Source organism: Neospora caninum, chromosome Ia (assembly GCF_000208865.1).
Source record: "Neospora caninum Liverpool complete genome, chromosome Ia".
In the NCBI taxonomy this organism is placed as follows: Eukaryota; Apicomplexa; class Conoidasida; order Eucoccidiorida; family Sarcocystidae; genus Neospora; species Neospora caninum.
The window spans coordinates 605,087-862,297 of NC_018385.1; the positions used below are offsets into that span (position 1 = coordinate 605,087).

The window sequence follows — 257,211 nt, forward strand, 5'->3', positions numbered from 1 at the left end:
TTTAAGCTGCTTCACATTTAAACGCTTCACAAGGTGTTTGGAACAACCCGCCGAATTTCCATCCCGCAGGGTTTCCTCAGTGATGTTTCCTTCGAGTGCCGCTTTGAATTGTTCTTCTCCAAGGACTTCGCGTAAGGCCTCTTCGACACAGCCTGTACGCTTCCCCGACCTTGGGTTCCCGCTTTGGTAGTGTCCTACCGATCCTCTTGATTTGCCTGTACGTTGGGTTGCTTCATCTTTTCCCGTGTTCGCGTTAGAGTCGTCAGAGCCCCAACTGCAACTCGACTGCCTTATCCGCCTTGTATCGAATTCGGTTGTTGCAGGGATCTTTCTTGGACCATGGGGCGGGTCCCGTCCTCCATTGTTCCAAGAAATATGCCCGGGGCTATTCGCACGGCCGACGTCCCTACAACTGGTACGTTTCGTCTTCTCTGTGCCCTCTGGGTCTGCAGGAGTTTTTGCGTTTCCAGGGGAGGAAAAGCTGTAACTCTGTCGTCTCGGCGCTTCACCCCGAAGTCTTTTTAAAAAGTCATCTTTCGATAAGAAATTGCTGTCTCCAGAGGAGATATCTTCCCGTTTCCGTCCCTCATGATGACTCGTGTTACGAGGTTCTCGAACAAAACCTTCAGCCTCGGTGGAATGCCGCCGTCTATGGCTTGAGAAAGCGGTATTGCCACCTTCAGAACAAGGCTTTCCAAAGAGGCCAACGCGTAACCCATCTGTAGAACCAGTTCGGATGAGACTCCGGTCGTACGCACGCCGACGTGTTTCATCGCCTAAGACTTCCCATGCAGCTGTAAGGGCCTGGAATCTCTGTACGTCTCCACCTTTGTCAGGATGCCACAGAAGTGCAAATTGCCGATACGTCTTTTTTACTGTTTCATGCGAAGCGTCTCTGGAGAGCTGAAGGAGATCGTAAAAGCGATCTGTGGCAACGATGGGGCCTGAGCGGTCTTCAGTTCTAGGCTCATCAGAAAAGCTCTGTCCCTCGCGCGTTCGGCTGTCAGACATGGTGAAATTGAACCTAGCGTGCGAGCAGCTATGCAGGGTGAAGTTCCCTTCTCCTGCCTCCCCAGTCCTTTAGAACTGAAATGGGCCCCGCGTTTAAACGATATGACTACAGATGAAAGGCGTCACTCCCGTTGTTGGCAGTTTTGTGGCTTTGTGTTGCAGTCGTGTATACTCCTTGCCAGAAAAGCGCTGTTCTACCGGACATTCAACCTCTTCGAGGTAACGAGCAGATTGTCCATTACCATTCATCGCAAAACTCTTAGACTCTCTTGTGTGCCTGAGATCCCCAGGGCAGAAGTTATCCTGCGGCAGCCCATCGTACGATGTGATTAAAACTCATGGTAGTCGGAGTTTGTCAGCCGCATACAACACAGACGAATTCGAGAAAACATACGTACGAGAGAGAAAAGCTGAGTATGTACGCAAATGGGTCGCTGCGAAAATGAACAGGGCAGAATAAGACACAGGTGGCGTTTGCCGTAACCGCCTTCCTGTAGGGGAATACACGTCGTCATACTGGTTCAAGCACTTCTGTTTTACAGCGCAGTCGGTATGAACGGGGGTTCAGGTAAAAAGCACCATCGCAATTGAACCGACGGAAGCAGTCACTGACATATCGTATCAACAGAATACCCATGGACTTCAGCAGAACAGCTCCGTGATGTGTTTGGTAAAAGACGACCGGTGCCCGGTAGACAATCTACAGAGAGCATTTGGTTGTGTGGTTGTGCCACCGAATTCGAAACGGGTACAACTGGAGGCGCGTGGTTTGAAAGGAATCTGCTCTACAGGCTGCTGTCGACTGAGAAACGAAAAAGTCTGATGCAGTTTCTGAACGCCGTTCTTTGTTTCAGTTCAGGTTGACCATCAAGTTCGGTACCATAACGTTGCCTGTTTTTCGGGCAACCAAAGCTCGACGTACAGAAAAACGGTGACCAGAATCAGTGACAACACAATGTACGCGATTTATTACAAGTGCCACTGGAAAGAACTGGTGAACGGACTAAATCTGGTAGGCTTGACTAGAGGAAACGCCGTTTCCGACCAGTAAACTTATATCTGGTTGAAACAGTTTTCTGGTGACCGAGAAAGGAAGCCCTGGTGCATCTCACTGCAAAGAATTTCATCCAGAAAGGCTGGAACCACAAATCATTACCGATCCTGTGGCAACGAAGAGGGCAGAAGTCATGTTTTGATGTTTCGTGCTGCTTGGGCCTGTAGTGTGCGTCTCGATTGCCTACAGAACAGCCGCTCACGACAACTGATGGATTACGGGCTGGATGTGGGGTCCCACAAAAAAGCAGACGGACATTGGTTATCGATTTCTCTAGTGGAAACGTTTGAGAAAACGTCGGCGCTCTTCGGAGCTGAGATGAAAAAAGACTGGAGAAAGACGGGGTGTCTAAGAACTTGTCTACCAAGATAGCTGTTTCACCGTAAACTGACGCGTCAACTAGGTTCGAACACAACACGACGACATATATCTTCTTCGCACCCCCGCCCCCCGGCTGCTGTAATACCCCACTTAAACTGCAACGTTGGTTCGACGTTGTAGAGCTAAATATCTCTCCATTTAACTTCTATTGGTAGCAAAGTGGTCTTTAAACCTTGGCAATATGCGATATGTTCTGTTGCTGTGTTTGTGTGTGCTTGTCTGTGGACCACCCTCAAATTCTGAAGTTGAAAATAGGAGACGAAACTCATCTGTCACCTTACACTAAAACGTTAAGGCGGTCTAGAACACAAACAAGGAAGCCTAGATGCCAAATTCAGTGCTGGCCACATGCAAATCTCATTTCCTTCGTTAAAGTTCCGCTGTTCGGAGAAAAAAAGAACCGGCACAAAACGAAGTCTGACAGTGTCGGCGTAGGCCTGTGGACCCCCGTATGCATGAACAGACTCTCCACGTGCAGCTAAGGAAACGACAGTGGGACTATTATCTCTGTAAAAGAATAACAAATCACAGAAAAAGTACTTCCGTTCGCCTGGAGAAGCCTTCTTTCCTTTATCAGTTGAACACCAAACAAACAGTTGACAAATGAAGGGAACTCTCTCGACACGAGGAGTAGGTCGCCACAACCACCATTCTAATGATGTCGTCTCCTGCCTGTGTGGAATGCGGCTGAGTTCACAGCAGGAAAGGATATCGTTTTGAGAGCAGAAGTGCCGCCCGATGTTAACACCCTGGTCTTGTCTGCTGCTGCGCGATACCCAATTTTCAACTGTACGCTTAAAGATTTCACAGTACGTGCAGTTCTGTATGGTTGTAGATACCTGTTGAAGTTTGTATTTTTCTCGCCGGTTTTATACACGGCGGAGAGGATACAGCCTTTGCCAAGCAGAAACCGATTACCAACGGAACAATGCATTCCAAACAGAACTAGAACAACGGTGAACGCGAACGAGCTGGGAAGCCTTCTGCCTTTGTTTGGATACAAGACAGCTCGCTGCAGGTGGTGGAGCTCCGCAGGACGACGGGAAAAGAAAGGGTTTCCCCATTTACCGAAGAGATTTCTTTCACCACAGTGTCCAACATGCATGACTTGAGCTCAGAAACTATCTGCGGAGAAATTCGATATCAGTGACCGGAAGCCTGCACCGTTTGAGTGACACTGCCCTCAAGAGCTCATCAAGGAAACCGTTCTTTATCAATCTCGTATTGTTTGTACGTTCAAGCAATGGGGCACCCTGAAAGTTGGATTTGGGAAGGCAGGAAAAGCCATCCGACTGTCCTCCTCTTACAAAGCAGCGTACTCTGTAGAAGCTCCGAAAACACCACTCTCGCTGTCACTAGGGCCTCCTTTGGCGTTTCTTTTTCCGTTTAACTTTTTCTGCTGCAGCTGGGCACTCATCCGCTCATTCAGCTTAGATTGCAATCGTAGCATGTGAAAAAGTGACCCCTTGCAAGTGCCGATACCGGTGCTAAGTCGAAATTTCTCTGAGTTGCTTCGTTCAAAGCGGAGAGCTAGATCCGCCTGAAAGTGACGCAGGAAGCTTTTCATGCTACCAACTTGATCTCGCAGGGGAGGCTGCGCAAGGCTAAACTCTTGCGCGTCCTCATGTCGCTCGGACCGTACTAGGACAAAGAACGGAACCACGCAAAGGGTCCAGCACAAACTGGCTTTTTGCCGAACTCTGGAAGAAGACCTTCAACAATTTGCCGTAGCTTTCGCCCTTTTCGCCGTACACCTTGCGCATTCCCCGTACCGTTCCTGTTACCTCCCGCAGAGTCGCTCCCGGTCGCTAGTGCTCGTTTTTGTCTGTGACAATGCTTCTTGAGAGTTTTTCCATCCTTCGAAGGACTGGCACATGCCTACTTCGCAGGGGTGCTCGCACGAGCGCGAGGGGCCGTGGCAGATCTGCCGAGGTGTGAGGTCCTGGGGAGGGCTGATCGAGAGGAAAGAGCAGGGAAGAGCGAGCACAGTCAGCAATGTGCGAGTCACCGGCGCTGAGAGTGTCTTCCCGTGAACCCGCTGTTTTACATAGGCCGCTTGCGCTGCTCCCTCGTTATTGTCCGTTTTCGAGCGAGCTTTCCAAACTGCCCCTTGGTACGGCAAACCTCCCGGTAACTTTAGGTATTTCCTTGTGTCCGACCCCTCCAAACAATCCGCCCAGATTCCCCTTTCGAGCCAAACCTTGATTATGCAACCGCGCAGGATGGGGATAACCTTCCCACCCGACTCCCCCTCCTGTCTTGCGCTTTCGTAATGACTCAGCATCTCGCTGCGCATCTACTACGCGCTTTACCTCTCGTTCTGCTTGAGGATTTACCTTTCTTGGCGGAGTCAGGATCTCCGCTGTGTGTGTTCGCTTCTGCGTTCTTCGGATCGTTTCGGTTTTTCTTCTGTCGTAAAAAAAAGGGGCTGCAAAGTGGATGAGCACTACAATAGACTCCGGGAGTTACGTCCTGCTCAGACCTCCGTCTCCCCCTCAGAGAGCCGCCACGCATCAAACCGTCTCACGTTCCGTGTCCCACTTTCCCTCTCGGTTTCCCGGTGATTGAGGCTCTAAAGGAAAACCGAATCCTCGAGTTTTCCCTCTTCTGCTTTAGCCCTGTGAAATCCGTGGCCACGCGCAGGTGACCATACAGCACAGAGGGCCACGAACGAGCCGACTCTCCTCACCGGGGCCCACCAGAGTTCTCGGTTTCGCGCGACAAAGATTTCAATCTCCTGCATTTCCATTCTTTCTCGCTGTCAAACCGATCATTTTTCTCGATTTTTCCCCTCGCTGTCGATTCGTTCACTTACTCCATTTGCGCCCCAGTGTATGCCCGCGTCCCTCCTGTCGTCTGGCGTCCTTGAGTTCTCCGGACATCCGCAGGCCGCGCTGCCCGGCCGCTCCTCGAGTTTCTGTCTTGACCGTCCTTAACGTTCTCCCGCTTGGTTTCTCCAATTTACGAGCTTGTTAAAGGTTCTTTCCCTGTCTCAACTCGTCCTTGTGCGCCTTTCTCGCTGGCTGCCGGGGTCCCCCCCTCGAGCGCTCAACCAGCTGTCCGCTGTGTGGCGGCGCGGCGCCAGATACTTTTTGGCCTCCGTCGTTTTTTCTCCTCCGCCAAACCACCCCCTTGACTTCTCTTCGCATTCCCCCCTCACTTTCGTCCTTGCGGGATGGCTTCCGCCGTTGCGCAGCCGCTTTTACAGCCGAGCCCGGTGCACTCGCCGGATGCTTCACCCCCCTCGGGTCCCAGCAGTGCCGCATACACGGCAACCTACGCACCCCTGACTTCTGCCATGCCCCATGGTTCCGCTGTTCCCGCCGCTCTTCCAAGGTATTCGCCGGAGACAGTCTCTGCCTCCAATGCACAGACTGGATTCCCTTCGTCGGCGTTCCTCGCTGGCGCCTCAGACCCCCGCGCAGCACAGCTGCTGAGTCGGAAGGGGAGCACCGAAGCGGCGGCAAACCAGGCAACAAACAAGCTGAACGAATCGGGCATGCTCCCTGCAGTCGATGCGGCCACGCCTATCGGCGCGTTTGAGGTGAGAGGAACGTTCTGTCTTTTTTGATGCAGTCGGCCTCGCCCTGTGTCGACCAGAGGTGGACATGACTCCAGTCAGGAAGTAGCGATATCCGACTTCTTTTTGTGGATGCCGCTGCAAGCTTCCGTGCTGCTGCCTTTGAGAAGTCACTTCTTGTCTTGATGGTGACGAGTTTCCTTTTCAAAACGGTCGCGTCTCCTGGCCACTGCACCACTCGCTGTTTTTTCCTTCTGCAGGCCCTGTTTGTCGAGGCAGCCCGCCGCCGGCAGCCCGAGCATTTCATGGGGCTCGTACGCCAGCTGATCGTCGTGTCCAAAGCGCAGACTAACGCTGCTGTCACTTCCGTTCTAACGGAGCTTACCGTTCTCCACTATGCATGCTTTCTCGGAGACGTCTCCGTCATTAAACAACTCATTTCGGAGTACCACATGGACCCAGAAGCACGGGTAAGTGCATCCGCGCAGAAAACGCAATCCTTCGTGGAAGACCTCTGGTGTGCTTTCGAATCCGGATAGTGGCAGAGAGAGTCAGCTGTGGTCCTTGAAAGAAATTTGCGTGTTACGGGTCGTCGTTCGTCTTGCAGCAAGCCGAGGTGGCGACTGCCTGACTGCATGCGCACGTCTCTCTCCACAGGAATAGTTTCCCGCCTTGCTTCGTGCGAGGGAAAAATGCGTCTTTCTGCGATGCATTGACTGCGTGCCATCTCGAAACCAGGTAGCACTGCATTTTCTTCATAGGCCTTTCTGCCCAAACTTCGATCTGTCTCTACGCGCTCGGGAGTCTGCTGCCACCGCTATCAGGAGGTGGTGGTGCATTACGTTCAAACGTCGCACTGGAAACGTTTCAATGTTAATTTACTACAGGCCATGGGGAGCGAAGTTAATATAATATATAACCCCGTTCATGGAAATCCAAAGAACTTTTTCGGCATGTGCGTTTTTGCTTGTGGGTGTTTAGCACCCTCTCAACGACGACACACCGATTTTCTTCGCTGTGAGGAACGCACACTTCGAAGTTGTGCGTTTCCTCGTGAGCCTTCTGGGCCCTCGGTGCCTCGCTGCCCAGGTAGGCTGATGAGAGAGTTCGAGCTACAAAGCTCGTCGAACAGAGAGAGAGAGCATCGGGTCGGGGCGTGTCCTCGATCTGGCCCAGAAGACACAGAGGGGAGGAGCTCTGCAATAGGACGCTGGAGTGAAGGGACAGAAAAAGACGCCTTTGTTCGTAGCTCCCTCAACGCGCCTCTGGTTTCCGGTTTTTTTTTCTCTCACAGTCTCGAACGTGCATGACCCCCTTCCTGGCAACAGCCGCCGCCACCCATGATGAGCGGCCCCATGAACTCCTCAAGATTCTCGAGTTCATGTATCTCCAAGTAAGCTGGCAGATGCGTATGGCGGGGGCTGAACGGGCTTGCCCACATCCGGGTTTTTGCTAGCAAGAAGTTGCGATTAGGAGGGTACCTCCAGGCACGCGTAGAAACGTTCACGTGGGTCGTATCTGCAGGTGACTTCTCGAAGTGCCTATCCACTTGTACGTATTTGCCTCAGCATATGCATTTTATTGGGAACTGACAAGTTCATTCACCATGGCGTGGCCTGCCGTCTTTTCTCTCTCTCAGGGTGTCTCTCTGGAGGAGCAGAACTCGATGGGATATACAGCGCTCTTCTTAGCTGCAAAGCACGGAAACCCGCACATCGTGCAGTGGCTGGTGGCCCGGGTGAGACCAGCTCTTCACAGCTAGAGCTAAAGTGTACATTTTCTTGGATTGTTGCGGCGTTTGCTCTTTCCGAACTCCCTCGCCTCCCTGATGAGTCGAAGGCGCCCGTATGCGGTGCGCTTGAACCGCGTCGGTTGAGGCTTCCCTGTCTCGAAAGACAGCCGCCCCACCGTCGACTAGCCATTTCGCTCCTAGACGAACACAAGGAAGGCAGAATCACGTCCGTAACTCTGTCTGTTATATCGCTTGGATCCGGCGCATGCACGGCATGTCACATGCACTCTTGGTCGGGCGTCGTCCCTGTTGGCTCCTCATGCATCTCGAAAAAAAGGACACTTTGGAATGTTTCAAAGTCTCTTTGATCATCGCCTCTCGTTTTTACTCCGAAAACTCGGGCACAGGCTTCCACCTGACGCGGTCCTTCCGCGGGTCTTCCGCGTTACGTTTTCTCCTCTCTGCGCGTCTCTCTGCCTGTCTAGCTTTCTCTGTCTGGCTTTCCCCGTCTCTTGCCGAGGACGCGCGTCCCCCTGCTCTTTGAGTCGTCTCCGTTCCGTTTTGTTTTTCGGCCTTGGCCGAGTCCGTCTCGCCTCTGCAAGTCTTCCGCCTCGCCCCGTCTGCATGCTTTCTGCAGGGCGCGAGCATGAACCACCGAGACCACACCGGCGGCACGGTGCTGCATGCAGCAGTGGCGAAGACGGGCGGGTTTTCCGCGGAGGACGATCCCCTGCAGTTTCTGTGCGAACGCGGAGCCGTGAAGTTGATCGACACGAGCGCAGACATTGGCATCCAGTTTGAGACGATGCGCGAACGGCCCTGGACGGGGCCGGTCAAGAAGTGCCCGGGAATGACGGTGTTGCAGCGGTGCCTGGTGAAGCGCCAGTGGTTCTCGTACCTTCTCCTGCTGACCTGGCGACTCCAGTACCAACTGTGCGGCTACACGCGCGCTCTCCGCAGCAGCTACGCGAGTCTCTACTGGGCGATCACGCTCTTCAACGTCCCCATTTTCGTGAACGCGCTGTCCCAGCTCCAGGCTCTCGGCGTGGCGTCTTTCTGGGACGTAGGCACGATCTGGATCGTCCTCTGGGGACTCACGCAGTTCTGCTGGTGGACCACGTACTCGCGCGACGCCGGGGTGGCTGAGGGCAGTAAGAACCTCATCAAAGACCAGTATGACTCGATCTACCCGTAAGTGTCGCCACGGGGAGAGGGGGTGCTCCTTTTGCTGCATGCAGGTGTTTCACGGAGCCGTTCTGCGCGCGTGAGTGCGCTTTCCTGTGCTCTGAACAAACAGGTGATGCGAGCACGCACACCCGTCAGGCCGCAACCTTCAATTTGAGCTAGGCAGCTCTCGATCGCGCGTCATTTGTCCAAAGACAGTATCTGTGTGTAGAGTGTCGGAACGCTACAGGGTCTAGGCGTGATCTGTGCGTTCGTGATGCTGGCTTGGCACGGAAGATTTCGATGGAGATATAGTGAGGTTACCCTCAGGTTCATCGCAAACGGCGAAACGAGACTTACGGTTGTTTTACGCACCCGCACGCACGTGGCAGGGAAAGGGGAACAGAAAGAGAGGGAGGGCAAGCGAGAAAGGGAGCCGAGGGAAAGTGCTTGCGTTTCAAGGTCGAGAAGGGGAGAAGTCGGGTGCGGTGTGCAGAGGCGCGCTCTCTCGTGTTCACAGCGAGGGATCCTCCCCCACGGGCCAACGCACTATAACTTCTATGCACAGAGGAGGGCCTCCTGCAGACACTTGGTAGACGCTACAGTCGAGAGCTTGCCTTTTCGCTCTTGTTTGCCCGCGCGCGCTCTCCAGGGTCATGACTCCGAACGTCCTCGACCAAATCCCCCCGCCTTCCACAGTGTCGGCGTTTGGCCCGAACCACTACCGTCTTCTCCAGCTCGAAAGGTGACTAACAAATTCCGACACCGGCCCATGTCCTGGCTAACGCATGCATTCACAGCTGGCCAGAGGTCCTGTTGCATGCGCAGACATACGCCCCGTGATGTGTGTGTCACCGCGGACGTGCCGTGCACACGCGTATCCAGATACTCAGAGGGATTCAGAGACACACCCAGAGAGAGATTCGTACGTCGATAGCTGCGCCCGTAGATCCAGAAACCGGCATCTTCGCGTGGCTTTGGGCGCAGTCATGCGTGGGAGAGCGCGTATGAATGCCTCTGTATTTCTGGTGTATCTGCGTTTCAGACGCGTTGCTTTTCTTTGTGCTGTCCCTTGTTCTCCAGAGAGCAACTTCGCCTAAACTTGGAACTACAGGAGCTGCGGCGAACGCCGCTGCCTTGTCTGAGTCAAGACGGTCTCGCGACTGCGGAGCTCGTGGCCGGGCGAGAAGAAGACACGCGCGTCCTCGTCACGGCCCTCAAGTCCCTCCGAGCAGACGTCGTGGCGCTCATGCCCGGAGTGGCGACTGAAAGGAGAAAGCGCGTTTCCCAGGAGTACCTGGAGGCTGTCCTCACTGGCCCTCCGACCCTGAAAGTGAGGCCTTCGGCAGCTCGTGGAGAAGGACAGCAACCCCGAAAACAGAAAAAAGATCGAGAAACGCCGGAAAGGGAAACACGGATGTCCTCAAAACAGTGCCTTTCAAGATCTCTGTGGCTGTGGTTTTCATATGCCCATTCATATACATGTAGATGCAGGTGGAAACGTATGAAAAAAGAGGTCTGGTGGGTCTGTTTTTTTTTTCTACAGCGATTCGTGCGTGGTCGTGCACCCGTAGATTTTCGTTTTGAAGGGCGACAGGCTGAGGAGCTGTAGCCCTCCATCGCAGTTCGAAACGCCCAGAGAGAAGATACTTCGACGAGGCCGCGCTCTCGACTTTGTCTGTCTTTGCAGAGTGTCTGCGTCACTTGCGCTATCACGAAAACGCCTCGCATCCATCACTGCGCGGACTGCGGCCACTGTCTCGAGTAAGTCCCCGCGTTGTCTCACCTCGCGCGAAACTGTCGTTTCCGTTGCGCTTCTCACGCCTTACCGTCCTTTCCTTCTCTTCACCCACTCAGAAACGCGCACGCGTCTTCTCTCTCCCAGATGCATTTCATCCGTAGCTTGTCTCTAAACGCATTTATATTATGCATATATATATATATATGTATATGACTGTATATGTTTGAATATGTATATGTATCTATGTATGTAGATATGTGTCGATGCGCGTAAATACGGAGCAGAGCGCATCCACGTCTGTGGAGATGTACTTGAGGGTTTTTCCTGCTCTTTGCATGCGCCTGCGTCGGCGGTTTCAGGCGGCAAGACCATCACTGCGTCTGGGTGGACACATGCATTGCACGCAACAACGTCCAGCCTTTCTGGTTCTTCTTGCTCTCCTTGGCGAGTCTGCTTACGTGGCACGAGCACTTGTTGCTTCGCTACTGCGCCCACGTTTTCCTGCACTTAAACCAACTGGTGAGCTTTTGAGAAAGAACGCGGCAGCTCAACGTCGCGCGTGTTACGCCAGCAGGCGAGGCTTTTGATGCCACTAACTGCATGCGGCAGACGTCAGATAAACTCCGCCAAGGCCACATCACACAACCTGGGGCGCGCGAGAACGCGGGTTGGTCTCCTCTCTCTGGTCTCTCCTCTTACCTTCAATATTCAGAAGGCAGGGGACGCATCTGCATACAACCAGATATATACACAGCGCAGCGTGATATAACTGTGAATATATCGATATATCGATATTCATATATATATATATATATATTTCTGTGCCGCGTGGTGCTGGGTAGTTCGTGCGCACAGCTCCGCGCATGCAGATCGACGTGGTGTGCATTGCCTGGAATTCCCTCGACGGTCTGAGTATTCTCTTCTATGCATTTCTCCACGTGGACTCAGTTCATGATGGTGTGAGATCCCCTGTGTTCCTGGAGAAGAGAATCTAAAAGAGGACCGGATTTGCTTGGTTTCCGTCTTCCACTGTCTCTGCAGCTCTGGATGGCAGCTTCTCTCTGTGCAGTCGTGATGAATTCCATGGCTCTCGTCTTCGTCGTGTACCTTCTCGTCCGAACCACTCGGGTCATGTTCACCAACGTCACCTATTACGAGTACCTTAAGAAGTAAGTTTTCCGTTCACATTCCTGTGTCGCAAAACCTCTGATTTTTCATTCTTTCGGCGAGTCTTCCACGGCGTCTTGCCGACTTCCAGAGCAGCGCATCAGTTCATGACCGGTCAAACTTCGGCCCTGTGAGAATGCGAGGTTCTTTTCTTTGCCTCTTTCTTAGCTGCCTGCGCCGTTCTCCCCAGACAACGCCTAGAAAGCATTTTTAGAGCGCCTGTTGCAATTGGCAGGCACTACACATTCTCTTGCTTCTCTTCCTTTCAAGATGTGTCGGATTCACCGGTGGAACGGCCAAAAGCTGTCGTGCCGGCATGGAGACATTCAATAGCGCAAGGGAACTGGATGCGGCTTACGAAACGGTGCCTTCAGCTTTCTCCCTCAGTGCCGTCAAACACGCGTCGATTGCGTTGAAGCCAAGCGAAACTTGTGGCGTGGGGAGGTTATAGGAAATGTGGGCTGGGAGCTGGAATCGTGGCAAAAACCTGCGGAGCGAGAGGACGCGAAATCCTAGTCGCTTTTTTTCCGCGACGGGCCGCGCGAGAAGGGTTCGCGTGTTCGCGCACGTTTGAGGGGGCCTGTGGAGGCCAGCGAGTGGACATACACCGCAGAGGCGTTTGAGTGGCGTCTCCTCCGTGAGCTTGTGTCTCTGCTTCTAGACCCGAGCACATTCGACGCCGTTTCATGGACCGAACCAGCGGCTGGCTGTGGGACTTTCGTGGTTTGTCGTTTGTCGGCATGATAAGGTAGGTTTTTCGGGCCGTTTGAAAGCAGTCAAGGTCCGGTGGCCGCAGGTATGTGTTCCAGGCGGCTGGCGGATGCGGTGAGCATTTCAGTGACGAAAACCCCAGCGTAGATGACGGACTGCGTCAACCAGCCGGGATGCTTTTCGCACACGCGCAGAAGTCTCCAAGAGCAGAGGCACGGGTGACAAGCGCTCACTAGAGAGAGAAATACATGCCCGCTTCCGAGACACACCGTGCGTCTCTCTGTCTTCTACGTTTGCTGGACGTGTCCATGCACGCAAGAACACGCACGTGGAAGGTCGTTCATACGCGTGGGGACAGTTTGCTCGTGCGCCGTGGGAATCCCGTTTTCCCTTTGCATTTTCCTGCCGAAAGGAACGGCACAGCAGTCGGTCTGGGGTCGCGTGTGTCTGCACACGGTTTCTCCACAGGAACGCGATTTTGTTTTGGCGCAACTCGGACTTGCTGGACGAGGAATACACCCGACCCGCGAGTGGCGGCAACTGCCACGCGTCTCTCCCCCCATTGCCTCGGCCTAGCTCCGGCTCGTACCTCCCGCTGACGGCCTCGCCGTCGCCAGCATCGGCCATCCGAGACGGCACTCTCGAGGCGTCGCTGGTGAAACACCAGGCGCAGTCGCTCGAGCGCTACGCGAAGCCTCCGTCTTTCTACGCAGATCCGGCCAACTACCCTCTCGCTTCTTTCTCTGCGCCTGGAACGCCTCTGACCGAAAGCACCACGATGGCCCCGCCCTCCCGCGTGCCGTCTGCAGTGCATTTCCCTTCGCATGCGCCGGCTGCGCCCGGCGCTGGTTCCCATGGTTACCAGATCCTCCCGGTAAGTGGACTGGACGGGAAACAGAGGCAGGGACGAACCAGAAGACAGCCAGAACGGTTTGTGGGAGAGTCTGCGTCGAAGGACCTTTTCCGGTTGCAGGTGTCGTTGGAGTCTCAAATTTTCCAAAATTCGGTTTCACTGCATGGGCGCCTTCGAGATACACCGGGGCTTGTCGACGCACACGTTCTGGTGCACCTGATCCTTTTTGGTCTCGCCTCTCGGCCGAGCATGCTTGGTTCCGTTCGTGCCTCCATCTCTCAGTGTCGGCCTCTCTTTGGTTCACCCTTTTCCAGTCACAGCCCCTGTACCTGACTTCCGACGCTTCCACGACGGCGTCCCACCCGAACGCGTACGGACCGGGCATGCACTTCGCCTCGCCGGTCAACTCGGCCACGTGCCCCCCCTCCCCGGCGGAGTTTTCCGCTCCGCATTGTATGAAGCCCGGAGAGTTGCAGCCGCCTCTACGATCGTATCCTGGGAACGCTCAGGCTTTTTCAGACCAGAAAGCGGTCAACGGACAGCAGATCTTCTCGTATCCTATATCCGCGGCCACCCAGCCGGTGTATGTACAGAGTGCTGGCCTCAACGGTGGTTTGTAGACAAGTCCCTCGGACACGGACGAGAGGAACCGGAGGGCGAGACGAGGAGAGAGGATAAGGACTGGCGCTTGCGAAGAAACAAGGAAGAAAGAAAAAGGGAAGAATCAAAAAGGCCGAAGCGTCTCCTTCACTCTCTCAGATGATGCTCAGTTCCTGCAGTTCTGTGATGCGGAGAAGGGGTTTCCGTTGGGGCCGAGGGAAGCGGCATGTGCAGTGGCGATGCGTGTGCGGTGAGAGATGATGCAGGTTAAACAGCAAAGGAGGCAAGTGTGCTTTTTCTCTGCTGTCGACTTGTTCTCTCGATTTTAGAGGGAAAAATACGCCGCTGTCACGCAGAAGAACGATACGGCTTTTTTCGTCGATGAACAAAACGGACAATTCGTTTTAGCGGTCTCTGGTGACAGAGAGTTGCCAGCTTTCTGTGTGTGCCTTTCGAGGCTCGTCTAAAGATGGGGTGGGCGTTCGTCGTGTGAATGGCCTTCAGTGTCAGAAGTATCCTCGCCGCCTGAGGAGCGTTGTGTCTGCATGCTTCAGTTTGCTCTAGCTTCATTTCCCTCTATATCTTCCTCTTCTGTGAAGGGACGACGCTAGGCGAATTCCCACAGACAGGACGCAAACGACCAAGCGGAGGCAACGCCGCTGCATCCTGGTCGAGCAAAGCGGTGGCACTCCCACTTTCCTGTGGCCATTTCTGTCCGTAGTAGAAACCAGGGCTTTCCGCTTACCTTAAAAGTACGAGAGAGAATTTGACGAACTTTGTTTCTTCAGCAGCCAGAGATCCCCGCTGTCAATATTTCACTTCGCTGACTTCTCACGTCGGATCCATGCACGCCAAGTTTTTTCTTCTTCGTTGTCTCCCGAGAAAATCCAAAGGGAGTCTTGTTTGCCATCTGTCTGTGCTACGTCTGGTCTTTGAGACTTCTTCGAAAAAAGCAGAAGCGCTATTCCTTGCGCGTTGTGTTTCCAGTGACCCGCTTCTGAAAACTCTGATGGGAAAGATCCTGTCGTACCTTTTTCTGACAAGAACCATTCCCTCCTACCGTTGTCTTTGGCGGTTAAACTAGAGCATCTTTGCAGAGACTGTCCCATCATTGCGACCCAACCTTCACTGCAGTCTCACACCTGCCGGCTGTATATGCATGCGTATTTTAGCCTGAAGCAAATGAGACTTGCACCCGTGCAGTTGCAATGGCATCCAGGGACAAACAGAAGCATTGTCAACAGTTCTATATTCGACATGTTACCGCAGAGTAGTGGGTGACGGTACCTCGCTCGGATAGCCTATCTGGCTGAAAACGTATGATTATATCTGTGTTGCGCCACAGAGGCTGTGGTATGTGTGACGTATTTAGGCAGCTCACGCTACTTGCGTGTTGCGTGATTCCGAGAACACTGGAACGCGTGCCGTCGGAAACGAGCAACAGGTACTCGCAATGAAATCGTGCTAGTAGTGCCGTGTAGTCGCCTGAGCATCACTCGGCTAAAACGACTTCACGTGCGCAACACGTCACCGCAAGCGGTCTTAGCAAGCAGCAGTAGCGGGTGGTCTTTAGACAATCTGCCACATTAAGAAAAATGACATTTGCGGGTCGTGGAGGCAGCCTATACGACGACCGCTCTAGACTCTTCAGCAGATTGTGGTGTTTTTGTTTCCTTGCCGCGAGCCTGCGGGGGGCCGTTTGCGCGACCAGCAGCAGACAGTTCGCCGACACACACGCAAGTTTATTCAGTGTATGCTCCACCCCTCGCTCAGAAGGGCGGCCGGTCTCAGTTTGAAGAGATACTGAAGCCATCTCTGCAGTGTCGAGGAGGAAGGCATCGCGTACGATGGAATTTCGACAGCCTTTTAGGGAAGGCGGTATCCACTGCATCGCCAGCAAAGCCCAGAGTGCACAACAGACCGACTTCAATCGCCTCTACTTTCGCAGAAGTCACGTCATCTATCTGACGGATATCGCCTATCATGTACCACGGGTCAGCCTTATCACTGTTTTGGTCGGAACCGCAGGCCCTCCCACCCGACTCCGCAACTCAGTGGATCGGTGCCAAAAAACTCGCTCAGAGATATGGCCGAAACCCTGTACACGTTGAGCACCGAAAAGGCTTCTTTCCCATAAGCGTTTCGCGGGAGCTTCGCGTTTAACAAAATAGAAGTGATTGTGGGCTAACGGACGCGTGGGGAAGAGGGACAGTTCTTGCCACGGGCATGCGTACCACTACACAAAGTAAGGACTGCCAAGAATGGAAGACCCTACGCTGCCTTACTTTTCCAGCTCGTACGCGTGGTGTGCTTCAGGTCATCAACTCTGCTTTTCCGATCCGCGTTAAAATCCACTGATGCCGAGTCTCCCGACAGGAGTCTTGTCGGGGCCTGTGGCCGCAACGGTTGCACTCGACCAGCTGCTAGCTGTCGATCTCACTGTGGGTGGTGGACGCGCGAGGGAGTCTGACCCCGGATACTTTTTTCCATGTGAGTTGCCGAAATCCGTACGCCCTAGTGACTTCGCACGAGAAACGGGCTGTTCGCTCGCGAATGCAGCGTATTTCTCTCGCGAACGGCTTCAAACAGTAGACCATTCGAGAAGTGTACACAGCTTTCAACATCGCCGCGGCGACGATCGGGGAATTGCGGCGACTCTAAGCAAACTTTGCGGGTGAGTTGTTGTGCCATGCGTGCGTCGCAACCGAGAGGTCGGGAGAGTCGTGGTGGGGTGAATCGGATTCATGGCCCGGAGAAAGTCTTTCCCTTTTCCTTTCTGAGCAGCTTGATTGCCAGAGGACAAGAGTTCTGATGCACTTTAAGGAACCGCTTGTTTTGGAAGTTCGTAGTGGAAGCCGGTTTGGGCATTAGAGTCGGTTGTGGCTGCTCGCCCGCCCCAAATACCTCCGCATTACTCCGCTTGTGCACATACCTTCGACGAGCGTCTCTCCTCAGAAGGTTTTGCCACACTTTATTTTTTGACTCTTTCCATTGTGAGCAAATCTAGTTTGACTAACATCGGTGAAGCTGTAGGTTTTCTCTCTCCAGATCTGGCCATTTCAGCAGCATTCAAGGGGAGTGCAACCATGGCAGAGTAAGGATTTATCTGACCTGCAGTTTCCCAGTCGCTATGTGCCACCGCCCAAGTTCCTCCCGAGGGCCATTGCGTCTGTTGGAAAGTATCCCACCACTGTCTGTTTTTTCCATCACGAACGTATGTGCAGAAGCTACAGTTCTTGACAATCGCGTATTGTGTCTCGCGCAGCGGGAGCTGTTGCGTGTTGGCTTCCGTGTGCGCCCGGGTTTTCTGCTGGTCCAGCGTTCCCGTTTATTTGGCGTTCGTACGCGACGTTGGCGGGAAGCATCTTAAGTTTAACATGCGCTTTACGTGACATTCCATCTGCATTGACATGGACATTGACGTCGGCTGTAACCAGTAATCGTCATTTTCTTAGAGTTGTATGATGTTGTCCCGTGCATCTTTCTGGTAAAAACTTTCAGATTGGGAGCTGATGTCAAAACGGTTTCTTTGGCCTGTCTCGTATTCACTGCTCTTCTCAGAACTGAGCGAGGATATACAATGGACTTGCCGGAGGAGCCCCAGGTCCAGGTCGCCACCGATAGGCTGGCGGACCCCAGCCTACATCATTTAGTAGGGTGAGCCTGACGAACTGCAAAAATGCGTTGCTAGCGTCGTGAACGTCGGAACCTGTCACCACAGAAATGTGATGTCGTGGCTGCCGTGTTTCCTGCGCCTTATGCGGTGCTCAGACAAAAGCGGAGTGTTTGGAGTAAGATATTCAATGAGGGAATGTGGGTGGTGTGTTTTCCGTCCCGCCTTGTGTGCAGAGAGTCGAAACTGAACCCTGAAGACAAGCATGACCATGAAGGTGATTCCAAGGAGGGCGAAGCACATCTGGACAAGAAAAAGTGAGCTGCGAGATATGTCAACTTTTCAGACGGAGTATTCTTTTATGAAGATTTAGGCAGCCCCTAACAATGAACGCCACACTAGTAGGTGGTTGGTCTCGAGCGTTCCACGGGCACGCCGGAAGTCAGCAGAGTGATGCGGTTCCCGGGCATTTTTGTGTACACGGTGGCTGGCGTGTGCATATGTATAATCGGACGGTTCCATCCCGCTTGTGGATGAGTGGAAGCTATTTTCCTCTTTCGTGTCTGCATCGGAGCTGCGACCCCCCCGCGGCAACAGTTCGTCAGGGAACATACATAGCCCTGTCCACTGCGTGTGAGATGCTCCTCACATGATCGTATTCGAAGAGCGGCGGTTTGGGGCATATGTGTGTAGCAGGCGGTTTCCCTCAGCACCGGGTACACCAAGCGAGTTGCGTACAATCATTTGTGTTTTTTTCTCAGGATTCCGATGCCTGGAGCGGTGAGGTTAATAGGAGACCAGACGCTGGACGCCGAATTTCAGCAGAAAGTGTAAGTACATTTCGTATCCGTGCCGAATTCGGTTGCGTTAGTTAGCTAGAAACACACTAGTGAAAGTAGCAGGCTGTCGGAACGCTTGCCATCTCATGCGCTTACAGGGAACGGGTTTTTTATGATATAAGGAAAAGTAAAGCAGACAGCTTCGGCCTGTTGTAGGAATTGGTATACATATGCCACGACTGTGGCTTCCTGAACTGTTAAACCGTCGATACAGCAACTCAGGTGCACGACACGTGGCACGGCATCATGATTCTTCTCCGTTGATGTGTTCGCAGTTTTACGAAGAGCATGCCGTGTAGCCGCTGGACCGTGTAAGACCCATTTGTCGCGGACTGTGTTGTTTGCTATTCGCAGAGCTGAACGTGAGCAACGGCGGGCGTCTCAGATGTCTGCATGTTAATCTCCCGGCCGACCCCCCATCCAGGCTCGCCAGGGTGCTCTGTGTTTTTTCTCTTCTTTACTGATTTCTGTTCTCAAACGCTTGGTTAGTTGCGGTCGTTGTTGCAGAAGCTACGTTGCATGTTTCTGTAACCGAAAATCGGTACAAGGTGGTGCATACAGGAGGAGATCCGTGAGCAGTGAAGGGAATTTGAATCTCGAGTTGCTTCGTGGACGTCATATATTGACCATTATTGAGTAAATGTGTACCTTTTAATTAGTATTTTTCTTGTCATTTGCATGGAGGCACGTCTCCATGACATACGCAAACTCAGTTCGGATTTTCCACGTTCTGGTAGCACGGGCTTGGTCACGACCCCCCCGTTTCGAATGTTACCCTAGATGAAACACTGACCTTAAGTAATTACGTTGATGAAGGAGCAGACGATGATGGTGATTTAGGTTTCAGCAAACAGATTTCGAACACTGGAACTTGACACTGGGAGAAGCCGTCGATAGATTAGCCTTGCAATTATAAGAGCTGCGCAGGAGAATCGGACTTGTTCGCGTCACCAATATCTACACCCAACGACACAATATCTTCTACCGAAACGTAGGCACTTAAGATGCGGGAACAGGGTGCCTGTCTTCCTTAGTTGTTTGGAGAAGAAGGGTCAAGGCACACTGACTGACGTTTGACATCTGAGCACTACGAAGCATAGGCGTCTCCGGCGCGTACTTTCCTGCCATCACAGATGCTATACTGGTGCGGACCATGAATCGATCTCCTTCATTGTACCGATTCCGAGGCCACCATTGGGCATTCGGACCCATCACCTGCTGCCGTTGTGCGCGGAAACAGATCATAAACACACTGGCAGGCACAAATGTATTGCCACGCTTCCCTTTGTGGAGAATTTCAGTAACCTCAAACGGGGGGCCAGCCGGCCTCCACACAAGCCTTCGTTTACGGGAAATATCGGTGTTCTACCTACAGATCTTCGTTTACGAAAAATATCTGTATTCTATCTACAGAAAATTCTGAACGTCATAAGCGATACAAGATAGATGCAAATAATGGTGGTGCGTAAATCTGTGCTGTCCCGTTACAGTAGTACACTCGAAATGACAACCCATGGATGGCCCCGTTCTCATCTTGGTGTAAACTGAATACTCACTGACTGCGTATCAACACTTGAATATTGTGTCGATCAGTTAGAGTCCATGTCTCCGTCCAATTAGCCAAAACGACTACTGCGGAGTGATGCCTCACCATTTCTTGTCTGTGTGGATCGCTCCATATCTCACGGTCCCTTTATCCTGCTTCACATTAGCGTGATCAACGGTGGAGAGAAACCAGGGAGCAGTTTTGGACAGAGAACGACGCTGCACGGAATGCGTAACCACATCCCATTGCTCTGGCTGTTAGTGAAGAGCTAACAGTTCACTCGTGTGCTGGTTCAAATCTCTCGTATTAGGGGCATAACAGGACCTTGTTGAATGAAGCACACCGTTGACGGAGATGACGAAACTGAGGGTCGGAGCGTTCGTTGTTCTCTTTTCTGCACGTACATGAACTGGTGCTACGGCGGGCAATACACCATGGTTCCGTAGCTCAGCCGGTTAGAGCGTGTGGCTGTTAACCGCAAGGTCGCTGGTACGATCCCAGCCGGTACCGTACTGATGAAACGACGAAGTTTGGCATGTGGTTCTTTCGCTGTTCTGCCCATACGACTGAAGCCGCTACTTCATTGAATTTTTGGGCATGGTTCCGTAGCTCAGCCGGTTAGAGCGTGTGGCTGTTAACCACAAGGTCGCTGGTTCAATCCCAGCCGGTACCGAAATTATGTTAAAAATTAGAAAAATCCAGCAAATGTGCAATTCGCATTTCAGCACGTACATGAACTGGCGCTACGGCGGAGCAAAACACCATGGTTCCGTAGCTCAGCCGGTTAGAGCGTGTGGCTGTTAACCACAAGGTCGCTGGTTCGATCCCAGCCGGTACCGCAGCTTATTTCTTATCCCGCGAAATTTTTTTCCCATTCCTATTGTGGTTGTTCTTTCGATATTCTCTAGAATTCGTGTAGATGCAGAGTTTCTCCTGTGGCAACTTTATCGACACCCGCTAATTGGAGAATTGACGTTGCGGTGACAATGCTTCCATTGATGGCCTGCATGTCATTCGCTTACCGTTTGTACTCGTGCACACCAAAAAAATATCTATTGCCTCTATCGCTACCAGAGAGGGGGAAGGGGGGGGGGGGGTACTTTACGCTCTTGTTTCTTCGTTGACAGAGATAATTGGATGCCACAGCGCTTTCCTGTTGCCGCGTGTTAATGACCGTTTTCATTGAATCTATCTATATTTGGGAGATTTTGCGTGATGTCACACTGGCTGCCCCTGCCACCCATAAAGATCTGTCAGTTATTTTCACCATTATCACTGCTGTGGACAGAACTGCAATCTAATCGCGAATAACATTGATTCGTAGTGCCGAAACAAGACTTCCATGTTCCGTCTTCTTGCTCTGAGTCACCAGAAATACATTAGGGGTTGAAGACGGCCCGGGAGTGTACCTAAACCACACCAAGCAAGCGTCCTTAGTTGAGTTAAATCCCCGCATTTCCCTGTCCTTTATGAATTGTTCTGAGAGCATGAACAGCGACTCGATATGTAAAGGCGCCTGCGCGGAGGTACAGACAGGCTCGTAGCTTCGCCAGTTTGACGAACTACGCTTTCGAGCTGCAGATGTCACTTACGGTCCCGTTATTCGGCTGGATCGACTGCAGGGCAATATCTATGTCGTGCCGCCTGTAGCCAGAGGGTGAGCTAGTGACAATTCGTAGAGTCACACGCGCAAGTACGGCTTCTCTCCAGGGATACGGGGACACACCATTCTTGACCTCGGTTGTCTATCGACTTCCTGCACTGTGTGTCCAAGCATACCCACTGCCGGCATTATGAACATAAAGATTATAGCTAGACACCACGGGGAATTAGAACAGAATATCGAGTTCTTTGTCTGGAGGTTTGTTATGTTCCGTACAGTTGTAGGTAAAACGTACGTTAGAGGCTTAGACTAGCGATGGAGAACATTGTTTCATGCAATACCAATCAGGTAACCACTGAAGCTAATGTTCGCTACACATCTGCATCTGAGCGTTGAGTGCATCTGGGGCAGCACCTGTCAACAGGTATACCGCGAAAAGCATGCTGCGCGTGTTGATACCAAATGAGGCTCGTATACTTCATGGATCTTCTTTGCCTTGAATCGAGGCAGTGTGACGACTGCCTGGCGAGGAAAGGTGGGCAAAGTCGAAGGCGCGTGACCTGCGATAGGGATTACTCTATCTTATTGCTAGGTCTTGTAATATACACAGGGGACAGCCTTGGAATCCATTGATAATAATGCTTTGCATTTTCCCAGAGGTTCAAAACTACGTTTACATGACGGTGGATGGATGAATGAAAGAGGACTAAACATCCTCGACGGCAGTCGCCACAGGGCGAAGTCACGACAAAAAAATTACGCTTCTTCCTTGCTTGAAGAAAATGGTGCAAGCGTTTACCGAAGCCACAGTTGGCAAAAATGGACACACAAGTAAAGTAGAATGTTCCATAAACTACTCTTTTGGGAAATGGTTGAAAAGAACAAAGGTCGGATTGTGGCACGTTCACACTGCCGCTCCTAGCGTAGGAAGGCGAAACGACGGAGTTACAAACGCTCTCCGTTACATTTTCCCTGATCTGGACATAGACATAAACTAATCCCGAAAGCCGTCCTTGTCTCTCGATTCCCGTTTTGGTCAACGATAGCAGTCGCTGCAGTCCTGCATCTCCTATTTTCGCGTTAGCAAGCAATTTAGACGAAACATAGATACTCGCTGAACTTCTTGTATCATCCCGCAGATGAAGACTTTATTCCGTGCCGCATTCGCAAGGGAAGACGTGTGTGTATACACCCCTGCACGTCAGAATAAGCCCGCGGGGCAACGCGGAATAGAGGCATCGCTGCACATTCGGCATCGTGAGGTTGCCGGCACAGCTTCTGAATCGCAGGTATCCCACGGAAGCTTTTCTTGTCCCGCGCGCCTTCGCTGTGTTGCTCACTAAGGCTGAAGATCTTCAACTTTCCCTGTTAGAAGCCATCACTACATTGCAGCCGCCGTGAAATGGGCACGCGGCAGTACGCGAAGGTACACCACAAAACCTGCCTGATCAACCCTGGTTGTACCTCCTCAGGAAAAAAAGGAGGAATTTCGGTACCATGACACATAGAGTCCCAAATCACATGCTTCCTGGCCGGCTGCAGATACCCTTTATATTAAAACTGAACGACATCCCTATCACGTTTAAGCATTGCGCGGAGCCCAAGAGCGACAATGTCCTCATTATGAACGAAAAAAGAAAATTCGTCGAAGGTAACAAACTGATCTTTGTTTGCATCCAGAATCCAACAGAGCGTACAAATGTCGTCGGGTTTTACGCTCCACTGGGTATCCGGATCTGTCCTATAATACCGCGACTTCTCTCCCACTGCAGGCAACCCAATGCCTGTGCTGACGGCTCTTCCACGATCATCAGAGACTGTCCACACGGTCGCTTCCTCTGCTATGGTACGTGCCTCCGCCATAGACAGTCGACCGTCCCCATCCCGATCGAAATAGGCAAACATCCAAGACGCTCCAAGGTGGTGCAATTCGGATTCCAGGACTCCTATCAGCTCCAAAAGATCATAGAGCTCGTCACCGTCCTTATCGCCCCTAGAAATCCGAGCGTCAAACCCTTTTTCGCTTAAAGCACGGAACGTAAATAGTTCTTGTATCCTCCTTCGCCGTGCTTCATCGGTGGCCACAGAGGGGCCGTTTGCGCGCTCCACACGCTCAAGTCTTTCCAGATGCTCCGCCACTTCGTGTTCGGCCTCGGCATACTGCTGCTGCAACACAGAACGTATCGCCAGCTTTACCTCGTGGCGACTCAACCTGCCAGGTGTAGTCCTCGAAGAGGGATTTTTGTACGTCCGTTTTCCATGTGCAGACGGGAAACCAGCTGTGAAAATATCCGAAAAATTAGCAGTCGCCCGATCATCTCCGTCACGATGCTTCATGCTCATTGCAAGAAGCGCCGCTTGGCCAAGACTTTTAGCGTGGACAGAAAGGAGGAGCGCGGCAAACTCACCCAAATGGAGAACGCCATCGCCATCCTCGTCAAACAGTCCAACGATTTCGGCCACAAATGCGCGATCGTAAGACGATGCTACCGACAACCAGTGGCCCGACGAAAGAGTAGAGATATTGTCCTCTGGAGAGGATATCTCTTTGAGGAGCGCGTTCAGCATGCGAACGGCTTCGCGCACATCAATTACACCATCCTGGTTCTTGTCCACTTTGCCAAAGAAAAAGAAAACTGGGCTCGCTTCCTGGTGGTGATCTGTGCCGGGACCATCGCTGCCTACCAGAACTGACGCAAGCGAAACGCCACATTCTCCAGCGAGTGAACGCCCGGCGAATTCACAGCTTCCCTGACCAAGAAACAGTCCGGAAGAGGCTGTACTTCCCTGTCTTCCGAGCGTTGCACGAGCTGAATGGCTCTGCGTCTCTGACGATCCTTCCTGGGGAGAGAGCTTCTCGTTCATAGTGAAGTGAGGGAAACAGGGCCCTCCGAAACCACAGCTTTCGATGGAACCGCCTTTCTCCACTCGCTTTGGTTTTTCGGAAAGTTTTTCAACTCCCTGGGAAGGAGTTGAAAGATGAACCAGGTTCTCCCGACCAAGAACCGGGGTGTTCACTGAAGTTGAGCAAAGCGCCACCTGTTCGAAGCCGGGAGAGCCGAAGAAACAAGAGGAAAAAAGGAGAAGTGGCGTGAACAGGAGACGTGACAAGGATGGCGTTGCCTTCATGGTGAAACGGGACGAGGAATTGAGTGAAGAGGAGGACGAAGAACAACGTCGACACTTGAACGTCGCAGGGCGGCCAGTTACTGTGCAACGGCAAAAACGACGCAGAAGAGCTTTGGAATGCCGCATTCCGCGCACTTTCGGACGACGACGGAAAACGGTGGTTGAAGGCAAACAAGAACGCTTCTCAAGCTCAGAAGCCGTTTTGCACGGGTAGTAAGGCGTCAAGTGGCAAGACAGGAGCCACTCAACATCTGAAGTATCCACTGGAGAACACTGCAGGGGACCCACTTTGAGGGAAGTAAACTCTGCGAAATCGAAAAACCGAGTGAACCGCACGATGGGGAAACCGCGTGCAACGGCATGAGTACACATATCAGAGAGTTAGTCTGGAGGCGCTGCCATAGCCTCTCTGCAATTTGCTGTGCACAAGAGTCAGAAGCACACGTGTCCTGTCGCTGCCCGTAAATCCAAATTTTGTCTCTTTGCCCCAGGAATCGTACTTTCTGAAGGAAAACCGAGCTCTTTACCCATTACTTGCGCTTGTTCCCAGGGGGGGCGGCGATTCGTGCTGCCGTATGGCCCGACGAGGTTACACCGCACACTCAACCCTGAAGCCAGCCAGAAAAAATGAATGGCATTCGCGACAGCGCGTCACGATTTACATCCCACCGACGCTCGACAGCGCAGACCTCCAGAGCAGTCGAATCGCACGGGGACTTGTTTGGTATAGTTTAGCGTGCAGACGGCGTCCACGTCGCGACCAGCGACGCTGACGCAGCTCGGAGCACTTGTGGCGGCACACAGGCTGCAAAACGGCGAAGCCTGCACGTGTGTTGACACAGGTTTCACAGCTCATGGAAAACACTCCGCTAAGTGTGACACGTGGGAAAAATCCAGGACAGGTAAAACACAGCTTTGTGTGCGTCGTGGACGTGTCCGGTAGGTGTGCCACGTACCACGCGCACGTGAGCGAGGAAGGAGCATCGGCCAAGTACAACTACACAGATTGCCCAAGCCGGCTCGGGTTTCTTGAGCAAATTCTGGCTAAAAAGTTTGGGGACCTACGTTTCTAGTGGAAAATGTCACAAACGCTTGACGTTCTCTTCGCCGAAGAATTGGGAGGCAAGATGACGGAAGTGACTACAGCAATCCGCTCTGCCATTCCGCGATATACCCCTGGACGAGTCTGCGGCGTGTATGAGACGAAGATCCTGCGAGAGCGGAATCAGGGTCGCTGTGTGCGGGCGAGCATCGAAAACACGTTGGCGCCAAAAGCTGTGTGGCGGGAAGGGGTAGCTAGCGCCGCATGGTAGAGCCTCCAGCGCAAAACGGCGCGCCACAGGAGATAGCTATCGACGTTAAGCTGCTGGAAGCTCTAGGCGGGGAGGCATCGGCGAGTCTAGAGCGCAGGACGGCCGGAGAAGAGCTCTCTGCCTCTGTGCGGAAATGGCGACCCTCGTGCACCTTTCCAAACCGGAACATTCGGCCTACACAAGGAAAGGCGATATTTGCAGCTCCTCCCAAGCACACCGGATGTGTCCTTTGTGTGGCATTGTTTCCTGATTCCCCGGACAGGCGTTCGGCCCGTCCTTCCCATTTACCCCTTTTTTGCGCGGTTCTGCCGCCTTTTTTCATCGATGCGTCGATATACCGAGGCCGGTCACCGGGGCTACGTTACTCTGTTTCGATTCTCACGGTAGAGCAGGCCTCGACGTTCTCTTTTGTTCGTGTCATCTCCTCTAACTCCCAGTGAACGATATGATTTGACATGGCCATATGCTGTTTCCGGGGGCGGCGTTAGAAGCGTTTTCCCCCTTTTCTGTGCCACCTCTATTTTCTCTCGTGGTGCTCTTCTACGCATGCAAGGTCCGCTGACCCCCTAGTCATTCTGCCTTAGCCCCGAAATAAGGCCTTTTCCCTCTCTGTGAACGTTGTTTTCTGTGGTCAATCGTCGGAACCGACGGTATCTCTCGGTCGTCCAAGCAGGCGTTACTGCCCAGATTGGTCGTCTCTGAACCGGGGGTGAACTGCGAGCCTTGTGTCGCCGTTGGAAACTCGAATCCGGCGCTAGTGTGTCTTGTACGACATAAAACGCCACCGACATTTACATGCTTTCCGTGAATGTCGGTATATTTCAGAGTCCAGCACACAAACGCGCCTGTCCGCATGCCAGGCCCAAGCACTAGGTTTCCGTGATTCCTGAGAGTCTCGGAGACTCTGACCACTCCCATCGGAACACGACCTATGCGGCACGGGCTAGTCCATACCGAGCCTCTCACCTCCTGGGTTCGCTCCGCTTCTCCCACATCCTTCGCTCAGTCAACCTCATCCTCTCCCTACCAACTTCCGCAGTTTCCAGCACAATGCGGCCTCGAGTGTCGGCAAATACAGCTACGGTCCTCGGGACCGGTTTGCTGCTTTGCCTGGAGGGAACATCCTTCTTTTCCATGTCTCCTCTTTCTAGCCTTCCCTCCGTCTTACCTGCGCAAGGCTTAAACGCAAACCAAAGGCTCCAGCAAGGTGTGATGACTCAAGCAGGGAACGGGATTCAAAGCGCTGATGACGACGTAGTTGCTCCCATCTTCCCTGTTAGCGAATGCACGTATCCAGCAGAAAACAACTTCGAAAAAGTAAGAACGGCTTTGCGGAAAAGCGACACCACATACGTAACAGCACTTTTTTGTAACCGTGCAATGTTTTTTATCTATATCTATCTATCTACCTGCGTATCTATCTGTCTATCTATATCTATATCTATATATATGTGTATACGCATATCTGCGCCTATCCGTCTGTCTGTCCTCGTAAGTTCTTCTACTTGATTCGCCGTGTACGGCACTGAACGTAGTGATATAGGTCATTTCTGATACCTTATCTCTGTGCTCCTTAATTCACTACCCGGAGGGTTCCCTGTGTGTATTTGCACTTCTGCACAAGTGTACCTGCGTGCAAAGATAGACACGTGCACGTTGGGTGCATGTGCCTGTATCAGCGGTTCGTCTCCCGAGTCACGGAGGATTCCCTGCACTGTGTACACGTTGCCGCTCCTTCGGATGGTGACCGTGGGTAGCTCGGCGTTTCCCCCCATCAGGGCGGCTCTTCATGCGTGTTTTTCCACAGATAATCACAACAGCCCGTCTCACAGCTTTCCTAGAGAAAGCCGCACCTGGCTTTTCGTACAGAGGAGTGACTCATCCCAGTGAAGCCGCAGCGCAGATCCACAAGGACATCTCTTGCGCAGTTCAGGCAGACAGCAGATTCGCGAGCTTCTGCAATTCCAACGGTAACAATCCGACAAAGGAGGGAACGAAGGTTGGAAGCAGCGAAGAAAACGAAGAGGGAGAGGGAAGCGGAAAATGATCATCGGGAAAGAAGTAGATAACAGAGGGAGACAGGAAAGGCCGCTGGCAACGCGAAGCATTGCATTTTTTTCGGCAGTGCGGCTGTAATCTGGTAGTTAAGCGGGAACGACGACACTGAGAAAACCAGATTGTACCCTGCTGCGTGTCTGAGTTAAGAGACCGTGAAGCACAAGTGGGTGAAAAAAGAACGGCATGCGTGTCTGATGCAGTATCGGAGCAGTGCTTCGCACCCTTTACAGCGGTTCTGCGTGCTGTGGGGCTTTCCACAGAATACACGGCAGGGCGGTTTAGAGAAGAACCTGTATTTGGCTCAGACTTTGCGTTTTTCTGGAACTATTGGGAACTCGTCAGCCGAACAATACCTCGTGTTGAGAATGGTAGTTACTGTCCCCACTCCTCTTTCAGACATCTGGGTGATGTAGTGCTTGCGGTTGGGCGACGTCTGCGTGTACGCCTCAGAAAAATACTCGAACGAAGAGAACGCGTTTGTCAACGCTTCCGAGTGTGCGGCGTTTCTGGCCCACGTCTTTGTGCATACGAACTCCTTTCTGCAGTTCGAGGAAGCTTCGAACAGCAGGTAAGCGTTTTGCTTTTCCCCGACAGAGAGTGTCATCCCCGTCTTTCATCTTCCATTTCTGGTGTGTGTCTCCACATCCTGTCTTTGCGTGGAATCGTCGCATGAATTGTGAGAGACGGCAACACGGCTCGTGGGAAACCTTTTTTATCGGAAAAACGAAAAGCCCACGCACACGCTCTTTTCGTGCTGGTGATGTCTCTGCTGTACACACATGGCGTGTCCTCCCGAGAGTCACAACTCTGCCTGTCGTGGGGTACGCTCTCTCGTAGTCCGTCTTATGATCCTGAACGAGAATAGCAAGCGGTGTCGAAAAGCAGGCGCCGCAGGCTACGAACTGCATGCATGCCCATCTTTTCTGGCGTACAGATTCACCACTCTTGCGGGATGTAGTGGCTCGTAGAGAGGATAGGTTTTCTTCAGTTGCTGTGCCCGTGTGAACTCTGTTGCACATGTCGGGGCGTTCTTTTCGTGACTCGTATGATGCACGTTTCAACTGGGCGTTTTTGGTGGATGGCCGTCGCCGAGTCCTGATGCCGGCATTGCTCTGGGTGGGTCCGGATCATTCTTTGTGAAGTGCGGTTCCCTTACAATTTTCTTCAGGGAATGCCGCGACTCTGACAAATACCCCTGTGGGCCCTCTACCGCTTCGTACCATGGCCGAGGAGCGCTCAAGGTGCGCCTCTAAATTACGCTTGTCTAACCATTCGCCATTCCCCGGGGTTTTGTGACCTGCCGGGCGAGTACAATGAAGCTTCGGCTTGTGTATCTGCGTCACATGTGTATCTCACGTGTAACGTAAACAGTCGCGCGTGCCTCTGCTGGAAAGGTTGCAAGGATTAGCACACTACGGCGATACAGTCGGTGCATCACTTTTTGGAAATGAAGAGTTCCGGTTTGGTGTCGAGGCAGTGATATGTGTGATGACGCCTGGATGGTGGATTGTGAGACCGGAATACAGCGGTCCTCTCCCTTGCGTGGCTGTGTTCTTTAGGGTCTTTTGTTTTTCTCGTTTAAAGTGGGGACCATCCAGGAAGGGTGAGGTGGGTGAAGTTTGCGTTTCGTTTGGCGCTTTGCGTGCCAGGTCCGCGGCAACGAGGAATACGGCCGACTGAGTGATTATTTGTTCGAAGATTCCGCAAAGCTTCTGATGCATCCGAGTCTCATTGAGCCCCAAGGCGTCAGCGGCTGGGTTGCCGCTCTGTGGAAGTGGATGGAGCAACGTCCGTAAGTGTCATGCGGTGCCTCTGCACGTGAAGCGAGGGGGGTCTGTGGCAATCGGGAACTTAGCGTCGAGACCGGTCCGTGCTTTACATTGTGTGCCTTTGTGTTTTCCGTCTTCGTCGCCTGGGGCGGTCTCTTTCGGAAAGTAAGCTGGTTGCTCTTCCTCGCGGCTGTCTGCGACCCGCTCAGATCGCGTTACCAGTGACGCGTCGTTATGTGTTCCTCTTTTGTTTGTACGAAGTGGCCAGTTCTCTGGTCTTTTGTGCTTCGCTCAGCTACGGTCTGAACTGCCCGGAAACTCTCTTGGGATCAGGCAAGGCGTCGTGCCACGATGCCATGCTGAATCAAGACGTGTCTCCGGAGTTTACCATGGAAGCGTTGAAGGATAACGATGGGGAGAAGCTAACAAAAGGACTGAGTGGATTCGGTCTCACGATCAACATCCTGGCGGGAGAGTCCGTCGCGTGCTGTCCGTCTGCTCTCAAGTCGGCGGTGGGAACCGTTCCCAAGCCGGTTCTTGTCGCGGCTGGTGCATCGCCCGCTGAGCGCGCGAGAGAAGAAGCCTCGCAAGATCTTTTATTGAAGCTTGCAGTGCGAGGCAGCGGGTTGGATGCAGGTGCATTGACACCCGAGGAGTTGAAGCAGCTTCTTACTCACCAGGGAACGGGCCAAGGTAGTGCCGGCCCGCAGACAACTGAACATTCAGAAGAGTCCGGGTTGCAGGATTCGGAAGCAGGACAGGAAGGCACACACGAGAAACAGAAGATGCAAAATCCTCAAGGTGAACCGGGTACGACGCCTTTCAAAAGGGCTTTTCTCTGTCGTGGCGCTTGAATGCTTCTCGCCAAAGGGAAGGTGCATGGCGTTCGAGGCTGCGACACTGCACTGCGTATCTGGGCGTTTTGCGGGGTAGCACTTCAGCTGACCTTCCGCAAATCTTCAGACGGGCCGTCGCTAGACGTAACTGTTGTACACCGCGTTCACAGTTGACGCTCTTTCCAATTCAAGTAACCTGCGGTGGTGTGCGACGCTCCTTGAGCCCGTATGGAGTTGTGTTTATGTACCCAGGAGACAATAAACACTAGGAACAGTGACATGGGTGCGACGCTGCTTGCATATGCTCATGGCGTTTACCTCGTAGATCATGTGGTGCGCGTATTTAGCTCGTCGAGGGGGGATGGCAACTTCCCGTCGTAGGTAGGGAAGAAACAAATGACGCAGGGACTGTAAAAGTCCGTGGCGTTTGGGTTTCTCCACTCTGGATTGTCCCTTCTGGACTTCCGCGTTTATGGAATGCTCGAACTACGTCGCTTTCCTTGTTTTTTCCTTCAGCTCCACTTGGGACTCAACAACGTGAGCAGCAACTGTTTGATCAGATCATGAGTGCCCCCGCTCCGCCTCCGGCTGCTAACGAAGTTCCCACGCGACCTAAGAGCGACGTCTTTCTCCAGACGACAGACTCGCTCTCGCTTCCATCTGCTCCATCGGCTGTTGCTCGCTTTGTCATGCCCCCAAAAAACATATTTCCCGGTGGCAACTCCGCAGCGCAAAGCCCTCTGTCTGCGGCGGCGGCCACGTCGGCCTTCCTTGACTTCCTTGCCCATGTTTTGTATCCTCATCCCACTCCCAATGGCACAGGCGAGGCTGTTCCGCTGCCCAGCAGCACTGTACCCCCAACTCCCTTTCCCTTGCCAGGGGACGGGAGTCGGCTCTGCACAGCGCGAGGCGTCCTCTCAGCCAGGGCGGCAGAGTCGAGTGCGGCAGATACTGACGCCGCCGGAGCAGCCACAGCGACTGACACGTTTTGCCTGTCAGTTATTCGTGGATGTCCCGTGATGTTCCCGCCGAGCGCCGCAGAAATAAGCGCAGATCAGGTTGATGAAGAGACGGCGAATGTAGTGAAGGCAGCTGCTGCGAGAAATGCAGCTGCGACGATGGGTGCCGATGGAGAAAAATGCAGTTTCACGTGTGTCGAGGCTTCCAATAACGCCGTCGAGAATGCAACAAACAGCGGAGCTGTTGGCAGCGGCAAAGATGCGACGGAAAACGACGCATTGTCCGCCAAGGCACATGCAGAGGCAGTTGCAGCCATGAAGAAGGAAGAATTTGAATCAAAGAGCTTTGAATATCTGCCAAAAGCTGGTGTTCTCTGTGGTTACACGTGTGTTTCCGTTTCGTAGAGAGGGAACGGACTGGTGCACAGTTTTCCGTACGCATGAACTGGCGGGAGTCTTCGTTCCTGGAAAGGCGAAGCGTCTACCCTTGACGATATGGTAGAAAGAAAGAAAGCAGGAAGTCCTCTGTGATTGGACGATAACGTGAGAGACATCACAGCAACCATGGGATGCAGGTCTGCGGCCGGAAAAGGGTGATGCACTGGAGGGTTAAGGGCGTGCTTGCGATAAGATTATGCAGGGACATGATTTTGCGCGACGGGACATGAAACAAGCAGTGGCAGACTTTGGGCCCCGGTGCTCGGATCAAGGGAACAATGCTTCTGTTTCGTGCAGCTCTCTGGGCTCTTCACGAAGACGACGTGTCGGATAATGGTCAACATAGAAGCTTGGCACCACCGATGCGGTCCGGGATGTAGGAAGTCGCTTAACGAAAGAGCGGCCAACCGAACAAGAGGAGTTTGTGTTTGTGGCGGGCTGTGAGACGGTTACTGTACATGGACTACCATCCCACTTATACGGAACAGAATTCAAATGAAAAGGCGATGACGCCGTCACCACCTTTTATTTATCGAGAGATGCTCTTGTTTTGAACAGAGAGAGGGAGTGTTTCCTTGCCTTAATTGCGTTGTACGGGAGTACCAACTGCCCGCTTAGCGTACGTGGGTTAACTGCGCTCTCAGCAGAAAGTTGCACAGGATGTAGCCATAGCCTATGTGTTCGTATTCAAATTGTGTATCCTGGCTACGCTGAGAAGGTCGTGCTGTTATCGCGGCAGATTCAGGGGAGGCCAACTCATGTGACACTCCCCATGTTGCTGTGAAGAACGGGGCTTCGGATATGGGTGATCTGGTGTCCATGTGTGGTGTCATTCTTGCTTGTTGGGTGCAACGTCGTTTCTGAGTATGACAAAAGTGCCTGGGGGCCCTCGGAGACGTTTACCGTTGCCCCGGTATACGAATCTTCAACTGTTGGCCTGCTAAGAAAACGCGCGGCAAAATGCTTGTGGGGGAAACACGTGGGTTCCCTGTTGGGGGACACCTCGACGGCAGCACCCACAGGACTACGCTGATGTCTCGACTAGAAACTGCCGTAATTTGCGTCTCCACAGTAGTGTTAATGGCTACCTCCTGGTCGCAGCTTACGTTGCTCTATTCTGTAGCGGTACACCATAGCCATTTTCATGTAGCGCCGATATGCCGTGGAAGTGACCAGTGCTGCCAAGATATTGGTGGAAGGTGAGACAGGTAATCAAACAGAAGCTGTAGGAACCCTGTCCAGGCATTCTGACGTCACAATGAGGATTTTTGAAACCCACGTGCATCGGTGACTTGTGTCGGGCAAAGTAGGTACTGTACTCGTCTTGTCGTCATAAAGGCTTTACCGAGTAGTGTTCGCAAACAAGCCTTCAATCATTATGGTTGCTCTAGTCAGAGTATAGTCAAAACAAGATCAAGACCGGCGCGTATTGGGGTATAGGCTAGTCAGCTACGAAGAGGAATATCTTCTCTGTTTGCGTTAAGGGGTCGTGTCGTTCTAGTCCCCCGAAGAAACTACATATCGCAGTAGCTTCGCTTAGGAAGAGAAAAAAGAGCCCTTCCCTTAGCATCGCATATTCTACACGACTCTTCTATGGAACTTCCATAAACCTGAATACTGTAGTGCATGTTTCGAGGATAATTCCGCATAAAAGTCAGCCTACCATGCGCGGCAAATAGGCTCGCGACACGCGCTCGTTCCACTGGTTTCGCTGGACACGTAGTCAAGGGAACACCAGTGGATCCGGGCACCTCTGGCGCGTCGCCGCGGGGTACGAGAGTATTGAGTTTCCTACATCGACAGTGGTTTCGAGCTTTTATTTGGCTGCATGCTGGCTTGGGAGTTTTCCTGGATGCCCGTATGGCAAGCGTCTACGCTGTTTTCCTTCATGCATCCCAGCGACGCAAGCTTGCAAAACATGACCGAGCCACGGTCCGTGTGTGTGTCATTTCTGCACCCGCTTGAGTGGTCACTGAATGTGTTGCCGGATGATTAACAGGAACCAGTGATGTGAGGAGCTAGCTTGCATGTGAACGCTTCTGATCCGATTTCTGCACAGCTATCTCTGGTGGTAGGTGGGTACTGGGTATCCATCCAGATCACGCATTGCTGGTATTCTGGTACTAGCACATCCACTATATAGCTGTTGCTCGTGAAGTAGCGCGTATTCTGTCCCCCCCTTGCATCTTTTTCAAGAACCATGGTGGATGTGGGCCGGGAACTCGTCCAAGTGGAGGAGACGCGGAGGAAAGTGGAGAAGGAATTGGAGGAGATTAGGGATCTGGAGAAACGTATTCGAAATAGGCAGTTACAGTATTCAGCCCGACGAAGGAAGTCAGAAGATGAAAAAAGTATGGACGAGACGGGGACGAATCGTGGTAGGCTGCTGACTGAGGCTTTAAGTCTGTACGAAGGCGGCGACGTGCGTTTTGATCAAAGCCTGTTGGCTGATGTATTCAGAGATTCCGAGATACCAATTTCACAAAGTGCCATCAGTGCCCTTTTCCGGTGGCTAGACACGACAGGTGACAACAACGATGGAGACGCTAGGCATTTTCATACACAGACATTGAAAGCGACCTTAGCGGTCATGAGTAGCCTCCGAAAGCAAAAATGGGTGGAACTGGTGAAGCTGCAGAAACATGTCCGTGATTCGTTACCTTCCCGAGACGACAACGGGGATGAACCCATCGAGAAACGAAATCGGCTCCTGAACCATATTGACGAGTACCTCGTTATCCTGGAGAGATTACGACGCCTGCATTGGAAGGAAATTGAATACCTGGACAATTTAGGCCTGCAGTTGCAGAGTGGAACTTTCTCTCATGACAAGCCGCTCCAGGACTACATGCATAAGACTCTCCTCAACCGTGGAAAGACGTACAGTGGTAGATACGGATTCCACAATCGGAGTATTTCAGTCGTGGATCAGCTCCGTCGGTACTACGTCGATCTTCGAGCGAGTCAGCATACTAAAAACAATGTGAGACTCTGGGAGGACCTGAGACTTGCGGTTTCAGCGTACGACGGGTATAAAGCCTTCACCAACACTGAAGAGCTGGAAAATGGCGTAGCCGCCGGGCTGTGGCCCGTACACGCACTACCGCTCTTTTTATACTGAAGCCATTTGGGTGTGATGAAAAGTTCATTTGGCTGGGCAAATGAGCGGCGCTGTGACGCTGCTACGTTTGACTTCATGTGGCAGTGCATCCGCCATTCCGCAGCATCTATACAGTATTTGTGCGGCATATGCTGATTATGCGTATCGACAACCGTCTTGCGTTGTAGGCGGCAGAAGTGAATGACGTGCCAGCGTCCACCGAAAACTTGGAAGTGGCTGCAAACCTTATAACGGATATATATATATATATATATATATATATAAGAAGCTTGGGGATGTCGGCACACACGGTTGATCGACGGGAGGAGGGTGGAGAAAGCGGAAGGAGTTATAGCTCGCGTGTCCTTTCCGTGATTTTGCATAGTACAACCTGATAATGTAGTTGCGCCTGTAGCGCGTACATAGAAACACTTACAACGAAAGCGCGTAATACCGACCGCTGAGGCATAACGTAACCCTCTCTCCGCAGGCTTTGAGAGTTTACCTGCACGGCAGTAGCAGCTGCCTTCGCGCATAATGGTATGTTGCAGAGAAATAATCCGGTGTGCCATATAGATACTGAGCTGCTGACAACGATATAGACACCGGCAGTGTACAAAAGGCGCTGTAGAGTCATTTGATTCTAGTCAGCATGTGTGAACAGTAGCGCACCCGGATGTTGAGGCGACGTCTGGGGACACATAGGACCCACACGGTCCCCTCTAGCTGTTGTGCAACGCCCGCCAAATATGCGACAACCAAACGCTACAAAACAGTAGCACGTAAGCCGCAACCGAGAAGCACTTTCAGCCGCGATGGCAAGTCCATATCTGACTGTATACGCCTCAGCTAGTGCGCCTGCTGTTAGATATAACTTTTATCCCCTCGCCTCCACCACGGCTCGAAAGGGAGACAAATATCTCCTTTCCAGTCGGTCCGTTCAGTTCGCGGACATACGGGGTCTAAAAACGAGGCTTTTGTCGCATAGCTAAAATGATGTACCCTAAAAACCCAGATACCGCTCTGGACCCCGGCAGTTCGCATCGAGGGTCATGCCGGTCACGAGGCGACGACAAATAGTGAACAACGGACAATCGCTTGACTACCTTCGGCGGACGTATTGGTAGTACGCTCTGGCTCCCGCGCACACTTCCGATTTTCTCTGAAAAACACTATTGGGGACAGTACCAACAGGATCTACGACGAGGGTTGTGATACTACAGGTCATCTGTAGTACCGTGACCAACATCCCAGCATGCGATGAGCGGTGCGCTCGAAAGACACTGGCCTGTTAACTGGCCGTTTTTTATCGCCTTCATCTGTGCGTCGCCGGATCGCTCAAGCCATGGGAACGTTTCTCCCAGGTTAGCCTGTATAACACAGAGAAAGGTACAACTTTGGTCGGGTGCTGAATGCTTTGTCGTGGCTTTCGAGACTTTCCTCGCTAATTCGACGACTCGAACCCAAAGTACCAAGGACGGCAAGCAGCCGGCGAATTGAATGTTTATGTCATACTCTCTGTGTGGCGTGTGCGAAGCCAGTACAAAAAGTATCGCTCCATGGTTGAACGGTGAGCATATACGATTGGAAGCTTCAGGCGAGAATCAATACTTTCGAAGGACACGAAGCTCCATGCAACTGTTCTGTGAGGGATCTTGATGTGTGTGGGATCCGTGTGCGTGTTTGTGTGCAGCAGTAGCGCCCGCAAGCAGGTGTCTGTGGCTGACTGAAATCTCGCGGCTGCGTTGTAGAATGCACATGTGTCTGAGTCATACATTGTGATTCTTGCCTCAGCATCGCGTACAGTGGTTTTCCGGAGAAAGGGGTGCCCGAACCGAGCCGCAGGTTCAAGGATTGTGATGCGTGATGGGGGATTCATCAGAGGAGCTAGCGAAGGTGGAAAAGGAGAGAAGAAAGGTGGAAAAAGAATTGGCAGATATCAGGAGGATAGAAGATAGCATTCGAGAAAGGCAGATAGAGTATCTGGCACCCCGCAGTAAATCAGACGATGAGAAGAGAATAGAAGAGGTAGTACTGAACAGTGGCCGACTTCTCACGGACGCACTAAGTTTATACGGGGGTGAAAAGGTGAATTTTGACCAAAACCGTGTCACTGGAGAATTCAAACACTCCGAAAGGGCCATAACGAAGGAGGCCATCAATACCCTTTTCCGATGGTTAGACAAAGCGGACAAGGAAGGAGTTAAGGAGACTTCTAAAAATCTGAATAATATACGGGGAACCTTGGCTGTCATGAGCGGCCTCAGGAAACACAAATGGGTCGAGTTGGCGGAGCATCAGCAGCAAATTCGCGATTCGCGTCCGGAGAAAGGCGAACTCGAAGTACCCATCGAGGAGAGAAACAAATTCCTTAAACACGTTGACGATTACCTCGTCATCCTTGAGAGACTGCGGCGCCTGCATTGGAAGGAAGTTGAATATCTGGATGACTTCGGTCTCCAGCTACAGGATGGCGGGTTCCCTGATGATGATGCCTTGCAGGACTACATGTATACAACACTACTCGACCGCATAAAGACATACAATGGCCGTTACGGATTCCATAACCGAAGTATCGCGTTGCTTGACCATTATCGACGGTATTATATCGACTTGCGTGCTGCCCCTCGCTCTGACGCCAATGAAAAAGCATGGGAAGAGCTGCGCCTCATGACTTCCGCATTTGATGAATACAAATCCTTCATCTTCAACGAAGAGCTGGAGAAGGGCGTGACGGCAGGCATGTGGCCAGAGCATGCGGTCCCGTTATTCCTGTACTAGCCACGTGAACAACAGATACTTCGTCACAGTCCATGGAGGTTGGTGCCAAGCGTTGCTCTTTCATGAGCGGCCGTCACGTATGATGAACAAACGTGCTAGTAGCCCCTACTTCATTTACGGTGACTACATGGCCGTCACAGGGGCGCTTCTTTTCTCCCTCATGTGACTGCTCCCGTCAGCAACCACCCGACTCAGTGAATGCATGCCTTGTTGAAAGACGTCAGTTGTGTCTTACAACACAACGGTCGCATTTCATTACTGGCGTGAATAGTACGAGACAAATACAAGTACGTGCCTAAGTGGATACACCGGAGCCGTGGCATAGTGCTTCCGGTCTTCTCTCCCCTCACGGGCGACCTGCTGACAGGACTGATCACTGCTTTGGCACCTCGGAGAGTTTCACCGGAAACAGGTTCAGCTTATGCCACTAGAAAGAGCGTGTCACAGCGATGGTGTATGGATACACGAATACCTCCGTTTCTAACGGATGGTGCATGCCTCACATAGAAACGACGCCATGGTTTGTGTCATACAGAACACAGATTTATACAGGATCAGCATTTTTACCCCAAACGCATAGCTAAGCCGGCTATTTTCCGGCAGGTATGGGAGGATACAAGAGAACACACTACCGTCTGTCGTCAGTTGAGTTATCGATCAACATGCCTGGTCAAAGTGAGCGTGCTCGACATTTATTATATCAGCAGAGTAATCAAATTGCCAGACGGCGGTTTCGGATTATTGTTGAGAACTTTTCTCCAAATAACAGGCCCCAACACCTACGTTCCTACTCCCCCGATACGCAACTTCATTTTCACATCGCACAGCTGGGTAGATCAAGGGGCTGTTCACCGTCATTGCTTATACAATTCATCTTGATTAGCCATGGACAGTGATTGAAAGTATTCATGCGAACACGAAGTCATGTATGCTGTTTTGGAAGCTTTTTTTTCATACGTAGTTGAATGCAAGAGATACGCTCACCTTGGTTTGGATAGAGACCCCAGGACATGCTTACAAATACACCGCTAATCTAAAGTCCTGCGGACTGTCACCATCACGTTTCAACCATACAGCCATCAACAGGATACTCACACTATCGTATGCGGTTATTATCAATCTCTGTTTCTCGGTTCATGGATCGTGCGGTGCCTGGACAGCTAATATTTTCATATGTCTATTTCCACGTTTTCCTGGCACTTTTGATTCGTAGCTGCCATGTGTTTGAGACGGGGACTGCGTTAAATTGTCAACTGCTTGCGAACGTTTCGCTTTTGCCAGTGCGCCTGGGGTGTCGAGCGGCTTCCTTCCTTCCTTCATTTTCAACAGACGAGAACGCCTGAATTGTGTTTTTGACCACAGACTGAAAAAAAGCAGTTTCATTAAATCACCGCACACCCTCGATGCTACTTTTCAGATGTAAACGGACTTGGCCCTTTGAAACAGCTGCGAGCTACAATGTGTGCTTCCCGGGGGATCACTTAGAAAGGCAGCAGAGTACCCCGATCTTTTCCCTTTGCCACAGTCTTCCATTTTGAAACCGATGGCTCCAAATTCGAGCATCTTTTTCCATGCAGAGCTTTGCCTACACCAGTTTGCAAAAACGCCGAATTCGCGCGCATTGCAGCTGTCGTGCTCTTCATCATCGTCCCGCTCTGGGCGGGGCATGCCCCTCCCGTTTCTGCACTACGCGATTAGACGTGCTTCTCTGCCTATGTCTTCAGCGGTTGTCAGATGCACGCGAAAGACACTATCGTCCTCTTTGTCGTGTTCTTCTTGTGTCACTTTTACGATCCACACTCGCTCATACTCATCCTGTAGAGTCCTGCCTATCTGCAAATTGTCAGGCCTAAGGACAAACCAGGACACTCTGCCCAACAAACAACAGGCTGTCCGCGACTTGGCTTCCTGTTCTTGTGCCCCCAAGGAATCCATCACTGGTTTCACGCCAGTTTTCAGCCTTCATACAAAGAAGACTTGCTCGAGGCCCACGCAAATTCTCACATTCGGTGGCTGCTCCTTGACGTGCCCGTCTACGGGCCTGAATCCTCGAAGTGCTCAACGGCGGGCAAACCAAAACCTCTGCGTGGGGTCTGATGAAGCGTCTACCAGGACAAGCTTCCAAAAGAGAGGAGGAATGCCTGGGGGGTTGATGTTTTTTCGGTGTAGCGTAGCGCGGCGGGGGGTATTTGCCAACTTTCTTCGATCGACAGGAAAGAAGGATGATGAGTGTCCCAGTGAAAAAGAACAGACGAGACAACCGTTTTCCTTCCTCAAGCCTCTGCTTCACACGACACAGGTCCTGCCTCCCTGTTTTCCGCCTCCACAGGAGTCACCTCTCCCCGCCATCTTGTTGCCAGCGGAACCATCACCAAATGAGCGGCTACGGGGTTGTCACGGTAATCCTGGGCACAAAAATGCAGATGCAGTCTTCAGACACATTGACGCAAACAACGATGGATTCGTCTCCAAGGAAGAATTTCAGATTTGGTACAGCGCTCACACCCTTCCACACCTTCCTGGGGATTTCCCCAAGTCGCCAGAGTTTCCACCAGATGAAAAAGACAACCCACGTGTCACGCTTGATGATTACAAGAGCCCGCCAGGTACAACAGCGAAAATTCCCAGACAAGGAGACTCACGTGTGGACAATCGTACCGCCATGCTAGTCGCTCTCTGGTCAGGTGCGCCTTTTCTGGGTTTTGGCTTTATGGACAACTGGTAAGAACTGACGAGCGATGCACTGAACCCTGAATAATCAATGTGAGCAAAACGAATTACTGGCCGCGAGCTGTTCGAGCTGCAGCCGAGCTGTACTGCCGCCCTCTCACATGACAATGCACCGATAAAAGTACATAGGATATATGAATAAATCGAACTTCCAATGTACGCTGCCGTGCAAGGTGATTGCTGTCATCCACAATGATATATACATATATATATATATATATATATATACCTGTAAAAAAAACGTATACAGCAGTGTCCACACGTGGGTGATTTGGTGCACTGGCAGCACATCCATCCAGTTGCATTGAGCGGTTGTGTTCAACCGATCTGTCGAACTTACAGTGACTGTTTGTGAGAAAGAAGTCGGAACTGAGGAGGTCAGCGTCGGATTCTGGATAATAATGGAGCGCGCGCCTTTCGGGTTCATCACAAGGGGAGTGGGACTCGATGCCTTGTTGACAAAGAGCAAATCGCTTTTGTCGCTTCTCGTGTATTACCCTTCAGCTTGATGCTCCTCTGTGGTGACATTATCGATTCGTATTTGGGCGCCTTTCTCGGCGTGACGACGCTGACAGTAAGGACCCCTTCTACCTCTGTGCTTCAAGCCATTTTCAGAACGGAGAACACATCTTCCTATTGTTGACGGTTCACCTGTCCTTTTGACATCCTCTGAAGAACCATCGGTATCAACGTGAACTCTTCGTCATTGCTGCGCTTGATGGAACTGATTCGACTATAGATTTTCACCGCCAGAAGTGGATAAAAATGTGGGCAGGTATGTAGGGGCAGAGATGGACTTCGGTGCCGCCAAATTGCATTGCTGTCCTTGATGTCAGTAATCATACCCTGCTACCGCGTCTGTCGCGCGGCCTTGTTTCCCCCACGCTCATCGCCGGCCGCCATCAATTTTTAACGTCTAATATTCCCATCACCACAAGTGAACATTTGGTTAGCTGAGCTTTTTATGCCACTCCTCCGACTCTTCCCTGTAATCGGTGTTCATAGGCAGCGGCACTAGGAAATTTGTTCTCTTGCACAAGCGGAGTCGTGACAGGACGCTTCGTGGAGCAAATGGCATACCGCGCTGCTTGTGAGACCGACCTACGTTCGTTTGCCCAACTGTGACTTCAGACCCCAACTCTATCGTACATAGGACCAGCCCGGTATTGCTAATGTGGTTTTCAAGGCTTATACAGGCACAGTTTGAGGAAGACTGCTGATGCTGGCAAATCTTTCAGAGGCTATAGTTCGTGAGCCAGCCGGCAATAATGCATTGCTAGTTTTGTTACAAAAGCTCGAAGTTTACACTGCAACAGCAAACTCTTGCGACTTCGGCAGTATGTGTAGCATCACTCACCAATGGAGACACGTAGTGTCGCCTTTCCGTGTTAGCTGGTGGAGGGGTTTCCGTGAAAGCCTCAGCCAAATTGCGTTCGTGTTTTGAAACTTTTTTTACACACTCCTGGAGATGGTCAGGCAGGATTGATCCGGCGTAGGTGCTCTGTCAGTTCGGTTTCTCATCATAGGCCGGCCACCCTGCTGACAAACCAAGTCGAGCAACACGTAATGCTGCATCACACCGGAATTGTGGTATACTTCTGTTTGCTTCACAACCACAGGTATACTGTCCCTTTCTTCTTACGAGATGCACAGTCTTAGGACTTCTCTCCGCGTCTTTTTTTTTCTCTCGCAGGGTTTCCGCGGGTTACGCTCAACGAGGGTCAGGTCGGATCCGAGCGGGCCTTAAGGGCACATACTTTCGGCTCTGTCGTAAGCCTTTCGCCTTTGTAACACGGAATGTCCCGTCTCGTGTAACTTCACAGCTTGAGTTTGAGAACATTTGCAGACGGAGTGGGATGACGCAGTAGCGTGCCCTGCACCTGATGTATGGATGATGTAAATTCTGGAGCAGCCTTGTGAGTGAGGATGTTTGTCACTACGTTCTGGAAAAGTCAGGCACTGAATGAACTTCAGCTGTGGTCTTCGACTAGATGACACCCAGGTTATATTTATAGGGAAATACGCTTCGCCCTGTTCCTTTTCTATGGCGAATCGTGAAGTGGTGAAACGACCGTATCCTCACGCTACATCAACACAGAAATGCAGTGAGACGAAGTTTGGACGAGACGAACGGGAGAACTCGAGTCGTGTGTACGCTAATTTTTGAAACTGAAAATGGCACTTTTCGCTGGCAGTACTGCCCGTGCACTTCTTCTATCAATCCCTCAAGCAAATCACTTAGCGGCTTGTGCTTCCTAGAGAAGATGCCCCTGAGGTCGCGTTCGCGGCGCGGGAGGGTGTGTGGTGAGGCATCTCAGTCGGAGTTGCTTTGTTCAATTTCTTAAGGATCATGCAAAACTGTTCGGCGAGTGGGTGATTATAGAACACTCGTGCTTTGTCATCGGCAGGACATGCGGACAGGAAATAACACGGTTTTCTTGCCAGTCTCTGTATCATTGTGTTGTTTCCAGGCGGGGATCTGCATAGGATGCATTCTTGGGATGTTTCCCCTCCTCTTTCTGGGTATCAAGAGAAAGGAATCGAAGCAAGAAGCTGCCGAAACGAACACAGAGCTTGGTTCTTCCAAGGAAATCGCTGAACTCGAAGTTGGCCCCGGTGTGAAATAACGAATCCCTCCACACGCTTTTCCACAGAGAGCAAGTTGTAATGCGAAAAACATTTAGCGCACAGACTACTGTTAAACCTGGATCTCCAGAAAAAGCATGGGTACAGCAGAAGCGACCCGTTTTCAGCACCACTCCTTTTCCAGCCCCGGCGGAAGATTGAAAGCGGCTAAATGTCAATCAAAAATGCGGATTTTAGGTTTTCCATGAAATCCATTTGGAAGAAGAGCCTGTTAAGATTCGTCACCATTGTGCGATGCTCTGGAAAACCAGGGGGGTGCTTTCAAAAGCCAGACACATAAAGTACTAGAATTTTCTATTGAACCAGAAAAAGATATAGGAAAGCGGATACACACAACTCTAAGCAGGCTACGTTCGCCTCAAAATCTTATTCACTCCGGCACAAGCAGATTAGTGTTCAAAGACTTTCGACGCCTTGTTATCATCGACATTGGCGTCACCATTTGTGGGACTATAGATACTTCTATCGAAGCCGGTTGATTTATATCTCAGTGGTGGCTTCTTTGCTTCCGTTAACGACGGTGGAATTCATTAGCCAAGTATATAGGGCGTTTCAGACCCGGACAGCGCTCTTCGTCGTCGAACTGAGACTTAGCTTTCAAGTCTCTCCACGTGGGCGTCGTTGTCTTCCATGGGTAGCCAATTGATGTGAGCATTCCGTTTGACGTGGACGGTGCGGAGTGCCTGTCGACCGTCTTGTTCCAGGGAGTCCACACTTTCTCGCCTGCTACCAGCAGTCCCTGTGGAAAAGTGCGTAGGAGAGTGGTTAGGCGGTGTTTTTTGCCGAGAGGCAGAGGCAAGAGAGTGAAAAAAAACCCAAACGGATACAAACAACATTGCTAATGGTGTCGCCCACGGTCCCTGGTTTTGCTGTGACCATCCAAAAACATAGTTTCTGCGTTGCGTGGCGCTCGACTGGCTAAGTGAAGATGGTTGATTGAAGTGTACACGTATTACCCCCCATTTCTGCAGACCGACTCTCCTCTTTCCCATTTTTTCGTCTTTTTCTATGGAGTAGCAACCCGAAACAAATTCGACCCTCGAGGGCTTTCAGAACTCTTCGGCGTGCAGGCCACGCACGGAAGCCTGACACAGAGGTGACTCGAGGACGGCGACAGGCTGCTTTGTTCCTTTGGCGGCTTCTGGCTAGGCATACCTCACGGTTAACCCTTACCTATTCCTTTGTTTATACCTGAAATAGTCCATGCAACCGAATCTTCGCTTTCACTCGATGTCTCCTGTTCTGGGGGTCAAGTCGGTGCAAAGCTCTAGTAGCCAAACAGGACCGAGGGAACTACACGACATGCTGCACAACTGTTTCGATGCATACGTAGTTCCTCCTTAGATACAACCACGAAAGGCAAGTGATTCCTGGTTCTCGTCTCTTTATCCTCTTTCACCGTCGGACCGATCCCGGCTGGATGCATCTGCTTTGCGCAGAGCTGTGGAAACCTCGGCGCGCGCCTTGGCGGTCGCCATCCGCCGCGACGGTGTGCGTGGAGCTGCACACTGCAAATGTGCGACGTTGACAGCCAATTCGCTATCAGCAAAACGCTCCTGCGTTGCTCTCCGTGTCCTTTTGGAAAGACAGCAACAAAACGTGAAGTGTTTGCGTCCACAGCTCCGCAACGCTGACCTGCGCGAACCTGCCAGTGACTCTGTGCTCGCCACAGCCGTGCGCTCTTTTTCGTGACTCGCCGAAACTTTGAGAAAGCCTGTATCGCAAACGTTGCTTGCAGTTAACTCCCTCGAGTCTTCTTGTTTCCCAATACACGCACGGTTTCGCACTCTTCTTCGGTTTTTACTCGTCCCCGAGCTCGACGCCCAGCTCACCGCCTTCTCGCGTCTTCCGGTGCGACGAGCTACCCGTCTAACATCTATCTTCTTCTTTTCAAGGACTCACCAAGGTATTCCACCGGGTTGCGTTTTTTTTGCGCCTTGCACTTTCTCTCCATGGAAGTTCGGGTTCTGCTTTTCGAAACCCTTACCATAGCAGGGTTCGTCAATCTTTCCTCCACTGTGTTCCCTTTCCGTCGTTCGTCCCCGTTCTTTTCTTCTTCTCATCGCCGTCTCTCCTCTCTAGCGGTTTCCCCAGCGCCGTCTCGCTGCCCGTCCTTGACTCTCCCTTTCGACACTTCCGCACTGACCGTCCTCTCTCTTCCCTTGTGTCGGTTTCCTCTCTTTCTGTGCGTCTCCTTCCAACTCCGACCTTCCTAGTGCTCCTGTGTCTTCCGTCCCCTCTTACTCTCATCGCTAGTCCGTCTTTGGTGTCGCTCGAACATTTCCGCACTCCCTCCTCTTTCCCTCCTTTCCCTTCCTTCTCTTTGCTTCCTCTTTTCACATGGTCTGCTCTCTCTTCCCCTGCGTTGCCTGCTCTTCCCCGGTCGGGTCCCCATCTTCGGCTTCGTCTTCTCTTTGCGTGTTTCCGATTTCTGTTTTTTACGTCTCAGGCAGCATGGCGTCTCCATCTTGTATCCACGCCGGAGAGCGCCTGCGGCGCCTCATGCAGAAAAAGTGCATCATGCTTCCAGGAGCTCACAACGGCATCACGGCGCGTCTAGCTGCCGAGGCAGGCTTTGAAGGCCTCTATGTCTCTGGAGCTGCTCTCAGTGCATCACAAGGTGTCCCCGATATCGGTCTCCTAGGGCTAGATGACTTCACACGCGCAATCGCACAAGCCTCCGCAGTGACCAGCCTCCCTGTTCTCGCCGGTGAGGGTCCGCGGACCTATCATTCAATACGCTACTTCAATCTACTGTCCGGTCCCTCTGCTTTCTGTTTTTTCCCTTATTCATCTCCCGTCGCGTCCTCTCACGGTCCTTTACGTGTTCTGATCTTTGTCGACCTTTTTTCAGTCGCATATCTTTTCTCACTTCTCGTTCTTCGTCTTCCTGGCCGAGACCTCCCGAGACTCTCTTCCGCCCTTCTCGCCCTGGCGGCGTTTATTGTTCTTTTCGAGTTTACCTTTGTCTGCCCTTCCCCTCGTGCGCCTTTGGGTCTTCTCTGTTCTCTTCTATCTCCGTTTCTTCAGTTCCGAACCTTCCCTCACTTGCCTCGTGATTTAGCTCCTGACGTGCTCTTCTTCCTCTTCTCTCTTTCTTTCGTCTTGCTCCTCTTTTTCTTCGCCCGTCTCCTTGCTTCTCTGTCGCTCTCCTTCTCTGTCGCCTCTCTCTCTCCTTCTCTCTCTCTTCTCTCTCTCCTTCTCTGTCGCCTCTCTCTCTCCTGTCTCTCTCTCCTGTCTCTCTCCTTCCTCCTGTCCCGCGCTTCCTCTTTCTCCTCTCCTGCCTTCTATTCTTCTCTCTCTCTTCGTTTTCTTCTCTCTTTCTTCTCGCTGCGTTCTTCGCCAGATGCCGACACTGGCTTCGGCGGTCCTGAGATGGTTCGGCGCACTGTCTTCGCGTACAACCAGGCGGGCGCGGCCGGGCTACACATCGAGGATCAACTCTTGCCGAAGAAATGCGGGCATCTGGAGGGGAAGCAGTTGATTCCTATTGAAGCGATGGAGGAGAAAATCAAAGCCGCCGTGGGTGCTGCGCAGGACTGCTCGCGCGGCGACTTCATCATCTGCGCGCGCACAGACGCCCGCGGCGCCGATGGTGCGTGCGCCATCGCTTTGGGGGGGAAAAACGAGAGAAGAAAAGGAAGAAGCTGAAGTTTGTATTACAGGAAGGCGAAGCGACAAGAGAGGAAGAAGAGGATGAAGCCGGGCGGGGTGCGGAGGAGGCGAATCCAGGCGTTGCGGATCGATGCTTGCGAGGACAGAGGCCACGGGGGTCGGTGTCCATACAGGGCGAAGCAGACTGGAGACGAGCCGAAGGGAAGGATGCATGGTCCAGCACAGACCACTACACCGAATTCTGAAGAGATACTCTGAGGAACGAACGCAGAACCTATAAGGGTACTGGATCCTGTAAAAGACACTCAAGATCTAAACCGCGAGTCCAACTCGTATCTATTCCCCCCAGCAAACACGACAAAAACGAAGACGAGAGAATCCGGGAAGATCTGGAAAGTCGATCGGGGAGCCTTTTGCGAGTTGCTCCTCGACTTCCTTCTCCTGGTCCTCTCTCTGTGTTCGCCCTCAGGTCTTGACGCCGCTGTGGAGCGAGCGGTCCGGTATACCCAAGCTGGCGCCGATATGATTTTCCCTGAGGGGTTGCAAACAGAGGTAAGAGAATGGGAAGGAGAACGGGGGGGACGGAAGGGTCACCGCGAGGCCAGAGCTCTGGTAAGACTCTGCCCTCAAATACGAGAAGGAAAGAGATGAAGCCAACATATACAGGGTGCGGGAGAGGAAGAAAACAAGCAAACTAGAGAAACTGGAGAAGGGGGGGGGGTCGCCGAGTGACGTTGAGCGTGGCGGAAGTGGGAAGAAAAACAGAGTGGAAGTGAAGAGAAATACAGACATCTGTGCGATGGGACAGAAACAGGCAACGAAGGCACCGCGAGGCCGTTCCCCTCATGCGGGGTGCTACGCAATGGCTACCTAGTGTTCATCTACCTCTGCCGTTCTTTGTCTGTCCCTCTTTGCCTCAGTAGTGTTTTCTATCGTTCTTGTTCTGTCTTTCCTGCGCGAATTCCGAGGGCTTTTCTCATCCCGGGAGTTTCTCCCAGTCTGGCCCGGGTTTCCGTGGCGCCCGCGTTTATCGGATTCACACACGCTTTGTCTCCACGGACAGCTAGCCCTGATCTACGCGTTTTTTATGTCCGTATCTCGCCAGCCGTCCTGGTGGGCGGGTCGATGAAATCGCATTAGGTGGGCCGTGCGCCTGGTATCGTCTGCGTCTTTTGCTCAGGCGGAATTCCAAGCATTTGCACACGCTCTGTCCGTCTTGCCCGGGAAAGCCCCCTTCGGAGGCCCTTATCTTCTCGCAAATATGACAGAATTCGGGAAAACACCCATGACGGAACTTGCCGCCTTCGAGAGTATTGGCTACCACTGCGTTATCTACCCCGTATCTCCCCTCAGAGTCGCCATGAAAAGCATCAAAGTGAGACCAGCTTGCGACACTTATATATGCACCCATCGCCTGTTTCTCGTGCGGTGTCCCTCTCCAAATATATGCCTTAGGCATAGACGTATATACATAATGCGAGCACTTGACTTGGAGGGTCTGCCGATACTCCCATCTGTGCTTGTCTGGACCTCGTACACATACACATACTTACATCTATATGTACATATATATGTGTATATGTATGACCCGCGGAGCAAAATATGGAGGCTCGTTTCGTGCAGATGCTTGCTTCTGCTCAGGACATGCTGATCCACTTGCGCAAAGACGGCTCTGTAGGACAGAGTTTGGAAAAGATGTATACACGACAGGTAAAGCTGCGCCATAGGGAGGGAAGTTGCATGAGAAGTGGACCTCTCCTTTGGACGTGCATGCACTACTGGTGTCAGCCGATATCAAATCGGACGTTCTCTCCGTCTTCCGGATTTGTGTGCAAGCGTCTTTTCTTCCTCGCTTTTTCCCTCTTTGGTGTGTCTACACTTCTGGTCTGTCGTTCTCTCTTTGTCCACTCGTTTTGCCCCTCTCTTCTGCGGCCTCTGACATCTTCTCTCTCTTGTCTCTCCCCGCCGTCACGCGTAGGCATTCGTTTGCCCTCTTGTTGTCTCTTTTCCCTTTCGTACAGGACTTGTATTCCACTCTCCGGTACCGGCCGATGGAGCCGTGGACGTATCCCTCTCCGAGCGCACCAAAGACCAAACAGTTGGAAGACGACGAGGACTAGGCTGTTTCAGGCTTGGCATATCTTTTCTTTTCTCGCTCTCTCCGAAGAGGATGCAGTGAGACAGGTTCACGCGGGGACCGGACGCCTTGAGGGCGAAGAAAAGGAAGACAGAAAAAGGAGATGGTCGAGGCGGCACACCGTGAGACCACCGGAGACCGACAGAGCACCAGCTTTTCGTCGTGCCACGAGGGACGAGCCGAAAGCGAAGGAGAGAACCCGAGGGACGAGAAGAAAGCTCAGGAGAGAAGGCGAGGGCCGATAAGACAGAAAAGAAGAGAAGGCGAGGTTTTGTCGGCCCGGTAGCCGGCAGCACAGAGATGAGGAAGGGGAGATGACACAAGTCGGAGAGGAGAAAAGTGGAATCTTTGCGGCGTTCCAGTCCGCGCAGAGTCTTACCTGGTCGAACAGTGCAGATAAGGAAAAGAAGGGAAAAGGAAGAGAAGGAACCATCAAGGCTCGACAGAAACGCAGAGCTAGATTCAGAGAAAACGAAAGAAGACAAGAGGAGAGAAGGAACATGAAATGACGCGGCAAGGATCCGGCAGAGGAGGGGGTTCAGGGAAGATGCTGGAGAAGCGTGGGGAGAGGCAAGAAAACCGAAACGCGTGCCTCGAACGTGCAGAGAGGGAATAGAAGATAAAGGATCAGGAGGGTCATTCAGTCTTTCTCCTTTCAAGGAACGACCGGTCAAGGACGAGGAAGGGGGGGAGGGTGCGCCGACTTTGCCTTTTTTTCGTGTTGCCACTGTTCCGAGTTTGACACGCAGGTTCCTTTCCTTTCTCTCCACTTGACATTGCACAGAGGAGGCGGAAATTACAGGTTTGCTGTCTGCGTATGGTGTGGAAAAAGAATCTCTGCGAGACACTGTTCTTCTGTCTGCTTAGCACCTGCAGGGGGGGGACGTGGCAACGTGAAAAACTCTTCTCGTTTTCGTACAGCTTCAGAGACCCGCACGAAAATGGACGGGGAAGAAACTGTGTCTTCCTTTAAGGTGCCGTGGTGAAAAGTAAGAGATGTGCGACTTTTCGGAACGTCACGCTCGAGGGTGCGTTCGCGTTCTCCTCTTTCATCTGTCTCCTTTTCCTGCAAACCTTTTTCTCGCCGAGGAAACGATCCCGTACGCAACACGCGCTACGCGTTTCTACCGTCTCCAGGGAACCTTTGATTCGCGTCTGCTTCCTTCCTTCACGCGCTTTTATTTTGCTCAGCAACGAACCACGCTTCGAAAAAAACGGCTAATGCACCGAGAAGTCTCTAGTTTTTTCACTTCGCGCCTGGCCGAAAGCGAACCAGGACTCCTCAGATTTTCCCCCCACTGACAAATTGCTCTGCTGCCTACATGCAGAAGCTGCTACGTGCAAAAGAAACGCGCGACGCCAGGAGAGATTTCTAACCTGAGCCCTACAAACGCCCCTCGCGGATCACGACATTGCAGGTTTCACAAAAAACTATTTCCTCTAAAGAGCGGGGCGCCCACACGCACAATGCAGCTACAAACACAAACTCGGAATTACAAAAAGGCTTCCTAGAACATATATATATATATATATATATATATATATATATATATTTATATACGTATATATATATATATATATCCGCCTATACGTGCCCGAAGATGCATATCATATGTATACGCGTCCGAATATATATATATATATATATATTTCTGCAGCGGTGTTGTCTTGAAAAGAGCTCCACTGCGTTTTTGTCGTCATTTACTGTGCCGATTTGCCTCCTAAAGCGCGTCCCGTCAGCATGTCAGCTAGGGAGGGCCTTTGGCCCTGTCTTCCGTGACGCATTTCTTTCTCGGTGGTCCTGGATTCTAGACGCCAACGGGACCGCAGGCACGAGTCTCGGAAAACGGTTTTCCGCATTTCCACCCCCACCTCCGCTTTTTTTTTGAGATATATGTCTCACGGCTTTCTCTCTTTTTCTCTGCATCTTGCTGCGCGCTGTCCTTGCGTTCTTCTTTCCCTGTATGCACTTTCCTTGCTTCCCAAGGACGCGACCCTTCTTGAACCGCGTTCCGCACCCAGAAACTTGCTCCTCGTCCTCTCTCTCTCCTCTGTGTGTCTCCTCTGTCTCGTTCTCTCCTCTGTCTCTTCTTTCCCTCCTCTCCTTCTTTCTCCTTTTCTCTCCGCTGTCTCTCATCTCTTCTCCCGCTCGTTTCTTTCCGCGTTTTGAGACGAGCAGACTCGTGGCCTGTCTCGCCTCCGCGTTCTGCCTGGTTTCTCTCTAAAGCGCCTCTACAGGAGTAGCTGGACATCCAGCGGGTTGTCGGCAATCACATGCAGCATCCAGGGACGTGAGCTTGGCGGCTCTTCCTTGCGTCTTCCCTCCTGGCGATGGAGGTAGTGAAGCGCCGCCTCTCGACTGTGGGCGTAGACTGGGCATCCGTCTGCATCTTCCTCTCCGTTCAGCGTCGAAATGAAAATCACGTATGGTGAGAGAGGATCCAAAAGCTCCACGGAGGAGACATTGACTACTCCCTGACGCAAAAAGACACAGGCGGCACAAGTCGCACACGGACCTGTCTGATTCGCCATGTCTCTGAGAGACGCTTCAAAACGCTCGTGAGAAAAGCGGCGCAAGCAACTCGCGTGAGCACCTGAAGCCGACGGCACCTTTTCCCTTTTCTGTTTCCAGAAAACGTCTACGCAAAGGAAATGCCCAGTGGGTTTCACGCCCCGAAAAAACGATCCCCTCTGGCAAAGAGACAAGAAACCACATGTCGAGGACAGCAACAAGAAGGCTCTGCGGGGCAACGGAAAGAAGCGTTTTCACCCGCAGCCCTTTTCTCGTGGCTTCAGTGTCTCTCGAAGCGCGCCGTTGATTTCCTCGATTGCACGCGCTTTCCCTCGTAGACCGGCAACGCACCTCCGCCCGGTCTTCTCGCCCGAAGCCGAGACGCGGAATCGCGAGAAACACGGCCATCCTAAACAAAAACACTTCTCCTACGACCGCGCGCTCCGCTTCTCCTTCCCCCGGCTGTCTTGCTGTCTCTGCCTTCCTCGTCTTTGTGTTTCTTGCTTTCTTCTTCCTCGCTTTCTCCTTCTTTTTCTGTTTTCTCACCTGCTTTTGGAAGAGGTCTTGAGCGGCAGAAGAAGCCGTGTGGCCGTCCTCACTCAGGCCGCCGTCGAGGTCGCTTCGAATGACAAAGTGCAGCTTTTTCTGACTCTTCCGCTCGTCACGTTCTCGCTCAGCGCGCTCTCTCTCTGCTGTCTCCGTGTAGCGATACACCGTGAGAGACGGGAACGCGTCGCGCGGTTCCGGCGGCCCTGGCAACTGAAGCCGAAGTGCAACCTGTGCAGAAAAAACGAGAAGAAACCTTCTTGTTCTTCCCCGGCGCTCTCCAAAGCAAGCCAAACATACAAAAGTACACCCCCGGTGGACATACATATACTATACATATATACTGCGGCACATATAATATATCCACCGCAAACCTTCATGAACTAACACGCATACAAACACACGTATATATATATATATATATATACATATAAGTACATATAAGCACATATATATGTACCTGTATGTGAGTCTACGCCTGTCTCTGATCACGATTTTAGATCGGTTGGTACAGAATATCAAATCTAACACGAATTAACTGAGTTAAATGATACAGGGTTGAACTGTGTAAATTTCACGCTCTGTCTCGTGGGGGTTTTCTAGCATTTTTCTTTCCTTACGAGGGTGGGGCCTTGCACTTGCAGGGCGACTCTCGACCAGACTTGGTGCATGCATTTGCGGCCATCTACGACGCGGTAAAAGAGCGGCGAAGGCGGCGGAATCGCGTAAGGTTGCGGGAGGAGCATGGGCCGCGGCTTCGCGACGTTCCCCGGCACATGCAGAGACAGCTGGAAATTGTCCAAATCGTCCGGTCTGAATGTTGAGGGAATAATCGTGTACGTCGCCGCATCCAAACGCGCCTTCAGCATGCAACACCCCGCCCGGTACGGCCCCGTCGACAACGCCTTGCCGGTGCGCAGCAACCGCGCAGTCGCGACGCGGTTCTTGAACAAGCGCAAATTCACTGAATGCTCCTGAACAAAAAGCAACCACCCACGCAGATCGGCCACGGAGCCACATCACTCATTCATATACATACAGATATATATATATATATATATATATATCGTTGATTATATATACAGGCAGATAGATATATTTGCATGTATATATGCATGCATGAGACAAAAAAGACGAAGATGGACCCGAGCATTTTTCGGCTGTACGCGTCTCGTGCTCACTTGCGGCGACTCGAGGAAGAAAATCGCATCGCACGGCTGGGGGACTTTCAGGCGAATGTGCGGATTCGTGAAATACCTCCACAAATCGTTCGAGCACCCGCCCGCCGTGGTCGGGCCCCAACTGCCTGTACACATAAGAACCACAGAAACTATCCGAAGGCAGAAGACATCGACAATCGTAAATCAGTGGGATTAAAATGGCACGTGAAACTGCAGACAGTTCTCAGGTATCCCTCGCCTATCGGTCACACTTCACACGCTCACTTCGATAAATATATATCTCACACATATCTATCGATCTCCCTCTCTGTATGAATATATATATATATATATATATATATGGGCGTTGGTGTCCTCGTTGCGCCCGTTGAGCACGGCATCAGGCGACTGGTGTCGTCTCCTGACACGGATGCATGCATATTTGCAAATTTATGTGCACGAGGAAGTCGACTGTTTTCCTTCTCACCTAGCTGTCTGTACACGCGACGCGAGCCTCTTCTTCTTCAAACTCAGAAAAACCAGCTCGCCTCTGTGCGTTTTCTGAGGACGTACCTTTGAAATAGATGGACTGTGCATCGGGGGGGAGGAGCGGCGGGAGCTGTGTGAGTGAGGAGTGCACGTGCCCGTACACCTTGATGGTGAAGTTGAATTCGTCCTGAGAGCGACGACAGACAACCCCGAGCAGCGCTGGAGGCCGCGTAAAAAGACGCGCGCTCTCTCTGCCGACAGAAAACTGGACAGTGAGAGGTTCAGCGAACTCTCTCGCCAACTCCAGATAAACATTCCTAGCGCCTCCCCTCCCCCTCACCTTCTACTGCTACCCTTCACTCCCTTCCCTCGTTCTCTTTTCCTCGTCACCATCCTCGCTCTCGCTGTCTTCAACCTGTACACGTCCTCTCTAATTTCCCCCATAATCACCGTTCCCACGTAAAAACCAGCCCCACCAGAGACCACTACGCTCATGCTACCTCGTGCAGTTTCCTTCGATCTTGTTTTCCCCCGGTTCGGATTTCGCGCCTACTTTTTGCGAGTACTGCGAGACGACGAGGACGAATTCGGACGCGTCGAGCAGCTGGAGGCCTTCGTATCCGGGGAGAGGCGGTCTTGCCGACGACGTTTCCTGTCCCCGGTTCTCTTCTCCGTTTCCAGGATCCCTTGTCCGGCCTTCGTCTTCCTGGCGGCCTTCGCGGGACGCGAGTCGGCTGTCTTCGCTCGAGTGTCTGCTGAGGAACAAGTCGCGGAAGACGTGCGGATGCACACGCAGCTTCACGAGGGTGCACTCGCCGTTGCTGTAGACACCCTGCTTGGCCGGCGGCGGCGGGCACGTCGCCCGTTCGGAGGCTGCATGCAGATGGATGGCGAGGTATTTCGTGGCGAGATCTTTCTGGCGCTCTCGGACGTGGCGGGACAAGAGAATCCAAAGCTCGACCGGCTGGTTCTCCTGCGAGAAGGAAGTCGGAAACGCTTGCGGCGTGCGCGGCGTCGCCGGCGCGGAGGTCGAGGGAAGCGGCAGAGACGCCGCAGACGCGGGTGAAGTCAGCGAGGGGAACGAGAGAAACGGGTGCGGCCCAGCCAACGCGGAAGACGCGAAATCTTCCGGGCGAGGCGAGATCTGAAGATGGAACTGAGGGTTGAAGGCGACCATGTGCGAATCGTCGGCCAGAGACGAATTCTCAATGAACGGCGAACGCTCCCACCTGAGGAGGAAGAGCAGAGGACCAAGGCGGGGACAGACGTTGACGTTCGGTCGGGCCGCTTCAGAAAAAGGCAGGGGAGAGAGAAAGTAACGGAGGGCAAAAGAGCTTGTGGTGAGGGGACACAGAGGAAAGGAAAGGCGATTCGGGAGGAACCGGGGCGGAGGGAAGAAAAAGCGAGGCAGAGACGCAACCAAGGAGACGCCCGTGCGACGACTGCGGGCGAGAAAGGCCAGACACCTCGCCGCTGTCACGAGGAGCGGGGAGGATTCAGGAGAGTTCCGCCTGAACAGAGGATCCCGTGTGCGCGAGGAAAGAAAAGGCGCGGTTCTTACTTGGAATGAATCTCTGCTTGGTAAGGGAAACACGAGCTGTCCCAACAGACATAGAGGTGCGAGAACCAGCGGACGACGTCTAGCCACTCGATCCAGAAACAGCCGCAGTCTGATTTAGCCTGCATTCCCGGAGAAATCGACAAGGGTGCAACGCATGCATGCGAGAAAGAAAAAGGAGCGAGGGAAATGGAAACGACAGCCGTCGAGGAAATAGCGGAGCAAACGCTCGACCAGAAGGACGCTTCGTGTGCAATCCCCACAACCTCCCGACGACGCGTACCAGAGAAACGCGGAAGGCGCGTCTCAGCCAGGAGAGAAAACAGGAGACCAGCAAGAAATCAGCCAAGAGACGAGGAGGCAGACGAGAGAGAGAGAGGAGGCGGAAAGAGAGAACGGTGGTGAAAAAGGAGAAACTTACGGCTGTTGCAGGGTCGTAACCAAGTTGGTCTTTCATGTTTTGCGTCCAGCTCGTCTTGTCCGAAGGCGAAAATTTGCCTTTCCATCGGACACAGCCCCAAGGGTTCTTTACGTACAGCAGCCGATGTCCTTCGATTTCCGCGTAGTTTAAAATGCTGTAGGCATGGCGGGCGACGATGCCTGTACAAAAAAAACGAACTTTCATCTGCCAAAATGGGATTCCATACCGTTTCGTTGCGTTTTTTCTCCTTCGGTTCCTCCTTCTCGTCCCCTGCCTTTCTTTCTCTCTCCCAACGTCTCTTTCTCTGCAGACTCGAGTGTCTTTTCCACTGTCGGTATCTTCCTCTGTCGCCTCCGTCTTCCCTCTGCTCCTGTGCTCGGGATTTCTTCGTTTTCTTCGTCGTTCTTCGTGCTCCATTCTCTCCACCTTCCTTAGTTTCATCTCTTGCTTCTCAAACCTTCTCCTCCGCAGACCCACGCTCCTCTCCCTTCTTCACCTTTTGACTCTCACGGGATGCCTCGATCCCCCTTTATTCCCCTCCGTGTTCTTCCATTTCGCCCTCCCTTTCTTCATTTCCCCCCCTCTTCTGCTTCCCTCCCTCCTTTTCCACCCCCTTCTTCTGCTTCCCGCCTTCCTTTTCCACCCCCCTCTTCTGCTTCCCTCCTTCCTTTTCCACCCCTCTTCTGCTTCCCTCCCTTCTTTTCCACCCCCCCCCCCCCCCCTCTCTCCCTCTCTCCTGTGCCGCGGTGTTCTCACCGCTGCTGACGGAGACGCCTTCGGGGAAGTCGAGGCCGCTGGGCGCCGCGTCGGACACTTCGCTCGTTCCGAGGCAAGCGACGCAGCGGCCCGCGGAGAGGCCGAGGAAGAGCTGAGTCCAGATGTGGCTCCACTTGGGGTCTTTGACGACTTGATCGTCTTCGTTCTCACGCCCGGTGACGATCGGTTTGTGGGAGGCCGGTGACCCGGTGTGGACATCGCTGCGAAACGGAATCGTCTCGGGAATCCAGCCCGTGAGATGGTACAAATCCGCTCCGGGGTTCGATCCCTGCATCGAATAGCTGCCACCCATGAGCTTCACGAAGGCCTTCTCGAGGAGGGTGACCCACAACTCGCGCTTGTTGGACGAGTGCGCAGCAAGCAGCTTGTTGTCCTTCCGCACCGGCACGTAGTCGTCGATCAGGACTTTCCGCGGAACCCCGTTAAAGTACAGCCTGCATGCGTACATGCCCCGCGGATTGAAGATCGGCCCGACCTGTCGACCGCCGTCCGCGACGGCGGGGATCGCGCCCTGCGGGTAGAGGAGCCCCGAGAGCACAGGCACATTGTGTTTCCGCTCGAACTCCGAGAGGACCGCGAGGGAGGAGAGGAAGGAGCAGTCCCCGACGAAGCCCTGGCGAATCGCGCGGCTGTTCGGCACGTCCTGAATCACCACAGGATCCTTCACGATCTCCGAGAGACGCTTCCAGGCAGCAAACTTCTGCTGCTGCTTCCGGCTCAGCGACATCACCCCGTCCGGATCCGTCCACTTCCCGTCGGGTCCCCACTCCAACTGGCCCAACGCGTCGTCGCACGGAGACCCCAGCCCGCACACCGGCGCGTCTCCGTCCGCCGAGGCAGGCGCCGCAGAGACGCTTTCGGGCTCGGCCTGGCCCGAAGGATCGCTCAAATACGAGCCGGAAAACGAACCAGAGGGCCCAGACGACTCGGCAGAACAGCCGGACGCCGAGGCGAGTGGGAGAGCCGTGCGGCATGCAGGCGGAGACGGAGACGGAGACGCGCCCTCCACCCATTCGACGGCTGCGTCGCCGCCTGTGCAAGGAAACCACCAAAAAGAGCAGACACTACGCGGCAAACTCAGATGGCCCACAAAGAAACGTCCAGGAGGACGTGTCCGTAGGTAGACGCGGAGCGGATGGACAACGGGAAAAGAAAATGTCTACATAAAGGTAAATTGCGTGAAGGATTTGCTTCTCCCCAAAGCGCTCCAGCAACGCGAAACGTCCCGTCGGTTGCAAACGCCTTTTGTACAACTTCCTCGTTCTCCTTATGACACATCCACTGTCCTAGCCGACCGCACGATGCATATTCTCTTTAGATCTAGGGATTTACGCGAACTCCCTGTTTATCTGCGGAATTACGTGCACTACCGCGGAAAGGTGCTTACCTCTCTTTCGTAAATCGCTTCCTCCCTGGGCGCAGGCCCTGTCGAATTCGTCGCTTCCTGCTTCGCGTCTGTGTCTCTCTCCTTGCTTGGGGAACCCTCCAAAACCGTAGGTCAGCCCGTCTGTACAGTCTGCTTCACCAGTCCACGTCTGTGCCTGGTAGCTCCGCTTGGTCTTTTCCGTCGATCTCCCTTCGCCCTGTCCACCTCGAGCGTCTTGGCGCCCGGAAGAACCTCCGCCGAAGCGACTTCCCGACGCTGAAACTTCTTGCGAGCTTTTGACGAGCCTCTCGGGAGTCAAGACCGCTCGGGTGTACAGGCCTGCCTCGAGCTCGTCGCGTTCGACGCTGCATCGTTTCTCCCTGTCCCCTCGCGCGGCCCGCCGCGTCCCCCTGCTGGCTGCTCTGCCCGCGCAGGGCGAAGAACCGAGGCACGCGGGGCCTTCGGCCGGGTCAGAAGGGACGCCGTTCCAAGTCGGAGGCGCCGAAGGAGGTGCGCTTGCATGCGTCGCGACAACTTGTGAGAGAGGCGAGGAAGGGAGCGCACCGGGAGGCGGGCAGTCCACGTAGAAGTTCTGCCGGATGTCCCCGTCCTCCTCGTTCCACGGCAACATGACGTAGCGGCCGACGATGCTGGACTCGAGCAGGATTTCCGACACGGTCAGAGAGCTGCTCAGATGGGAAGGCAGCAGCTTCTGCTGCGAGTAGGCCAGCGGCGAGAGGCACGACCAGTCGCCGTCTCCGAACCCCGCGGCTTTCTTGGAGCACCCCGTCGCCCTCTTCCACTGTGAAGAAGAGGACGCGCTCCGGTAAGCAGCCTGAGACGCAATCGGCCAGCCGCTAGTCTTCGTCGGTCGCGCGCGACACCCTGTGGAAACGGGGCCCTCCTCGCCGTCGCGAGAGGTCGCCGCCGAGCTGACGCGCCGGCAGACGACGCTCCGAGAACTCTCGCTTCGTCGCGAGGCCTTCCCGTGCTCGCCCCTACCCTCTCGGCCTTCGCTGCACGCGGCAGCCGAGGTCGCAGAACCCGCGTTTCCGGGCTTCCCGTCACGATGCCGCGAGCACGCACCTGCGATCGGCGCTGCGCTCACTGCGTCGTCGCTCCGGCTCGGCCGACCGCTGCTTCGCCTTTTATACGGAGAAGAGAAGATCGCGCTAGGACTCCCGTCCGACGGGTAGCTACGCAAACTGCCGTCCCTGCGACAAACGACAGACGTCGCACTCCCCTCGCCAGGACAAGGGCGCACGCCGCATGCGCCTGGCGACGGGCGAGCGGGCGACGGCGGCGGAAACTCGGGCCTTTTCTCCGTCGCCCTCAAAGCGCCTGCGGCGAGAGGCGGCGAGCTTTCCGTCTCTGCGCACAGCGCGTTCCCTGCGCGATTCTCCACTTCCTCCCCTCTCCGTTTCCTGCCGCCCGCAGCTGACGCGTGAGTCTCCATGACCTCTCGACAGCATGCGCCCCGCACATCTTGAGTGCCTGCACCAGCCGCGGAAGACAGGCAACTGAGCGAAGGAGCGTCGCCTGCGGTCCTTCTCTGTGGGTCCTCGTCCTGCTCTGGCTGCAAACACAACGGCGAGGGACCATCCGCTCCGGGACTGTCCTTTTCTTCTACGATCGCATTCGCGTCGCGGCGTCCCGCACTGACGTCTCCTGGCGCCCCACACGTCTCCGTCTCCCGGGACTCCGCGGCCGCTCGCCCGCCTTCCGAGATACCAGAAGCGCGGCCGGCCTCGTGCTCGCGTGCCGCGCCTCGGTCTGCCTCTCTTCTGCTGCGTTCAGCCTCTTCGCGACCTCGCCGATCTGCGTGCTCACATTCACCCTTGGCTTCCTCGCAGGTCCCCGCGTCCCGCTTGTTCTCTTCAGCTTCTCTCGGCGTGTCCTCGACCGTCGCTGGCGTCGACGAGGGGGGCGCATTAGAGTCGTGCTGAGTCGGCAGTCCTGTGCCACTCTGCGACTTCGCCGCGGAACCGGGCCTCCGCAGCAGCTTGTGCTGGGTTGAACACTGACAGCCCATTTTTTTCAGGCAGACGGGAGGCATGGACGCGTTCCCCACGCAGCCCTGTCGACTTCGCCGCGAAGAGGGGGACTCGATCGAGAAACGCGACGCAGAAGCGACAGAGAAAGACGCCCCCGCGGGCGAAGAGGAATCTACAGAGGGCGGGGAAGACAGCGCCCAAGCTGGAGAAGCCTGAGAGGGAAAAGAAGAAGCCGTCTCCGGGCGGCGCAAGACGCAACGAGGAGGTCGAGAAGAAGCCGGTCCCAGCGACGCCGGCGACAGCGAAGAAGAGAGAGAGGAAGAAGAGAGAGAGGAAGAAGAGAAAGAGGAAGAAGAGGGAGAGGAAGAGAACGACGGCGCACGGGGACAAGTCGCTTCGACGCCGGTCCGACCTCTAGGGGGTTCTGCAGAGGCCAAGGCCAAAATGGAAGGCTGCAGGGGGGATAGAGGAAGCAGGCGATGGGTAGCGGAAGACGCGGGTTCGGACGAAAGCGCGCGGCAAGAGTCGCTGGCAGCACAGGGGCCGGCTGCGCGTGAATGCGTTCCAAACGAAGAGGCGGAAGAGAGAAAAGCGGGAAAAGAAGACGATGCCTGCCTATGGCGGTCACAGGGGAAAGGCGATGAGGGACTGAAGAGTCGAGTCCCGGGAAGTCTCGACTTCTGGCAAGGTTCGTTTCCGACCCTTGACTCCCCCCCCTCGTCAGTAAGAAAGGTGTCGACAAGTTCACGGAACTCCCTCGCCTCCCGATCCTCCGCCGCTTCCTGGATCGCTGCGGCGTTTTGCAGACCGAGTCGGGAGTGTATCCTCAGTTTCGCAAAAGCCTGTGAAGAGTCCCCGGAGACAGCGGGGGACGCCCACGCCCCGGCCTCTACAGAGGAAGGAGAGGACAGAGAAATCGAGGGACGAGAGGAGAGGGAAGCCTGAGAAGCGCGTTGCGGACTCGCTGCTCGACTGAGGCCTTCTCCCAGGTGAAGAAAGGCGCGAGGATCCGCAGCGGTAGAACGCGGGAGGCTTCTTGGCGAGCGGGAATTCGACCGTATGCGCGCTCCACAGGCTGCAGAGACACCCGATTCGTTGTTTCTCGCTGTTTGGTCTCGGTACAGGACGTCGCCTGCTTTTTCACAGCGACGGTCGGCAGAGTGGTCCTCGAGCGTTCGCGCCCACCCACTCTGACATCTCGGCCTCCAGCTGTCCTCCCAGACGTCGGAAGGCAAGGCCGTCCAGAGAGCACAGCGACGGCGCCGAATTTTTTGAGACACTTTCGGGTTCAAGCTGGGACACGACGCGGGGGCCGATGGCAGGTTCGCTCGGCCGCGGTGTCGCCGCGGAGGCGCATCCGTGGAGTGGAGGGAACACGCGGAGGGTGAAGGGTGTGCAGAGGAAGACGCGGGAGGAGAGTTAGGAGGAGGCAGGGGAGACGAACGGGAAGTCGAGTGAAAAGACAGGTCGTGGAAGGGAAGAGGTGAAGGAGACAAAGACGGGAAGAAAGTTGACAAGGTCCCCGCCTCGAAAACGGAGGGCGGGAAAGCGAGGGGGGACGCACAGTGAGGAGCGTCCACCTCCCGAAGGAAAAAGGATTGATTCTTTTGCGGACAGACTGAGGAAGACGACACGGGAAAAGCGGGAGGAAGGAAAGAAAACGAAGAAGCGAGGCCCTTCATAATACGCCCCAAGACGGCAGAGACATCGAAGAACACCGGGTGGGCGAAAAAAAGGCGGAGACCGCTCTCGAGGAAACGCGAGGCACGTAGACGTCTAGGCGTCAGGCGACAATTCGCCGTCTACAAAAAAAGCGACGGCGGAAGACAGTGCTCTCTGGAGAGGGGGCGGAAAACAGGAACCGCCGAGCCTGCATGGACAGCAAAAAGAGAGCAGGCACGCAACCGGAAACAAGCGGTACCTGCCTCACACGAAAAAAGTTCGTATCGGCGAGGGGAACCCAAAAAAACGAGGGAGTGGCGTCGTGGAGGAGTCGTACTCTGTTGGACCTTTGCCGGACACTCGCGTGTTGTTGAAAAAATCGGGGCCAGTCTGGAATCCTGCGCTCGCCAACGGTCCATTTCAGCAGCTGCCGAGCCGCAAAGCCCGCGGGTTTCGTCCTTGAGAAGTGGTACCCGCGTACTGTCGGAGAGAAACCTCAGATGAGATTGAGGGAACTAAAGTGGAGAGGAAATCAACCGAGCGTGGAGCTTTCTGCAGGCGACGACCGGTGATTCCCAATACAGGGTCGCCGGCTGCATGCGGCGAAGACTGAAGCTCTCCAGAAAGAAACACGTCACGCAGCGTAAATGGACAAGCTCCACACTTCCCTTTGTGTACGTACAGTGCGGAGCGAAGCGGCGGCATCGTGAGGTGTAATCCCAGTAATCGGAAGAGATCGGCGACGGTTTCTTTCAACAGCTGTTTGAGCCAGCTAAACAGTGAGGGAAAAGAAGCAGTTAAGAGGAAAGATGGCAGGAGAGCAAAAAAGCAGCGGCGGACGATAGTGACCACGAAACCGCAGCTCTGTGAGATAACAGCCAGGGTTTCCCTAAAAAAACCAAGACACTAATGAGTTCATGCCTTGTGGTCCTCTCCCCACCCACGAGGTTTCCTGGATGAGACGCAATAATCGCGAACTCTTGGCGAGGAAGGCGCGCAGCCGCCAAAAAAGTTCTTCCTGTCTGTGAGGAACTGACGCCACGTTTGAGAAAGTATACAGCAAACGTAGAAGAACAGCAGACACGAGTAAAAGCAGCTGGAGAAGCGCCGCTGGTCACCGGGTCTGCAGGTTTCGTCCTTTGTAGGGCTTCTTTTCGTGGCTCGAAATGGCCGCCATTCCACGCGCAGGAGTGCTCTGTCCTTTGCGACAGCACGTTCGTTGCTGAGGTGGCGCAACTCAACTCAAAAGTCTCGCAAATTGACGCTGGGACAGGAAGTTTCAAATTGTGGAAGCGCAAGGAAGCAGATTCAAAAGCGGAACAAAGAGGACTGGAAATGGAACCTTCCGTACGGTATCCTGTCTGAGCAGTATCTAGCAAGGTGATCCTGCGTGCCAGTCACGCGGAGAAAAAAACGGCAGCCGCTGCCACGGAGCGACGGCGAGCTGTGAGAGCAATACCAAAGCTTGGTCGGCTTTTTTGCCTAATCTAAAATGCATATTGCCTTCGAAAGTGAAGCGTTACTAACAGAAGTGTTTGCCATTGCAGAAACAAGAAAGGAGGCAAGTGTGTTGTCGATTTGTCGGAGTGTTTTCAACGATGATTCCCAGTGCCTCGACCGGAGCGGCGTGGTAACGTCTTCGATAGTGGGACGCATACCACGAGGATGTCTAAGATACACTGACTTTACTGCTTGATTTTTCCAAAGCGATGAGAGGGACCCTCTGCAGACAGCATGCTTTCGGTTTTCTACAGTGGGGGCCGGCATCTGTTCCTTCCTGCCAGCTCATTTCAATGACTTTTCGCGGCGCATTGTTTTGCCGTGGAGTCTCGAGGTAAGGAAGACTTGCACATGCAGGTGTCATTGTGATGGCGTCACCAGGAAATGTTGCAAGTGTACTGTTTCCTCTTCGCAGACATATTTTTTGGTGGCTTTCTATCTTCTCTGTCATCTTGTTACTTTGTCGGCGCGAGCCCACATGATTACAGGCCGCCGTCAAGCATCATAGTATTCGGCTGGATAGATGCGGTTTAAAGGCGAAATGGTCTGTGTTCAAAAGGTGAGTTTGTGCGTTCGGCAGCAGTGCAACTTGCCAGTTAGAGTAACGCTCTCACCCAACAGAGAAACCATTTCCTCCCAGCGAAAAAAAATAGTTTGACAGCAGGTTCGCGCAAAGTGTGCAATTTCACCTTGACAACTTTTCAGTTCCTTAGCAGAAAAGCCGAAGGCCATTCGTTTTCCCTCGAATACAAACACTAAATACAAAGCAGTTCAATATGAATGACGGGCTCCACAGACATCATGTGAGCATTCGGCGAAGCGCATGGGGAGCAAACCCAAGTCCGCCGATCAAACGCACGAGTTTTGTTCTGCAGGAGGTACTCTCTATGGCCACAAAGAAAGTTCCTCAATTTCACCATGACCATAACTAGGTTATGAGAGATGCATGTGAATAGAAATGAAGCACGCTGAGCTTCCAGACGCATGCTTTCAACAGAGAGGTTTCCCTAGCCAGCAAAATTCAGTAAAAACCTTACCACAAGAGACTTAAACAAACGGAAAGTAACAAGTTTTGTCCTTCCTCTGCAACGCGACGTCTCCTGGAGTACCTTGCCTGCCATTGTTTTGTTGTTTTTTCCTTCGCGGGGACATCTGACACTGCTACGTAATAACACATCGGGTGCTTCTGTGTCTAATATAAAACCTACACGAACGAATGCCACTTTTCAGACGTGACTGGTTGAGCTCTTCTTGTACTTGCACTAAACGACCATTTGTTGCATCGAACGCTAGGAACATGCTGACGCACGATATGCTGTCGAATTCCTGCTTCGTACGTCGTCACGCCATCTGCACGGTCACAGTTTCCTGGCCAAAAATTGCCATTCAAGTTGAGCCCAGTGACACATCGATGGCAGCTAGACAGCTAAAAAGGGAACACGAGACGAGAATCATCATGAGTCAAAAGAGCAATAACGTTTCTGTCATTGTTTCAAGAATCTCTGAAAGCGTGGACAACTCTTTCACTGCGCCTGGTCTCAATAGCCTGTTTTTTTCTCGAAATGTCCTGCTGTCGTCGCCCATGTGCGAGAACGGCATCGTAGGTGCCAGCGGATCAAGAAATGGAGATCCAGTGTTTCGAAACAGAAGCTGCGGAAACAGAGTTCTGTCTTTCCCAAAGCCCAGACCGGGCATGGTTGTTTTTGATGATATCTTGGACGAACCATTGTTTTGAAGAGCATCCACGTGGTTGTAGAAGCAACCACACAGTCAACGATGTAGACCACAACTTTGCATTTTCACGGTCTTACAAAGAAGTGCTCATTTCAAGGCATATTCGTTCCTGGTATTGGTCAACTTTTTATACGCAGGAACCAGCAGCACTGACTGTCAGTATGGTTGGCCTGCTGATAAAGCCTAACCGGATGGGCGGAGAGCAACAGTTGCACCACAGTTCCTGAACATGCAAATAGCAGAAAAGGCTACAGTCAGCTGAACTAATACACTACCGAAAATTGAAGAGTGAGGCAGATTGCTCGACAATTTTCTTCTAGAACCGATATCCTAAAACAGTACCTATCATCTTCGGCCGTTTTCGGAGGAGTTATGAAGACAACACTGTGTCTCAGTTTTGCACACGAACCGCTTAGTTCGAAAAAACCGAAGAAGCGACAAGTGTTGCCCTCGAGACATTTCACGAGGCTGCTGTCGTGTAATTCGAAACCTACCAATCCAGTCTTACTGGAGTTTCCGTAGAAGCAAACGGTCTTTTCCCATGTCCTTACCTGTTTCCTCCGCGACATCGTGGATCCACTGCGTATAGGTTTCTGCGCGTCTGTAGACCGTCGGATTTCCCCCTAGTGCCCAATTGCGACTCTGCTTTCCTTTATCCGATGGCTCCCCGCAGCTCTCGCGCAAGAAGACAAAACCTCCACTTCTAGACCAGAGAGATACCAATTTCCGAAGAAGTGCCTTCACTTCATGATCAGTGAGGTACATCAGCAGCCAGTTGATAATTATCAAGTCAAACGTGTCCGGGGAGTCTGCACAGCGATGAGAAACCACGCACACCCCCCATTATATTGAACAGAGTTTTGGTCGAGAGGCAGGAACATGGAAGTAAATCTGCCCCTCTCCAATTCAGGTTTCCTTCCAGTCTGTCATCCGTCATTTAGAATCGGTACAGGCAAAATCCACAAAGGGATTGGCACTACGCCGAGCTCGATTATATGTTCGGTAGCACTACGGCTAGTAGACGCCGAGGATCGCAGTTGCTGCCACCGTTCTGTGGTGCTCTCGAACTGCAGTCGGTTGACTGAAACACAATTTAAACTCTAAAACTGTACTCAGAATGTATGTTCAGAGGGGCATTTTATTTGTGCGTGAACAAGGGCACAGTCAACCTAAGACTTTTGCAGACTATCCGGAAACTAACAGCCTGCGCTTCACGACGGAGCTCATTGCTTGCGACAAAAGCCAAGGAAGGTGGCTCCTCTGAGCTCAACGAAACACTAGTATTGGTGGAGAAACTGACCGCGCGTTCAAGAAAGTACGAGGCCGGATAACTAAAAAGCGGGGAACACTCCATCCACGTTGTTTGCTGCCTTACGAGTAAAACCGCCGCAAAATGGGTACCCAGTGAAACTGTCCCGTACCTCTCTCGTGTGGCAGGCCAGCCGGGAGTACCCTGGGGTCATTCGCCGCAAGAGGGAACTCGATAGTGGTTGCATCGGCTACGACAAATAGGTCCCACTTCCTGCACACACAGCAGCAAGGCCGCTTGAGCTGAATCACTCGGTCACCCTCACTGACGCAGAAACCCTTGCTTTCTCTGTGGTTACTTATGTCGGCAAGAAAAAAGCGTACCCAACACTGACTAGCATGAGAGCAACTGCCATGCTGTCAGCACTCACTGAAATCCACTGCTGAGTACATGTGCCGCGGCAATCGTCAAACATACAGAATGGAAGCTTACCGGCAATGAGATCTGCCGTTAGCGTCGCGGTTGGCTCTGACGTACTCGTCAACAAAATCGACTGCCACCACCTGTGTCGCGAATTCCTGCAGCAGCCGCGTTAGACGGCCAATGCCAGCGCCGAGTTCCAAAACATGACCGAAGAGAGGGACCGATTCTAGGTGGGATCCCGGAATCCGCCGTAACAGAGTCTTTTCACGGTCATGTCCACAGATTTCGTCCTTCCATGACACGCACATGGCATTTTGTTCCGTTCCCTTCGTTCGATGCGGTTGTAAGGTTGTTGCATCAGATTTGACCAGTTGAATATTTGCCAGCTGCCGATACCCATCACGAACCCTAGCTTCTACGTTCCTTTTTGCGATTCCGAGTAAGTCTGTATCAGCTTCACTGTTCACGAGAAGAAGTGGGAGAGCAGACGAAATCGAAAGGCAGGACTTGGGCTGGCATGTGGACACAGAACATCGCGTCCACGTATCGACAACGCCTGCTCCAGGAAGGTTGCCCTGTTTTTCTCTCGTACCCGACTGTTCAACCCTATGCAATGAAGCAGAAGGAGAATGCGATGAAGAACTTTCTTTCTTGAGTAATGCATCCACCGTGTGCTGCATCACGAGATTTATCACTTCTTGCGCATCAGCATTCGAGAAACCCTGAGGGCAGACCACAGTGGGAAAGTAAGGTCTGAACAGACACTAGGAATTCACAGATGCATTCGTTGGAAGTACGCAATAAAGACAAAACTCATGTACACAACAACATTCGTAGCTGTTCGTATCCGAACTGGCGTCATACGTTCTTTTTTCGTGCACATTGCCGTGCACAATACTCCCTTTGATAAATGCAAACACTGGAGCCACATGCGTGCTACACGACTCCTCAAATGATCAGGCGGTTTACCATTACTTCTGATCTTATCTATTCAGTCTGTCTCAGCTGGAAGAGGCTCTTCTGGCGGTATCACTTTTTACCTGTTTGCACGCGTCTTGTTTTAGCAGCATGCCCTCGTTCGTGAGCCCGAACTTGTTAAGTGCACATTGCCAATAGCCACGGAACTTTTCTCGCGGATTCTCTGCCACATTCGCTGAGGGTGGCTCGTGTCTTTCGGTCCTATCAGCACCCACATGATTCGAGGCGCTGGAGGTGAACTTCGCTTCTTTTTCGGTTTCGAATGCGTCTACCTCTGTCACTTTAGATTCATCCCGAGGCTTCTGAGCAACGTTTACCGTCCCCAAACGTAGCACGTTCTCCAATACTACTCCACTATTATCCTGAGTAACACCCCAAATACTCCCTGCAGATGTCCTGCACATTCCTGAGCTAGAGGGGCTTTTTTCCTTTGATTCCACCTGCTCGACTCGAAACGGTTGCACGTAGTCCTTCGTGAAGTAACTCCCTTCATCTTGGTGATAGTCGTTTGGCCCACCGCGAGGTCGGGCTGACTTTTCGGCGAGAGCATCGTCTGCGATTTGAAAAGCCTCACATTCATTGCCCGTGGGAGGACGATGCGATTGCAGCAAAAGTGAAGACGTCACCTCGCGTTCCTGCTCGGGATCATGCAGCACAATCGTCTGAAGCTTCATAGCTGAGAAATCACAGAAACTCACGATATGCGAATAGATGGCTAAAGGAATGCCCTAGGTGTATTCCAGTCGTCGACATGCAGTGAGGAGAAGACGGACAGTTTGAAAGATGTTTGGGGTCCCAATCATGCAGAACAGCACGAATTCGCCATACAGCATCTTCTGATGAATTGCGCAGCAGTGAGGAATAAAAATGTTGGTGTCCTGTCTAGCCGGGCCCCATCGATCGGGAACGTAGCTAGACATCCTAGAGGGCGTGCCCAAAGTGAGTCCGGCTTTCCAAGCACGCAAACCGATCCAGCTCGAAGCGTCTGTTCAATGTCGTCGTCAGGCTAGCCTACACATATCGTAGCTGTTCACCAGCAAAAAGTTTTTGTCATTTGAAAACGAAAATATGTTCCAAGGAACTAAGGTAAGACAGGTCTGTCAATTGCCGGCCTTGGTATGCCACAAGGACATTTGCAACAAGGGAACCACATGATGTCAGGAGTTGGGGAAACAGAGACTTATGGCCCCCACAATAACAACGGTGCATGGGGTTTTGCTTACTGCAAGAGCACATCTATACAAGCTGAACTGAACCAACGTTCTTTGTTGCCTGCCCGGCGAAGCCTCTGCTTTCAAATAGATTTCGTGGAAAGCCTAAGATCGCAGGTTTGATTGACATTCAGCCGCTACCGCTAGTCTGAGCAGTACCATCGTCCAGGGAATGAGAATCTCTGAGACAAGCTTATCTATAATGTTTTTCTGTGGAGTCAATACTACCAGACTCTTCCTCTGTGCGGTCTAGACGTTCGCGTGGTAGGGCAGGCTTCAGTCGCCACCAATCAAGCCCAATTATTTTCAGGCCAACGAGTAACCGTTCCATTTTCACTTCTCTCTGAGCTGTACGTCTTCTCCCCAATCTCTCTATGTGGCTCTTTCAGGAGCCGTAAACACAGTTTCTCGGGTTTTCCGTGATTCATACTGAGCCAATGCAGGCGCCCCTACCACCGACAGGGCGGGCGCGAAAGTGGGAGTGTTGTGGACTGTGCTTTCTGCCTCGGCGAACCGTGTTACCACGGATAAAACGCCACTAAAACAAAGTCGCAGACGAGCTGCGAATGCAGCCGACTCTTCTGACTGATCCAGCCGATGTCCTGCTCACCCATCTGGACATTCTTCTGGCGCCGGCGGCCCCCACGAGATGCAGCAGGCGTGACCCTCCACAGCACCGCGTTTTCGTTTGTTCTGCTCGCGAATCTTCCCTATCGTGTCTGGAGAAGGCAAAAGGAATCCGCCCTTCTCTGCGTTGAGACTCCAAGAAGACAACGACGTCTGCAACCATCGCACGCGTTTTTGCCGAGGCTGAATCGGCGCGTCGGCGAGCTTCAGAGAGTCACGGAGAAAAAAAAGCGAAAACAGGAGAGGGCAGGCATCTGCCTGGCAATGCCTGTTCAGCAGAAGTGACGCCTCGGCTTTTTATTGCCGCTGCGACCTCACTAGGAGACGAAACACCCTGTGCTACATCTGTACTTTGATTCCACGAGCACTCGTGTAGCGGTGAAATTGGCAGTGTGTGTCGTGTGTAGCGCATCGTCGGATTAGATGGTCAGTCAAATTTTCTCTGTGATCTTTAAGAGTTTTCAAAAACATAATCAAAATGCGTGTGTGGCTACGCTGGACCAACCGCATTGACGGATGCCGCAAAGAAAAAGGGCACAGGACATGAAATCAGACACACACAATGGAAACGCCTTTCGGTACGGGTTTACAAAGTCCTCAAAAAACGATGCCTTCGCCATTGCTGCTGCCTTGTTCTCCCGGCCCTCTGTTTCGTTACGCCCTTTGCTGTCCTTTCTTCTAAGTGTAGCCCCCTCGCATCCTCTCTGCGAAGTCCTGTCTTCTGTCTTTTACAGAGAGTCGCTCTTCTCTCTCTGTCTCGTGCACCCTCTCCTGTATTTCACACTCCTCCTCTAAACCTCATGGCAGGGTCGCGCGTCCTGCCCTTCTAGGCAGAAACTCTACACCTTCATCACCGCCGGATGTTTCTCGCATTTTCCCCCTGTGTGAAGGTGTCCGGTTCATTTTAAAATCTCTCTTAACGCGCAACGATTGCTGCACAAAGAACGGGACGATTCGGCTTCCTTCCAGGACGCTCGCGAGGCGAACGGAGACCCTCCGGAGCCTGCGGAAACGCGCTGTTGGTTTCTCGGCTTCGCCAGCTTCTCGGCTCTCTCCATTTGCCGCTTAAGCTCTAAGGAAACGTGAACAGCACTCGAGGAGACACGAGGCAGCGTAGCCGCGGGAAGAGAAGAAAGAGAAACAGGACACGCAGGAACCGGCGAAGAACCGATAGAAACCAGCGACTCTCTCAGGGACACCGGGTCACGGCGTGGCTGAGCCGAGGAAGAGACAGCAGAAAAAGAACGGGGGTGTTGAGAGAAAGCTGAGGCGTCACCAGAACGGTTGCAAGGGGACGGGGGTTGGCCTGGAATGCTTGCACCGATGGCAGAGGAAGCGGCGGACGATGAAGAAGCGCCGAGGTACCAGGAGTGAAACGGAGAAGATGTGCAGACGGAAGCGGCGTTTGGTTGTCGAGAGGCAAAGGCGTAAGATGCTGAGGCAGCGCGCGCAGGTGGGGAAGGCGTAGCCGACGCAGCGAAACGAGGACGCAGAGAGGAAACGGAGGGCGAATACGGCCCCGACGCTGACAGCGAAGAGACACACCGAGCAGCGGCGGGAGAGGGGCTTCCCACAGGTGGAAATGAAGATATGTGAGAGGAGACAAGCGAAAGACCGGCACACGACCTGTCTTCTGACCTTCGCAAGGAAAGGCAAGCAGCCAAAGAGGAGGTGAACCGAAGGGAAGAATGCGAGCACGCGGGCGCAGCAGACGAAGACGAGGCTCGAACAGTGAGGCGTGAGCATGACAAAGTCGAGAGAGAAGGAGAGGACAAAGAAGAAACAGATGCTGGTGACGAGGAAAGGGACGCTTCGGTTGACCTCGGCCGCGTGACTGTGGCAAGGAGAGCCCCACGGAGACTGACGGCTAGGGGTTTAGGAGATGGGGCTAAAATGTGGAAGGGAAAAAAGGCACAGAAAAAATACGGGAAAATGAAGCAAAATGAAGCCGAGAAGGCAGGGCACACCCACAAATGAGAGAGAAAAAACGAATCCAAAAATGTAGGCACGAAGCGAAACGTCTCTCTGAATCTCGTAACCTCTACGGTACAATGCGTTTTCTCCACAGACTTGTCCGCGCGTCCCCGTACCGAAAGGCGAGAGAGTGACAAAGCCCCCCCAGAAAAATGTCACAACCGTCCTTCAATGCCATGTGCTTTTGTGCTTATGTGTGTTATCCGTGCATATATATATATATATATATATATATATATATATACATGCTAGTCGATGTGTGCTGGGGCGTTTACAGGTGATTATGTAAACACAACTATTAAGCAATGCGAAGCGCCTTCTAGGCGCTTTCAGCTATGTCAGCATACGTCCCCACAAAGATATTTGTATACATGTATGTAGGCATAGATTCGTTCATCTGCTCATGCACGTGTAAGCATATTTAGAGTTTCTCAATTTACGTGTAGATATTTTCAATGTACGTGTAGATATTCACCCCGTCGCATGAAGATTGGTAGAACAAAACCGTCCCTGTGGCATCCCCCGTCTTCCTGTGTATACAGATTTCAGTGTCGCGCCGACTGGTCGCTACCCATCAGCACGTCACTATCTTGTGTGGGTACAAGCCTATCATTCCATTTCCGATTTATATGTAGCGTCTGAGCGCCTCGCTCTTCTGTTCCGCTTCCTCATTCTCCTTACGATTTCCTCTGTCGGCTGACGAGTGCTTCTCTGTCTGTGCGTCGCCTGCCATGCCGTCTTGCTCTTTTTCTCGTATTTGGCATCGTTCACTGATTTTCGTTTCCGCCCTGTCCGCACAAGGGCTGCCATCTTCCGTAGGAATTCCCTCTGTCCGTCTTTCCTCGCCGCTCGGGTTTCGCGTGTTTCTCTCGTTGGTGTTTTTCTCTGCTGCCCGTTCTCTTCCCCTGTCTCTTGCCCCCTCTCTTGTCTCTTCCGCGACTCTTTCTTCATCCGATGCACCCCCCCACTCTATGCTGCATTTTCCTCTAGGCTTCTCCCTCCCGTTTCCTCGTCTTTCTTCTATCTCCTTCCTCGCATCTCTGCCATCTGCTTTAACAATGTGGAAAGCCTCCTTGTTTTCTGGGAACTTTGGAGGCTTTCTGCAACTTCCTCGTCGGTCCCTGTTTCCACGACCCTCGCCGCCGCGCTGTTCGCTCGCTTCAGCAGGACGCGGTCGAAAGCACCACCTTTCAGCTCTCCACACCGCGCGGATGTTCGCCTCTTCACTGAAGACGCGATAGAGTTCACAAGAAGCCGCTCTTGCTTTCGGCGCATTTCTCCTTCGACTCTGAAGTTCATCACTGGATCTGACCTCGCCTGCGCTGCCTCCTCCCCGTTTTCTTGAACCCGAAGGAAAAGCTGCTGCCTCGCCGCGCGTGTCCGCCTCCCTCTCCTCTCTCCGCACACCAACGCATTGAAGGCCCTCCATGCTGGCTAAAGTCGATTCAGAGTTGTAACTCCGCGCCGTCCTCGCGCTGGCGTCATCCGCTGCATACGGTGCATCCAGCGGGGCGGAGTCACGCAAGCTGGTCAGGAGGAAACCTGGTGCCGAGGGCGGCGAGGCGCGTGGCCTTGCATGCGTGCTTGCCTTCTCCTTTTCGCTTCCTTGAGTAGCCGTTCTCCCTCCAGACCAGGGAACATGCGGAGACACCGACACAGATGAAGAGATAGGCGGAGAGACCAGAGAAATTCGAGGTACACTTGACGCCGCAGCGTTGCCGGCGTCGGGGAGAAACGATGGCGCAGCTTCCGGAGGCGGAGGGGACACTCCACGGGGCGGAAGAGACGGAAAGGAGGAAGCGGACGGGACAGTCGAACAGGAAGGAGACTGGGCAGAGGCAGATGTCGAAGGCGCAAGATGCGAAGCAGAGAAGGGCAACGAACGGACCAGCGGATCGCTTTGGGTTTGCGGAGGGTCGTCGGCGAAAGAAATTCGACGAAGGGGTTTGGGAACTGCCGTCTCTTTCCTGGAGTTTACACTCGCAGCCGGCGCCCCCGCACGCACCTCCAGGCCAACATGCTGGCTGTCGCCTCCTCCGAAGGAAGACTCCATCGCAGACGAGGCAGGGGAGAGGGAACAGGCAGGCGGGGCAGGACAGTTCAAGGTTAGGTGCTTCGACTCCGAAAAAGCGAAAGAGTCGCAAGAGGAAGAAAACGAGGCAGAGAGTCTCGACGACGAACGTGGACCTGGATTGCTACCTTCCTCTCCAGTACCTTCCTCTTCAGTACCTTCCGGCTCATGTGAGGCTTCTCCCTTTGCAGACGGCTGCTGCGCCTCGCCCTCTTCTTCGTTCACGGATGTGCTTCCCCACCCTTCTTCCCGCGTCTGTATGGAGGCCCTCCTCAGCTGCAGATGCTTCGCCAGGCGCTGTCGGATGGTGCACAAAATAGGCGGCGGCTCGCCAGCACGGCGAAGAACGCACTCGAACCCACGGATTCTTGCCTCTCCCTTGAAGCCTAAATTCCCGATACTCTGGACTCTCTCGTCTCTCCCATCGCTCGCAGCCTCAGCTTCGCGCCAGAGAGCGAGCGAACGTAGAGGAGCAAAGCGGAGCAGCAGGCGCAGCCAGCACGGGCGGAAGACGCGTGGCCATCGGACGAGGGCGGTGACGGGGTTCGAGATCTCGAGCTCCAGCACGAAGCCGTCGGCGAGGAGTCGAAGAAGTGCAGCGACAGCTGAGATAAAGCGGTGGAACAATCAGAAGACCTGCGGAGGTGAGCAGAGTGAGGCCTTTTCCGGGGTTACGGAGGTCTCTCTTTGCATGGTGACACCGGTCTCAAGTCTCTTCCCAGCTTTCCAGCGCGCCCTTGTCTCCCTCACGAGTTGCGAATCTTTAGCGCCGGGCGTGTGAGGACAGTCGACAAGCGAAGGATCGAGCACGCGCCTCCACGTAGCAATATCGCACACACAAATTCTCGGTTCCATGCTAAGATTTGAAGACATATATATATATATATATATATATGTCCTTGCATGTTTGGATGGGGGCCCACGTTGTTTGTTGCTTTGGGGTACTGTTTTGCTTTTTCGAAGGACCCTTTCCGCTCTCTTCGCTCAAGTGAGTTCAGTAATTTCTTGGTCGCGTTGCCTCCGTACCGACAGGAAGAGAACACCTTGTTTCGGGATCGACGGAATAGACACTGAGGACGTCTCGGGTAACATCCCACAATCGCGACTGAAGAATAGCTGCCAGCCTCTTCCGTTGCTCGGGAACCGTCGCCGCGTGTTGGGCGACGTCGTCTGCTGTCTTCTGTGGATCGGCATGCTGCGAATCGGTTTCACGCTCTTGATTCACCGATTCGACTGGTCGTTCGTGTTCTCTCCCCTCGTCGCCGGGCTCTGACTGCCCTTCTGCATTTCTCTGTGCTCCGTCTCGCGCCGTAAGTAAATAACGTCCAGTTGGAATGCGGAGTGTCTCGACACGATTCTGCGCGCACGCCTCCGCTGACACACTCTGTTCCGTTTTCTCTGCAGGCACACTTGCTTCTTGCTCGTCGTCTGCGAACCGAACCCTGTCTGCACTTCTCCGTCGCTCCTTGCTGCGCTCCGCAGCAGGTTTCTTCGTCTCCTCCCTGTTGTGGCTCCTGTGACATGGCTCGCCTTCCCTCTCCTCACTGTCCCTCTCCTCGCCTTCCTTGTCTCTTTGGTGCGAGAGCGAAGCGTTGGGCGACGAGGGACCAGCGTCGTGTTGACCGTTTGCTTCCTCTCGGCCCGTCCGGGTCCCAGTGTCTCGCGGCAGCGTGCACCGAATCGCTTCTCTCCCCTCTCGCAGAATCGGCTGCAGAGCTTTGTGCAGCAAGTCGCCGAACGTGGCCACGAAGGGTCGAGAGGTGAGGAGCTTGACAGCGGCGCGGGGATTTGGAGTCCGAAACCGAAACATCTGCGGGAGGTTCGCTCCCTCTTCTCTTTTCGTCACCTCTGTGTCTGTTCTCTTCCGTTCGTCTTCCGCAGACGCAGCTGCGGTAAAGTCCACGCATATCTGTGCTGTACCGGCCAACGCTGCGGAAGGAGCGGAACGCGAAGGAAACGCCGAACGATGGGGAAGCCTGGCATTCACGCAGTCCGTTTCGCACGCGCCAAACTCACCCCCACAAGGCTCCCGGTGCATTGATCCACGGGGATTCTCACGTGCTGCAGCGGTTCTTCGTCGTCCGACTTCGTCTCCGTCCTCGCCAACGAGAGCGGGAAGTAAGCATCGGAGGAGATGGAAAAACGCAGCCACGCGTTGCACTCGGCGCGCTAGGTTTGCCTTTCCTTTTCCAGAGGTTTTCCCTGCATGCTGGCGAAAACGCACGTCTTCACCCATGTCGGCAAATACAGGCGAAAAAACGTCTATCCCTCCACTGTCTCCTCCCTCGCGTTCTTCCTCCTTGTCGCCGCCACTCCAGCTGCACGTCTCTGCTGCGTCTCTGAGCGTCGAGTGAAACGATTCGGTGCGGAGTGCAATTTTCCTTTCAGTTGGACTCCTTTCTGCCACGCTAAGGCGCCCCGGCCACAGAGAGAACAGCCTCCGCTGGCTGCCCTCTCCCCCCGCCGACCGCCCCCGTCCCCCTGGAGCGCTCATGGCCCTCAGCATTCGGGAAAAGCCCCTCTGGGGAGAGAACGCCAACAAGGAGGGGAACAGCTCGGCTGTAGCGGAAACGGGGGAGGAATCCTCGCCGGCGACCCCAGTCGTTTTCGCGTTTCCGTCCCCGAGAGAAATAGGTCGAGGCCAGATGGCTTCCTTGCCCGGCGTCAGCAATGGAGGCGCCGACGAAGAACATCGAGACGGAGACCGAGTATCTGGAACGTCGCTTGCAACCGGCGATCCCGACCGCCTCGCTCTCTCACCAGGGGCTCCATCAAACAGACTTTTGCGCTCTTGATAGGAGGAAGGCAGTCGGGAAGAAGCTCGGGTCTGAGACCCAGTTGAAGACGCAAAACGCACCCGCCGCGAGGCGGAGGGAGAAAGAGCCAAGACAGCAGGTGTGCGGCCTAAATCGGACGACGCAGAAGCTGACGCTGGAGAATTCGAACGAGACGCAGAACGTGGGCCCGACGATAGAGACAAAGACGCTTTTAAACGGTTCGTACGTCTGTCCAGAGGCAACCTCTCCGACTCCCGTTTCTGCAGCTGCTCACTCCCTGTGAACTCTTGCAAAGAAGGCTCTCTGCTTCTTCCAGCACGCCTCTGGGACTGACTCCTGCACACCTTCTGACTGGCCGATATCGTCGACGCGCTTCTCGGGGTTTGTGACACTGTTGCCGATTCGGCCCCACAAGGATACTGCGGCAAACCAAGCTGGCCGCACGTGGTTTCCCGCGAAGAGGCTGACCGTCGCTCTGAGCTCGGCCGCTTTTTGTCTCCAACCTCTGTGCCTCCTCTCTTGTCTCGTCCTTCTTCCAGTCGGCAAGACTGCTTTCTTTCGTCTCGTCCTGTTCGTTGCGCGTCCTCACTCTGCGTCGCGCATGCGCCAAACCCCACAGGCCTCCATCCCCTCCTGCGCTCGATCTCTCTCGCTCCTCTTCTGCGCGTTTGTCTGCCGACACCGGCCAGACACACAGGCGCTTGCCTCTCGCGCCCGCCCTGCGCTTCTTCTGCCTCTCCTTCTCGTCCCATATCCGCCCTGCTCATTCCCCCCCCGCTGGGGCTGTGAGAGAGCGCTCTGGGTATGCTCAAAGTGCCACGCGCCTGGGTGTCGCCGTCGCGCCGGAATTGCTGGAAGACGCTCCCCGGCGAAAGTGACAAGCTTCCGCGAACAGCAGGAGAGAGGTGGAGGGTGGCGGCTCTCAGGTGCTCTGCCGCGGGGCGGCCCAGAAGGGCACCGCTCGTTCCGCGCGTTCGTCGACTGCCTGCTGCGTGCGGGCTCAGAGACAGAAGGGCCGTGTCTCCGGCCCGTGGAACCAACGCGGAGGATCCTGGCGAACGCACGGACGAGGGGTGGCGGTCTTCTGCCGCGACAAAAGGAGACATGCGCGGAGAGAGGAGGCGCGGCGAGACGGGAGAACTTCCGGAGAAGCCTCCCGCGCTCGTGCTGCATGCAGACGAGGCGCGAAAGATTGGTGTGTTCCAGACAGCCGGGGGCCTGCTGTTTCCTTGGACAGGAAAGGAGCCAGCAGAAGCTGCACGCCCTGGGTGTGGGTGCCAGGGGGAAAACGGAGTGGGAGAAGAAGGCGGGCACTTTGCCGGCGCTGCGTCTCTCGGCGTCTCCCTTCTGTTCCGCCTTCCGCCAAAGCCGGTGGGCTCACCTGGTCCTCGCGGCAGGCTGAGCCCGCCCGGCGTCCTTCGTGCGTGGTCCTCGGCGCCTTTTGAATTCCGATCTGCCTCTTCTTTCTGCCGCTCTCTCGCCTCCACTTCGCGGGTGAAAAACGCGGCGCGCGTGCGGGCCGCAGCCGCCCGACTGGTTGCCTCTTCGGCACGGCGCCGGGTCTCCTCGGCGTGGTTGAAGAGGGCGACTGCGTCGGCCAGAAGCGCGAGAGCCTCTTCTTTTCCCTCCTGGCCTCTTCGGCATGTAAGCGCAGAAACTAGTCTGAGCAGGAGCTCTGCGCTCTCCTCTAACTGACAGAGGGGCATTTGCGTCTGGGCCTCGAGCACCGGACCCGCAGGGCAGACACTCCGATCCTTCCAGAGACACGCCGCCTGGGCAGCCTGCGCTGCGTCCCTGCGAGCGGCGGTCGCCGCTTCGCCTGCCTGTCTCGCCTCTTCGACGGCTCGCGCCGCAGTCGCCTTCGCTGCCGTCAGCGTTGAATCGGCAACGAGAGACGCGTCCGTGCGAATCTGCACGCGGGGCGAATCCGCTGAATTCTCTGGAGCCCCTGAGGGGGGTTCGGGCGGCGGATTCGGACCTGATGAACGCGCAACAGGTGAAGTACGAACGGCGAGAAATGGTGGGAACAGCAGGCGAAGAGCGGAACCGTGAGACGGCAAAAACGAGGTGAGGAACACACCGATATTTGCACGGATGGAGCTCGCCGTTTCGAAACGCCCACGACCGGGAAGATGCGAATCGCGAAGGGGGAGAACGGTCAGAGGGAACACAGAGGCGGTTGCGAACGGATGTGGGGAGACACCGAGCGTCGAGCGCGTTTTGGCGGAAGAGTCCTAACAGTTCTCTGCGCCCTCGGAAAGAAGAGTCCACAGCGAAACGGGACTAACGAACGTGGACTGAGCGGCTGGCCTTGCAAAAAAGGCGGGAAGATCGAAAATGGAAATTCATACCTTTTTCAGGTGCCGTAGCACCACTAGCAGGCGTTGGCGGGCCACATCCAGAAACCGAGGAAGAGGAAGAAGACGAGGAAGCCGAGGAAAGAGAAGGCGAAGGCGGGTTTGGTCTCGGCAGGTTTGACGCTGTGCGGAGTTGCTCTTGGCGTATCTGCTCGCCAGGCAGCTGTCCCCCCACAGCCGATTCGTCTGCCCCTCCACACTTCTTTTCGCCTCCGACTGCTGACGCCGTACAGGTCCGACTGGCCCCTGTAGCCGAACTAACTCCGGAGGTGTTTTGAGGGTATTGTCCTGAAGGCTGGGAACAAGAGGAAGGGGAAAGAAGAGAAGACCGCGTGGGCTGCTCAGAGACCTCTCGTCGTGTGCCGACTTCAGAGTCTCCCGCTGCATCTGCAACGGCAGCGGCGCGCGCGGCCGAGGCGGCGGCAGCTGCAACAGAAAAGGAGAGGCGTGGAAGAGAAGGTGGCACCGGAGCCAAGAAGGGTGACAGGAAGGCGGGAAGCACAGAGAAACTGAGCAAAGTGTGGGAGCGAAAACATGGAGACCGAGATAGGATGGGGGGGACGCGGGCCGAAACACAAGCAGGGAAAAACAGGGGACAGGGCGCACCAGATAAGGGAAAGAAAGTCGACGGACTGAACCGGAGAATACAACAGATCTGTTTCAATGCTTTGTAGCGTTTCCTTTAGCCAGGGCGTTAGAGAGAAACCAAGGGGACAAAGGTTTCCTGATGCCGGTAAAGACGACATCTCTCTGTCCGCATCTGAATGCCAGGTGGTTGTGTGCAGGCAGAAGCGTGTAACAAGAGGGCAGACGAAAACCAGTGCTGCCAGCAGGCCAGCGTGATGTAAGGAGACAGAGAAACTGCAAACCGTTGGCAAAAATGCACGTTTTCCGGTGCTCGCCTGTTCGTTGGGGGTGCTCGTAGATCCTCAGGTGCACAGACACCTCAGCATCCCACTTCTCGGTCGGCAAAACGGCAGCAGCGATGTCGTTTTTATCTACCCAGCGACGGTGTCTTATAGATACACACAAAAAAGATAAAGAGGAGCATATAAATAGGCTTATGTGTGCATCAAAATGCGCGTACAGGGAGCGCATAGACACACTGATTCAGTCTTTTGTGGCGAATGTCTCGATGCCATCGCTCTGTGCCTTCGTCTGCTGTCTTAGCGGGACTCTCTTCATGACTCAGGCCTCTATACACGCGAGTGCTCTCAAAGAGGACAGAACATGAATGACTAGGCTGTTCGTGCAAGACTTAAAGAGGACCTAGGACGTTGTGTTTCTTTGACGCGTTCCCTTTTTTCCGATGGATTTCATGCATGCCCGCATTAACAAGACTTTTAGATTCACAGTGGAGGACGCCCGCTCAGCAAGACGTTCCCGGAACTGTCAGATCCCCTTCCCGTGTTTTTCATCTCCTGTGTTTGCCTAAAGATCGTGGAAGTTGGAGCAAAAGTGGAAAAAGAGAGAGCGCATAATTCTACCGATTTTCGAGCATCCTTTGCTCTTGTCTGTACTCCCTACTGTCTTCTAGGAAAGCCGCCATCTTTTTCACGCGCTGTATCCAGAGTCTCCCCTCGGCGGTCAGACATTTCCAAAATATCTTGGGCACATCATGTGGAGACGCACACTCGCAGTCCAGAAAACGGAAATGGCCAGGCGCAGCGATTTAGGAAGTCTGACCTTTTCACTCTGTCCCGACGTATGTAGACCTCTTCGAGCATCTGGTCCAAAGGAATGCTGCGTCACAGTCGAACGCAAAAAGCTAAGGCCTCTTGTCTGAGGACATGACGACGGCAAAGGTTGGATGCAAGACAGAAAGGAAAGAGCAAACACAGAGAAAAGCATTTGTGGATCTGCTGCCCTTGCACAAAAGATAGCGGTTTCTTCCCGCAGCTTGTCTTCGGTATGAAGTGATTCTACTGCCTTGTTCCTCGTCTCCAGTTTCCACTGATTCACCCCGTTATGGGCCCAGTTGCCGCTCAGTCTCGGTAATCCATTTCCTTGGGAGCGTTTGAACAGGTGCTTCCCCAAAGCGTAGACACAGGAGCCTTCAACTGCATCTTACCTTAAGCGAGAAACGTTTCTTTGGGCACAAGCAGCCTCGAGGTCTTCCAGTGACAAGCGTCCGTCTCTGTCTCTGCGGGAAGTCTTGCAACAGATCCCAGAGGTTCATGAGTCTACCGATTTCCACAGAACACGCGGATTTATTGGATTTTGTAGTCGACTCGTATGTCTACAACGCGCACCCGTACAGCGTGTGGTGAATCAAGAGGTGCTTATGTGAGTACGTCTCGAAAGTAATAATGTGCATATGGAATTGCTGTGCTGCGAGAAAATGGAAAAGGCGCGCGCTTCGCCATCTTCACAAAGGTGTTCCTTGCGAACCCTTGTCTTTCGAGGAACGAACAAGCGCTGTGCGGTTACGTGTTATATCTTGAGACGCTGATTCACTGGCCGTTTTCCATTATCATGAATATCGTAGCCTGTCATATTTTTCGTGGAAGGTATAAGCAAAAACGTCTAACTGACTCCGTGAGTGTTGTCGGGGAGGTAACCATATAGATGAAGCAGATATGTCATTGCCAAGCCCAATCGTCGGTACTTTCCCATATGGTTTTCGACAACACACAGCGTAAGATATATTGGTCAAGCTGAGGAATTCGGACCAGGCATGAGCACCCCTTGAGAGGCGGCACATCAGAATTTCGTTTCGAGGCTGTCGTGCGGTTGCTGGGTGAGTTGGGGAAAAGACTAAGGATGACAAAATGGCATTCAATTACTCAACCACGAGCGCCAACAAAACGACAGCTTTTTCTGCGCATCCAGACGGCGTTTCTACCGTGGGAGATGGATGTCAATTTACTTGTGCTTTGGGACAGAGGACGAGGTACTACCTACGGAGGCCACTGGCGGACGCACGGTTTTTTGGAGAGCGTACATCTCTTGGAATTCAACTGTTTGAGAAATTGGTTTCGTTTCCCCTGTGGGATACGGGAACCCGCGGCTATAGTCCCCACAAAGAACCGGTTTTGGATGGTATTGCTCTTAACACAGCATAATATGCTAGCAAATACTATTCAGGTACATGAAAGGTTTTTATTTAGACCTGGAAAAAGGGAGTTGTTCCCAAACAACCGGATCGTGTTGGCTAGGTGAACTAATCACGTTTCATAAATACAGTCCGAACATATCTTTACTATAGAAGATAAATCCACATATAGTTGCTAAGACAGCTCCAAGAGATAATACAAAATGGAAATGTGCAACTTATTTTAGAAAATTATGAATAAAATAAATATCAAATGGGGCAGTTCGAAGCATTGCAGAAGCAGTGGCCTCACCGGTCGATCCAGTGAACAATTGCGTCGATCGCGCGAGTGACGCGAGCCTCCAGATCGGCTTTTCTGCAGACGGGCACAAAACGGGGACTTCGTAAATCTTTTCGGGTGGTGAGATAGGGTTTACTGGGTCCGACTTACCCTCTCAGAAGAGAAGACACAGGGATATGTAAGTGGCGTTACACAACATGACACAAGGATGCAAGCTCGCGACGTTGCCTTTGGGGAGGCATGCTGTTTCTGACGGCGAAGGTCTGCATAGAGATCTACCTCGCCAAATATACACGCAGGTGTCTCTGTAAATGTTGCGCTTGCCGATCGGAAAGAGTTTCTCCACAATTACTCATCTGCACCTGCCGGTCCAATTCCCCAGTGTACTATGGAGAAAAGTAGGATCTGTTTCGCACAAAAAAATACAGGGCAGAAGTGCAGACTACATGGCGAAGATGTGCTGGGGGCTATGAATGAGTGTAGCATGTACTTAGTTTTCCTTTTTCCTGTGGTTCTTATGCGGAGGTGCCCTACCCACTTCTCGGTACCAGCGTTCGCCAGACCAAACTTCGGTTCAGCCATCACCCTTTCCGACAGGTTCGGCCGATTGTTTCGGTTTTGCCGGTTTTGTTAAAACTCTAGAATGCACGTACCGTTTCTGTGCCTCTCCTCGCCATCTGTCGAAACAACGCGCATGTCGGCGCTTTAGCGTCTCGCGCAGCCTCATCCGCCGTTCTTCCTGTCTGTCTTCGCTCACGTCCTCCTCCATCGGTGCACGAAGCTTGCGTATCCCAGAGAGTTTTGCAACCTTCGAAACTGTCCACTATTCCTGGAGGGGAACGCGAGGAGGCGTGTGCATGCCTGTATGTGCGGTATATTCCACTGTCTTCGGAACCCAGTTGCAATGACTTTGCAGAGAAAGGAGGGACCACGCTTGAGGTAAATCGGTAGCATTACCGGTTGCTGAGTGGCGAAGCCAAAAAGGTAACGCGGTCTGCTGCTGGAGACACGTGAGACGTAAACAGAAATGCCTACCTACTCGAACGCATACCCATATCGGTGCCAATCGAGCAAGTGTGTATATCATGAGTCGCGAGTGCCGTGTTTAACTTAAGCAAAAGCTAATACGCACAGTATAGGAACTTGCCGACATCGCGACAAGCCGAACTTTTCATTAACAGCGAGAGAGACAGGGGAAGGATGACCTCCAAAACCATGCGGGGCGCTGGCCCACAAGCCAGCGCAGTAGTTGGCTTTTCTTTCATGTACCGACATGCCACAACGAAAAGAAACGCGATATATTCTTAAAGGATATGAATAGTGTGTTTGCTTAATGGATACGTTTAACAAGACAGACTGTTGGCTGGTGCGCATTCCTTTCAAGGCACTCGAGCTGACACCACACACTCGAAGTGTTACATCGGACCGGACCTGCTGGAATTGCATCGTGTCATGAATCGATCGTAGCATTCCTGGCTTTACGGCAAGCAAACAGGGTTTTATCCTGTGAATTCGATTCCGTCTTTGTAAACCGTAGATCCCCTTGTGGACTCCACTCTCTTCCCCGCGATTAACGTCCGGACGGGAGCGACGCTGCCGTTCCTATGCCGATGTCGTGGGCGCGCCAACACCTTCCATACGAAGTGCCACTCTGAGCCAGAAGGTTCGTTTCTGACCCGGCAGAAACTGCAGGCTGTTTCCGTAGATGACCGGTTCCTCTACCGCCAGAGGCTTGGTGCGTGAGCATGGGAATCGTCGTGGGAGCCACATGACACGCTTCACGGCCCTCTCAGCTTTTTGTAGGTCTTTGCCTTTTCCTCCACAGTAAACAACAATGGCGTCCATCTATCACGTCCGTCATCTAAACGGCCTCCTGCTGGCGCTAGGATTTACAGATCCCCCTTTGTCATACCGCCAGTTTTCGTCCGGACCGAGTTTTATGTCGGTGGCTAACGTTCTGAGATGGCTTACTCTCCGATGCAGCGGTGTTAATGAACTACCAAATTGGCCCTTAGACAAGGAAGAAGATCGAGTGACTTTTGTGGAACATACCGCCGAGCTGTTAGCTCGGTGTGCGAATTTCTGCCTCGATATCGAGTCCATATATGCCGCAGAGACCGACGCGGTAAAGGAGCTCATCAGACTCTCGAGGACGCTCCTGATCGCCGTTCAAGGGGCCAGGCAGCGAACGGAACTTCGTCCTTCCCCCTCTGACGTCCCAGAAAAGCCGCAGGAAAGCGCAAGCATGTCACATGCCCTTGCAGTGATTACCGCTCCCAGAGCAGACAGTGCTGAAAAAAGCGCAGGCCAGTCTAACGGAGCAAGCAGGGTCGAGGAGTTTGTCCTGGCGACCAAACTTCAACAGCTGAAAAACGCTCGGTGAGACGCCAAGCACACGTTTTCCCATCTTTCCGGGTTTCTAAGGCAACTGCGTCTCTACCCCAAAATCGTCAGGCCCCAATAAACCTTTTATGGTTCTTTCAAGGCAGTCCACTTGAAGAGGTTTCTGGGTTTGGCATTCGATGCCTTCTGTGAAAACAAGACAGCGGTCTGATTTTGTAATGCCCAACGTTCTAAAGTCTCGGATCAGCGCTCAAGGACAGACTGACCAAGCTCAAAAGGCGCTACGTTTTAACTCACCACAAAACTTGCCTCCGAGTCCAGATACAGTCCCATACGCCTCGACATCTGGCTCTCCGAAGCGGTCGCTCTTGGCGTGGACCGTGGACTCGCGTACGAGGACAGGACCGTTGCTGGTTCAGCGACCATTGCCTCTATCAAAATAGATCGTTGCGCCTGCTCCGGTGACAGTCATCCTTCGAACGTTTTGCCGCATTTGTCGCCCAGCTGCATTTCTCTACCTCCACAATTTGCCTCGCGGCAGACGTGCGGTGTCGCTGACTCCGATGAATCGAGTCTGCTAAAAACCTGTATCGTTTCCACCTGAAATTCCTCCTTTGAATCTTGCTGGGTGATGTCCTATCGGTGTATGTACAGCTCCGCCGCGTCCCAGTTGGTTGACACTGGCGCGTCTCTTCTGCAAGCTCTCGGACGCCACAGGAGGCCAGAACGTGCTCTGCTTCGACGCCGGGTTCGGGAGTTCCTGCAAAGACTAGGTCTGCACTTGGACGGCGGCGCCGACATCGAGCAGGAGCAAATTCGGATGCAGCTTGAGGAACAACTGAGGCGGGCGAAATCGGACCTTCAGAACACGCAGCGAGCCTGTCTAGACTTGGAGGATGAAGTGAAGCGGACCAACGTCGCTCTTAGCAGAGTAGGGAAAACACGTCTGGTAACAAGTGAAGAAAGATAGGCCGCGAATGCGTCACGATGCTGTCGTCGCTGAGAACGTCGGTGACCACAAAGTGAACGAGAGAGCAAACGTTTGAAGTGGAGAAAAACTACGGATGGTCTAAGACCAACGGCTTGATCGTCCTGGAATTCTATGCTCACGCTCCTTGGAGCTTGGCTGCGCCTGTTTTGCGGGTGTGCACAAGGGAGAAATGTGTTTTTTATGGCCGCGCGTGTGAATGGACGTAGTCAAGCGCTCGTATAGTCCTTGCAAACGCAGCGGTATCAGCAGAAGGATAGATCCGCCTTTTTCCTCACATCTAGACACTCTCACTCGGGATCCGGGGTTCTGCCCAGGTGACCAGCGTTCGTGCGTGTCGGCGACAAGAGACACACATAGACGAGGAACCGGATCGAACGGATCGACGCAAAAATGTCGCATCCCACATTCGAACACCAAGCATGGCTTCAGTGCCGGTTGTCTTCAACGTCCCTTCGAACAAGTGTACATTTGCTCGTAGCTTGAGTCTCTTGTCTGTTCAGTTAACTCAGGATAGCGACCGGGCAGAGAAACGGTTGCAATCGCTGCAGCATTTGAAACCGGCCTTTCTGGAAGATCGTAAGAAGCTTATGGTGAGACTCAAAAGGCCGGAGCGTTTGACGGTGGAGCGCAATCCACGGCGCTTTCAGATACCACTACACACGGTCCCTTCAGTGTTCGGTTCTTGTTCTCTTTTCAGCGACAGAGGCTGTCCCCGTTTCGCTCCCATGCGTGTTTTAGATCCTCTCGAACTGTTGGTTTCCCGCGCTCGCAATGCAGACTAAAGGGGCAAGGGCTGAGCGAGGCACCTCAGGCGCCATCCGTGAATTGCTGAACTCTCTCCCATTTGTGCATCCACTCGTCGAGTTCTCCCTTCATTCCTTGCTCTTTCTCTCTCTGCCTCCGGCGGAAACGCCACCGACGACGCATCTCTCTACCGCTGTCCGTCTGCTTCTTCCTCCACTTCTGGCGTGTGTGCTTTTTGCACCTCGAAGGCGGAACTGCAAGAGACATACGATGTGTACATCGCGTGCGTGCGCAACGAGCGATATCTTGAGATGGAAACGGAGGAAAGGCAGGCAAAGATCCGCGAGGGTCTGCTCGAGCAGCAGAAACTCCTTCAAAACCTCCAACAGAAAATCAAGGAGGAGGCCGCCGCCGCTGTGGATTGCCTGTTTGACGGGGACACCTCAGAGGAGGAAGGTGATCCAGAGGGTGAGGGACAGTCCCGAAACTCAGTTCGCGGAAAACGCAGAACAACGCGGGCGAGTCCACGAAACGACGAAGCGGAAGAAAACGGCGAAGCTGGACGACAGCGGCTTTCTGAGGCGCCGCTCCGAAGGCAACTACGGAGGCGTGGAGACGGCGAAATGATAGAAAGCGACGGCTCTGAGGAAGGCTACTCTGGGGGGAGAAGACACCATGGAGTAAGCAGAGGGAACGAGGTCAAGGCTGCTGTTAAGAGGAAAAGAGTGCACTTCGAGCATTCCTTTACAAGGGTGCAGAGAAGGACCAAACCTCTAGGACAGGCCTGCTATACAGCGTCGCAAGTATGGATATGGCGATACAGATTGACACCACGCCCAACTTTTTTCGTCTACCTTTCTCCATTCCGCCTCGTTTCTTCATGCATATTCGTATCCTCTCTCCTCTTCGCATCTTCCACGTTTTGCTCCTCACCCTGCGTTTCTGTGTGGCGGCTGGTTTTCCTTTTCCTCTTCGCTTCGGCGTTTGTCCCTCTTCTGGTGTCCCGCGATTATCTCGATTTTCCCCGGTGAGGGCTTGCCTTCTTGTTTTGCATCTGCTCGCCACCGTTCTAGCTGTTTTCTCCGTTCCTTCTTTCCTGCATGCTTTTCAGGCAGATTCTCACCCCGTTTTTGTGCTCTGGTTCTTCATTTTCGCTCCTGTCCCTGCATTCGAAGAAACCCGTTTCCTAGCTGTCCTCTCTGTGCTTTTCAATCAGGTGCCTCGAAGGAGACATCCGGCGGACCGTAGACCGGCAGATGCCTCCCCTGCGTGTGGTAAGGCTTCCAACTCCTGTGAGATTGAAATGACCGCTCTTCCTCGCAAGGAGAATTCCTTGTACCAAAAACACATGCATGCGGACACATATGCATATATCTATATGTATACATGAAGAGAGAAAAAGATGGATACCGGTACGTATATATACACATATACAAAGAAAGATGTACGGAGTCCTTCAAATGTGATATTAGTGACACCAAGAAACACTGAGCAGTCCAGCTTTTGATCAAAGAGCTAGCTTCACTTTTCCTCGTACGCAGTCTTTGCCGTTTGCGGTTGTTCTGCCCCTTTCTGTTCACGTTCACGTGTCCACGAGGAGAGATGTGATCTTCTCTTTGGCAGGAGCGTGTGTGTCAACTTCCACAGCTCTTGGCACTCGAAGCATCTGTGCAGCAGTGAACAGGTTCCGGATTGAGCCGGGCGGCATCCTTGTCCTTTATATCCGTTGTCCCTTTCTCTGAATTTTTTTTCTTCGTTGTCTTCTCTTCCCTTCTCTCTCCTGATCTCTTTGCATTTCCGTACCCTCTTTCCCACGTTTTTTTCTTCTGCTTCTTCCCCTCCCGCTTTTTCACCTGCCTCGCCTGCTTTCGCCTCTGTGTCGTAGGTGAACACTCACTAGCCTCGTCGTGCTCGAAGCAAGACCAAGACGACTCGTTGTTCGGTAGCGACGGTTCCTTCTCCGAAGAAGAGAGGCCGGAGCCGGGAAAGACGTCCGACGAACTGGACAGTCAACTCTTTCCACAGACAGACAGCCGGAGGGCGTCGGGGAAAAAGAGAGACAAACCGCCGAGCCTCGATTTCCACACTTTGCTGAACATCGGGAAGGACACGAGTGATGAAAGCGAATCGGATGAAGTCCTCACAGCGACCGAAAGGAGGCGTGCCAAGGAAAAGGCTTTTCGCGATGAAATGGAAGAATCCCTGTTCTAAGCAGGTTCAGTTCTTGACGGAACACGTAGCGTTGAGTTTGTGTTTCCGGGTTTTGACTCCGGGGTGTCTCGTGACTTCCTCAGGTGTCACCTCTTCTGTCGATCGCACACGCCTTCACCGTTTTTCCTCTCCTGGGGACGTCCGCGTGCCTCAACATCTACTTGGTGCATTCTGTTCCCCTTCCTTTTCCGTCTAAGTCTCCTCTGTGCGGTCCTCCCTCCCTTTTTGTTCTTCACTTGGAGCGTACTTGTTCTTCCAAAACACTTCCCGTGCTGTTCCTGACGCCTGCTGTGAGTTTCCCCATTTCCGCTCTCTGCACTGGCTCCCCCGTTACGGTGATACCCGTTCTCTCCCGATCGTCCCGGCGTTGCTTGGTGAGCCTGCCTTGTTCATCCGGCGTCTCTTTCGCCCCACTCCTTCGCGTTATTCTCTCTTGGTGTACGGGCCCCAGGCCGTCATTCCTTCTTCCTCACTCCTTAGGTTGTTTCCCCATCTGTCTCCCCCGTCCCCTCTTTGCCTTCGCGCATTCGCCTTCTCGACTCGTTGCCGAGGCCTTTCGCGGGATCTCTGAAAGAGTCAGAACGCGATAAGTCTGTGTTGAAACGCAAGACGCCCGCAAAGAGCTCGAGACTGCTACGTGAATCACGGTTCCGCTGTCTACACTGGGGGAACGATATCGAGTACGAAAGTTAGAAAAGGCAGAGACCCGCACTCGGCATCAAAGGCGCGGTATGCAGCAGGGAGTACCACGCCCTATCGAACGAGACATGCACAAGAAGGAAAAGATCGCGGTGGCGCCTTTGCGACCCGTTTTAATCCCGAGAGATCTATTGTTTTCGCGCACTGAAGACGACTGTCGTCCACGTGAGCCGTCCTCATACGCCGCGTCAGAAGGCCTGGTCGAGTCTGCGAGCGTACAAGCAGATCCATGAGGCATGCAGTTTTTCAAGCAGGCGACAGATAGAGACACCGGGGAAGACGGCAGGCTTCAAAAACAAAGCGAACACCTCGGAGCACGCAAGTTGATGCTTCAGGGGAAAACCGGAAAGAAAGATTGCAGGAGACACAGCAGAGACGGAGAGGGCGGCAACGACGCAAACAGAAATTTCAGTCCCAAAAACAAACACGAGGAGAGCAACGCGAGACTCCCATATGCACCGCCACATGCAGGGAGCAGAGCGCAGCGACTGTCTTCTCTCGCTGACAGCGTCGCTCATGGAAAGGGGAAAAGAGGTTGGAGGGGGTGGCTCTCCTCTCCTGTCCGCGCCTCGGCGAGCTTCCAGGCAAAAGAGAGAGACAGATAAGACAGCCCTGACTTCTCTTCTTCTGCTTCGGGAAACGGGCGACGATGGCGGAGACTCGCCGGCTTCCGCCGGAGCGGGAAAAGGCCCGCCGGAAGGAGACACAAGGTCTTAGGCCGGGTTGTTCCTGGTCTCTCTCGGAAGATGCACAGAGTCTGCATGCGAAGAACCTGGGTTCTTCTCTCGATTTTCCGCGCGTCAGAAAGACCAAAAGGGCGATCGTCTATCTCCCACGTGGCCTGTTCAGCGCGCTTTGGTCAGGTTGAACCACGTGAGATCAGTGTCCTGAAAATGCCCAAAAAGCAGAGACACAGGGGACACCGTGGAAGACATGTCTAATCAGGAGACTGCCTTGTCGGCTCGAACGAAACGTGTGTACACACAAGAGGAACCAAACGAGACAAAACCCACGGAAAAAGAAGATCTGAAGAAAGGCACAGGCGAGGCGGCATCCACATGGGCTTGTGCTGCTCCACGGAGACGAACCGAGAAGAAAGGCGAGGGCGAATTCGACGAGAAACCCACGCACCGAGTGAAGGCAGAAAGGAAAAAAAAGAAAGGAAAGGCGACACTCTTCCTAAATGCGTAGCGAGAACAGCCGTTTCCTTCTGGAGCCCCTACCTGCTTTGCGAGGATCAGCGTAATGCGCTCGGGGCGGACACTGACACGGCACTTGGAAGTCTCGACTGGATGATAGAGGCGATTCAGAACCAAAACATGGTTGCCTGCGGTCGCTGAAGACACATGCATTCATGAAAGACAAAAACGATGCACACTCCTCATCGGCACAAAAGACTCATCGCAGATTCCCCCGGCGTTCGAATGTGCGATGCTCCCCCGCTGGATAAAATGCGGCTTTCTTTCCCTCGTGTATCCTCTCTCTTGGCGCTCTCTTCTCCCTCTCTCTTTGCCCTCGCTCGTCTCACACGGCATGCGCCACTCCCTGCTGGCCTGTGCTGTATCTTCTCTCTCCTCTCCCTAGTGTCTCTCCCTCTCGGCGTGAGGCTGCTCTGTGGGTTTCCGTTCACCGCGCCCTCGAGCTGCGAACCGTTTCGAAGCTTCGCCGTTTCGTTTCCCCAGACACGGAAAAAGGCTTACTGTGGATCGCGATAGCTGCGCGCTCGTCGTCGAAGAAGGCGCCGACGTTCTCTTTTTCGAAGCGGAGTTCCGCGTCTCCCGCCTTCGGGGACTCCACGAGCTTCTCCAGGGGTACGTACACCCTGCAACAGGGGAGCGCAACGCACAGGAGCGGGGCAACGAGAAAGGAAGTCCAGAGAGAATCGGCGGACAACGCAGAGAGCAGGGGAGCAAACGAGGAAGCGAGCGGGCATCCGGACAGAGCAAAGATCCGCGACGCGCTGACCCAGTCTTTTATTTCCCCCACGCAAAACGGAGCACGGAGGAAGCCACACCAAGTCGCACACAGGGAAACGGCCTAAAAGCACAGCACGCGAACTGCAGGCGCCTGGAAGAAGAAACAGGGAAAAGGACGCGAATGAGAGGAAACAGTCACTTCTGCGCAATTACTCTCACCCCACCCGCACCTTTTTGCTGTAACGCGTCGCGCCCCTCCCTTGGCTGTGCACGCAGCGTCGGTCTTCGCGAAACCCCACCACGAACCGCGTTCTTTGTTTCCACTGCCTGAAAAGACTTTCAGTCTCTGTCGTTCGGTCCGAACACGGTTCGCGTGGCGCGGTTCCACCTCACCTCACGCTTGCACCCTCGTCGGTCCACATGTAGCTTTGAACGGCCTTGTACGCTCCGGGGATGTTTCCCGAGGCAGCTGTGTGTGCCGCCTCATCTGCGGAGGCGAATCTCTTCGCTCCGGGTGTCTCCTCGCCTTCCTCTGCCTTTCGTCTCTCGAGCAAGACCGGAGGGCCACCTGTGACGACTCCAGGCCCCGAGATCACCTGGAAATTCCCCAGATCAGGCAGGGAGGTAGGAAAGAGGAAGAGAGTCGGGGAGGCGAGAGCGAAGAAAAAGAAGGAAGCACGCGAAGCATTGGAGAAAAAGCCAAGAGTGCTTTGGAAGGCAACAAGCGAGCCGTGTGTGCGAGAAAAAGCAAAGAGGGGAAAGGGAGAAGAGACGGAGACGAGAGAACCGTCGATCGAGAGGTTCAGCAGGGGCGTACCTTAACTTCTCCTGCCTGCTGAGCACCAGGCAGCGGCGCGTGAGCGTAGTAGTACTGAAGCAAAGGGAGCAAAGGGAGACAAAAACTTGGAAAAAGGGAGAAACAGAGCCCAGACGTCTCTCTGCTTGTTTCGCAAGGCTCTCCCTCCGTCCACGACAGGAGACAAGCTAGCAGACTGGCGCTCGATGAACAGACGAGAAGAAGAGGCAAAAGACGGAGGGACGGCGACACGTAAGAGGAGAAGCACAAGAGACATAAAGCACGACAGGGAAACGCAGTGGAAGCCTTCTATCTTCATAGAGACACCGAAAGAGAAAGGGCGACGATCTCGGACGTGGAAGAAAAGGGAAAGCACGTGAGAGAGACCTAACGGAAGAGCGAGGCAAAAGAGACCTCAAGAGACACACAGAGATGGGCGGCGGCAAACACGGAGCACGACAGACAGCAGAATGGAGGAGAGAGGTGGAGCAACTGCTGAGGTGGAGTCGAGAACATTTCATCAGAAGATCCATAAATAACATTCTAACTCCCAAACGCTGCGGTGTAGATGCGGGCACGACCAGGACGAGTTCGAACCTGCCGTCTATCCCGTTGAGGTCCAGGGGGGGGGGGGGAAAGGGAGAAGGAAAAAAGGAAGTGCCCGACACACTTACGCTGTTGCTTCCGTAGCGCGCAATACTTTGACGCAGAGCGCTGGAAGTTCTCTTCAGATCACCTTCCTCCACTGTTTCGTTCATCTCCGGTGTGTCAGTCTCCTGTTCACACTTTCTCTCGTTGTCAACAGCCATGCTTCCCTCTGCAGTCGAGAGACCCGGCATTTTGGCCCCGCAGCGAATTGGCTAGAAAAGGCGGAAGCAGAGAGAAGGCAGTTAAGGGAGCGAGGGCTCTGTTCAACAGGCACACAAGCGCGCAGAAGAGAGGAGACAGCGGAATTTAGAGCATCGACCAGGAAGACCACACGGCAGAGAGGGGCCCTAGGCAGACTTAAATGCGGCGTCTGGACATGCAAGACGCGAGAAGAGAGAACTGCAGCGTGCGGAGGAGGACATCAGAAAACGCGGTTAGGCTGCGTCTTCAGAGCAGAGTTTTGTTGGGAAATGGAGTCTCAAAAAAGACCGCCTGCGCGAGGGTGCGTGGCGATTGGGCGGGAGGGCAGGCACGGCGGATGGAACGACGAGAAAAGCAAACGAGTGGAGAGACATCGGAGGTGAATTCCACTCAAACGCGCCGAGAAGGTGGCCTGCAGACTGATGAGAGAGTCAAACGCACACGCCTAGCTGAGATCGAAGTTGTCACGAACGCTGTCGCGGCTGAAGAAACGAAAGAGAAGGGCTGATCTGGTGTGTGTTGAAAACCTCTGCACGTTCGTCCGTTCGCGAAAGAGTGTTTCGAGTGCGTTTCTTTGAAGAAAGTGGTTGTTTTTACCCGCTCGCGTGTGCCGGGAACGAACTGAGTCGCGATATTTTGACTGGGGGAGAGACAGAAGAACGTGGACGGCGGCCGCGGTTGCTGAACGAGTCACTCGAGGCGCTTCGGCCAGTCTCTCGGGGACCACGCAACTCGTTTTTTCTGGAAAAATTCGCGTGTGGTGGATCTCGTCGCAGCACCGTTTCCTTTTTCTCCTGCTTTCGCGCACATGCACGCGCGTGTTTTATCTCAGCGTTGCGAGCGCTTTTCGCAACCCAATGTATGTGTGGTCTCTCTCGCCTGTCCCACCGTTTAGAGAGAGGACGTGCGAAAACGCATCTCCTGGCGGTCCGCCTGCTACTCTCAACGTCTGGGCTTCGTTCCGCGCTCCTGTTCCCGCTGACTTAAGCTAGCAACTCACCGGAAAGAGATCCTCTGATGTTCAGAACCATTTCGAAGAATGTGTGCGCGGCATGGAGTGGAGAAAAGCTGCGCACCGGTCGTCAAGACTGCAAAGCCGCCCGAGGTCGTGCATTTTTTCCACCCGCGCGTCGAGCCTCCCCTGAAGGAAAAGCATCAGACCTGGGTGATGGATGACCCACCGAACAAGCGTGCGCGTCCGTCGCACAGGATTCGGCGCGGGTATTTTTGCACCCCATTGGCTGGAGAAAGAGGTGACATTGGGTGGTGTAGAAAGGCCGCGTGTGCACGCCGTCCCTCCTTTTCTGGGTAATTCCAGTTCTTGCATTCAAATCTTCCACGCACCATTTCGCTGTTTTGTGAAAATCCGAGCTTTTGCTCGCGGGTGTATAGGCGGCCACGTCTTCCGGTCGAATATTGGAGCAACTTCGTTGCCTCGGCTTTCCAAAAAGAATCGAGACGCTTGCGTGGCATTGCGCAGGTCGCAAAAAGATTTTCTGTGCGTTTCTCCATCCTCCAAAAGACAACATGCCGATCGAGCACATCACTACCGAGGCGCGTAAGTCTACAGAGTCTACACACGCGAAGGGTCTGTCCCATATGCAGGCTTTTCCCGGGTCCAGGACGAGACTGGATGCTGCCGCTCTCGTGTGATTCACTTGTTTTGCCACAAACTCAAGCGATATCCGTGCTGTCGACGAAAAAAACACTTTGCATTGCGAAGGAAGTCCAACTCGGTACGACGAGGACGGCGACAGTTCCCTCTCGACCGCTGCTGCGTCTGGGCATCCCGATCAAACTTTTTTCCGTCGTGGGGGGCTTCGCTGTAGCACTGCTTCTCTATACAGCTTCATCTTTGCGGTCCTGTAAAAAGTTTGATGTTTCGGGCGGTAACTCGACCAAGCCTGTGGTCCGGAATCTGAATTTGTTCCAGTTTGGTGTACCTACATGCGGTCCTTGGTGTGCCGTTCCTTGTAACGCTGGCTGTCGTTCGTGTTTCTGCTGTCTGTTCAGAATACAAGAGCCTCGTCGAAGACAACGAGATTGTTCTTGTTGACTTTTACGCGGTATGGTGCGGTAAGTATACTCGCGGGATTCTGTGGACCGGACCACCCACGCGTACCTGATTACGGGTATACAATTGCCTCACAGTGGTTTGTGAAAGTGCCGGTTTCCGCGCGTCATTCTGTTCCCTTCTGGTAGAGCTTGGTGGGCGTGCGTCGTATGATCAGTTAGCGCGTATAGATTAAACGAGTAACGCTATTTGGTTCTCAAAACCGGAGGAGGTTAGCCGCGCAGGCCCAGTTCGGCAGCGGTGCCTCGACGTTTTCGCTGGAATTTATTCGTACGCATGTGCAGACAGTTGCGCGTTTCTGTATAGGCAACTACTGCTGCGACTTTTTTGTGTTGCTTAGGCGCGTGCCTGGTGAAAGGGGAGGTGACTGAGCGTTTTTTTTAGTGCCAGTGCTTTTTGCGCTGGTGCCTGTTAGAGCGACCCTCGTTCCGCTGGGTCCGCGGAATGCCTAGGTACTCCTGTTCCGCCGTTTTGTGGGATGTACAGGCCCTTGCCGCCAGATCGCCCCCGTGGTGGAAAGCATGAGCGCCAAGCCGGAGTACGCGAAAGTGAAATTCGCGAAAGTTGACGTCGACGAGTTGGCAGAGATTGCTGAGAGGGAAGATGTCAACGCTATGCCCACCTTCAAGCTGTACAAGCAAGGCAAAGCAGTCGACACTGTACTCGGTGCGAATGTCGAGCGCATTGAAGAGATGTTGAAGCAGCACCTCTAACCAGAGGGTATGGGCACGTCCGGTTACTTTTTGCAGGCGGAGTCAGGGAACCGGGTCTCCAAGGAAGAAGCGGAAGAACTTTCGGAAATCAGTAGATGGGGAGGGACGGAGATGGAATTGACGGAGAGGCAACCTGAACAAGACTTTCAAGGGTTCAAAATTAGCTACCGCAGAATGTAGCGCACGGGAAAGAGAGTGTGCCTGTTGAGTTGATGTCTCAGGGCAGCGATAGAGAGTCGCAGAAGACAAAAGCATTGCGGGCCAGCTTCGTGCTTTCAGACTTGTGGGCCAGGTCGATGTCGGAATCTATGGAGTGTCTCGTCGTTTGTTGCAGTGCACGCTGCGCGTGAAATACTGGAGACCCGGTGGGCAGGGGGCAGAGGCGAGTTCCACTGCTCATCCCTCGATTTCGGGAGAAACAGAGCGATTGTGCTACCGTTTGACGAGGTCCTCCACACCTGTCAAGCGTGTGTAGACGTCCTGTAGTGTCAGCAAGCTCTTTAAGGGAGTATCCGGTCTCTATCGTCCGATGCGACGGAGTTGGCGGGCGCTTGGTCACGGCTAACCGTCGGTGCAACAAATTTCTCAAACACACGCACTTGGCCCACCCGGGGGGAAAACCACAATACTGTGCATGGTTAGATTGTTTCAGGAAGTCGTAGTTGACAAAATCAAGATATCAAGGCCAGCAAGCTCCGTATCGCACGCAACATTCGCAACTCTGGGTAGGAAACCCTGCTGCAGGCGTAGTTTTTATGTGACAGAAGTCGATGGGCGACGTCGACCCCCTGCTTTTTTCCGCTCCAGCCGTCCGAACGGCCACAACTTTGGGCAGGAAGAGGGGGCCGGAAATGTTTGTGTTTCACTGTTCGGCAGTAGGTCGAGACGGCATTGCTCCGCGAAGCACGTATCCCCAAAGAATTCCTATGTTATGCACTGTCATCGGAGATGCATTCTAGATTTAACACCTGCAGCACCAGGATGCTTGTCAACCCACGTGGAACGATGCATTGGTTCACTGAGTGGACTGGCAGGCAGTGGCGTCAGACACACACATGTTTACGCGGGACGCAAAAAACTCCAGTGGCGGATGGTCTGCTCCTTAGCCGGTGCTGTGGTACACGACGGTCTACCAGCTATGAACGGACGAAAATGAGGTTCGCATCCTAGGTATGGTTGTGGAGGGCCACTGGCAGCGAAGAACGAGTCGTGGTCGATGAAGAGGCGGGGCCTGGACACGAGGGCCGGAAGGCAAACAGGTGTGCCCTAGATGCCGAGGGGTGCACACTGGCACCAGACAAGGTGACCTAAAAGTATTTATGTTTTTCCTGAAAAAGATGGATCTCTGTAGAGCTATCAGGATCCCGAAATGACATGCTTTCCTGCGGGTGGTCGCCCAAGAAGGTAGACCCCGTCGAAAGTGATGTCCCGACGCACTGGGTGACAGTTTGCAGGTCCATCGAAATTGGCCAAATTTCAGTTACTATCGCCGGTAAGGCGACACAGAAAACCCAATGAACACCCACCGAAACAACGCCAGTGTTGCGTGGAATCGACAGAAAACAATACGTATTTTGTCCGAACCAGGAATCGAACCTGGGTTTACACGGCCACAACGTGTTGTCCTAACCTCTAGACGATTCGGACCGAAAGACAGTTATTTCGAACTGCTCTGGAGACACAAGGAACCCATGGACGACGAATAGAGAATACATTGTCCGAACCAGGAATCGAACCTGGGTTTACACGGCCACAACGTGTTGTCCTAACCTCTAGACGATTCGGACCGACAGTTCGCCCCGCAGTTCGACTACCAGAGAATCGCAAATTTTAAATAGTGACGTTACGGGTCAAAATGAACGGCGAAGCTAACTCCACTTAAATATTGCCGTGTACGGGATACGCATACCTCACAAAATATTGGAGAGCTCATCTCAGGCCCAGCATACTGCGTGCGGCGCTAGTGGATGCTCTTGTGAGTGACCGGCTCTTCACAATCCATGCTGCAAAGAAAATCAGTTTCCCTTCGTTACACACTACATGTTCCTCGGGGCGTTGCTTTGGTCCCATGGCACCACAGACGACGGGGGTATCAAGTGAGAAGCAGTTATCCTTCAGTATGGTGAGTGGCCATGTGTTACCTCCGTTTCCTCGCTCTCTGCATGATCGACTCACCTGTTTTCCGGCAACGTGAATGAATTCTTGCAGACCAAAGAAGGGGGGGGGGGGGACCAACCTGTCTTTCCCACAGGCTACGATCCTGAGTGTGACACAGCGTAGGCATAACGATTACCCCAAAAGAACGCTAGAAGGAGTGGCGGGTCTCTCATACCATGACCGAAGAAGTGCCGACGTCTCAGTGGCAACCGCTGCGTTTTGGGTCTTCGGCGGCATGCCCGTACCGGTCAATTCGTACATTTTGTTGGTCTTGTGATGGAGCGAACAATGCATCAACGCCGCGAATCACCTGCGCAGAGCATGAAGATGTAAGCGGCGGCGTCACGGAATAGCCAGACAGTTGCACTCAGAGTATATGTCACAAATCATGGGACGTTTTTCATCAGATAGTCGCAGCGAGAACCTATGGCCTGCGTCTGCTTCCAAAAGCTGGGTAGGGGAAATAAAGCCAATCGTGACACTACTCCCTTGTCGTCAGATTTACTGCCACAGGTGTGTTCCAATGTGTCCTCGGGTTGCGGTGTAACTCATATGGCGAATCAACCGCTTTCCGTCTTCATCAGCATAGCCACGTTACATAGGTGTGTCCCACGCAGTGGGGAAGATCCACGGTCTTGCCGTATTCGTTCATCAGCTGCAGGTGTCTACTAGAACTATGGATTCCTTGCTGAGTCAGGTGAGTCTTCGAGAGGTAGGGACACATTTGCAGCCAAAGAACCAGTCACGATCAAAAACGGATCTGAGTATATTTTTCTGCTCACACCTACTTAACGGTAAGTTTACAAGAAGGGAACAATAACCGACTACAGCTTGCAAATTCTCGCCTACTATTCGCCCCTCAGCCCCACAACGTCCCGACGCGATCCTGTCATCACATGCAGCAAGTTTCTGTACTAGTTCTGGAACTGCACCGATGTCCTTTTCATCCCCAAGTGCCTCCTAATTCGCTTTTTCTACATGATAATCTCCAACTCGGATCATCGTAGGAGGCAAGAGGCCGATCCAATGGGCTGGGAAACGTGTATTGTGCTGCAACGCCGAAGGCACCATTTAGGACATAATTGTTTTCATTTGCTTTCCTCAAGGGAAGCAGCTAGAAACCTCGGGATTCAGGGGCTGACCAAAGACTGGGCTTACAATGGTGTGCTGAAAGCTGGTCTCTTCTTTTGTCCTTGCATCACTGAAGCCTCTTTGCAAGCATCGGACGGGCCGTCACAAGTAGTCTCCCTGGGAGAAAGGTGAAGGCTCTCTTCCCTAACATGTGGTAACCCCATTCAGCCGGCTTGGCGACAAAATCATCTGTCCACGTTGCAGGTCGTCGCAAAGCGTACACACATTTGACGCGTCTGCGTGATACTTGTCTATGCCCAAAATGTCTACACGCAGGATAAAAAGTTACCGGTCACACAAGTCTGTCTCGACTGTATCTGCTTAAGTATGTCCACCCGACTGAAGAACACTAGGAACGCAGCGCTGTGACTCCACATCCCGGCACGCCAATTGGAACATCCACGTCGTTTACACTAAACTCCTGCTACGGTGTTGGAAATGCTACATTTCATTTTCGGACGTCTGCAGTCGCCTTTGTCTCGTCGCAGTGTTCTTTCAAGAAGTCGCGATGAGAGTTTTGTTCGATGTGGTGTCCACGGATGCTCGTCTTCCCGTGGTTCGCACTGCTTCTCCCAAGTCGTCCACAACACCGCTTGACATCGCTCCTCTTTGGCCCGCCCCTCTGCCAAACTCGGGCTTATGCGGCGACGCAGAGTGGATAGTCCTTGATGCGAATGACCATTCGGCTGATCCTCACTTCAGTTCCTCTAGTGCATTCGGCAACCGAGAAGATCTCCTTACTGCCCACCGGGACGGGCGAATCTGTCGGTGGTCCGGGAGGGACTCTACGTTGAGCACTGCTGAGACTCTCTTGACCGTATCCGACACAACGGTTACATGTTTCGCGGCCGTTCCGGGGAGACGAGATATCTCAGAGTCTTTTGACCACCCACCTGAGGAACCGTGTATAGTAGTAGGAACGGAGGATGGAAGTTTGAAATGTTTCCGTCAGCCTGTCGGCAGCCAAGAATGGGTTGACGAAGCCACCGTTCCAGAAGCGCATGCGTTGGCTGTGACCTCCGTCACCTGGTCTCCTGACGGCTCTCACTTCGTCTCAGCTGGGGACGACGGCGAAGCGAAACTCTGGTTAGTTCCCAGGAGGTGCTGGCTACTCTCTCAAGAAGCATCTGCATGGGTTGCAAGTGTGTTGACGGGGGGCTGGGCAGCTCTGCTCACTTTGCCGCGGATATTCCCACCGACTTTGCACTTGCTGGTGCTGTGAGAGCATCCGGCACACGGCATGTGTGCGACGTGACCGTCAAGCGATGGTGGTTTCTGGGCCTTCCTTGGAGGGGACGCTCGTACGGCGCGTGTGGCCCTTCTCTTCCTCCCAGACAAAGCCGCCATACCCTGGAGCAGTCGGCTGCCAGGAGTGCAGCAAGGCACCGCTGTGGCTGCCTTTACGCAGAGCGGAACTCCAAGACAGAGTTCAGACACACGGTAACACGCAGTTTGTGTGCGCGACGGAACTCTTGTTGTCCATGGCCCTCAGCGCGCGCGTTCTGAAATATCGCTTCCGTGTGCTGTGCCGGTAGGTCTCGCCGGTGCCAAGCAAGGGCAGTGGTAGAGAAATGTGATGCTCCCGTAGCTGCCGTAAGCTGGTCGACCAGTGCCGATGCGTTAGTCGTCGGCTTTGGAGAGAAGTTGCGCGTTGCAACGCTGCGCGACTTGGTGACGGATGCCAACGAGAAACATTTGGGGCGAAGCAGTGTGGAGTGGCGTGCGCACAAAGGTGCTGTTCTAACAGTCGACTGGTCAAGGACTATGATCCTTTCTGGCGGCGAAGACGGTCACTATAAGATCTGGAACCCTGATGGCGCCTTGCTGTTCACTGGATCTTCTCCGCGAGTTTCTTTGGGCGATGCTCATCCTTTTGATCCTGCCGTCACTGGCAACCCTCTGTCCGCCGTCACTGCAGTCCGATGGAGCCCGTCGGGCGACACTTTCGCCGTAGGCTCTAACGACTGGATCGCCGTGTGCGACAGATCCGGCCGAATCCTCTCACAAACATTCAGAGAATTTGGTGAGGAGGCTAGTGCATTCCGAAACGCTGCCACGATACGCGCAGGACCGTTCTCTTCCAGTCCACCGCGGTGACCCGTCCCACGTCTTTTACCTTGTATTGCCGCTATCTGACGTCAACTGCTACAAAGTAAACAATCTAGAACCCGATAGGAGAAGCAGGCATCGGATACATGCAAGTGATTCCCCCACGCGTTTGGAGCACGCGGCCGCGGCGCAGTGTCCTGGATAAGTAACTGGAGTCACCCGTGGATCGCTGGCAGGCCGGTTGAACCCCTTACTGCGTTCGGATGTGCGAAAACTGTAGCGCCCATACTGATTCTGCTGCTGTCCCTCCGGCCCTCGAACAGGCCGTTGTCCTCTCTCGGGATTCCTCTTTCCAGTAGAAGTTACAGGCTTCAGCCGCCGTGCACGATGTTGTGTCCAACTGTCCTCACCTGGTAGCAGTTCCTGATACACTTGGCGAGCGAGTCGCGAAAAACCAGATTTGGTTTGCGAACCGGGAGGACATGCAAGAACTTCTCTTCCTTTCGGTCGCTGAATCCAGGTCTGCCGCACACGCTGGCGTGGACGCGAGACGGAGCCCATCTCGCCGTGGCTAGTACGCCCTCGTTGCTGGCGCTTGGCCGAATCATTCCGGACCCGAAGCGCTGGCGCACCCTCGAAGTTTCAGTGGATTCCGACACACGCCTCTTGCTTAAGGTGGGAACCCCTTGCGATTCTCACCATCGCATCGGCGGAGTTTGGCGTAGCCGCAGGAGAGGTGCGAGCGAGCACAGCGTCTTGGAGTGTACTCGAGACGTGCTGGAGAGAGCTTCATGGCGACTCTAGAAAGAACGCACACTTCTTGTGGCGGGAATCTGTTTGGTAGCCGCTCTCTTTCCATGCTAGACTATAGCTTGTGCATTTGGCCACAACGAAACGGGGCCGTGGGCCAGCCAGCCAAAGATTGTCGTTCCTGCCGCTCTCATGTCCGCCACTTATATGCGTGGCACATCTTGTGCGCCTGTATCCTCCAGTGCCTTTCCCAGCGATGCCCTGCTGCATGCTGGGGGGTTAACAGCGGGAGTGATGCAAATACATGCGACGTCACGATTCGACATCCACACGCGCTCGCCGTGGAAGTAACTCCATGATTAGGTTTCACATAAAGGAGTCAGAAGAAAAACTCAGTGAAACACGCGGCGGAATGCATTTCTCTGTTTCTTCGACTTCTACGTGTTGGTGCAGGACCTGAAATCGCAGGCTTCACGGAGACTCGAACAACGAGATTCCATAGCTCACTGGTCGATTGGTGAGGAGCAAGAGAATGTGCAGTTTCGCCTCGAGCACTGTCTCAACTAAAGAGAGACACTCATGTTGATTGATGCCCCACCACTCCTCCTGCATGCAGTAAGTGCTAACAAGAGAACACGTACAGGAGGTTTCCGGTAGCGTGCGATCTCCGATTCACAACACAAGGTGGCCGTCGTGACATCAAGATCCGTGTAGATCCATCCATATGTAAGGCGGACCATCCTCATAGACTCCAAAACCCCAGTAACGGGTGACATGGAATGCCCGCAGTGTTTCCAGTGTAGCCATTGCTAGTTCAAAAAGACGTCTTGTTCAATTTGGGTTCTACATTCTTATCCCCGTTTGGTGCAGCTTGCGACGCCCTGTTGGTGGTGACCACTCGACAATGCTTCGTCTACAAGTTGTCATCCGCCTTAGCGTGCCTGGTGAGGGGAGACTCCATCGTTGCATAACCGTCGTAGCAGAAGATGCTGCCACAGTGCGGTCGAAGCCAACGCGACGCGTGATTTTACAGGCTTTCGCCTCTAGGTGACTCCAGTCACCCGCATGGAGGTTCCGCCTTTGTGCCACTCCCCCGCCTCAGGGGGCTTTCCTCCGGATCGCGCATAAAAGAAGCGCAGTTCGCCTCCCATACAGCTTGCTCCACACCTTTTACAGGTTGACAGGCGTCTAGGTATGATCTCAGGGCTGCCTTAAAGAGAAGATGATTCGACAATGCTAGAGAGCGCTGCGTATACGGATGTTGACAATGCAGACCTTGTCTCAAGCACTGCCGTACAGCCCCTGCGGTCGCCCAGGGCTTCCCTGAAATTTTACATCGTGGAATTACACGTAATTTAATTTTACTAGGAGGATTTGGGATTGGAAAACCTTGCACACTCATACTAAGAACCCCTTGGCTTCGTGTCTGTAGGAAAACTGCCAAGCTGCGTACGTCGACGACCTCCAGCAGCCCTGTTTCTTTGCAAAGCAGGGAGTCCGACACGCGTGTCTGGTTCAGCCTTCTCAGATCCAAGTGGGTTTCTCACCTGAACAACCAGCGGGACTCGCGGCGCCGATCTTGCCTCAGTCCAGCAACCACTCTACGTGCCGTGCCACGCATCGCGAACCAGCCTCACGCTCTGTTGCAGCACATCCGGGAACCCGTGACGAATCCTGCTGGAATAAGTACCTGTGTCTCCATAGGGAGACGTTGGACCGGTGCTGCGCTGGGACTTGGATACAAAAGTGTGCTCCCCGCGAAACTGAGTGCCGCTCTGCATGTTACGTCACTTCCCACGCCGCTCGAACCGTCAATGCTGAACGGGGCTGCACAAGGACATGCTCTACAAAGCGTTGCCGGCTCCAAAAGATGTCACCGCGACCGAACTGATAATCTGTCGCGTGGTATCGCTCGGTGTCATCTTACGCTGCAGGAGAGGCATGGTCGTGTCGCAATCGAGGGGAACACTCACACTCCGTATAACTGGGGAGACCACGGTTTTTACGTAGGAGCACATATCTGCGTTTTTCGTTCGGTTCTACAACTGCAGGTAGTGAATTATGAGACAAGGTGTACTGTGTGCACTCTGAAACCACACGACGGTTCGTGGAGGCCCAGCACTCTCATCTCGGCGCGCGTCGCGATCTCTCCTGACGTCTTATGTCTTGTAAGACACCCCAGATGCGCGCCTTCGACATCCCGGGAAAGAGCTGCCAAGCAGAGATCCTTCAAGGCACTTACCAGCAAAGATACCGTTCCTGAGAGCTCGCTCGAGGCCGCGAGTCGTGATGCCCAGTGCCCGCCCTTAGCCTTCCACTGGGGTAAAGCCCTCGGGGGGTGTTCGCCCAAATCCGACCCCCGGCTAGAATTAAACGTGCCTCCATTCAGAACCGGGGGACCACCCATGGTGTCACCTCTCTCTTGATGCTTGACGCAGGTGGACGCCCAGGATCGGTCCCGGGTTCGCGCGTTTGATATTCTGACAGGCTCGACAGTACCTGGCCCATCAGGGCACTACATTGGCATCAAAGAGGTATAGGAAAACAACACTGTCGACTTCATAAGCAAGTCTAGCAAGAACTAGCCAGTTTCTAAAACGGTCAGGCAGGAGGGGCGGTCTGCCGGCACTTCCAAAGATTAAGCCTCGCAAGGATTCGTTGGAAGCACGGGAAGGATGCTCGGTATACGAAGACGCAGATGCGTATAGTACACCGGAAATGACTGTATCGATTTTGGAACTCGGTCTACCCGACTCCCGCTGTCTAGACCTACGGTTCTCACCTCCAGCAATGCTAAAAGTTAGTGTGTTGCAAGCAGTAATGTTCTGGTGTCAGAGAAACACTGTGGCGATGAGAAAAAAGCTATATTATGAGAAGAAGACGCAAAGACAAACAGCAGCAGCTGGGTGGAGATGTAAGACACTGCGAAAAAACTGCGAAAACGCAACCCTTTCCGTATGCCTCCTTTTAGGACGTGCTCTACCTTTGTCTACAGTGTGGCTACATTCGTTTGGTCCTGTATGCCTGCGAATATATGTGTGTGAAGATCAGTCTTAGCCAGCAAGAGAACACCCAGTGGCGCAAGCTGGTGATCCTCGACGACGCCGGCAGTCTGTTTCTTTCTCCCCTTCACAGGTACTTTCAATTTGCACTCCTTTTAGATGACGCTCGAAATGTGAGGCAAGAGTTAACCTCGTTTCTCACCCGTTTTGCAGTTTTGTAGCCGTGTGTCTCACTCCGGGAGTTCAATACAGGGATTCAGACTTCTCCAGTGCGCACGGACTACGGCTGTGCCCACCGGTTGTCTCTTTTACTCTCGCTTCGCTTTGTTTTTCAGCCCTTGCTGGACAAGACTCCACACTTCGCCTGTGCAGTCCTTCGCTTGGGACGAGACAAACGCGCTAGTCGCTATCTCCAACAGCACAGTGGTATGCTGGTTCGTCCCCGCCGCCTCCATGCCTTTGGACCTCCTTGAGGAGTTCCAGGTGAGGATTGCATCAACTGCAGGAAAACCTCATTGCAGCGGGGTGAAGGGGGGAGGCATTTGCGGGCGAGTGGCGTGACCGCCGCTCCTTTTCTGCCGAAAACAACGGCCACATGTGTCCTGAACCAACCGCCGGCTTTTAAAGCACACATGACATCCTTGAAGAACACCGAAAGTGCAGGGTTGCCGACTTGTTCTTTTTCGGAGAGAGAAGCCCATGACACCCGCAGGCTTTTTTTCACCAGATCACCAAGGAAGCAGGCGACAAGAACCTCGAGAGTCAAATCGTGGCCTTCCACGACGGTTACCTGACAATGAGGAGACCGGACGGCGCCCTACTTCAGATTGCTGTTTCACCGTTCGCGAACGCAGTATTTGACCAGATTGCCAAGCTGAGGTGGTAGGCGTTGCACTGACGTATGAAATGACTTGGCGTGTAGACGCACGTCGCAGCCTCGGTGGATGGCCGAGTTCCCGTGGAAGATTCGAGGACTGGACGGCTGATTCGCAAAACCTATGGAAGCCTCACGTGTAGCGGACGCTTGGCAAAGCTCGTGGTCCTCCCGGTTTTGCAGATGAGACCTCGAAAAAAAGAGCGGGAGCAGTGCCACGCTCACTGATGCCCATCAGCAGCTGGTGTGACTTCCGACTTTGAGGTTTCCGTTTGGTTTTCAGGCCTCTTCCAGCGGGTGTCAGTGCGCGTTTTTCCTGCCTCAGGAATCGAGCGATCAGGCTCTGCCGACTCCTGAGGGTCAAGGCGCTTTGGGGCTACCTTGCGGCGACGGCTGTTGCACACAGGTATTGGCGCACGAGCGACAGTGCCTCACCAACGACGATGCGAACTTGTCCTTTTCGACCGTGGGCGAACGAACAAAGGGAAGACGACTAGCAATCCTAACGTGTTTACCGATATCTGTGCGGTCCTGCTTACGCAGCCAAAGCACAGCTGCCTTCGCTTCCTTTTCGTTTTCATGTTCTTCCGCAGAGAACTCGGGACTGCAGAGATTGCCTTCGCTGCCATCGGGAACACGGTCGCCGTTCACCAGCTTCAGTGTATCCACACGATCGCCCACCCGATCAGGAGGACTGCCGAAACAGCGCTTCTGTGTCGCAAGACAGACGATGCCGTCCACCTTCTGTTGGAGCATGGCCTCGTCTACCGCGCACTAGAAATACTCATGGAAGTCCACCGATGGCAGGTCCGTTTGTACTTGGCGTGCTCGTGTTGGGATCCGGAAATGTTTGCCGCGCAAGTAAACCTCCGAACCGCCGGGAAATGGAATCTGGGGACCGCGTGCCTCGCCTGAAAGATGGCAGCGAAGCGCCACAGTTTTTCGGGGAGTATTGTGCCTTCCCCGCCAAACGATCCAGTTCTGGGCTTCGTTTCCTCTTGTTGATGTTGATAGTCTGAATATCTGCGTCTACGGAGTTTCCAGACTGCTGAGTTCCGTCTCCAGGTTTCGGTGTGAGTGCGTCCAAAAAGTATTGCTCCGTCAATCCACAGAGATGTTTTCGGACAAGAGACACACACCATCTCTTTACGCACGGTCCCTGATTCTTGTCCGTTTTCTGGGGAAAACGCGTCTCCCGATCCCACGTGCGAATTGCACACGTGCAACTGTCTCTCTGCAGGCTCTTCCCTTTCCACCGTTGAGCGCAGCCTCAGTCACCCCCCGCTGAACTGTGTTCTGTGACTCCTTTGGCAGGAGGCACTGGATCTGGCCACGGCGTACAAGACACATGTCGACACGGTTGTTGCCCACAGAAAAAAGTTTCTAGATGGCTTCGGCCTGTCTGAGACAGATTCGAAGTTTAAGGCAGCTCTGCAAGTAAGCTGCGCATTTCCGTGCCTTGTTGGCCTTCCCCAGAACCAGTCACGAAAAACTGAGACAGCCTTAAATGCGCGGCCTCAGTCTCATATAGTTACCAAAAGGCTGGAGCTGAAAAAAGCCGTCGACTGCCGAAGAATCGTGCCGGTTGTCGAGAGAAATGCATGTGCCTTCTGTCAGCCATTGCCCGCTCTGCGAGTCTAGAAGACAAGCGTTTCTGCGGTGTGCGTGGACGCAGGCCACTGAAATCGACTGGTCAGCCATCCAGGCGAAGATTCGCATGGACACGGAGAGAGAAGAGAAAGCGACAAATGCTGCAGCGCGTCCTCATACGCAGAGTTAGGATGGTTAAGAAGGGAGTGAACCGCTATCCGTGGAACTCCACCGGTGTTTTCTCGGGGATGTGTGCGTTAGTGGAGATCGCTGACCGACAGGGTTGGTAAGGCTTTCTGTCGAACGCCCTCTCTTGCCAGTGATGTTGTATTTCTCTGCGTGTCCCATAGTGCTCAGCTCCGCGCGGGGGCGGTCCGAACAGACCTCGGGTTTAATTACGGCAGTGTGGCGTTTTCATCAAGCGCCACTGTGAAGGCTTTTCGCGACACGTCCAGCTTTTTGACCCTGTTACGAGTGCACCGACGGTCGCCAAAGGCGTACACACTCGTACACACGCCTCTTCCAATCCACAGCAGGTTGCCACGTGGAATACTCTCTCGCTTCTCTAGTTCGATTTCGGTCAGCCGTGTGCAAGTGGGACAAACGAATGCTCTCGTGCAGTGCTGACACCCTTTTTATCGCAATGTGTACTGGCACACACTTCCGCCTTCCTAGCTGACTCTCTCCTTCGGCGGATGCCTTCCTCTTTTTGAAGAGAGGAGGAAGGCATCCGCCGAGCTGGGTCAGGAAATCTGGTCGAAACAGCTGCGCCGGAGAGAGAGTGGATAGTTTCCTCTAGCCGAGATCGGAATTCCTTCGTCGGACGCTCGGCCATCGCACACACCATCATCTCGCCCCGCGCAACTTTCACCTCTTTACCTGCCTTTTTGGAGACAAACTGCTTGTAACCTTGTGGACGGCGGGGATTGCCCCTCCCTCAACGTTCGCTGCGAGGTGAACCCACGAACGTCGCCGGCGTTCCGGCATTTCAAAGCTGGACCGCGTCGTCCTGGCACCTTGCAAAAATGCACGTCTTTTCGCTGCCGCCGCTGGCCCGTGTTTTCTACCCCTGCTCTCAAGCTGTACACAAAGTTTGTGGACACGTACGTTCCACCGTCAACGCTGAACTGTTCAACAGGAGCGCCCTCGGCGAGAGAGAAGGGACAGAGAGGACCAGCTATCGCTAGTTCACCTGTGCGCAGGAACCTCGCCGCCCGCTTTCTGGCCAATGGAGGGAGACGGGGAGAGGAAACGTGGAGTTGGCCTATGGAAAGGTGACTCGACGAACGGGGCAAAAAAAGAGAAGGGGAAGAGAATTCCTTCCGAATATCCCGTTCTAAACAGCGATTTCTCGCCAAAACCCTGACGCTGCGAGACAAAGCTCGAGCCGGGGTGAGTCGATGCAGTACGGCGTTTCCGGCGCTCAGTGGCCAGCGCAACGGCGATACGGTTACGAGTGCAAATCGAGTTCCGCGTCTCTTTCTTTTTCCCGAGCTTTCAAGCGAACGAGGCGAGAAAGTCTTCCTGCTTTTCCTCAATTCAGTGCTTTCCTTGATGGGGTGACGCCTGTGTCGAATCGAGATATTTTCCCCGCGCGGATTTCGCCTGGTGTGCCCCAGTCCTCGTTCCACAGTGGCAGCAGCCCTCTGTTTGACAGGTCTTCAGAGAGACGAGAGTTCTCGAGAAAAGCCGAGAGCGCTCGCTTCTGGTTCGATGCAAGAGAGAATGCAGTAGAGTACCGCCGCCGCCCTTTTTCAGTCTTCGCGTTCTTACGTCATTTGTCGCGTCGCCGGCTGCCTTTGCAGCCTCGGGAAGTCTCAACTGGGGAAGCGGGCCGACGCCTAGTGTTCCTTTGACCGCGTTCGCCAGGACCACGTCCCAGCTCTCAAATTCAACGCGGTTTTTTTTCGCAGATCGCGAACGGTCTCGGGGAGACTCTGCCCCGGTTCAACCCCGTCCCTTCAGGCCGTCAGGACGGGGATCTCCGGCTGCCTCGAGAGGCGTTTCGACCTCGTACGTTGTTCTCCATTTTCACGACCTATACAGACGTGTATGTGTGGGCGGAAGTACGGCACTACTCGTGTGAACTCCCTCGTGGATTTCTATGAGCTCTTTTCTGTATCCAGATTTCTCTTAGGACTCTTCACCGCGTTCCAGCGCGTAGCCGCGCGGGAGAGGCCGATCCATTTTAGGTTTTCGGATGCATGCTCGATCTTCATCCCTCGTCTTTTCCAGTCGCCCCTCATCTCGCCTGTCCCCCTCATTTCCTTGTACTCCCCTCATCCCGTCTCACTCCCGCCCAGGTACCGGTTGTCGAAACTGACGTTGCGGATCTTTCTTGCGCGTCTTCGTTTCCCCGAAAAGGCCCGTTGACATGGCGTCGTCACGGAGTAGCTGGTGTTCTGTTGGGGCGTCACAGGGGCGTTTCCCTCCCTCTTGTCGAAATGTAGGTCCATGTGGCTCGGCTTTTTCTGGGGCTTCGAGTCGGCGCTGCATCGCATCGAAGTGCCCATCTTGTGGTCCGGTGCGCGGACCGTCTTGCTCTCCTCGCTCCTGTCGCTCCGTTTCAGTCTGTAGGAGAGATGCTGTGGACCGGTTGCGTCTTGACTGCTCCTCGACGCGTTTCCTTCTGTTTCTCGTTCTTCTTCCTCTCCTTACGCTCTTCTCCCCGGCAGCCGTCTCCTCCCTTGTCTCCTTCTCGCCCTCTGTCTCTCTCTTCGTCGCAGCAGAGTCGCGTGCTGACGCCTCTGCCGAGCCTTCCTCACCAGAAGCTGGCCAGGCCGCGAACTCGATCAGTGCGACGAGCGAGGCCGACAAGAAGACGGACGACAGCGCGGAGGAGGACAAAACAAAGCGCACGGAAGAAGAGTTGAAGGAGAAAGCCCGGGAAGCGGCAAACGCGGCTGCCGACGCTGCTGCGAAGGCCTTGGAATTGCGCGTTCCTCTGCCTTCGCTGGTCACGGCGACGGCAGGCGCTGCGGCGGCGCAAACAACCGACCAAAAAGACGCCGGCGTGGCAACTCAAGCCGGGACATCCAAGGTGGTGCGTCCAGATGATCTGCGGTATCAGAACACTCCAGAGAACCCAAAGGACGGCGACACTGCGAAAAAGGAAGAGGAAACACCGATTCCCGTGGACGGGGGAGAGTGTATCATCTTCGCCGCGGAGGAAGGCGACAAAGACAGGTAGACTGTGCGGTCTTCCCAGAGCGACGTGCACGAGCGCTCCGTCCTTGAATGGAATTCCACTGTTGTTTTAATCGTGCGCTCTCGCCGTCCGCTTGCCGGTGCGGTCTTCTCGTCTTGTCACTCGCGTTCCCTCTGCACGACGCGTCGGGAGGTACTCGAAACGCGTTGGTGCCCCCGGTTGCGTCGTTCTCGCAGCTCGGCTTCTTCTCTCCCGATCCTTCTTTTCTGTGTTTCTCACCCGTCCTCTTTCTCGCCGGCGTCGAGCAGCCTCCTGTCGGGTTCTTCATGCTCACTGTTGCTTCATCTTTTTGTCCGGACGAGATGAGTCTCTTCCGCTCGTCCCGTTTTGCCTCCTTTCCTTCCGTGGCGCCGCTTCCTTTTCGCTTCCTTCCCCTCGCGTTTCGGCCCCAACCGCGTCTCCCCTTCGTCGCTGTGGATCCTGTCTCCGCGCCTCGATGTGCGACCCTGCGTGGCCGTCGCGTTTTGCCATGCCGTCCGCCTCGGAATTCTTAATTCTTAACCGTTACTTCGATCTGTTCCGGCTGCGGCCGCCCGGCATCAGTTCTAAAACCCCTCATTTGAGCACACCCTGCATCGCGGCTTTGCTCCTCGCGTCTCCTCCGAATCCACTATCGGTGTTTTCTCGGTTCCGTGTAGATCGGGCCTGTCGATCGTTCCACCCTGTTAAAACGCTGTGTGACGAACGGTTTCGCTCGTGGAAATCCAGTGTCTCTTCGCCTGTCATGCACTGCACTTGGCACATGCACGCCGCGCCGACGCACCGCGTTTCACTCCCTTCGCGCGTGAGAATCCTCTCCGATTTCTCCAGTGTTTCTCACGCGTCGTCTGTTTTCTTGCAGCTGTTCCTGTCCCAAGGGCTTCGTCCTCTGCAACGTGCAAGACGTCCAGGCAGTCCGGACGCGCCTCGCAAAGATCGAGCAAGCAGCGAGGGCCGCCGCCGTGCGCGAGTTGCTGCTGCGTCTCGACAAACTTCCGGCAGAAGAGCTTCAGAAGGCTCCTGCGTCAAGCGCCAAGGGGTCGGAAACGGGCGACGAGGCCTCAGGCGCGCCGACGGCCAAGACAAGTGGGGGCGAACTGCGGGGGAGCGCAAATGCGTCAGGCGACCAGGCGGCAGAAGGCACCGGCGGGACCGACGAGGAAGAGCGTCGCGAGGCGATGCTTCCCCCCGAGCTGGCCGAGTACGCGAAGAAAGCCGCGAAGACGGCCATGAGTCTGCATGTGCCGGCGTGGGTAAAGACCTTGTGCGACGAGGACGAGAAAACCGGATTCAAATCGTACGGCGTCCAAATCGACTACGAAGCCGAAGCCACATGCACTGATTCCGGAACGAAGGACGAACCCGCCGTCGATTTTCTCTACGACCTCAGTAAGTCGAATTGTCTCTCTCAGAGGCGAGGATCCCGCAAGGCGACGCGGATTGGTCAAAAGCAGCCGTGCAAAAGCGAACGAGAGAACGCTTCGTGAGAATGAGTCAGTGCGAGGAGACGCAGAGAGGCGTGCATGTGGGACACGACTTTCGAAAACAGGCACTGGACACGTCGCAGGCACGCCTTTTGAATCCTAGACTTGGTGCACTCAGAGGGGAAAGGCGAAAAGCGAGGGAGCATAAACGCTCGGCGGACTCGGCCACAAAGCGCACACGTCACTCTAAGCAGTCTCCAGGGGGCTCGAACCGAAACCGGAGATCGAGGAAACCCTCAACGGTAGTAACGCGTTTCGCACCTGCGTCTCCCGAGTCGTGTCTCACCCTTCCTCTCTTCGCCGTCCACCCTTTATGATCTCGCGTTCTCCGTTTGCTGATCGGTCTCGCACGTGCCGGTCCGCCTGGTGGTTGTGTCTCTATTCTCGAACTGCCTCATTCTTCGGGTTCCTGTCTCCTTCCCGTTTCTCCATTGCGTCGTCTCCCAAGCCCGTTCAGCCGTTGGCCGTCTCTCGCCCCGCCGCGTCGCGTACCCTTTGCCCTGGGGGCTACGAGTCGCGCCTTTGTTTCCTTTCTCCTGACTTGTCTCGTTTTCTATGCGGCCCGTTTTTAGCGGTCTCAGCTGGTCTGCTGTTTCGTCCTCTCCCAAGCACACGCTCTCGCGCGTTCCTTGTGCTCGGTAGCGTTTGTCGCCGCCGCGCCTGCGTTCCGTCTTTTCCGGGCATTTTCGTTCTCTCTTCTCGTGGCTGTGTTCTGTCTTCCGTCTCTGCCCCGTCTGAAGTCCCCGATTCGTTGTCTCTTCGCCTCTCAGTTGTGGCGGGCGCCTCACCCGGCGAAGGGGGGGGTGTGAAGGCCATTCGTTTTGCCTTTCAGCTGCGGGCGAGGTCCTGGCGAACGCCACCGAGCGTGTGTCATTTGCGTGTGTGTCCAGACACATATGTACCCTTGGACCGACTCCACAAACTGCAGAAGAAGGACAGCAGCTGGACGCCGAGACACTGCTTGGTTGCCGACTTCTACTTGTGCAAGCGTCTCCCCGCGGGGAGGGAGAAAGTAAGTCCCTCGTTGTTGTTTTCGCGCACTTTCGTCTGCGGTCGTCTTTGCGCGCGGCAAGTTTCTCAACGCGCCGCGACATGTTTTGTCCACTGTGTCCCGTTTGAGAGCCGGCGGCACTCCGCAGATACACACTCGAGGCAGCTTGTTAACTTCCACCTGCACGCGTTGCCTTTGTGCATGCAAACCCCGTCGAATCCGTTATGGAGAGGCTGGTTTGCGTGCTCGAACCCCCGTTCTCTCCTGTTTCCTGTGGACGTCGTTTTCCGCTTTTCCCTCTCCCACGGAGAGGCCTCGAGGCTCGGTCTCTCCGTTTGTCTCGACGGCAGTTCGGCGACTTCGCTGTTGGCGACGGATGTCTCCCTTTCCGTCTCTAGGTCCACTGCGAGATCTCTGACTGGAGCGAGTGGTCCACAGAGTGCCTAGACAACACGCAAACGCGCAAGAAGATCATCACCCGCAGTGGTAAGAGAAAACCAACTCGCGTTGTCAAGAGTTTCCATTCCCGAATGGCCAGGCGTTCTCGGCGGATATTCACCTCAGCAGCTGTGCAAAAGGTTGAGTGAGCGATCTCCCGTTTCGTGGGGCTCCACGCGTTTTCGCCCACTTTTTCGTGTCAACGGTAGCCCACGTGTGCGGCACACGCGCTCGCACGCGCTCGCACAGGACAGCGCATGTGCCTGGTGTGCATGGACGCACGCATTTGTGTGCACAGCTGTACAGTGCTGTAAGAAGCTAGACGTTTCTTTGGTTTCAGCACGCGTCCTGCACGCCTCGTGGAGCCGGGCACACACGTGCCGCCGCCCTTCTGGGAGTTGGGGTCTGCGAAGAGAAGGCATGCGCCGATTGCTGCACGCATGTCCTGTCCCGAGTCTCCCAGGCGCGAAGCGACATGCGTGGAATTCGAAACGGGTGCAATTTCCTCGCCGGGCGTTCGTGTGTATGTGTGTGTGTTTCGGTCCTTTTCGCGAAGGATGTATCTCCTGCTCGTGTAAGGCTCTCTCCAAGAAGTATGGCCTTTTCGCTTCCGTTTCTCCACAGGTCAACACGGCGGACGCGCGTGCGTCTGGGACGGAAAGCAGCCGGTTCACGCCGAGGTGACAGAGGTCCGTTCGTGCAGCGAATCGTAAGATTTTGAGAACGCTCGGCGTTCTCAAAATCGTAGGTCTCGCTGACGGCTTATCCCTCGCCAAGCTTCGCCTTTTTCTGCAGCTAAGGCGCCGAAAAGGCCCCGGCACTTTCGTTGTCTCGCCCCCTACTCTGCGCTTCTGCGCCTCACGACGAAACGGAGTCCCTTTCTTCCTTCTCCAAGCAAGGACCATGTATTCGTCATTTTGGACTTACACGCGTATATCTAGCACACGCATATGGAGATATGTATCGCGTATGTATCAAGCGTCTTATATATATGTGTATGTATATGGCGATGCTTATACAGCGTATAAGCATGTCCATTTTGATATATATGTTTTGGGGTCCGTTTCTGTGTTTCCCTTTTGCTCGAATACTCGGAGCTCTTCCGCATTTGGGGCATGGTTCCCTCGGGGAGAGACCCCGCGTGCGGTTGCGTTCCTTTTCACTCTGGCGAGAGAAGGCACGCCGTTGGTTTCGTGCGCGCGGCGCGCGGGGAAGGCGAGAGGAGAGACAGCGCGCGTCGTTTTGTCTCGCCGGCACCGCCAGCGCGTTGCGTCTCTCCGTTTCTAGACACGCATGTGTCTTCGCTTCAAAGCGTCCAGGGTGCTAACGGTTTCATTTTCTTCTCGTCCCAGAAAAGATCGTGGCTCTTTGGCGGCGAGGACGCGCAAAGGAGGGTCGGGGCTGCCCCCAGTTTTCAGCGCGGTGGGCGTTGCGCGAGACAGTTTTTTGGGGAATCTCCAAAGGCGCATGTGTCGGTCGTGTGTCGATTGTTGCTGTCACTCATTTGGACAGCCCCACAACCTTTGCGACAGGGGTGAATGCAGAGTTCGGCTTTCGCTTTGCAGATTCCCGGACGCTTGGCCTGCTTCCTGAGGGGTTCAGGGCGCGGTTGTGTCGGTCCCCATCTGCTGTCCCAGAAACCGAGAGAGACAGCAGACGAAACGGGAAAGAGAGAAGGAAGAACACTTGGTCAAGAAAAAGGAGAGAGAAGACGAGAGACTTCCGGGAAACAGAGCGTCTCTACAGCGATATCTGTAGTTCTACGTAGATAGGAAAGAGCGAAGAGGCACCATGGACTGTGGTACCGAAATAAAAAGAGAAAATAGGCAATGTCTGAAAGGCAAAAACGCGCGGAAGGGACAGTCCGAGAAACGCGTCGCTTTGTAGCGCGTAATCGACTGGCGTGCATGACGAACGAAAGGCGCCTCTGCCTTCGCAAAGGTGCCGGTGTGACGAGCGATAGGGGTCGTGAGAGAGAGGCAGACGACTGAGGAAGAAATGTTTTCTTCCCGCCGTTTAGGATCTGCAGTTCGTTTGTGTTTCTCGTACGCGACCCACGATGGAAGCTTAAAGCTGAACTTTTTGAAAACGCGGTGGGCGAGAGACATCTCTCAACATCCACTGCCAAGAGTTTCCCACAGAAAACAGAGTCGCTGGACTCAAAAACCCGCGTTCACCTGCCCCGTTCTTGCCCAACCCCCCCCCCCCCCCCGGCCATTTGAGAAGTCCGAAACGGAAAAAGGGGAAGAGAAAACCGGGGAAAGGCGAGCGCGTCCATGCCGAAGAAAAGACACCTGCCAAAGAGGGAGAAACCGCTTGGAGAGAGCCCACAGAGCCGACGAAAAAGGCAGCAGAAGCAGGGGCGAGAAGAGAATCGAAACCCGTCCCTGTGTGTCGGTTGCGGGTCGGCAGTCCCGTTTGTTTCGGCCGCAGACGAGCGATGATATTAGGTTGCGTGTGTTTGCGCGACGAACGCGCGAACACAAAGCAATACTCCGAGAGGAGAGAAGGAAGCGCCTTCGTGGTGCGTTTTCCCTTCACAGCGGAAAAAACTGCACTCCCGTAGGCGAGCTGGCCGTTGCACTCCGCATTTGCGCTTGTTTTCCCGACGCAGCCCTGCGAGGATCAAAAAGAACGCGACAAACATCGAGACGGAAAAGGGTGAAAGAAGCCCCCTGCGAGTGCCTGTTTCTGCAACGCAGCACATCCCTCTCGGGTCGTTGCGCGCCAAAACGTCGACAGCGAAACGGTCACAAAACCCGGAAAAAGACGGAGAGACCACACGAATCGCCGAGCACCGTTTCGAGCGTACCTGAAAAGGCGGTCAAAAACAGCGAGGCCTGCCTCGCGTCCTTTCAAAAGAGGCGCTGCGTTGATTAAGATCGCCTTCGCGCCCAACTGGAGGCCGATGGCTTCTGCTTCGTGAAGAGCGGCAAAGACATTCCCCGCAGCGATTTGCGACAGTTTCTTCCACTTCTCTTCCTCGGTCTCTCTCCCCGCCTGCGCAGTGTCCGTACACTCGCCGTTCGAGGTGTCTGCCGTCGCTTGGACTCCCCCGGCTTCTCTGCCAGGAGAAAGAATCGAAATGTACCGGAGGAAATGGCGTCGCAGAGGACGCAGAGATCGATCTGCATCAATCACGACGACCGACGATCCCTCGAGGAAAGGGGGACTGTCCGTCGACTCGGCTTCTGTGGCGCTGTCCTGCGTTCGGTCTCGTCGCGCAGGCTCTTCAACCCGCTCGTCGTTTGCGGCGTTTGCGTTGCCCCCGTCACCGCCGGAAACAATCAACATGCACGGCAGACACGGGGCGTAGTGGGTGAGGGCGAGGCCTGGGCTTTCCATTGCGTCATCGGCGCCCTGACGCGTTTCAGACGACTGCGGAGACGACCGCGCGTGGGAGTTTCCCTCTTTGCGACCTCCGTTCAAGTCTGGCGTTTGTTGACGCTGCCGCCTTCGTGGAGTCTCCGCCGTATTTCCAGGTGAGTCGGAGCCGTCGCGCTTCCTCGCGCCCTTGTCGCTCGAGGCGGAACTCGCATCCGCAGAGCGAGGCGAAGAAGACGGCGAAGAACCCGGCTTTTCCAGCGTCAAGTGGTACTGCAGCTTCTCGGAAACGCGCACGCGCACAGAAGGAAACGCCGGGGACTTCTCGCGGGCGGCCTCGAGTGTCTCCGCAACCATTTCGGCAGAAATCACGCCCCGCCGCAAGATCTCGATGTCGTACACGGCGAGGCGCGAGGAAGAGAGAGAGGGGGGAGCGATTTTGATCACCGTGGACTCAATGCCGAGGCAACAACAGTCTTCTTCTTCGCCGTCCAAGAGGACCATCTCGTCGCCGTCTGGACGCTGCGACAACAGGGTCGCCAGCGCGTCGTTCGCCACGCGTCTCGTCTCCCCTGTGAAGCCTTCCGTCGTCGCTTTCCTCTTCTTCAACTCGCGTCCGTCGTCGCTCTCGTTTTCGGCCGCCCCGTTCCCCGCAGACCCGCCGCATGCAGCCTCGCTTTCGACAGAACGTGCGCCCCGTGCAGATTCTCCAGCAAACCCCGGGGCCGACCACGACGACGGAGACAATGAAGAAGGCGAGGAAGATGGAACGGTTGGCCCCTCCGCGGGCTGAGAGACGGCAAACTGATTGAGGACATGTTTCGCGCGAGTCGGGCTGATTCGCCCGAAGCGGTTTGCAGAAGGCGCAGCGATAGGCACGCCTGCCGCTGCGATGAGACTCAGCGCGTAGGGGTGATTAGGGCACCTAACGAGAAAGAGCAAGAAAAGAGACGCGGACGGCCGGGAAAAATAAAAAAATATCATCCACCGAGAGCGCAACGGAGACACTCACATGCAGAGAGGAGAGGACCCTTGCAAAAATGCCCACAGACTTCTCCATTTCCCACATCTTTTCTAGAGATGACCTCTACATCCTTCCTACGGACTTGCCACCTCTATATGCACGTGGTTTATATGTGCACTTCCACATGTGTAGACATTCACATGCAGACAGGAGAATTCTCTACACCCCAACAAATCGCACTGAATAGCTCCGCGTTTCTCGGCATTTTGTCGACAGTTCGATTCGCCTCTCGGAATTTACCGGTAGACGTCTGTGCGCAGACACGGACTTCTGTCTGTTTACACCTCCTCTTTGGGGTTGCGGGCTCTCGAGAAAGGCTCTGCGTCAGGGGACGGTCGATCTATGCGCTGTCCCCGCGCGTGCACGTCTTCTGTCTAAACTTTAGAAGGGACACGAGTAGTTTGGATGTTTTTCTTTCTCGAAACGCACGCGCTTACCGTACGGCGACGAGCCGCGTTCCTGCAGTGACGGCGAGCGCCACGCCCGTTCCGTCTTTGCGATCTTCAAGGATTTTTCCCTTCGCCACAATTGAGAGAGGCCCAGGCCAGAAGGCGTCGGCGAGGGTTTCAATCAGAAGCCGCAAGTCGCGTCTCTCCTGCGGCGTGAACTTCCTAGGAAAGGCTGTCGGGTTTTCTGTCAGGCGGTCTCTCGCGCTTTGTTCGCTGTCTTCCTCGTCGAGGTCAAACACCTGCTCGAAGGCCTGTTGTACAGACACCACGTGGCAAATCAGCGGGTCTGAAGCCGGCCGTTTCTTGCAAAAGAAAACGCGGTTGCATGCAGCGGGAACGGTCGCAGCCGCGCCCAAACCGTACACGGTTTCCGTCGGAAACGCGACGAGCCCGCCGCGGCGGAAATACGCTCCGAGGGACGCGAACAGCGGGTGTACAGACAGATGACGAAGCTGCGAGAGTGTCGCAAACGCCGGAGAAGACGCAGAGGAAGCAGGAGAGGAAGAAGAAGCGGAAAAAGGAGAGGAAGCAGGAGAGGAAGAAGTGGAAGAAGAAGAGGAAGAAGAAGGAGAGGAAGAAGTGGAAGAAGAGGACGAAGACGCGAGGGAGAATAGCTGCAGAAGAGAAGGCGCCGAAGGGAGCAATTTGACAGAGGGCGAGTCCAGGAGTGAGGGGGACTCAGATGTCTCCTTTGGACGCGAAGGACGAGGTGGGGCACGGAAAACGAGAACCGGTGAGCAGGAGGTGAAGAGAATCTGGTCGGAACCGCAGCGCGACGCCAAAGAAGCAGAACAGACAGGCTGGGCCTCGCCCGCCTCTCGGGACGCCTCCTCCGCAGGCCGAGTCATTGGCGCGTCGTCAGAAGGAAAAAGAAACACGATGAGAACGATGAGAAGGCAAAGTGAGTGAGAAAAAGCGACGAAAAAAAGGAAACGTGGGGAAAAGCGTCGCAGCGCGAACCCGGCGAGCAGAGAGGAGAGAGGCGAGAGGCGTATGTGGATGTGCGCAGAAGCGGGAAGCTCTCTCAGATGAATGACTCGGCAAGGACGGGGGAAAGACAGCCCGAAAATGCCCCGAAGAAAAGAAACAAAAGCTGCGCGACAAGACCACAAGAAAGAAGAGAAATATTGACTCAGAAGGAGAGACAGGGAAGCGTGTGAGAGAGGGACAGCCGCGCTCCACACGTGCGAAGATCCACAAGCTCTGAAGAAGCGGCTGAGGCGTCTTAGAAAGCTGAAAAGTTCTTTTTAAAATCCAAAAGGAAAAGAAAGCCAAACAGAGGGAAAGCCCTCTGAGCCCCACACAAAAGCTCTGAGAGACGACAGAGCATGTCTGTCCCTGCCAAGGCGCAAAGCGGGCTGCGCATGCACGAGACAGGGCGACAGTTGCAGGGTTTTCTGATCGGACCGGATCTCTGTTTTTTTGTTCTCCCTTTGCGCTCTGTTCCTTTGCCTTTCCGAGCACCAACTCAGGCGCACAGATGGACACACAAATAACCCCTGCACGGCTACTTGGGATTTTTCGACTGCGAAAAAAATGGAGCGAGGCCTCTAGCTGTTCTTCTTTGGAGCCTGTAAACGGGTAGCGCCTGCCGCCTGCTCTCAATCTGTTTTTTCAGCAAGATCGTTTCCTTCGGGTTGTAACGCGCCCCTTTATGCCGAAGTGTTCCTTTCTCCAGATATAAATCACTACAAATCCAAAAGAACAGAGAGAGGGGCGGTGGCGGCGCGAGTGAGACCCGAAAAGCGTGCATGTTTGTCTAGACCAGCAGCCTCGACGGAGAGGTGGACGTGTGCGGACGCGCGGAGGTTTATAGAGATCGAGATACAGATAGACTTGCGGAGACAGGTGGAAATCCATGTAGACAGAGCGGAAGAGTCGACCGAGGTGACCGGAGCAGAGACCCGCGGAAACACAAGAAGTTTGACAAATCCAGGTAGACCCAGAGATATATGTATCGACATCTTTGAAATGCGAGAGACCTCTCTGACATGTCCGGAGACGCCATGGTCTTTCACGGCGTGTGAAAGAGTGAAAAACGTTTGCATACCAGGTGTGGACTAAAAAGGACTTCTCTCAGACTAACAATGGCAAACTCTGCTACGTCCGCCTCTTGCATGCGCTCTTCCCCTTTTAAGCTGAAAGAAAAACCAATTTCGTGTCTCCATAAACACACAGAAAAGGCCTGCCTCGACGTGAGGGGAACTGCGGACGCTCAGATTACTTCCGCACCTTCTTCTCTCGGCTCTTAACTCTCTTGGCGACCAAGTTTAAACTCCTCGAAAAAAGTGTCCAAGCAGTCGCCTCAGGACGAAAGGCGTTCCCATCCGCCTGAAACTCCTCAGTCGCGAAAACACAGTTGAATGTAAGGCATACTGTTTTACTCGAGCCTTCCTTCTACCGCCGAGCTGTCGTCATAGCTGCGACGCGCCGGCCGTCGGTCTTTGATGTCCAGATTCTTTCTCGAGCATTCCAACGGTTGGACTCTGCAAATCTAAAGGAGAAAGAACCCTGAAGAGAATCCGAGCGGCTCCATCACAAGTCCGAACCCTTTCTCCCTGTTTTGCTACTTCGCGCACACGTGCGCTGAAAGCTCATGGGGTTGATCGGTTCGATTGGAGCTCTACATGGTGACGGCAAACCAAAGAAAGTCACGCCGCTCCCTTTCGCTTCGGAAAAGAAAACCAGGGAGGCTGCGAAACAACCGCGAATGTTTTTCCTGTCTGCTGTCGCTCGGTTGTCATGCAACAGTGAAGCGAGAGTACTGAACCATCAAAAACCCCGCCTGAACGAGGGAGTCAAAAGACCTTTGTCGTTGTTCCCCTCTCTTCCCCCAAACAGACAGAGGGAGAGGCGCTCCCTCTCTTTTTCCTGTCGACAAAAACCACGGAATACCGAAATCGAGAGCGAAAGGCAGCAGCGCACACTCCCATAAAACGGCGGTGTCCCTGCTCTTCGTGTGGAACTCCACGAAGCGAAATGACAAAAACGCAGCGGCCTTTTGCCCGCCCTGCAGATGGAGAAACACTACAAATCGGCCCTCGTGCCTGGACACAGTCCGAGGGACAGAAAAAAGCTGGGATCGCAGAGATCCACAGGAAACGGGGGAGGGGGGAAATCTGGCGAGATGACGAAATGCGTTTCGGCCGTCTCGCTTCCCCCTCTAAAAGAGTCCTTCCTCGTCGCTCCACATCGGAGACACTTCCGCGTTGAAACCAATCTGAGAAAAACGAGGGGCGAACCTGCCAATAGGGCGCAGAGAGAAACGCGAAGCAACGGAGACCGAACGCCACAGAGAGACTCTCTTCATTCGCCCCTTTTTCGGAGCTCCTCTGCCGCGCTGTCGCGTTCTGTCCGCGTCGTCTTTCTTGTTCCCTCTCTTCTCTGCGCATGTATTTCGCCGTGTGCCCACCTCGACACTCTCAAATTTCTCACAGCCTGCGTTCTTCCTTGTCTTTTGCACGTTCTTTGCCCGTCTCACCTTCACGCCTTGTCTCCCCTTGTCTCTCCCCTTCTTGTCCTCCCTCCACACCATCCTCGTATCCCGTCTCCTCCTATCGCTCTCCTGCCTCATTCCCTTCACTCGTCTCTAAGCCTCCCGTCTTCTTCTCAAGTCTTCCCTTCTTCTCAGTTCTTCCCGTCTAATTCCTCGCAAGTCTCCCTTCTTCTCAGTTCTTCCCGTCTAATTCCTCGCACGTCTCCCTTCTTCTCAGTTCTTCCCGTCTAATTCCTCGCACGTCTCCCTTCTTCTCAGTTCTTCCCGTCTAATTCCTCGCACGTCTCCCTTCTTCTCAGTTCTTCCCGTCGAATTCCTCGCACGTCTCCCTTCTTCACAAGGCTTCTTTACACCTGCGTCATCCCTGTACCGTCTGGGCCGCGGGTGTCTGTGTCACGCGTTCCGGCGAGAGGCACCAGGGTCGCTCGGTCGCCCGTTCTCGAGGTGCGGCGATAGATCTCGAGACTCGAAGCGCGCGACGCTCGCGCGTCAGGTCTCCGGATGCGGTCTGGCCTTCCGCCCTCGCGTTCGTGCTGCGACAGGGAGAGGAGGCGCACCGTTCTCGCCTGTTCTAGCCGCCCGCGCCGCGCTCCAAGCCTTCCGACGGGGAGCGAAGAGGAAGGAAGAAACGGGGCGGGGACGAGCGTTTGGAGCGACGCGCGGTGACGAGACCAGAGGGAGGAACTCGACGCCGAATACGGAAAAGACGTCTGAACGGTCATGAGGCCTTGTCGCGTCCGTGGAGGCGAAGCGAGGAGCGAGGGACGGAGCGAAGCTGCGTTCGGAGACGCCGTCTTGTAGTCGTGGAGGCACAGCGGACAGAGCTGAGAAAGACGCAAGGAAGAAGAGACAAAGGGTTCCCGAAGACGCATGCAGACTCCCCCTTCTCTCCAGGGCGATCCGCTCGTCGCACAGGCAAAGAGAAACACACCACCACAGACAACGGAGGTGAAGGACGAGGCCAGGAAGAAAGAGAGAATTGTGACGGCGAATCCGTGACGACAGAGTCGTCGTTCAACACCAGGCAGCAACACTCGTCGTGCACCGCTATCAAGAGGGCCTTTTGAAAGAGAGCTGAGCAGCCCACGAAAGGTGGAAGACGAGTAGACAAAACTTGGCGAGGAAAAAGCCAGAAAGGGAAGAGATCAAGACAGGGAAGAGAGAACAAGGCAGGCAAGAGAGAACAAACAGGGAAGAGAGAACAAGGCAGAGAAGAGAGAACAAGTGCACGCTGTGAGGAGCATGAAGAGGGGAGTTTAGGCGTCGGAGAAGAACAGAAGGGGAGAGAAAAAGAGGCGACAACAAGGCGGAAGAATCCGCTCGGCAGGTAAAGGAAAAAAAGAGACAGTGAAAAGGGGCAAGCAAAAACAGAGGGAAGAGCCAATCGTCCACGCTCGAAAAGAAGAGAGGAAAACCTACTGTCGAGCGACTGAACCAGGAGTCAATGCAAGTCCGATGGAAGACATGGCCGCAGGGAAGGCGACGGACGAGAGCCGTTGGGACAAAGTCCTCGATGCAAATCGCACAATTCCTGAGAGAAAGAAATTTCATTTGTGCCCAGAGCAGAAACACACACCGGTCGAGCTCTTCACTTACAAGGGGTATATACGCCTAAGCGTTTCCATCTGCATGCGCCTCCATAGGCATATCTCCCGGGGAACGACGGCAGCAGTAAGGAGGACAGCAAAAGCAGGCATGCACATCTTGTAGCTTAGCAGGATATCACATACAAATGAGACCTCCGCATGCATATGAACAGATCTTTTGCAATCGAGATGCGAGGGGAGATTTCGACACAGAAAACGCCTTGGCAGGAAACCATACATGTACACATACAAATACCTCTCTTTGCGGTAGATCTTTGCCTCCACCTCTCTACTTCGGGGGGTAGTGTAGGGATGCATGCGTGCGTCTTGGTGTCAACACACATCCATGGTGTCTACCGTCGTTGGCCTTTAAAATCTACAGCCAGACGCCTTCTCCTGTGCTACCCGCCTCATCAACTGGGCGTCTCCGAGGTCGGTATTTTTCGTGACTGTCTCCGCGAAGGCACAGAGCGCCGACAGCGAAGCAAAAGACGCGCAGAAACCTAGGCACGGCTGGGACAGCGCATTAGGTTTTTACGTAGTGTGACCAGGAAAGCCTTTGACAAGCGACTCGTGGCCTCGCGCGTCCAGATCCTTACCCTACTCTTGGACCCTTTCTTCGAGTCAAGCCCGCGCCTCCCTCCGGGCACACTCCCTCCTCCCGCTCCGCAGAGGCAACCGCCGTGCTGGCGGTAAAACCCAAGTCAGACGGTCGCGAAGAATCTGCATGCGCCGCACAGCCTTCCGCAAGGGCGGACACTCCCGCGGAAGAAACTCCCACAGCGGAAGATCCCATCCCGTTTCCATCGGCACCGGAAGCCAGAGAGAGCGCGAGCGAAGACGCCTCCTGCTGGGTGAATTCCGGAGACGAAGCCGACGAAGACGAAGCCGACGAAGACGAAGCCGACGAAGACGAAGCAGACGAAGACGAAGCCGACGAAGACGAAGCCGACGAAGACGAAGAGGAAGAAGAGGAGGAAGAAGAGGAGGAAGAAGAGGAAGAGGAGGAAGAAGAGATGGCGTCAGTTGTTGTGCTGACGTCTTGTGAGACTTTGTGCAGATCCGCGGGATCAGCAACTGCCATCGCTTCCTGGGGAGGAGACAGAGCAACGGCGCAAAGACGGTGAAGACGAGGCGCTGGCTTCTCGAAACGCGGGGGATGTGAGAGCGAGGTCCTTCCGTGACGCCCCCAAAGTCACTGCGCCCATCTTACTGCATGCGGACGTAACGGTGACGAGCGGCGTCTCCCAGTGACGTACGGATACGTCCACGCCCATATCCTTCTACCTCTGAGGAAATACGTCCACGCTCATATCCTTCTATCTCTGAGGACGTGGAATCGGCCTCACCCCCCGCGAGTCGGTCTCGGGAAACGATCTAAATCTCTCCAGATATCTCCCGTCCCTCTAATCCAAGGCTTTCAGTGCTGGCGTTCAGCTGGGTCTGTTTGCACGCGAGTCATCGCTTTCTCACCTCGGACCCGGCGGAGAATAAGGTGGCGTAGGGCGTCGCGGCGCACCAGGCATCGATCTCCTCGCCGCCTTGGAGAGAGAAGAGACCTCGGCTTCTTTCTCCCTCGCGAGCCTCGCCGCTTTCTTCTGTCCCCACGCCGACAATGCGGAGAAGACCCAAGATCGGAAGTCCCCCCGACCCCGTGACAAAAATGCCTCCTGTGCGACTCGTCTCGCCGTCCTCGCCCGGGTGCCGCATGCTTCCTCCTGGCTGCCGGGGATCTTCGATCTGAAAACAGAAACACACGAGGGGCGTTCGCGGCGAGTTCAGAGGCAAGACCGCGCGGGAACACCGAGTCCAGCATGTCGGCCTATACTCGGAGACCCCCGCTAGAGAACAAACTCGGGAGAGAGTCCGACACCGGCTGTACTCGATCTGACGTGCAGAGTCCTTCAGAGGGGTGAAGAAGAGGATGAATGAGCGACTCAGACGCGGCGCGGCTTCCGCCGCCTTTCTGTAGAGGCAGGTCTGCGTTTTTTTCGTCTTACGTGCCAAATGATCGAGTCCCATTCGCGCCCACTGGCGGCGAAGAGGTCGGGGGACGGGGTTTCGGACGAGATTCCCAGACTGCTGGCGCGTTCTCGGCTTCTTCGCTCTTCGATCGCTCTTCGCCAGTGTCGTGTGACCAAGCAAATCACGCTTCCGAGAGCAGCCTGCGCCGAACACGGGTAGAAGAACAAGCAAACAGATTTTAGTCCGCGCCCGGCGGTTAGCCGTCCCTTCTCAGTTATCTGCCTGTGGCTGATGCCTGAGTAAAGGAACAAAAAATTGAGGCGAGCAAAGCGGAGAGACTGACAGGGTGTTTAACGCAAGGGTACGTGCACGCGGATCGACTATCGACAAACCTGATATGCATATCTAGAGAACAACGTACACATCTAGACAAAGCCCTATCCATATATATATATATATATATATATATATATATATGCACCGTGTAGAGGCGTATACATTCATATGCATGCATATATATATATATATATATATGGGGCGAACTAATCATCTGAATATATGAGTATTTGTATGCATATATATATATATATATATATATATATAGGTAGGTGCATGGTGTAGGTAAAATATGTAGACTGGCAACGATGGCAAGAAACGGAGAGAATGAGCGGAGAGCAGTAGAAAGAGAAAGCAGTGTGAAGACAGCCGACCGTGAGGCAATCCACAGTGGTTCCACGTGTGTCGATCTTTTGTCTTTTTGTCTGTCGGAAACCATCGAGGCCACAGACGCGAGAACTTACCATGAGTGCAAAGAGGAAGATCCACACCAAAATATCCGCCGGTTCCTCTGAAGCAAAAGTAAGCAGGAAACAGACTTGGAGGTGGAGACTTCCCTGAGAGCCGAAGGAACAAACGCAATCGCTCCAGTCGCAAGGCTCTCATTCCGAGTCGCTCCTAAATGCACGTTTGGAAACTAGACACACAACCCTGTGTGGACACATGCTCTTACCCACACAACTGCATATCTATATCTATATATTTATATATATATATATATATGTTTATCTTCAGATGGAGATCTACGCGTCTGCAGATTTGTACGTATCCACGTACTTTTGTATGTATATCTGCACAGGTGTCTCTCGATTGAAGTACCTACGTGTATGTGTGTGCTCTTTCGCTCCCCATTGGTGCATCCATTTCTCGCTTCTTTCCGGTCCGATATGTGCACCGGCGAGTACATCTCGCCATTTATTCGACAGCAGAACGGGGGTACTTTGCAGCAGGGATACCGCCCGTGGGCAATCTAGCAAGGTGCTGTGTTCGGGCAATAGGTGCGCGTTTTCTGTCCACAGTCTCCGACTGTTTCGTACCAGAAGACGCCGTTTGTCGCCTTCGCATAGAGGCCACAGGGTTTTCTTCTCTGTTCACATCCGCATCAAACAACGCTCGCAAGCTCCCGCCTTCCACTGCCTCCATCTCGTCGTTGCTCGGAGTCTGGAGCTGAAGAAAAGGACCCGACATAAAGGCCCGCCGACTCCCAGAAGTGTCTTTGTCTCGCTCGCCCCCATCCACGTCATTTTCTCCCCGGTCTCGACTTCCCTCTCTCCGTCGCCCCTGTCTCTCGTCTCTCGGTTCGTTCAGTTCACCGTCGCCGCTAGGAGGATGCGAGAAAGACAGATAAGTAGAAAGAGACGAAGAGGGAGACGATGACAGAGAAGATGAAGAAGAAGATGGAGGAGATGAAGGAGAAGATGCATGAGAAGAAAGAGAAGAGGACGGAGAAGAAAGGGAAGCGGGAGGAGAAGAAAGGGAAGCGGGAGGAGAAGAAAGGGAAGAACGCAGAGAAGAGAGAGAAGACGGACGAGATGGAAGGAGAACAAGAGAGTGGGCGGCAGCGATATTTGAAAGGACAGTCTGAGAAGCGTCTCTGGCGTGTTTCGCCTCTCGAGGATAGGGAACAGGAGAAGACGTCACCGGGGAGACCGTAAACGAATGAGGGGAAAGGAACGCGTGAGAAAGCGGAAAACGAGGAGAGACGGGGTACGCAGGCCACGGAAGAAGCGATGGCACAGCCGCCTGAAGATGCCGAGGAAAGGAATCCCCCTTCTCGTCCCGGAGCACCTCCACCTCGGGCCCAACAAACGCGCGTGGAGACTCCACGCTGATGGCAGGTGATGATTCTCCTGATAAAGACGACGGACCAGAAAAAGAGGAAAAAGACGGGGAGGAGGGAGAGGAGGGGTCCGGAGAGGAGAGAGACGATTTCTGTGAGGAAGGGACAAGAGACGACACAGGGGTGGACGACGAGACAGCACGGTTCGAGCGGAGAGAGGCGTTATGAGAGCGTCCAGGCGGGGCTTCAGAAGCATCCAAAGCAGGCAGACTCTTCCGAGCGGGTGGACGTGTCTCTCGGTTTTCCTCAGCACTCCCGGGCGAAGACGCAAACAAGATAGCGGCGGACGGCTCGGAGGGAGAAAAGAAAAGAGAGGAAGGCGCAGGCGGGGGATGCAACACAGCGGGGTGAGATGACACGCCATAGGAAGGTGCGGGTGTCGACGAAGGAAGCCCCTGACCGTGCCTCTCCTCCATGGCGCTCCACATCAGAGAAACAAGGGAGAAAGAGAGACGGACAGAAGAGGGAGAGAGAGAGAGGAGAGTGAAGAGAGAGAGAGGAGAGGGAACAGGCGGAAACGGCGAGGGAAGCTGAGGACAGAGTGGTGGAGCCAGTTGGTATAGATGCGGCTCGGGGAGTGGCCGAGGCCGAGACCGACGAGGGAAGATCAAGGAAAGGAAACACAAAGGCACACGCGAAGAACGAGGCACGAGGCGGGGGGAGAAAACATGAGAATGCATAACACACAGATGGTTAGTTTTGAAGATGCAAGGCGGCGCCAGAAAGCGACAGCTTTCGAAAGGGAGAAATCTTTTGAAAAGAAAACGCAGGCGATCCTCACCCCACATCCCCCAACGATCGACACCGGTCCCTGCAGGCCGCCATGAGGGCGCGCCGAAAGGGTAGGGCCTTTATCGAGTTGTTTCGCTTTTAACTCTTTTTCCTTTCCGTGAGTCGGGAAAGAGAGACGTGACGGCACCAAGAGACGCGATAACTTCGCAACCTGCGAGAGAAGGCGCTGGAAGTCACGCGAGGACGTCTGCACCACACGAGTATTGCCTCACTTTTGCAAGGCGAAAACCAGAGCGCGAAAGATGAGCGAGGATCGGAGACGTGCTCGGCCTTTTTCCGCCTGTCCTCTCGGCGTTTTCGGTCGTGAAAGGTTAGGGAGGGAGAGCGGATGCCCCAAAGCGTTGCCAGGCAGAAAGCATATGGGAAAAGGCGAGTAAACGCGAGACGCTTGCGGAGGAGCTGAGACAAGGGAAAACTTTCTGGAAGGCAAACTTCTTCTGCGCCCTCATCAAGCAAGGACAAGAATGCGTTTTGCTCCAGAAGCGAAGACGCAACAGAAAAGAGGAAAGAGAGGAGAGGAGAGAAGAGAGAGGTGAGACGGAAGAGCGGTGAGAGGAGAAAGAGGGCCGCAAGGAAGCGAGAGGAGACGATGAGAGAGCCAAACGAGGACGGCGAGAAAGAGGGAAAGACAGAAAACGGGAAAAGAATCAAGGGCGGCACAACAGACGCGAGATGGGTGCGCTCTTGTCTTTGTCCCGTGGACAGAAAAACAGTAGAGTCCTCTTCTTCTGTGAACTTGCCACGAGGGGAGAGAGAGGAGAAAGAGGAAGGAAAGAGAGAGGGACGAGAGCTCGAGGGCCCAGCCGTCGAGGTCGAGGATTGCCCATGGAGGTTTCCCTTTTCCGGAGCGGACGGAGCAAGGAAAGGGAGGAAAAGTAGAGTCCAAGGCGCGAACTCGAAGACAATGAGGAAGAAGCAGAAGGGCGGGAAAAACCTAGACTGCTTATTTGTTTGTTTGAGAACACTGTGTCGAGACACGCGGCCGCTTTTCGAAGAACCGCCAGAGGCAGCGTAAAGACGCTGTGGAGAAAGAAAGACAGAAAACCGAGAACCTCAACGGAAGAACGAACTTGGAAAGAGAACAAAGAGAGAGAGCAGAGCTTCTACATTCTGAGCAGCAAACAGAGAAAAGGCCAAAAAGAGGCGAGATTAAAACGTTACGGAGCGCGAGAAGACGTTCGATGGCTGTCCAGCAAGACGCAACGGGAAGCGTATATGTCCACAAGAAAACGGATTTCCCATCTCACCACAGGATCGGCCTCACTCTGCGAGATACTCGTGGATTTTCCATACAACGCCTTTGGCAGTTTCATCATGGAAATCGCAGAAGAGAGACGAAAAGGAAACGGGGCAACAAGAGCGACGCGCGCGACGCCTTCTCTCCGAAAAATCGCGCGGCAGTTGGAGAGTAAGAACCTCCTACGACTGGTGTGTGCTGGTGGTTGGGCTAGAACTTGTTTCTCTTGGAGAGTTCGACAGCACAGAATGTCCTTTTTTGCCACAGCAGAAAGTTAATGTGCCAAGGCGCGCGTTGTGGCCAGGAGAAAAAGTGAAAGGGAAAGGAAGAGCCGTCGAAAAGTGACAGGGGAGCGGGGCTACACGAAGACAGACGGGAGATCGCGCCTCTTCTCCTGTTGCGGGAGATGCCGTCTCGCAAAAATTCCACACTAGGCATTTTCTCAAACAAACAAATCCAACATTGGCGTTTTGAAAGGAACGATCATCACGTAGAGACAGCGGGAAAAATAGATCCCCAAATGTGCATACGAAGTATGAAAAAACGTATATATATATATATATATATATACGCTTACATGCATAGACATGTACATTTATAAATTTATCTAGGAATAAATATATAAAAATGACCATACACAAATGCATATTTAAACATATATATATACATATATATATGAAAGAACACTTGAACGCACGGGGGGAGGGTCACTGCGGGGACAGGTGGTGTTCCGCCCCTGTGTGAGATTTTTTCCATGTGGAGATTGTAGTATCTTTGTTATCCTGTTTGTTTAGACTTTTGGTGAGGACCGCGTTCCGACGTTTTCTTCGACGATTCCCCGGCCGCAGTCTCGCCGTCATCTCTTTTTTCGAGAAGGCGAAAGGGGCCGCACTGTGTCTAGAAGACGTTTTCTCAAATTTTGGCTGAAGTTTAGGCGAACGGAAATAGTTCGCGAAACCAAAGACACACCGTTTCTGTCGCCTCCCGAGCAACTGGTGCCGATTCCACACTCCAGCGACCAGCTGCGTAAGCATACGCTCCTTGCAGGGTGTTGATATGTATGCATGTATATACATATACATACGTAGATATTTGTAGGGACATGGTCACATGTGTTCAGAGAGAGAGAGAGGAATAAATGTATCGAGACTTACGCGTATGTAAAGAAATATATATTCAGGCAGAGAGTGAAGTAGAGAAATGCATGACGCCGCTGTAGAGACGGAAGTGGAGCGAGGGCGTATGGACGAAGCAAGGAAAGAGATAGAGAGGACTGCGAGGAAGCGCCAGATACAGAGATGCAGATCTGTTCGCGGGAGATTTAAGAGGAGAAACACACATGGAGAGAGAGAGAATGAGACAGAGAGAACGATGGAGGGAGAGAATCGGAGTGACACAGATATAAAGAGACAAGAGACGCACAGAGAGAGGGAGATGGCGAGATAGAACGATGTGTGTCGGCTGTCCTCGGTGGCGCGTCCACAAAACTGGAATTTTACGGCCGTGGATGAGGGAGTTGGATCTCTTTTATGACCACATGGGAAGGAACCTCGTTTTTTCTCGCTATATATCTTTGTATAATACTTATGCATATCTCCGTTTACATACGTATCTTCTACATACGCATCTTTCTGTTGACAAACACATGTATTTTTACATTTCATATAGAGGCGGCAGGTTGGCGCGCATTTTCTCGCGCGTTGTTCCCTCCGACATCTGAGCATCCATTTCGACGAGACAGCCTGACGAGCGTCGAAGTGCATGGTGGTAGATTCTTCTTTCCTCTCTGTTTATGTAGGGATAAGCTGGACGGTTTGGTTTTCTCGCTTGAGGCCCTTTTTTGCATATCCGTTCTTCTTTCATTGTCGCGGCGCTGTGGCAAGCGAGAAAAGGCACACCGCGCGTCAACTCGGACACGCGAAACCGTTCTTTCAACAGAGCGACGAACGCTTTTTTTATGCCTTTCTCGCTTTTCACGAGGGCTCGTACCTCGATAGCTCTCAGTTTCCTGGCGTTCGTCGCGACACATGTTCCTGTCTTTTGCTCTTCTCCGGTTTCTCGCCGGCAAGTCCCCGGACTGAATCCTCTGCGTGCCTCGCGTTTCGCGCACGTCTCAGCCCGCCCGCTTTTCCATTTTGCCGGACTCTTTCCCTTTTCTTTGCCTCTCGTTTTCTTCCGTTTCCCTTTCCTTGCGTTCCGACACAGAAACAGTTACACACACCGAGAGCGTTTGCGGTTCTGCTTGCCTCTCTCGCGCGAGCAAACGGGGTTCTACGCCGCGTACCTTTTTCCCGCTGGCGTTCCGCCTCTGCTTGTGTCGGCGGATTTCTGACTCTCTCCCTTGTGTCTCTTTCTGCGTTTCCTCTCTCTACGTCTCTTTGTTCTCGGCTTGCTTGGACTCCGCTCCGGTCTCTCCTTGTCGACTCTTCGTGTTCTGTCCCTCCTCCCTTTTTCGTCTGTTGAGCCTTGTTCGTTTGCTGGTCCTTGTTTGTTTCTTCTCCTTTCTGCTCTTCGTGCTATTCCTTTTCCCTCTCGTTCTTCTTTCTGGGCATTTCTTTTTGAGCAGAATCAGGTTTGTGGTGGAACGTCTGAAGAACTCGCGAGCCCAACGGTTCTCTGTGGCCAGGTCTGCTGAGCGGAGAGAGTGAACAAGGTGCGACGCTCTTTGTTTCGCTTTTCCCTTGAGGCGATCTCCGGTTTTCTTCACGTGTTTTTTATCCCCTTCTTTTCTTTGTTGTGAAAGACCTTCCTAGGACACAGCGTTTCCGTGTTTCCTCGTTTGAAGCCGCTTCGCGGTCTGCCCCGCTCACTCCTATGAATCGCCCTCCTCTTTCTCCTCTTGCCATCGTCTGTTTCCTTCTTCAGTTTCGTTCTTCTATCTCTGTTTGTGTGTTTATGTTCTCTCCTCGCTTCGCCCGGGCCTCTTCGCTCGCTCCCAGCCTCCTCTGTGGGCAGCGGCGCAAAGAATCTCGGCGCAGCGGGATGCTCTCTTCGGTGTCCGCCCGAGTGCCGACTTGTGCCTGAGACCACTGCCTCGTTTTTTGTCGATTCTCGGCTTTTCGAGCAAAGGCGTTTTGCATGTTGACTCTCCCACACACAAACACACACACACACACAGCGAGAGGGACGAGCGACGGATATCGGACGGGAGAAAGAGACCAGGGCGGCCAGCTTTCGTCTTTTTTTGCGGGTTTATCCTCCCCTCTCTCTGTTCCCTCGTAGACTCCTCTCGGAGATTCTACCAACTACCGTTCCTCTTCCCTTTCCCTTCTCTCTCCCTGTTCTCTTCTCCCCGTGTGCTGCCTCGTCTCTCCGTGGAAAGCTGTGTCTCTGCCTCTTCTCGACTGTGCAATCTCGGCCGGCGCTGACCTTCGTCCTGGGCGTTGCTCCGCCTCGCCTCTCTCCTCCCCCTTCCTCTCCGACTTTCTCTGCTTCTCTCTGCCGTTATTTTTGTCTTTCCTCTCGCAGTTGTTGTCTTCCTTTTCTCGTGTCGTCTTCCATCGGCTGCGGCTGCGCTCCTTGCCGCCTTCCTGTTCGATATCTCCTCTGCGAGGCGGCGTCGCTGCGCTTGTGAAGAGCTCCACTCGGGCAGACCTCTCTCGAACTTCTCGTTCTCCCCCTGTCCCCCCTCGTTCTCCCCTCGTGCCCCAAGATGCTGCAAATGTGGATTCGCCTACTCACGCTGATGGCCGTGGCAGCGTTGTTCATTGTCCAGCAGGTTGCATATCCTCTCGTGACGGTCTGGGTGGCTCTGGGGGAATACCTCCACTGCGCCTCGTACGTCTTGCTCCTCGACCTCGTCATCACCAACCGCGGGCTCAAAGGCCTGAGTGTGAAGACGCAAATTTGTTTCCTCTTCGTCCACTGGTTTCGCTACTGTGACTCGTTCTTCACCGCGCACTCCAACCACTGGATATTTGTAAGACAAAACGCGCCGCCAATCCTAGGCAAAAGCGAATGGTATCTCTGGATCGCTGCGAGGGCGGATTCACCTCGTTCACTCTCGATGCACACGTGTATATACACACACACATGCATACATGCCTACCTGTAGCTCCATCCGTACACGTGTATCCTCTACAGACTCGTGCGGATAAAGCGTGGCAGTCCCTAACTGGCAGAAAGGCAGCGAGAGGAATACACAGAAAACGCCGAAGAGGGATACAGTTGCATGTATAGATAGACTTCGATGCAGATTGACGCATCGCTTTACAAGCAAATAGAGATATACGGAATGCAGAACTGCATTCGTGTGTGTAGAGAGACAGAGTCAACATGAATGGTTCGCGATTCGCAAGGTCCCTGGTTGTATCCCGATGCGTAGAAAACAAGACAAAACAAGACCAAAAAGGGAATGCACACCGTGAACTGTGTCTGAGGTGGTGCCTCTCTCTGTGGGTTTTTGTGGCGTCGATTTCCTGCATGCACTCGTGGAGACTGTTTTGCTTTCCGCGCAGGCCTTGAAACTGTTTTACATGGTGGTCTCTGTGCTGCTCGTGGCCTCGCTCATCTGCCTGCGGAACACCTGGGAAAGGCGCAAAGACACTTGTTCCCTCCTCGTTCTCTTTTTCATCTCCCTTATCCTCGGCGTGGTCAACTTCTTCGTCGACGACATGAGGCCGGCTTCCTCGTCGGACAGGATTCTCCACTTCTTCTGGATCGTGTCGCACTATCTTCAGGTGCGCGGAAAAGGGAAAAAAAGCGGGAACTGGCACACGACTGCAGAGTGCATGCGAATGATGCCTGGAGCAAACAGAGACGGAAACAGAGATGCGCCGTGCTCGAGCGCCGTTCCCGTTTTTCGGCACATCGGCGCCTGCCAACCGAAAGCGGCCGCCAGGCAGGACAAATCCTGAAAACGCGACCAAGAGAAGCGAGACATTCTGGCAACAGGAAACTCCACGACGGCGACACAGAGAAAGCGAACCCCCGTGGAGCGAAAGACTGGGACGCGAAGAGGAGAGAACGCGCAAAGTGCAGTCAACAAGGGAGAGGGAAAAAGAAAGCTCTGTTTTTGGCAGATAGGTCGACGCGACATTTCCGTTTCAATCCCGCATACGTGTTTCTCGTTTCCAGTTCAACGAGCCTCTGTCTGTCGACTGTTTTCCTCTCCTCTGTCCCCAGCGGACTGTTTTGTGCGCCGACTCAACCTCTGCGCGCTTTGCGACTCGCCGTGTCCCCGGCGTGTGTTTCTGCTGGGTCTGTGTCTCTGCGTTCTCTCTTCTGGCCCCTCGGTCCAAACTCTTTGTCTCGGTCGTCTCCCACCTTCAGCTGCGTGTCCAGCTGCGCTCGCGTTTCGTGTCTCTAAAACTCGCAACCCTTCGCACTTGCTGGAAGACCGCCTCGGTTTTTGCGTTGTCTGCGCTCGCCAGGGTTTTGCCATGCTGCCGCAGTTCGTCTTCTGCTACCGTGACCCCGACAACAAGGACAGTCTCTTGACGGCTTACGTCCTGGTGCTCGGCTCCTACCGCCTGGCCTATGCAGTGAACTGGATCGAGCGCGCCTACAAGGAGAATTTTTTCTACATTTCCGGCCCTCTCGGCCTGAGCATTCTGATACTGTTCCTAGGCGACTTTGTCGTCTTCAAATTGAAGAACAAGAGCTTCATCTCGTCGTTCGTCCTTCGTATCGGTAAGCCGACTATCCAGGCACTTTTCGGCGAGTCAGTGGACGGGCGAAACCCCACCGACCGCGCGTGTGTCGCACAAAGCGTTCGGCGCCCGCGGGTCCTTCCCATCGTCGTCAACGGCGTTGCGGTCGCTGGACGCCCCAAGCGGTGCTGCACGAGGGTTCCGTTTTCCCTCTGCGGTTTGCGCCTCTCATCGGGTTTGGATATGCACGCTTCCTGTTGCGGGGAACAGCGCCAGAGGGGTGCGCGTCGCGGGGTATACGTACACCTGGGAGAGGCAGCGTCGCGTCGTCGGCGGTGTCCCATCGAGGCTGTGTGGAGCCGCGTCCTGCGCGAATCTTGCCGGCGGTCGCTTGCTGGCCTTCGCTGTCGACTTCCCTGCCTCAGCTTCTCGACGTTCTTGCATTTTCTGTTTCTGGGCACAGACGACACCATCGACGCGTCGCAGCAGCCGCTTCTCCAGGCTGTTTATGGGAGCAACTACGAGAGACTCTCTTTAGCGGAGGCTGCGCAGCAACTCGGATCGGCCCGCATTCCTCCGATTGAAATCGATCTGCAGCACGTCCACGTCGTTGGTCGGCCGACGGCAGATATCAGTAAGTGATCTTTCGGGGCTTTCTCATTCGCGCGTCCTCCAAAGTGACGTGCCCGCCTTCTGCCTCGCAGTCGCCCACAGAACTCGGCGCGTATACGTTCTCTTCCTGGAGGCCTGTCTGGGAACGTCTGCTGCCGCGGCGCCGCGTCCGTATTCGAGGGCCGGGATGTCTCATCTGCCTGTGTCTCTTTGTTCACCTTCTATTCTTCCCGTCCCTGGTTTCGGGTTCTGCTGGTCTTGGGAGTGACGCGCGACGCACGGTCGCCCCGGCGCAGAAGCGGCCCGAGTCAAGCGGCTGCCTCCTGCATGTACTCGTGCCTTTTCCTCAAGGCTTTGCGGCGACCTGTGTGGGTTGCGAGGAGCAGGAGTGCTCGGGTTTGCGTGTGGTGTGCGTCTGCTTGGGCGACTCTCTTCTTCTCAGGCTCGGTGTCGACGTCGACAAACTCCCCGGCGACGGGGGCCGCGAATCCGGCAAAGAGCGCGGCGTCGCAGAGCGCTGGCGATACACTCCGCGGCGCGGAAGCGGTGGCTGCGCGAGAGGCGACTGGAGGCGCCATCAGCCCGACAGCGCTGTACAAGTTGGACGACGAGAGCGACTTGGAAGAGGACGAAAAAATCATGTTTGGGATTGAGCGGTGGCCGGAGCGAGAGGGCGACCGCACGAGTCGCCGAGGCGAAGGCGACGGCGGACAGGAGGCGCGCGTGGAGTCGGTGATGACGTGAAGGCTGTCGAGAACTGCGTGCGCGAGGGGGAACAGGAATCGGATAAAATGACGCGTTCCTTCTCGGCAGACATGGAGAGTAGTTTGGCAGAAATAGAGAGAAGAACACAAAAGAGAAGAGGGGGCCCGGGAGGAAGGTGAGATGCCGCCTCCAGAGACGAGAAGAAAGGCGCGGCCGATGAAGAGTGGGTCCGAGTCAATCGCTGCGGATGTGTAAACCGAGGGCGAGTCGCGCTCGGAAACGAGAACGATGGCTTAGAGAGGGGGAAGGAGACGGCGAGAACGGACGGATTCGACAAGGCACAACTTGGCAGAGGAGGGAGAAAAGGCGCCCACATCGCACGCCGCACTCAGGGAAGATGGGATCGAAGGATCTCGTGTCTTTTTTGTGGGATGAACGCACTGTGAATGCATGTGGAGCCGGGTAAAGGCCCCGACGAAGAAAAGCGGGCAGAGACAGGGACGAGATCTGGGTCTGTTTCGCACCGCGCGAGGGCGACGAGGGGACTGAGGAGAGGCGCACTGGGTGCCGCAGAAATCGAATTGGGAAGAAACACGGGAGACTGCGAGTGAGCGCTTTGAATGGGAGCAGCGGGGCGCGTAAAGAACGGGTGAAAGACGCGACCGGGGTTCCTGAACCGCAGAGGACGCGCAGAGTTCGGACTGGAGGTTTTCTTACGGACCAGCAAACGTCCGCATCGCTCTCAGTTTTTTGCGGGTGGCGTGTGTGCTTCGGCATCTCTCTCTTCTTCTCTTCGTGCTTGGAGAGGCCCTCTGGTTCCTCTGGGCAGCAGTTTCCGGTCCGCTTTCGTTCGCGCCTTCCAGTCTGTTTTTTGGTTTCCACGCGTAGGGGACATCTTTAACTTCCAACCCCGAAAAAACCAGTAGCTCGTGTTTGCGTGGTTCCCCCGGCTGCGCGTTAATGCATTTTTTTCTCACGTGTAAACGTAGCATAGTCCGCGATAGGCTAGGCACGTTGACGGCTTCTCCCGAGTCACGTGCTCGGGACACTTTTGGCATGCATTCCCTCTCGCCGAACGAGAAAGATGCAGAGGAACAGAGAAATAGACTAGGGTGGTATGCGTGTGCGTCCATGTGCATCCGCGTTGTAGCAGCAGACGTGTTCGAATCTGCGTCGCCCTATGCAGTTCCTTTTTGCCTCAGAGGAGCGCGTGCGGCGAAGTGCAGCGATTAGGAAGTGAAGGGCTACAGAGATGCCACACGAAACAGGGTAAGTGCTGGCGCGCGCCCCCGTGCTAGGGTTTCCACCCTGAGAGGAACTCCGTTTTGTATGTTCGGTGATCGCGGTCGCTTGGCGACTGTGTGTGTGCCGCGCGCAGACAGTTCGACTGCCGCTGACGAACAAGCGGGGCAAGAGCTCGTGCTCTATATGTATCCCGTGTTCAGCCGCTCGCTCCGGTGGGAAACAGGTGGGGCACTGTCAGCCGCGTGAACCCCGCCACGAGATCGCAGCCCACGTGTGTTGGGGACTGCCGCGCGAGACGACCCGTGATGCTGTGTTTTTCTGACGCACGCGAAGAGCCTGGAAACCAAACGCAGAAGTTGCCTTCAAATGACGACCTGACGTTTGCGTGACGAGACGTTTACGTGTTTCGGGCAGTGCCGCCTCCTCACCACAGCTCAGACCTCTGCGGACGCAGAAACATGGTGGGGACTTCTCACCACGTCGAGCCAACAAGACCGTTGATTCGCGCGCGCGCGCGGAGTGACGTTCACTCAAACGTGTCGGAGGCGGAAAACGCCACGTAACTTGCAAGGCGGAGGAGGATGCCCATAACCACGAGCAGGTTCGCGATACCGAGGTGGTATTCATCGCGCCAAGTCCTGCCGCGAATGACGATCCTCGGGGTGTACGGTGTTCCAAAGATGCTCCTAACAATCGCCTCAGCGGCTAGATCCTTCACGACTTCACGACCGATCTGTGCCAAGAACGCCCCCATACCGGGGTCTTCCTGCGGCGCGGCGGTATTCTCAGCTTCTAGGGCTGCTGCGTGATCCCGCGCATGCTGCTCCTCCAAGCGTCGGTGCTGCGCGTCCAAGCGTTGCATCACCATTGCAAAAAGGGACCCTATGACGACTGCAGTCAACGAGATCCCCACCGCGACGCCTGCCGCAGCGCGGTAATGTGTCCTGCGTCTCGCTGTCGGTCTCTGAAGCTTTCTGTCGGACTCGCGCGAGGGAGTTTCCCCCTGCTCCCCCGCGCGGAGCGCCGCATCCTGGCCGAGTCCGTCGTCACTGGGGCCCGCGAAATTTCGCCGGACGCGAGACACTGGGGACACGGACACGGCCTCATTTTCCTCCTGCGTCAGGTCTGCGTAGGTGACTGTCCCTTGTCCTTCGAAATCGACCGCCTGAACTGGGTGGTAGGGCGGGTCTTCCAGTGAATAGGGCGCTCCAACGACGTGGGGCCGCCGGTTGGTGACGACCACCGGCAAACGAGAAAAATCGGCGGCGCGCGCGAGGAGCACCGTCGGCGAACCTTGCGGCAGGGACGGAGAACCCACCGAGAAGACGCAGGCCGAAAACACAATGGCCACCCGTCCCAGTTGGGGCACAGTTCCGGAAGGCGATATTGTCTTCATCTCGCCAGCGGGAGAAGTGAGAGGAGCATGAAACCGTAAGAAGGCGCGAACGCTCCGCTCGCCTGTGTGGATCGTCGGCCAAGAAGTCTCGAGCAAACGTTCACGGACAGGGGCATTCGACGACCGGAGATCGCCGCAGAAGAAAACACTGGATATCGCAGCAGGGCCTGGGCCAGTGGTTGTGGAGGAATCGGCTGCGACACGGAACTCCGCGCGCGTTTCCGACGCACTGCAGCGCAGCGCCCCACTATAGGCGGGCTGTGGACCTGAGACCTAACACAGATACCTCGAAAAAAGGAGTGGGGGCAAAATCAGGCACAAGCAAGGTTGTGGCATGGGCGCGATCCTCAATCGCTGGAATCCTGGCCGCCACGGGCAGCGCAGCTTCACGCTTTTGGCAGTTTTCTCTCGACACGGGCTGTATGCGTGAAATGATCTTTAAGGCGGACGTATCAATTCGGTTCAGACGTAAGCAAAACCGCGTTCCGCTCTCGTCCGGGAAAACTCGCAGATGCCCATGCGTGGTGTCGTAAGCGCTCTCGACACCGCGACTCGGAGCGCCTCTCACTCGACGCCCCCTAAGAAAAGTGACAAAAACGCCGCGCGATCACAAGCGGCGCAACGCATGCGAAAACGGGGGAAAAGAATGCTAGGAGACGTCCGACTCCCCTGCAACCGACATTCTGAAATTGCTGGGTACCTTTCTCGTAGTGGGGCAAAACAACGCTTAAACTCACCCACAAGAGGCTCTTCCAAGGAAAACCCTGGAGCCGTCCCAAGAGCGAGCGGGCGGGACCGCGCACGTCGCTCCGCGGCGCAAACCGACGCGCGGAGACGCCGCCGGCACTTGGTGTGTCGCCACGAATGCTCCGCGGCTTCAATGCGTCTTCCTTCTCGAGAGAAACCTGTAGCTACGCTGTGCATTGGAAAGTCTCAGGCACTAGAGCGCCTGTCGGCAAGCGAAGACGCGGAAGTTCGGGGGGATTCCCACCACATGGCGAATCGCCCCGAACTTTTTTAGGCGGCGAAAAGCACACGCGGGAAAACTCCCGCGTCGACATGCGAGTTCAGACTGGCAACAGCTGTGCCCCGGCGGAAAGGGAGCCCGCGAGAATGTACACTGGATTTCGTGTGCTGAGCCTTGTTCCAAAAGTCGATTCCTGACTACACGTATCAGTGTTCACGCAGCGAGAAGCACCGCTATAGGCACAGAGACGAAAACGTTTATATATAAATATATATAAATATATATAAATATATATAAATATATATATATATATATAAATATATGTATATATATATATATGCATATATGTATATATATAAATAAACAGGTAGGATCTCCGATTGTGAACCGCAGTGTCCTACACAAGACGTGGGACTACCGGTACGGCCAGTCGGGTTTTCAGTGCGAATCCAGCAGCGGTACGAGAGCGGGTATACGGGGCAGCGGTTGTGTCGAACCCAGTAAAAAAAGGCAGGCTTTGCGCGCCTCGCGGCGTTGTCAGTTCTCTCGAAGAAACTTTGGACCGCGTGGGAAACGCACGGAACGGAGACGTACCAGCTAGAGAGACATCCGTCGGGGTGAGGCTCGACCCCGAAACAGCGCGTGCTGACTGGCTCCGAAAACCTCGAAAGCGCTTGGACAGGGGAGCAAGCAAAAGCGGTTGTAGGCTTCTGTGCAAAAACAGACCGGACTTCTCTAAATGGACTTGTCTTTCGATTTCTGGGGCAGACCGGAATCTCGGAAGAGAACCGGCTTACCTTGTATCCACGCTAGAGCCAGTGCCGCAAGCACGAGCGCGACGAGAACGGATTCAACAAGAGTAAAGACGACAGGCGCCACGCCGCAGGGATACTCGAGAAACACCAAATTGAAAAGGAACGGAAGACGCAAGTGCCGTGGGTCAAACGATCGCCCTCGCGTGGCAGCGCACACTTCGACAAGGAAACCTGCGAAAGAATCTGTTGTTTCTGCCGGCATGCGAGGCGTCGAGTCCTCGCCGCCAGCGAGAGAAGAGCTCCGAGCCTCGCCGGTCTGGCTGAGAGAAGACGGCGAGAAAAAGAACGGAACCAAAGGGGTTGTCGGTGCCGCTGCGTTGAACAATCGCCCGCCGGCGTCCGTGGTGAACGTCCAGGGGAGAACCGCGTCGATGGCGGCAGCGTAGGCGCTTTGAAAACGCCCGGCGAGACTCCCGACGAGTTCTGGCCACTGAAAAGACGTCGGCTTATGCGTAGAGGAAGGCACACGGTTTCGGGTCTCAGGATCGGTCTGTCTAGGGATAAAGGCCGCATCTGGAGCAGCTAGGAACGGCGCGCACTCGGTGCCAAGCCACGCGACGAGTTCCCGTTTCTGTGAGGCTGATAAATCCCGACCGGTCTCTTCGCCTGTCGCTTCAGCTTCATCTCGTCCATGTGCGCCGCCGCAGTCTCCCTCCTCGAGTTCCTCTGCGCACCTGTTCAGCATCTCGGCGCGCGCCGCCTCCGCCGCAGCTCTACAAATCTCCGCTTTGCCGTAAACCCGCACGTGCAGGTCGTCGACGGGGGCGGAGCCGAGATGGGATTCCTTGAACCCGTACCGCGCGTTGGGGGAGAGGAAGAAGGAATGGAGAGGAAGCAGAACACAGCCTGCGGGACGCAAAGGCAGGTTGTACAGTTGGACGTCGGGAACCAGAGGCGGAAGGGGAGACAGGAGTGTCCAGAGATACGACGAAACGGACGAGGAGAGGAGAAACGAGCCGGCAGGAGCGTCCGACGCACCGACAGATAGCCTCGGGTCTCTTCTCGAGAACAGAAACAGATGCCTCAGCGGGCCGCGCGACGCGTGCAACCGCCTGTCTCCTCGAGGACGTTCGTCTCCGACATTCTGCGGCATCACCCAAAAGGGAATGCGCAGAACATCCGCGGAGTTTGCATCCTCAACGGCACCGCCTGAGCGGGCTATCCTTTCCGTCTCGCCGGCGAACTGCCGACAACCCGAGCCACGCTGTTTGTCTGGAAAAAGCTCGGCGTCGAGAGCCTCTTCTCCAGCTCTACACAGAGCGTCGGTAGACTCCGCGAGTGCGTAAAAAAAGGGGAAGTTGGCCGCGGAGGCGGAACGGGCTGAGACCCGCCGCCTCGTCGCTCGCGCGTTCGGCGGCGCCCCAGAGTTCTCGCCCCAGCATCCCAGGAGAGCCGTCGAGACCAAGGCGAACCAGACGAGCGGACACGGGGACCGTCGGCACCGGAGAAACTGCCGCATGTTTCGCAGGGATGCGCCGGAAAGGCGGGAAAAGGCGGAGAGAACCTGCGCCGCGAGGAAACGGGGGAACCGCCGGCGACACGGAAGGACAGAAATGCGCTCTGGCCATGCTTCTGTCCTTCGATCGAGTCGGCAGCGCCGAGAGTCCGCAACAGAGAGCGAGCGGCGCGACAGGTGCGAGACTGGAAAAGAAATCCAACCTCGAGGCAGCCGCGCCGCCGATGCGCACAGTGTGTGTGTGTGTGTGTGTGTGTGTGTGTGTGTTGTTCAGTTTGAGTTACACAGTTTTCTGGATCGCGGAGACCAGGTGGGAACATCCTCGGAGAAACCGAGCAGAGAGACGAGAAGATCACGCAGACCAGCGAAGAAGGGAGACTGGACGAAGCCAAGCGGTGGCTGAAAAGTGAAAAAATCCTGGACTCAGCGGATCAGGCGAGACCCGACAGGCGGAGGGTTGGTGCCCGGAGACAAAACGGGAGAAAAGTCGAGTCACCGAGGTCCGGCAGGAGCAGAGCGCAGAGCCGACACTGAGCGCGCAAAAAGAGATACCTGGGTCTGTGCACGAGCGTTTCTTTTTGTTGGACTTTGTGTGTGCAAAAGCACCTGTGGAAACGCGACATGCGCACATCCGTTTACTTTCTGGAGCACAGTGTCTATCTCTGCGTCGGCGGGGGAGGAGAGCGCAGGGGAGCCCGCGCGTTGAGCAGCGTGATGGAAAAAACCGCCATTGCATGCATTGGCACTCGATCGCGAAGACGGTGTGTGGAGCTGGCCCTTCTTCCCGAATCCTTTCTTCTTTACGTAGAAACAGGCCGTGCGAAAACGCGGCGTCTTCTCCCGGGCTGGACTGCGCTGTACGGACACTTGAACAGGGGAGCGAGGAAAACTTGGAAGACTGTGGAGCAGCAACTTTTTTCTCGACTTTTTTCGAAGCAAAACTGTTCCGACCGGTTTCTGTTCTCGGGTGGGGGGGGGGGGGGGCGAGGACCCTGCCACTTTCTGTCGGAGTTTGCTCCCCAGCTGAAGCTCTGGACGTGTTCTTCGTGTGGTTCGTGGTTCTGTGTCATACCGTCGTACTTTCCGTTGGTTTTCGAGTCGAGTGATCTTTTTCAGTCCGCGTTTCTTCGCAAGTCTTGTTGCCTCGCCCGTGTGCAGGCTGCGAAGCCGAGTTGGCGACACTCCGGGAGTCTCCCCGCTGGGCGACCGTGGGGGGTGCGGCAAGCACTGTCTACGGCCTGTCGACGCTTTCAAAGCAAATTCCCTCTTTTTTCAGCATCTCTGCCGTCTCCACATGCTCGCGCTCGCCTCCACACTCCGACGAGAGCTGCCTGGCTCCGCTCGCCCTACCCCGCTTCGTTCGCCTCCCGCGGAGCGTGTGAAAAGCCGAGTCTCAGTCCCACGTCCCTCTCACCCTCCTCCCCCTTCTTCCCGTCCGCGGCTCTCGGTCGCCCACCACTCTCACTCGGAAACTGTCTTCGCGCTCCTCGTCCCTCAGCCCTCCTCCGCCGATTCGCCGCGCAGGCGCTCTCGTCCGAGCCGCCTGCCATGGCGATGCCAGGCAGCGCCTCCGGTCAGAGCTCCACAGCTGCGTCGACACCGCACCGTGTCCCCTCCTCGCCGGTGCCGCCGGGGTGCGCTGGCTGGGACGGCCCGTGGACTCCCTCGTGCGCGCCTTACCCCGCAGCGTGTCTCGGGCCGTCGACGGACGCTCCGCTTGCAGCTCTGGCGTCGTCGCTGAGGGCGGCGCAAGATGAGCGAGACGCGGCGGCGCGCAAGGCCTGCGCGGCGTCCTGGGGCGAGGCGGGTCAGGCGCCTGCTCAGCTCGAGGCGGAAACCGACACGCGAGCGCAGGAGGCGAGAGACACCCTTGGCACGTTGTCGCCCCACCTCGGCGCCCAGCACGGAGACAGCCAAAATACGAAGACGGATCTCGACTGGGAGAAGATGCTCCTCTTCCTGTCGCGTGCCACGCCCGAGAAAAAGCGAGGCCGCGTCTCTCGAGGCCCAAAGGACCCGGAAGAAGGACAGCGCAGGGAACAAATCAAACGCGGGAGGAAACTGAGGTCGGCCCCTGCACGCGGCGAGGCCGAGACGAGAAACCACTTGGAGCCTGGAGTGAGCGACGGGGCTGCGGCCTGTGCTCCCCTGGGTTCTCTCGAGCCTGCGCCGACTTGCCTCCGTCCCGGAGCTGTGTCTGCGCGGGAGCTACTGCCGCTCCAGGGGTCGGCCGTCGAAGGGAAGGACGAGACAGGCAGAGCACCTTCCGGCCGCTCCCAGCGCACTGCCGTGAAGACGGGAGCAAGATCTCGAGGCGGGAGAAGCGGGGAAGACAGATCCACCTCTTTACTGCCGTCTCCCCCCCTTTCGTCGCTTTCTCCTCACGTTCCTGGCCTCCAGCTCGGTCGCCCCGTGTCTGCGCGCGCTCCAAAACCGGCAGTTTCGCCTTCATTCGCCCAGTCGTCGACGTGTGCGCCCTGCGAAAGCGCGAGGCCTGCTGTCTCGTCACCTGCGACGCGTGACACGCAGTGGACGCACACCCGAGAGCGCCAAGCGAGCTGCGAAGGGGACGCCGCCGTCTGGCCGTCTTCCGTGCTCGCGTTCTCTGCGAGAAGCCAGCACCAGCCTGGATGCGGAGGAAAAGGCCAAGACGGCTGGACAGAAAGCGTCCCTGAGGGCACCGCTCGCGCGTGCGCGCCAGCGGCAGTCTCGGGTGGAGATACACCCCAGGTCGGACCCCGGGTGGCCTCCCGAGGCAGAGGGCGAGGCCGGAAGCAACAGAGTCGCGGGAGATCGGGGAAAAAAGGCGAGACAGCCGAGCAGGGACGACAGACGGAAGGTCGGAGGGGACGCGGAAGAGAGGGCGCGCCGCAGGCGGCGGTCGTGCGCAACGGCGAGTGGCCGAAGCAAGTCGAGGAGACTTCAGGTGGACGTACACCTCGTGAGCGGCCGTGCACAGGTCTCCCAGCCACAGACAGACCTTCGGGAGCGACGCCGTCCGCGGGCGAACCAGCGAATGCGGGCCAGGAGTTGGAAGACTCGCTGGCTGAGTTGTTCGTTGCTCCAGGTGAACCCGAGACGAAAGGGGACGGAAACGATGGAGGCGAAGACGGAGAAGGGAACGTCGCCGGCGGGCTCCTCGACGACAGCGTCTGGTTCTCGGAGACCGAGGCAGAAGGCGCGAAGCGAGACGGCTGCGACGAAAACGATCAGGGACAGCGCGACGCCAAGACAAGTCAGATCGACGTCGACGATACCCTCCGCATTCTCTTCCCAGACGATGCTCTGGAGGACTCGTCTTTCTCGGGTGACGCTCTTCCGTGTTCGCCTGGTCTGCCCACTGCATGCGAAGACAGCGTGGACGGGAACGGGGAAGCCCAGCACACCCTGGTCGTCGAGGACCAACGCCTCGAGGTCTCCCTGTCACCTGCAGAGGGCGTCGCTTCCGCAGAAGAAAGAGGATCCTTTTGTTCTTTCGAAGCTCCTCCGGAGGAGGTCGGGGGTTCGTCGATAAGCAGAACGGAGGACGCAGACGCAGTCGCGAAGGCGACAGACACACAGCTTTCGGGTCAACCTGCCTCGCGCCCGGTCGTCTCGTCTCCACCTCTTTATCGGGCTTCCTCTTGCGCTCCCTCTTGCGTCGCTGCCGCGCCGTCCGACTCTCAGTTTCCTTTCTCAGTGCCTCCATCCGAGTCTTCTTCGTTTGCACCCTCTTTCATGTCTGCTGTTGCGCCGCCCGCGCCTAAGTCGTCTTCCTCGTCTTCTTCGTCTTCCGATTCTTTTTCTGGCGTCGCTTCCTCGTCTGCCTCTTCCTGTGGCGTTCGTTGCGCTTCGTGCGATTCTTTGCGGCGCGAATTGCTTGCGGTTCGCTTGCGGGGATTCCGAGAATGGGCGGAAAAGTACAAAACTTTGGAGGTTGCGATCGAAGAGAAGATCGGCCTGATTCACCAGTTGGAGAGGCGTGAGGAAGAGATGGCCGCGAGCCTGGAGGAAGAGAAGGCGCTGCATGCAGAGGAGCGAGAGAGGCGGCAGCGGAGCGAGGAAACCGCGGCGTCTCTGCGCGCCTGTCTCCGGGAACTCGAGGAAGAGAGGGAGAGGCGGCGAGAAGACGAGGCAGAACTCCACCAGCTTCTCGTGTGCACGCAGGAAGAACTCAAGAGAGAAAAAGACACAGTCAGAAGGCTCGAGAGACTCGCACAACTCGACGCCCAACACATCCAAGATTTGACGCGGAGCCTCCGAACCGCAGCTCGTCGTGCCCGCCACGACCGAAAAGAAGACGCCCACAGAGAAGAAGACGGAGACATTGAAGAAGACGGAGAAAGTGAAGAGGAAGAAGAGGCAGAATATGAGAAAGATGCAGAGAGCGGAAGTGTGGGACGGAGTGCACGGTGGACTGGCGAAGACGACGCTTCTGGAGCGGCGGCTGGAGAAGAAAGAGGAAGCGAATTCGACGTGTTGGTGCCGCGTTCTCCACGGGAGCCAGAATCGTCTCTGCTTCCGCACGCGAGTCTGGACGAAGACCTTTTTGGGGACGACCGGCGCGGGGAGAGCGAGGCAGAGCCGCCAGGGGCTGCTGCACAAGAGGCGGCGAGCGAGGTGCGAGGCGCGCGCGCACGCACCGAGTGCATGGAGGCCGAAGACGAAGAGGCATCTGAAAAAGCGGGGGGAGACGAGGAAAACGGTTGTGGGGCAGACACAGCGACATCGAACGAGGGTGAAGAGAGGGAACCCGATTCGCTGCCAAGAGGAGAATCCGCACGGAGTCGTGGACAAGTGAACGAGAGAGAAGTCATAGGGAGCGAAGGAGAGGCGGTTGAGGCAGACCAGGAAGGAAAAGTTGACGAGTCGCTGGAATCTGTGAGCTGCGAAGGCGCAGCCGACGAGGCCGAGCGACGCGAAGGGGACACTTTGGAAGAAGGCGACGCGAAGGCAGAGACAGTCTCAGCGGTGAAGACCCACAGCGCCGGACGCGAGGAGGAGCACTGGACGGAAGGCGCCGATTGCCGCGGTGATGCAAACCCCGCGGGAGGCGACACGCGAGGACTGTGCGGAGAAGAGGAGGATCCACGTGATAGGGACATGTGCTTTGCTGAGCCGCTGTTCGCATACGCCATTCAAAATGCAACGACAGACGCAAACAGTCGATGCAGCACAGTGTCCCTCTCGGATTCGTCCTGCGTGCTGAACGAGGGCTTCACCACTCCTGTCGGCACGAACCTTTCGTCGCTGTCTCCTCTTGCTTCTCTCCCGTCTTGGCGCTGTGGGGCACCGGCGAAAAGCCGACACGTGCGGAAGGCGACCTTCTCTTTGCACCGCATGCAGGAGCGGCGGCGTGGCAGGCGAAAGACGCGCGTTTCGTCTCGCTCAGTTTCGCGCTCGGCGGGACAGCAGGCGGATGACGCCGCAGTCCGCGCCGCCATCGCAGAGCAGGGCAACGCCCTCGCGAGTCTGGCGTTGTCGGGTCTCGACCGAGAGGACGGGAGAGGAGAGAGCGAGGAAGCCGCCCGCGGTGTCTGCGGCATGCCGGAGGATGTCGGGGGGTTGTCGGGCCGTTCCTGTCTCTCGGGGGGTTGGGGAAGCGGAATCTTGGCCACCTGCCGAGTTTCACACGCGATTCGCGTTCGAAAGCAAATAGCGGAAACGGTCAATCAACTCCGTCGCTCCCTGGCGCCGTCGTCTCTCTCTTCCTTGTCCCCGCTCCTTGCCGCTCTCCATGCGTCAGCGTTCATTTCCTTTCTCACCCAATTCAAATCGCCAGTCGCTTCCTCCTCTTCGTTTCCCCGCTCTGCGTCTCAGCTTTTCTCTCAGTCTCCTTTTCCTTTTCTGGTGCCTGGTCTCCCGCCTTTGCTTCTTCGGCGGCTTCGCGTGCTGGTGGGTGTGCTGCGGGAAGTCTCAACGCGCTCCGTGGCGGGCCGTCTCGCCGAGCCGCGTTCCGGTTCTCAGTTTGTTTGTGTGAAGAGACGCTGGCGAGGAGACGCAACCCTGGAACTGTCGCTGCGGCGAAAGAAGCGACGGGTGGTTCGCTCTCGCCGACGCCGTTCTTCGTGCGACCTCTTCAACGACGAGAGTTCGCCGGCATCTCGCGCGGCGGTCTCTGCGGAAGGAAGCGGGGAACGCAGAGGTCTTTCGGCTCTGCATGTCTCGCGGTCCGAGGGAACGGTCTCTTCTCCACAGACCCTCTGCCCGTCTCTTGCGCCTTCCTCGGCGGGGACTCCGTTTTCCTCGTCTCCGTGGCAGCAGGAGCTTCTGAAGACGCACTTGCGTCTTGAACGCGAGCGAGAGGGCTGGGAGGGAGACGGCCGAGAGCCGCCTCGTGCTGTTTCGGAAGAACAGAGACACGTGGAGACGCTCCGAGAGAAGAACGGCGTGGAGAGAGGCAGGAGAGGGAAGGGAGACTGTCTGTCGAGGACGGGGCAGCGAGGCAACGAGCAAAGAGAGCGACTCGGCTCCTGCCGCTCCCTGTCTTGGAAGGCAGGGAGAGACGCAAGCCAAGATGACAGGGGCGGCGAACGCACAGCGGGGAGCCCGGCTTTCTTCTTGACCGAGCACGTGGCTCTGACTGACTTCCTGCGCATCGGTTGGGCAAGGCGCCTCCCTGGGGGGGTTCATCCGCATGCGTTTCCTTCGTTCTCTGTCTCTTCTGCGCGGCTTGGAGACGCGATGGCGGAGACAAAAGAGGGCGACGGCGAAGCGGAAGCGGCGAGGTGCCGCGCCGAAACCGAGACTGCCTTCTTGGCCTTCTGTTGGGGCTTTTGCCGCGGCGACGAAGCTGCCGAGAGCGTCTGCATCGCCGACGAAAACTCGAAAGACAACGAGACGCGGCGCGAGGGCGAATCGAGGTCTCGAGTTGCGGCGTCTTCCCAGCTTCTCGCTCACATCCGCCGTGTGCCTTCTCTCTTTGAGGCGCTTCAAGCCGTAGAGTCGAGCGGAGACAGGGAGGCCGCAGATCTTTCGGACCGAGTGCGTCTCTCCTTCCCCGTCCAAGACCCGAAACCGCCTCGCCCTTTTTTCCCGGACGTGGCGGAAGGGAAAGGAGAAGCGTTTTCTTCTCGCCTCTCAGCCTTTTGCTCTCTTGGATGGCTTGCGGGGCTGCATGGCTCTTCGGTCCGTGCATGCGTCTCTTCTGGAGCCTATGGCGTGCATGCAGCTGCCTCGCTTGTCCTCCTTCGGACGGTCGCGGCCGCGTTTCCCGGTTTCGAGGCCAGGTGCGCTCCCGTGCTGCTGCGGGCCTTCCACGAAACTCTGGAGTTTCTCTCCTGTGCGTTTGCCGAGGTCGGAAACCAACTGCTCGGCTTTGCAGCAGAGGACCGGCACGCGCGAGCGACGGATGACGCAAACAGTGGAGAAGAGGAAGAGGAGGTGCTCGCGAGGCAGGGGACGAGCGACGGTCTTCGGGCTCTGCGGGGAGTCGTTCGGCAAGGAAGAAGTCTCGCTGGCTCTCTTTTAACCTCAGCTCTGCTGTCTCACGTATTGGGCGACGGAGGAGACAGGCAAGACGGGTCTTCACGCGGAAACGACGAATCGAAATTGCACGTGTTCGCATGCCGCTGCCAGTCGGGGTTTTCCGTTGAAAAGAAACTCGGGGAGACTGCGACGGCCCCTCCGTCTCTCTGTCCCTCAAAGCCGAATCGTTTGGCCGACGCCGTCGGGGTCTGCTGGCTCGCCGCTCTGCGGTCTCCCTCGTGTCTTCCTGGCCGTCGTCGAGGTGTCGTCGAGGCTTCCATGAAGCGCGCAGAGGCGCATGCGGGCCGTGGCGCTTCGCCTGTCGCTTTGCCTGGCAAGGGTTCGCTGTCTCCCACAAGCGAAGCGGAGCCCAGTCGAGGCGCGCTCGATGAAGAGCGGCCCACATGCATCCTAGAACACCTCCTGGATGCCGTGCATGCACTCGCGGAGACTGACGCAGAGCCCTCTTTCGTCTCGTGCATGCAGTTTTGGAAGCGACTCCTGATGGCTTTTGCTGCTGCGACGGCTGCGGAGGACGCGCAAGTCCAGGCTGGCGAGAACCCGTCGGCAGAAGGCGACAGTCTCGGGCCGGAAAGGCGTCACAGGACAGACGAGGCAGAGCAGACGAACGCAGTAGCGGGGGAGCGCGGCACGGTCGTTTCTCGGCGTCTATGCCAGCTAGCAAGGCACATTCGTCTCGCGATAGTGTTCCGAGACATGCTGGTCCGTTACTGCGAGCGGGCTGCGCATCGGGCGGATGCCTTTTCAGCGGCCGCTGGAGCCGTTCCATCTGTGTGCGACGCGGAAGAAAACCTCAGCGAGCGCACGCAGCGGCTGTTCAGGTGGGAACTGAAGCAGCGACGGCAGAAGCATCGAAGCGTCGAGGACGAGAAACATATGCATGCCACGCTGTTTCTCTCTGTCGCACTCTTGGAGATCTGGAGTCAGCAACTGGAGGTGACTCAGAGAGACGCTGGCGAGAAAGGAAAGAACGCGGAGAGAAGCGAGACCGAGTCGGAACTGATTGGCGGGGCGCCTTTCCTCGCGGTGCTCGCCGAAGTTCGGGCTGCCGTCACGAGCATCCTGGAAATTTTGGGGGAGGAGCGAGCCTGCGAAGCGCATGTGAGTTGCGAGGGCGGCGAGGAGAAAGGCCAAACAGAAGAGGGAAAACAGCGGAAGGCGAAGGCTGGCAGAACCTAGCGTAGAGAAAGGAGAAGACACGCGAAAAAGTTCATACAGCCCGTCTCGCCGGCGGCGTGGGTCTAGCAACAGCGCGCCTATTCTTTGGTACACTTCTTGGCATTCGTGTTCGCGAGACTGAGGATCGAAGAACGGAGAGTACGAACGGAGTGGAGAACCGGAAACGATGCGTTTGAGGGCAGGCAAGATTTCCCGATTCAAGCCTCGCGGGTCGCGCCGAGAGGCGGGCACGACCTCGTGGTGGCGGCTCCAGAGGTGGGTTTTAAAAAAGAGAGCCGAAGAAGACATGCGTTCGCGACGCTGTCCCGGTCGGTGTGGGTTTCCGTGCGTCGGGTTTCGCTGGCGACTCCTTGCGGACCTGTTCTCATGCCACGCTTTCGATGTGGCGGTGTTTCCGAAAAAAGAACAGACAGGCGAAACTCGCGCGAGGCGTTCTGATTTACATCGGCCAGGCGTTCACACAGTGTTGAGTGCGACGCGCTCGTCGACCTTCTGCTCTCACCGGTTTCCTTATTGGTGAACAAGGAAACAGTGACTGTGTGCATGCACACATGCATATATATATATATATATATATATATATATATATGCGTACCTATGTACCTCCAGATCTGTGTGTACTTCTCTGCATGGGCACGCATGTGAAAGCACGTGCACAAGCCAAAGGGAATTTGAATGTTTGGATGCTCGTTCGCGAGTGTGTTTCGGATTTTTGCTTTCGGTCCTGAGAGGGCTTAGTGTTGGAAAACCACACAGGATGTCTTTCCTGTGTCTCTGGGAAGCGAAAGTGTAGTAGGGACACCAGGGTGCGCCTGGCGTGTTCGCGGGGCGTCTGGTCCAATTTGCCGTTTGGTAATCACCGGGAAAAAGAAAAAGGTACATCCTGCCCGGGTTCAGGCTGGCCTGAATCTGCATGCACGCGGAAGAAGTATTTCCTTTTTCCTTCAGGTTTTTATTGTTTTTCCTGTGGTCGGGTTCTGGCAAGAGCACTGACAGCAGGGATTTGCTTATGCGTGGGCGTAGGCAGCGCGTCTTGTGGCTTACCATTTCTCACCGCCAGCAACGGCGAAACCAAATGCAAGACTCCGGCATGCGAACTCGTTCTTTCCTACCTTTTTAATTTCTGTCAATCTCTGAAAACCAGGTCGGGTGTCTGAGACATTCTGCCGGGGGCTCTGCCAACGTCGCTTTGCCGGATTCTCGTCTACCCCAGCAAAAAGGCATTTCACTCTAGCAGACCGAATCTTCTGAACGCTGTGTGCTTCCACCTCGAACACACTTGGTGTTTAGTTACTCCCTGTTTGCCACAGACGACACACTCGAAAACATTCGACTGCATCCAGGCCAACGTCCGTTCTGGAAGACAGGTCGTTTTTTGAGCCTAGTGAACCCCCGAATGAAGAATCGATGCATAGATGCAGGTACATGCATGCATTGCATTTGTACGCATGTGTATGGTGGCCATATGGATGCACATCCCTTTTCTGGTTACGGCTGCACGCAATGGGGCCAGCCGAGACGTGGCACGGTACGTACGACGAGGTGGATTTGTTGATACCATCTGGGGGGATTAACCCGTCCGTCCTCGCCGAAAAGCGCCATGCTTCAGGACATGCGCGCCTCTGGGCCGGTAACAAAGCAGTTAGGATTGGTCGGGTGTGCATGACCACTCCGGGGCTTTCATAGCTGGGAACAAACCAAGAGCACATCCACAGCTGACGCCCTGGGAAGCTGCAGATGCGCAAGAAGTGTCGGAGCCCCGTATCCGCGCCAAAAGATCCGCTCGTGAAGGGATGCAACAGGCGATACTTCCCCTCTCTCCAGAAAACCGAAAAAAACGGTTCGTACTCTTTGCGAGCAGAGCATAAAAAGAAGTGGGCGAGCGTGGCATGCCCTATACGAGCAACCGGCAAAGTGCGTCAGCCGGGAGTCGAACCCGGGTCACCTGCTTGGAAGGCAGGTATCCTAACCGTTGGACTACTGACGCATGCTCAACTCTGGGGAGACCGTCTCTCGGCCATTATCTCCGGTCTTCGCTTATGAAAGACTGTCAAGATACTTCCGTATCATCCTCTAACACTGGAAACGTGTTCCTCGTGCACGACGTGATCTGCGTGCACCATAAGGACGTCGGACCAAAACTTTGTTAAGCTGGATGAGACACTCGCGACGCCAGAATCTGGGCGGTGCTTTCGATCGTGAAGACTCTTGAATCGGCGCTGACTCAAAGCGCTGAAAGGAAACGAAGAGCTGGGAGGGCTTGAATAGTTTACGCTATAACGTGCTGACTTAGCGCAACGAACTCCTGCTTACATGAGAAAGGTTTCGTTAGCAGTGAGTCGCCCCGAGGTGCCTGCTCACCAGAAATCCCCATTGAGGGGCTACGAGCCACGCGGACGACGGCGCCGTGTTTGAGTTGTCCAAACAGATGAGGCAAACACAGTGGATACAGTGGCGTTCGGTTGGTTTTTTCATGTTGTCCAGACACTGACGGAGTCACCAGATGCCGCAGAGATGCCACCGGGACGTCAATCGGCAATTTTCAGCGCTGCGCAGTGTCTACAAGATATGACTCGACGCGCCCATCCAAAACATCGGGCTCCGGAGGACGCACCTCGCGCCAGCGCCATGAAACGCCATTGCAGGAAGAGGAACCGCTGTACTGAGCACGTGCCGCCAAAATGCGAGTTTCGTGCGCACCGTGTGAAGACCGGTGTGCACCGTCATGGCCCCCTTTTCGGCCGCAGAGCTCGTTCCTCCCTGGGCCGGGACCTTCACAGACAGTAACACCTGCTCTGCCTTCTCGCTTTTGACTCCGACGGCCTGCAGTCTCAGTTCACTGTGGTTGGTAGTCAGCGTCTGTACGAAGCAGGTTCGTGAGGGGCCCTAGACGACACCACGTTGTGTGGGAGACTAGCGTTTCTTTCGACTCGTAACTCTCAGATATAACGGCGAGTTTGTCCATTGAAGAACACTCGAGAAGCGGATATTTTTTTGCCAGTGCAGCAGTTGCGAGGTGAAAATTTAGCACACCAGCTCGGCGGCCGTCTTCGCCGCCTCATTTCCCGGGACCAGGAAGATTAAAGACAACCAACAACTCACGTGCTTCAGGTTTGACTGGCTGATCGACAAAACACCCTTGCAAAAGCGTACCCTACACCTCAAACCACGAGAGGAGGCTCTGCTCAGAAACTGTACAGACAGGAGCCCGGCGTAGCGCCCTTTCAAAATGTTCCCGAAGTTTGCTTTTTTGCCGAGGGACTCCGAGGCACACTGCACACGCTGCGCCACAACAAAATAAATTGAGGGGGTTTCCCGGAAGCGCTCGATACGCGGTCCTTAGGCGACAGGAAGCTCGCCGATCCGCCGAAAAACGCACGTGTAACACGGCTGTCCCATGCGTTTGACCTGCAAACAAAAGGGGTGAGTGCACACCGGCTATCGCGGGGGATTCGTCCGTTTTCCAACGCTGGAAGAGTCTCCTTCACCGGGTTCGGAAGTCGCGAAACAGCGGTCATACGGGACAGTGAACCTTTGCTGAAAACTCAAATCGGAATCCCCCACGAAAGTCCTGACGCTTCGACTTCTTGGCAGCTCCTGGTAGCGGGCGCCCCATCCTGCTGGCACGTGCCTCATTTTCGTTTCTCCTGTGGCCTACCGGAACATGAGTGTTTTGGCTCATGCTGCCACGCTCTAAACTGCGGCCATCCTTGCTGTTAGCGAAACATTTCGCCGTACCTTCATGCCTTCCTCTGTATCGCTTTCAATGGCTGCGAGGCATGGGTCGTCTTCCAGATCTGTCAGGGGAACTTCCTCAAAGAGAGGGTGCAGCAAGCATGACTTCCGCATCCAGCGATGCAAATCCTCCACGTCTGTGACTGAGCAGGAAAAGAGCCACAACCAACCGAGCAGCTGATTCACCGCCACGAAGGAACTTTCCCTCTTTCACCACCTGGGAGCCATTTCCCGTGACTCCTGTGCTCTCTGTCCCCGAGCCGTGAGACCGGTGACAAGTATCTTGGCATGGCAAGGCCACATCACGTAGAGACAGAAGCACTTGTTCATACATACGTTTCCCTGTTATCTTCGTGTCTGCCTACAGGCAAGAGAACCGCGAGACAAAATACGCCGTACGGAAAGGCGAAATTTATAGACACGAGCGGCGCAAAGGGTGGAACGCGAGACGGGTATCTTGAACCGGAGCCCTTACCCGTGTAAAGAAGTCCGCCTGGACGAAGGACGTAGGCGTACAGAGAGAGAACGGGGGCGCTGAAAACAAAACGGGGGGGGAATCACGAGTGCGCCGATGGCAAATACGGAAAGGCAGGAAACCCCGGGGCTCTCTCTGCTCCTAAGTCGCGCTCCGAGGGCCTCAGAGTGCAGCTGTCTCTGTGCAACACGGACCGGATTCACTCCACAAACGGGTTGCCTACACAAAAAGGCGCACCACCCCATGTTGCGTGGCCAGCGCGTCTACGCACCTCTGCGCCCTGTAACACGCAGGAGTGATGGCCATAGCTCAACACAGACACAGGCAAAAACTCGCAGGCACCGGCCTGCATACAGCGCGCTCACTCAGACCACCCGCCACGCGCACATGCACCCAGCTCTCTACTCACTTGATGATACGTCGACGCCAGTTGCTCCGTTTGAAGTGGGGATCGGGGAAGCAGAAGAACATCTTTGTGAGCTGAAAAAAAGACACTCTCTGAGGCGCGCTTCGTCTTGGTGGTCCCAGGTAGCAAGCACCGGACGCATGCTCGCATGCACATTTTTGCGTGGTGGCCTCAGCAGCTCTGCTGCCCCTGCCGCACAGCTTCTTGCAATTGTACATTCCCGCGACGAGTCGGGCGCGACGCGTTTGCGCCTGGACTCAGCCCGCGCGTTTGGGAAAGGACACACCACTCCCCACTTTCCCCCGGTGTCACTGCACCCTTTCGGTTTTCCCTCGACTGTCTGACTCTGCAGCAGGTTTCCGGGACTGCGTCGCACGGCCCGTGTCAGGCAGTGACGACGACACATCCCTCTTTCCCCGGTGAGAGCGGAAACTGGCGAAACACAGAGGGTTCCGCACGCTTGAACCCGCTGCATGTGCCGGCTTGCCTGACGCCCCAAGGTAGAAACGTGAGCATATGTCTACACACGGGAGTGGAAGCACACACACGGAAAACTGCCTAGCACGCAGATAAATCGCCCCGAGCTGGGGGATCTGCGCTGCAAACCCGAAACGGATCGAAGCACGACGAAGCCACCGCGGACGTACCTGGCCTTTGCGGAAGTAGTTGACGAGAAATTTCATCACGTTCGTCCGGATGATCGACACATTGGCGAACTGAAGACAAGCGCGCATACGAAATGGGGGAGGCAGCGGAAGCAGTGAAAAAAAAACGCGACAGCCACACAGAAAGCCAAGCACAAGGAAGAAATGAGGACCAAGCGACCTGTCGACAGGCGGCGAAGACGCAGACCCCCGCGAGGCGCAAAAGCGGCAAATGCGAAACAGCTAACGCAGAAAAGCGAGAGACACAAAAACACCTTGTCGGAGCAGGAGAACGACGAGCGGAGCCTTCAGCGAAGGCGAGCGCCAAAACCGCAAGGTCCGACGCCGAGAGGCAAGATGGAAAAGACACGAAACGGCCACGATCTGACTGGTGCCGCAGCCTGAATGGCGTCGCAAATCCACTCACCTGTCCCGTCGCTGCATGCTCTTTTCGGAGAGCCGCAATTCGCTCCCCGACATAATTCGTCACCTGCATGCGAATCACCACACAGTCGCATGTAACCGCTCGAGCGAAAGCGCCAGACAACGCACCAGTCCGTATTCAGCTGAGAGCATATGCACGGCAGGCCCCGCGTTTCACACGCATCTCGCGACGTGCAAAATGCGGCCGTATTCCGAGAGGCAAAAGGCCCGTCGTCTGACAGACAAGTTGCGTTGTCGGTTTCATGGGCAACTCTGGTGTTCGGCGACTTTCCCAATTCCTTTGGGTCGCAGACTCCGAGCGAATTCTGGGTGTATCCTGGAGGAGGAAGCTCCACAGCCCACGGAAACGCCTTCCCGGACGGGACACACTTCACTGGCCACCTGGTACGCTTTGAAGGAGGGTCAGGCACTCGAGGCGGGGAAGGGACTGCATACACTGAGGTAGCAACGCGGTTGAAGGCTGCAGATTCGCGAAAGAAAATCCGCGCAAGTTACCAAGTGGAGAAAGCCAGAAACGAAACAGGTCAGTGCGCACCAGCGGAGCCGAAAAAGAGACAGGCGATAAAGCGAAAGTCTCCAGCTTGATTCGTCTGCTCACCTTCTCGCGAATCTCCATACCCATCATCAGAGTACGCGGGAACTTGGGAGCAAGAGACACTGAAACAAAATCAGAAACACAGTCAGCAGCGGTGTCTTCGAAGGGTATCTGAGGGTGGCAAGCGCGTTTGAGTTTAAAAAAGGCAAAACGCCGAGACAGAAGTCGAGGCTAGTCAAGTGTCTCCGCGGGCACTCCCAGCCGAAACGCGCGAAAGGAAAAAACGACCGACGATGCATGCGTCCACTTTTATCCCAGAGCCCGCACCCAGAAGGCCAAGAAACACATGTATTCGACAACCCACAAATGCATAGGTAGATATATCTATATAGATAGATTTAGGTAGAGATAGATAGATCGATCGATAGATAGATAGATAGATAGATAGATAGATAGATACATACATACATACATACATACGTGCAGACATACATGCATACATACATACATACATACATACACAGATGGATCGACAGTAGCAACGTGGGATAACGGAGAGGAATTTGAGTGGGACCGTTAAACTCAATCGGTGAGGAGCCATGTCTCGCTGAGGACGAGAAAGCAAACAACTTTTCTCACCGAGCAAACCACCGAAGCCGCAGCCGACGTCGAGGAACTCCACACGCGGTCCAACTGTTCCATTCAAATGTGGCGCTGACGAAACAGACGAACGCCGCAGAGGTAAAGATGATGTCCGCCTATCCACATGTGTATCTCTCTATGTAACTGTTACGATGTGTATGTTGGGATTTCTGGACACGTAAAGATCCACAGGTAGAGCGCGACACGTCCACCTGACGTAGATAGGCGTCGAGGGAGAACGGCGCGCGTCTGAGCTTTCGACCTGGCATCGGTGACCGTGTGTTTGCACCGTAAGGCACGAGCGAGCTCGATAAGGCCCGTTGCGCAAGTAAAACGGCGACAGAGAAGAGACAGGTCAAAGCTGGCTGCACGAGCCACGGCAAGCGCACAACGCACACGTCTCGCCCAAAAATACGGCGCCTGACGTCTGCATGCGTAGCGCAGCGAGAGATCCGAGAAGTATGGCTTTACCTCTCAGAGTTTGTTCACTACGAAACACCAGGCGGAAGGCACCCTTCCGGGAGAGTTCTTCTGGGTGAGTAAGGCCTCTCCTCATGCAGGGTTCCACGGCAAAGTGCAAAAGAGGCAGCACGCGAGACTCCCCCTCAGAGTCCACAAAAGCGAAATCGCAGGATCGAGGAGGTGCCGAAAGAGAAATGGACACGAAAAGAAAGAATTTGTAGAGTCTCGGAGAGGGTCAGAGAACGGCAAGGACACAGGACAGAGAAAGAGACGAGAACACGAAGCAGGCGAGCACGAGAGTGAGAAAAAGGCAAAAAACTTACGCTGGCGAGAGGGATACGAAACGGGGTACTGTTCCGCTGAACGAAACACGCAGGGTGAAACGTTTGCAAAAAGCGAATGCACAGAAATGACCGGAACCGCAAAGCGGAAAGGGACTGCTACCCTCCACTTCTACACGTTTCTCGCTCACACCAGCTGCGGAACCGTCAACTGACGTTGTCTGCTCTCCTCTGCATGTGCGTTTCACCTCTGTCCCCTCGTTGATGCTCGCAGCGAGTTGCTTGGGGCGGCACAAAAACGGATACACACAAAGGCATGCAAATCCATCTGTACATTTTCTTGTATCTACCTGTCTCTCAATATATCTAGCTCTCGATATATCTACCACTCTGTCGATCTACTATCAATTTCGCTACATACTACCAGCCTCTCTATATATCTGTCGAGTGGATGCGTGTGCGTGTCTTTGTATCCACAGAAACGGTGTGGATTTGCGTGAAGGCTAGCTTCCCTGTGTGGAATCGTCTGTGCTTTACGATGCGCTTACTGTTGAGGGTAAGGTCTCGGGAGGCGCATGCGTCAGCCTCGCTCGGAAAGAATGCAGGGAAGTGGAAAGACCAATCGACGAAGTCTGGGCTTCTGGGATAGACGATGTAGGAGTCCGCTAGCGGGTTACAGTGCTGAGAGGTGAGCATTTAAAGAGACGGAAACAAAGCACTGACGCGCAGAAACGGGGCGGGGAACGAGGCGTCCGAAGACGCCCACGAAGGCAAGAAGAACGTGGAAACAAACACGAAAAGAAGAGAGAAGGGAGAATCAGAAAGAAAAAAGAGACTTGTCCAGAACGGATCGCAGACGCGCACGCACAGCTGCAGAAGCTTAAGCAGCCCTCCACATCCCCGTCCCTTAGCATACCCACACACGGACAGATGGGGAGACAGCTCGGCACGTACAGAGATAATAGATAAATCCACCTGTTGACATATCCTTAGACAGACACGTTTGCACGCACATATAGATTTGTATGTCTACGGAGTTTCGATTTTTTTTTTATGTCTACGGAGTTTCGATTTTCTTCAACAACTCCTGTTTCTCCTGTGGGAGTGGGTCACAACGAGGCGAGAGCTGGTGAGAGGAGTGCAGAAAACGATGAGGCTAACAACAGTGACCGTTCCATTCCAGTTCAAAAAAACCAGGAAAGACAAGAACCAGAAAAAAAGGAGTTAGAAGAGGCGTTACGCAAGAAGAAAATACCAGAAACAAGAAATCGCTGGGGGCGGCGGAAGAGCACAGACCTTGTGTCGGCAGAAACGCGTCACGCAGCAAAAGTCGAGACAGCAAGCAAAAAAGGTCTTCAAGAATGATTTCTGGCGAAGCCTCGCAAAGGATTTGGTGTTTCCAACACAATGATAAATGCGTGCACAAACGCGTAAACAGTTGCCCCACTACAAAACGACAAAACCAATATATGCCGTAATACAATTTCCCTTCACCCTTCTCTCTCCACATAGATTAACATATACAGGTGTGTACGTGCGTCAGATGAACCATCATATGCTTCTACGCATGCACATGCATGTATATATATATATGCAATCGTGAGAGCCCTATCCATGGATTTTTGACGTGCCTCCGATTTCGTGATTGTGCACTTCGGCATCACACTCACTGCTCTCTGTCGGTAAGCCGCCTTCTTGGGTTTCACGACTCCGCCGCTCTCTTGCCCCACGGCAGTGACCATCCCATCTTGCGTAGAAGAAGTCGCAGAAGAAGGGGAAGGAGAGTCTGGGGTGTTTTGAGGATGTGGATCCTCGACTGAAGTCTCCATCTTCTCGATCTTGTCGACGGGCTAAAGCGACGCTGTCTCTCTCTGAAGTGAGCAGCAAAGAAACTGGCGAAAGAAGCACGGGGCGATGCCGAGGCTGAGGCTTGAAGCGAAAGGGAGACGGAGAAGAAAGAAAAAGGAGATAAGACGGCAGACAAAGTACAGAGGGAAGACGTGAAACAACGCGTGGATCTGAATGAACAGTCGCCAAAAAAACAGTCGAGGAGCGTCCGCTATTGCGTCCAGCTCGATTTTAAGAACGACTGAAGAGGGACGGAAAAACGAGAGAGAAAAACGCAGACGAAGAGACAAAGAAAAAACGGAACCGAGGGAGAATTAGGAAAATATTTATCCCGATCTGGGCATGCTTCTCGACTTCCCTCGATTCTTTTTTCTCCCCCGCTGAAGAAGAGATTCCAGCCTCACTTCTCTCCAAACCCCCTAGGGAAATATGCGTTTGCATAAAAAAAAATTATCGTATATCTACGTATATATATATATATTATATGTTTTTATGTAAATGCGTTTCAAACACAAAGCTAATCTGCATGCAGGCGCATGCGCAACTCGAGAAAAATGCTGCGGGCGAAACCTCAAAGCACGCAGACAGCCTTAGAGCAGGAACTGTCTGTGAGCAGACGCGAGATGATTTAAAAGAAAAAAAGGAAATAGAGGCGTGAAAGGGTGCGTACTGTCGCTGCTTGTTTCGGCGGAGGAACAGAGTCGAAATCTCTCTTCTCCCCCTGTCTGTACACCGCGTCGATGCACAGCGGCGCGTGGCCTCGAGAATATCCGAGCTGGGAAACAAAGCAAATCGAGTGAAAAATTCCGGGAAAACAGAGAGAACAAGAGAGGAAAGAGCGACAGAGAGGACTAACAGAGAGAAGGAGAAGGGGTGTTTGAAGGCCACGCTCAGTCCAGGCGTGCTATATCTCCTGGTTTCCCTTTTCTTCGAGTCTCGTTTTCGGTGGATCTCTTTTCAGTGGGGCGTGTTCTTCCTCGCATCGTCCGGAAAAAAATGAAGAGTCGGTTTCTCTTTTCTCTCCGTCCACTCGCTTTCGAGAGGGAGGGATTTCGAGTCTCGGGCCTTCGACCGCAGCAGAGGCGCAGCGCAAAGGAAGGCTTTGACGCGCAGGAGAGCTCACGAGGAAGAAGACACACCACACTGAGGAGGCAAGAAGAAGAGAGCGACGGCGTCCCCGTTTCTGCTCCCATCTCTCCTTTCTCCCTGCCGCAGGTGTCTCCCTCTTGCTCTTTGTCCTCTTCGCCCTTGGTCTTCTCTCCTCCCTCTCCTGTCTTGTCCTCCTCGTCTCTTGCGTCTCTTTCATCTCCCCTCGCTTCGCCCCTTTCTTTGGCCTCTCTCTCGCCCCGGTCTCCGCTGTCTCCCTTTCGCTCTCCGCTGTCTCCTTTTCGCTCTCCGCGTTCTGCTCCCTGCCTCGCCCCGCGGCCCTCCGCTGGAGTCTTTTCTCCTTCCTGCTGCTGTGTTTCGGCGCGGACGCCGCATGCACGCGTGTCTCCACGCACAGACAAACGCGCAGTCTGGTGTCTCCGCTCCTCAGAACGGGGTGTACGTACAGGCTTCTTCCGCACCGATCCGGGCTTTATCGACCCAGAGGACGTTCTGGTAGGTCCCGTCTCCTTTTTAGAAACGAGAGACGAAAAGAAGAGACGCGAGAAGAATTGAGGGGCCACGGCGAAAGCCGTGTGTCCGACAAAAGTGGAGAGAGCGCAGAAACAGAGACGGAGAGGCAGACCTGTCCTGATTCACGGCCACAAAAGTTAAACTGGACATGAAGGAGGGCAGCTCCTGAGGAGGAGTCTCCGTGCATGTCACTCCGCCTGTCTTTCTCCGTGTTCTCTTTTTAGGGTTTAGGGTTTGCGGGTATGCCTCGAGTGTCAACCTTTGACGGGTGAATGGTCGTCCTGTTTTGAATCGTGCCTCATTCGTGGTGCACCGTTGGAGAATGTTATGAAACTGGAGCCCACAGCACACGTAAATACACATCCAGTTATATATGTGTGCACATATAGGCATATATATATATATATATACATATATTGGTGCTTATGCCTCGACCAAATGCGTTCAAGTGCAAAATACGAAGCTATAGGTATGATTACAAGTCTTTATATATGTGAAAGGTGTGATTTTTTTCCGTCTGCGCCTATCGCATGCCGCTCTTCATTCGTTCTCTACCTTCACCTTGATGTGTTGTCTCTCGATTCAAGAGCAATGGTATTGGCGCCCTGCGTTTCATTTTTCATTCTGTGCGTCAACTGAACGCACAGGTCAAAAGCTTCTCCGATGTGGTTTATCGTCACCTGCATGGGCAACCAGGAATGTCTGTTTTTTTCACCTCCCGTTGCTTCCCCTTTTTTTGTCTTTTCCTCGTTTTTGTCTTTTCTCTGCGAATCCAGTTTGCAGAAGACCCCACTCGTACATGGGCGCACGCAGATGGCGGCGGCGACCTGTCGCAAGAAGTTCTCGAGAGGAGCAACGTGGGGATGGGGACGTGCATCTTGAACAAGTGAGACTTCTCCCTTTTTTCCTTTCGTTGTGATTCGTTTTTTTCCCTCAGTCGTCGCCTTCTGCCGACTTTGTTTGCGGCCGCCTGCGACCTGTTTCGTGTTCGTCGTCTTGACACTGCGGCGTTTTCCGCCTCGCCCGCGCGCTGTGAAGTCGAAGCGTTGCGCGTCGGTCTCCGGAGTTTTGCGTTCCTGCGTCTCATCGCTTTGATTCAGAGGTGTCGTGTGCGTTCTTGTGCAGCCCTTCGGGTGTTTTGAACATGAAAGGCCTCTGCGGTCTCTTCCGCAAACTTCGGGACCTCGAAGTGAACCCTCTGAAGCGTTTTGTGATCCTCACCTCCCGTCACAGCCACCTCTTCAACACAGGCTTCGATCTCAAGGGTAGGCGCGAAAACGAAGAGTGGAAACAGGCCGTTCCAGGCAGGTGCGCTCCTCACACTCGCACGATGCCTTCTCCCCTTCGTGTCCCTGTTTTACCGCTTCCTACGTTCCGTGGGCTGCTCCCTAGCGCATGCGCCCGTGGGTCTTTTCTTTCTCTCACCTCGCCCCGTCCTTCTATCCTGCACGTTCTCGCTTTCTTAGCCTTTCTCTCCTACCTTTCGTCTTCTTTTTCGCCTCGTGTTCTTTTTCTCCTCTCTCTCCCCCCCCCTCAACCCCCCACTGGTCTTTTCTCTCCGCTTTTCTGCACAGAGCTTCTCTTCTTGGCGGAGCTAACGCAGATGTCCGAGAAAACGATTCCTCTCGTGGCGCTCTGGCAACTGCGAAATCTGTGCGACGTTGCTTACCTCGTGCACAACTATACCAAACCCCTGATTGTTCTCATGAACGGCTCCACAGGTAAGCCGGGGCCTTCGGGTGTCCCCCCCTGAGGCGAAACTAGCCGTTATGAGCTTCTTTACGTAACGCCTTCTTCCTAAACGCTGGTGCTGCAAGGCCTCCCGGGTGGCGCGGCTCTCAACGCCTCACCCGCCGGCCCGCGTGATCCCAAGAACCTCTCTCCACCCTACAAAAACATACACATGTCGAGGGACAAATGTATAAACTCATGCATGCCGGCCCCGGTGCAACAAATATATATATATATATATAGGTATCTACATATATCTATATATTTCAGTATATATATATATATATATGTAGATATAGAGATGTAGATATATAGGTGTACCTATAGATACATATGTATATAGCTGGATATAGCTATATATATATATATATATATATATATGTATATATATATATACATTTCCGACTTCCGTTGGTTTCGACTCTGTGCTCAGCTGGCAGCGGAGCGGCGCTTTGTTGTCTGGCGAACCGGAGCGCGGCGTATCATTCCTCATCCTTCACGTGCGACCCTACAGGTAGGTCGCGGGGACTTCGGAGGCAGCGCCACAGCGCGTTGCATGCGTACATATGCATGCGCGTCTCCTGTTGGGGGGGACCTGTCGGCTAGCCACTCGTAAAGCGAAAGACGCGAAAAGACCGGGCACTGACTTCGAGGAAGAAGCGAGAGACACGCTCAAGGATGAGCAGCTTTGGTATCCACTCGCAAAAGAGAGATAGAGCTAGAGAGGCACAGATAGCGAGTGATAGAGATTTGGAGAGATCTAGGTAGAGGTCGAGAGATAAAGAGACGGGTACGTAGTTAAGCAGACACAAAACAGAGAGATACAGACACACAGAGAGATAGGGGGGGTAAATATAGAGAGATCGGCACCCAAATGCAGACATATATATATATATATATATATGCATGTGTGCATGCGTCGTGTATCCAGCAGCTGTAGCTGCAGCCAGTGTAGGGTGATTCTCCAGGTGCAACCCCGGAGCCTTTCCTTGTTTCGCCCCTGCGCGCACATAAATATACAAGTATATGTATGTATGTATGTATGTATGTATGTATGTATGTATGTATATATATATATATATATATATGCAGCAGAGATGCGCTTGCGTATATGATTGCAATGCTCCCCACTGGGAGTGCCTGGGCGAAACGTGTCTCGAATGCTTTTTGAATTGCCTGTTGTTGTCAGCGTACGGGTGGATTCCGGACTGCGGCATGTCGTTCGTCCTCGCGAACCTGCGAGGCTCTCTCGGCGTCTTCCTCGCGTTGACGGGTCACACACTGTCTGGTCCAGATCTAATGTGAGCAGATTTCCTGCTGCATCCTGCGGAGCACCCCCTTTCTGAAAGGCCGTTCATGGGGAACTTTATCTCTCAAGCGTCCCATATATATATATATATATATATATATACATATATATTTAGAGAGAGAGCTAGGTACTTGTGTACATGTTTGCATTTGTGTATCTTCACCCGCATATATATACGCATGTGTATATATATGTATTTATGTGCACGTGCACGCATGTGGCTATTTTTACATATTCGTGTGGAGGTACGTGTTTGTGTCGGAGTGTCTGCATGAAAGTACCGAAAGTGCTTTGGATCCTCTACGCCATCTTTGCTGGTAGAAAAAAGCCCGTGCAGGTGGCGTCTGTTTGACGGCTTCGGCAGACAGGTGACGATGTGTGGCATTGGCGAGCGCGCAGAATTTGACCCAGTTCTCGCTGCCTCTCTGAACCTTCAAGTCCCACGCGTCCGTAGTCTTCTGTTTTTCGCCTTAAATGCATCGAAAGGAGCTGAAGCACCGAATCCCTTGGTTGCCGTCTGTTTGTGAGGCGAAAGGTGGAGCCCGTCTGAGAGGGGCACTCACGCGTGTCTCCGGCGGTGACCCTTTCTCGTCTGCCGCTTCTCTGCCTTCCCCGATGCAGATGGTCAGGTCTCTGCAAGCACTGGATGTCGCCCGAAGCGCTACCCTTCCTCGAACTCACTGCCGAGGTACGCTGCACAAAAAACACGAAAACAAACCGTACAAGGACTAATTACGTCCATCTGTGCATCCAAGTTGATACTCGGTCATGTATTTTAGGCGCCTGACACAGGAAAATATATATATATATATATATATCAGCTTCAAGCTGTGGAGCTCTCATGGATATATTTATATATGCGTCCTTATACTTCCACAGTCGCATTTGCGTAACTCGGACATATGTATATAGATATGTACCGACGCGTATGTGAATGTAGGATTGGAGGGGTGACAGCCTGAACGTCGCTATGGCCAAAGGGGTTTTCCGCTGTGTTTTCCAGTCGATGGATCGCGTGTTTCTCGGTTGGGAGAGGCCAACATTTTTTAATGCTTTTTTGCTGCGTGTTTTGCATGCGTGGCGAGCAGAAACAGCTGGAGGTGTCCGAGCGCGAAGCTGCTGTGCTCCTCGAGGAGCATTTCCTCGACGCACCTGGTGAGGGGGGCCGTGGACGCTTTAGAGTGCCTCACAAGGCGAGAGACAGAGGAAAGGCCAGTGCGAGGGAAGAAAGGAAACGGAAATGGGAGGCAGATGAGACACCTGAAACTGCAGACAGCGAAGTGCCTCATACCACTTGGTGTGAAGAGACGCGGACGGAGACAAACAGAAGAAGGTGACAAAAAGAGAAGACGAGTGCTGGAAGCGAGCACGCGAATGAGAGACGGGACGTGAAGTGGTGAAGAACAGTGCACAAGAGAGACTGGGAGTGAAAACGTGGGAACTTGAAGAAGCTCGTCTGAAGAATCTGGTTTCCAAGCACAGACCGACAGGCGAAGAACAACGCACCACGACACTCACCCGTTCTCAGCGTGCATTCACCGCCTGTAGACGCACCAACGGGTTTTTTCGTTCTGGATTGCCTGCCGCTCTTCTTGTCACGTGTTGCTTTGGCAGGAGCCTCCTGTTCGGCGATTTCCTTGAATATCCACTTTCGCGTTTCTGCTGTCCCTATCTCTCTCGCAGACTCGTACTCTCTCGACGACTGGGAGGAAGTTATCCACGAACACTTCGGTGCCCCGACAGTGAGGACGAGGGGAGAAAGCTTTTTGCCTCTCGTTTTGCATGCAGCCTGGCCGTTCTATTTGTTAGGCTAGACGGAATACTCACGTCTGTATTTAACTTTCCGATAAAATGGGTGTGGTGCTGCGTCCCGTTCCCTTGGCGGGACAGCGGATTTACGTCTACGTGGCTTTTTTCGCGGCCAAGGAAAAGGCAGGAAGACTTGCGGGGTCGGTCTTCCACTTGCGTTTCCCCGTTTTGCTCCTTTGTTTCCCATCTACATCCAAGCTGTATCTACAGTCCACTCCTGCTGCTTTCCCGGGTCGTCTTGTGACGTCAGTGGGCAGCGGGCGGGGCTTTACTTGCCACTCGCTTTTCCTCGCTGCAAGGCGTTGGCCGTCCACGTGCAGTTGACGGCAGCGTTTGTTCGCCTTCGTATGTGAGTGTTTTTCTTGTTTTTGCCTTGGCGGCAGTCTCCGCGCCGGTCGCTCCTGTTTCGTTTTATTGTCGCTTCTCCGCCCGGGGCCCTTTTCACGCTCGCCTCCGGCGTGGTACTGACCTCCCGCGTGTGTCTTTCGGCGTGGTATGATCTTCGCGCGTGTGTCGTTCGGCCTGATGTTTCGCATGCGTTCTCTGTTGTTGGCCTTCGCGCGTCTGCTGGACCCTCCCTTAGGTTGCGGAAGTCCGGGCCCGCCTCAAGGCGACGGCGTCCCGGCAAAGCGCGAGCGTGGAGGGACAGATGCATGCAGCTTGGGCGCGGGCCGTCCTCGACCGCCTCGCTCAGCGATCACCTTTGGCGGCAGACGTAAGCGTGCGCAGCAAACCAGCAAAACGGTTTCAAGTGGCGAGTCGGACCAACTTCCCCCCACGCCCGACGACGAAGAGTGCCCGACAAGGCTTTTCGGGGGGGAGGGGGGGGGCGAGCAAGCAAAAACAAGACCAATTGGGGCGCAGGAACAGGGACTGTTTTCTGCTGTCTCAGTCGGCATGTTGAGTCGCCAATAGGCGAGCGGGGGAAACCGAAAAGACGAGGACGCAAAGGAGAAAGGCCGTGGTGGCTAGGAAGGTGGAACAGAAAAGGATGGGCAGGACGATTCCTGCAAATATTGCGTTAGCGGGGGAGACAAACAGAAGAGAAACTGAGAGGCCGCAAGAACGGCGAGTGCCAACCAGTGCGCCTGGAACAGGAGACCTGTGTCTCCTGCTTTCTGTTTTCGTAAACAATGGAAAATCCCAGTGAGAATCTCCGCTTTCCACATACATGTCTATAAATAGATATAGAAGGATGCATGAGTACCTGTGTGATGGTAGGCCTAGAGAGAGGGCCCACCGATATCCTTGTACATGAGAAATGGATGTATCGATGCATGTGAGTGTACACACGGGTAACGGCGTCTGGTATTTGTCTCGCACTGAGGATGATGAACGTATTTATCTCGGGCCACGCGAGGCGTTTGAAGGAATGCCAGTCTGTGTAGGCAGTGCTATTTGACGTCATTTGACAGGTCATTTTCACATTCTCTAAGCACTTCTTGATCGCCCCTTCCTCCCACCTGCTCGTGCTCAGTTCTCTTGGCCTATCTGCATTCGTGTTCCCTGTCGCTCTGCCACCGTGGCCAACGCGTGTGTGCATGCAGGTCACCTTCGCGCTTATCCGGTCGGTGCAACAACTGAAGAAACACATTATTCAGGATGCAGGAATTTTCCGTAGCGAGTGGCACAAGTAAGTGAATTGGGGGCTGCTCTTTGAGGGCGAACAGATTCAAAAACGCCCTCTACAAAAAACAGCTACAGGCTACAGCGTGCAATTCACATACGGACACGCATACACTTAGACAGCCAGACAGGGATGCATGCATACATACATGCAAGCGTATACAAGTATAAATGCTTTCATATCGATGGATTCTTGGTGACGGTGGATGCTCAATGGAGTCACTTAGGGGGGTGGCCGTTGCCCCCCGGAGTGCATAGCCCCTCCGTGGCAGACGGCCGCCTGCGCAAAAAGGTGTGCTGTTGCACTCTTCTGACGGTGAACCCTCGTTAACTGAATTGTGTTCAATAGCCAGGGAGGAATGAGCGGTGATGGTGGCGCTGATACACTCCGAGGATTAGAACTCCCAATATTATCTGACCTGTTATCCCCGGCCCCGGCCTCTGCGTGGTGGAATAGTACAACCTCAGGGGCAGTAAAGCGTTTTCGTCCTTTTCAGCTCCAAACTCGTCTTGTTGGCGCCCGTCGCAGCTTCTGACACTGTCTCTCAAACGCTACGTGACTGGATTGACATGCGCAAAGCTATGTCGGTTCGAAACGCTGCATCTGCATACGCATGGGGTATTGGAGTCGTGCGCCTTAGCTTGGAGGTCAGTTGTTTTGAGTCGTGAATTCACACATTTCCTCAACGATCCGTTCGAGATCTTAAATAAGATTTCCCGTGCGCGGCAGGGAGCCGCGCGTGCGACCTGCCAACGCGTGTCAAGTAGGTGCGTGTAGATGTAGGTACATCGAACGTATCAAAGATGGATTCATCTATCTCCGTGACGTATTCACATATCAAAGATGGATTCATCTATCTCCGTGACGTATTCACATATCAAAGATGGATTCATCTATCTCCGTGACGTATTCACATATCAAAGATGGATGCATCTATCTCCGTGATGTATTCACATATCAAAGATGGATGCATCTATCTCCGTGATGTATTCACATATCAAAGATGGATTCATCTATCTCCGTGATGTATTCACATATCAAAGATGGATTCATCTATCTCCGTGATGTATTCACATGTCAAAGATGGATTCATCTATCTCCGTGATGTATTCACATATCAAAGATGGATTCATCTATCTCCGTGACATATTCACATATCAAAGATGGATGCATCTATCTCCGTGATGTATTCACATATCAAAGATGGATTCATCTATCTCCGTGACGTATTCACATATCAAAGATGGATGCATCTATCTCCGTGATGTATTCACATATCAAAGATGGATTCATCTATCTCCGTGACGTATTCACATATCAAAGATGGATTCATCTATCTCCGTGACGTATTCACATATCAAAGATGGATTCATCTATCTCCGTGACGTATTCACATATCAAAGATGGATTCATCTATCGCCGTGACGTATTCACATATCAAAGATGGATTCATCTATCTCCGTGACGTATTCACATATCAAAGATGGATTCATCTATCGCCGTGACGTATTCACATATCAAAGATGGATTCATCTATCTCCGTGACGTATTCACATATCAAAGATGGATTCATCTATCTCCGTGACGTATTCACAGAGGCAGGCGAAAGGAGTGCCGCCCGCCCTTCTTCGTTTCCAGATTTGAGGTGCTCCGCCTTTTTCGTTGAGCCACGAGGTGTCCTGTCTACAACTTCTGTTCGTTCCCTCGCACTGCGGCATTCACGCTTCTTTGTCTCCCGCAGAATTCGACGGACAGGCTTATCCGTGCCTTTCTCTCTGCATGGGGATTGTCGGAAGCAAATTCTCGAAGCGGTTGAAGACCGCTTGGTGCAGGAAGCTCTTCAGCTGGAGCTTCGCGCTGCCCTTCGTCTCCTCGCGGTGAGTTCTGAGTTCTGTGGCTGAAGCAACAGCGCGGGTGTGGCAGGAGAGTGTCTTCCAAGAAACCTCGTGTTCCATTTGTTTTTTCTGCTTGGAGATGGGGGGGGCTGTGAGGAACTGTTCTCTTCCCAGCTCCTGTCTCCTCAATTTTCCAGACGTGACAGGTGGAACAGCAGCGCGCGCGGCGGAAAAGGCACTTCGGCTGTACTTCGGGCATGTGCTCAGGCTGCTGCCTTGGTTGTGCAATTCTTCCCTATTTCGGGATATCTCATTAGATAAGCTAGGATGACAGATGGAACCGAAAGGGACCAAAAACAATTATAGTGGCCGCAGCCTCGTGGAACCTCGACCATCGGGGTCGTCAGCACCTAGCTGATCGATTCCCAACTGTTTCCATGCTTTCTCTCGGGATGAGCAGACATTCCTCTCGACGTGCTCAGGTGGCGAGCTGTCCTGTATCGTGTCGGTCTTTTCTTCTGTCATGAAGGCTGACCAACGTGCGAACCTTGAAGTGGGAAGTCGAAAAGTGGACGGGGTACCTGTCCTAAGAGAGGAGAAACACGCAAATTACCGCACCCGACAGGCTAACTTCAGGTGCCTCTTGCGGTGACTCTTTCGCCACAGAACTGTCTTCTCTAAGTTAGTGAAATGTTTTTCAAACCTTTGCGAAACGCGGTCTCTCATTTTCCTTCAGTGGAGCACAGACACGATCGACGGCCTCCGGTTTAAGCTTGCCGGACGCCTCGATCCGGAGTACGCGTACCCCCCTCAGTGGAAGGTCAGTCTTCGTTCTTCGCCTTCTTTCTGTCAGCCAAAAACTGGTCTCTTCCCCGTGTCTTTCTGCACTCCCTACCATTCTCCTTCCTTGCTTGGCGTGTTTTTCTACCCTCCCTGTCTCACCGTCTCAGCCTCTCCCTGCGTCTCTGCTGATTCTCCCTTTGCGCGCCAACCATCGTTTCTTGTATAAACCCCCTCGTTTCATGTATGTGTCCACCATATCGTCTAGTTTCCTTCGATGCCTCGACATAAATAATACATCTCCTGCTTTGCCACGGCACAACGCTTTCATCAAGCGGGGCTGCTTTAAGGCGTCGAGGGCCGACGTGAAGGCGAGTCACCTGTATAGGCTGGATAAGCTGCAAAACGTACAGCAGTGCCGGACTTGGGCGGTTCTCGGTAGATTGTGTGCGTACGCTCGGCGCCTCGAAAAAGGTAGCCGTGGAGGGCAACGACGCCTCCATGTGCACAGACGCACAAACTGCACCTTCCTTTCTGGAGTGTTCCCCCTGAACAAGGGCAACACATAAGGCAGCTGATTTGTTGAGTCTTTGCATGCTGACCACGAAAAAACACAGGGTCTTGAGCAGTGTTGCCGTGCTTGCTTGGATTGCACTGCCTTTGATGTGAGAAATATCTTTTCTCTGTTTCATTGTTTGAATGTGTGTACAGCAAAGTCAGCGTTTCCACAAAGAAGCGTATTTGGCGCCTTTGAAAAGTTTCTTCCCCTCCACCTCAAGTTCTCGGGAAGCTTCATCCCTACGACCGGGACCTCAGATTTCTCCCTCCTGTGCGTACTTTTTCCCCACGCCAGAATTCACAGCGGCTCCAAGGACGTTCTTTCCCTTATCTTCCCATCCCCTTATCAGGCGTATTCACCCCGATTTCGACGAGGAGACAGGAAATGATCATGATCCATATGCCATGCACAAGCTGCAAATGCAATGGAATCACTCTCTGTTTGTGCAGGAGCGCATCCAGGCGCTGAGGCACTTGAGAAATGCCGCACACGCGTAGGCGCCTCTACACAGTTGTCAGTGTCCAAAAGTTGCAGTTAGCGAATCGTGCCCCTGTGTCCAAATTCCCTCCGCCAGACAGTATCACTGGAGCTGGAGCTGTAAAAGCCAGCGTCACTGAACGAATCGGAGAGAATAGTGCGTGGAGTGGTACGCGTAATCGGCACCAGGTTCTTTCCCCAGAAAAGGAACAGTTCTGCGGAAGAGAGTGGTCGGGAAACCAGCCAGACATTCGCAACTCCTGGGGAAAGCGTCTCTGTGGCCATGTTTCCTGGATGGTAGTTCCCATACAGCATGGCACCGTTCCTCAAGTAAGTATCCAGGAAATCACAGTGTGGAACAACACGCTTGAATAGCTGTGCTTTCTCCTCCCTGGAAATCTCAGTATTTTGATTTCAAACTTTTCGTGTTGTCAGTCGGTTTGTCCCCGTGTGCGGCAAGTGCTTAACGAAGCTCGTGAACAACTTTACAATCGACTTAGCTATTTCACCACCGACCGCACGCAGTCTTTCGAAAGGGCCCGTCAAGCGTCGGAACTTCAAAAACGCATGCGTACATGATCCTATTGCAGAATGCGGACTGCGGACCGCAGCTCGCCTGCCGGAGCAGCGGCGAGCTCTTCGTCGCCATGCCGCATTGCGTATTTTCGATCTGTAGCCGCTCGCGGCTGATTCACAAAATCGGCTCTCCCCCTTCCTCCCCCTTCTTCTGCCGGGTCCTTCGGAGACTCGTCAACGGGTCTCTCAAGCACATGACACTCTCTGTAAAATGTATATGTGGCAATAAACAACCGTGAGGAACTAACCTCAAGTTTCACTTCGGCAGACATCGGCGGATAAGTCAAGCAGTGAAAACGAGACGGCTCGTCCATTCAGTAATGCACATCGGCTCAAAAGGCACGTTCAAACACGGTGCTCCAGTGGAAATGGAGAGAGAGGGGGGGCAACCATATGGTAACTGCCGCCCTTTTGAGGCCTCATCTTGCTCTGATACGCTTCCATTAACAGCGTAAGAAAAGTGACATCCGAAATGGCAGTCGCACCATTCAGCGCCGGACGACGATACGCGGAAAGAGGCAGCATGCGGACGACTAGCGTCGAGTGTTGCGCCCGTGTCCCGATTTTCCGGGTTGTGTGTTTTTTGCGCGTGTGTTCTATGTAGAATGAGTAGCAAGCCAACTGGCAAACGCGGTCCGAGTTTTAGTTACGTGCTTCCGATCAGCAGTAAGCAAGTGGTGACCTTATCTTCGATGGACCCCCATTCACCCTTATCTCTATTCTTATGTCTCGCACTGCAACTCGCCTCTTGGTGGAGGCTGCTCATCCCTAGCCCCACACGTGGTGCGTCGCTATTACTTGCGGATAATAGCGTACCATGACGGGGTAACAACGAGACGCGCGAGACCGGTGGCACCCGATATCAGCGGTGCGCTGTAAAGCGACGCGTAGCTAGAGATGGAGTTCGTAAGAAGAAGGATTTCTTTGCCATTTCCGCCGAGTGTTTCTCGGGGTGCCTTCAAATTGTGGCGATACCTTCAGCAGGTCGCTAAGCGTACTAATAATTCGCTTTTGCCCTAACCGGGACCCCACAACAAATACCCTGCGTCGCGTAACAAACATGCATTGTGGTTGTCCACGGAGTCGGCATTAAGCTTAGCGCCTTTCTTCTTCTAGTCGAGACGGCTGTTTTTGTTACAGTGATATCGTCTGTTCCAGAACTGCAGAGCCAAGTTAATTCTCCGGCTAGGGTACGCAGCAGCGCCATGTCTCCGAGTTCGTGTGCAACGCGCAATAGACATTCTGTCCTCTGGCGAGTCATCGCGCAGTATTCCTTGCTTCTCGGCACTAGCTGCTGCTACTTAGCAGAGAGCTCAGAAGACGCCTCACCCGATTTTCTTAGACGAGTCGCGCCGCAGCAGCCGTTTTCGACAGTGCAAAGTAGCTGCTGCTACTTAGCAGAGAGCTCAGAAGACGCCTCACCCGATTTTCTTAGACGAGTCGCGCCGCAGCAGCCGTTTTCGACAGTGCAAATGATGCGTGTCTTGAAATGTTCTCATTTGGGGTCTTGATAGATTAGACTGGTATATGACCGGCTAACCATTCGATGTGGGCATAGCGTGCGTTCTTGTCCTCGCGCGCGCGCTCGTGATTTCAATCTTTTATTTATTGTTTCAATTCGGGTAGACTGTCTTGCATTGTTTCAAGCAATGTAAGCCTTGTACGCCGGTCACCACTTCCCGCCGTCGCTTGATCTGTTTTCCCTCTCGCCCCCAAGGCCTGGGCGTTCGTCTGGTTCATTGTGTGACTTGTTCAATTACATTTTGTCTCCGCTGTCATTTCGACAAACCGGCATGCGTTTTTTCGCGATGTGAGGGCTTGTGCTCAGGCAACATGGTACAACACAGGATAAAGGCGTGCGCGGCATATCTCAGGCACTTGTGGCTTCTGGCTGCAATGACTGCCGCGTCGGTCCTCGTCACAAACGTAGCCGCGGGGACAGCAGGCAGAGACCGTACTTCTGGATACGTGAATGTCGGGAGCGGCTCTGATAACGTCACGTTTGTCTTCTACGGTGCAACAGGAGACCTCTGCAGGAGAAAACTCTAGTACGTTCCTTGGGGATACATGACCAGAGGCCTATGTATTTATCTTAATGATAATCGATTTGGTAATGGTCTATTTATACTTACTGGTATACATTTCAATCATGCCGTTGTTGGTGCTATCTTGGGACAGTGAGTAATGTATGAGAATTTAGTTTCAGAATATAATGCACATCTTATAATTTATAATAAACGCCGCTTAGCCATAAGGAGTTACATACAGGTCGAATAGTGTTCATCTGACTATCGTCCAGCGGTGTCACTTGCATAGGCAACGCAGACACGGAACTGGAAGTGAGAGGCCTTATGTTGCAAACTCTGCGCTGGGGCAGAAACTGGGTATGCGTTGTGCACTTTCACACATTGCTTTAGGTCCGTCTTGATGTTGTTCGTAGTTGTTGCGTGGCTCGCCAGCCTTAGAGCTTGCTGATTTTTTACAGCACATCCCTTCTTCTCCAGGCTAACCGTGACACGAAGGCGGCTTCTTATGAGGTGTGGATTCCAGACACTCGTTTGCGTGTAGCTGCTACAGGTAGCTGTTCACTGTGGCAGAATCGTTGCGGTTTGGTTCTAGGTTTTTTCGCTTCCGTTCAGCCCGACGGTCTTCCAACTCTTTTTGGAGAATAAGTTGCCAGAAGCGTTTTTCATTGTAGTAAGCTTTAATAATGCTATGAGAATTTTTTCTGTAACGTATATTGGTGCCGACACTGGAGCGACGCAAAGAGCAATCTCAGAGTGGAAGCTCCGCAAGTGTTGTTGGCTCCCACGATTACGTCGGATAGGCTGTCCGGCAGCCTTTTGTTCCTACTGTCCACTGCAGCAGCAATGGTGCTGAGGTGCTGTGGGTAACGCGCCATCCGTACAGTTTTTTCGTTAAGGTGTTGTATAGAGTGGGTGTAACTGTCATGTTAGTCGGCTTCCATTGGGTCATCACCTGCTGTGGGGCTTTTCAGGGCATGAGCAATCAAGACATGAGCTTGGCCGACTTCCGTAAGATGCATCGACCTCAGCTCGAGTAAGGACAGACTTGAAACAGGTGTGTGTTCTTTACCTTCTATCTTCCGCTGGCATTCGCCCAGAGATGTAGAAATTGTGAGGGAATGACGGATGCTAAATGTCTATCATACTTAATAGGATTCATCTTCTTACAGTGAGATCCTTCATTCTGTGTAATATCTGATTGGGTGATGTACTTGCCTTTCTTGAGCTGTGTGGGGTGTGTGCTGCTCCGGTGATGACGCTCAGGAAGGTCTGGAGTTCTTCTAAGCAGTCAGTTGACCCTGCAAGAGGCAACTTATTGAAGCAGTTCGAGGGGCGGATGAGCTACACGTGAGGTCGTGTTCACATTATATTCATTGCTTGGGCTACAAAAGAATTCCACTTCCGTCTGTTATTGGTGGCGGTAGGTGACAGCCGGCCGATATCGACCAAAGGATTTATCCGCGTAGTCCGTCAAGACCGCTATCAGATTGACGTGCTGTTTCACGTATTGCGGGACAAGCGAAATCCGACGCGTGGGTTTTTTTTGAGTGATTAATTTTCATCACTTTGGCATGAGTTGCAAATCTTTGTTTTCCAGCAGATACAGGAGATGTTTGTTGTACGAAAATACTGACACTGCTAAATCCCTGTGGTATCCATTCTGCGAGCCTCGCCAGAACTTGACGTACCCTAGGAACTTTTCAGCATCATCGTTAACCCCGACGTGCTTCTGATCGCCTCGACGATATGCTGTGTGTTCGACAGCTCGGGTTCTATCGACGATGATAATGTTTTACGCCCTTTCTGCCACAAAATATCGAAAATGGAACTGCTCCGAGCACCTAATTCTCGTTGGGGTCGACTGCTGTACCTGGCGTTGCCTCCCCATATCTTCGCTGTGGCGGCCGCCGGGTTCAAGCGTAATTGCTCGGCACACGAAAGTAAGATTTCCTCTTTGAGTGCCAGTATCTTATTAAAGATTTTTCATTTCTTTGTCCACTTCCACTGAATCTCAGAGGGAAGAACGACATGACGTGGATCCCCTGTTAATAGTACATACCACCAATTTATAAACCCTCGCGAGACGTTTGATATTATCACGCTCACGCACCCCCTTGCAATAGAAGCAACTCACACCGGAAACTCAGTGTTAAATCAAGCGACTCCATAAGCATGTAAGCAAGAAGTTGAGAAAGCGGATGATTGCTTTTTGAATCGCGTTGTCAAGCCAGCAGGGCGCATTTTGGGTCGTTTGTTGTACGGACGTGGATAAGTCTGAGGTTGGATCTTTGCTCCTCGAGTGGCTGCCGCGGGTGAAATTGGAATGGAGTGTGGTAGGTTTTATGCTAAGACTTTGAGATGCTACTCAGACACAACCTGTCGGTTCGGTCTTGAAGAAAACGGCTTGGCTTCGAATATGCGCTGTGCTTATCTGTTGTCTAATAAGTATCATTCACGCGCACATGTGCGAATTTCGTTTGTCACAGGGTTGAGTTTATGAAGAAAATTTCTGTCGTTCAGGGAGACCATTATTAGATTCAGAGGCATAATATTCTCTTGGGATCTACCGTGGATGCACGCAGGCTGGACGCGAGTAGTCGTTGAGAAACCATTTGGCCGTGATTCTGAGAGTTCAGAGCTTCTTGCCGAGCAGCTCAGGAGTGTGTTGCGAGAAGAGGAAGTAAGATGCAGAACCACCACCTGAAAAACGCAAAACATTGTTAAGTACTACAACCGGGTGTCGGGAGCTGAGACGAGCAAATGGGGGAGAGCCGACGTAGAGAACGAGCTGCATTGAGAGGATCTCGATCTTCGTCGGCTATATGCAGCCGCTTGCCAGCTGGCAAACGGAACGGAATTTCCTGGGGAACTGCTGTGGTCTTGTTTCATCATTCATCTCACTCTTTTTGAACGGAAGGTGGAGATATCTGGCGCGCTTCACCATTCAGCAAATGAAGGCCTCCTGATTTTGTTGTTGCAGATCTATCGAATAGACCATTATCTTGGCAAGGAGATGCTGCTGGCGCTCCCACCGCTGAGGTTCACGAATACTTTCCTCGAGCCTGTACGTCCCTCTTATATCCTCGAATACTCTTACAGAGAATCGAATTTGGCAACGCTTTGAAACCATTATCTTACTCAAGTTGACGCTCAGCCAGTTTGTGGATGCCTAGCATTGTACCACGTTCCCAATTTGGAAGTAGTGTTGAATCGTTTTCTTTTCAGTACTTCACATGCTTCCGTCCTGCGCGTGAAACAGCCCAGCCATGGACACCAATCTTGTTATGTCGTTGTGTTCAGCTGTTGAACCGAAACTACGTGAAGGAGATTGTGATTTCGTTCAACGAGGATATTGGTATCAGCGGTCGTGGCGAGTTCTTTGATGCTTACGGTGAGTGTTTCGCGCTTGCTCTGCTAACCTCTGTAGTGGATGATTCGCCTGCCATCGCACTTCCCCCAGGCCGGCAGCGGTACAAATATCTCTACAAATATTCCGGAGAGCACATGTATACCTCTCGTTGGGTCCCTTTTCATTGATTCGTCTTCATGAGGGAGTCTCATTCTCTCTGAAGCAAATGCGGCGGAAGCTTTCACGATGTTCCTACGTAAGTTGGTATTCTGTCTCCGTTTCGTAGGTATAATTCGGGACGTCATGCAGAATCACCTCCTCCAACTTCTGACTCTCGTGGTGATGGAAAGACCAGCCACTTTGAGTGATGAGGATATCAGGGACGAGAAGGTGAAGGTTCTGAAACAGATCGATCCCATTAGTGAGTTCCCGAATGTCCGACAAGCTTTCTCTGCCACGCTTAGTGGACGGGGTTTTGTGACAGTGATGTGGCTGTCCGGGTCGTTCCCTCACTGCATGGTACAGCACATGGATGTCTCTTCTCGGAGCTCGATATGAAATAGCGCCTGGCCGGGGCACCTAAAGGAATAACAAGTCGAAAAAGAGGGAACCTATTCTGTGCTTTCCTTTATACAGTCCGGAGCAGGTATCAGTTTTGTGCGCTCGGGAAAGACGAGGTGTTTCTAGCCATGACGTGGGAGAGTTCAGTTCCGCACAGTACATCTGACACCTCAGCTAAGTATGCATCCTGTTTCGTTTACTGATTCTATGGGCGTGGCAATTCTGCAGAGAAAAACGTAACTCCTGATCTAGATATTAACGCAAGAATTCAGTTATGTTCAGCCAAACGTGTGCAACACGAGTGCGGCAATCAGGAACGCTTCGTGTGGAAAATACCTCGAAAAGTGGTTTTACGTACCATGAGCGATCTGCCGCAAATATCTCGCATGCTTTTTAGTTATTCGTATACCGTTTTTAAGGAAGGCCCGTATTAGTTACCTTTGCCTCTGTACTGTGTACAGGTCTTGCTGAGACTGTCGTCGGCCAGTACGCGAAGTCAGAGGACGGGAGCGTGGCATCGTATCTGGAAGTACGCTATCCTCCGAAAGCATATTGTAGCATGTGGGTTCTGCACTAGGTGCTATTTTGCCGCAGTAGAACCAAGGCACAGTCTTCGTTATCTTGATTGAAGCCGGTATTTCTGGTCTCCGACAACTACGGAGCCAAACTTTTTGAGGCTCGGTGGATGCTCACCATTCAGCGGAGGTTTTGAAAGAGGAATCAGGAAAATCTGCTGTGTGCGTACTGTTTTCAGACCGAGGGGGTTCCTTCACACTCTCGAACGCCCACTTACGCCGCTGTTTGCTTGCATTTACGAAGCCCGCGGTGGGAAGGAGTTCCCATCTTCATGGAGGTATGCTTATCGCTTGTTTATACAGAACAAGCACTTCTGTGATGAATGTTCGAGCCACTGTTGGTTCTCTCTGAATCTCAAGCCGTTTAGACTTGATCACGAAGTCGCCAACAAACAGTGATTTTCTCAGGTCGGGGGATGAATTCTTATGCAGTATGCGAGAGGATGCTTTATGGCGGGTAGCTTTTGCTTGTGATCCATGCAACCCATATGCGCCGCTATATAAAGAGTGTGATAACGGCTGCGGTGACTAGCATTGTCGCATTGAGGCTCGTGAAGGTGCAGGAGTTAAACCAATTTTGTGATTTCGGTAACAACCACTTTGCGTTCTAATGGTAATCTTGGTGTTTTCAGGCTGGTAAAGGCATGGGCAAGAAGACCGTCTACGTCCGGATAAAGTTTGCTGGCGTCCCAGGTTTCAGAGGCAGCACATATGACTACCGAGGAGATAGTTTGATCCTGGAAGTGAGCTTTTATACACAATAAAGTTGGACCCATTCCATGCAAACTGCTTTCGTAGACACATGGCGGGTTCGATGACAGGCGAAAGACGATTCAATAGATAAGTCAAATGAACGAGGCTGCGGGATGCAGTGAAGATGCCAGTTTTCGGATTTCGCTCTTTCCAATTCGGCAAACCTGAAACCGGGAAATGCGAAGCCAGAGTGCGTGTTTTCCCTGCTCTACAGATCCAGCCGCATCCTTCTGTGCGCTTTGAAATCAACGCCAAGGCACCCGGAGCCGGATTGACTCTGGAGAGAGACAGTCTGAAAATGGATGGTAATTTCGTAGACGTGCATCTGCGTGTAGCCGATGATCACGAGAACTGCAACGAGGTTTGCTGTATCCCTTTTTTCATATGTTGAATCTGAGACTCTGAGGTGCTGGCGTTCTCCTCTCAAGGCCAACGGTATTATGAGTATAGCATTGAGAACCACGATGTGGCGTTCTATCACCTGTCCCATTGGTTGATCCCTGGGACACGTCTAGAAAGCAGCCATGTTTCAAGTAAATAGTTCAGTACGATTGGCGAGGGGAAATATGGTGCTCAAATCTTCCCATGTACAGTATCGCGGAGGTAGGCAAACATATCAATTGCTCAATATTATATACTAGGTGAGGGTGCTTAACTGTAGTTGTGTTTCTGTTTCTTTCCCTCTTTCTCCCCGTCTTCCTCCCTTTCTTTTTCATTCTCTCCCTTCCTCTTTCTGTCTCTTGCGAGTCTCCGTCGGCGGGGTGATTTTTCGATGATCTGTGCATGAAGCTGATTTTACATGTGCCACGATTGTCATCCCCTTCATCTTCGTACGGCGGAGAAATTCATAGAAAAGGGAAGCAAGTGCTGGTACACGATCGCTATGACTCGGCATAGGTCGGAGGCTGGGTGCCACTCTTGATTTTTCTTCAGGCCAAACCCCGCTCCATTTTTTTCAGTTCATCATTTCTAGCGCCATGGGATATCCAGAGAAACTGGAGGAGTTGCATAGTGGCTGAATGTGCAGGGAAGTGTTTAACGTTGTTAGGGTATTGTGTGAGCTTTTTGTTTCGCAAATCCAATGCTCCATTTGTTATCCGCTGGCTTTCTGTTGGTGTTTTCCTCAGTCACAACGGACGGCGTACGGATCCCCGATGCCTACGAAAACCTTTTGAGCAACGTGCTTCGCGGGGATAAAAGCCAATTTGTTAGAACCGGTATGTTCGCCATGTTAGTGCTTCAAAGGCAGTTTTATACGCAGGCAACTGAAATGATATCTTGGCTGCGAAGTTGAGGGCTTCCGGAGCGTTGTGTGCCGTATCCAGACGAAACGCCTCTCTGTAAAATTTAAAGCTTGCGTTATATGCCTGGACAACGAATGAGGGTTTTTCAAGAGAGCGCAAAGCCATACAGAGTGAGGAAAGTTGTGTTGATGCGATCGACGATATTTCGATGCCTCAGCGAGGGAATATGAATCAGACAACCGATGTCAAGCATGTAAACTCATGATTCCGTGACATGTGTCTATTATGGTGTGTTCAGATGAACTCCGTGAGTCGTGGAGGATTTTCACGCCGATGTTGCATCAATTAGAAGAGCAGCAGATCCAGCCGCGACTGTATGCTTTCGGGTCACCTGGTCCTAGTGGTGCTATGCATGAGTTGCGGTCAGTTGTCACTGCTTCACTGAACGGTGCGAACACGAAATCTAAGGCCGGTAGCAGGTTTTCTCAGCGTTTTTATGCCAGCACGGGAAAACATAGCTGAAGCTGGTCAGATTTACTCCAGAACAATCACACATCGTGGAATCACCCGTGCCTTCAAGGGAGGATCTCTGGTTTATATCGCGTGTTATTCTTGTTCGTGCGGTGAGGCATCAACGCTCTGCTGTTTTATTCGGCCCGTGGTTTCAGTGAACATAAGGCAACGCAACATCTTCTTGTCCACGCATGAGTGGCAGTAATTCACATTCCGGACAAGCCTTAGGTTAGTTACTCTGCGTCAAAACAGTGACTTAAGAGGCTCATCCATTGAGTAATTCAGGTCGGCTTATGCGACATGTACAAACAAGGCTCTCCAGTGGAGGTAGACAGTCAAAAGTACAGCAACCGTAGGGCATTTGCCGCCCTTTAGCGGCATCATCTCGCTCTGATACACTTACATTAACATCCGAAGACGAATGACATAACAGAAAAGGAGAGAGAAGCAGAGACACACGCATTCAGCGCGGGAAGATGTTACATGTGAAGGCAAGAAGCCAAAGGAGGACAGCCGCCATCGAGTGTTGCTCTCGTTCCGCTTTGTCTGGTCGCTCGTTCCCACTCTTCCATTTCCTGGTTCCATCGTTCCAAGCTGCAAAGCTCTATTCACAAAAGTCACATTGTGGGCCATGACGTACGCTCTGACGCCCTCGAGAGTTAGTACGTGGCGTGACTATGCGTGGTGAACACTGCGACAGCAGAACACGCTGCTGCACTGTTTAAGGACAACACTAGTAGACATCGCCATTATCGGTTTGTGAACATGGACAAAGCAGTGGGCAAGACGTGTGGTTGCGTTTAAAGCAGTGACCATCTTGTTCGGTGGTAAGGCGGGGACACTCCCTGGGGCCACTACCGAATCCCCTTTGGCTAGGTGAAGCTCACTATTGCCTTGAATCGTGTGCCGCCGCGTGCTTCGGCGTCCATTCATTGTAATCTACACAGTGTTGCTCGAGTTGCCTTGACAAGCTAGTTGGGTTCAAAGAAACGGCAAAGGTACAAATCATAAGTCCGTCCACGAGAGTGGTTTATTCTATAACCTGGGGGACGGTGGGTAAGACACCGTGGGAATCGCGTCGACAGATGACGAAAGCTTCGTCGCACAACGGAAGATGTTCGCAACCGTACCTGCCTTCATAACTTCCTTCAGCTTCTGCTCGTAGCTATTACGATCGGAAAGCTTCTTTTGGAGTCTGCCACACAGGTGAACATCCAAGGCGTAGTACGGTATTCAGACGAGAGGAGAATATTTGGTTGCATCACCAGCAAAGCTTGCTGCATGGAAGCATGGTTACCTTCGTAACTTGGACTGAAACCTCAGTTTCATAGCAGAAACTCTTGTCTGCACTTCGGCTTCAATCATAGCCGCTACTGCCATATCTTTTTCGATCCTCTCGCGCTGTGAGAAAAGAGAATACGGGGATTTCCAGTGATATGCAGGACCGTCTGCAACAAAACGGCTGCGAGAACAACTAAGCTGGTAGGCCAACAAAGAGCCTCCGGAAAACCGGAAGAATTAACAGCGTCGGTTAACGTCCGTCTGTACATGGAGTCGTATGTTTCAAAACCAACCTTGACGACTATACGTTACTCATCTTCTCTACCGAACACTGGAGACGCCAGAAAACCTTAAACTGAGGAGTCAAGTAGGTACAAACCGTACAAGGATTAATTATGTCCATCTGTGCATCTAAGTTGATAGTCTGTTATATATTTTAGACGCTAACTTCCCGGCTAAACATCCCTTTTCTTTGAAACACACTTTCCTTCACAACTCTCTGAGGTAGTCGATGACGCTTGAGAGCCAAGACCGGCGATAATGACCCCCGCGACCGCCGCAATTGTGCAGTGCGACAGTCTCAAGCGGCGAGAGAACACTGCATCAGCTGGGTAACCATGCTACCCTAATGTGGCGCCCGATAATGTGTCGCGACGGAGCGACAGATGTAGGCGGTAACAAGTAATCGCGCATAATCGGCAGAAGACGTAACATAGACGGATTCGTTAAGCCTGTTCTGTCGCTCGCTCATTGTTTACAGTTACATAAATGGATGACACTGTCTGTGGTACTGTCCGGGAATTTCCTGTAGTACAATCTCACAGTGGGCGACAATATGGTGAGTGTATAGGTATGTAGATGCAAAAAACGACGGCCCGAAAGCCGTGTCGACTAAATTTCAACGAGCCGTGATACGCTGATCAGTACTGAAGCAATTGGTTATACGCAAACTCTGCCAACAGCCCCGATGTGCCCCGTTTCCCCCTGCAGCCTGCAGCACTGAACACGAGACCCAAGCGTGAACAAGATGCCATACTTGAAATTCTTGTCTCATTTCTGATGCTGTTCTTTTCAAGCTACAAATCTCGTCGTCGCGGGTCTGGACGAGCTCCTGCAGTGTTCTGCACTCTCGTCGTGCGTCCTGCAGGACAAATCAGATGCAGATGAACGTTTGGTGCCGGCCAACCCACGCACTCGTTCGTTATTGGTTCATGGAAATAGTTTACTCCAGCTGGTGCAATTCCTCGCCGTATCCAAGTTTACCCTAGTGTGGTTTGTGCATTCCTCTTCTACGCAGAGAATCATTTGCAGGGATGTACAAAGACGCCAAGCGTTCATTTGAGTTTGGTAGCTCCGTCTCCTGATGGCTTTGGAGGCTGGCTCGGATTGGCAAGTTACGCGCAAAGCCGAAAACACGAAATTCTCAAGAGTCGACCATGCCTCGAACAGCACTACACCATACTAACACTGTAATATAGCCACCAGGTCACTTTCTTACCCGGAGAGACTCCGTTATCTGTACTTTGCTTGCCTCGAGATCCTCGCACCGACGCGCTATAGATGTGTTTTCGTCAGTGTTACGACGCAAGCGATGGACTTCTTGTTCTAACACCTGGCATCTTGTGGCAAGATTCTGTGATCGGCAAGGAAATCAAGTGCCACAGCTGGTAGCGCCATTCATTGCTGTGCTCCGTTGTAAACTCCCAAGCTCTTTAACGTGGCCATATGAAGCATAACAGCACAAAAGGACTTTTCCCTACTTGTGTCTGTGTGTGACACCACGACGCTAGTGCTTGAGGCACTCAACACTGAGGCGAAAGCCGCTTGTAAGAAGATTAATCCAATTAAGTATGATAGACATTTACAACGGACTCAGTGGGCATTACCGCAAAGCCTCGGCAAGGCGGGGGTGTTTTAGACGACAATAATTAAGGTCAGGTGTCCCTATTTCAAATAATCGGCCGAAGAATAAATGCACGGATGATAGCGACGAGCGATCGGTTCGGTCCTCTCGCCGCATTGCCGCGTCCAGCACGGCTGTGGCCATAACAGACCACAGGCGCTGACACACGAAGCACGGCCGACGCTCTCACGCCGTAGCAGGGAATACCACTCAGGTCAACTTTGAATGGAAAATAATGCTCGATTCTGTCATTGAAGTATCCATCCCTCATCTGAGCCGGCAACGGTACCTGCTTCTGTTCTTCTTGGAATTTGCATTTTTGCTGTTGGGATCGGACCTCTGCTTCTGCTTCTTCTCGTGCACACTGCTCAATCTGAGGGCATAAACGGTGTTCAATTTTCTGTAGACCACTGGCCTCGAGTAGGCCATGAAAAGTGTGGAGCGGAAACTCATTGCCGAGTTGTGACACATGCTGACTCAGTTCGCTGTTCCACACAATGCCTCAACGCCAGTCATGCAGTTACTCTTGTGGCTGATGAAACCCTTTTCCCGTGTAGATCGTGAAAGCAGACACTCAGCCATATCAAACGGTCCTGAGGAACATTCACCGCGACTACCTGAATACCTACCTTTAGCGCCTCAACTCGCGCCTCTGCCTGACACCAAAACGCAAACGAGGAATCAGGACTACGCATACGGAAAACAGGTGCAACACAACACTTCCAGTGGTGGTCTGATTTCGTCAGGACGCGCAGGTCGATCGAGCTGCACATCTGTCAAGTGATTCGTTTAATGGAAGACCTATGAGAGGACTTGAAGAAATGTTTGCGACCGGAGTCCACGACATTTTGCCCGTATTTTATCAGTATCCAAGACGGCGTTATTTTTCACCAATCAAATGCTGTCAATGACAGAGCCGCATAGAGGTCACTTCTTCCCATCAATTATGCTGCCAGGAAACCGGGCAACAACATGCAGCCCGCCCACATTTCGACTGTTCAGAGGTCCTCATGTGGCGTACGCATTTTAGATCGCTCGTCTCGAGACCATCGGACGTACGTATGGTCGGTAGCAGTGCTCAAGGATACTTGCACTACCAAATCTCAAATCTCGTAAAAGGTTGATGGTTAGAGGATGGGAAAACGTCTATAGACGACTATGGTAAAGCGACAGGAAGAAATCCTTACGTAAATAATCGTACATGGAAAGAAGAGTCAGATCCAGACACGCAAACAGATAAATACAGATAAATACTGATAAATACACCGTTGCGTCTGTAGGTCACCAAATCGGCGCGCCACCGGTAAAATTACCTCATCCAGTTGGATCTGAAGAACTTCGAGTCTTCGGTGGCTTCGGTCAACCTCGTCCGATAGGCCCTTCTCCCTAGTCATCTGGTCCGACAACCTGTTGTGGAGCGCGTTCACTGCATCATGATGATAAAGCTGTCGTTGTTGGAGTTCTTCGTTCAATAAGCTTATTTCCTCCTCATGCTGCTCCGCGGCAAGACAAGACCATGCACACACGTTGTGGCAAATTCATTCAGCGGGCCTGATGTCAGCAGTTTCAACCGCAGCGCGTGTAGCAGACTCTCCACGAAGCCGTGTGCTACAACCTACTTGACGCTGTCGCGACCGCAATTCCTGCAAGAGTTCAGCTTGTTTCTCGCACTGGGCTTCGTAGTGGAGCAAGACCGCTTTATCCCGCTGCAGTTGCGACCGACAACGGAACACAACGTTTTTGTTCGGTTACGCTGCTGGCAAGCAACCACGGTGTTCCGGCGAGGGCTCCAGCACATATCCAAACGGTCGTACCTCCAGAACCTTGATCATGCCCTGGCACGCAGACAGGTCCTCCTCCGTCTGAAGGAGCCTACTGCGCAGCTGGAGACAAACGGCTCGCGGATCACATCATCTCTAAGGATAAAACGTGCAGCTAAGAGCAATGGGAGATCAGTATTCGTTTCGTCGCCATGGATGCACTAGCAAACAAAAGTGCAAAAGGACCCCGAGGAAATGTCTTCTGAATTGTCGTTGCCTACGGCAAATCCCAGCACAAGATTTGTCAGTGGTATGTTCCCAGAGAGTCTCTGTCCGAACGGTACAGTACTGAGTTATCACAGTATCAAAGCATCAATTTGGCCTTGCCATCAACTTAATAGCGATCATATATCCACCGAGACTACCAACTGAGGGTTTAAAGGGGCTTCGCATGCGAATGGGTTGCGCAAAATATATTTACTTGCCAACACCCACCGTGTCAACAAGCACTCCCTTCGCGCTACTGGGCAAATACGGGGACAAACATCCAGAACATAAACAGAACTAGTAGATCACACTGTTGATTTCGGTTCGTGTGTGGATTCTGTTTTGCAGTACACACTTGTTGTAATTGCCTGGCATGTGTCAACGTTCTCTCGCTCCAACTTACTGTTTTCTCGGAGGCTCTCACGTCTCTCATTGTCTGTTCTTTGAGTCGCACTTCTTCCTGAATGTTAATCGAAATCGGCACTTGCTGGCGGTGTTGAATTTTTTTTGAGTGATACTTGTAATTATCTGGAGTACAACGCTCATTGCAACTAGAGAACCAAAGTATGACTCATTTGGTTGCAGGCTTGTTTTTGTGGCTTGCCACATACCTGTGCAGATCGGAGAGTGTTGCTCTGGGCTCGGAAATCAGCTCCTAGTTGAGTAAGCTTCAACTCTAGCTGCATCACGCGCCGCACAGTAACCGAAGAGTCTCCACAAAGCTGAGAGCGTCACCGCCTCCCGGTAAAAGTCTCTAGCGCCCCAACACCAACACCCGGTTGGCGCTGTAACGGGAGTCTTAGGAATAGAGTGGTCTTTGACGCCAGCGTTTGCGGCTTCAGTGCTTCCAACTCACAGCGCCCAAGGACATCTGATTGCTTTTCCTGTAACCTCTGCGTCTATATTATGTTGCCTTTCGAATGGTGAAGGCTTGTGCATGGTGTAGTGCCTGATAAAGGTCCTAGAAAAAGGAGAATGTCACGGTGTAGGTGAAGCCACTGAAAGCATGTTCCTTCCCTAACAGAATCCTGTGGCGCCACGGGAAACAGTATCTGCAAATCGCATTGCGTAACGTGGTCACCTTTCGTGTTTTGTTTGTCCCCGTATAAGGACGAACAGCTTGATGGCATGAGCACAGAAATGCGGATTTCCACAAAGATTCGTGGCTACATAAAACTCAGGCGGGCGAGCCCTGCTTCAAAGGCCCCCCGGGGATCATGTCTCCCACCTGCTCATTGACTTTTTTGTATTTATTGACAAGCCGATTTTGGGCTTCGACTCTTGCCTCCAGAGTAGCGGCGGTGACTCGGAACTCCTGTTCAGTTGAGGCCGCCGGTCAGGGAAAATCTTATGCTAGTCGAATGTTCGCAGGGTACGAATCAGGCCCGCTGTTTATAGGGGCTGCACTGTCTTAGGAGAAATCAACTGCAACCAATGGTTTTTTCTTTGAGGATTGTTCCAATATCCAAACACAGGAACTGGAACAGGACCCAGCTGGGCCATCGAGACTAGGCAAACGTTCGAGGCAGTACGCACTACTGTGTGCGACAGCCTAGTCGTATCTACTCTGCCGCTTCGACATCTGGCCGAAAGCTAATCCAACTAATCTTGAGACCGCGACGATTGCTAACAGTCTCAAGCTACGGATAGACACGGTGTGAAAGACAGGATTCTTCTGTCCAGCATCAGCTAGAGTGAAGAGCTGTTTTTAGCGCCTTACCCGGAGCTGCATCATTTCTTCGGCCATTATTCGCGCTTGCTCACGACTAGCAGCAGCTTCTTCGTTTGCAGCTCTGATTGCTTCCATGCTCTGTTAACCATTCGACGGGGACACGAAGTTGGCGTCTTTCGTAGTCGAACCACCCTCTCCTTACCGGGTGACTGTCACGAGAATTCCCTACCTCCAGTTGGCCCGTTGCCAGCATGGCAGCGAGGTTTGGAGTATCAAGAGTAGAGTATCAAGAGTACGGTGGAGCCATTGTGGCTTACCTCTGCTAGACGATGAGATAGACAGTGAACTTCCTCCTCCTCCTGACGCCGCCGCATTTCTGCCTCGGCAATCTGTTGCTGCAGGCGAGAGTTTTGCTGCGTAAACAAGACGGAACAACCTGGAAAAGAGACTCTCTTGAGCTAGTCTTGTGACCTGGTGGAGACCTGAGATAAAACTCAACATCGCTTTTGTCCTCCGAAAGAGCAATTTCAACTGTTCATTCCCTACGTCTTCTGATCTTCTGGCGAGATTATGAATCTCTTCCATCTGTCGCTTCTGCACCGCTCTCTCCTCCTCGACTTGCTGGGTCGTAGCACAGCATTGTCTCAAAAGATCTCTTTCTCTCTCCTGCTCGGAGAAGAAAGTGGAAATATTGGCAAAATCACACACGGCCGCCGAGTTTAAGATGCGGGTCCCGTGTCAGAAGATAACCACACCTGAAACAAAAGGTGCCATGCAGCACCAGCAGAGGCAGCAGGAGAGGAAGGCGAGAGGAAGCAGAAGAAGCAGAGGACGAAAAAGCCAACAAGAAGCAGTCGAATCCTGAGCTTTCTAAGAGGGCATGAGGGCATTAGTTCAGACCCACCAGCGAGGTTGCGGTGAAGACACGAGAGACGCACAGGTCGTGCCTCTCCCCGAGTGAGCCCCGAGCAGCAGCAAGCAACAGCACTATGGGGCCTCGAGCGGATCAGAAGGTGCTTCTGGGTGCGTGAGACGGTCTGTCGAAGGCACCTTGTAGAACATTGGCGACAGCAGTAGATAGAGATCGTTGGTCTTGAAATGCATGTAACCACAACCGACGGACGTACTTTCAGCTGCTCCGCTGTTTTCTTCTCATTGGTCAGTTCGCACCGAAGTCGCTCAAGTTCGTTAGTCGCCTGTGGATGGAAGGCATAGCAGTTTGGGACACCTTAAAAGTGATGAAGGAGCGTTGCCGTTCGTCAGCATCAGCGCAGCGCCAAGGTAGTAACTACAGTCACAACAGACTCCCAGTGTGAGTATGTGGTACCGCTGTCGCCGATCCAGGATACAGTCAATTCACATGCTTTTGCTTGGTTGCTGGCAGTGTGTGTTTACCGATCGAATGCTACAACACTAAAAACGGAGCAGGTCAAAATATCCTGGAGACTAGGTAGCGGACAGTGGTATGAATGTTATTTCGTCGCCGTTGCAACGCAGGCGGAAGACAAAAACAACATGAATTTTGGGCATCCGATACCTAGTTTACTTTCACTATACGGCGGGATACATGCGCAATACATGCAGACAGCCACGGGAGTTGGCATCGGCGTCTCCTGGGTACAGCGTGAAACGGGACGTACGACTTCGAGCCGTTGGGACAGATGGTGTATGTCATTGTCCTGGTGAACCTGTACGGCTACCCGTCTCTCGCGTTCCTGGCTCAGCTGATGAACCTGTTCCATCAAATCTCCTTCCCTGTACTGAGCAGCAACACAACATATCTAGCAGATGCAGAAGTTTCTGAACCCGCTTGTATCGTTGACAACAAAGTTGTCATCGTTCGCTTCTGAGCGGGAGGGAAACACAGAGTTGCTCTAGGAAACTCATACAGGCTCGGCTGTATCGCTTTATTGGAATTGAAGCGCAAATGCTATTGGTTTCCTACTGGACTTCGCGGGCCGTGAAGAGACTGCAACTGTCCGGAATATTCCCTAGTATTATATTGGCCTTGTGGAAGGATCTGTGCGTAACTACTACTAGTCACCTTCAATTCCTCGCTTTTCTGCTTCTCAGTTTTCAGCTCGATGCCCAGTCTTGCGGATTCTGCTTCTGCCTGTGAAGAACTCCCCAAATAAAACGGAGGAAAGCTCCCATGCTGAGACTGTCTGGCTTGAGGCCGCATCCGGTGAGCAGCGTCTCTCTCCTTTGATCGCGACACACCGGACGCGCTGTCAAGAGGTTTTGTCAGAAAAGGAGGGGTCGAGAAAAACCACGCCAGACAGTGTCTTTTCTGTTGGCCACGATCCTGGAACGGTTGCTTCTGTCACAGAAATTCCATTTAGAATGTAACAGAAGATCGGCGGTCAAAGGATGTAGCGATTGCTCTGTATGTGGATTCTCTGGGGAAAACAACGGCATGCACCAGTGTGCGTTACCTGTCGTTGTTTTTCTTGGAAGCTTTCAATTTGTTTCTGCTGTGACTGGATCTGAAGCGCGAATTGGGTGTTTACTTGTTTCAGATTCTCCAACTCGGCCTACAAGCAAAATGACTGAGGGAGCAGTGCATGCGATGATAGACTTCAATGCGTAAGGCAGAAGGAATCCAGCAGACACTGCAGTGGCCTAGCTTTTCGGTTGCTGCCACTTTGTGAGTTTTCCCTAGTGAGCAGTGGTGGACGTCTTCTGGAAAATGAAATGCTCCAGCGGTCTGTCAAATCGCTTTCGTACTTTACAGGAGGCGAATTTCTGCTCAACCATTCGCAAACTGCAAATGTCTTCTTGGCATCGAGAAAGCGCTTCCCTCAACCTTGCGTTGTCCGAATCAATATCTCCGGCAGCTTGCTGGAGATGGCGGAAATTCCGTAGTTGCTCTTTAAGGCTAAGACAAAGCTCTGTTTCGGACTTCCTTTGCTCGGCTAGTAAACGCATTTCGCCGTGAAGAGCGTTGCAGCGATTCTGGATAAAGGTTAGAATAACGCAGCGTATCAGTTACATGTGGAAGATATGGGTTCTTGTCAGTACAGAACAGACACTACACGAGCATGAAGCCGCACACTTTTCAGGTCGCATGGCCATTGCTTATCCGTGTTGGGACGCGACACATAGCAGGTGACGTGGTCAGCTTGGCGAGTGATGCACCCCAGGTATCTTCCATCATCTTCCTCGTGGAAAAGAATCTTGTGCCTCAGTCAGCATCTTGCCCCAGAGGGACAGCGGCACTGTACATTTGTCTGTTATACTGTGGCCACATCGTGTATCGATATGCTTTTTGTATGTGGCCCCGAATCCATAGGGCGGTCAAACAGACAACTCTGCAGGTGTTTTAGAGTTAACTAGATTCAAGGAAATTGACAAGCATAAATGGAGCAGTCGGTTCGGTGAGCCGCACGAGTGCGGTAGTTGATAAGCTTAACAAAGTTACCGGATGCCTGTTCACCTCCGGATAAAAGGGTGGTGTTTGGTTAGGCGGACCCGTTCTGAACGGAGTCAGCAGCAGCAATGATTTTGGCAGAGGTGACGGGCAACAGAAAAGCCTCACTTTACCGCGTCTGTGTGGAGACACAGTGACGTCGGCGACGTTACCTTTTCTATTGAAATGTCTTGTCGGAGCTGTTTATTCTCCTTCTTACTCTGAGCCGCGGCCAGTTCCGTCTCTGACAGGGCAGCCCGAGCTGCACTCAATTGCTTCCATGCACACTGCAGAGTCTCTTTGAGGGCTTCTGCTCTCTGAAGCTTTTCCTGTACCTCGTCTTGAAACATCTTCGCTTTAATCCTTTCATCCTCGTACTGCTGTTTCGCCTCGTTCAACTGCGTACCTTGAAGGCAGCATTCACCATGCGGAGCATGGGGCTTTGCCTGTGGCTCTGTTAACGGCTACACGACTCCGCTCTATGCCAGAGACGAAGTAACGGTTGTCCTTACTTTGCTTCAAGTTTTCCGAAACAAGAGCATTGCATTTTTCGAGGAGAGACGCAACTTGCTCCCGTAGGGCACCACTTTGCTTTTTGCATTCTCTCATCTCGTTCTCTAGACAAAGATATTTCTGCTCGGCATTTTCCCTGTCGAGTCTCTGAGTGGCAGTGTACACGCAACTCATGATAGGAAGATTTCGTTTCTAAGTCTATCCAGGGGGCGACTGTCGACTACCGGTACCTGTGTGTGACTGTCTGGAGGTCAATTCTTGATGCTGCACTATCAGAAAAGGGGATTCTAACGCATACGTCTGTTTCGAGGACCACATTCAGCTACTTTCCAAGCGAGCTCCCGATGTATTTCATCACGTGCACTTGTTGGGGAATTGGCATTGTGCAAGGAGAACGTCGTGAGTAGAAACGTGACAGAAACCCAGCTTCAGTCAGCCACGACCCCACGGTCTCCAGAGCTTCTACAGGCTTCACGGTGCCTTGCGAGTGAGGAGGATGGTTTCATGACTGTAACAGGAGCAGTATGTAGTAAACCCACGACAGTATTTGTCTACTCAGGCAAAATCTGTGAAAGTTCATGACTTGAAAATGGCTCGTTCGGTGGGGATGTGAGCCATGTTCGTAGGCGGCTGTTAACCGCGAGAGAAAACTACTACTCAGATGCTAGTATGATCAGTACCATCGTACTGAGAGTGATGACCTACTACCCATGGCATGACATCCTCTGCGGTGTCGCAGCACAAGTAGTGAACAAGGCCCACTTGTCGCTGAGGCCTCTGCTAGCAGATGTGTTTCATGATGATAATGCCAGTCATGGTGGCAGGCGGAAGCCCCATTGTCCTTCATCTTTGAGTTTCTGATGTTTCATCGGGTCTGCAATGGGTGTAGAGATGTTCGGTGGTACCTCTTTGCTCGCCTGTGCTGTCGCTTCTTGGAAGGCTTGCTGAAAAGCATCCAGAAAGTCCTCCGATACCGAAGAGAGCGCCATTTTTTTGCTAGTTTTTTCAGTGACGCATGATGAGATCCCCGCCGAGCCCTGTGCGGCAGGTGCCCAAACTGGCGACATGCACCATGGGCGTCTACTGGGAGCAGATATACTTCTGTGCTGTAACGTAAAGGAGTTGGGGATGTTCTCTGCTGATGCTGAGGATTGCAAGCAAGAGGCGAGCTTTCTGCCACGCGGAGTTGCACTGGGACTGCGTTCGCCACTTCGAAAGGTGGTCGCCAAGGACCGAGGAGCAGAGGAAATTAGGCGCCTGCCGGAACGAGTTGACGTCGTCTCACCCCTTGAGAAACGGTACTTAGCACAAGGCGGCGAACAAGAGCAAGAGCAATGCACGTCCATAGCGGGAGAGAAAAGCGAAAATGTCAGCGAAAACCGGTAAGGAAAAGTCGCGTCCGAGTGTGCAAGGCGACAGAAATCTCTACATTATCGCCCTCGACATGTTTCATGACAAACCGGCAGAGGCACCATCAGTTCTCTGCCCGCTTATGACCCCGTTCAAAAGGGGTTTTGAGGCTGGGACGACCCTCAGCTGATCATGCGTTCGTGGCGACCCGTGACGACTTGCAGATACGGATACGTGTGCGGAGGAAGAGGAGAAACTGTGATTCATTGCAACTGGCAAACTTTATGGGCGTCGACTGAAGAAAATACGCGTTGTTTTTTGAACGGCGTCCGTGGTGGACATACAAAAACGGCAGCAGAACACAGGAGCGCAGCACCGGTTTTCGATGCGAATTAAAACGACCGCGCAGGTAGGCTCCGGAACGGAGAATACATCCTGTTGCAAGTTGAGTCCATCTCAGAGAGACCAGATTGCAAAGTGATTCCAGAGTCAATCAGCCTCTACTTGGAAGACGTTTTTCGAAAGGTCCGGCTTTGGCTGGCCCCCAAAATTCCTATGTTCCCTTGCGCACAGCTGTGGGATGATAAATTCAATCGTAGCCTTCAGAGAGTTTGGGGCTGCGGCAAAACGGCACTTTGCTAACGCAGCCTTCACAAGTTGCTTTCGTACACACAACACACTAACGAACTGTGGTTTCCGCTCAGCCAAAAATATTTCAGCGAAACCTGCTCTATGAAACGCAGGATAACCGTTGTGTGGTGTTTGAAACAGGAAGGGTCGCAAGTTCTTAGCGATTTGACGGTCTATTCAAATCCTGTCGTTGAGTGACTGTCAACAATTAGGAAGCGTATCAAAGCATCAACTGCAGCCACCACCAGTGCATTTCATGGAAATGGCATAGAGGCTGTCTCGAGCACCATCTGATCCTTCGACGATCTACAGTTGTGTGCATTCAAGACAGCGAAAACGAACGTGTTCGACTAAATCTTTCTTCTATCCGGCAGTCAATGAGGCTTCTGAGCAGCCAGTCTTGGATGTCCACGCATCCCCTCCAAAGGGGGTCTCTACCACGGCGGGGGTAGAATCATGCAATTTTGGAGGTTTCCCACCCTCGTTATTTCTCTTCAATGCAAGTCTTCCGCAGGGGTGACAGGCCCCGGGGAGTTGTGCCACAATCCTCAAAAATGGCAGATGAGCTCCGGGGCAGTTAGATATCCAATCAGCCGTTCTCTACGTTTATGTGGAACGCCCTATATCCCAAATGCAGACCACGGTGTGTTGAACAAGGGATATTCTGCCTTTCTGCTCTTTGCTAGTTGAGCGGCTATACAACAGAGACGAATCACGCAGCTCGGGTGAAACACGATGAATTGGGAGTTGGCATCCGAAGTCCACTACGTTGACGGCAGAGCAACGTAAAGACGTCACACGGGAATAAGACATAGAGAAGCATCCGTGAGCGTTTCCTAAAACGCCGAGGTAGGAAGAGCACCTCTATTAGCAACACAGTGGATCTGGGTACTAGCGGCGTGGGAGGCCAACGGTGACACAAGTAGAAGTCCAATGGAAGGAAAGCGAGATTCACCTTTGCTAGAAAGTCTGAGCGCGTAGCAAGGGCCATGTTCGTTTCCCTTGTAGTCATCGACCAGCACAGACCACTTTCGGCCACGGTTTCCTACTTGCTTCGCAGAACATAAGGTGTTCGAGGACGCGTGGTATCCCGAGGCAAGCGTGTCTTGATACACAAGATGGGCTCTAGAGACTGACTGTCTCGCGGGACAGCTCGCACATGTTTCGGCCAGCAATCTTAGCTGAAGCAGCTGATGAACGCCGCATGACCAACAAGCGAAGCTCATGCATTCGATAAAGCAAGCCTGGAGTTACTCACAAAGATGACGTACAAAAGATAGAGTTAACCTCCTGCTTCCATAGTCACATGATTCAACCACTATCCAGTCCTCGCAGTCGAACCACGTGGCGGTTTTAAGCCCCAGAAAACAAATGATTACTGGATTTGAGATAGTATACGGATGAAGAACCCGCAAACTCACCCGGTTTCAAAAACCTTTCTTTGCTGTCGCAGCACTTAGTGCTGGATACAGGCACGAACGGGCACACCACGTACGAATTTGTGTTCACTGAACAACGCTTCCAACACTGAATGCCCTCTTTCTGGAATTACATTAAAACTGACACTGAAAACAGGCCGTTCATGCTCCAAAACAGTACATAGCTTTTGTCCCACCGTACAGCGCTGTGCTTCCCCAAGGTGTGACAACACAGGCATGCATTCCAGTGTTCGTGAACAAAAAAGAAGTATTTCAGCAGTTCGAGGAAAGGAGGGCTGGGCGGTGAGATGGCACACGCAAGCTGAACCGAACACTGAAGCAGTCAGGCAAACTTTCCTTTCAAGGTATTATCGTGCATTCTGAGCAAGTCACAATCTCTTAAGTCTTCCTCCCTTCAGGCCAAGACCCTTTCCCCCCATACCAAGAAAAGCCCGTCGGCCGGCCCCAGCCTCGTCCTCTTCCTTCAACCTTTCGGCACTTGCTCCTCTGGATTCATCTGCCGCAACGTCTCCGCCAGCCGAAAGTGTTTCACCCTCCTCTTTGATCTCTGCACTATCTCTCTCACCGAGGTGTCTCCCTTGCTGCCCTCCATTTGCTACACCCGCGGTGGTTTCATTGTCTGCAGCCAGGCCATGTATATCCGCTTGCACAGGGTCCTTGTATGCATCATTGGCAGTTGCCTTGCCGCCATCGTCGCGTGCGCCACCGTCGCCGTGAGGGTCCATACCTCTTCCTGCGGCAAGCGCTCTGTCAGCATCTGTGGTGTGTGTGCCTCCCTCAAGTCCTGTAGCTGAAGTGAGACTTGCCTCAACAGCTTCCTTAGCATTTGCCGTTCCGCTGCGTGACTCACCGTTCACTGCCGTATCTTCAGAACCCCCCAGTGTACTTTCTAGTGCAACGCTCGCTCCAAAAGACTTCTGCGACAGCACGCCCGCGTTCGGATTGATATCGCCTGACCCATCGCCCATAGGACTGCTCTCGCCTGCTCTGGCAGTTTCCCTTTCAGCTCCTTGATTCTCCCTCTGTGTGCCTCTGGATGCGCCCTGAGAGTCGGTAGCTAGAGCGAATCGCAGCTGAGGAGCATCCGGCAGTGGTGGGCCTTCTACCGACGCAGATATGGCGTGCTTGATAGCCCCACCTCCTTGGCGGCGCCCCACTGTCGTAGGCTTTTCAACGAATTGAGAGATGACCGCTGCGTGCTGTTGTACGAGTGTCGTGACTGCCGCCAGCTCGTTCCGGAGGTCCTGCACACTCTCTTGCAGTGCAGACAACTCCTCAGCATAGTGACGGCCCCCAAGCTGCGCTAAGACAGAATTGACTACTGTTGTCTCAGCTGACCGACCCGTCGGACTGTCACTGGAATCAGAGGAAAGGTCTCCGTGTGCGGCATCGAATGCACCACCCTGAGTGGGACTGTCGAACAGCGTACGCCTCATGGCCCACATCGAGACAATAACGCAAGCAAAGAGACAGACAACCAGCCACCAACACCGCCGACCTGCTGCACTGGATGAGGCGCGAGACAGCGAACCAAATGCCCCCGAGCTTTTCTGCCCGTCGATGAGTGCCCCTCTAACGCCAGCCCGGCTCCCATGCCGTTGAGAAGCACTACTACGGGAGCTGAGAGAGAGGGGCAGCGAGGAAGCAGATCCGGGGATGCCACCCTCACCGGAAAAAAGACTGCGAACTTTCCCGAAAATACCCGGGGAAGTGAGCTTTTTAGGGGACGTCGAGGGCTGCCTTGATGCGGCGCATGGCTCAGATGTTACGGAAGCTCCACGGGAAGTAAGGACAGAGGGTTGATGCAGCGAGGAACGGGACGGAACCACCGGCAGCTCTGTAGCGGATGGGACGCTTCGCGGACGAGGGAACACATCATCTGCCCCCCCTCCTACGGTTATAGGGTAGCTAGGAGGATCTGTTGAAGATACAAGACCGCTAGGTCGACTGGAAAAAGTAGAGACCGAAGACGGGGGCAAAGAAGCAGCAGTAGTCGCGGATGAGTCATCTGTGCCGTCCTCCGTAAACGTGTCTGAAGAACAGGCTGAAATTGTCATCGCCGACTGTTTGATGATAACATGAAGCTTGCTGTGCGACGGCCAGCTGCTAACGAAACAATCCTGGGAACAGAAGAAGGATGTCCGTCCGAACTCAGAACATTTCGGACAGCACAGGCGAGAAGTCGTCTCGTCGCCGCAGCCCTGACACGTCACCATTGTTTCCATGTGTAAAGCAAGAGATGTGCAAGGCTACAGCAAAATGTGCTCATCCGCAGCTCCGATATTGTGTGCATCTCAAGCGTAGCGAATCTCTTTGCTGTTCTGTTTCGGCGATGAAGAAACAGACAACAGCGACCAGCACCGGGGAGACAGAGTAACCAGGAAGAAAAAGAACGATAGGAAACGCAGTGTGTCCACTCCACCCGGACGGTATGCGAAGAGAGCCGGAGAGGCGTCTTGGTAGTTTGCAAAAGAACACGTTCGCACAATTAACTTATTTTCCTCGATGGCAAGCAACCATACCCAAGGCTTCCTTTGGCACCAGGGACGTCGATTTTTCGTCGGATAACAGGCGAAATGACCATAGCGCACGTGTGCAGGAACACAGACGTCGGTTTGAGGACAACAGGCGAGGCGAGCTCACGCAGTGGCCGACAGGACAGCGGCGACCGGCAACTTAGGACTGATCCGCCACATCCAATGCACATACTTTTTTATTCTGTATCATGCAATCAGCGACGTCTGCATCATAGCTGTGTTTAAAAGCAGTGCATGACACGCTGGTGACACTCGGCCGGTAATTTGCCGTCGTTAGATGCCCTGCTTCAAACACGGTCGCTGGCCGGATCATTCGGGGAGACAACCGTACTACAGTCACATAGACAGTTCCAAACAATGCTAGAAACACAAGGAATTTTCAGAAGAGGCTAGGTGGAGAGACGAAATCCTCTATTTAGTGTCAGTCCACAAAATCAACAAGGGACGGGGTTCCTCCACCACAAACAGGCCTGTTTGGGAGCTGCATGCCTGGAAAGCGTGGCAGGGTTTCCAGCCACGTTTCTCACCGGGCTGTCCGGACAGCCTGCGTCCAGAGATATGAGGACAGCTCCTTCCGTGCCCTGTCACTAGAATTCCCGCAGTATGCTTTGGGCAGTTTTTCGCAAGTGATCCCCTGAAGAACTGAGCAGATGTCTTTTTTCGTGGAACTGTGACGTCACTTTGCCCTGTTTGTGCATCTTCCGTCCACGGTGGTTGCATGCGAATTCGAAACCGCCTGCTTGTTCGATTGTCTTGCATGATCTCACGCTTGAGGACTGGAGTGTGCATACTGATCAACCGGCGACCGGCAGCTGAAATCTAGAGGGGAAACCCTTCTTGGCAACGCATAAAAAAATCACTAGGTTTTCGCTGGAAGGCTGCAGCAAGTGACGTACGACGAACAGGCGACCCAACACGTTCGCGTGGCAGCGGTTTTCGATACGTGTGCGGTCACCAGTGTCGCTCTCGAAGGGAAGCACTGCTTCCTACACATACCTGACGTGGATCGACCGACATCTCTCTACAGAAAATACTTCCCACTTCCAAAGCCGCCGAGCATGAATGTGCATATAAGCTGACGCTTGTCAGAGAGAGAAAACTGCTTCCCAGATGGTGCCTAGAACACGCTCGTTTCCGGGTGCGTTGTGCACTGGAAGACCTAGTTGCGCTGAGATAGCAAATAACTCTAGGAAATAAAGAAGCAGTAGTAGAGTACCTGCAATCATGTCCATACTCAAGGTTTCCGCAGAGGCGTCAGCCAACCCGGAATAGAGGAGCCAAGACTACGGTTATTCTTCTCCAGCTGGTGCATAGGGAAGGAAGCGTCCAAGCGGGAGAGAAGCAGATTTGTGGAACTCAATCGCTAAAGACAGAGCTCGTCGCATACTGAAACGAGCTCAGCACTGCTTGCGGGAAATATGGAGTCGGTTGATCAATAACTCACGTCGCCCTCGTCAACAGTCGGCGGCAACCTGTGTCACCAAAAAGTAGAAGCAGACTTGAACGTCTCGTCTCATTACTGAAACAGAGACTGCCCTGCCACGGGACGCTGAATTCTTGAATCACATTATCACGGCAAGTAAAAAAAAGCGCGCCCCTCGCGTGTACCTTCTGAACCGGAACACTGAGGGTGTTTTGTCACTTCCTAAATGTTCGGATTAGTTCGAAATTCATCTACTGCAGTCAGACGATTCAGACTTCTCCAGCCTTTTTCTGCACGTGAGGCAATAGCATTTTAATGTTTCTGCGCATCTCGGCACAGCCAAAAAGCACTTTACCTGGCGAGATCCCCCGTGTGATGCGGAGAATTGCCGTGCCAGCGTTTATCACGTCGCCGCTTGACTCAGCTCGCCTTCCTCTTGACATCGAAAATGATTGGGCAATCACATTCTTTAATCTGACATTATGTTATGAGAAAAACCGTTTTCTACTGTTGCGGAACAGCATGATAATCGATCTGCGTCACGGAATAGTGCTAAATCGGTTTTTCCCGAGACAGGCAACAGAAACACGGAAGGCAAACGCCCGCAAGGGACACTCATTCTCTCTCCGAACGGCCATTATATTCCACTTTTCCTGATAGCACCACTTTTTCAAACAACAATCTCCCGTCGGTGCACCACACATGTCATTTTTGGCCTCGATATTCGTGTACACTCTTCCCGAACTGTCCCACTCCACCCGCCAAAGAAAGCAGACAACCAACAAAGGCCAGTGTGCATCTCTTGTGCAGCCGAAATAGAAAAGCAGGCAGGTCTTCCGTTACTGTTGTAGCAGTCCCCTATGAGGATCAGGCAGCGATAAGTACAATCCCCGGTACTCATTTCCGGAACCACATTCCATGCGCAGAAGGAAGCAAAGATGAAGGCATTTTTGCCAAGATGAGGCTGTGATGTTCACCGCGTGCAGGTCTTCTCTTGGGCGTGCCCGTTCCCTTCTGTTGGCGGCACCACGACGAAGCCCCCAGGACTGCCACCCTATGCCATCGATGATCCGTGTTGTTGCTTCTATTGTGCGCGGTAGCTACCAGCTCATGGTTATCAAAGCGGCTTATCGTAGCCTGTAGCGAACTCACTGTTGCAGTTTTATGAGAGCATGGAACAGTTTCTTCTGACTTCTTCTCCGAACTCCACGGGAATGCTTCCACCTCTGAAAGCTTGAGCACCGAATTCTGCCAGCATCTTCTGGTGTGCACCCTTGTCTCCGATCTCACGTTTACTCCGCCTTCTCCTGCAAGGTCCTCTGTTTCTCAGCCTCGTCAAGATGCTTCCCCAATGTCACAGGCCCCTCAGTGCCAAGGTCCTCTCGAGTCAGCGCTGGTACATCCAACGTCATATTCTTTCCTCGCAACTTCCGTTCAAACTCTGTAAAAGAAGTCGGTGTGTCTACCTCTTTGCCTTGCATAGCTTCCCATTTGTTCGTGTTGGCTGTCAAAATTGATAACAACGAGGCCCTGAACACAGGAACAACGTATCACCGAATAGCCTCCACGTCGGAGCATGAAGTAGGATGTGACAACCAAGTCACAACGCACGGTTCGTTCCACAAAATACTGTCATTTTCAAAGCAACAACCTCATGCACCCGTAGGGTCGGAGCTGCTCGCTACAGCAGAATGACGAGGGCAAGATGTAGATGCAGCAGTTCCACTGGGTCTTTGGTTTTTACACTGCTCTGACTTACATGAACGTGTCATGGTCGTCTGTGGGCTGGAGCTCCACAAGGAGAGGCATAACGACGTACGTAAGGAAGCCGACTTGGGACGTGGGAAGCTGGGTAGCTTGATCACGGTTACACAGAGGAGAAACCGGAAGCCCAAGCCGCTTCTCCTCGTCGCCTTGAAGATAAAATTCTAGAGTTACCCGCATTGACCACTCAAAGTGCTCGTCCCAATTCACCAGTCCGTGACTTATGTCCGCCGCCCTAATACAGCCTTCCGTTATTAAGCTGAACGACACAACAGAAGAAATCTCCGGAGAAGTTTGAAGACCATTTGTGTGTGCTTATACAAAATAAGTCTTTCCGCAGTTACTATGGGGGGACGCATTCAGCGTCACGTGCATTTTTACTTGCAATCGCTTCGTTGGGGTGGAACTTCCTCCTTACTTCTGGTTCGAGTGAAAAGCAAGAAAAAGCACAGCGAAGGTCTAGAGAGCTACGGCCTCTCACATTGTACGTTAGTGAACTTACTATTGATCCTCGGCATTCTGTGACATGTTGAACTCCGGCGACTTCTTCCTGTTTCTCACTCTTGTGAGAAAGTCGAAATGACTCTTCATGTCTGTCGCTAGGATCAGATCGATCACCAGTCCCCGAACGCTCCTGAAAAACTAAAAAAAGACAATAGACGCAATAGAAACCGGTCAGCACGTGACCGTTAAGTTCTCTACCATGCAAAGGAAACCCGTCCCCGCCCTTCAGACACGAATCTCATGCACTACCGCTCAAAAATGTCGCTTGGTCTGATTAGTAAGCAATCGTCCCAAACCTTCAGACGGTGTTACGCGCACCGCCGCTTTGTGGCTAGCAGAAGTGGAGAAAATAACTCTCACATAGACACAAAAACGCGCGGGTGCGAATGCACTGTGCCTATCAGGCAGCAAAACTGCGGCACTGCTCACGTATGGGAACGTCAATCGGAATATTCACGCGATCCGCAAGTTTTGACATTAATTACAGGTACGAACAGGGAAACCTCGACCACGAACAGGAGCTACGCGTGCGTTGCTCGTGTTCATGTGTCTTACATTAAAGCATATTATTGATTTCAGAATCTGAAAACTGAAACAGGGCCCCGGTAGTTGTCGTCAGAAGAAAATACACTTCTCTGCCCTTCCTTCTACAACCTAGTTCAGCTTTTTGCATGTGGACCATAGTGATGATTCTGTTTAGAGACGGGCCAGCATGTTTTCTCTAATACGACGGTAGAAACACGCACTCACAGCTCTTACCTCAGGGGACGTCTTCTCGAAGATGTTGCAACCCCCACTAGAGAGAATGCGGAAGGTGAGGGCCGCGTGAAAATTCTCCAGGACAGATGAATCATTGTATATGATGCTCTGCATGTGCATAGGATACAGTTCACAGCAAGACCCGGAAGCAGAATACGCATCGTTTTACATACGAGGAGAAGGAAAGCCATTAGCAGCGACACCAGTAGAGGAGGTGAAAAATTTTCACTCAATATGAACGGTTGCAGTAGTTTCTGAGCGAATACAATAGCGCTGAATCTTGTCGAAGGCCCTTGCAGCTGTAGAAAAACAAACCAAAACCGTCCCCTCCCCCCCCCCACATACTGTAACGGGATAATAAAAAGAATAGGATCACGTTGTTAAAGAACGGTGTGTACCCCCTCTTCTGTCCTGGGGTTCGGCCCAGAAGAAGTTCACGAAGGCTCAGGTTCCGTCTGCATGTGCCGACTGACCGCTAGGTGTGAACTACTCGTCAGGAAGGCATTGTTTCGAGCAGGATGGCCGACGTCATGGCACAGGGAAGCCAGGCGAGCCGCTGTCAACGCTACCACATGACAACTGACAGCAAATGGAAATAAACCAGAACAGGAGACGGAGAGGTAATGGTACGGCTATGTCCGCTCGTCATTTCAGCACAACGCATATCTGTTCGTTGACCATATGTCTACATCGAGTTTCGCTTCTAGATCTTTCTCTGCAGAGGAAAGGTGCGAGTACCGCATCTGCTAGATAGGCTTGTCACATGCTCGAAAGATCCATGAGCTAGCTTAAAAGAAAAGTCAAAGCTTCATTGCCTTTGGATTCTGCCATTGCCCTTGACCATCTCGCTACGTCAACCTCCAGTCGGACAGTGACTGTGTCCATTGTCCTAGTGCACAAGACTACTTGAATCCCGCTTGTGATACAAAGAAATCTTGCTTGTTGGTGTAAAGCAGGGGGTTTACTCAGAAAAGACTTTGAGCGCATTCAACATGCGTGCCATCATGAAGGCCACCTGCACAGGAAAACGCGCACGCATGTTTCCGCTATCTTAAAGTGTCATCCTCTTGACTGAGGACCAGCCAACAGATCCGGAAAGCAAGTTGCCTCTATGCGCTCGGACAACAACGGTGAGGGAACAAGTCAAGCCTTTAACACTCATAGCTCGTAGCAGATTGGGGACATCATCCCACGACGCGTAAGCCTGCTGCCGTTAGTCCCATCATTCTTAGTAAGATGCAAGAGGTTCGTCCCCCAGCTATTAATGATGCCGCACTCGACAGAATCTGGTAGACTATCAACTAAGGAGGGAGGCGTTATGCAGCTTCACAAGTGGACGTAGAATGGATCGAAGGCAAAGGAGAGAAGACACACACGCAGGTCTCGGAGAGGGGGCAGACGCAACGCGGGGCTGGGGATCTAAAGAAACAAAGGGAATGAATTGCATAGAAACTACGTCAGGTTCACTGAGGTGTGATAAACGGGAGAAAAGAAGAGGTCGAAAAGGAATACGATTTCGTTCCGCATAACCTAGCGGCAGAATCTGCACGCTATCCTCTGATAAGCCACAAAATCGGTTCCACAATCGAGCGAATGAACGACATCACTGTAGCCATTAGATCTGGGAAATATTTCGATTTTTTCGAAAAATAAGTAGGTGTAAATAATCTTCTATAAATAATTAACATAATTTATTCCAAAAATACTATAATCGATGTTGTAATACAAATCTAGAGAAATGCTTTTTTTTCTTGTTTTAATTCCTTCAAAAGCTTTTCCGCAGTAAAGCTTCACAGGGTCTTTCTGTCCTGATGTAGAAAGTCTGTATCTTTACAAACATTTCTATTTCACCGAATATTTCTAATGCAAGGCCTTAGTTTCCACGCTGTATCATGTGAAAAACGAGACAGTGAGCTTTGCGTAGCGTGACAAGCTTGTCTGCCTGGCGACGAATACAACACCAACTGCCCCGCATTTCATCGCACCGGGGACGAGAAGTTGCTTCTGCGTTCCTATGCAAGGCAGAACAAGGTTGCGCAATCTCAAGTTCTTCAGATGTCTCATGTACCCAGCAATGAATGATCCCTGCATGCTTCTTAATGGAGACGTACCATGGCACCGTGTACCGCATTATGGTAGGGATTATCCTGATAATATTGGTCAGTCCTCCAGAGGAAGTTCCGCAAAACAATATCTTCGCAGCTCCACCCTTCCGCGAGAGACTTAAGCAACGCATAGCCAACTTCAACTAGAACACGGTTGCCTGTCTGTAGATCCAGCTGTCGAAAGGGAAAGAGAAGCAACCCCGTAAGCTGAGCGGCTGAAAAACTTTGGCCGAAATAGCGTACGCAGCTTTGTTCGGCCACCTATCAATGCCATCTATCTCAAGAAGTGGCATAGGAAGAAAAGACAAGAAAACTGATAACAGAAGGAAGACATCGCTGCCGCCAACTGTTTCAAAGGATCAAGCAGCAGGCAATTCACGGTGAGTATAGATCCCAGACCGTTTCTCACCTCAAACCAAGAGACAGAGATACCCGATCGGAGAGCCGCGACGATTGTCCCTGTCTGAATACGATGAAGACGATATAATTACACAAACGAGATGTGAACAAGAGAGCAACACTCCTCCTCGAGGTGTGTATGTTGGCTGGTTTTGTCTGTGGTGCTAGAAATTGCAATGAACTTAGTACAGGAAGCACAGTGGCATCCTATCATGCGTCCACAGAACAAAATAGGTCCCCAGTAGATCTGAAAAAACCGGTTCGGGTGCCTTGAAGGACACAAAGAGCATCCGATCGCCACGCTTTCTCAAATGGTCTTCTCTTCGCTGGAGAAAATGCACACTTTACGTTCGCTAGCGCCTCTCTTCTCGCGTTTCTATCAAAATAGCAGAGAAGGTGAAACGGAACAGCTGAAACGATTGCAAGAAGTCAATGGCTGTGTGCAGCTGAAGAATCGGAGACGGAAAACGAGCTGGCTAGCTGATGGTAGCAGCATGAGTGTATACCAACACTGAGACGTACGAAACAAAGGACAGGGACATCCGTAGGCCACGCTGCCGTGAGAGATGGCTGGCCTGCAGCAGACAGGAATAATAGTGTCTCTGGAGTCGAGATGAACGTACAGGTTTGTCCCTTCTCTGAATGTGGCGAGCAACCGTCTTTCTCGTTGATCGTGTTCGCATCTGGCTCTCCGACGAACTGAACCTCCATCAACTTGGCGCCTCTTCGACAGTCTGTCACTGGCCTCCGGTAGCACACATCAGCAGGTGTCTCTGCCTTCTATATGTGCTATTTTCATCTTTTCTTCACGGTCCCCCTTCTTTCAGAGAACTGTGACATTTCGATGAGTCCGTGGAATGTGTGACAGTTTCTCTCCTTCGTCTCTCACCTCGCAAGACAGACCCCGTCGTCGATGTCACCGTTCTTTCTGTGCAGCATGACTGTGACCGCGAGTGCAGCAACTGGTTATCTGGGCGAAAGTGCAGGGAAATTCCTCTTGTGATCGCTTTTGGTGGCTCGATCTGATACCCTTGAATGTAACACTGTAGAAACGCCACAAAGCACCGGCAGCAAGAAACGATTAGGTTGACTCCCACTGGCGCCCGAATAAACTGATGGTAGCTGGTAGCAGCATGCGACGTCCGAGAGAGAGGGAAACAGACAAAACAAAGCTTTTTTGATTTTGCGGCGAAGGCTCGGATGCAGGCCTGCACTGTGTTTCTGGTTGTCGGGCCCGATCGGTCCTGGAGATTACAGATTGCCACAGGTTCTTCCAACTGTTGGCAGGACTAGCAGTGCCGCAACGCGGAAATGAGGAAGAAAGGCATGCCGTACCCGCAACAGAATTCCCCATGGCATCAAAAACGCAAAACGGGGTCAAATATGATCTGACCGAAACGCCTACTAATCAGGCCGCTGATGCAGCATGAGGGGCGGGATGGCAGTGTGGTGTTGAGAGACAAGCGCGGCGAGGTACAAACGAGAAATAGGAGAGCGGTACGCAAGCAGGAAGAAGAACAACAGAATGGAAAGGGAGAAACATTGGTATCAAGAACGAACGAGGGAAAATCGGAACAGGAAAGAACGCCGAAGCGGCCGATCGTTACCTGCTCTCGCAACCGTTTATCCACGTAGGTAGCGTAGATGTTCGGACAGCGAGTAAGGAGCTCGAGACTCTCTCCAATGAGGTCAGAAGCATACGTGATATGAGCTTTCACTGCGATATCACTTATGCTCTGTTTGCATTGGTCCAAAACAGAGACAGCCTGGAAGGAGCAGCCGGATACCCGGAAAGTACCGGAACCCGAATGAAGCCGAGAGAGTCAACACGCGAACAATTATCATTTCGAAAACCACTTTGGCTGGTGTTAAGGTCGTCACCACACCGCGTTGCGCTGTTGATCTCTGAGTCTCCGTGTCAATGTTTACAGGCGGAAGAAGTGTGGACACGTGGGGGAGCTTGGATGTGCTGTATGTTCGGCGAACACAACACAAAAACTGGCTGTTCTTCCTGCCCATCTCACCCTTACCTCTTTGCAAATGGCCTGGACTCTATCGAGCCCAGACACAAGGGATCTCCGTCTCCCCCGTTGCGAGCTCCGCCTGTGGGCTTCCACAGTCTGTTGGATCAGCTGAAAGAAGACGCACGCTGGCAGATAAATTCACAGGTAGTTAAAAAGGTATAAAGGCACCCATAGTTGAGGTATCCAGCTAAACAAATACATTGATGAAATGTGTACCCACGCATATACATACAAAAGTAAATATATAGCAACAGAGAGGCCAAATGCATGAACGAGCAATTCGGCAACTGAAGCTAAGTACCACGAGCTGTCGTTTTCTACACTCTCGAAATCGCAGAATCTTTTCTCAGGATCAGACTGACCAGCTATTACCTATCCACGAATGCATTCACGCACTACCGAAGAGTGTAGTGTCAAAAGAACGTACAGTGTTGCCACGATGACAGGGGTAAAGAATAAAATAACGAGTTCTGTTCTCTCATCATGTGGCCGTGAATGCGAAGGCTTCGCGGGAAACCATCCACGGCTGCATGAAAGACATATGCCATTGTTGCGAACTCACCAGCCACGTCAAGAATTCTTCTCTCCGCTTCACTTCCGTGCACACATTCGCGGCAAGAGAAGCAAGCAGGAAAACGCTGGAGGAAACGATGCGAATTAGACTGGAAGAGAAACAAACAACACAAGAACATCACAGCTTATTGTCTGCCTTGCATGGAAAGGTTGCACCTTACAACAACCAGAGAACCAGAGAAGACGGAGACTCATACTATTCGGCCACACAGGCGAGCGACAGCCAGCGATGCCAGTGTCTCTGACACAGTGACGCTGGCTCTGCTATCCAGTCAAGTGCTCTCACTGCTGGAGTGGGCTACGAAAAAGTGGAGCCATGATTAGCTACAAGAGAACGACTCAATCTGCCCACGAACCACCAGCCTGCATCAAGAGAAACCTTCCCTCCCCGTTGCGAAACAACAGTTCATCCTGATTCTGGAAGGTGATGGCGTCAGGCAAGGCACGCGGTTACCACCACAAAGAATTGGAGATGCTACACACTGTCGGTAGAGAAAGAGAAGAAAGATGGGAACAGGTCCGGAACGGGAGGCAGCGGCAAGAAGCAAGAACTGGACTAACAAAGATCGCATCCAGGAGAGGAAGTTCCCCCAAAAGAAGACGCATGGGCGGGGAGCAGAGCACGGAGAGGGGCCGACAGCAGTTTGTGCCGACACGCGGCAGCTTACAAAGGCCAGACGAGGACGGACATTCGTGCGATCCCGATTAAGGATGAGACGGCTTGTAAAAGGAACAGCATAAGCTGGTGCCAAAGTGAAATTCCAATCCGTCCCGGAATCACATGGCTCAAGAAGAGCACCAGAAGGAAGAAATAAGAACTCACAAGAGCATCGATGAGATTCACATCCAGGAGGGCCGACACAAGATGACTCTTGTAGCATGCTTCGCGCGATGGCGCAAGTTGGGAAGACAGAGGCAGTGTCTTTACGTCTGGATGATGAGCCGGCAGAATCTCTCCGGGTACCAGCCGATAGAAGAGAATAATTACTTTCACAGAGATAGCAAAAGAAACGACTGCAAGATTAAGACCGGAAACCAACCAATAAAGGGTTTGTTCCGCATGTCTTACCATCGACTGTCGGAAAAGCCAGAATGCAATCGTGAAGAGAGTACACCACGCAGTGGATGCCGCTAGACAACCATGGAGAATAACCAAAGGCGTATGACCTTGTAGATACCATCCAGTATGCACAGCAGCTAATAGAAATGCATAAAAGCAAAGAGAAACAAGAAGGAGAACCAAAGAGATAAATGGCAGACGCCTGGCACAAAATCGATTGATGTTGAATCCAAATTCTGCCTCAAAGTGGGAATCGACAAACATCAAACGGTGAAGAAATAGAGCCTTGCCAATCAACTGGAGGGGGCGGCGAGGTTTGGGGGAGGGAGAAGTGACATCCCGTAGACCGAGGCGGAAAGTTCGTCTTCGGTTTGGCCGTTGTAAGAAACTCCAGTCCGTTGGTGTCGACTGTCCGGATGCTATACAAGAACAAAGAGACAGCCGGAAAAGACGTTCAGGGACAAGAAAGCCAGGGACAAGAAAGCCAGGAACAACACTGGAAGAGAAACAGACTACCAGCAGCGATGCGACAAAAGATAAAAAAACAAGTGTGCTCAGAAGGATCATCGATGAGTGAGAGAGGAGACACATGGGAAACGGCACAAGTACCTCTACCGTAGATATCCATTCTCTATAAGTTGAGTAAGGTCGCCGTTCGAAAGAGGACCCCAATGTATTCCGTCTGTTCCGACAGGTCAACAGTGGAGCCTAGCACCTTCCAAAGCATAAACAATATTCGTAGCAGAGACCGTTAGCATTCGGCTCGCGTCCTTTATATGTTGCATGCACCCGTCGAAATCCCTTCAGAGGGGCTACGCCAACTCAGGCACATCAGTTTCGGATATGTACGCCCATTTCTGAAGGCCATACTAGAAGCAACAAGGCTCTCCAGTGCGAGAAGAGCCAACGACGTCTCCAGAGTGAAGGCCCAGAAACAGGAAATGAGTGTTACGGCAAACTGCTTCACAAGCCAGAAGGTTAGGCACTGTCTTGTCTACAAAGCTATTAAGACGTATACGTTGCCTTGCCATGGGAACAAGACCTCTCCTATGCACTCCCCTTAAATTATTTTGAACCATGCCTCTTCAGTGTTTTTCGTGTGTTTCCGAAGATAGAAAGACTCACAGTCTTCATGTGCACTGTTGTCGGAGTTTCTTCTCGCACGTCGTTTGGCTGCTGCCTCGCATCGTTCTATGGTTACATAGTCAACGTCATCCATGAAAATGGATTCAACAAGATGTTCAAGAAAATCCCATGCTTTTCGGCACATATTTTGTTTCACTTGAAGAAGCACTTCCTTCTGAACAAGCTTTGAGTCGATAGAGTCATCAGCATGACGACTAATCTGTAGTGCTGATCCACCACCGCTCTGTCCTACCGCGTCATTACCCTCTTCGAGATCTCTACCGGAAGACGAGAGGAATGCGCGTCCTCCTGTCCGGCTCTCATGGGTGCATTCCGGGCGCTTTTGGTCCTCAAGGGATCCACCTGTAACCATCTCCTCATCCCAGTTAACATCATCAAAATCAAATTCATCTTTCTTCCCTGAGTTCACAAAGTCGTCTGTGGCGTGCCCATGATACCCGCGCTCTGCAATATTTATCCCTCTTCCTCCTAGGGCAGCTGATCCCCCTGTAAATAACTCTTTATGTCCGCTTGGAATCCCTGGTGACGAACTATTCTTTGAGAAACCCTCACTGTGCTTTCCGTCGTCCCTCTTGTGGTTTTTGAAAACTTGAATGTGATGTCTTCCCATTGCAAATGGCAGATTGTAGCCACTAAATGAAATGGGCTCATAAAGCGGTGTATGCTCCTGGCGATGTAGATCACCTTAGGAAGGCGTCCGCGCATCCAGAAACGGGAGATGACGACTCCTGCTGCCACTCCTGCCGCACTGACTAGTTTCCTTTAACGAAGCCGGCCGCCGAAAAGGAAGTGGCCGAGTTCCGTCTTGCGGCTCTCTAGTTTGTTGGGGCTGTTCCAGGGATCCACAATCAGACTCTGATATTTACGTCCATTGCGTGTACCGTGAAGAGACGGAGAGGAGGAAGGCAAAACGGAGGGCAAGCCTCCTGCGAAGTAGTAGTAAGAATATGGAGGGAGAATAACGAAGCCTCCAACACAGAGAACATACTCCCATCCGGAGTTCAAGGCAGAAACGCGCTCAATCGATAAGGAGCGGGATAGATACGTCGGATCAAGGAGAGAGGAAACTCAGACTTCTCAGAGAACAGCAGTGCTCATCAAAGAAAAGCAGGGGTATGCATCATCGCAATGATGCGATAGTGTTTCCAGCAGGGGGCACGGACAAACCTCGGATACCAAACCGAACTACCCGGGAGCGGTTGGACTCCAGAGTCCTTTGGCACGACTCAACAGGTGTTCCTAGGGAATCGTGAGCTCGAGCAGCAGAATTAAGCGGTAGTAAACGGGAGCTCGCCTTGGAGGTTCGAAGTTCGCATGGATGAAGAAGACAAGAATTGTGACACCCACAAAACGACCTCTCTCTGCTGAAAAAACTGAAGCCCAAAAAACACAATGCGACTTAGGGGGCGAAACAAGAGAAAGCCCTGCCGACACTACTTCGGAAAGGTCGTAGCAAAGAAAGGTGGTGGGACCAACGGCAGAGTCAACAATAGTGACGGAATACGGACACGGAAGGCGCATACGTGTCTTGGAGGGATGCAACTAAACGAACTGATTCAAAGAAGCCGCAGTCTCATATAACGACAGCCTGGAAACGAAGAAGGGAATAACGAAATAAAGTTGCTCGTTGTGCCCGCTTCTACAACATCGGAGGAGTACCGAGTCAAGAAAACGTGCCTCGGAGCCGCCGGCATCAGCAGTGTCTCAGAAGATTGAAAGAAGCACAGAATATTAAGTGAGCGGCATTAGTCATTACAAAGTTGACTCTTCGACTGTTAGAAGCGAACACCAGATACGGCACAAGGAATAGCATCCTGGTTTGACATTGTAACTCACCGACCAATGGCCGCTACAATGAAGTCGACCCTGCTGCCGCGCAGGCCCCTTTTGCTTGCACACCGGTAGGTCACGGCCCTCACGGTCACCTGCACACTACGTCACTGCCACATAAGGAAGACACACTGGAAGCCGAAGGAGGCACCGCGGCTTCTTCGAGCCAAGTGACGTGCTGGTGCCTCGAGGCTGTGGGTGTACAGATTAAATTGGACTCGTAGCGTGGTCAGTAGCTTATCCTAGTGTTGATGGCTTTGGAACGACGGAGAACAGTGAGGTGGGGCTTGCTCGTTAATAGAACAGCGCACCGATCGCCAGGATTTCAAACGTTACATGGGTTCACGGTCGCGGGGAGTTCAGCCATACAGTTTTGCATATCGGTGCCGCACCAAGCAGAACCCACGTTGTCGATTTCGATGTGCCGTCGGACTTTTCCCGCCACTTTCGTGCGTCCTGGCAAGAGATGTCTCTGTATGCAGGCCTAGTTTATCCAGAAAAATTGAAGACGTCAAACAAAACGCCGAGCTTGATCCGGTCGCACAAGCGGTGCTAAACTATGCGTCGTATTCGCCTGTCAACAAACGACGCCAGCACGCTGGGTTTCTGCGCTCGTAGTGCCGCGCTGGCAGCCCGTACGGGCGCGACAGTGACAGAAAACAAACTCATCCAGTAGATATGACTTTCCTGAAAACCAGTCTAAAAGTCACTGTTGACACGGGCGCCGCTGTAATCAGTACCCCTCTACATAGTGCACCTCTGGTGAAACTCGTGACATGAAAAATCTGTGTTACTCTAACTGGCAACGGTACCTGTCGTACCATGGGAATATTCATGCATTTGAGCAGGACACGTCGAAAAAACACCGAAGGCTGATGATCGCCTGTGCTCTTGCTCTGAGACTGCGTAGATGTAGAGCACCTGCTGACGATTGCTCTCGGAAAATAAGATTTATGCAGTTGTGTCTGATCTTCAACATGGCCTGTGTTCTTTCCCTCGTGATAGCGGTGTTTGGCGCATACAGCCGTCGTGTGCCCCGTTCCGAACGAGCCACCTGCGCGGATCGCAGAGATCTGGTCTTCAGTTTCAAGCAGACGACTCTTGGCATCACGAATGCTGTGGTCTCATTTCGTATTGTATGTCCATCACAGATAGATCGACCAGTGACATGCAGTATTCTGTTCGAACAGCCGTAGTGGTATCCGCTCGACTACTGTAGCCGTCCACCTACCTCGGATGCGGCCTTCCTGCGTTAAGAGGAACACGCCGTTGCAGCTCACGCAATCGCGCCGGCACTGCCCTGCGGACATTCCTTCTGTTTTCTCATTACGATGGGACTTTACTAATGTCACGAGCACGCGTTCAAAAAATTGTTACTAGACGAAAGGACAACTGCTTGGCAGAATGGTGCCCAGTCCTATTCACGGGGACGTAAAACCCGGGAGCCGGACACAATCGGCTTGTGAATGCCAACTCGTCGCTCGCGTGCTACTCTCGATTCCGTTTCCAAACCGTCGTGTAAGTGCTCTACGAAACTAGGCAGCAAGGGAGCCCTCCGATACAGCTAACCGCTTTCGATCTTGAAATGATCTCAGAAAAGCTGAATGAAGCCTTTGAAAATACACAGTATAAAACTGACTTTTGAATGAAAGGAAGTTATATATGATGTTTGTATGTGTCGTGTGCAGGCGAAAGCGATGTTAGCAACGTGGCATTACCAATGCCGCCGTCAAGTGTGCGCGGCTCCTACGAGCAGATTGTCAGCACGTGATTCACTGAAGACACTACTCGAACACAGCTTTACGTGTTGTTTTCACAGTCCTCGATTTTCCGATGCACAGAAAACGGGCCCAGAACATCAGCTCTTTCCGACTTGCACAGTCCCCTTCAGACTGAACGGGAAATGGTCACAAACGAGAGGTGCACATTTTGCTACAAATCTTTGGACCACACTTCAAATTCTGCACTTGAGGGGCCACATGACGCAACCCACAACAAAGATCATCCACATAACGTTGTGGTTGTGTACATTGATTAGACCTTCAGCAAACGGGCTGGCGGGGTCGTGGCCTCCCATGAACATGCGCCAATTTTCCGGGTGATCATTTCGCGCTGGAGCACCGGCTCTACGAAGCTGAAGTGGTCCCGCCTTCCCAGTAGTAGCCGAAACTGCCTGTGATGAATTCCTCGAGAATCTTCGCGCGAAGAACGAACTAAAAACATCGCTCACGGGCATCGTCGATGGGACGATCGGTGCCCGTCCGGGCGGACTCTGCGCCATGACACCACCTAATAACGTGAACAGTGGTGGCCTGCACACACAGAACGCACAGGAAAAATAAAGCGTATCGAAGGCTCACACTCATATCCAGCAGACATTACAGAAACGCTCGGCAGTCCCTCAGCACCACGGGCTTATCTGCATATCGTCGATATGTGCCTGCTAAACTTTGAATGTGAAGTGTCCATTACAGAGCACTTCGAAACGTGAAGAGTCATGCATATGACACCTTTAGTAGAGAATGCCTATTCAACTAAATACACAACGGTTACATTTTCATTCAAAAAACTTCACGTCATAGTGTACGGCTGATTGGGACCGCTGTAGACTAAAACGCCTCAACAGCAGCTGTATGCGCATCATGTAGACTACCACTGAGAAGACGGCACGGTCCAATATCACAACAGCGTGAATTGGGCACAATTAAGTGGTATCCAAGAAAAGAAGGCGAAAACACGGAAAAAACATGACAGCAGGGATACTAGCCTACGCTGCCTGGGCAACAGCACCTATAAACGCGACAGTGACGAGACTCCCCGTTTAGTAGTCACGACGGCGACAAATACTGCCGCCTTAGCTCATCACATCAAAGCCTTCCGCTGAGAGAAACGCATGGGAAAACAGCGTTTCAGGGGGCACGATCCCTGAAATGATACGCGGAGAATCGCTACACCAACTGAATGACTGTCTCTCAGACAGGAAGACAAACCGCACGCGTGATTGTGTTTTCAGCTCTGTACGCACGGCCACCCTCGCAATGACTGGGTCGACGACACATGACAAACCCCATAGAGGCTGAACGACGTTCAGGTTTCAACTGAGATGCATGTCCCTGCCCGGCCATAGCCGTTGAAGTTCGAAAAACCTCTTACGATACGGGACCGATATTGTGCGAAGACGGCAGCGAATTCCCACGTCTGTAGTGAAATGGAGGAAAGTTTTCTCTAAAACAGTGTTTTTTTAAGGAAAGCAGCGCGCATCCGTAGTCACACGCTCGCAGGTACACCCCGCTCAGCGCGGTACGGGAACTACATGGAACGCAACACAGTCCGCGTACAGTGCAACAGCAGAGAATGGAATTCTCCTCGTCTTGGGTCAAAGCTGGAGCTAAATCTTCAAAGAAATATTCGCGTTTTCCCAATAAGGGGTTACACTCTCCAGCCACAGAAAACGAGGCCGAATCACAGGTGTGAAAAGAGGTGCGGAGCAGCGGAGGCAAACGGGGCCTACCCGATATCGTGAAGAACGCCTTGTCAACGCTGGATGGGAATGGAAAGCAGGAGCACGGAGAACACAGGTGTCCGATTCACTTGAGGAGACAACTGAAGACGTCATCAACTTCAGGTAGTCTTGTCAAACTTCTCAGACATTCACAGCCAACGAACTGGAGGCATGATGCTACCGAGGACAGCGAGCTTTTCCAGGTCGCATGCAGAAAAGCGAATTTTCAGAGCGTGCTTGCAGTCAGACGTTTGCAGGGCTTGCCTCAGCCCTCGGATCCCGCCTTTTGGCTCTCCACGAGAAAACTTAGGTACGCTCTGTTGTTGGTATTTGGGTATATTCTTCATTTCTGAAAAACAGGGACGGCACAATGTCGCGCACGCTACTGACTGTCGGTGGAATCGTCTGGAGCTCAAGCTGGCGTGCCGTCCGTCGGTGGGCGTCCTAGACCACATGCCCATTCTCTGGTCCTGGGAAACAATCAGCATATGGATGCCCTGCTGAAGAATATGAAACGGTCATATAACTTTGGCTGAACAGATGAGTTCCTGTTCAGATGAGTCCAGTGTTCTTCGTCAGTAACGCCAGAGGAGTTGACCGGAACTCTACACCGGAATAACAATGCTGGACTGGGAGGGTTCAAGCCCTTTTTACCACTGGGCACATTTTCTTATTGATGCGTTTTTTAGTCCAAGTTCAGACTTCCACGTTGCTGAGTTCAGCTACTAGTGGGTCACTCTGTCACGGTTAACCCAAGAGAAGGAGTACACTGGCGAGGTCTGGCAATGGGTACCACAAGCTCGTTACACGGCGCTCGAGAATGTGAGTACGCAGCCCAAGAATGATCCCAGATTACCCTGAATAATTTTGTTATATTAATACATGGTGTTCAATTGGTTCTATTGTCACAATAGTTATCATCTTAAATATGCTTTGATATCACGGTACAACCTGGCTCCGTATACAAAGCCATTCAAGATCTAAACCAGTAGTCCAACTCGTTGTATATGCTCCCCAGTAGAAGCTCATAAATAATCCAGTCTCAGATATTATCACTCCCAAAGATCCCATAAAGACACAGGTACCAAGGAAGTTATAGAACTAGGGATACTACTAACACCTAAGCCAGCAAGACCTCCAACAACCAATCAGTAGCCTCTGGATTTATACGAGCCAGTAACACCTGCAAAACGAGCTTCCGCCGTCTCTTGTGTTGACTGATGGCAACCCAAAGCCACTTCCACACGCTGAAAACCAGAGGGCCTGCGTCTAAGGCGGTGTCTACTGCATCGTTGACTTCTAGATATGCTTATGAGTGTTTTTACGTTGACCTGATGGTACCGCCAAGCGAGGGTCAACCAGTGGCTCCACGAATTGGAGTTACGAGTCGGAACCCCCCAACACTGGCATATCCGCTACAGCGGACGCTACGCAGAAACGTACATCAGCAAAGCCCTACGTACAGACCCTGGAGGAGGAAGCGCAAGATTTCCCACTATGCTGGCGGAAGGACCATCGTGGCACGCTGCCACAGAGTACTGGGGTAGCCTTTTCGATTGAAGAAGTTGCTGTCACTCCCGTGCAACACAAGCACAAAGGAATGCCCCTGTATTCCAGTTCATTTCATTGCCGAATTCCAAATAACAGGAGCAGAAACACCAGAAGGTGCGTATCACAGGGGTTTCCAGGCAAAGCACTTGGGTATTCTGTTTTAATTCCCAGTGACTCTTGTTTAACTCGATAGTCCACGCAACACTAATCCGTATATTACGCATAGAACATAGATCTTGAATGTCTTTGTATACCGGAGCCATTCACACTATCGCTTATCTGTCACCAAGGACCGCGATTCCCTATCATGACACACAAAGAGCTCCTGCTGTTTAAAATTGCTTCTTCTTGTTGCCCCCCGGCACAAGACTTTACTTGTGGAAAAGACACGTTCCAAATGATCCTCCCACACCTGTCTGCCGTGTCACTTCTCTCCTATCTCGTAGCACCCTCCCTACACGGAACGAGAGCTGGGCTCATCAAGGACGCCATGGTTCTGCCTACTCGAAATGGTTTGCTCTCCCGTTAGCAGCATGGCATCCAGGACTAGCATGGTTACGAGTGCACCAGGCCGCTCGGAACCAATCTCCAAACAATAGTGATCCCTGGACTTCAAATGTCAGCCTACAACACTGTTGTGGACGCACACGCCAGCGAGCTCACATGCCTAACAAACTGACGTTTGGTCTCTCGCTGTTTTTTTCGGGCATGTCAACATGTTCCACAGGGGGGGGGGGGGGGCAAAGACGACAACAATTGACCACATTCATATCATTGTGAATGCCCACGCGTTTCTTGTAGAGATGACTTTCGAAGGTCATCGAGTCGTGTCAGTCGCTGGCCATTTGCTGCACAGTGCAATGATTCCAGCTTGTCTGCGCTGTCCGTGAAGAAACTTTCAATTTTCCTTGGAATTTCGGGCTTCCACCGTGCTCAAGGTATGCCGATGATTCCGTGTTGGCCGAACATAGCCACTGCCACCAAGAACCTGTTTCCTCTGGTTTCCGTCATTCATTTCCACTGCAACGAGGAACACACCTTACTCATTAAGCGGTTTTGCAGATCACCTTTCCTTCTTATATCCCCGGCATTTTTCGTCGGATCGAACGCGTGGGTGTAGCGGTACCATCGAAAAGTTGTCCTGCTTCAAAATCGCCCTAAACACCGCCGTTCGCAGCTGTTGACTGCGTGTGTGGTTCTGCCGGCATACGACACAAGGAAGAACCATTGTGCAGTGCAGAGATCCCACCAAACTGACAACCTTTGATTCACCAATGCGGGCAACGACTTAAACGAAGGACAATTGCTGAAAGCTGCCCCAATTACACTCACGCTCGACACGAACAGGAATACTGACACGGTTGCTCGTTTTACCCCTGCAATATAACTGGCATTGGCACTCACCGCCGTGAATCATTTGCTGCTCTGCGTAATCCCATGCTTCTGTTGCTTCCTCTTGGAACTTCTCTGAGACACACGATAGAACCAACAACACTGCCATTCGGACGCTGGAGGACCAGAGCCGCGCGTGACTTTGTACGAGATAAACCGGGGATGAACTTGCAGTGCCGGACTTAGGGTCCGGAACTAGCGCACTCCCCTCCATAGGGCCGTCATCGCATGCACCTGCTTCGTCACATCGTCCTGGCAATCAGAGGGTCCTAGGTCGTTTCCCAGGAACCGTCCAAACTACGTCGCCACGTCAAACAACTGCACATCAGCTTGGGAGTCTGAGTTGCCCCATAAGCCCGCCTTCGGCGTCTCGATGTCAAAGGCTTCTCTGTACCATCTGCGCTGACAGTCCATGCTCTCAAGAAACTGGAGCCTGGTTGGTACCAGCGCGGCGAGATTTTCTACGACACTCTCCCGAGACACCAGCATGAAGCCGCCCGGTACGAGGAGCGCGTCACGCTTTGCGAAACGGCAGTCACTTACCACTGATGAATTGTTTGTAGGCGTATCGCAATCCAAGGCGGAAATCGAACCCCTCTACTCCGTAGAGATTCATTTCACGGATACTCTCAACCAGGTCCTCAGCAACACCTGTGGTGGCACTTTTACGTGCAGTCCATTGGTGCATCAGACGGCTGAAGAAACTTGCCCACCCCCTGTTGAGCCACAGCAGAGATAGAGCGAAGAACGCAGTCCCACATCCAGACTTTCTGAAGCTTTGCACACAAAACTCGGTCCCTGACACCGGACACAAAAGGAGACGCTACCCCACTTCTCTGGCAGGTCAGGCTGCGGTGTCTCAGCGGTTAAGACTACTGAGAATCAAAACAAACGGAGATCGTAGGCCTGTTTTTCCACCCCAGAACCAGGCGGCTTTCGGCTGCGTAGAATCTCAGTCTTCTAACGGCTATACATACAAGGGACCGTCACTCGAGTTTGTCTGTTACCTTTTCCTCCTCCGTAGGGGTTTTACTGCGCTTGCGAGTTGCAGCTTCACGAAGCGAATCTGGTCCTCTGTCCAGCGTACGCAGTTGTGACGTTCTGAGCACAGGAGATGCGGGAACACGCGACCGAAACAACCCGATCCGGCCTTTGACGTGCAACACAGTTCCGGTCTTTGGATAACCTCGCAGATCAAAGCAAGAATGAGCCAGATCGCTTCAGCGCAGTCTAGGTACGCCCTTTGGGTAGCTTTGAACCCAACAGAAGGTCTTTTAAACGAAGCTGCGAAGGGTGTCTAGTGCCATGTACTTGTTTTGTCACGGGACAGCGCGGCCCGAAATCCCAAAAGCGACGGCGAAGAGAGAATCGGCCTTGAGCTCTGCATGGACCCCCTTGGCTAACCCCTCTGCGCCGAGTGGCTGCCCGTAGGTCTGACTTACGTGGAAACCAGTCTCCCCATCTGAAGTACACGCCTAGAGAGTTCGCTTGCTTCTCGTACGTTTCTGCAATTTTGTCGACCATGCCCAGAACTGTGTTCTCCTCATCGGAGCCGTCTTTGATGACCGTCTCCTTGTTCCTCAGATGCTGGAAGAGTTTTTGGACGGTTTGGCAGACAGGGCATTCTGCAAGAATGTCCGGCGGAAGGTCGGCTGTTCGGGCGGCCACTCGCGCTTTGCTGAGAACTGAGCTCATCACCCCCGTCAAGGCCGCAGTCACCTCGGCATTGCTTTGCATATACATGAATGCCACTGAGTAGAGAGCATAAATGCGAAACACCACAGCACAAATGACTCTGCCGCAGATGCCTTGCTCCTAAACAGAGTGGAGGCAGCGTTCTATGCAGGGGGTTTGTGGGACGATGCGGCTGTGAACCTCGTACATCAATCAGGTGAAAAATGTAATGTCGCGATAGATAATATTCGGGCAGCACGCATGCCGGAACAGAGATCTCACAGACCGCACTCAAATCAGGGGGAAAAAGAGCGCCGACACCAGATTCCCGACTCCGCAGTGCCTCACAATCTGTTTTGTGGAAGGCAGTTCATCCGTCCCCTAAGCGAGCGTAAATCTACTTCCCAACTGTAGTGTGCTCCTGTCGGTGCGCTCTGCAGTCAGCCTCTCAAAATGTAACGGCATTATGCACCAGGTGGTTTGAAATAGAAGTCTGGATTCAATCTACGAACAAGACTGCTCTTCAAATCTTAACTCTGAGGATCTCAACGCCAAATGTCTTCGCGGTCGCTCCCGTGCATCGCTTACTGGCTTGTAAAGAGATTCCAACGGTTTTCGGAAAGGTCTGAAAACGCACTGAGAGCAGCAAGTCACCCACACCCGACAGGAAGTTCTGTAAAGTCCTGGCAGGGGGGGGGTGGGAGTATACTGGATGATGCACCACTGGTACATTATCGCTCGCGGCGGGAGCCCGCCGCGTCAACTTGAAACAATCACCCCAGTTTTAGAAATGAAAAAACGGCAGCGACTAGCTTTGGATGAAGCGATAACGCGTGTTTCCGTATTGCTCATCCAATGGTTGAGGAAGCCGTTAGTTTGGAGAACTCGACCAATATGAAAGCACTTTCCCAAAGATCCTCGGTCGCTACATTTCGTCGTATAGTTCTCCATCAATGCCAGGTCACTGTTTTGGCTGTTTAGTACTTGTGGGATCGGCCGCCGTACCTTGATCTTGCTTGAGAGGCATTCCTAGCTTCACCCGTTCGTGCGCTGCAGGAAAGAGACGAGAAGTCACACTCAGTATATGCCTTTGGAAATGGTTGCTGATAAGAAACCTGTATTTCTAAATTGATATGCAGTACAGACAGTCGCGCATTTCAGCGGCGAAGCCCGAACTCCATGAGCACCTTGCCGCACAAGTTCGCAGAAGGTTGCGGTGCTCATAATAGCGTAATTATTTTTTACCGGTGCATCCGGTTTTGTGAACAACGCCAAAGACACAAGGGCGACTTCCGTGCCCAGCGACAAGTACGCAAACGCCGCAGCGTCACAGGTTACCCTGGCTTGTCTCGCTCTTTGGGAAAGAGATGGATGATAATGGCTTCTAACGGAAAGACGGCGGTGCCGGACGTAGCTGCTGATCTTATATCTGGTTTTGGGGGTAACTACTTGACCGCCTAGCTTATTTCATATCTCCTACAAAAATTCTGGGCGTATAGCACAGCCGAGCAACAAAACGGCTGTTCACGGATGCAGCGCCTTTCGCAGGATAGTGCGTCCGTATTCTTACGGGATCGGAACGATTGCATTATCTTTGTGAAGTCCCTCGCGAAGTGGGCTCTCACTCCTTGCCACAGAGCCGTCTCAGCCTCTCCTTCGAACTCGATGACCATGCCTCCAAGACGCTCGTAAACATAAGCCTCGAGGGCTGCGACTGAAACTGAAAACAGAGCACTCAGTGTAGCTCGTTGACAGAGTCATCCGGGGGATCGCATTCATGGTCAATCAGAATCGAAAAGAAGAGCGAGCCAAGAAAAGGTCGTTCTACAGTCATTCCTGCCTCCTTAAAGCTTACAAGTGCTGTACTTGGAGATTATCTTGTGGATGAGCGCCAGCACCGGGGCATCAATTGTGTCGTTGACCTCCGTCCGAAAACGTGCATAGCTTGATTGTTTGAGAAAGGTGGCGGTGACACGGAACCTCTCTTGAGAGACGCATGAGAGGCACACACAATGCCGTGGGTTCAGTTAAGCCCTCGGCCGCACTCATGTGACTGAGGAAGCACTGAATTACTGGTGTGCAGCGGGAGCACGCTATTGCGTAAGGTCCACACCACCTTCACAATGCAGAACAGTGTATGAGTTTTTTGGGGGGGGGGGGGTTTCAGCTCAATAAGCAAGCCTGCTCCTGACCCGTTGTTTGGCTGGAAAAGGAAAGTGGCCAAAGCCACAAGTCAAGAGAGGAAGTGTTTGTAAAGCCCTGGATTGACGTCAGTGACCAGTTAGGTGATGTACGGTCAGGCCACCAGAAGCCAGGCCCACCTTTCTGAGGGGAACTCGACTCTGCGGAACTCAACTGCGTCAGATTGTGCACGAGACGCAGAGATAAAGGATTTCAAGACCCAGTCGAATGAGAAATCTGCATCCCTGACCGTCATTTCCTGCGGGCGGGGAGCCAGAAACATGTGCACAGAAAGGCGTGCACAAGTGGCAGGCAGCGCCAGGATTACACGCTCACCGTCCTCCCGCACAAAATTCCGGACCGCCTGAATGAGCTTGAACATTCCTTCCGGAGTCTGCCTCTCCGCGTCCGACACAATTTGCCGACTAAATTTGTAGTAAACGCTAGCGACGGCCGGGTGCTCGTCGACGACAACATCGAGGATCTTTTGTGCGGTGTTGGGCAACTGCCATGCGTCTGCTGTTGCCACTTGGTCAGCTAAAATGTCGAGGGCCTCGAGAGCTGAAGACACGAACAGAGACAGCGGCCTCACCCTTCGTGTCTGTTTGCCCTGAAACAGCGTGTGAGGCTGAGCCGAGCGTGCAGTCCGACACGACTATCCGCCAAGTGCCTGACCGACCTCCCACGGGGATAGTCCCCCTTTAAGAAATTCGAATATCCGGAAACGTTGTGCCGCCACCTGAGCAGCGACATCAACGTTATGAGGCTCACCTGAAGTGCGGAAGGGAGCGCAACTGCCAGGATCCCTCTTGAAGATCCCACGTCCTACATCGGCCATGAACTGCCTGTCAACCTGCATCTTAAGGAAATAGGCCGTCGCTGCATGATTGCATTCCCGAGCCTCCGAGACGAACGTTACAGCAGCTTCCTTGATCTCAGGAAACGCGAGGACTGTGGGTCGGGAAGACTCGCACTTGAGTCCGCTCGACCGGCTGTGGTCACTCATGGCTCCCAGCGCGCGCAGTCCTGCCACATCCTCGGCCAAGAAGAATCTTTCCAAGTTCACTTGAACGTCTCGTTCTTTCCTGACAGCCAGCACTTGCGCTGCAGGGTCGAAGACGAAAAGTTCTTCCAACGTCGCCTCCAGGTCGTCTCGGAACGGGTACAAATCTACTGGAACGTTGCTAACTCGGAGGCTGGTTCTGTCCACGACTTGGTACTCGTCCTTGTACAATTGAACTGCAGCAGGCAGGGGGGAGACAGACGAGTTTGCAGGCAATCAGCGAGCCCAAGGTAAGTGACGGGCAATGCAAACAAACCTTCACGTCCAACGTCTCTTCCACCGGCGCCAAGTGCGTCTGTGAACGCCACCAGTCGGCCGGACGCGAGGGCAACTCCGAAATGCAGATGACCTCGACGCAGAGCCACCGCAGTCCCCCCGACATATGAGCCTTTCGTGCATTCACATAAACGCTTGTTCGTGTTAACCGACGGCAAAGAAGCAGAGTTTGGCATATCGTAGCTGTGTCTCTTCCATAGTCAGAAACAGGCAAACAGAAGAGCCGGGGGGTTGCTCGACTGAGCAAACAGTCGAAGCAATCCTGGAAACGCTTTTGGTAAGGTTCAGTAAAACGGCCTTCTCCCGGCGCCAGCTACGCTTACGAACAAGCTGACTGCCCATGACGTTAACAGCCGCGTGGTGGACGAGCGCTCCGGCCCAAGTAGACATCTTTTCAGTCAACAGTTGTTTCGTTACAGCCCCCAAGGCTCCTGTGACGGCGCGCTTGATGTGTACGGGGTTGGAAACGGAGTTTGCTGACAAAACATCACAAGGGAATCCACAACGCCTGCGAGACAGGGTGGGCGCTGAATAAGTCGGCGGGAAAACCCTAACACTCGCACCAAGCCTCGAAAACATTGCCGCAGTGCTGGAGATACCACGGCCACTCGCAACTGGAGGGCCCTGTAGGCTCCTTTGAAGACCCGCGCTTTTCGGCTGCTCAAGGGCCTCGAAGAAGCCATCGTAGGCGTCTTTCGCGGCCAAGCCGCGTACAGTTCGCCCCTGGATTTTCGAGAGGAGGAACAGAAACGTCGAGCACGCATAGTTTGCTAGAACAGCAGAAAACATAAGTCTTACGGTGCCTCTTGAGAGCATTGAATACGCGCTTCGAGAACATTTGTCTCTTCTTTGCTGTGAGGTGAATAAACCACGGAAAATCTTGAGGGGAGGCCTTCTTCTTTAAGGCCATTTCGCGATAACGCGTCTCAATCTCCCTTCTAAAGGCAGCTTCTCCGTCTGATCGTTAGCAGCACATTGCAGGCAGAATGCGAAAACACGCAGTCAAAATTGCTCCAACCGGTCACGCTGGCGTGAGCTCACAAGGCTCAGAAAGAGCAGAATGTACAACCAACTGGGCACGGCTTGGCCGGATAGATTCGTGTTCACGTGAAGCCTCGATCAAGACGAACTCTCGCGCCAGTTGACAAGGGAAACGCAGGAACTGATTTTCTCCCGCTTGGTGCTTGCGTCTGCGTCGATTTATGCGGACGGACGCTCTCCCCTCGCAGAACCTTCTTGCTGACGGCCGGAAGCCGGGGGTGTAGCACTTACATTGCAGGGCGCAGTGTTGAATGTTCCGCGTCAACACACTGTGGACGATGTGCAGACTCTTTGTCGAGTCCCACGTCTTCAAGGTGGAAAACGTCTCTTCGAAAAGAGTCCTGTTCCCAGGACTCAGTTGTGCGCGAAACTCATCGAGGGTGCGAATGCGCTGAAAGAGGAGAAAGCTTTGACTCGGAGTCGTGTTGCTCAACACGCTCGCATCCGGCAAGTTGGGAACTTTGTACATGTCGAGAAAGTTCATGATCTGGGCCGCAACACCTCACACACAGCTGCGCGTTCGTTGACGCAGGAAAAGTTGTCACGCTGCGAGAAAGGGGGGCGGAACCGTCGGCTTCGAGAGACGAATCCGCTCGTCATGAGCTCAGGGAGCCGACGCAGCCACAGGAGACGCTATCGAAATGGTGGACCGCAGGAGAAGCCGCAAGCACTCAGACGCGGCTTAGCTCTAGACCGACCTCTGGCTCGAAGAGGCCTGGCGTCACACTCGCGTCTCCCACGAAGTCCCTGTTCCTCGCTATCGCGTTGCTTCGTGCGGGAATGCTGAAGCCCCACGACAGAATGTTTTGTTTGATGTTCTGAACTCGAGCGTGGACGCCTCCGTTTCCGGTTCTCTAGGCACCCCATCTGAGAAGCGAACTCTCGGCGGCAGCACTCGATCTGCCAGGAAAGGCATAGGCTGTGGACTCACAAAGATGATTTCGACGAGTTGCGTTTCGGAAACGTTTGGAAAGACGAACGGAGCCTCGCCGCTGCAAACACATCGCGAACCAGGTTTCTATTATCTGAAATTCGAGCTCGATAAAAAATGCCCGAATGTTGACTCGTCAACACTTTACTCGAAATGTAGTCCGTACCGCGGAGCTGTGCCGAGAGCATCTGACGCAAACAGCGCTCGAAACGGGACCGGTACCCCTGGCAACGACACGTTTGCAGGAGCTCTAAACAGACGAGTGCTTGCCACATCGCCGCACGCTGCCACTGTCCAATGCAGGGCCGGACGATGCGCTGCTACTACTTTTTAGGAAAGAGGTCCGCTTCTCAGATGGGTAGAAAGCACAGACTCCCGAGCTTCGACAGTTGCCCGTCTCTTCACCGTCAAGAGACAAACAAACGCTCTGGCCGCTTACGCTGTTTTGGGTCGGAACGCCGCTGCGCCCAGCAGGAAACTCTTGTACGCAATTGCATCCTCGGCAAGATCTCTCTGAGCTTGCTCGAGAAGACTGGCGTCTACCATCCCCTGTTTCGTGAGATACCAGGACCACAGCGGCTTGGAGACCACCCAAAGGAAAGTCCCCACAAAAAAGAGTCCGCTCGACGACGTAAGCATCAGGGTGCCGTTTGCAAGCTGAGACAACAGAACCCGGTTTGAAAATGCGAAGGAAATGAGGTTCCGGTAAGGATCGACGAAGTCGTAGAAGAAACGGCCGCGCCCGAATAGCCAGCGGAGGATGCTTTGGAATTTCTCGAAGAAGGCTGCGATGGCTTGGAATGTCTTCAGCATGCGGAAGAATGAGATGGCCTTTCGTATGGCGACGTCCTGCTCACACAGCAACGAGACCGGACGGCACGCCGCGCCAAAAGACCACCATATTGCAAAGGAATCGGATATCGCATTCCATACAGCATTTCGGAGACGCTGCAGAACGCAACGGGGACTCTGGACACGGTCTATTTTGGACAAGCAAGACAGGCGCGCGAGGCAGCGGGCACGATCTATGCTGGGGAACGCGAACACGGGCGCTAGTTGGTCACCGGCGGCCGAAGGCACGTGGCAAGACCCTTCGGTTTCCGAGAGACTTCTCAGCAGGTCAGCCTACTCACATGATGCCGACTGCTTCTCTTCTGAAACGTACCACAACAAATGCCCAAGCGCTGCCGAAGGCACGCAGAAGCAGTGAGACGGCGAAATTGAACGCATCAAAGACCATCCGAAGAGATGCCGTCAAGATTTTTCCGAGTCCAGCAAATCTTTTCTCGCGCCAGGACGTCTTCATTCCTTCCAAGTGTTTACGAAGCACGACGGATGCTTTCCGCTTCGTCAGGTTGTCTCTCATTTTACTCCGAACTTCCTCCAAGGCCGCCGGCGAGGGGGGAACTGCACCCGGCTCCCCAGCGGGGACGCGGGCTGCCTTCACCCACTGAGCGTCTGCGTCGATATTTTCTGCAACCACAGTCTGGCCGTCGGCCATCTCTCGAGCGCCTATGAAAGCTTCGTTGATCTCCGTCCACGGCTGCGGCTCCTTTGGATCCTCGTTGCGGCGTTCAGGGGCTACGTCTCCATCATTCTTCGCGTCACGGGTTCCAGTCATCGCAGCTGCTGTCATGTCAACCTGGACAGTCTCTTCGGCCCGAAGTTGCGCCCAGACGAGACCGAAAGTCTGAAAGTGGCTAGTTTGCAGGCGGCTCGAGAAGCCTTGTGTGAATGCCTGCCGGTTAAGTTCTATCCCCTTTGAGACAGCGAAGGAGAGGAATCCAATGATGCTCGCAACGAGTGACAGAATGGCCAACGGAGAGGCGGGGCTGGCGGCGACCGTTATACTTGCAGTCGCCACGAGGAAGATGTTGAATCCGAGAAGTATCGCCGGCAGGCAGCGCACAATGTGACCGACGATTCTTTTCGCAAGAATAGCGACCTTCTGTTGCACCAGCGACGCTAAGCGCTTCAGGAACTGCAGCGCCTTGGAGTCCTTCCTCGTCCCTCCCTCCTTCCCTTTCATTCGCCTCTGAAACCAGTTTTTGATTTTCGCCCGCACCACACGTGTTCCACGAAACGCGCGCCTGAACACGAGGCCAAGACGATGCAGCATGCGAGAAATCCCCTGGGCGAAGGATGTCTTTCCCGGTGCAGGCAACGCCGGGCGGAGCTTCCAGCAGAGTTGGGAAGTCTCCTCATCCTGTGGGTCTTGACTGTGCCTCGGCGTACCCGCGTCCCATCCATGCGTCAATGCTTCCCTCTTGTGGCGTCGCAGCTGAGTAGCAACTTCCTCGTAGTACATATTGGCTAGATCTGCCAGGTCTCTGGTTGGCGTGTGTTCTGCATCAACTCCCCGGTCGCCTGCCTTCACCTGTGCGTGGAGAGCTTCCACCGCTCGGGCATCGACGCCGGAGGCAAGGGGAAACGGTGTCCCCGTATCCTCGCACCTCAGAAGAAGATCTGCCTGCTGCCTGAGGTACGCCTCATCGATGGGCGGCGCTCTTCCTCCCTCATCCTTTGCTAGAACCCCATCCTCCCCCGTGATTCCCTGTGAGGTTTCGCTTCCGCTGCTTCCATGCTTTCCTGCCTCTTTCCGCCGCGACAGCGTTCCGTCGTACTGATGAGGCCATGTTTCAGCCTCATCGGGGGGCGGGCCAGCTGTGGAAGGTTCCGCTGGCGAGGACAGTCTCCTGGAGATGAGAGAAGAGATCTTCAGCGCCCGCACCGAGGCGCAGTCGTCAACAATCAGCAGTGCCAGGGTCAGCAAGATAAGAAGAGTATGCCGACGCAAAGGTGCGGGTGCCTCGCGGCGAGCGAATTGACGACTCTCCGGCGGCGCCATGTCAATGTCACCGTGTTGCCACTAGGCGGCAACTTGCTACGTCGAAGGCATTGTCTTTGAGGAATGACGACCGGCGACTAAATGGTGTTACGCTCACACGCGACTGGGATCGAGCAGCCCTAAAGGGACGCGCAGTACACTCCGCAAGGCCTGACGGAGCAGACTGAAACCCGCGGAGGCTGCTCTGACGAGCTGGACTCGTCGATTTCCCTCCTTTCCTTGGTCCTGCAAAGCCGAGAGAGTCGACAACGTCAATAAAAGCAGGTTGAAGGCGGTCTTCATGCAACTTCCTCTTTGATGGCAGCATGAGACTCGGTTTTTGGCAAATGGACGGCGAATGGACAAGAAGACAGCGGCGCGTCGTCGGACGCGTCCCTCTCGACGCGCTGCGCGGCGCGGAAGAGTGTGACCATACAAAAAGCCCATTCGAAAAGCTCCTCTTTTCACGACAATTAAGATGGTAAGTTTCGGCGGCGATCTGGCGCTTATCGTAGACGAGAAACAGGGGCGAACTTTGCTGTGAAGAAGACGAGGTGTCGGAAAGCAAGACGCAATGCAGAGCCCTCCAGGTGACCCTCAGTTCGTGGCCACGCACGAGTCATTGCCAGTGATGCCAAAGGCGCCTCCAGGCGCATACTCAAGGGAAGGAATTCACCTCGCTTTGTTCCATATATATTCACACCCGTAAACGGTTTTCAATCAGAAACGGAAAGAGCACGTGAAGGCCTTCCCCCACGTCCTAGAGACTGCCCTCGATGGCCGGGTTTTCGGTAGACACACAGAGTGTAAGGGTACCAAAGCCGGCTTGCCCGGAACGGATGCGCCCGGCTCTACCGTTCGGAGGCCCCCGGCGGCGAAGCTGCAAGAGAGCAAGAGAGGCTGAGGCACATCATCCAGCTAGTCGAGCGTTAAGGTCAATGCAAATGCGCTTGGAGAGAGATCATTCGTTTTTTCATCCCGGTCGGAAATTCGAAAGAGGCCAGTGCCGACGCCGAAAGAATCGTATATGCCCGTACCTGCAACTGTTCACCGCCCACTAAAATGTTTTCCCCAACGGCCAACCTTGTCCACTCAGCGACTCCATACGAGCATCCTATCCTCCCGCCCGCTCCTTTTAGACAGCACACGCCCTACTGCCAGGGCCTGGAATGATGTGGCGGTTGCCCCGTAGAAAGGCGGAGTCTTGCCGGCTTTTTTCATCCAGATCGCTTGCCCATATCCTTCCGATTTGTTTTGTAGGGACAAGTTGATCTCCCTTCCAATATCACAGTGCAAATCACGCGTGTGCTCCGGCGGGCCGCAGTACTAGAATATGCTGGCGCAGTACTGGACCAAGCTCGGGTGCATACACCGTTTCTTGCTCGGTGCAGCAAGCACCTTACGACGAACGCGAGGTTTCTGGCACTCAGCGCAGTTACTAAAGCTCTGCTTTCATCTAGGCAGCAATGCTTGCTCGCGGTCTCTCCTACGTTGTCAACACTGGCGCAAAACTGGCTGAAGGACGAGATTCATCCCACGCCCATCTCGGCGGCCCTGCAGGGTCATGCCACACCTCGTGCGACAGTTGGTTGTCGTCCACAGTATTTCCGCAGAATTTGTCGTCGACAGGGGTTTTACATGGCATGGACGGAGGAGCTTGTGACGCTCGCCTCGACACCACGAGGATATATGCGAGGCATCGTGGACACCTTTCCTTCGAGTACGTCCCGATTGAGTTCCTGAGTCGCCGAAAATGGAACCACACAGACAGTAGCTGACGCACCCACAGCCAGCGCTGTATAATAGTGACCCGGGATTTCAGGTTTCTGGTCAAAAGTCCATTGTACTTGATTTGACATGCGAAACTGCTCTGGAATTCCAAGAGTCTACCGCTTGAAAAAAACATCCCTGTTATCATCTGAACAAAGGGAAGCAATGAGCCCATGGGGTGCTATATGTGCTTTGCACCGGCGAGTGAATACGAGCCGGTGGTCTAACGCCCGAGTGTCACCAGACGAGTACGGCGTCACGTCAGTTTCAGACAGCAGAGTTGGTTCTGGTCCATTCTAGTCCCAGAGCCAACCAGCCAGTCGGTCACCGAACTCTCATCTTGTGGACGGGAAACTGCCCTACAGGGAGTCTCGCGGCGCTTTTTTTCCCGCCTTCCTGTTGTCAGATAAGTAGGAGACATTAATGCGATTGGACGCGTCTAATTGTTCGTGTGCGAGTTCATGTTTCAAACCGAAGCAAATTCCCTAAGCTTACGTATTCCTGCTGTCGGTGGCACACCTCTCCATGTCCGTCGCACGGAAAGAGAAACCCAATCGTGATAGTAACTATAAATCGCACGTTTTCGTCTAAAAACGAGGTAGCACATACGATATTAAGCGAGGATGTACCGCTTCGTTCCCGAGAAACCGCGAGAGAGCAGTTCATATCTTCTCGTGCGCCGGCAGGGAACCTGTCTTGCACTGATGCCAAGAACCGAGAGATGACCCACGAAGGCTCTGACTGGAGGCCCGTCGTGTCTGGGACGTCCCAGGCCGTCGTTGCACCAGTAACTCACGCGGAATTTTGGGGTCGACACAGGACAAAAGAGAGCATGCCAGCCTGGTCAATTCTTATTCTTCCAAGACATCTCATAGAACAGGCGACACTAGGTCAATCTACATGCGCTGACAGCCTCTGAAACGGCTTCCACCGGACAACGCTGCGACTTCTATAGTGATCAATGAGAATCGAAATCTCAAGGTGTTGATGAGAGGTATCTTTAGCAAGGCATCGTAAAAGTTGAGGCGCGTGAGGCATTCCTCCACGAGTTTGTTTCGGATTTGTCTAGATACAAGAAGGAGATGGTCTATCGCCCGAAATCACGCATGTTCATTTTCAGATCAAAGGTGTTGAAGTACAGCTGAAGTAAACTTTAATGTGGGCTGCGTCGGCTGTCATGAAATGATATGCTGAAGTGGCAGCATACACCTGTCAGCCCACTTGATCGGGTTTGCCTTCGGCTTGTCCTCGAATAACCCACCGTCATGAGTGCAAGAAAATGTTTATCGCGGTGTCTTTGCTGCATCCACCACAGCATTCTCTGGTAAGAGAAAGCATTCCCACAAAAATTCATTCTCTTACGGTGCTTTGACGGTGGTGTATGCAGCTTTTGAGCTCCACCGCAGACCCGCATGGATGACAATGGGGTGCATCTCGCCACGTAGTGCGTCGGGCTTGCGGAGCACTGACCAACCTAAACTGTACTCTCCGAAAAGAAACGGAAAGGTCAAGATAAGGTCCCCGTCCCCCCTCATCTCAGGCAACGGTACGCGACACGCGACAGTCACAGCATTGCAAGAGCCCTTCAGCCACTGTTGGATAACGTTTGTGGTTTGCTGCGGGTCTTAACCCTCACTCTAGCCACCTCGAGGTGGGAGGCGCTTTGCGGTTGATCCCCATTGAAGTACATATGAAGAAAGCGGGATTCTCGTCGTGCACCGTTTAGACCTCTAACGGCGAACCCTTTCAATTCTGTATGCAGGAAAGAAACATCTGCTACACGGTTGTCTCATGATGCCCACGAAACGTCTGAATGCCTCTAAGAGGGCGGGGCTATGCATACGCAGAGCAGTGGATCCAGACTGTTCGTCGAGACACTTGCGCAGCTGTCATCCTAGAAAGTGTCGTCCCTCTGGACACAAGGTCTCGATAAGTTTGTCAAGCCTGCTGCATGTGGTCATAGACAAATGGCACAATGGCTTCTTACCATATGGTTCATTATTAGGTCTTTGTGAGTTTTCGAGGTAATACAAGCGGATTGGTTGGCCGCAAGTGACCCCATTTTGTCCGTGTCCGGCGTTCTTCGCCGTTCAGCCTGCAAGCGCATGCTGCCGGCGCGCTCTGCATGCAGATGTCACTGTGCCGTTTAGTGTGTGCTGCTGGAAAGCCTTGCATACAGCTGAAGACACACGTCACTTCTTCTTCTTCCTGTCTCAACAGTGGTTCTTCTCGGATTTATTCCGTATATTTCGTCTGACTTGGCAAAAGATGGTCACTAGAGTGTCTCACTCTTCCCGAGTTTGACGGCACGTGTGTAACAGAAGCACTGAGAGCCGCAGGATAGGAACCCTCGAGGTGGATATGCGTGTGTTTGCCTCGAAACGATACGAACTTCTAAAAGGAGTTGGCTTCTCTGCATACATCTCCCTGTTTCACTCTCAACATCTGAATCCCGTGAACCTTTCTGGTCAACGAAAGGTCCGGTAGGCGCATTCTCACCGGTGGATGCGGACGTCGCGTCCCGTGTTTATTTCGTAACGGCGGCCAAGAACACTCTCCTCTTTCTCAGGCTTCCTCCGTCCTAGGTGTGTCTTTGCCTCCCTCGAACTATCCTTCGATTCATCGTCCGATTGTCTTCCTCGTCATCCGTCGCTTCATCGTGTCACACTGTGTCTGCTAGGTCGCGGATCAGCAGAGCCCCAATCCGTCGGTCGCCTGCGAGCCGTCTCCGTCTTCCGTCTCCGTTTCTTCCTTTTGTTCTTCTCTCCTGCTCAAGAAGAGAGTCTTCGATGGGTTCAGAAGTTCCTCTGAGGACACAGAGCAACTAGTCTGCCGCAATTGGTCCATTTCCATGTTCGCGCGCTCCCGACTTTTTGGTGGTGAACTCCTTTCGGCGCTTTTCCGACATGGCGACTATCTCCTACGTTGAATATCCCATTTACTCCGTAAGGTGTTCTGCCGCACAAACACACTCTTTTCTCAAAAAGTAACCTATTAAATTTGTGTTTATAAGAAAAAAAATCGCTTCTTGAAGCACTCAGCAGCAGGAACACAGCTCGAAAGATGCAGAACCCTTTTCATGTTCACATGCATTTATCCCCGTTGATTTCCTTCCGCGTCTCCATCCGGACCAGTGGAGGGCGAGTCGAAGACGCTTCTTGGAAAGCAACACAAGGGGGAGTAAATGAATTCGCACGGTTTTTTCCGCCCGTTCGCAGACAGGGGAAGAAGAAAGGACAACGCGGTGTCTCGGCACACAGCTGTGCATTCCGGCATTTGCGGAAAATAGATCCGTATGAGGGAGGTCCTTTTTCGGTCTTTCTTCCATGTGATGGTCCCTCTTCTCTCCGTTTTGTCCACTCTCACGTAGACGCTGAAGAAGACCGAGTCCGTACCTATCACAGCTACCGGAGAGTTGGCTGCTGTGTCTGTCGGGCTTCTCCGACTCTATTTCCGCTGTCTCCTTTCTCTTCTCCCTCCTGGTGTTTCTGTGTCTTCGTATCTGATGTAACATTAAAGCGATTCTTTGTATTAGCTAGAGTCGCCACTAACGTAGGAGCAGAAAAGATGATATACCAAATGTATAAAATAGAGTTTTTACCTCCTCCGTTTTCGCAGATCGCGACAGATGGAGAAATCGTGGCGACGTCGGGAGGCGGCGGCGGGTCCGACTACGGAATTGAAGATCAGCTTGTAAGTCTCTTAGACGCTCCTACGCGATCTTTCCCTTTCTAAAATCCACGACAAGGACAGAAACTCACCCGAAGAAGTCCCGTCGTCAAAACGGATCTCAACCCCTTTCCTACATGTGGGGTAGTGTGTAGGCCTGAGTACAGGGCTGCGCGCCTTGAATAAAATGGATTTCATGCGTGTACGGGTCCTGAATTGTTCCTCCGTTCTCTCGACTACGGCTTTCGAAACGGAGAGATCTTTGCAGATCAGACTTTCTCTCCGGTGGCGTGTCCCGTCTTCCTCCCTGTCGCCTTTCTGCCTGGCCTCTCCTCTTTGTCTTTTTAGAATCCGCCACTGTTTCCGTGTCTCCGTCCTTTTGAGGTCTCGATGGCACACCTGGGGACGCTCGCGTGAGAACCCGTTTACGCAGACGTAGCCGTGCTCAGGTCAACAAGCATGCAGATAAACCGCCAGCTTCAGGTGCGTCTGTTCCTCTCTCAGTGCGCGGGTCTGACAAAGCATGGTTGTAGGCTTGGAAACGGTGTTCTCGGTCTAGAATACCAAAGGCTGTTTGTTTTACCTCTCTCCCCGACCCATCTTTTCTGCTTTCGTCTGCAGGAAACGCACAGAGTCAACCTGGAGACAGGCCAGCTGTTGCCTGTGGTCAGCACGGCCGAAGCAGGCGGCGTCATCGATTCACTCGGCTTCAACAAAAATGTGAGAACAGCGAAGGCACCGAGCGGGTAACCTTCGGTGTGGGCCGCCCCGATCTGCTTTCGCGGGCCTTCAAGAGAACTCTGTGGGGACCGTGTCGCGTGAGAGACAACATCCGCTCTTCGGGAAAGTGCTGCGCAGATATCGCTGGACATGCAGAACAAAGGGTCGGTTGACGAAAAGAGGGAAACTGACTGCCTATTCGGGTTGGGCACGTCACACATTGCTCTTCGGTCTTGCCGAGTCCCCCCGCGTTCTATTCAAACTCGGACGTCTTCCATTTCACTCTGCGGTCCTCCTCAGGTCGATCTCTGGTGCGGATGCTGCCAGGGTCAGGTTGTGCTCTTCAAACAAGACAGAGACCATGGGTGAGGCGCGGCACACATAGAAAGGAGGGAGGCTGCGGACAAGGGTCTTTTTTGTGAGGGAAAGGTGGCGCGTACTCAACGCCGAGCAACAAGAAGAGCAGACCAATCTAGCCATGTCCTGGGCAGGATCGCCCCAGAGTCGTACCACGTCCGGAATCTCTCCCGTGCCTGTCAATCATGTGTCGATCTGTGTTTTGTCGCTGCATACCCACTTGCCGTCTGTCCATCCTTTCCAGATGGCTGTCGATGCCCTTGTCTCTCCCTCGGCGTGGGGGCGCGTATTTCTGCCGCACCCCCCCTCCACGAACAAGAATGCTCGGAGGTGATAATGCATGGTGCAGCTATGATCTTTATGTTCTTCGTGTGTCGGCTCTGTACGGATGATATGGTGCCTTCTTTGTCCTCATCTCTACTGGGAGTTCGGCTGGCGTTTTTCCAAGACCTAACGCGTGAGTGTCGTCTCTCCCTGTGGGCATGGCAAGTACAGGAGAATGCAGTCTTTGTCGAGTTTCCTTCACACAGGACGGAAAGACAGATGATGCAAAGGAGCGAGCATGCCGTGAAAAGGATCGTTTCTTGTGGCTGTGTGCCTTTTTCAGACTGGGCGTCGTCGCTCGTTTTGGGCCACCGCCGGCCTCAGGAGGAAAGCGACCGCGCTTGGTGAGCGGGGGAGTTCAAGAATGCAGGGCCCGAGAGAGCGCAACGAAGACAAAGAGGGAAACACGCAGGGAAACACGTCGCCTGCGTCGCTTTTGCGTCGCTTTGGAGAGGACGGAAAGTGAACAGCGGGTGAAAACGGGAAGACGCGTTTTGCATGTTTTTGTTCACTGAGTCCTTCTCCTTAAGGAGCGGTCGTATGGACCCCGTGCGTCCGTCTCACGCGGTGAAAGTTTGAACAGGATCACCTGGTTCGATTATGCTGTGCTCTCTCAGCCACTTGCGCAGACAGGGAACTTTCGAACACGTAGAGAAGATGTATTGCTCCTGGGACTTTAGTTCCGCCTGTTTCCCTCGTGTTGCAAGTTCCCCGTGTTGTGTATTTAAGGTCTTAAACGTTTTTTTCGTCAGTTACAGCTCTGGTGTTGTCCGCTTGTGTCCGGTGGACAGATCACAGCCCGCTTCTCTCCTTCTGGCGAAATTGTCGTCGCAGGCGGCGAAGACAAAGTTGTCAGGCACGTCGTCCGATTGGCGCATCTTTGGGCTGCTTAGAGGAAGCACTGAACGCCTCTCTTAGAGTTACCTTCCTGACAGACGCAGCACAGTTCTCCTCTGCGTCACTCTGTAATTTTCTGTCGCCCTCTCAAGTTTCGCGCTCCGTTCGTTTCTTCTTGCTGTCCTCTGGACGTGTCCCCCTCTGACTCTCTTCCTGCCAACCTCCCTCTCGGCTCATATTTCTGGTGTTCTCTCGCGACCTTCGCATGCTTCTCGATCTCTCGCTGTCTCTCCTTCCCGTCCCTTCATCTCTGCTGTCTCTCGGCGGCGTTCCTCAGAGTCTGGCGGATCGCACCGGCCTCGGCACTCAGTGAGAGAGGCACGACGCCCCCTGTCTGCTCTCCAGCGAAAGCTGCTTCGCCGGAACAGCAACAGTCAAAAGAGAACGCCTGGGAAGGCACGCTCGTCTGCGAGTTGCGAGGCCACGAAGGAGACATCAAGGACTGCTGCATCAGCAGCGACAACAGTCTGGTATGGTTCCTTTTCTTCGGATCCCCACGCGTCTTTTCAGTGCCCTTCCGTATGTTGGTGCATGCCAGCAGAGACTCGATTCTGCGTTGCCTTCGTGCGTTTCGTGCCTCGTCTCTGTTCCCGTGTCGTCTCCGTCTTCGCCCACTCCAGCCTCCCGCTCTCTCTCCCTTCAACGATGTCGCAGTCTTTGCCTCCACGAGTCTTCGTTTTTTCTTCTCACTTCATTTGCCCTCACGGCTCGCGCGCCTTCCCGCCTGCTAATCAGCCGTGTTCCGGCTTCTCGCTCACTTTTTTCTCCGTCTTTCGCCTTCCCTGCACGTTCTTTTCGCTTCCTCAGGTCGCGTCGTGCGGAGCGGACAACAAACTTTGTCTGTGGGACTGGCGAACAGGCGCTCTCCTGCACACCATCGAGAAGCAGAATCCGAGGAAAGCTGAAGAAAAACTGACATTTCGCTGTGGCAGGTTCGTTCTCGTGCACTGCGAGATAAACACCGAGACGGGCGTCCTACGGTCTCTGCCACGCGAGTTGAGCAGGTGTCGTGTCAGGTGAACTTTTCCTGTGGACCAGAGTTGTACAAAAAGAAACATCTCCAATCTGGATCCACTCCATGTGCTTGTCGGACCGCCAGCTCGCAGCCGGCTCGCAGTCCACCGAGTTGACATTGAAACACGTATTCAGCCGTTCCATTGTTTTTGTCGTTTATCGTCTCGCTGCGGCGACTACTGCTAGGCTTCATTTTAGAACCCGGTGGTCGCTGAGAAGCATGCATGCTTGCGAGATGGCGACGAAACGCCAGGGTGCTCTTGAGTCCTGCTGACGTATGACGATGCGAAAGCTTCTCTTTCGTGTCGACGTTCGCTTCCGATGCGTGTGCAGCTGGCCACCTTGGTTAGATCCCCGTTGGTGATGAGGGGCCTAATTCGTCATCCACAGCAGAGACGGTGGTTTTTCGTCTCTCCTGTAACATCTGCGCCTTCAGGTTCTTGCCCACACCTCCAGGAGTACCAGCACACAGCGGCCAAAGGTTGATCGCCGTCGCCTGTGGGCTGAGGGGCCCGTCATATTTTGTTGGATGGTAAAACGCCTTCGCTCCGCCCACATTCTGGAAAGAAGTTGCCATGCTTCATGTGCACGGTGGTGAATGAAAAACTGCATGTATGAACAGCTAGACGCCACGAACACGAGCATGTGTATGCATGGATTCGTACGTACAGTGAAAGACAGTATACGTATGCATGCATAGACTTTGATAGAGTCTACGAGAAACTGTTGCGGTCTGCGGGGTGTCCATATGATTCACGTATTCGAACGACCGTTGGCTGGGTTTCACCGGGGCGTCTTGTGGAGGCATTACCATTTGCGCCGCGAACGAGTGGTGCATCTCGTCGATATATGCTTACACGAGTAGGGCTACCAGTGTCTCTGCGCACGTACACGCATATGCAAGTATAAACTATGCATGCATTTGCAAAACATCACGGGGGCGTTAAGGTATTGGTCTGCAGTGCGTCAATGGTGATTATGCGACGAGGGAGAGGCGAGAGACCTTTCGTGTTTGTGCGCGCCGATTCAATTTTTGGCGACGGGGTTTGACACGACTGAAGAGGACAATGGGGCATGCATTTTATCGTGACGGTTTGCTTGCAACCGGTCTGGGTGCTGCACGAACCTCCTCCTTTCCTGTTGTTTCCAGAAAGGGCGTCCCAAAAAACTCTTTGTCCTGTGTTTAGGTCGATTGCCTACGGAGGCGCCGCGCCGTCGCACCCCGACCCAGCCGCCGACAAGAAGAGCGAGGGCTCCGCTCCATCTGCTGGCTCCAACGGCGTGCCTTCTCCCCTGCCTGCTTCCTCTTCTGTTACCGTAACGCAACTGTGTGAATTCATGTGCGACGATAGCGTCCCTTGCTGCCAGGCCGAGATTTCTACAGATGGACAGCTCATTGCGGTCGGCTTTGCGGATGGAAAATGTAAAGTGTACAATCGAGGGTACGTGAGCAACTAGCCTCGTCCTCGGGCTGCATCGCACTCATGGCGGCATCTTAGCAAGTGTCCAGACACCCAACGCCCACAGCGTAGAGGTGGGGTTCGAACCCGGGACATGCCGAAAGCGTTGAGTTTTTTCTTGGTCTGTTCTGCATTTATTTGGCCGGGCACGGTTCTCTGGTGAAGTGCGTTGTTTCGAGTTTAGTAAGTCTGGAACTCATGGCAGCACATGGGATCGAGCTATCGTTCCTCGAAGATGTCGCCTGGTCTCGCGTGGCAACCAACTCCCGGTAATCTTCCTGTCACGCGGAGGTGAGCGCCGTGGATCTACAGGGAATGTTCTGCTTCATTCGTTTCAGCAGCACAGAAACTGGGTGTCCTTGCAGGCTGTCGCTCGTCACCCAGAGTTCGAAACACGATCTTCCTGTCACCGGTTTGTGCTTTTTAAACAACAATAAAACTCTCGTCTCCACTAGCGCCGACTACTCTGTCGTGGTAAGCTCTCTTTCTTCTGGCAACAGCGAAACGGTGCGTCCACCGCATTGTCAGGCAGCTGGGATTGGGACAGGCAACCATATATATATATATATATATATATATATATATGCATATATATATGCATATATATATGCATATATATATGTGGTGCAAGCGCATCTTTGGGTGTACAGTAGCAGCCGTTTGGGCAGGACATATAAGGTATGGATATGCTCTTGTGTGTCTCCCTCTCTGGGTAGCTTTCTGCTTATGTATGTAAGTATTTGAATGTACAGTGTCGGGGAGGCAGTTTCTCTCCAGGAGTCGTAGAGCTGTCTTCGTCTCGCATCTAATGGTAGAATGACGGGGCTCTTCTTGCTTCATGGTTCCCGAGACGTGTTTCCTGGCGCTTGTGTGTTTCTGCAATTTCAGACTCTCGATTTAACTCGGCGTCGTGGAGGCGTGTGTGGCCGATGCTGCTGTAGAAAGCGAACATGCTTCTGCGTGTTCCTCGTTCTTCTGTTTCTCCTTTTGGTGGGCGGTCTGGTAATTCATCACATCGCCTCTCTCGGTTTTCTCCACTTCATAAGTCAGCACGACGCCGCGCAGATGGGCCGGTACAGGGAGACAATGGAGGACCTTTTGATCCAGCAGCGCCTTAGAGAACTCGAAAGCGAACAGGAAGAAGAACAGCGACTTCCGCATCAGGAGACACACGACCGAGAGGATGCTGCATCACCACATCAACGAGATGGAAAGGCACGGAGACAGCAGGGCCAAGCGGGACGTGGGGGGACGTCCAGACACCACTGGACAGGCGCATCGATCAAGGACGAATTATGATAGAATCAGGGGAGGAAGTCCAGTTCGGTGTGCGTTACGTGAGGAACGCTTCCATGCAAAGAAGTGCTGCCGTGGGAGAAACGTGTTTCCCGCCGTGTGATTGCAAAGTGGGTGAATGTAGTGAAGGAGGCGGAGGAAGAGCTGCATGCCATTCGCTGAAAGGGGGGCGTGCAAGGCTATGGTGTCTCGTTTGAGGCGCACTCAGCGTTTACTCGGATTTTAGTTCTGACAGCAGTGACTCAGTTTGTGGCCCACCGCATGTATTGTTTTTAAAATCAAAGGCCTACAGTTGTCTAGAGTGCGCCTGGATAGACAATGTTGTGCGTTTATTTTGGAGCGAAGAAAACGAACGGGGTCAGTGCAGAGATGCAGGAAACCTGTAAATGATCCAAATGGACGCAAGGTGAATCCAATGTCACTGGGAATGAAGTGACACGGCGGTCCCGTTTACAAAACGGATGTTTCCAGTTCAGGGTGGAAAAAGTAACTGCCGTTGTGAATTTTATTCACAGTGACTCGTACGTGGTCTCCGTGCGTGAAGGCACTCTAAAACACACGTGGCGGACCTGTCAGCATTCAGGTGCCTTAAGTCTCCGGAAACCACTGCAGTTGTTTCCACAGGAAAAAACCTTTCACCATGAGCCGCACGTGTTCAACGGCTGGAGGACAATCTGCACATATTGCAGCCTTTCGTATAGAGTTGAATTTAGTGTAGTTGGGAACTGATCGATCTGCATCGCTGCATTCATCCTCATCTCTCATAAGGCTGAGATTCCCCAGCTTTTGGTCTCTCACGGCGACACATCAGAACAGCAAGGTCGAGAAGCAACATTTTTTTCTGGAGGTGACTCTGTTGTGCCAAATCGTCCTAGTATGAGAGGCGACGCGCTCATTTCCTGGCCATTCGAGTTCGCTCTACAGTCTTGACTAGATATGCTCTCGTCATTGGCTTCGTTAAAATCGTGTTCAGAATGTTGGCGGCTGATCTCACTGCATATCATGTAGTTTTGCATTCCTCTCGAATGAAAGTCTTTTGTTCTGACCGGGAAGTGCTGCAAACGAGCAAAATCATGTTTTCACCTAGCGAGCCTATAGACCGAATTTATAAACCACAGCGTGATGTGATCAGTAGTGAGTGCACCTGCAAGGACAGTATTGTTCGGCTAAGAAGCAGGAATCCGGTTCCATACAGCGAAACAGGCGCGCTCACTGACAAGCTGAAAATCTCAAGAAGTTCTGGTCACTCTGCTTTCGCTCTCAAGTGTGAAATCTTGCTTAGGCAGCTAAAGGTTTTGTCTCGTGGGATGCTCGCGTCGGAAACATGTGTCCACAGATTTCCTCCAGCATCTAGAGATCATCACCTCTCTACTCCGAATCAGGAAGAAGCCAGAACGTTTGCGGTGAGATAAAGAGCTCTACAGAGTGAGATATACCGTGGACTTGTCTGCTCGGATGCACCCCAGAGTGGGCATGACGGACGAGTACCACCTTGGCTATGGCGTGCACGGTAGGGCCTTGGCATCTCATTTTCGTCGACTCGCATGCTTGCAGGAACGGGCACTGCTGGCATGGGACCTATCACGCTGGACTTCGATCGCATTAGTTGCAACCTGGAGGAGAGTACGCCGAGCAGCTACGCCCGAAGAGTTTTTTGTCGAGCCGTCGCGCGCTCACCAGTGTGTTGACTGTGTCACACATGGCATGCAGGAAAAGGATATATCTCTCTGCTAAATCGATGTACACCGCATGCACACTACGGTTTTTTGCAGTTGTATGGGGCTTGCGGGTGTTGCGTCTGCCATGATGAGCGAGGTTGCTTGCTCGGCGCCGGTGCAACAAAGACGGGCATGTACTATGGCTGAGAATCACGGCAATGTAACTTGTTGGCAACTCGCTGGCGATCAGTGCCTCTCTGGTTGAAGGCAAAGGATATCATTTATCGCAGTGAACTACAGCAGAACATCACCGGTTACACTGTTGTCAATAGCTGGCAATAAGTAGGGCTGTCCATATAGCTCCGCTTAAAGGGACTCACTCGGTCAACTTGCCTTATCGAATGCTGGGGAAAATGGCTTTGTTCTGAAGCTGGTTTGTAACATGTTGGCATTGGACACCGTTGCCTATATGTACCGTCAGTCGGGCACGACGCAGGCCGGGGTTCCACGTGGTTTTGGAAGGTTTACCCCCCAGGCACATACTGCAAGGGATTCGATTGAAATGAGGCAAAAAACATTTGTGCGGTTTCTGTTTTTCGTGCAAAGTGAAGACAGCGGCGCATCCCCATCATGGGACAATATCATCTTGAAGAAATGTGGCGAACCCAGTGAATTTCCTCCTTCCGGCATTTCTTCGTTGGTTCCTGTTTGATGGAAAAAAATGGCGAAGTACGAGTTCATTCGTCAGATCGGGCAAGGTAACTTTGGTGCTGTAATGCTCGCGCGCGAAAGGGACAGTTCAAAAATATACGCTGTCAAAGTGATTTCCTTGTCTCAACTGCGAATTGAAGGCTCTTCGAGGAAAGCCCTGGATTCAGCCTTAAGGGAAACTGAGCTGTTCTCAGGCTTTTCTCACCCATTCATTGTAAATTGCAGGCACTCTTTTGTGGAAGACGGTCAGTTGCATATCGTGATGGACTACGCTGATGGTGGAGACCTTCACGGTCGAATAGTTAGGATGAGGGCAAAGCATTCAGTTTTCGATGAGAGCACTATTCTGCGATGGTTCGTGCAGCTGTGCTTAGCCGTAAATTTTTTACATGAGAAAAACATTCTGCATCGGGACATAAAGTCGAGCAACGTCCTCCTAGACGGTCATGACCCTGGTTCAGTGAAACTCGGAGATAATGTAATTGGAAAGGTTTTTCAGAATAATCAAGACCTCGCCAACTTGCCATCTGGCGCTCCTTGCTACATTGTAAGACCACTTCTTTGGCTAAGGGCGAGCAGCCTGTCCAGCCGTAGGCTTCATTCTTCAGGGGGCATCAAAACATCCGATGATATTCACCCGCCTTCCGTTCACTGCGAGTTTCGGGGGTGCTACAGTAACTACGAACCCCTTTTCTCCAATATCCTATTCGGAACCTCGCTCAATTCAAGTGCCGATGCGCCTCTTTGTCCCTTGAGTGTGATCTGTTTTCTGAGCAGTCGCCAGAGATATGCGAGGAGAGGCCACATAGTGACAAGTCCGATGTCTGGTCACTAGGATGTGTCCTGTATGAGCTCGCGTGCCTGCGACTTCCCTTTGAGGGAGATTCAGTACAAGCTGTTTCCGGGAGCATCAAGAGAGGACAATACTATTCAGTGAACCCAAAGTATTCAGAAGCTACCGCGAAACTCATTGACGAGATGCTGTCTGTTGACCCAGACAAACGGCCGTCAACAGCGCAAATTCTAAGTAGACCGCATCTGCAGCCGCACTTGCAGCTGATCTTGCGAGAGCAGAAACGCCAAACTGCGCCGCCTGCTCCGTAGGTCCACCAGGACAAGACTGAGCATGTCGTTCCCGAGCTCTGGAACGTAGGAGCGTAGGAGCCCCCAAAGAGACCCTTGCAATAAAACAAAACGTCTGACACAAACTGCACGACCACGTAACGGAAGAAGAAACGGAAAGATAAGAGGAAGAAAGAAACGAACAAGTAGACAAAGGGATGCAAAAGGATAATGTGAAGTAGGGATATGCGTAACAAGACGATACAGCCTCAGCTACAGATGATAGGTGTGCTGAGCATCGACCCCCTGGGAGACTGGCACCGCTCCTTCGATCAGGCTGCTGACGGACTCTCAAATCACACGGATGAAGCTGCAGAGCCAGACGGGGGAGATGAGAAACAGTAGAAGTCAGAAACAACAAGTGCTACGGCGACCCGTACACTGTACTACATCAAGGGCGATTGTTTATGTGAACAACAGCCGTGAGGGGCGCCGAGGCTTCAGGTGCCGTTGTCTGCATCCTTCTTTCGCAGGATAGGAGGAAGGCCGGTGGTTGTTTTTGTCGATACCCTTTTTGTGATATTTCCAGAGAGTCGTCAGAGAGAGATAGAATTCGGCAGATTCAGAACGACCTCCTTGGATTCCACGACGCTTTGTGTGTTTTCAAAAGTCAGGGGCCAGGTTTTCGGCATCTCGAGGTAGAAAAGTCGAATGCAGTTCCCGCTTCACTTTCTCCTAGTGTCCCGTTGCAGTTCGGCTTGGAGAATGACACGATTCTAAAGCAGACGAAAAGAACAGATCAAAGCCCCGGTGATGAACGAGGCTGGAGGAATGGGTCGAATCTACATCAGGAGGCTCCCACCGATGTCGGTGACAATTTAGGTGTATCTGTGCAGAACATTTTACCGGAATCTGATGGAACGCGAAGTGCGGCAGACGATGTGAAGCGCCAAAGTATCAAACAGAAGGAGCAGCTTTTGCGGCGTCATGAAGAAGAGCTCAGAAGCATCCGCCAGCAATATCAACAGGACAGGCAGCATCTCGCAGAGAAGCACAGACAGAGGATTGAACGCAGTTGTGAGTACAACGCAGAGACAGACGAAGCCGACAAACCCAAGCCCCCTACGCAGGTGTGTTAACCATTAAACGCAGCGGAAGTTCTCAGACGCTGTCATTGTTAAATGGTACGGGCAAGCTAAGAAGCAAATCTCCGGACACAGAAAAGCAAAGCGGCAAATGTTCCCTGCCCGTCCAGCCCGAGGGATGGCTTCCTCTTGTCTGCACGCTGACCATAGAATGTTGTGGTGTTGTAAATCAACGTGACCCTACGCCAGACGACGGCCACTCGCTGTATCAAAGGCTGTCCAGAGGAATAAGGGGCGTTGTCTTCCAGAGAACGAAGCAGCCTTCCCAGTGTACAAGTAACCCCCCATTCGAAAGGTGAAAATGCCCAAAAGATACATCATTGGACTCACAGTCAATTTCGGCCCCACGATGCACAGTTATGTCCATTCTGCTTTCCCTTGTCGAGCGAGCGGCCTGGCGACCTCGAATGGTAACAAATATTCGAATTTCTGAACTGAAAACAAATCGACACACACCAGAGGTTGCAAAATTGTTCTAATAGCTGTGATTTATGAACTTGGAAGCAAATATAAAGACAACTGTTTAATCGTATCCTACCTTCTGATGCAGTACGGGTGAATAGGGCTGTGCTATTCCCGTTCATCTGTCAAGATGCAGTCCTTTTGTAAAACGATAGAGACATGCCTAGACGGGTCCGTATGTTTCGCCTGTCCAACGTCAGTTGAGGGAGGCTGCTGTCTTGTCTGCCGCGAAACTACGGTGGCGAAGACAGAGACGTCTTGAGCAGCAGATGGGCCTTCGCATGTTTGTATCCCAGCAACGGGAACTTCTGAAGCAAGGACGTCACCATGACGATGACACCGCGAGCGACGTTAAGTCCCTCCATCCCTCTCAGGGGTCCCCTCCACCAGCCGAGATTCAGGCATATAGGGATACACATCCCAGTGGCAACACATGGTGCTCTTCAAATACGCCCAAGAGGAGTCAAATAGAGAGCGGCAGGGGAATCCCCGGACCGTCTGCCACAGTCGACTGTGCAGAAGGTTGCGAACAAGATCAGCGGGAAACGGAATTACCTGGCATTCTTGAACCGACACTTGAAAGCTCGTCCGAAGGAATCTCATCTGAGAGGGGGGAAGAGCGAGGTGAGGTAGTTCTTTGCCGCAGATGCGCAAAGAAATGGGAGTCTTCTGGTTGGGTTGAATCAGCTAGGGAGAGGCCGCACTCGTCAGGAGGCACACCTGCCACAGGCTCCTGTAGATGCCACAGATCCCCCGACAGCTCTAGTGGCCATGCCGGAGCCTCCAGGGTTGAAAAAAGCCGCTGTGTCTCTTCCGGATGCCGTCGAGGAATTGTAGACAGCAACAGTCGTACTCGGATAAGAACAACGAAGTGCAACCAACGACACGAATATCACCGCTCGGAAACCGTTGTAAAAACCCGAACAGTCATCCGACAGGGGCAGCTGCTGAATGGAGAGACCGACTTGAGGATTGCAACCCTCAGGCGTCTAGACAATCTCAAGCGGCATCTGGTGAAGGTGCGTCAGTACTCACTGCTACCTTTACCGTTGTGAGCACGTATATTTTAAATAGCATGTCGCGTTTCGAGGAAACACTGTGTTGCACGCCGATGTTGTCAAGTCGAACCAAGTACACGAGCTAAACAATTTGGCGTCTGAAATCACTTGATGATGGAATTCTGGCAAGTGATAAAAACGGGTATCTCCATTTCACGTAGGTCCATTTTATGTCTGAATGGATATATATGGGAGTTAGCAATTGAGTTCTCTCTCCATGCAACTGTATGAAACTACATGGAGAGAAATTGTGTTGTCAGGATGAATTTGGTCCGTTGTAATTGTGGAAATATAGGCCATTGGCTTCTCCCAACTACTCCAAGGGTACCAGTTCCTTACTGGAAGGCCGGTAGGAAACCGCAACTTCCTGATGCCGCTCTTCGATACCGAAGACACCGTTGATCCCATATACACTCTTCCGTGTTCTGGCGAAAGCCTTCCTAGAGAAGTTGTTCCCTATCTCCCTCATATCCATCGGCTGATTATGTATGAGACAGCTATTGCCTGCGAAAGTTATTGGGGCCATAGCCGACTGTGTGCTGCTACCGTCACCTCGTAAGGAGACGGAGTCTTGCTGCGATAGACGTATTACCGAGAATCCTGAACTAGTTTGATCATCCTCTTCTTGTGGCAGAGTGCTGCCGAAACTCTCGAGCAGCCCACAGAGTTCACAAACTCACCACCAGCCCGGCTGCCCCCTCCTCGGGGGTTCTACTGTGGCTTGGTGGTTCTGACGGCAAGTCATTCAACTGTGACACAGTTTTTTTTCTTGCGTTCCTCTTCTCACACGCAGACGGTATCTGCTGTTCACTTACACCGCATGATGAACGCATGAAGCAGCCTCTTCAAATAACACATGTCTCTACCGCCCGCTTGCCAAACTTCGTTTCGGCTCGGCGAGGTTCGTCCGCTAAACAGAACCAGTATCACTCTTTCATTTTCCTCAACTCACGGTGCTAGATCGTACTCAAAACGTCTTGGATCGCCTGTACGAGCGTAGAGAACGTTTTCTTTTCAGTCTCTCCGCCTTCCAAAAGACCTAGTACACCACTTCCACGGTGTTGACAGTCTGCCCCAACACAGACTTGGCGTGTCTCCAGCGATATGGAGAGCGCGCCCAGTCTCAAGTCATAGACGGTTAACAAAAAGGCACCAAGTCCCAGCTCTGCTCGTCGTGTCGCCACACGACACCATCACGGGTTGGCGCAACAGCGGGGATCGCAGCGCGGGAACCCCTCTGGAGCGCTTGGATTGGGTTGCGTGCGCGTAAGCTTCAGGCTTGTGGCAAAAACATTCCCTTTTTTTCCACTTTCCGCTGGACTGTCCCCTCCGAGTGTCGAGACACAATCTCCCGGATCAGGTGCCTCCACTGGAACAAACGCGCATGCAAGGCTACTGAACGGCCAAGGTACTTTGAAATGCCCGACCTCCCCTAAGGAGAGTGGCGCTGCAACTGGTCACTGAGGAACTCCTTTCAGTCTAGTCATTGCCTTTGGGAACAAAACAGCAGGTATGCTGCCGACGCCAGAGACTGCACAGGGGAGCGAAGATCGATCAGACAGCTGTTCGTTCTGGGAACAAGAGAAGGCTGGAGCGTGCCGCCAACGCGCACTCGCTAAATGTTCGCAAGGGACCACTCCGGTGGCCCAGTGGCTCGCAACGGTTACGGCGCACAACAGATCACAAGAAAGTGGCCGACTGATGCACGCCGCGACGGGTCTACAAGACTGCCATGATTCGTTCGCGCCCCGAGTCTGTGTGGTCAAACGCTTGACTAGCAGCCCCCTTCGGAACGCGGCTTGACTCATCGTGTGCGACAACGGTGGCGTCTCGTCCACGCACGTGGCAAGGTGACACAGTTCGCTGTTTCTCGGGGCTCCCGTGTCGTTCTTCGCCTCTTGGGTACCCAGAAACTCGTGTGGTTCCGTTACTGCTCAAATCAACTAGCAGGGCGTCTCGCTGTGACAGAAACTGGCTTTAGGAAAGTGTGTGTCTTCTCCCTGAATCGTCAGGCTGCTTCGGACTCCCGTGTCGCCGACGATGCACACGAAACGCTAGTTCTCTCCATCTGCCTTCATGGGGGCGTCCAAAAGAGCAAATGGGATTCCCATGGTCTCCAGAGAAGGGGAAAAAAGTTGCCACGTTATTCCGTAATTTCAGCAGCCCCTCATGTCTCCGTCGTCTATGGCCGCATAAACCGCGCCCGATCGCCTGGGGGTCACAGCCCGTTTCTGCATGCGTTCTTGGCTCGACAGCTGCAGTAGCAGCCTCTCGACAAGTGATTTTGTGAGTCCCTTCCCCGGAGATGTGCACATTCCATTCATAAATTTGTGGAGATCTGTTTGGCGCGTGTGTCCTTTGCTTGGCGGTTCGTTTGCTTTTCCATTTTCCCTCTTTTCTGTTCTTCGTGTCAACAAGTCGCTGCATGCGGCTTCCATCGAGAGGTGTACGGATCTAAAAATGCACAGTCGTCTCGACTTGCTGTATCCTGTGATCCAGCTTCAGGAAGTAGAATTGTCGTCCGACGCAGACGAAAGTGAGGCTTTCTAAAGAATCCCGTCCCACTTTTCCTCGGAGCTGTGTTTAACGTGGAAGGGTAGGCGCACAATGATGAGCACTTCCAGCAGCCTGCCTTGTGCTTCCCAGGACACACAACCTCGGGCTGATGGATCGCTAGTGGACGTCCGAGACATCACGTCGTTCTACTGCACTGTCTTTCCCTTCAAAGCCGACAGCATGCAGTTCGTTCGAGGTGCGGTTGGTCAAGTGGCCAAGAATTCACGCGGTTCTGGGTCTCAAGTGTATGTCGACCTTTTCCGAGCGACCTCGGGAAGCGGCCACCCGACCGTCTCTTTTTCCAATCCGGGGGAAACAAAGATGCATATCCCCCTGGCTCACGTCCAACGTCTGTCTCCAAAAACTGTTATGTGTTGCCCACTTTTCAATGGCGCGACGGGAGGCTCCTTTTCTTCGGTAGTGGGGACGAGGATCGCAAAGTTACCCGGACAAGACCATACCGGAGGATCTGAGGCAAGTGGTCTGCCTGGATCAGACACTCCTTCAGCAATTGATGCTATTTTCGGCCTCGAATTTCAAGATGAGGCCACGGCGAATACGTTCTTTACAGAATGGGGCCGCATTCGGAACCAAACTCCAGGCGTCGAAGGCGTGGATCGCAGCGTTGCGGGTGTACGTACAGTGCCCAATAAACGACCAATGGGAGGGCATATGGGGGAAATGGATGCTTCTGTGGTAGAGACCTACTTTCAGTACTATGGGAAAATGGCAAACCAGATGAATATGCTGCAAGACACAGTGCGGACCACAACGTACCAACGAGCGATCGTCGAAAATCGTGCAGATTTCGAAGGAAAAGTTGTCATGGATGTCGGAGCCGGCTCCGGCATTCTCTCCTTCTTTGCCGCCCAGGCCGGCGCCAAGAAAGTGTGAGTCCACTTTATAGAAACGAATCGGGACACGAGTGCGCCGCTTCCTCAACTGAACTGTGGTCAACGCACGGCCGTCTCGTGTTAACCCGCACAAAGAATGCGCAAACCCGGCGTTTCCCCAGTATTGTGTTTCTCTCATCTTGGCACTTGAGAAAGTCCGCACCTGCGTTCTCATGACCAAGATTTCAAATACGACTCGGCTTCAATTTTCTCGTGGTGGTCAAAGACAGGGAACTGTGGGGAGCAGGTTTCCCCCGGACCTCATCGCCGCTGCTTTTCTCATCAGTCCACTTCCACTTTTCCTTTGCCGTTCTGCTCGCCTAACTGAATTTCCGTGTGGAGTACGAAGGCCTGAAATGGGAAAAAGTCGGAAACTGGTTTTTTGACGCATTTTGTCCGTGTGTTCTGTCTCTTTTTGTCGTTCTCTCTTTCGGGCTGTTTCAGGTACGCGGTCGAGGCAAGCAATATGGCAGCGACACTGGCCCTGTTATGCCAAGGAAACCCTGTCCTCGGCAATCGCATTCAAATCATAAACAAACCATTAGAAAGCATCGAGGACAGCGAGGTTCCCGAGAAGGTTGACGTCCTCATTTCCGAGCCCATTGGGACTCTCCTCTTCAACGAAAGAATGATTGAGACATACCTCTCCGCCCGAGATCGCTTCCTCAAACCAGGAGGTAAGGCGCCGTGCCTCGTACCGACGAAGAAGAGTCGTATTCTTTGGAATCAAAGCCGAAAATGCACATTTCATGCTTCCTTCTCTGCGGGGGTGGCGTCACGCGTGAGCGAGGCAGACGAAGAAACGGGCCTGAAGCATCCTGCTGTACACGCACCCATAGTTGCACTCCTCCTCTCTCTCTGGAGATCCCTGGGAAGTTTGAGATATCCCCAGTGGAAGGCAGTCTTTGGGGACGGAAGTCAAAGCTTTTCCCTGGTTTTTTCGTCCCGTCGCCCCTGCGCGCACGCCGAATCGAGAAACATGTACATGTGTCGTTCGGCACTTTTCTTGTTCCCTCCTGCTACTCTGTCGTTCTTGGCTGCGGGAAAAGCGGTTCTCAAGTCTACGCACCGTGTCAAGGCGGGGTGTGCTCGCCACAGAGTCCAACTCGACGTCGATCTCTGGATTTTCTCTCCTTTCCCTCAGGCAAAATGTTTCCAAGCAAATGCTCCCTCTACGTTGCACCGTTTGCGGACTACGTGCTCCACTCCGACATGATGAACAAATGCAACTTTTGGAAGCAGACGCAGTTCTGTGGCGTGGACCTCTCGAATGCGCTCGAGGTCGCCATGGTCGAGCAGTTTCGTCAGCCCATTGTCGGTACGTCCTTGCACAGACACTGTCTCACTGCGGAGTGTTCGGCCTCTCATGAGGATCCTCCGTCTGGAGCAAAGGCGGCGCCAGCAAGGGGGCGTTTCTGGACTGAGTGCGATTTAACACCGCAGGTGGATTCCCAACTTGGACAGCGAAGGCTCGCTGCAGGCCCCGCAATTTCTTAATTTCTTTCGTCTTCATAGTCCGCGATGAGTGGAGCATCCGCGGAGTCTTTCTACGTGTCCGGCTGCAAATATCCAGTTTTGTAACGCTCTTTACTTTTGCATGCGCGCTCAGCGTGTTTGGCGCCTTTGTTATGTATTCGGGGACAGTTGCCTTCCACGCCTGAGCACGTACTTTCAAATCTTTTGCCTCGTTCGCCTTCAGATTACATTGATCCTTCGCTTCTCCTTGCACCTGCGCACTACAAAGAATTCGACTTCACGAAGATTTCGCGGAAATCTCTGGAAGAGGTGATCGCCCTTCTTTCCCTTGCGCTTTTTCACCGCCTCCAAGGAGAAAATTTGGCTTTCTCAGTGCAGCTCTCGGATGCACACATATGAAGAGATGCGGAAATATGGAGAAACAGATATGTTTGATGAGCAAAGAGACACGGTGTATGCGCGATAGACGCTCCTTTCAGGGGAAGACCACCTTTGGGAAAAGACATTGACAAAGCCAGAGAGGTGGAAGAGAGTTGCTTCGGTAAACCCTCGCGTTCGCCTCTCGTGCCGCAGTGCCATGTCGACGAGCGCGCGTCGAGAGTGCCTCGTATGCAGTGTGATATTTGCGGGCGAAACTCTGCTTCAAGCGCATCGGCGAAGGTGGATCTGTGGCCATCCGTAGTCCACCCTTCTCCAAGCTCTGGATTTCATGGATGCTCGCGTCGAGTTTAAAAATGCGACTCTGCCTCTCACGTTGACGAAGAAACGGCTCTTCCAACGCTGCTCCGGGTGTCTAGACATCGCCCTGGAATTCACCCAGATGTTGGCGACACACGCAGAGCCGGGAGGAGTGTGACGCTCTGGTGTGTCCGTGTCAAAGTGCATTTGTCGATGCTTCTTCGTCTGCATGCAGATTACCATCGATTTTTCCTTCACAGTCAGCAGTCCCACCCTCGTTCACGGAGTCGCAGGTGAGGCTCTCTTCCCAAGAGATGAATGCTTTCCGTGCATTTCTGTGAATCCTTCTCAAGTCCTTTGCGCCATTCCGCGTTCCTGAAGGGGTTTCATGTTCCGCTGAAAAGAGACGCCCTTCGTCGCAAAGGTTTTTGCTCTCCCTGTTTTCTCCGCGCTCTGTCTCTCTTCTGGTCCTCATTGCTCGACGTCTCCCCCTCTCTCCCCCTCTCCCCCTCCCTTCCCCTCTCTCGCCCTGTTCCCTCCCGTCCGTTTGCTCAGCTTTTTGCTTCGCCGCCTCTCGGTGTGTTCTCTTTTCCGAACCTGCGCACGATGCCTCGCTCCACTCGCTGGATTTGAACGCGTCTCTTGTCTCTGCTGTCGCCTGTCCCCGCACTAACCACAGGCTGGTTCGACGTCGTCTTTGAGGGCTCCGAGAAGATCGTCAGTTTTAGCACCTCTCCGTACTCTCCCCCGACCCACTGGTTCCAGTCGCGCGTCGTCATGCGACATCCCCTCGCTGTAAATCCGAACCAACCAGTGTTTGGCCGCCTGCACATGCGAGGCAACAAGCAGCAGAGCTACTTCCTCGATGTCCTTCTCGCCCTCCAAGACTGCAACGTTTCGACTTCTCAAAAGAACGTCGACCTGAAGGTACGCGAAGAGAGAACAGCGGAGCTCGGCGCGTCTCCAATGAAGCCCGAGCGCATTTTTATCCGCAGAGCCGCGGGAAGAGACGGAACCTTCCCTCGCAGCTCCAGAGGCGACCGCTCGCTGAGACTGCCGAGCCGAATGCGGCGGCTTCTCAGCTGTCCAGCACGTGCCTTCACCGGCTCGCCGCTTCTCGACAGAAACTGTAGAGAGACTATGGGTGTGGAGAGAGTTTCAAGAACACGGCGGGGTCGTGGCGGCGGTTGCCTCTCGGCTGCAGAGTACAAACGAGGGACGGTTTTACGGGTGGACCTCGTGGAGGGTTTAAAAGGCGCAAAAATGGGCGTTTCGTGGTGAAAACGAGGCCGCAAGTTTTTTTCCGCGGCCGGCTGTGCACCTGCTTCGCAAGGCCAACAGCTGTGAAGTCGCTGACGTTTGCCACACGGTCCGCGCGTTTCTGCGCTTCCGTCGGTGTCTCCTTCGTCCCCTCCTTGGGCCGTTTTTTTGCGTGCGTGGAGTCCCCTTTTCTTATGTCGTTTTGTCGCCTCTTCTCCGATTTCCTTTCAGGACCCAGACTACCGGTACTACACGAATCCCGGACATAGTTACTTCCCAAACGGCCAGCAAGTGGGGTATGCGCAGGCGCAGATGCCCGCCAGCGTCCCTGCCGCCGAGAACGCCTTCGCGTCAGCCCAGTGGGCCTCGTTCTCCTCGTGCGCCTCTCAACTGGACGTCTCAGACCCGAATGGCGCGGGGGACTGCGTGGCGGGGCCCAGTGCGGGGCTAGGAGACGGCGAAGAGGAAGCCGACGGGGACGGGGCTCTTCCGGGGAAAAAGAGGTTCTCGCCTTGCTTTGACCAAACTGGGAACGGAGGGAGGACCGAAGGCAGCATGAGTGTGGACTTGGGCGTAGCAGCAGCTAACGCGGAAATCAGCCAAGTTTTCTCGGGGCGGTAAACCGGGGGGAAGGGCCGGAGGGAGACGCGAGTGTGCGGAGCGGGTGCCTACACCGTGGCGCTTGAGAGCAAAAGAGAGCGAATCCCCCCGGTTGCAAAGGAAAACGAATCGTTTTGTGCCGCGCTTGAGTGTGCACGCGGTTCCAGAGTGCCTTCCAGACCGAGACGAGCACCGGAGACAGCGGAAGGAGACAGCTTCCAGTTTTGGGTTGACGAGCGGACGCAGCGCGAGGGGAGAGGAGACGAGAAAGACAAAGGAGAGAAAGACAAAGGGAAGCAGGACCAAGGAAAGAAGGACGAGAGGAAGAAAGACAAAGGGAAGAAGGACGAAAGATGGCGAATGGGAAGTAATCTGTGGTCGGCGGGTGTAACTTTTAACTTGTTTCTTCAGTTCCCTGCATGGAAGGAAAGGAGATCCAGAGGGCGCGTGGGGGCGCCCAGAGGATAGAGAAGCGCGCATGCATGCTTCAGACTTAGGGGCTGTTTTAGATACGTTGTGCTGGCCGAAATGCCTTTTTGCGAGAAGCCAAAGACAGGCACGCGTGTGGAAAATCGAAGGTGACACGGGGAGGCGGTTCGCTTTCGAGCGAGGACAGAAGGAAAGGACATTTCGATCTTCACTTTCAGAGCGGGGCACACCGATCCGCCCGCGTATCGCGGAAACTGCAGGTGTTGTTCACGCTCCTCGTTTCCACAACAAGTGAAGCATGTATGCGCAGAGTATACGTGCAGGCATGGACTTGTGGACGCCTGTTCCTTTGTGAATGCGTAACGCGGCCTTCATGTATTTCTAGACACCTACAGATGTACGATTACATAGACGCCCTCCCTGCATGCATATACCTTTGCGCATTTCCCATATATAGCGACGTAGGTGAATGTTTGTGCGTGGAGTGATGGATGAGGGCAGCGGTGTCGATTTGAGAGTAGAAGACCTGAGGTGTAGTGACACGGCACTGCTGTGGGTGGGTGTTTCACACACAGAAGTTTCCCCTGTGCCGGTCCCGCCTCGCTTTTTTTCGTGTCGTGGGAGGCGCCAGAGCGGCCCAACGAATTCGTTGAACGAAAAAGGGAACGAAGAAAGAAGCCAGCAGGGCGATGTGTACAGACATGCCCTTCTCATCGTCTTTCGTCCTGCTCGTCTCTGTCTCCTTCCTCTCAACGATTGCATTTTCCAAAGAGATTTCCTGAGGTCCGGAGGGGCGTCTGCGTACACGACTACATACAGCGTGCATGTACATGGATTTACATATACAACTATCCACGCAGTTCATGTTTTGTCGGTGTGAAGTGTGACATTTTTGTCGTGTGTCGGTGTTTTTGTCAAGTTTGACCAAGGCGAGAGAGGTTGCGAGGAGAGAGAGAAGCGAGCGAGTCTTCCTCCGCGTCGCGTCTGTTCCTGTCTTTTTCGCGTCACCTCTTTCTCTCCACATGCACGCACAGATTCTTGAGGCTCGGCTTCCGAGGCGCGACAGCTAACGGGCTGGGAAGAACCCGCAACGAGACACTGCCTTTCTGTCGCGCGCAGAAAATCGCACACATCGCAGGAGAGTGACGCTTTTTCGGTGTTCGTTCGTTCCTGGTCTCGCCGAAAAGACCGAAAATTGTCGCCCGCCTGGGTCTCGACACGGGGGCCAGGCGAGCAGAGGGAGGAAGCACGGGGCAATACAGCGCTCTCGGAAGACCCTCTCCGAGAACGGCGCCAGGCCTCTTTTTAGTGTGCATTTGAGCGGAGGATTCCTTTGTCCTTCGTCTGCCTAGCTAAAAGAAACGCACATTTCCACTTTCCCAAAGCGCGAAGGTTCCCTACGCAGGGCGGCCAGATAACTCATGCAAGGAACGGGCGCGACAGAAACCCAGCAGGTTTGCCCGGAAAGCCTTTATGATTCCATAAAAACAAAGAGATAGGTGGGTTGTGTGGTGTGCAACGGGCGACCTACGGAAAGAAATCTCGAGATTTCCTTCGGTCTGTCGCAGCATTGCCCGTGGGGATCTTCGTGTCGTCTCGTCGGCGCGGACACAACTTTAGATTTGAATCTTGCCTTTTGGCCTTTCCACCTTTCCGGCGTTGCGTCTCTGAGAAAGAAGGATTTCTGCGCCTCTTGTTGGTGCAGAAGCCTGAGGCAAAACACGCGAACCGGCGCCTGCAGGCGTCGTCCGGTTCTCTTTCATGGCCCAACATGCGCAGGCCTGGACCGGCACTCTCTGCTGTAGTTGCATCAGCTGCTGACCACCTTCACATCTCATCCCTCGAGTGTCGGAAAAGAGCCTCCGGAGAGCTTCAGTTCACTGCAATAGCGCAAGAGCTGCATTTTCAGCGCAACTTCCCGCGGCAGTCTTTTCTCAGAGGCCCCCACCTCACACATCTAGAGATATCAGAGCCTTTTAGACGTTCGCTGAAGTGGTTACGCGCACCGCCGCGAGAAACCGTATTTAAATATATATATATATATATAAACATGTATAAATATGTATGGGTGTGTTCCAGGGCACATTTAGAAGAATTCCCGCGCTTCAACGGAAGAAAACGCGCGAGGTGTCCGTCAGGCGACTCGGCACCGCTTGTGAGTGGCGAGAAAATCGAGGGACCCACCTTCCGAGGGCCCCACGTGTTTCGGGAAGAAAAACTGGAAACCCGAAATTCAAAGGAGTCTCCCTCTCCAACTGCAAAAGGAGACGGGCCTACACTGCCGCGCCATATACATATGTATATGTATATATATACATAGATACATAGGTATATTCATATATATATATATATATATATATATGTATATATATGTATATATGCATAGGTATATTCATATACATATACATATATATATATATATATATATATATATATGCATATACATTAAATACATAAGAGAGGCAGGACACATGTACATAAGCATCTTTTAGTTAAGAGGCTCGGTGTCTACGAGCCTCAGAGCAGCGATTACATATATTTGTCTTACATGACCTGCATTATTTAACTGGATTAGCTAGTGTCAGGTTGAACATTCTGTACCAACCGATCTGAAATCGCAACCTGGCGATTAATAACAATTCTGTCTCCGAGCTACGCTGTGGTCATCAATGGATCTAGAGAGAAAACCCGATATACATATACATACATCTATATATATATATACATAAATTGATTGATAAATATATGCATGCATATATGCATATATGAATGCATGCGTGCCCTCTTTTATAAAAATGTGCACCGATCAGTGTCCCTGTATGAATGCAGAGTGTCTTCGTCCCAAGGCTACGGACGGCTCGCCAAGAGGTGAACAGGAGGCAAAATTGAAACGAAATAGATAAACGAAATACGCACGTGTCGAGATATGCATAGATGTGTGTATCCTTGATCAAACTGCGGGTGGGAACAACAGTTCGCACAGAAAAACCGGAAGTTCAAGACATATGAAGGACCACCTTTTCACCTTCTTCTTCTCTGCTTGAAATGCATTATATGCATGAATACACATAAACAGATATGTGCATTTGTACATCCATGCACATGCACACAGAAATATATATATATATATATATATATGCAAATCCCTCAGTGCCTATACACGTGTCGATAGCCGCAGAAGCGTCCGTCCCTTGTTGCTCGATTGACCAGTCTTGCCGCTTCGACCTGAAAAGCTAAACAGATGCCAGGTTAGTTTTAGTTTCGAGACACACAGATATCTCTGAAGAACATCCGTAGATGCAAGTGCGAGTTCTTCCCCCTCCTAGCCCCTGTTCCGTTTTCTCTCCTGTTTTTTCCGGTCCTTTGCTTCTCCAAGGGGCCGTTTACCCCTCTGTTCCTGTCGTTCTTTCGTCTCGCTTTAATTCAGCGAAGACCGAATCCTTTGCAGTTTTCGATGGCGATTTGCAGCAACTTCTCCAGCTTCTCGCGGTTTTTATAGTCCGGCAACAGCAGGAAGTTGAAGCACGTATGAGCGGTCGGAAGCCTGCACGCACCAGAGAAAAAAACGGAAAGGCATATGCTCACAAAGTGCCTATATATAAGCATCTATAGACACGTATATGCGTGGATACACACAAAGGTGTATACAGAGAGGACATGCACACATGTGGCCCTACACATAAGAACGTGCACGTATAGATATAAGTGTAGACCGAGCTGGATCGAAAAAACCGCGTACGCCTCTGCAGATTTGGAATGAAGCCTAACTATATTTGGGCAAATTCAGGGGGACACGAAGGCTTTACCGATCCGTGTCGGAGCCGTTGCGGCCGATGACGAATTTGAGGCTCGACAGGCCTTTGATGGGGACGCGG

At 53.2% G+C, this 257,211-nt stretch overlaps 34 protein-coding genes and 6 non-coding genes across 40 annotated transcripts in view; 21 read left to right on the forward strand and 19 right to left on the reverse strand.

Moving 5' to 3' along the window:
• NCLIV_000715 (uncharacterized protein) overlaps positions 1 to 1,011 on the reverse strand; it is a gene marked incomplete at both ends in the record, with an annotated part of 1,170 nt that extends 159 nt beyond the window's left edge. The window contains one exon of the mRNA XM_003879562.1: positions 1 to 1,011. This exon is cut by the window's left edge and continues 159 nt beyond it. Coding sequence (XP_003879611.1) covers positions 1 to 1,011 — 1,011 coding nt within the window.
• Positions 1,012 to 5,621: 4,610 nt separating this feature from the next.
• Positions 5,622 to 13,954, forward strand: NCLIV_000720 (putative DHHC zinc finger domain-containing protein; the record flags this gene model as incomplete). Its single annotated transcript, XM_003879563.1, has 14 exons — positions 5,622 to 5,990; positions 6,227 to 6,436; positions 6,948 to 7,055; positions 7,261 to 7,359; positions 7,606 to 7,704; positions 8,336 to 8,889; positions 9,515 to 9,607; positions 9,946 to 10,195; positions 10,553 to 10,626; positions 10,963 to 11,122; positions 11,645 to 11,772; positions 12,432 to 12,518; positions 12,950 to 13,355; positions 13,649 to 13,954. 14 exons carry the CDS (start codon positions 5,622 to 5,624, stop codon positions 13,952 to 13,954), a joined length of 2,943 nt encoding a protein of 980 aa, XP_003879612.1.
• A 3,066-nt stretch (positions 13,955 to 17,020) lies between these two features.
• On the forward strand, positions 17,021 to 18,786 carry NCLIV_000725 (putative DHHC zinc finger domain-containing protein; the record flags this gene model as incomplete). The annotated part of the gene is made up of 5 exons (XM_003879564.1): positions 17,021 to 17,028; positions 17,496 to 17,591; positions 17,784 to 17,864; positions 18,309 to 18,377; positions 18,741 to 18,786. The coding sequence occupies 5 exons, from the start codon at positions 17,021 to 17,023 to the stop codon at positions 18,784 to 18,786; spliced, it is 300 nt and encodes a 99-aa protein (XP_003879613.1).
• Positions 18,787 to 20,368: 1,582 nt separating this feature from the next.
• Positions 20,369 to 20,442, forward strand: NCLIV_t010001. Its single transcript has one exon. It is a non-coding gene; the product is annotated as a tRNA-Asn (tRNA).
• Positions 20,443 to 20,531: 89 nt separating this feature from the next.
• NCLIV_t010002 lies at positions 20,532 to 20,605 on the forward strand. The gene has a single exon. It is a non-coding gene; the product is annotated as a tRNA-Asn (tRNA).
• A 92-nt stretch (positions 20,606 to 20,697) lies between these two features.
• NCLIV_t010003 lies at positions 20,698 to 20,771 on the forward strand. Its single transcript has one exon. It is a non-coding gene; the product is annotated as a tRNA-Asn (tRNA).
• A 2,318-nt stretch (positions 20,772 to 23,089) lies between these two features.
• NCLIV_000730 (putative EF hand domain-containing protein) lies at positions 23,090 to 24,400 on the reverse strand (the record flags this gene model as incomplete). The annotated part of the gene is made up of 1 exon (XM_003879565.1): positions 23,090 to 24,400. The coding sequence occupies one exon, from the start codon at positions 24,398 to 24,400 to the stop codon at positions 23,090 to 23,092; it is 1,311 nt and encodes a 436-aa protein (XP_003879614.1).
• Positions 24,401 to 27,027: 2,627 nt separating this feature from the next.
• NCLIV_000740 (class I chitinase, related) lies at positions 27,028 to 32,004 on the forward strand (the record flags this gene model as incomplete). Its single annotated transcript, XM_003879566.1, has 7 exons — positions 27,028 to 27,294; positions 27,785 to 27,947; positions 28,486 to 28,603; positions 29,204 to 29,276; positions 29,685 to 29,827; positions 30,100 to 30,614; positions 31,157 to 32,004. 7 exons carry the CDS (start codon positions 27,028 to 27,030, stop codon positions 32,002 to 32,004), a joined length of 2,127 nt encoding a protein of 708 aa, XP_003879615.1.
• A 2,233-nt stretch (positions 32,005 to 34,237) lies between these two features.
• Positions 34,238 to 35,158, forward strand: NCLIV_000750 (conserved hypothetical protein; the record flags this gene model as incomplete). Its single annotated transcript, XM_003879567.1, has 1 exon — positions 34,238 to 35,158. One exon carries the CDS (start codon positions 34,238 to 34,240, stop codon positions 35,156 to 35,158), a length of 921 nt encoding a protein of 306 aa, XP_003879616.1.
• Positions 35,159 to 37,003: 1,845 nt separating this feature from the next.
• NCLIV_000760 (conserved hypothetical protein) lies at positions 37,004 to 37,918 on the forward strand (the record flags this gene model as incomplete). Its single annotated transcript, XM_003879568.1, has 1 exon — positions 37,004 to 37,918. One exon carries the CDS (start codon positions 37,004 to 37,006, stop codon positions 37,916 to 37,918), a length of 915 nt encoding a protein of 304 aa, XP_003879617.1.
• A 2,710-nt stretch (positions 37,919 to 40,628) lies between these two features.
• Positions 40,629 to 43,275, forward strand: NCLIV_000770 (ga25361, related; the record flags this gene model as incomplete). Its single annotated transcript, XM_003879569.1, has 5 exons — positions 40,629 to 40,639; positions 41,153 to 41,222; positions 41,654 to 41,738; positions 42,342 to 42,418; positions 43,120 to 43,275. The coding sequence occupies 5 exons, from the start codon at positions 40,629 to 40,631 to the stop codon at positions 43,273 to 43,275; spliced, it is 399 nt and encodes a 132-aa protein (XP_003879618.1).
• Positions 43,276 to 45,748: 2,473 nt separating this feature from the next.
• NCLIV_000780 (carboxyvinyl-carboxyphosphonate phosphorylmutase protein, related) lies at positions 45,749 to 49,029 on the forward strand (the record flags this gene model as incomplete). The annotated part of the gene is made up of 6 exons (XM_003879570.1): positions 45,749 to 46,004; positions 46,641 to 46,889; positions 47,379 to 47,461; positions 48,090 to 48,284; positions 48,551 to 48,619; positions 48,931 to 49,029. 6 exons carry the CDS (start codon positions 45,749 to 45,751, stop codon positions 49,027 to 49,029), a joined length of 951 nt encoding a protein of 316 aa, XP_003879619.1.
• Positions 49,030 to 51,278: 2,249 nt separating this feature from the next.
• Positions 51,279 to 59,907, reverse strand: NCLIV_000790 (hypothetical protein; the record flags this gene model as incomplete). Its single annotated transcript, XM_003879571.1, has 10 exons — positions 51,279 to 51,521; positions 52,105 to 52,335; positions 52,725 to 53,078; positions 53,286 to 53,410; positions 53,838 to 53,940; positions 54,307 to 54,982; positions 55,315 to 55,433; positions 55,733 to 55,911; positions 56,489 to 57,541; positions 57,897 to 59,907. The coding sequence occupies 10 exons, from the start codon at positions 59,905 to 59,907 to the stop codon at positions 51,279 to 51,281; spliced, it is 5,094 nt and encodes a 1,697-aa protein (XP_003879620.1).
• A 4,977-nt stretch (positions 59,908 to 64,884) lies between these two features.
• Positions 64,885 to 68,089, reverse strand: NCLIV_000800 (hypothetical protein; the record flags this gene model as incomplete). Its single annotated transcript, XM_003879572.1, has 4 exons — positions 64,885 to 64,988; positions 65,317 to 65,468; positions 66,507 to 67,159; positions 67,478 to 68,089. 4 exons carry the CDS (start codon positions 68,087 to 68,089, stop codon positions 64,885 to 64,887), a joined length of 1,521 nt encoding a protein of 506 aa, XP_003879621.1.
• A 4,655-nt stretch (positions 68,090 to 72,744) lies between these two features.
• Positions 72,745 to 78,424, reverse strand: NCLIV_000810 (conserved hypothetical protein; the record flags this gene model as incomplete). Its single annotated transcript, XM_003879573.1, has 7 exons — positions 72,745 to 73,055; positions 73,442 to 73,903; positions 74,325 to 75,227; positions 76,059 to 76,125; positions 76,665 to 76,747; positions 77,457 to 78,053; positions 78,364 to 78,424. The coding sequence occupies 7 exons, from the start codon at positions 78,422 to 78,424 to the stop codon at positions 72,745 to 72,747; spliced, it is 2,484 nt and encodes an 827-aa protein (XP_003879622.1).
• A 6,317-nt stretch (positions 78,425 to 84,741) lies between these two features.
• On the forward strand, positions 84,742 to 88,056 carry NCLIV_000820 (conserved hypothetical protein; the record flags this gene model as incomplete). Its single annotated transcript, XM_003879574.1, has 5 exons — positions 84,742 to 85,041; positions 85,602 to 85,691; positions 86,094 to 86,525; positions 86,957 to 87,119; positions 87,731 to 88,056. 5 exons carry the CDS (start codon positions 84,742 to 84,744, stop codon positions 88,054 to 88,056), a joined length of 1,311 nt encoding a protein of 436 aa, XP_003879623.1.
• Positions 88,057 to 89,600: 1,544 nt separating this feature from the next.
• On the reverse strand, positions 89,601 to 92,306 carry NCLIV_000830 (conserved hypothetical protein; the record flags this gene model as incomplete). The annotated part of the gene is made up of 6 exons (XM_003879575.1): positions 89,601 to 89,642; positions 89,979 to 90,091; positions 90,456 to 90,577; positions 91,065 to 91,267; positions 91,489 to 91,542; positions 92,142 to 92,306. 6 exons carry the CDS (start codon positions 92,304 to 92,306, stop codon positions 89,601 to 89,603), a joined length of 699 nt encoding a protein of 232 aa, XP_003879624.1.
• A 1,537-nt stretch (positions 92,307 to 93,843) lies between these two features.
• NCLIV_000840 (thioredoxin h, related) lies at positions 93,844 to 95,103 on the forward strand (the record flags this gene model as incomplete). Its single annotated transcript, XM_003879576.1, has 3 exons — positions 93,844 to 93,874; positions 94,330 to 94,392; positions 94,877 to 95,103. The coding sequence occupies 3 exons, from the start codon at positions 93,844 to 93,846 to the stop codon at positions 95,101 to 95,103; spliced, it is 321 nt and encodes a 106-aa protein (XP_003879625.1).
• Positions 95,104 to 96,678: 1,575 nt separating this feature from the next.
• NCLIV_t010004 lies at positions 96,679 to 96,750 on the reverse strand. Its single transcript has one exon. It is a non-coding gene; the product is annotated as a tRNA-His (tRNA).
• Positions 96,751 to 96,818: 68 nt separating this feature from the next.
• On the reverse strand, positions 96,819 to 96,890 carry NCLIV_t010005. Its single transcript has one exon. It is a non-coding gene; the product is annotated as a tRNA-His (tRNA).
• A 2,009-nt stretch (positions 96,891 to 98,899) lies between these two features.
• Positions 98,900 to 106,846, forward strand: NCLIV_000850 (conserved hypothetical protein; the record flags this gene model as incomplete). The annotated part of the gene is made up of 14 exons (XM_003879577.1): positions 98,900 to 99,477; positions 99,927 to 100,414; positions 100,961 to 101,115; positions 101,644 to 101,707; positions 102,061 to 102,134; positions 102,623 to 102,724; positions 103,629 to 103,724; positions 104,186 to 104,325; positions 104,528 to 104,675; positions 104,920 to 105,074; positions 105,874 to 105,927; positions 106,081 to 106,306; positions 106,381 to 106,503; positions 106,742 to 106,846. 14 exons carry the CDS (start codon positions 98,900 to 98,902, stop codon positions 106,844 to 106,846), a joined length of 2,508 nt encoding a protein of 835 aa, XP_003879626.1.
• Positions 106,847 to 109,030: 2,184 nt separating this feature from the next.
• On the forward strand, positions 109,031 to 113,469 carry NCLIV_000860 (spatr, related; the record flags this gene model as incomplete). Its single annotated transcript, XM_003879578.1, has 5 exons — positions 109,031 to 109,842; positions 110,706 to 111,232; positions 112,218 to 112,339; positions 112,717 to 112,804; positions 113,381 to 113,469. The coding sequence occupies 5 exons, from the start codon at positions 109,031 to 109,033 to the stop codon at positions 113,467 to 113,469; spliced, it is 1,638 nt and encodes a 545-aa protein (XP_003879627.1).
• Positions 113,470 to 115,293: 1,824 nt separating this feature from the next.
• NCLIV_000870 (sua5/YciO/YrdC/YwlC family protein, related) lies at positions 115,294 to 118,401 on the reverse strand (the record flags this gene model as incomplete). Its single annotated transcript, XM_003879579.1, has 3 exons — positions 115,294 to 115,372; positions 115,569 to 117,005; positions 117,542 to 118,401. 3 exons carry the CDS (start codon positions 118,399 to 118,401, stop codon positions 115,294 to 115,296), a joined length of 2,376 nt encoding a protein of 791 aa, XP_003879628.1.
• A 2,995-nt stretch (positions 118,402 to 121,396) lies between these two features.
• Positions 121,397 to 126,124, reverse strand: NCLIV_000880 (hypothetical protein; the record flags this gene model as incomplete). Its single annotated transcript, XM_003879580.1, has 7 exons — positions 121,397 to 121,873; positions 122,469 to 122,580; positions 123,235 to 123,725; positions 124,109 to 124,375; positions 124,636 to 124,800; positions 125,401 to 125,447; positions 125,974 to 126,124. The coding sequence occupies 7 exons, from the start codon at positions 126,122 to 126,124 to the stop codon at positions 121,397 to 121,399; spliced, it is 1,710 nt and encodes a 569-aa protein (XP_003879629.1).
• Positions 126,125 to 132,457: 6,333 nt separating this feature from the next.
• On the forward strand, positions 132,458 to 135,752 carry NCLIV_000890 (er lumen protein retaining receptor 2, related; the record flags this gene model as incomplete). Its single annotated transcript, XM_003879581.1, has 5 exons — positions 132,458 to 132,724; positions 133,263 to 133,484; positions 134,178 to 134,436; positions 134,860 to 135,030; positions 135,451 to 135,752. 5 exons carry the CDS (start codon positions 132,458 to 132,460, stop codon positions 135,750 to 135,752), a joined length of 1,221 nt encoding a protein of 406 aa, XP_003879630.1.
• A 1,732-nt stretch (positions 135,753 to 137,484) lies between these two features.
• Positions 137,485 to 141,595, reverse strand: NCLIV_000900 (conserved hypothetical protein; the record flags this gene model as incomplete). The annotated part of the gene is made up of 2 exons (XM_003879582.1): positions 137,485 to 138,548; positions 140,119 to 141,595. The coding sequence occupies 2 exons, from the start codon at positions 141,593 to 141,595 to the stop codon at positions 137,485 to 137,487; spliced, it is 2,541 nt and encodes an 846-aa protein (XP_003879631.1).
• Positions 141,596 to 143,140: 1,545 nt separating this feature from the next.
• NCLIV_000910 (conserved hypothetical protein) lies at positions 143,141 to 150,238 on the forward strand (the record flags this gene model as incomplete). The annotated part of the gene is made up of 1 exon (XM_003879583.1): positions 143,141 to 150,238. One exon carries the CDS (start codon positions 143,141 to 143,143, stop codon positions 150,236 to 150,238), a length of 7,098 nt encoding a protein of 2,365 aa, XP_003879632.1.
• Positions 150,239 to 152,153: 1,915 nt separating this feature from the next.
• NCLIV_t010006 lies at positions 152,154 to 152,225 on the reverse strand. The gene has a single exon. It is a non-coding gene; the product is annotated as a tRNA-Gly (tRNA).
• Positions 152,226 to 153,577: 1,352 nt separating this feature from the next.
• NCLIV_000920 (putative tRNA(guanine-N(7)-)-methyltransferase) lies at positions 153,578 to 159,691 on the reverse strand (the record flags this gene model as incomplete). Its single annotated transcript, XM_003879584.1, has 11 exons — positions 153,578 to 153,646; positions 153,977 to 154,116; positions 154,449 to 154,507; positions 154,858 to 154,928; positions 155,502 to 155,570; positions 155,926 to 155,988; positions 156,541 to 156,599; positions 157,117 to 157,191; positions 157,905 to 157,940; positions 158,411 to 158,543; positions 159,533 to 159,691. 11 exons carry the CDS (start codon positions 159,689 to 159,691, stop codon positions 153,578 to 153,580), a joined length of 933 nt encoding a protein of 310 aa, XP_003879633.1.
• Positions 159,692 to 161,768: 2,077 nt separating this feature from the next.
• NCLIV_000930 (3-hydroxyisobutyryl-CoA hydrolase/ catalytic,related) lies at positions 161,769 to 169,707 on the forward strand (the record flags this gene model as incomplete). The annotated part of the gene is made up of 14 exons (XM_003879585.1): positions 161,769 to 161,799; positions 162,114 to 162,216; positions 162,456 to 162,595; positions 162,905 to 163,051; positions 163,495 to 163,575; positions 164,251 to 164,362; positions 164,992 to 165,058; positions 165,459 to 165,525; positions 166,054 to 166,112; positions 166,563 to 166,640; positions 166,763 to 166,894; positions 167,727 to 167,812; positions 168,303 to 168,453; positions 169,603 to 169,707. The coding sequence occupies 14 exons, from the start codon at positions 161,769 to 161,771 to the stop codon at positions 169,705 to 169,707; spliced, it is 1,359 nt and encodes a 452-aa protein (XP_003879634.1).
• Positions 169,708 to 173,866: 4,159 nt separating this feature from the next.
• On the forward strand, positions 173,867 to 181,250 carry NCLIV_000940 (putative Glucose-6-phosphate dehydrogenase; the record flags this gene model as incomplete). Its single annotated transcript, XM_003879586.1, has 14 exons — positions 173,867 to 174,081; positions 174,673 to 174,730; positions 175,032 to 175,093; positions 175,324 to 175,407; positions 175,825 to 176,000; positions 177,009 to 177,124; positions 177,361 to 177,451; positions 177,696 to 177,830; positions 178,432 to 178,499; positions 179,178 to 179,288; positions 179,513 to 179,603; positions 180,426 to 180,515; positions 180,841 to 180,964; positions 181,211 to 181,250. The coding sequence occupies 14 exons, from the start codon at positions 173,867 to 173,869 to the stop codon at positions 181,248 to 181,250; spliced, it is 1,461 nt and encodes a 486-aa protein (XP_003879635.1).
• A 3,501-nt stretch (positions 181,251 to 184,751) lies between these two features.
• On the reverse strand, positions 184,752 to 192,849 carry NCLIV_000950 (conserved hypothetical protein; the record flags this gene model as incomplete). Its single annotated transcript, XM_003879587.1, has 15 exons — positions 184,752 to 184,895; positions 185,553 to 185,732; positions 185,859 to 185,945; positions 186,054 to 186,122; positions 186,670 to 186,794; positions 186,838 to 186,946; positions 188,256 to 188,351; positions 188,485 to 188,604; positions 189,054 to 189,134; positions 189,983 to 190,051; positions 190,374 to 190,472; positions 190,666 to 190,893; positions 191,521 to 191,753; positions 191,860 to 192,007; positions 192,766 to 192,849. 15 exons carry the CDS (start codon positions 192,847 to 192,849, stop codon positions 184,752 to 184,754), a joined length of 1,872 nt encoding a protein of 623 aa, XP_003879636.1.
• Positions 192,850 to 195,647: 2,798 nt separating this feature from the next.
• Positions 195,648 to 196,724, reverse strand: NCLIV_000960 (conserved hypothetical protein; the record flags this gene model as incomplete). The annotated part of the gene is made up of 1 exon (XM_003879588.1): positions 195,648 to 196,724. The coding sequence occupies one exon, from the start codon at positions 196,722 to 196,724 to the stop codon at positions 195,648 to 195,650; it is 1,077 nt and encodes a 358-aa protein (XP_003879637.1).
• Positions 196,725 to 200,531: 3,807 nt separating this feature from the next.
• On the reverse strand, positions 200,532 to 208,058 carry NCLIV_000970 (hypothetical protein; the record flags this gene model as incomplete). The annotated part of the gene is made up of 11 exons (XM_003879589.1): positions 200,532 to 200,769; positions 200,999 to 201,262; positions 201,506 to 201,645; positions 202,267 to 202,374; positions 202,740 to 202,845; positions 203,232 to 203,281; positions 204,378 to 204,545; positions 204,781 to 204,834; positions 206,378 to 206,536; positions 207,357 to 207,456; positions 208,036 to 208,058. 11 exons carry the CDS (start codon positions 208,056 to 208,058, stop codon positions 200,532 to 200,534), a joined length of 1,410 nt encoding a protein of 469 aa, XP_003879638.1.
• A 5,299-nt stretch (positions 208,059 to 213,357) lies between these two features.
• NCLIV_000980 (conserved hypothetical protein) lies at positions 213,358 to 213,684 on the reverse strand (the record flags this gene model as incomplete). The annotated part of the gene is made up of 1 exon (XM_003879590.1): positions 213,358 to 213,684. One exon carries the CDS (start codon positions 213,682 to 213,684, stop codon positions 213,358 to 213,360), a length of 327 nt encoding a protein of 108 aa, XP_003879639.1.
• Positions 213,685 to 217,613: 3,929 nt separating this feature from the next.
• On the reverse strand, positions 217,614 to 227,862 carry NCLIV_000990 (conserved hypothetical protein; the record flags this gene model as incomplete). Its single annotated transcript, XM_003879591.1, has 17 exons — positions 217,614 to 217,654; positions 217,861 to 217,923; positions 218,392 to 218,564; positions 218,856 to 218,949; positions 219,291 to 219,599; positions 220,111 to 220,158; positions 220,528 to 220,572; positions 221,093 to 221,242; positions 221,378 to 221,506; positions 222,040 to 222,264; positions 222,475 to 222,942; positions 223,366 to 223,518; positions 223,841 to 223,999; positions 224,315 to 224,570; positions 225,015 to 225,075; positions 225,454 to 225,863; positions 226,180 to 227,862. 17 exons carry the CDS (start codon positions 227,860 to 227,862, stop codon positions 217,614 to 217,616), a joined length of 4,467 nt encoding a protein of 1,488 aa, XP_003879640.1.
• A 4,655-nt stretch (positions 227,863 to 232,517) lies between these two features.
• Positions 232,518 to 238,050, forward strand: NCLIV_001000 (conserved hypothetical protein; the record flags this gene model as incomplete). Its single annotated transcript, XM_003879592.1, has 7 exons — positions 232,518 to 232,556; positions 233,230 to 233,304; positions 233,902 to 234,000; positions 234,301 to 234,365; positions 234,965 to 235,025; positions 236,386 to 236,510; positions 237,780 to 238,050. 7 exons carry the CDS (start codon positions 232,518 to 232,520, stop codon positions 238,048 to 238,050), a joined length of 735 nt encoding a protein of 244 aa, XP_003879641.1.
• A 3,677-nt stretch (positions 238,051 to 241,727) lies between these two features.
• Positions 241,728 to 243,481, forward strand: NCLIV_001010 (hypothetical protein; the record flags this gene model as incomplete). The annotated part of the gene is made up of 3 exons (XM_003879593.1): positions 241,728 to 242,264; positions 242,495 to 242,817; positions 243,406 to 243,481. The coding sequence occupies 3 exons, from the start codon at positions 241,728 to 241,730 to the stop codon at positions 243,479 to 243,481; spliced, it is 936 nt and encodes a 311-aa protein (XP_003879642.1).
• Positions 243,482 to 248,051: 4,570 nt separating this feature from the next.
• NCLIV_001020 (protein arginine methyltransferase, related) lies at positions 248,052 to 252,928 on the forward strand (the record flags this gene model as incomplete). The annotated part of the gene is made up of 7 exons (XM_003879594.1): positions 248,052 to 248,890; positions 249,338 to 249,570; positions 250,038 to 250,211; positions 250,593 to 250,678; positions 251,283 to 251,340; positions 251,727 to 251,974; positions 252,539 to 252,928. The coding sequence occupies 7 exons, from the start codon at positions 248,052 to 248,054 to the stop codon at positions 252,926 to 252,928; spliced, it is 2,028 nt and encodes a 675-aa protein (XP_003879643.1).
• Positions 252,929 to 256,759: 3,831 nt separating this feature from the next.
• NCLIV_001030 (hypothetical protein) overlaps positions 256,760 to 257,211 on the reverse strand; it is a gene marked incomplete at both ends in the record, with an annotated part of 8,506 nt that continues 8,054 nt past the window's right edge. Inside the window, 2 exons of the mRNA XM_003879595.1 lie at positions 256,760 to 256,880; positions 257,143 to 257,211. The exon at positions 257,143 to 257,211 is cut by the window's right edge and continues 7 nt beyond it. Coding sequence (XP_003879644.1) covers positions 256,760 to 256,880; positions 257,143 to 257,211 — 190 coding nt within the window. The remainder of the gene's footprint in view (positions 256,881 to 257,142) is intronic.